At 42.7% G+C, this 262,893-nt stretch overlaps 14 protein-coding genes across 20 annotated transcripts; 10 read left to right on the forward strand and 4 right to left on the reverse strand.

Moving 5' to 3' along the window:
- Positions 1–5,906: 5,906 nt before the first annotated feature.
- On the forward strand, positions 5,907–9,263 carry LOC138604344 (3-mercaptopyruvate sulfurtransferase-like). Its single transcript, XM_069676259.1, has 2 exons — positions 5,907–6,495; positions 8,102–9,263. The coding sequence occupies exons 1-2, from the start codon at positions 5,907–5,909 to the stop codon at positions 8,404–8,406; spliced, it is 894 nt and encodes a 297-aa protein (XP_069532360.1). The 3' UTR covers positions 8,407–9,263.
- A 165-nt stretch (positions 9,264–9,428) lies between these two features.
- LOC138604345 (3-mercaptopyruvate sulfurtransferase-like) lies at positions 9,429–12,750 on the forward strand. Its single transcript, XM_069676260.1, has 2 exons — positions 9,429–10,072; positions 11,345–12,750. The coding sequence occupies exons 1-2, from the start codon at positions 9,484–9,486 to the stop codon at positions 11,641–11,643; spliced, it is 888 nt and encodes a 295-aa protein (XP_069532361.1). The 5' UTR covers positions 9,429–9,483; the 3' UTR covers positions 11,644–12,750.
- A 2,448-nt stretch (positions 12,751–15,198) lies between these two features.
- On the forward strand, positions 15,199–20,154 carry LOC138604395 (SUMO-conjugating enzyme UBC9-like). The gene is made up of 7 exons (XM_069676320.1): positions 15,199–15,498; positions 15,741–15,826; positions 15,979–16,062; positions 16,829–16,901; positions 17,474–17,583; positions 17,755–17,834; positions 18,838–20,154. Exons 2-7 carry the CDS (start codon positions 15,761–15,763, stop codon positions 18,899–18,901), a joined length of 477 nt encoding a protein of 158 aa, XP_069532421.1. The 5' UTR covers positions 15,199–15,498; positions 15,741–15,760; the 3' UTR covers positions 18,902–20,154.
- A 10,231-nt stretch (positions 20,155–30,385) lies between these two features.
- Positions 30,386–41,023, forward strand: il2rb (interleukin 2 receptor, beta). Its single transcript, XM_069676448.1, has 10 exons — positions 30,386–30,569; positions 31,287–31,387; positions 32,631–32,763; positions 32,894–32,960; positions 33,068–33,161; positions 33,369–33,514; positions 36,238–36,439; positions 36,693–36,792; positions 36,964–37,042; positions 38,796–41,023. Exons 2-10 carry the CDS (start codon positions 31,309–31,311, stop codon positions 39,555–39,557), a joined length of 1,662 nt encoding a protein of 553 aa, XP_069532549.1. The 5' UTR covers positions 30,386–30,569; positions 31,287–31,308; the 3' UTR covers positions 39,558–41,023.
- A 10,132-nt stretch (positions 41,024–51,155) lies between these two features.
- c1qtnf6a (C1q and TNF related 6a) lies at positions 51,156–54,935 on the forward strand. Its single transcript, XM_069676106.1, has 2 exons — positions 51,156–51,354; positions 52,318–54,935. The coding sequence occupies exons 1-2, from the start codon at positions 51,156–51,158 to the stop codon at positions 52,869–52,871; spliced, it is 753 nt and encodes a 250-aa protein (XP_069532207.1). The 3' UTR covers positions 52,872–54,935.
- Positions 54,936–59,261: 4,326 nt separating this feature from the next.
- Positions 59,262–64,910, reverse strand: LOC138604471 (carbohydrate sulfotransferase 12-like). Of its 2 annotated transcripts, none has more exons than XM_069676414.1 (4): positions 64,530–64,910; positions 62,758–62,904; positions 61,506–61,685; positions 59,262–60,902 (listed from the first exon to the last, which is right to left on the reverse strand). In XM_069676414.1, the coding sequence occupies exons 1-4, from the start codon at positions 64,893–64,895 to the stop codon at positions 60,354–60,356; spliced, it is 1,242 nt and encodes a 413-aa protein (XP_069532515.1). In that variant the 5' UTR covers positions 64,896–64,910; the 3' UTR covers positions 59,262–60,353. The 2 variants fall into 2 exon arrangements, with proteins under 2 accessions (XP_069532515.1, XP_069532514.1); XM_069676413.1 differs by having other exon boundaries at positions 62,758–62,910.
- A 7,669-nt stretch (positions 64,911–72,579) lies between these two features.
- Positions 72,580–96,999, reverse strand: card11 (caspase recruitment domain family, member 11). 2 transcript variants are annotated; one of them, XM_069676052.1, is made up of 25 exons: positions 96,977–96,999; positions 89,109–89,296; positions 88,894–89,031; positions 88,566–88,742; positions 87,642–87,790; positions 87,372–87,551; positions 84,986–85,132; positions 84,490–84,615; positions 84,180–84,380; positions 83,911–84,066; positions 82,744–82,813; positions 82,452–82,651; positions 81,016–81,122; positions 79,971–80,011; positions 79,729–79,852; positions 79,419–79,620; positions 78,948–79,074; positions 78,258–78,501; positions 77,707–77,791; positions 77,243–77,338; positions 76,188–76,308; positions 75,615–75,797; positions 75,031–75,152; positions 73,414–73,529; positions 72,580–72,929 (listed from the first exon to the last, which is right to left on the reverse strand). In XM_069676052.1, exons 2-25 carry the CDS (start codon positions 89,284–89,286, stop codon positions 72,725–72,727), a joined length of 3,495 nt encoding a protein of 1,164 aa, XP_069532153.1. In that variant the 5' UTR covers positions 89,287–89,296; positions 96,977–96,999; the 3' UTR covers positions 72,580–72,724. The 2 variants fall into 2 exon arrangements, with proteins under 2 accessions (XP_069532153.1, XP_069532152.1); XM_069676051.1 differs by lacking the exon at positions 96,977–96,999 and adding an exon at positions 96,227–96,414.
- A 2,005-nt stretch (positions 97,000–99,004) lies between these two features.
- Positions 99,005–108,346, forward strand: ap5z1 (adaptor related protein complex 5 subunit zeta 1). The gene is made up of 17 exons (XM_069676095.1): positions 99,005–99,092; positions 99,849–99,986; positions 100,250–100,430; positions 100,591–100,741; positions 101,027–101,139; positions 101,373–101,547; positions 104,353–104,493; positions 104,619–104,656; positions 105,975–106,137; positions 106,271–106,449; positions 106,541–106,683; positions 106,782–106,900; positions 107,071–107,198; positions 107,282–107,379; positions 107,450–107,582; positions 107,668–107,882; positions 107,962–108,346. The coding sequence occupies exons 1-17, from the start codon at positions 99,052–99,054 to the stop codon at positions 108,212–108,214; spliced, it is 2,409 nt and encodes an 802-aa protein (XP_069532196.1). The 5' UTR covers positions 99,005–99,051; the 3' UTR covers positions 108,215–108,346.
- Positions 108,347–110,212: 1,866 nt separating this feature from the next.
- On the reverse strand, positions 110,213–120,983 carry mmd2a (monocyte to macrophage differentiation-associated 2a). Of its 2 annotated transcripts, XM_069676097.1 has the most exons (8): positions 120,969–120,983; positions 120,424–120,452; positions 116,503–116,584; positions 114,176–114,336; positions 112,788–112,862; positions 112,597–112,698; positions 112,386–112,455; positions 110,213–110,613 (listed from the first exon to the last, which is right to left on the reverse strand). In XM_069676097.1, exons 1-8 carry the CDS (start codon positions 120,981–120,983, stop codon positions 110,413–110,415), a joined length of 735 nt encoding a protein of 244 aa, XP_069532198.1. In that variant the 3' UTR covers positions 110,213–110,412. The 2 variants fall into 2 exon arrangements, with proteins under 2 accessions (XP_069532198.1, XP_069532197.1); XM_069676096.1 differs by lacking the exon at positions 120,969–120,983 and having other exon boundaries at positions 120,424–120,493.
- Positions 120,984–125,593: 4,610 nt separating this feature from the next.
- wipi2 (WD repeat domain, phosphoinositide interacting 2) lies at positions 125,594–136,783 on the forward strand. 3 transcript variants are annotated; one of them, XM_069676227.1, is made up of 12 exons: positions 125,594–125,818; positions 126,626–126,708; positions 127,398–127,567; positions 130,588–130,684; positions 131,034–131,131; positions 131,360–131,452; positions 131,556–131,626; positions 132,694–132,807; positions 132,918–133,082; positions 134,825–134,932; positions 135,062–135,159; positions 135,278–136,783. In XM_069676227.1, the coding sequence occupies exons 1-12, from the start codon at positions 125,745–125,747 to the stop codon at positions 135,388–135,390; spliced, it is 1,284 nt and encodes a 427-aa protein (XP_069532328.1). In that variant the 5' UTR covers positions 125,594–125,744; the 3' UTR covers positions 135,391–136,783. The 3 variants fall into 3 exon arrangements, with proteins under 3 accessions (XP_069532328.1, XP_069532330.1, XP_069532329.1); XM_069676229.1 differs by having other exon boundaries at positions 132,694–132,801; XM_069676228.1 differs by having other exon boundaries at positions 127,401–127,567.
- A 6,055-nt stretch (positions 136,784–142,838) lies between these two features.
- On the forward strand, positions 142,839–168,214 carry smurf1 (SMAD specific E3 ubiquitin protein ligase 1). Of its 2 annotated transcripts, none has more exons than XM_069675895.1 (18): positions 142,839–143,084; positions 153,546–153,584; positions 153,919–154,027; positions 156,166–156,299; positions 156,385–156,450; positions 156,576–156,651; positions 158,657–158,868; positions 158,958–159,042; positions 160,997–161,143; positions 161,474–161,717; positions 162,097–162,200; positions 163,238–163,352; positions 163,471–163,649; positions 163,756–163,893; positions 163,987–164,107; positions 164,196–164,397; positions 166,421–166,505; positions 166,594–168,214. In XM_069675895.1, the coding sequence occupies exons 1-18, from the start codon at positions 143,030–143,032 to the stop codon at positions 166,691–166,693; spliced, it is 2,211 nt and encodes a 736-aa protein (XP_069531996.1). In that variant the 5' UTR covers positions 142,839–143,029; the 3' UTR covers positions 166,694–168,214. The 2 variants fall into 2 exon arrangements, with proteins under 2 accessions (XP_069531996.1, XP_069531997.1); XM_069675896.1 differs by having other exon boundaries at positions 166,430–166,505.
- A 591-nt stretch (positions 168,215–168,805) lies between these two features.
- rnf216 (ring finger protein 216) lies at positions 168,806–188,277 on the forward strand. Its single transcript, XM_069675991.1, has 17 exons — positions 168,806–168,893; positions 169,703–169,834; positions 170,265–170,395; positions 170,562–171,914; positions 172,062–172,138; positions 172,268–172,376; positions 172,575–172,736; positions 173,630–173,741; positions 173,923–174,056; positions 174,236–174,286; positions 174,399–174,536; positions 174,777–174,925; positions 176,750–176,828; positions 184,266–184,363; positions 184,998–185,220; positions 186,896–186,965; positions 187,460–188,277. Exons 2-17 carry the CDS (start codon positions 169,768–169,770, stop codon positions 187,852–187,854), a joined length of 3,348 nt encoding a protein of 1,115 aa, XP_069532092.1. The 5' UTR covers positions 168,806–168,893; positions 169,703–169,767; the 3' UTR covers positions 187,855–188,277.
- Positions 188,278–197,798: 9,521 nt separating this feature from the next.
- fscn1a (fascin actin-bundling protein 1a) lies at positions 197,799–219,255 on the reverse strand. The gene is made up of 5 exons (XM_069676261.1): positions 218,039–219,255; positions 203,153–203,309; positions 201,896–202,017; positions 200,233–200,400; positions 197,799–199,879 (listed from the first exon to the last, which is right to left on the reverse strand). Exons 1-5 carry the CDS (start codon positions 218,877–218,879, stop codon positions 199,671–199,673), a joined length of 1,497 nt encoding a protein of 498 aa, XP_069532362.1. The 5' UTR covers positions 218,880–219,255; the 3' UTR covers positions 197,799–199,670.
- Positions 219,256–249,584: 30,329 nt separating this feature from the next.
- Positions 249,585–253,882, forward strand: actb2 (actin, beta 2). Its single transcript, XM_069675787.1, has 6 exons — positions 249,585–249,683; positions 251,112–251,241; positions 251,603–251,842; positions 252,244–252,682; positions 252,788–252,969; positions 253,075–253,882. Exons 2-6 carry the CDS (start codon positions 251,119–251,121, stop codon positions 253,216–253,218), a joined length of 1,128 nt encoding a protein of 375 aa, XP_069531888.1. The 5' UTR covers positions 249,585–249,683; positions 251,112–251,118; the 3' UTR covers positions 253,219–253,882.
- The last annotated feature ends 9,011 nt before the right edge of the window (positions 253,883–262,893 follow it).

Here is a 262,893-nt window from a genome sequence, read left to right on the forward strand (position 1 = left end):
TTAGGGAAAGCTGCAACGAGAAGTTGATCCAAGCATCAAACAGGCCTCTTTGCCCTCTGAGTGTATTAAAGACATCAGGATAGGAGGGCACATCAAAAGTGAGAACTGGGTGTGTTGCCTGAAAATCAGGGCTTGGTTTGGGTGTATTTTTCCCTTGCAAGCAAAATGTGAGAGATGCTGGGCAAACAGAACTAACATTGTTTACTCTGACAGACCCATTCACATTTTCTGTGTCAGTTTGAACTTGGTTTAGGTCAACAGTTTCTGACAGATTGTACACACGCTCAGTCACAAGCCCAGCCACCATCCCATCCACAGCACAATGCTCAAACACTATCCCGGCTGTGCTGTCCTTGAAAACCACAAGGTTCACCACCTGTGGAGAATAGAACAAAGATGGGTTTGTTTTTTCTTAGTCCATTTAAAATTAGCAAGCAATGTAAACTCTGTACACCTCTAACTGTACAAACACACTGATACAATCTGATACTGATAAATGCAAATGCAGAAAGAAGTGAGGAATTTGATCTCGGCTTAGTTTAAAATCCTTATCCAGATTCTTTCCAATACCTTGTCATAGTATCTCAGACATGGACTGCCTCCTCCTCCTCCCAGCCTCACTGCATTGAGAATATCAGCCAGTTCAGAGGGTGCGTTGCATTCTTCCAGACAGAGTGTCAGTATTGAACTCTCCATTTTGTGCAGTGATGCCGCCAGTGCCCCTCCTTGCCCAAGAATCTCTTCCCTGGTGGCAGCCCAGGCTTTTCGCTCGAGAGTTGAGAGGCTGCAAATGGCAGATGGATCATTCTGTTTTCCTGCACTTGGTTGATTCATCACTTGAGCCAGCTGGTTGTAGATATCAATGAAAGGTCTGGCAGAAACTGGCCCACCAGAGCTGGAACGCCACAGTATGTCAATGGGGAACACTCCTCCAACACAGGTAATGATGGCATGGAGGCTATCTGGGTAGACCTGAAATAAAATGACAAAGCTACAGGTCAGAAATTGTTCTGACAACTTAACTTACAATCAGTGTTTTAATACTCCTGTAACCACCCATAACAGTTAGAACTTATATCCCTGAATTGACTTTCTTGTGTGCTCAGTAATCTCACCTTGATCTCATCTTGATTCCTGCCAGGTATCCTGCAGGCGGCGAATACCTCGGATTGCTGTGTGCGCTCCATTGGCACATTGCCCTCAAGTAGCAAGGGCTCACTGTACAGCTTTGCTGCTGCCCAGAGCAGAGCAGCTGCCCTTCCCAGCTGGGTACATCTCTTTAGTTGGGAAGGAAGGAGAACAACGGGGAGAGCTGTGGAGGTGGGCAGGGGGTCAGCACAAGACAGCAGAGCTCTCTTGAACTGCTCGGTCACCCAATTCTCCTGGCCTGCAGCAATGGTTGCTAATTTTTGCTGGGCCTCTTGAAGGAGCTCCCTCTGCTCCTCCAGCGTACTTTTGAACTCAGGATAGAGGTCAGGACTTAAAGTGAGCTGGAGGACGCGGCTCACCTCTTGCAAGGTAACATCCAACTCCGGAACAGGGTAGTCGAGAAGGGACATCCTGTTGATGTAGACGAGGCTTGATAGAGAGAAAAAAGGAGAAAGAATATGAGGTCCTGTCAGGTACTTTATCTGTCTTTCTTTGATGGGTAGATGGTGCATTTAAGGTGCAACAGCATTAGTGGCAAATGAATAACACAAGAGGGAACACTCTTCATGCTAACATTCTAAACTAAGTGGCATAACTACAGTGATGAACATATCACCTGTCAAACACCAATATGTTAGCATATGGTATGTCTGCTCAAAACAGCCTACATAGCCTACACAGACTACAGTCTTACAGAGCAACTGAAGAAGTCCACAATACAGATACCATTACACAACACGTGCCCATTCTTATTGGCCATTACTGTACGTTTCCTTCACGTTATGTCCCACCTTTCTCTCATTAGTTGGACCAATAAGTCAATCATCTGATTTGTAGTTAAGGCACTGCTGAGTTGAACACAGGTCTCTTTGTGAAGGCAATGGAATGCATCCAGATTTTGCTTCCCTGTTAGACAATACCCCCTGGACTCAGTGTCTATACAGACCCTGGTAATGACTGATAACTAAGCTCATCTGCTCACACGTGAAAGCAGTTACTCTTTCTTCACCACTCCTACGCACAAAACTCATGCTTTGCATTTTTTTTGTCGTTGGTGGTCAAGGGAATGTGTCCTTCGCTGTCGGAAAATCAGATTTCTCTAATTTTGAACATCAGTTCGAGTCATCCACACAATGCTGGCTGTCTGTTTTCTATCTGAGGTCGGATTCAGGGTCAGCAAGGATAGCTTACCGATCTTGTGATTCTAATAGTCCAATTGGTAAATTCAGGCAGAACTACCAGCACTACATCTATTTGCCTCGGCTACACTACAGGGCATTTCACCTATATTCTCTTTATTATTCAAGGTTTAAATAATCAAATGAATCAAATCAAAAAATCTTTATGGTTATAAAAGCAGTTCTGTTAAACCAGAAAATTTGGAAAAAGCTCAAAAAAGTAATTAATTGGAGCTTTAAGTTAATTTAAAGTGTCAGTTCCCTCAAAAATATTATTTTAATTTAACTCGTGTTGTCAAGCCATAGAGATCCTTTCTGTTTTATCCGTTGATTAAAAGGGAGTCTCTGATACAATACAATCACAGGAGAGAATAAAGAATTTAGTTTTTGTTGTTTTAAGAAAGAATTCTCAAATTTCTCAGAAAACACCAGTTTATATTTCAGAAAATGCAGTTTTTCTGTATAAAGGAGCATGTCGCTCCAACATTACCGTTTATTGTTACAGAGAGACCAACACTAATTGATTATGTATGGCCTTTGAAGACTTTATTGGGAAAATAACATTATTAAACTAATTTAAAAATATTCTCACTACAAGAAATCAACCCAAAAAGTGCAGGAACAATAAAATTAACAGACGTCTACTTCTTTGGTTTGGTCTGAATTATGTATCACATTTATAAAAACAAGAAAACTAACGAGGTTCTAACTTAACATGTAGTAGCCTACTGATAAACATACTTCACATGTGAGTACATAATTATATATTCATCATCTCTCTTCTACAAAATGTACATATTTTTGTTATTTCAGAAGTTGAACTTACCTCAATACAGTTATTTCGCTCAGATCTGACCAGTAGGTTGGACGGAAGAAGAGTCAGTGGGAGGAAAACTTGGTTGGGCGACAAAAACAAGGGTTTGTCTCTAATAAAGAAGCAGTGACTCCAATTAAGCAATTCAGATTCTTACCTCCCCTGTCTCCCTCTCTCTCTCCCTCTCTGTCTCTCTCTGTCCCTTCCCTGTTTGTTCATGTGTTTCATATCCCATGTCTGCAACACAGTCTAACTTAAACACCAAATCACTACAAAATGTGTACCTCACCGTTATAGCATTTCCACTACCTACTTTTAATGTGTAGACGAATGTTTAAAAACAACATACTTGATAATCCATTAGCTACCATCAGACAACCGCTAATGTTAGAAATCAACTACTTCCTAGCCAACATTAATCAAGCTAGGAATTTTTGCCTTTTCCATCATGTAGTAAAACACTATCAAAACGTAATGTTAGTATTCAGCCACTTGCTGGCTAACAGGAACTAACTAACTAATAAAAGCTAGGGAATGCTAACATTAGCCTTGAAAACAGTAAATCAGTCAGTAAATTGTCAAACGATATTGTTTGTCAGATGCCCTTCATACAACTTACAACCTAAAGACACAGCATTACCACAGTATAAAAGCATATGAGCTTTCCTACGGAAGCGTATTGCTGTCATGTTAGAATAAAAAAAAGTTAGTTTAACGTTATAGCATGATAACTTATATTGTTATAACATAAAACTTATCATGTATAACCCCCCCTAGAAAAAAAGAAGGGACTTCCTGGTTTTCATGTCATTTGAGGCCAAGCTGGTTTGTTTTTTGTTTAACGAAAAAATAATGTGCAGGTTGTCTAAATGTTAGGCTCTACTTTATATAAACTCCTTGACTTAACACACGAGCCATCACACAGACACAGACACACACACACACACACTAATGGGAGGCCGAGTGGTCACTGTTAGACTTTGCGGTCAGCTGTGATACAGGAAAAACTGCTGCAGGCACCACTCGATCATGTGAACAAATTAGCAGCAGGTTTATTGTATTGCACGTGATTCTGTTCAAATTGTTGGAACAGATTAAAAAGGGTTTGCTAATAAAAATAATAGAGAGGGAGTTTACTGTGTGGTGCCAAGAGTTAGAGGAAAGCTTCATCCTGCTCAGGCTCAGTTCAGAGGAAGGTGACTATTAGAAGAGCTCCATGTCAACAGTTAAGTCGGTCTCTTTGACTTTACAGCCAAAGTACAAATTCTGTTTATGTGATTTGAATATCAATTGTGTCATGTGACTTATAAGTGTCTCATTTAAAGGCCCAAGCTTGTTGACGTCCTGTAATAGGTTGTGTCATGAGTGCTGTCCGAGGATCTTACAGGGACCGTCCCAGCTGCAAACAAAAATGCAGCGGAACACGATGAAATTTGCATTTCATAATGTTCTTATTATACAGTCTCTTTTTCTGTAGGCACAGGAACAGATTTTGGTATCGTAAATTGTCAGACACATTCACTGTGTATTCTTTTCCATATTTATAGACTATACTTTAAATAACCAAAAAAAGAAGAGTTGCCAAAACCAAAATTCAGTTTTCATACGGCTGCAGTTTGAGGACTGAGACAGACACTGTAGTAAATTAGAGTCATTGCCTCTGCATTAAAAGTTTACAGTAGTAGAAACAGATGTCTCTTTCTAACTGATCAGATCTAGCATTATCTAAACGCCTGATCTACACTGCACATGATCAAATGTCTACAGGAAACTTAATTATGCAGAGACAAGATAATGTGATCAATTCCAAATACCGTCATGAGCAGCAGCATTTGTGCACTGTCATTTAATAGGGCACTTGAAGGCATATGATGTGAAATTTGGTGTAAAATGAGAATAAATTAGTGATTTAAATTTTTCTCTCAAAAGACTTAAAGGAGCAGCTCTCCCCTGGAAAAAGCCGCTGTCAGTCAAAGCCGGTGTTCTCTGTAATCCATAGAAGCAGTAATATTTGAAATTGGTGACATAGCTGTGGAGAAATTGTACAAACAGCTCGTGGTTTCGCCTTTTTACAGTCCTACAACACCCAGAGTGCGTTGCGCCCCCCCCTTCTGAAAGGAACAGCGCAGCGAGAGACGTTGGAGTGAAATACTATCGTTTCTCTGCAGGCGACGGCTCAGAGCGGTACAGAATCTGAAACACGATGAGAATATACCAGTGGATTGTCTAAAAAATCTTCAGGTCTGCAGTCTACATTTCAAACTTGACGATTCTGAACGAGACATGACATCGGAGGCGGGCGTCCTACATTGAGGAAGTGTAGTTTAACGAGCTCCCTGGCCTCCGCCAGATGACGCGTTTTACGTGTACACAATGTCATTAACTCCCCATAATATCCGGCCTTTTGGTTGCTCTGTCAGGAGAGTAATGTTTGTCCTTTGTAGCCCATAGTAGAAAAAGATCTATGACTGACAACATGAGAATTGTTTCCTCTGCTTGGTAGATTTTAAAATCACATTATGTTGATATTTTTCTGTATAAATAATCCTATTTTACTATAATCATGTCTTGCTTGTCTTTTTATTAAAGTTGTGTTTTTATCTGGTGCTACACAAATAAAGTGTATTATTACAGTAGATGGCAGCAGTACACCTTCATAGTGTACAGTCCACCTACTCCTATACTACAGTATAAACGTGTTTGTTTGATCCAGTGCAGGCAGAGGTTGTTTCAGGACAGCAGCATTCCTTCACTCTGCTGCAGACATGGGGGTGCAGGCGCAGGCTCTCGTCTCTGCTTCATGGCTTGCAAACATGGTCAAAAGAAATCTTGTCGGACCGCGTCTTCGCATCCTGGACACGTCCTGGTACCTGCCGATGATGAACCGAGACGGCAAGAAGGAATTTGCACAAACTCACATCCCGGGAGCGTCGCACTTCGACATAGACGAGTGCTCAGACAGGACCTCCAAGTTTGATCACACACTCCCATCCGAGGAGTTTTTCGCCGACTACGTTGGGAACTTGGGCATCGGGAATGACAGCCATGTAGTTGTGTATGACGCCAGCGACTTCGGGGCATTTTCCTGCACCAGAGTTTGGTGGATGTTCCGGTTATTCGGTCACCCTCATGTGTCGGTGCTGAACGGGGGTTTTAGGAACTGGGTCAGAGAGGGTCATCCGGCCTCAGGGACCTACACCAAGCCTGAAGCAGCCCGCTTCAGCGCCACCATGAACCGCTCCTGGGTCAAGTCATTTGAGGACGTTACGGAGAACATCGCGTCCAGGCGGTTCCAGGTGGTGGATGTGAGACCCTATGAGCGATTCCGCGGGGAAGAACCGGAACCAAGAGAGGGTAAATCTAACTTTAGAGACAGTAAAGAGACCATAAATACAGAATTTGTCATTTCATTATTTTTATGAATAAACAATCCGAATTGTAAACACAACAAAACGGGGGCGTTTCAAGTGGGCGGACTAGGGTTGCATAGCCCCCCCCCCCCCCCCGGAAATCTGTTGCGCCAACCCAGGAGCCGTGCCAAACAGGTGAAAGGTTAAATGTTAGGTTAGGTCAGGTTAAAGCAAACCAAACAAAAAATCATTACTGGAGAAACATTTCCAAAATAATTTTGAGAGGATTTACTGAATCAATGCAAACCTGAACAGCTTAATAAAATAGTAGATTGATAATGACTTCTTAAGAATAGTTAAATTCTAACTATGATGCTGTAGATGGAAATCTATTTGATTTTTTTTTTTTGTTATTTTGGACTTCTATCCTTTAAAGTGATAATCTTTAAGATTTTCATTAAAAAAAAAATGTAGATAGGCAACGTGTCTCCATCTACTCCAAAATAGCCCCCATGACGGGCGCTGCCATCTTGCGATGGTGACGTCATTTGGAGCCACAGCCGCGCAGTAGAGATCAGTGGGTGGAACCACCGTAGCCACTTCTACTAACCAAAACACACCCCGGCGTGTTTAACAGCAGAACAGCTCCTTTGTGTTGGTCTGACGTTAATGTTCACAGATATGTAAACTTCAATGACTGTAGTGATTGTTTTAGTTATGTTTCTTCTCGCTGGACCTCCTCTACTCTGCTAATCAGGAACAGATCGGCTGCAGGAGCCGGATTGGTCAACAGAGCTGCCAATCATCCTTTTTACAGCATCAAATAACTAATTAAAAATAAACTTGTCAGAAAAATTTACACTTGGACGTAAATCAGCATGATAAGAACTAACTATAATGACAGAAAACATGTTTGAGAAAAATGTATTTGGCGTGTATTTTGATTTTATAGTTTGACTCATATCCCATCTGTTAACATGGAGGAGGCGGGCTTTATGAGCTATACTGCAGCCAGTCAGCAGGGGGCGATAGAGAGGGTTTGCCTTTGCCTTTGCAGTATTACAGACTGGGTGTCTGTGGCGACTTTCGCGGAAAAATAAAGCGGGGGGGGGGGCTGGAGCCCATCCCAGCTTCCATTGGACGAGAGGCGGGGTTACACCCTGGACTGATCACCAGTTAATCACAGGGCTGACATAGAGACAGACAACCTTTCACGCTCACACTCACACCTACGGGCAATTTTAGAGTCACCAATGAACGTGTGCAGCCTGTGCACACTGAACGCTCTTACAAACTGTAGATTTAATGGACCCCACAAATGAAATCAGAATGTTAGAAAGTACTGGAAGAACAGTGCGCAGTTAAAAACAACACATACACATCTCAGGAAAGTTTGCATATCTAAGGTTTCCATCAAGAATCAACCGTCAGATACAGGTGATGCTTAATCCTGATTGGTGCACGGGAATATGTGAGTCAGTTTTTCCAACTCAGCCGTGCCCACAAAATCCTGCAGAAACGTGTAATACCCAAAGTTATTATTAATTTACCAGAGATTGTTGTGTTCATGTAGGACATCAGTTAAACCTGTTATTGTCTTTGTCTCACAGGTGTCCAATCTGGTCACATCCCCGGCTCCAAATGCATGCCTTTCTTCGACTTCATCAACGATGACGGCATGATGCTCTCCACGGACGAGCTGAGGAAGTTCTTTGAGAAGTCCCAAGTGGACCTGAGGAAGCCCATCTGTGGAACGTGCGGCTCCGGCGTGACCGCCTGTCACATGGTGCTGGCTGCCCACCTGTGCGGGGCCCCCGGGGCGATGGTGTACGACGGCTCCTGGTATGAGTGGTTCACCAAGGCTCCCCCCGAGCATGTCGTCTCTGAGGAGAATAACAAGCAAAGAGGAGGATGAAGCACTAAAAGAAAACATGTTGTGTGACTGATTCATTAGATGATTGATTCACCACACCAGACATAATTAACCTCATACATAAGCAGAAATATAAACCTCAAATCTTTGCTGCTGGAACAGAAACGCGTGAAAGCTTGTTAGATTATTAACGTTGATTCAACACCAGTTAGAGCCAGGCTGAAGATAAAGGAGTGATTGTTGGCAGCACGTAAGAAGCTTACACGTGCGTCTGAGCCTGTTTTTTGTTGGATGAAATTTCTACTTTTATTTGGATGTTAAAACACGTTAAAGGAAATGACTGCTTCAATCTTAGCTGACGTTTATACCCACAATATTTAATTTAAACATAATCTCAGCACCTTAAAAACAGACCTATTTGACCTAAATACATCCCTTTAATGATTTAATTTCAGGGCCCAATTATTAGTAATGTCTGTTATTAAGCAAAGAAATGTTTCGCAATTAAGATTTAGGAGGAAACCAACATTGTGCCTTTAAAACAACAGTTATATGATAAAGAATAAGGTGCATTGTTGACATACTTAAATTCCGAGCTTTACAGGTCATAGAAAATGTAACAGCAAATAGGTCCATGTAACAAAGTATGTGAATAGGACTGCCTTAAGAAGATGGTCTGTTCCTGCTTACATATTCTGCTACAGAGAAATCTTTGTATCTGGACAGCCCGATACTGTATAAGCCTTTTTGCACCACCTGCTGGTGCTTTCGTGTAACTGCACGTTAAAAAGAGGCACCTTGAGACTCTAAAAGTCCTGTTTTTTGATGCAGCACTTTCGTGAAAGCAAACACGCCTTGTATAATTTGCCTTAATACATTAGTTTTAATGCGTTTTGATATGTATGATCTATATTTTTAATGGTTAATAAAAGCGAATATAAGAACTTGCGCATCTTTCTTGTTTCGCTGAATAAAGTGCTTGTTTTGTGGCTGTATTTTTTTAACATCCAAAGTTCATGTATTTGGGGCGTTTATTTACCAAAAGTTAACCGACAGCCCAGAAGAGGAGCTAGGAGTATTTCCCTCTAGTGCTCGGAGCTTGTATTTCTCAGCTCCGTCATGGCGGCGCAGACCCGGGCTCTGGTGTCCGGTCAGTGGCTTGCAGATGCGGTCAGAAACAACCTCGTCGGGCCCAAACTCCGCATACTCGACACTTCTTGGTACCTCCCGAAAACCAAGCGGGACACAAAGGCTGAATTCGCGCAGAAGCACATCCCGGGCTCCTCGTTCTTTGACATAGACGAGTGCAGCGATAAGACCTCTGCGTTTGATCACATGCTGCCCACCTCCGGACACTTCTCGCAGTATGTGGGGCAGCTGGGCATCGGGAACGACACTCATGTGGTTGTTTATGACACGAGCGACTTCGGGGCGTACGTCGCGCCCCGGGTGTGGTGGATGTTCCGGCTGTTCGGACACAGCTTGGTGTCGGTGTTGGACGGAGGCATGAAGAACTGGCTGGCGGATGGATATCCAGTGTCATCCGAGAGCTTTAAACCGGAGCGACGAGAGTTCAAGGCGACCGTAACCCCGTCCTGGGTGAAGAGCTATGAAGAGATCCTGGAGAATATCGGAACCAAGCAGGTCCAGGTGGTGGATGCAAGGTCAGCGGGGAGGTACAGGGGGACCGAGCCGGAGCCCAGAGATGGTGAGCTGGAATAAAGTTTTATATGAGGCATGCTTTTAGTGAACAGAGGTCAGAACTTTGCCCGAGTCTTAAAGTAGGCTGCTGCGCTAAAAATACTTTATAATTCTGAATTTGTGGCCTCTTTTACTTTAGGAAAATGTCACATGTCTGGTCACAACTATAGAGTACTAAAGATGGTCTGATATCAGTACCTATACCTCAACTTGAGTACTGGCCGATACAGAGTACTGCTCAATATTAATGTGATAAGAAATATACAGATTGGTAGAAAAACACTGGTGCTGACATTTTGCTAGCTTTGACTAACATCACACTCTCTGCAAGCAGCACACTGTGGTGGTTTGTTAGTGTCACATGATAATTTACCTCCAATCAGTTGATTTTTATGACTAATGTGACAGGTATTGAACTGATGCTACATTTTAGGCTGTTTTAAGGCTCAGAACAACTCTTAAAGCGCCACCTCACCGATTTTCAACCTCAGTCCTATCATGCTATTGTGGTGGGAAAAAATTCAATTTCACTCTGTGCCTTTGGAGGACGCTATCTGCAGGCCCTGGAAAACCACTGCCAGACGACGTAATATGCGTCATCTGGCGGAGGCCGGGGAGCTCGCTAAACTACACTTCCTCAATATAGGACGCCCGCCTCCGATGTCATGTCTCGTTCAAAATCGTCAGGTTTGAAATGTAGACTGAAGTATTTCAGATTCTGTACCGCTCTGAGCCATCGCCTGCAGAGAAACGGTAGTATTTCACTCCAGCGTCTCTCACCTGGCCGTTCCTTTCAGAGTGAGGGGTGCAATGCACGCTGGGTGTTGTAGGAACTTAGAATGGGTGAAACCACGAGCTGTTTGTACAACTTTCTCCACAGCTATGGTGCCAATTTCAAATATTATTGCTTCTATTGATTACAGAGAACACCAGCTTTGACTGACAGCAGCTTTTTCCAGAGGATAATTGCTCCATGATTGCTTTCACATGTGTGCTAACAGAGTGTAGGATATAACCTTCATCATAGATGTTGTTTGATCAATTGTGAGTGTGTTTACTCGTGCACTAGCCTCCTGGTTATGATCCAGGTTATGTGTTGGGCATGTAAACATCACATCCTGGTTATGAGAAACCTGGATGCTACCTGCACTCATAAAGCAGTTTTAACTGTCATGGTTGACACTTTACCGTCGACCTGACAGCCACATGGACATACAACTATCCATGAGATGTGGTTAAAAGCTGGAGAAATAAACCTCCGTTTATATTTTCTCCTCAGACACGCTGCCGGGTCATTTCCCCGGGACCATCAACATGCCGTTTCCTTCCTTCATGGATGCTTCTGGAAAGGAGCTTGGATCTGACGACCTGTCCAGACTGTTCAGAGAGGCCGGGGTCGACCTGGAGAAGCCCCTCTGGGCCACCTGCGGGTCCGGCGTCACGGCCTGTCACGTGGTTCTGGCTGCTCACCTGCTCGGGCACCCCGGGGTGTGCGTTTACGACGGCTCCTGGTCTGAGTGGTTTAAAAGGGCGTCTCCAGAGCTCCTCATCTCAGAGGGAGAGGGGAAGAAGGTGTGAATGAACGATGGAAGGCTGATGGTGATTAAAACTATAAAACTAGCCTCATAGTGCACTTTTACTGTTCACTGTGTAATGCTGCACACTAGTGAACGAGGGGAGCCAACTTCTGCCTCAGAGCCTTACATTTATTTTCTCTAGTTTTAGGCAAAATAATGCGAAGTATAATTGTAGTGTGATATTAAAATAAATGCAGAAATGTCTCGCTTTGGTAATTTAGAGCGAATACTGGTGGGACTTTTGTATGTTACACAGTCACTGCTCGTCGGAGCACACAGGAAACTTGCGGGAAAATTGCACGACAACAAACTAACAACATTTTTGAACATAGAAATATTTTTTGGTTTCATATTATATGATAAAAATTAAATGAAGTATTGAAGTATATGCACGTGTGCAGAGTTGTGTAATTTTTTAAAAACATATTAAACAGTGTTAGACAACTAGTATAGTTAATGTACGGAAGCCCTCAGCGCACATGCATTTTATTTACTCAGTTTTTCCGTTGTTTTCTGGTTGTTTTCACAAGTTCTCGACTTATTTTTCTGCTATCTCGTAAAAACAAAGCTGCTTTTCCCATTATAACGGATTAATTTGGCCCGTTTTCTCGAGATGACAAAGCTTGTTTTCTCAGAAATTACTCGTTATAACGGTAAATACAATGTATGGATGCATGTCCGCTAAGGGCTTCCGTATTATGTCGACATATCCCACATCTTAATCATCAATATGGCCACATATTTCAATGTATTAATTATGAAGAATCTAGCATGTGTTTATTACATTCAACAAAAAGAAAGAAATTGATCAATAATTGGTAAATGTAATAATGTTGAGTTAATTAAAGTTATTCAAACAGAATGTAAAATGATGGTATTCTGAAAATCAGTGAAGTTTAGTTTATTTCTTTATTTGACAGGGACAGAGCGCGTTGATGAACATAAGTCTAAAAATACAACATGTAAACAGTTAGCAAGAATGCTAACTGATATACACATTAAAAAGACAATATACAAATACAAGGGAAAAATGCAGAGATCAATCAACTATAAGGCGTCATGTTATTATATTTAATAATTTGGGTGAAGTATGTGTAGACATATCAAACACTGTAAGTGTCTTATGTTTCTTAATTAAAATTGTTGTGTAACCTAACCACTAAGCTTTATAGTTGTTAGTTTAATGAAGATTTTACATTAAAAACGCACATTTCTTTGCTTAATTAACATGAATGGTTGTGTTTAAAATTATACAACTAGACGTCTGTCTTCTAAGAGGGTTCGGTGGTATTAAGAGAAGAGGTCATGTTGATTACTTCTTTACAAATGTTAAAGCAAATGGACACTTTATGCCCTTGTTTTTTTCTGCTACACACAGATTGGGTGCCATCTGTTTCTCCCTTTCATAGCTTGTGACACGAAGTAAAAACTCCTTTACTCAGTAACCAGAAAAGTAAATATTTAGCTTCATGAGGGGCCCATGGAAGACAGAAAGTTGAAATACTGTAGAAGGAAGAAATATTGTTCTCCCTCTGCCTCTCAGTGGGAAACTATTTCACTCCTCGTCTTCCATCGTATGCTAAAATTAAAAATGTTTTCATGCATGTTTGTATTTAACTTTATAAAATGTTTAATTGTTGCAAAGTTACATCATAAGAAAATGTTCTTCAGTGTAAAAAAGTGCAGCTGTTAATCTGCACACAACAAGACAGCAGCTTTTGCTGAGACATGAGACGGCATATAAAAAATTTGGGATGCTGACGCAGAGGAAATCAAAACCAGTTCAGTCCGGTTCCTGTGCTCGATTTGAGGTGTCTGGCAAGATGCCCGATTTTCAAAACAAAGTTTGTGCATTTAAGCTTTTGTTATGCCACACTGGTACAATGTGCACAAGTAAAATGTGCAGTATTCAACTCGTGTGGGACCATAAATGTGTATTTATGTGAAAAAGAATTTATACATTTATAAGCAAGAGTCCTTTAATGAGAGTGGCTTTGAAGATTGTAGTTAAAGCAATTAACTTAATCACACCTGAATCAACATTTTTTTGTACAGGTAGTTTTGCATTTTCATCTTTGAGTTGTTAAAAATCGTGAGGAATAACTTATCTTTACCATTGTTAATGATGTCAGCTGTTGCTATGTTCCACTGAGGCAAAAAGAAACTGTAGAGAGCAGAACAAAAGAGCACCACCAATGGGCAAACGCGGATGACTGAGTCATTTCGAACGACTCTTTTTCAACAATTCTTCTGGAGCTGTGGAACTTGCCTGCTGTATCTGAAGCGGTATGTATTGCTTAGATTAACTCAAAATTAAACTTCTTACTCTTTGACATGCAGCAGCTTCATCAGTGTCTTTAGATTTTAGACCCTCTCCCACCGACAGAGGTCAGCTTAATATTTGCAAAGAGTGACCATATTAACTCTCACCAATGAAAATGTAAGCACCGCACGTAATTTTTGTAAAATGAAAAAATAATTAGATAGTCTACACTCATAAAAAGATAGAAAATGCTAAAGAAGGGGCTTAAGTAACATTAGCTATTGTCAGACAGTCGGTTAAAGGTTGTCCCAGATAGCACCCAAACAGGCTCCTGTGAAAGAAACATGTAACTGATTGATAAACAAAAAGTGAGGGAGTGAAAGATCATTTATTTAAAGGACTTTACTCAAAGGCCCAATCCCCATTTCTACACTCACAGAGCTGCAGACTTTGAGCTCCTTCACGTTAAGTGTAAGAGGGCTAAGGGCATGTTCTACAGTCAAATTGTCGATTCCATGAGGGTTCTGATGCACACTTATCAAGACCAATTGCAACCTTTCATACATGCTACACAGGAGGGAGGCAGGGGGGGGGCCTCTTGGTGTCCCCATGTTTGAAAATGCTGTGAAAGTGCCCTCATGGATGCCCCTGTAGTAGATAAAAAAAATGATAAAGTGCCCTTCCAATGGATAAAATTTAATTGGGCGCCCTTCCAGTGGATAACTGATACAAGTTGGAAAATAAGTTAGCCTCTGCACCTATCACATGTGAGACATTGTGCCCTCATGAGATACCTATAGTTGACCCTAATTGCCCCTGTTGTTGTTTCGCATCACAATTTTCTGCGCACTAGTACCCCATGGCAAACAACTGGTGCCCTTTTTATTTATTTTTCTTGCCCCTGCCCCTCAAACAGCCTGGGTAAGCAAATGCGCAAAAATGTAGGCTATAAACCCTGTAATGTCACAAACACAAATACATATTGAAGTTACTGCTTTCTTAATACTGAACGACTACGTGTTGTTTTCAGGTGACATGATTACGTGTCCATTTTTCATTTTTATAATATTTACAGCCAGCAGACACTCATGCACTGCATTCCTAGATTAGTGCTCAGGCTTTAGGCTGGAAATTGGGAGTTGGCCAGAATGATCGAATCGTTCGAAGACATGAATTTCTCATTTCGAATGCCACAACAAAGATGGCCGACCATCCTTGACGTGTGTTACCCGGTTGTCCAGTTTTGTGCCTGAAGGTCCTCGCGAAAAAAACAAATTGGGGTCCTTTCTTGCGACAAGCTAGCTGTTGGAACGGCATTACGAGTCACATTGTTGAACACAAATGTGATAAATTGTCAAAAATAACACCAGTGTGTGACGATTAGAGCGTTTGGGTGATGTTGATGAAATCTAAGATCCATTCCGTTCGGTCTTTTACGCCCTAACTGGCCTTGTAGTTCTGTTTTTGGACGTCGAAGGGTGTGTTTTTTTCGGTCGCCGTCAAAGCAGCAGAAACGTTAGCGACGCAATCCAGCTCACGGTTTCAAACCTACGTAACTTATTCTGATATTTGCTAAAGAGAAAAGGACGTAAGGTCAGTTACAACTGTTATGTGTCGTTTGTTATTGGCTACATTTCGTGTCCTTTAAAAGAGTTGCTACATTAACCTTGTAATAACCACAGATAACCTTAACAGAAAGCGTCAATTCATGTCGGTGACATTTAGTAAGGAGCCAACTTGTTATGCAATCTTTGAAGAAACAACTTGTGTTACACTATCACTCTGTGGACAGCTTGAATTGATAAATGTATGTGTTTTGGGTTGTTTATCCACAGGGAGGCGTTGATGAGCAGCAATGTCTGGCATCGCTCTTAGCAGACTGTCCCAGGAGCGCAAAGCCTGGAGAAAAGACCACCCATTTGTAAGCAGCAGCATAAACATCACATTATCCAGAATAGAAATGTTGTCTCTCATATGTATCTTCATTGATAGACTTCGTAACGTGCACGTGTGCCAATGAAACAACGAGTAATAGGACTCACTGATGTTTTGTGTGTCTTTTAAAACACACAGGGTTTTGTGGCTGTTCCTACCAAGAACCCTGATGGAACCATGAATCTGATGAACTGGGAGTGTGCCATCCCGGGGAAGAAAGGAGTGAGTTATCTTCAAGCAAAGAGTCAGCTACAGATGCACATCAAAGTGGATCAGCTACCTTCAAGTGCTTTCACTATGAATAGAATTGAATAGATGTTTATTGCCATTTGCGCAGTTACAGGACAGTACAGGTAGATTGGAATTTGTGTGCGTTATTTAAGATAGATTTTATAAGATAGAAGAGCATCAGAATAAATAAATAAAATTAAAATAGAATAGAGTTAAGAAAAAAAAATATACACTATATAAAAAATACACTTTCTAAAATAGAAACACTGAAAACGCTAAACACACACATGTTAAAATCTTTTATACCTGCTTAAATCTTTTTATTTTACTCCTAAATTCTATCCATTGTAATCGCAGATTTTACATGTACAATATTTTAGTAAAAGAAATAATAATAATCATAAAAATAATACCAGTAATGAATGCAATTTACATTGCACCTTGGAAAACAGGAAAAATGAGTGGACAAATATCCGAGAAACAATTAAAAAAATGTTAAATGACAAGAAAATGTTCTATATGAGGCTTATTTAAAATTTCTTGCTGGAATAAATGATTAAAATACACAAGTGGAATTTAATTTTCAGTGTAAAGTCCACATGTCGTTAACCTTTTTCTCCACAGTGAAATATGCCAATATTTCCAAGGTCGTTCGTGTCTCGCTACTTGTTTCTAGGCGTTTGTAATTGTTTGATACACATTTGTGCTTCTTAGTGAGTTTACTAACGCAGTTTGTTCTGTATCATCCATTCATTAGACCTTGTGGGAGGGCGGACTCTACAAACTCAGAATGCTGTTCAAAGACGACTACCCGTCCTCACCACCCAAATGTGAGTATCTCTCCACACGTGCAACAGACTCAAGTTACGTCGCTTTGAAGTTCCAGCATTTCGCACGAGACTTATATTAATGATTGGCATGTCATTCAACGGTGTAACATCCAACTGTCTATCCCAGAATTTCCTGGTGTGTTGGTGCTTTTCATAACAAAAACACATCTTGTATATTGTATGAAAACATAGTAACTTGACTTTTTTTTCTTTACTGTTAGTCATGAAAAAACAAGGGTGTGCCGTTGTAACGAATATCAGCACGTCGGTTACGTGAGGATAACCCCAGCCGTGCTGATATTCAGTACAACAGCATGACCTTGAGTGTGATATTGTGTTGATTCCACATCTCTACAAGCAGGCAATATTTGTAAACAGTACTTAGCAACAGCAGATTATTGTTCTTTGACAGCAGAGACATACAATCAGTTAAAGTCCCAGAGCCTTTGAATTCCATATCAGCGCTCACAGGCTGCCTCCTGTCTCGTGTCTGATCTGTACTATGTGATTAAACTGTCAGTGAAGCTTTGAGCTTTAAATATTTGACTTTCTTTTCGCTGCTTTCCCACCAGGCAAGTTTGAGCCACCGATATTCCATCCAAACGTCTATCCATCCGGCACCGTGTGTCTGTCGATCCTGGAGGAGGACAAAGACTGGAGGCCCGCCATCACCATCAAACAGGTCCGAACACTCGCGCACACACTCTGTTTGTGGAGGGGGTTAGTTAACATGTGACATTGCTTGTTTTGATCCACAAGGGGTAACTGTTGTGAACATAATAACACACAGCTAGCAGGGTTTTATGTACACTAATAGACTATCACACTGACCCTAGTCTGACTGTGTGTTCAGATCCTGCTGGGTATCCAGGAGCTGCTGAATGAGCCCAACATTCAGGACCCCGCACAAGCAGAGGCCTACACGATCTACTGGTGAGTCTTTGATAGTGCTTACCTGTTATATAACCAGGTTAGGGCCCCACTGAGACTCAAGGGTCTTTTTCAACAGTTACATGACCAAGTGAGCAACAAAAACACTGTTAGTTAAATTTAAATGATCTGAACCAGCAAATAACCATTATTTTATTCTTTATTGAGAGAGAGAGAGGACAGTGGCAAAGGGCCGAGGGTGGGAGTCCAACACGGGGCCTCTGTAGCCTCTGTATATGGGACGCACGAATTAACCACTGAGCTAAACTGGCGCCCACAGTTAAATTTCTTGAACATGAGTTAAAGGAGCAGTTCGTTCCGGGAAAAAGCCGCTGTCAGTCAAAGCTGGTGTTCTCTGTAATCAATAGAAGCAATAATATTTGAAATTGGCGCCATAGCTGTGGAGGAAGTTGTACAAACAGCTTGTGGTTTCGTCCATTCTACATTCCTTCAACACCCAGCATGCATTGCGCCCCTCCCTCTAAAAGGAACGGACTGAAATACTACCGTTTCGCTTCAGGCAACGGCTCAGAGCGGGACAGAATCTGAAACACGATGAGAATATACGGGTGGATCGTCTGAAAAATCTTCAGGTTTGCAGTCTACATTTCAAACCTGACGATTTTGAACGAGACATGACATCGGAGGCGGGCGTCCTAGATTGAGGAAGTGTAGTTTAGCGAGCTCCCTGGCCTCCGCTAGATGACGTGAGGTTTTCCAGGGCCCGTTGGAGCAGCACGTAACGTCCTCCAAAGGCACAGAGAGAAATTGCATTTTTTTTCCTACCATGATAGCATGATAGGACTGAGGTTGAAAATCGCCAAACTGGCCCTTTAAGTCAGTAATCGTTTTCTAAGATCATTCACGTAACAGAGTTTCAGGGACCAAAAAGCAGCCATAAAACAGAAGAACATTACTCGCTGATTTGTTATTCTGCAGATTAAACCTCTTAATAAACATGTAACGTTAATAAAAGTACCTTTTTCTTTGTGTTTCTGCGCTTCAGTCAGAACAGGATGGACTACGAGAAGCGCGTACGGGCACAGGCCAAGAAGTTTGCCCCCACATAAAGAGGCGATGGGCCTCCATCCCGCCTGAGCAGCCTGAACTGAGAGAGGTGACAAACAGGAGGCAGTCGGCACCTGAAGGACCACTCCAATAAGAATCCAGTTTGAGTATTATTGTTCTGTCACGCAGGTGACGAGTGAGCCTATTTCTATCTTTTCTTTCTCTTTGAAACAACACAAGTTCATAATTTAATCTTCAATAAGTACGTGTGCATATATGATGCATATCAGATTATCTCTGCTGTCAGCACATCCATTGCTTTTTGTAAGTCTTGTATAATCCAGTTTTTTCTCCTGTTTTTATCCTGGGTGCTCATTCATGCCTCCATTACTACTTTTAGTTTAGCTAATGTATCAACAGAGCTGTAGGATAAGATGTCCAAACCTCCCTCTCTCTCTGTGACGCTCAGTCGGTTATAGCAGAGGAGGAGATTTCACCTGTTATTAATTATTCTGCTTTTTATGAACCTGTCAAATCCCACAAGTATTATAAAAAAAGTTGAACAAAGCTGTCAGACGCTAAATGGCTCCCGTTTTTCTCGTCATATATCTGAGTTTCCAGAAAAGCATTAAAACGAAACAGTCAAGACTTTAAAAAAAACATCCTGGCACTTTCGAATTTGAAACTGTGGCAGTGATGACAGTTGGAGGTTTGGCTCCGCCCCCTTTGGAGAAGGGTGGAGCTACAGGGGTGAAACGGGGCACACAGGTGAGGGACTGATTGCAGTGGGTCTGGGTATCCTCAGTGTTAAGAGGGTTAGGGTTATGTCTTTGTGTATCCAGCTGGATCTGAAAGTCTGTCAGTTATAGTGACGAGGTTAAAACACAGGATAAAAGGTAAAGGAGACGTTTCGTAGTAGAAGTAACAGAAGCTGTTGCTCTGTGTTCATTTTGGTTCTTAATTGGTAAGAAATAGCGCAGCATCGCTTTCAGCCGTTTTCTCCCACATTATTTTAAAATAAAAAAAGACCTTTTAAAAGCTGTTAAATCTTCACCAACACGAACGCGTCTGCAGGATCCTCATTGGAATGGCCTCTCAACCAGCAATGAAGGCAGATGAAAGTGCACTTGACAGCAAAGCAAAGGCCTGAGATTTTTTGCCTCTGAAAGTATGAGTGCATGTACATAATATAAATAATGACAAAATGTGGAAGTTATGTTTTATATTGTTTTAGCCAGTTGACATTTGTGTGTGGTATTATAACAAAAGAACACAATAAATGGCATTCAATTGTGAAATAAAGTTGATAAAAGAACAGAAAAAATGTCTCTTTTTTTTTATTGCAACATTACAAGATGTTACGACTGTAACTTCTGTTCCCTGAGGGGGAGGAGTGAGGTACAACGTCCGACGTTAACACTGCAAAATTGGCAAAAATTACAAATTGAAGAAGGAAGTTTTGCAAGTAGAGAGTGGCCACAAAAATTTTGAGTTATGTTTAATTTTTTTCTTGTTTACTCAAGTCGAGCACACCGTTATGTTACATTCCCCGTTGATGGTTAGGGGATGAGCGGAGCAACAGTTTAAGGATAACCGGGAATGGGTAAAAAATTATCATTCAAGATTAGGTAAATACAAATCACAACTGAAAATTAGCTTTTTGTAAAGCAAGTTAAACAAGATAATCTTTCTATTATGTTAAAAGAGACTATTAACCAAAATTGCAACCAACAAGAGAAACACGAATGTGCTGAGAGGAAACACACGCACACAAAACCAAACGATCCACCTGCTGTCTTCTCTGCTCTTCAGCCTCTAAAGCTCTTCCCCACTGGTCAACAAACCCACTAACACCCGGCTTTTTTGCTTAGTGGGAAAGGTTACAAACGGCATTCAGACCCGTGTCTAATGACTCTGCAGTAGACCCGGGTAATTATCGCCTCGGCTCCGATCGGCATTGAGATTGACACTCTAATCTCAGAGTGCAGGAAAATGTTTGTGTTGCTTGGCAACCAAAGTTTGTGATCATATTCAGTACAAGGGCCTGATCAGACAGAACGCGTTTAGCAGCCTCCAAAACACTTTCCGTCTGCGCACCGCACTGCCTTTTTTGTGGAAGGAAACATCCGATCAGCAGCTGGGGGCGGCTTTTTTTTCCTACTGTTGTTAAGGCAACCACCGAATCATAGCTGTCATTCACCTAACCGTTAAATTGTAAACTGACAAAGCCGTACCTCTTATCTCTTTGCTGATTCAGGCATTAAAGTAACTGTATAGAAATAATCAATGTTGTTGCTGATGGTCTGGTTTGCTTTTGTAGCTCATATAGAGTCATCAGAATTTATTTATGTGTCATAAGCACCAAACACTCTTCACAGGAGCTTTAAGTAGGAATATTATCTTCAAATGTTCTCTTGTTTATTTTCAATATTTTATTTTGGAGTATATTTTTATTCATGTTTTACTGACTGTACAATATTACGAGCTGACCTAACATATACGGTATGTCCTGTTATGGAGAATTTTGGCATTAACTCATCCTTGTCAGGATCCACTGTAACAGAAAGTCTGCATTGAAAGAAGTTCAGCTCAGAGATTGAGGCCTCTGAATCATTCAAAGCCGTCTTTGCCTAATATCGGCTCCCTGTTGTTATTCAACTTTTAGGAGTACGGAACTGTATCATAGTTATTGTATAAAAATAAATAAGTGTGCGTGCACCTGGGAGTTTCCTGCACACTGAGGTGTTAACTGATATTTATTTAAAAGGTCACAGGTTTTGTATTTTTTTTTAAGTTCTGTCCAGAGGTGAAACCTGATGTAATACTCTCGGGTGTCTTGCATGACATTCTTCAGAAATCTAACACCTTTTGCTTTGCCTAACGTCTCCTGCGGTTTATGTGTAGCATGTCCTCAATTGGCCAAAAACAATCTGAACCAGCAAAGGCTAAGGTGAGAAACCTTTACTGGTTTTTTTTGTGTGTTTTTGCTGCTACGTGTTAACTTTGTGTTAATTTTGTGTTTTTGTGGTTAGCGATGTTTTCTTCTGAACATGCCGTTCTGCAGGTTAGAGCAGTAAAATCCCCACAGGTGCTGCCCCTGTCGCTGCCTCCTCCTCCTGGGTCAGCCTGTTCCAGTCCCCAAAGCTATCACAGCTTGGGCCACTGTCTTCGCACTGATATCTTTCCAGGTGTGTACAACAGTGTTCACTCTCTATTTACACTCTCTTAGGTTCTGTAGATTAAACACTTTATGTTTTGTTTGTAAGACGAGGCGCAGGGTGGAAACGACCTCAGGATCAGGCTGTGCAGGCTTAACAAAGCAAACATAACATTACAAACACGAAGGCACAAATGGTGCAAAGTTGAATTTGCATACTTTTTTCCAAGAGAAGAAGAAGTATCCTCGTCAGATGACTTCTTCTGGACCTCTTTTTGTGACTTTGGCCAAAGATAAAAATAGAAGAAATAAAAGTAAAAGAGCAGACCAAACGAAAAATAGACGAGAGGAGAAGTTGGGGGTCTTGAACAATCTTCTTCTTCACTGGCTCACTGATAAGAACACAGCAACTTGAGAAAAACATGAATGAAATGAAAGTCACATTTGCATGTGTAAATTTAGATATTTGCCGTTTTAGAACGGATGACTGCTTTTGTGATATTGACATTATGTTTAATGCACTGCACTATATTGTTCAATGCGCTTATGTTGATACATTGTTAAAGTAACATGATGCTAAAGTTGAAAAAAAAGTAGTTGGAGCACAATGTCTTGCTCTGCTCAATAATTCAGCTGTGCACAATGTCATGTACACTGCACTGCGTGTCACGCTTACTCTGATGACTCGGATGTCTTGTGTGTGTTCATAAGTTTGAATGTTAGCTGTTAAATATAAAATGACTGAAGTGACTGTCATGATTGGATGGCTGGCTGTCAGTCAAACTCCTCGCTATGGCAACATGCAACATCAAAGCCCCCAGCTACCTGATGTTTTTCCCCTTATTACTCAATACGGTCTCAGAGCAGACAAACATCACGGCTGCGTCTGTGCCAAGATAACACAGATACAATTCACTGTCATACTTTGTGAACAGGTTATATAAATTGGCCAATAATATCATTATTAGACGGGCTGCTAACACCTTGTCTTTTCGCTTTATAAAGACCAGATACTACAGGTAAGAGTGCTGGATCTTGGGTGGAAAAAAAGTGACTTAACTTGATATAACCTGTGACTTGACTTGACTTGCCCAAGAAAAAATGACCCGAGATTTGCTTGGGATTTTTTCTTAAACTTAAAAACTTGAAGTATCAATTTAATATACTTATAAGTTTTGTTTAGACTTACATTATCCTGTATGACCACATGGTTGCTTGCTCATGTAAGCTAACGCCTCTATAACTGACATAAAAGGCTCAGTTAGCCTGCATTATCACTCTCAACAGACAATCTGTTACTGTAACCCTATGATTTAACATTTACACTAATCCTATTGCTGTTATATCCGTGGAGTGACAACATAGGAGTTCTTGTAAAGCTTTCAAAGAGTTTCATTTTAAGCTATGGTAGGAAATTTATTTTACAAGCTTTTTTCATCATATTTGTCGAAATTCTCTTTGCAAACTGACAAATAAAAAGTCAAATGCTCTGACAAAAGATGAAAAAATGTGGTAGCTGTGGCTGTTGAAGGCCTGAGTGATGTGCTTGTTGGCTTTGAGGGAGTGGCTTTGGTTTAGTGGGTGTGGTTTTAGCATTGGGGGAGTGGCTTTGGTTTAGTGGGTATGGTTTTAGCATTGGGTGACTTTGGTTTAGCGGGTGTGGTTTTAGCATTGGGTGGCTTTGGTTTAGCGGGTGTGGTTTTAGCATTGGGGGAGTGGCTTTGGTTTAGCGGGTGTGGTTTTAGCATTGGGGGAGTGGCTTTGGTTTAGCGGGTGTGGTTTTAGCATTGGGTGGCTTTGGTTAAGCGGGTGTGGTTTTAGCATTGGGGGAGTGGCTTTGGTTTAGCGGGTGTGGTTTTAGCATTGGGGGAGTGGCTTTGGTTTAGCGGGTGTGGTTTTAGCATTGGGGGAGTGGCTTTGGTTTAAGAGGAGTGGTTTTGGCTTTGGTTTAGGGGGAGTGGCTTTGGTTTAGGGGGTGTGGTTTCAGCTTTGGGGGTGTGGTTTGGGGATTTATTAGATTTCCTATTTTCAAATGCCTGTTAAGTCACTATCTATTGCCGAATCAATTGACATATTAGTGATTGAGCCTACGGATAAATACTTAAAACTATCAGTGTTCCAATCTGTTTCAAGCCTTGTGTTTAGTGCTAATTATGCTAACATGTCAAACTACGACACATAAGCATGTTAGCTTTGACATATTGAGCAAGTTAGCATGCTAACACATTAGGCTAAAAATATTTCTATGCCTAGCTGCAGACTTACAGTTGCAAACATGGCTGTAAATCCTCAGTGAATTTCTTTCATTTTTCAATTTGATTGTTCTCTAGCTCACCTTTAATTCAATCCATTGAACCCTCTGTTTTAGGTGCTTCTTTAACATGGAGATCCCTCACCAGAGACACCTATATCAGCCACCCTCTGACTGCCAGGTCGACCGACCCCAATCTCTGGTTTGGCCGGAAGGCAGATGATTTGGGTATTAACCTTTTCACTCCTGTTCCTGTCTCTATCTATTTCTCAGTCATTGTTGTGGTCACTTTGTTCTGACGTGTTTCTATAGTCCATCTCTTACCGTAAATAACCTGCCTTTTTGCGGCTCGTCTGCAGCTCAGTGGACAGAGAGAAACTTCATGAACCAGAAGCTCAACAAGATGCTGACAGAAGTGGAAAAAAATTCTGCCGCAAAGTGAGGGCGGGCTTCCTACCCTGAGACCGCAACACACACATCGCAAATAAACGTACACCTTGGCTTATGCTGGAAAAGCAAAAAGGAAAGTGTGATGTGCAACAGTACATGTTGTAAGCTCCCTGCTTATCAATAAAGAAACAAGAGGAAGGTTGGAGATGAAATACCGCTAAAAAGATCATTGTTCAGATAAGTGTGATATGTGATGTATCTTTGGTGTGGGTGAAACCACACGGTAATTGTTTCACTGATTCAGTGTGATAGTCTGTATTCATATAATCTAAGTTTCTGAAGGTATAAGGGTAAATCTAAACAAAAAATGTGTTTCCTGGATTAAATTGACTAAAAGATGCATTTGTTCTCCTTCTACCTAATAAATAAAACATTGATAAGAGCTTATTAAAAGTTTAGGGCTAATGAAGGGCTCCCTACTCAAACTAAAACAACTCAAACTACTGCCTCTCTACTCGAACTACAACTAAAGGAGCTCAACTGTTGAATGCCAGCAGAGCTGAAGGGGTTATTTGTCTTTGTGTGATGTGTAGAGTCGGCAGATTAAAGGTGGTTTCAGCAGAAACCACCGAAACTTGCTTTTTGTCACTACCTGCTGCCTCGCTTCAGACCTTTATGGCTAGAATGAGCAACTGAACTGCAGGAAGAGGTGACTGTTTGAAGTCGCACACAATATTAAGTTTAGTCAGTATAAAGTTATAACCACATTACAAATGAATGAGGTATTAGGTAAAAGCTAGGTATGTCTATAGTTTGGTTTTCAAAGTAACATTGTACAGGCTAACATATCTTTGCTAGCTAGCTAGTTTAGCAAGGAATATTTGGGCATGACATTGTAAATGTGTGTTATAAAGTATGCAGAGCTTTAGTTTAAGTTTATAATTTACAATGATGTTGGTCATGACACTGAAGTATGTGTGTATACCAAATGTTAGCATGTTAAATTTCTGCTGAACTAAATGGGCTGTCTGAAATCACTATAAAAGTCTACTATACAGTAAGTTTGTCATGCTGTTCGAATGTTAAGTGAGAATAATTATACCCTTTTTAGTTGTCTCAAAGTATCTCAGTGCATTGTGAAGAGTAGTGTAGCCTGCAACAAATTGTCACTAGCCAGTAATATACACTTTAATGTATTAAAGAGCTAAAAGAAAAAAAAATACATCTGTTAGGTTTTGATTTGGTTTGGACCCCAAAGCGGAGACTGATACTGGTCAGTAAAAGAGTTTAATGTCCACAAAAGCAACTAAGGAGCAGGCAGTGGAGGCAGGGTGCTGGCCGACTCAAAAAATGTCCTCTGATGAGGGCTGAGCACGAGGGAAAAACTCCACTGACGATTCAAAGGCTGGCGAAGCAGCGAGGCGCACAGGAAAAACACATGTAAGTGCAAAAATGTACAACCAAAAGAAGCATTGCAAAAGCAGCAAAATTGTAACTAGAAAATTATCAACAGAAAGTACAGCGAGCACGACCGAGCAACATGGAGTTATCTGGCAGAGTAGTGGAGTGAAGACCAGGCTCATATAGGCAGGTAGATGAGCTGAGTGGAAACAGGTGTGCCTCGTCTGCTGCTGCAGGAGTCAGCCACACCCCCTGCCACACACATGCCCTGCAGGAGAAGGAGAACAGAAGGGGGAGGGGGCGGGAGAGAGAGAACAGTAACAACTGATACGACAAACCCAACACCAAAGCAGAATCATCACAGCACTGACGTTATTAACTGCGCAAAGAAAATGTTACAAGTCCAATGCAATGAGAGTTATCAGTAAGGGAAAGAGCTCACTTTATAGGTAGTTGGTATGGAGTAGCTAGCTAGCTACTAGGTAGTTGGTAGTAAGTAGCTAGCTAGCTACTCCCCAACAGCTACCAGAGACTTAAAAATAGCTAGTGGGTACAGAGTAGTGAATGAGTCAATGATTTTTTACAAAACCACAGGAAACATCACCTGATAAACATCAAAATGTTAGCCCTGTCCTCTTGTGAGCATGTTAGCCTACTTCCATTAGCCTTTCGCTCAAAGCATCGCTGTGAAACTATTATTTTATTTGTTGAAATTCTCTTTAACACAAGCAGACATCAACAGTGAGAAGAAAGGAGAAAAAAAGAGTGATTAAGAGCGTGGATGGATTTTGAAAACACTGATGTTAGCATTGGTATCAAACTTTGTGTTTAGCGCTAAAGCTAACATGTCAAACTGAGATGGTGAACATGGTTAAACTGCCAAATATCAACGTGTTAGCCTTGTCTTTGCCTGCTGACATTAACTTTTATCTCAAAGCATCACTGTACCACTACTATCATAAAAATAAAAAAAATGCTGTGACAAAAATGGAAAGATCTGTTCGCCTGCTGACATTAACTTTTATCTCAAAGCATCACTGTGCCACTACTATCTTAAAATTTTAAAAAATGCTGTGACAAAAATGGAAAGATCTGTTAGCCTGCTGACATTAGCTTTTAGCTCAAAGCATGGCTGCGCAACCACTTGTAACCTTTCACATCCGAGCTAGCATTGCTATGGGCTCTTCCTGAGATGTAGGTCTTTTGCTTTTAGGAGTGTGCATGAATCATATTGTGGTCCGTTAATATGCTGTCCCTTTTTCACCACAGGATATGGAGCTTAGTCAACTCTAGCCCCTGCTTACCAGAATTGTACATAGTTCAGTGTTTGATTTCCCTGGTAGATGAGTCAAAAAACTGTTCAAGTGAAGATTTGGTGTCAGTTAGTTGACTTAACCAACATTTAATTTTAGTGCACGTACTGTGACACCTCCTTGTTGTTTCCTTAAGTGCAACAGGTTTTTCAGTATGAGCATGCCCTCCCTTGTTACCATTCTCACCTCCTCCCCACTGAGCACCCTCCCCTGTCTTTGTGGTCTGTCGAAGGAGACTGTTTACTCGCACAAACATCACTCTGGTCTTCATAGCAGCTCTTCACCTCAGGCATGGCGGACTTTGACCTTTCGAGAAGAAATGTATACTCTTCTTCTCTCTCTTACTTCCTCTGTAAGCTTCAGCTCTTGTCTCTCTTGTCATCACTGCCGGCTGATGCTGACACCCAAGTAACTGCAGGAACTAGTGGGGGTGCATCAGACAGAACACCCTCTTGCCTAGTGCAGGTCTGAACCCACTCAGGCACCCAAACCAGGCGGCTGCTGACGGTTGGGTTCAAACATATTGTGTTGCAACAACTGTTTTTGTATGCGTGAGTGCTTTGTGGTTTGTATATATGGTATGGAAGAGTCTTGCACAATGCCCCTTCATTGAACTTTAGATCTGAGATGAAAACTGGTAGATACTCAAAAACCTGAAGTTATCTTCCTGCTTCTGTTTCCTCAGCTCAACATTTTGAGAAAATATACTTTTCAAAATGTTTCATAGCCCCAATACTTCATGGAGGCCGTGGCTTGATGGATAAAGCCATGGTTTAAGATTATGTCGCTTACACTAGTTATTTGGCTGAATTTTGTCTTTAAAACCCAAAGTGTTTGCATAAGTCAGAAACTCCCGTATGCTGATGATGTAGTGCTTTATGTGAAGTTCTAAATGCTGATATATGTTAACTTAACATGAAGAACCTCCCTCACTGTCCAACAAGAGCTGGATTTTAAGCTTAATGTTGAAGCAACATCATGCAAGGCCAACGAGAAAACTCCAGTCAAAGATTGACACCTGTCCGGCCTCCTGCTCCGTCACTCTAGTCCAGGGGTGGCCAACCCTGCTCCTGGAGATTCAAATCAGGTGTGTTAGAGTGTGGAGAAACCTAAAACATGCAGGAGGATAGCTTTCCAGGAGCAGGGTTGGCCACCCCTGCTCTAGTCCTTTTTACATTGCACTTTTGCCACAGCGCCGTAACAAAGCTCCACCAATATGCCGCCGTCGCCATTTGCCATTGCACCAAGTAACACCGGCATAAAGCCGCCCCAGTGTGTGTTTTTTGCAAAGGGTTCCAGCTTTGCAGAAGCATAAAGTGCCCCAGACACGATGCTGTTCCGCCCTGCCAGGTCCACCGTTTACACTGACGCCGTTAGAAGAAGAAGAAGAAGAAGAAGAAGGTATTCCTTATAAATCTTTTCACTCAGTTTTTACAAACATGCTAGACACACAAAGCCCCGAAATACAGACATGCACAAACAGGATCCCATGGACATGAACTAATGGAGAGATGTCTTGCTTAAAGACACCTCAACGGAGCTCAGGAAAGGAACTGGCACTTCTCCAGCTACTAGTTGTGTTTTGTCCGTACACACTGAGCTACCGTCTACCCCGTTACACCTCTGTTACTACCTACTACTATCTGCAGAACGACTTCGCCCCGCCATTCAGCCTCCTTGCGTTTTACGTAAAAGACAAGAACTGGCAGTGTGAAAGGGGCTTCTGTCTTCTCGTCGTACTCCGTCAACACGGTGAACGCTGCAGGAGGTGTTTGCCTCTTGGTGTTTGTGCCAGAAAGTTTTCTGTCTTACCTCTCCAGGCAGATCCTACCTGCTGAACCGAAGGAACAAGCGTTCTGGGCAACATGAGGATCCCAGTCTCCCCTTTCCAGTTGTTTCCCCTTTCCGTGTGTGTGTGTGTGTGGTCATCAGGTCTGCCAATCAAGCCTGCACACCTGGTACTCATCTGCTAATCAAGCCACCTACACACTCTGCGAGATAATAGCCCGGCTCAGTCTCCTGTCGCCAGATCGTCTGTTTACCCTGCGTGGTACTCTGCTCGGGCTCTTTTGAAATAATGTTTGAAAACAGGTATTTACCCTGTCGCTCCTTGTGTCCAGCTCCCCGTAGGACCTCCTCAATCGAACACGCCAAAATCACCTTTCGAGATAAGACTTTGTTAAAATAAACCTTCACTCTGAGACCCGTTTCGTGTCTGTACTGTCGGCACTTTTGATGTAACTATTCAGCCTCTTTTCAGTAACTCTTGCAAATAAACGTTTCCTTCGCTGTAGTCTAGAAGAATCACTGAAACCTCTACAACTTCCATCACCAGCAGGAAACAATGGAAAACCTTACACTGTTTTTGACCCCACCTTCCCACTAATAATCTGCATACAGCCTATATATGTCTCTGTGTTGTCTTATAGTGGAGACAAAGTTCTGTCTGTAATGGACAAACTAACTCAGGAAATGTCTCGAGGCCTGCCGCTACAGCAGCGAAATGTGACCTTTGAGTGGAGAGCAGGCTGCTGCTTTACGTTCAGCTTCCTCTCCTCTATCTCTCCATAGTATCACTTGGGTAGTACATACATGTGTCTGCAGTGGTTGCGGCTGTAACAGCAGCGGTTTTGACGCTGTAAAACTTTTTCATGCACGTGTTTGCATCTCAAATAACCCTGCAGTTCTAAATCTGGTAGCTTTAGCCTCTTTTATCCTCCGATTGTTCGGTTTAAAACGAGCTTCATTGACACAAACCACTTCATAGGACGACCTGCGAGTTTCTCTTCATACAACCCACTTTACGTTGTGATTGAAACCGGATGTGGTGTGCTTTTGTATTTCTTGTTTTCAGTGCAATTATCTGAAAGGCTGTGCTGAGCGGTGGGGTCCAGGTAGCTGCCGCTGGTGAGCGGGAGGAGCCACTCACTTTCGACAACAGAGAGGAGAAGCCACCCCTCCTCCTCCTCCCTCCTCGGCCTCGTCCTCTCTCACTGTCACACACGGCTTCATGAGGCTTCCTGTGAGCCCCAGATGCAGGCTGTGGTTACGAGGGGAAAATGTCATTGGGCACTTAAAAGAAGAGCAAGGGGCAAGAGTGAGGAGACGAGAGGGATGAGTGATAGAAGCAGAGAGAGAGAGAAAGAGACAGAAGAAAAGATGACAGTGTGTGTCCTCTCGGGGGGCCCCTGCTACTCTCACTGACCAAGACCCACGAGGTACTGTATCTATGAATTTATATTTAAATACAACAAAATGGAATAAGATAGAGCTTGTATTCTATTTCTATTAACATCTTTTCGGTCGCTGGTCTCTACGCAGAAGCTGTTTTGTAGGTTTCCTGATGTGCAGTTATTATTGAGAACAAGTGGTTTAGTTTGCGGTGCATGGTATGTTCAGATATGTGTGTTTATAACAGCGCCGCGTCTGTACTTCACCTAAAAGTCCTACACAGCCCAGGCTCTGGCGGAAAAAACCAGCAGCGGCCGATGACTCAAAGTAGAGACAATATGTGCGACTTTATGGAACATTTCGGCTCATAGAATAATAATTGAAACCGTGACCTTTATTAGCAGAAGACTTGTGTGCACCTCTTTGCAGACAGTGTGAAAGATGAAGTCAGACACATGCAGTGAATATATTGTGTGCGGTGTTTTCAGCCTATATAGTTTCACTTATAACTGCTTTAGCTGCCGCTGCTTCTCAGGTTGAGTGTTGTTTTCAATTTCATATCGAGATAGAAACTCTGTTGGTAACCATTCACCACAGAGTCATAACCACCACTGTGTCTGAGCGAGCTAAGAAAGGTTCCAAATTTAATTTCTACATTAAAGATTTGCGCAGATAAACTGAAAGTGTTAAACTTATTTTGTCAGCTGTCTCCTCTCATGTATCAGTGTATTACACAACAATAATGCGCTGTATTTGATTTACAGTCATATTGTGGTCCTCGCCGGGATGGAGCTCCTGCACTCCTCGTTCGTTCTGGTGGTCCTGTTCTCAGCGGACGCAGCCCACCCTCACAAAGTCTCTCAAGGTACGAACGAGTTTATTCATCTCTGCGTGATTTTGTTGTTTTTTTAACGGACACAAAACTGACGACTGCTTGAGATCGTTTGACTTATATACAAACAGTAATCAAAAGAAGCTGAGTACACGGCAGTGTGAAGTCTGTCTTAGTCCAAGAGCGTCTGTGAGGGAATAATCCATCAAAGTGCTTGAATGATAAAGATCACCTCAGCTTTAAAAAAGATTTCTCTGTGAAAAAGAACTGTTTCTTTCCACCTCACTGTGGTCTCTGCTGCCGGGGATCAGCACGTCTATGTCCCCGCCTTTGCCTGCCACCCTGCTTGCATTGCACCCGACCTCTCTGCCTATCTTTGCAGGTGGTGAGCCCACAGCGGCTCCATTTAGCGGCTGTGGCTCAGTGGTAGAATCGCTTGTCTGTCAATCGGAAGGTTGGTGGTTCGATCCTTGACTGCTGCAGTCACATGTTGGAGTGTCCTTGGGCGAGACGCTGAACCCCAGATTGTCCCGGTGGCATAGATCTGGCTCTTTGTCATCCTTGTGTGAATGAGTGTGTGAATGGGTGAATGTGAGGGTGAAAGCTTCTGGTCAGAAGACTAGAAAAGCCTGATATAAGTGCAGTCCATTTACCATGGCGGGGCTCCATGAGCGAAAGCCCGGCCACCACCCTGGTCCGGCTCCAGGGGACTGCCCTGGTTTCCCTGTTCCTGGGCGAGGTTACTCTCTTCTGATTTGTCCGTTTCACGAGGGTCTATTGGGTCACTCTCAGTCTGGACCCTCCACTGGGACCCATGCCTTGAGAGGCCCACACCAGGGGCTAGTGCCCCTGACAACACAGCTCCCAGGTTCACAGGGATGCGCAAACCCCTCCACGATAAGGCAACGATTCTTTCATTCAAGGACCGTTGGAGGTTTTCAACCATACTGCCAGCTAGTAAATATTTGTCCTGCTTTCTCAGCACAGTTGGAACATTGCACAAGTATGTAACAGAGTTCAGATCAAGCTCTGAGCTGATTATCATGCTGATAGCAGTCACCACATCTCAACACTTTCTCTGAGTCTTCCTATTTTGTCTTTCTGATGCATGCGTTATTTCTGAAAGTGACACGTCCTCCTCTCTGTTTTATCCACAGTGTCATTACAAGATCACTGGACTATCTGAATGTCCTAAACAAAGAGTCCAGTGCCATGAATAAACACAGACACCACCCTAAACTCCCTCCCTTTATCTGTTGTGTCTCCAACACTCAAGGACTCTCCTGTGTGAATGACTTGAACAACAACGTCAGCTGTGTATGGCACGGCTCCCCGGCGGCTCCCGGTGCGGACTGCCAGATCTCTGGTGAGAAGATAGTCTGGATTAAAGGCCGTCACAAGAAAATGATGTAAGATGCAAAGGATATTATCCTCTTTAACGCTCGTCTGAATCGTATAAATGGATCATATATTCTCCCTTTTCTTAAAGAATCCACAAAGAGGTGAAAACATGACACTTTATGTGCTTCTCTTTCCTAGACGGTGCTGCCAACTGAAACAAAACGGAAGCTCTCCTCCAGGCTGCAGTTTTGTCTTTGAAAAAGAAGTAAGTGAAGAAATCAAGAATCATCAGTCTTGCTCCAAAGCTAAACTGCTTTACCCAAACAATTCCTGTCTTCACTGTTTAACTGCTTTAATAATGGCTCCCTGCAGCTCTTTACATGTTTTAAAGCCTTGCCCTACATCCGCATGGATTGTGATGGCGCGTTGGTGGGGAACCTCACAGACTACGATCCATGCAGTCACAGTGAGCGGCTCTAACTTCTTCACCAAACTGTTACCCTTTGAATCACTCCTGAAAGAATCCATGCTTTGAGTTGGTTTAACTTCTGTAAACATCAGGAAATACTTAACTGCACACTTTTCTTTCCACATCTGTTTGTCTGTACGAATGTGTGTGTGTGTGTGTGTGTGTGTGTGTGTGTGTGTGTGTGTGTGTGTGTGTCGACTTCAGTCAAAATGCATCCTCCAGGAGTTCCTAACGTCAGCAGCTCTGTCAACATGACGAACATATCATGGAGTCGAGGCCGTCCTCACTCTAAGTTCCTAACCGACTTGGACTTTGAAGTTCAGATCGGACAGAAACACCAGGCATGGAAGGTGAGAACGAATACACGCTCACTTTCATCACATGCTCGACGGGCGTGATGGAAAATTAGAAGCACAAAGTACCGAGACATTACTGCCATGCGAGCAGCGTCGTGAGACTATTGCTTATACCCAGAGACTTGAGACTCGACTTGGACTGGAGGCATGATGACTCGGGTGACTTGTGTGTGTTCATAAGTTTGAATGTTAGCTGTTTAATATAAAATGATATAATTGAAACTTTCTAACTATCAAGTATGTAGGCAGCGCAAACTGGGAATCATGATTGGACGACTCAAAAAGCTCCCCGGTATGTGATCGTCATGATTGGATGACCGGCTGTCAGTCAAACTCCTCGCTATGGCAACACGCAACATCAAAGCCCCCAAAGAGAAGCCTCATCAGTCGTACTCGTTACTACTCAATACGGTCTCAGAGCAGACCATCATCATGGCTGCGTCTGTGCCAAGATAATACAGATACAATTCATTGTCATACTTTGTGAACAGGTTATATAAATTGTCCAATAATATCATTATTAGACGAGCTGCTAACACCTCGTCTTTTCTCTTTATAAAGACCGGATACTACATGTAAGAGTGCTGCATCTTGGGTGGAAAAAAAGTGACTTGACTCGGGACTTGACTTGCCTTCACTAAGGACTCTTGACTTGACTCGCCCAAGAAAAAATGACTTGAGACTTGCTTGAGACTTGAGCCAAGATGACTTGGTCACAACACTGCTCATGCCCAGCAGTGCTGTTAGCTAAATACTAACATCAGCACTCACAGCGACGATAAGATCAGATAACATAGATAGATTACTTTATTGATCCCCCATTGGGGGATGCAGATTTAGGTAATCACTCAAATGTTTCAACATGATTAAATAATATTTTGATACTTTGGACAATATCTTTTAACAATATTTCATAAGTAACAATCAAATATTTTTTGATTCTATCCATTTTAAATGTTTACCATCCTCACGTTTACCGTCACTCTGCTGCTCTCTCTCTCTCTCTAACTTCCTCGACCACTCACTCAGCGCACCCTTTCTGACACAAGTTACCAATGACTGTATCTTTTTATACAGTCTATGCAAGTTACAAATGAGGAGAGGAGAGATGCGTTCAGGCCCAGTTGGAAAAACCCAAACTCAATCTTTTAATAGAGGGGAGGGTGAGAGGTTTTGTCGAACAAATAATGTACGTTCTGTTGTTTAATTAGCTCGCCCTACTCGACTAATCCCACATGTGAGACAGATAGACAGACAGACAGACAGACAGACAGCATATAATAGAAAGGCAGGGGAAGAGAGACAGCAGCGTGTGACGGAAAGAGAGAGCGAGGAAACAGACAAAGAAACTATCTTACAAAGTTTATTGTGAGTGTCTATGAATGAAGAAAGTAATATCACAGTAAACTAATGGTAACTCATGAATTTCACAGTCTATTCAATAAATGTTAAACGATGACAGTTCAGGTACACATTTTTAAATTGTCATTGATTTTATCAACAAAGAGCTTTTTATGAAAATAATTCCTGTGGGAGAATCCCACCAGAGCGCCCTACTGGTGTCTAAGGCCCCACAATGTCCTCACATCCCAACACACTGTAGTAAGCTTGATCGATCTTTACCGCAACAGCTGATCTGTGGTCACCTGCAGACACAGAGTGCAGGAGACTGTTTCGGTTGCTCGGCAACGAAAGTCCAGTTTCAGTTAAGTTGTGGAACGAGTTTAGTTTGTGGAGCAAAAATAATCTGTTGTTGATTGTTACTGTTTACTACTATTTGCTGCTTTTATAACGGTTGTATAAAAGCAATAAGACACTAGAGGTTGTGATGTTATACTGAATATCAGCACTGCTGTGATTATCTACGACCGGATCACAGCCATGATGATATTCAGTACATCACTCCCTCTGGTGTGATAAAGCTTAACTTTAAGTCACATTAATTTGATGTCACGGTTTCCAGTTAAACAAAAAGGTGAGGACCCAGAAGCAGACTTATATATATGGTTTAATTAAGTAAAAGGCAAAAATGCACAAACAAAATCTAAACTCCAACAAAAGACAAAAAGGAAAATCAAAAGACGTAGCAAAAAACGTACAAACAAAATTATGAACAGGTAATCCAAGGGGATGAGGGGTCAGGGGAAGCATGAAGAATATCCAGGGAAGAAAACACAAGGAGCCAAGTGCAGGTCATGGACATAGACTAAACTCCAGAGGAAGGACGACAATGAACTGGCTACGAGACAGGGGAGCACAAAGACTAAATAAACTTAGGAGGTGAGGCTAATCAGACACAGGTGAGACAATCAAGGGGCAGGTGAAAACAATCAGGGCAGGGCACACAATCATACAAGCGGGAAACACAAAGGCAGGAAGTGGACCAACACGAGAGACAAGCTGACAAAGCAAAACAGGAACTGATCTAATCAAAAAGACACAAGTGAAATACTTAACTAAACAAGACTAAATACTGACAAGAACACAGAATAAACTAAATACAAAACTAAACAATGAGAACTCATGACAGGGAGACAAAGTGACAAGGTAAAACAAGAAATAATAACTGAACACCGAAATACAAGACAAAAACATAACTAAACTAGAATGACTCATGAAAATTTGATGCAAAGGGGAATGCAGTGTTAGTAAAGTCAAGTTTCACAGCTGTAACTTTCCTTATTTTCATATTGTGCCATATTTTCCTCCATATTAAGGATGTCAGGACTCTCTCCACACAAAAGCAAGAGCTAAGAATACCTTCGCAGCAACTGAAGGGGCACTGCAAGGCCAGGGTGAGAGTGAAACCCAGTAACAAGTATAAAAGCCACTGGAGCGACTGGAGTCCAACAACATCCTGGCTGGAAGTGACCGACGGGTGGGGGACATTACAGGATCAAGATAACAACAAGATTGCAGGTGCTTTGACAATTTAAACAATTTTGTTTTTCTCATGTTAATTTCAATCGGGTTAGAGTACACCGTGTCATTCGGTCTGGTTCGGGTGTTTACCAAACACAGTCAAAAAAAAAGCAGCATGTGGGGGCTTCCCTTTTTGCAGGGAAGTTTTTAATGAGGAAATATTGAAGATTAGAGGGAGAGTAAACTTTATTTAATTGCCCATTTATCATGTAAGTATTGATCACATTGTAATGTCGGCTCTCTGTTTTAGAGTCTTTCCGGTTGTCACTGGTAACGTGGGGAGTGATTGGCAGCTTGGTTCTCATCCTCGTTGTAATGCTGGTCCTTTACAGGTGTTGCTCAAGCAGGAGGTGAGTATACTGCGAGTGTGCGTGTGTGTTTGTGTTGACCAGAAACAAAAGTCCTCACTTGGTTGGTTAAATCTAATAGTCCCCTGTTTATCATATAAGACAGTATGTGTGTGTGCTTTGTTTTATTTTGCATGCAGTATATGAGAGCTAATTGTCCTCTCTCTGTTCCAGGCTCCGCCAACAGAAGCCTGTACCAAACCCTTCTAAATACTTCCACACTCTCTACTCTGTCCACGGAGGTAATCTAACGGTAAATTAAACCACTATGTCCTACCACACACAACATTTTAACACATCTGCCTGTCTGTTCACTCTGCAGGGAAGGGTGGCTGGGAAACCACTTTGAAATAAGTAAAAATACATACAGCTGTTTAACATAGTTTTCATGTTATGCTAGTTCAGGTCTATAAGGAACGTCAAAGTATGGGTGCGAATGGCAACGAGATTAAATTTCCCCTATGTTTACATATACCTTTTTGCCCAGTCCTCCATGCTTAGTCAGATAATATTAGGGTTGTATATTATTCTTACAGCTTCCATCATACAAATATCTTACTATGAAGGTGTAATCAATCTACTTGCCAACAAGGAATAGCATAAATACTCGAAATGGTGCATCCAGTAAATGTTTTATGAAAAACTGTTGACTCAAGTGAAATTTATTTGCCATGAAAACCGTTTTTTAGCCGTGTTGAAACTTTAGCTCAAGTTGTGACAAAGGGGCACTTAATATGTAACATAGAACAGCTTCCACTTGAAATTAATTTTCTCACAACTTGAAAAACTAAATGGTTTATGATGGACACCTGTACGCAATTTGCCTTAAAAGATTTTACATATGTGAGTGAAATATTGTCTGAAAAAGAATGTAAAATGTAACATCATAGTGGAATAATGTGAGCTAAAATGTTAAAATGTTGTTAATGAAAGTGGCCCACAAAAGAACTGTCATTCGCAGCCACAACGAAGGTGTCAAAGTGTTCACCACATTCCAACGTGAACATGTCTATTCTGTCCTAGCTGGAGTACCCCAGGGTTCAACGCTGGGACCACTTTTATTCTCATTGTAAATGTTCACTTTCAGCTACCTGATAAAATCGCCTGGCATATTCTGGTGGTGGAAGAATTATTTCAATAACACAATATAAAAATACTAAATTTCAACTAAAAGAACCGCACATCTCACTTTCATTTTTGTATATTGCAATATAATTCGCTACAGATCTAGCTTTTCTGTTTCATTTCCCCGACAAATTTACACCTAGAGGTCTGTTTTCTAGTCTTGAGGCGTACTTCTGGGACTTGATGTCAGTGATGCCATGAGGGTTATCTTGACTTGTTCTTGTTACCTACTATTTTATAACAGGCCTGTGTCCTCTAATGGGTATAATTTCCCTGAAGCCTCCTCTGCCAAACCAGCAGGATCCTTATCTACTACACGTTTGCCAAGGTTGAAAACTAAAGGAGGAAGAGTTTGATTTTAGGGGCCCCTCAGCCGTTGAAGGACCCCCTTGCTTATTTTCAGTTAGTGGTTTTGTTTCAGGTTATTAAGAAGTGAGCGAGTGGTACTGCCTACTCACCACTGACTACCAGGAACAGGACAGCCTTGCAGCCACAGATTGCCCCAGATTAGATTAAAAAAAAGTTTTTTGAACAGTACACGAACATGCCTTTTTATGTGGTTTTTCTGCTTGTACTTAATCAACACTATTGCCTATATTAAGAAGTGGATGTAGCCTCTAGGTTTTATGATGAAGCTCATGCAGAGGGGCCTTGAATCTGTAATGGCCAGCTGGGGACTATGGAACTAGTTGCAAAAGAAGAGTCATGCCAAACTTGGGGGTTCAAAACGGTCGTCAACAACACTGATTGGACAGTAGCAATTTCAGGATATCAGAGATATACTCACTGAACTTTTATGAGGATACATTTCTTACAAACTTACATTACTATGTAATTTGTTTTCCCTGTTTTCTATCATAAATCTCTTTCTTTCTCCCTAGAAATGGATGAATCCTCTCTCGGCTCCCGAATCGTTTTTCACCGCTCAGCCCTGCGAGCACATCTCCCCGGTTGAGTTGTGTGAAAGCTGGGATGTGGTCCCCTCCACCTCTCCATCATCCACCTCCACCAGTGCCCTGCTTCACTTCAAGAGCTCCCTGTCGGCTGGCTCCGACACCAGTGGGGTTGTTGACAATTCCTCCTCCACGTCTTCGTCCTTCTTTTCCAACATGGGATACTTCATGTCCAGCTCCTCCAGGAGCTCGGCTCAAGCTGACCCCAGTCCTGCCTACTTCACCTATCAGGATGATTTCCACAATCAGCTCAACAGCCGCGCCCTCCACCTCCACCTCGGCCCTCTCTTTAACACCGCTCCAACCTATGAGAGCTTGAAGAGGGAGCCGCAGAGCCCAGACTCCGGCTTTGGCCTTGGAAGGGACGATGAAGAGGACATGAAAGATGTGGGTGTCAAAGGGGAAGACGATCACCAGAGCACTCCTCTTCTCATCCTCCCTCTTCATCTTCCTTCCCAGATGTGCCTCCCCTCCTCTCCTCTTCCCTCTCCTGATGCTCCCGGTCTGACACATTTGTCCTGTGATAGCTTACAGGTGGATGAACCTGAGGCGGATGCTGGTGGAAGCTATGCAGCCTGGCCTTCAGCTGGTGCCATGTGCAGGTCGTCCTCCATGCCTGTGGAGCCCGTTAAGACAGGCTATCTGACCCTCAAAGAGCTCCAGACAACATTCAGCAATAAATCCATCTGACAACCTCTGATAAAGTTTAATGTGTTTACATCACAAACAGCGTGACAGAATATTCTTATCTGATCTGATTGTGGGCAGAAGAATCAGGAAGTTTTGACTCAGACAAGATCGATGGTTTAAACCTGAATTAATTCATTTTTTGGTCACTTGAGGGTCGAACGCACTGACAGCCGATTTAGGTGTTAACACACAGTTGCCAGTTGATGTTTCTGGCCCCTGTAAATATAACTGATTCTCTCTAAGCTCTGTATTGGTCTCCACCAGCTCCTAATATAAATGCTAAATCCTCCGCTGTGTTCACCAGCTGATCACTAATATGATCTAGTGTTTGTTGAATGTGCAAAGCTGGGGGACTCACAAGTCCGTTTTTATTTTTTTTTTACAGTGCATTACTGTTTGTATTAAATAATATTGTCAAGGAAGCATGAACGCAGGTACTACTTTAAACTAAATGCTACTGTCAGTTTGTTTTTTTATAATACACCAGGTTTTAGAATTATTACTGTGACTTAAATCTAAAACACGTGTCATAAGAGCGCTTTAAACAAATATATACTTGCAAAATAAAACAATTCGTCATTCCAGCTGGAGTTTTAGAGCACAATGACTTGCTTGTGCTTTGATTATAAAAATATAAAGACACATCATGAGAAGACTTGGGCCTGTGTCTACAGTTCTAATTGCTATTTTGTATTTTCACAGCGCTCTCACTTGAAAATAGGAAAACTGGCGAGCTCGTCGATGTCACTTCTCCCTCGCCAACCAATCGAAATCACGAAGGGGCGGGACTTCTGATATCAATTTTGTCAACAACAATGGCGGTTTATCTCATGCATCTACACTCATTTAAGGGTACAATTTCCAGGTCTAGAGCTGCTGCTAATGCCAGGACTCGATTCCATTGTGTTCACGTTTTCTTTGTAAAATTCCCATAAGTAAAAGACTTTCGTTCTCTTTGGCGGCACCTGTGGCGATAAACTGTAATTGCGGTAGCACACTTCCCAGATATAAGTTTATTTGTGTAGCACTTATCAAACCAATGTAGCAAAGTGCTTCACAAAACATAAGAACAATAAAATAGGCGATAACGTAGCAATGTATGAATAAAACAGGACATGCAGATGATGAATATGAAAGAAACCAACTGTTTATCCTACAAATAAACTTTTATGTTTAAAATGTGTTCATTATTTTATAAAGGTAACAGTTTGTCTTTGATGTTGTAAGTTAATCTCATTTATTTGTTCATCTTATCAATGATTTCATGCAGTATAAAGGATCCTATCAACACATTTAATCACCATTAATCCTTATTTCAGACATCATGAATGGTTTGCTGTATCTAGATTCATGTAATCACCGAGCTCGTGATAAATGTTGCTCATCTCGTCTCTTCATGTGCTGTGTATTTCCGTTGCACTCCGTGACATCTGTGCAGAGACCAAACATAATAAACTTCTGGTAGAAATGGGTCACCCTCTGACTTCCTGTGTCGTTGTGGAATGAGGGCTGAGGGGTGGGCATGTGAGCGGACGTGACAAAGTGTGTAAGAGACAGCTTGAGTTGTTTGTGATATGTATGTGTGTGTGTGTGTGTGTGTGTGTGTGTGTGTAGTTTTGAGTGTTTACATGTCCTGTCAGGTGGTCCTGGTAGTGTGTGAGTGTGAGAATGAGCGTGTGTATTAGAGTGTGGTTTGACATTTAACTCTGAGACAACCAGCGACATCCGTTCACCTCACAGAGGATTTACAATATTTAGCCTTCTCGCTCAGAAACCACACAAGATGTTGTTTCTCCACGTCTTCTTTCCATTTCACAAGAACTTAACACGTCATTACATCACAACCAAATTAACAGAAAAGTACCGACATTTGTAATAAAGGAGGCACTTTTTTTTTTACCGGAATATGGTCTGGTTATAACCTATTTAGGTGACATATTATGGTGTTTCAGTTTTGAATGCAAGCTAAGCAACAGAAGAAAATCTCTTAAAAAAATGCTGTTTATGTACAGTCCTGTAGATTCAGTTTTACACTGCGTTAAAATGACTAATGAAGCAGCCGTGCTGATATTCTGTATAACACCACAACCTCAGGTGTGATATTGCTTTTATACAACAGTTATACAAGAGGCAAACACTAGTAAACAGTAACAATCAACAGATTCTTTTTTGCTACACCCCAAACAACGTAACTAAAACTGGACTTTGGTTGCCGAGCAACCCAAACATTCTCCTGCACTGTGTGTCTACAGGTTACCACAGAGCAGCTGTTTTTATCATGTACATGTTTGTTTTAATTTATCATCAGCCAGTGAGATAAGAGTCTGCTGTGTGATTCAGAGGTACTGGCTTTATCAATGTCACACACACAGTCTGCTGTAGTGTTAATTAACAGTATTCAGAACACCTGGCTGAGGCGGAGTGATACACAGAGTGAAAAGTCCCATGATGTTGTTCTCTATATCAGCACTCATGGAATGCCTCTTGTCCAGGGGATCTCCAGCCCTGCTCCTGGAGAGCTACCGTCCTGCATGTTTTAGGTTTCTCCGCACTCTAACACACCTGATTCGAATGTTTTGCTCGTTATCAATCCCCTGAGGCGCTTCAGTTGGTTGATAAAGAGCAGATCATTCAAATCAGGTGTGTTAGAGTACGGAGAAACCTAAAACATGCAGGAAGATAGCTCTCCAGGAGCAGGGTTGGAGACCCATGCTCTTGTCCAATCGGATTACATGGTTGGGACTAACTGTTTAGAAAAAATGAATAGACCACTGCAGAAAAATGTTCTTCTCTGGTTCTACTATTTAAAGATTTGTGTTTGAGTAAAGTGAGCTCAACCTCCGAATCAAATATTCTCATTCGGGTCTTTTATTCGCAGAAAATGACAGCTAGTCAAGAAACAAAAAGATGCAAAACACGTTTTTCAGACTTTGAATAATGCAAAGAAAACAAGTTCATGTGTAAACAACAGAATAATGTTTTAACTCAGGAAGACTTCAGAGATCACCTGGTTTGTATTTACAGCGTTCATGCATCTTGGAAGGCTTTCACATTGCTGTTCGGTGACATCAGCAGCTCACACAGATCACACTCAGGAGGTTTTCTATGGTTCAGATCTGGATTGGACTGGTCGTGACATCCAGAGAGAGAGATGCTCATTTAGGAAACATTTGGAGTGGTCTCTTAGTTTTTTACAGAGCTGTGTGTTGCATTGTTTGCAATGTGACATCCCACAGCCATGTTCAGGCATTGACACAGACTATGCTATGCTATGCTACAGAGCTGTAGATCATGAGGTCACACCCCCTTTTTATAGCATTGAATAACTCATTTAACTTGTCAGAAAAATGAACAACAGCATGATAAGAACTAACTATAAAGATAGAAACCATGCTTAAGAAAAATTTATTTTGATTTTATAGTTTGACTCATGTCCCATCTGTTAACATGGAAGAGGCAGGCTTTATGACCTATACTGCAGCCAGTCAGCAGGGGGCGATGGAGATGTAATTTATGATTTCATTGCACCGTGTTCGTTCTGCCACTAGGTGACATTAGAAATCTGAGCAGTCGTCTTACTTTTGCTCCCTGTGCCCTGATTCAGAACGTACAATCATTATCTGCTGGCAGTGTTTGTTCCTCCTCTCGCTCTGTCAATCACAGAGGAGGATTTGATCCAGCTGGCCACAAGAGATTAAGAGAGAGACATAAAACATAAAGAGGAGGGGGGGCTTGTAAATTCTGTTGAGAAACCACAGGGCTTGTTTTGGATCCAAGCCACAGTGAAAGAGGAGGATGTGTGGTCGGGCTGACTGACTGTTTCACCCTCTCATTGCTGTCAGGAGGAGGAGACTCAGCAGCCGCAGAGGCCTTCATAGCAAGGGGAAACATGAGAGTGTAAGCCAAAGCAATGAGGAAAACCAGGAACAATGATTTATGTATCTATGACCAAGAAATGAATCACGGTTTTATGGAAAATTTTTCATTTTATACTGTTTGTCTTTTACACTCTTAAGTCATATTTTGTCAATCATATTTATAGAAGTAATTACATATGTGTTCTTACGAGCATCATATCTTCTTTTAAGTAGTGTGAAAAATGTTGCAAGCTGCTCCTCCCAAAAGGATTTAAGGTTTGATAAGGTGTATTTTTTATGCAACGTAGGGTCTATCTTAACAATACGTATAAAATGTGCAACCGTGCGACAGACGGTTAAAAAACTGCTCCGATAGCTACACCAGCGCTAAGCTAGTTTCTGTTATGTTTAAAGCAAAAGTTAAACATTTTGACCACAATTAATCAATTTCTTATAGAGGGCGAGATGAGGAAATCGCTACAAGTCTCATGCTTGTACGCTAAATAGGTACAGCAAAGAGATTGTTAGCTTAGCTTAGCCTGAAAATGGCGGGAAACAGGCAGCTAGCTCTGTCCAAAGAAAAAAGAAAATCCACCCTTCAGCACTTTATGGGATCTTTTATCAACAAAATATATTGTGGTGTTGCGGGGTAGTTGGACGGTTGGAGGAAAAACGAGGAAGAGGCGATGTGCGTTGCTAGCCCAACAGAGCCTGCAGCTAACAGCTAACCGGTGGTTGAGGTGTCCCCAGAAAAACAACAACAGGTTGGCTAACTCCTCTCTTTCCTTAGCTCTCGCTCGCCCAACATGTGACTTTTTCTCCCCCTGGAACTACTTCCCAGCCAATTACCCACTTATGCCCAGCGTTACAATACCTCCTTTGATTGATCCTAACACAAACTGAAGTGCAAACACAACAATTTGTCACTTCACAGAGTGTTGCTTGCTAGACTACTTCCACCAGACGCCAGGAAGTTGCTGCTACTAGCTTAAAAATAATCCAAAAATGTCCAAACCCAAACTATAAGTGGTTTTAAGAAATACATGTTACATGCTTGTTAGTAAGTTCTAGAAGAGATGGTGGGCAGGTTTTGTCAACCGCTAATATTTTGCCCCTGTTACCAGTCTTTGCGCTAAGCTAAGCTAACCAAACCAAACCATCTGCTGGTATTAGCTTCATACTTAGCACACAGACAGAAGAGTGGGATCAATCTTCCTCTTGGTAATGAAGCTAAAAGAAGTATGTCCCAAAATGTACGTCCAAATAAACATTACAGCAGCTTACAGAGGTGGTTAAGGGTTATCACACATATTTAGCAGCAGGCACAACAAAGCGGCAGTCATTTTACTTCAGTTTCAGCCTTTCAAGTGCATCGCTGATTCACATCTTCTGCTTTGTATTTTCCCGTGAAGTGTGCATAACTGTCAAAGACTCTGGAAAGCTACACTAGCTACACTGAAGTGTCCATTTTCTTTGTTTTTTCCTGAGCTCAGCCACAAAAATGCTGTTTTACCCCGGTTTGAAAGCTCTGCCCCATGATTATGTCAGCCACTAACAATATGGGGACTGGGTTTCAGGAGGGAAAAAAAAACGTGGGCCCAAAAAGTCTCAAATTACAGTTTACAAGCTCTGGATAAGACAGATGTCTGATAGCCTGGATACGCTGTCCTCTTTGTGATGCTATTTACAGAGACCCAACTAGCAAGTACTTCGCAACATTAGCGAGGGAAAACTATCTTTTAACAGGCAGAAACATCGAGCAGAACAAGACCCATTGGTGGAAAGCCATCTGGGCCGAGAGAGTGGGATGTTTATTGATTTAAATCCAGCTTAGCTTCCACTTCCTGTTTCCTCTGAGGCAGTTTAACAAGCTGTTAAAATGAGCGCATATGCTAAAGCTAGCATTAGCTACACCCAGAGGAGGAACTGGCTCACCTGGGAGGTCAACGGTCATGCAACTCTCCATCTTTCAAAGGTCAGAGACAGAAAGAATGTGATGGTTGCTGCTGGAGCTCATAAAATAGATACTAAATAAAGAGATAAACATCTGATTTAAGACCTGAAGGGGAACTATGGAGGAGGATAACTGAGGTCACACACACACACACACACACACACACACACACACACAGCAGACTTACGAGCGTCAGATTCCCAGAGACAGCAGGTAGTAAATGTTTACAGACAGATAGAGTGAACTGCATCAGGTGGTTTCAGATGTGATAGTTTACATCAGCCGGAAAGCCAGAGGAATTCTCTCCTGATGTAACCGTGAACAGTCTATGAAACCTAAACCCCCGAGACCCCACGGCTAATGTTCAACAGCTGTGCTCGTGTTACACGTGTGCACGAGATCTACCTCAACCTCCTCTCGTTCTCTGTCAGGACTGAGTCAAATATGCAACTAAGGTCATAAAATACGCCACAGATATTTCCTGTAATTTTTTACAGTGTGTGTTCAGTGACGTTCCATCTCTCACCTTTGGGTAGTGACTGAGAAAATGAGGTTGCAGATACAAGCAGCTGAAATAAGTACCTCTGCAGGGTGTCTGGGCTCAGCCTTAGAGATAGGGTAAGGAGTGTGAACATCTAGATGGAGCCACTACTCCTTCGCATCGAAAGGAGCCAGTTGAGGTGGTACAGGCATCTGGTTAGGATACCTCCTGGGCGCCTACCTTCCCGGGCACCTCCAACTTGGAGGAGACCCCGGGGCAGACCCAGAACTCGCTGGAGGGATTAAATGAAGCTCCAGCGTAAATTCATTCAGGAAGACTTTATTTTGTATGCTGGTTCTATTGTTCACATCTCGTACCATTCTGTTTACACTCCCCTCACACATGCTCACTCTTATTTCCTGCACTCATCAGCTGTTCTCATCACCTGGTCACATCTGTCCAATAGCACTGCCACACACCCTCATCGTTAGCCTATCACGTTGTTGCTGTCTTTTTAAATATGACTTGTCTCTGCCTCCAGTTGATTCATGCCGTCCTTGTGTGCGACTCTCCACCTCCCCATCACCCCCCAGTCTTCATCATCAGCTCATCTTCTAATCAGCCTCAGATGACATCATCAGCCAACACCTCTGACGTCAGCCAACATCTTGCGGCCGCTAAGGGCCGACACCCTTCGATTGACATATCTTCCCGGAAAGACTTCATTGACCGGTCTCTCCTGATCGAATTATCCCATCAGGCCTGGGAACGCCTTGAAATCCCCCAGGAGGAGCTGGAAAAGAGACATCTGGGTCAACTGCCACCGTGACCCGGGCCCCGGATAAGCAGAAGAAACTGGATAGATGGATACATAGGAATTTTTTATTCCTGGTAAAACATGTACCTTTTAAAACTCTAAACCATTCAAAGTAATCAATCTTGAAGAGAACATCACTTTTTGCCTGCACTTTTCAAATCATGGTCTCCACACCTGAACAAGCCACTCCCCCATCTTTACGAAGCCCGCCCTCAGACCTACCTGACTCCCTCATTTCCCTCCAAACCAGGAAGAACAAAAAACCGTACTGTGAGTTTTATGGATCCTTCACCTGATGACATTATTTCAAAGATAACACGTTAAAAAACAATACCACTACAGTATATGAAGCTACATCTAACTGCTTAGCTTAGCTTAGCACAAAGGCAGGAAACAGCTAGCCAGACTCGGTCGAACAGTAAACCCTATCAGCACCCTTAAAGCTCATTGATTAAAATGTTCTATTGTTTGATTGCATTAAGAATAAGGGAAATGAGAAGCTGCTGTCTCTCTAAACTCACTCTTCCTGGTATTTCTCTCCGTTGCTGCCTCTCCAGATCCAACCTGCGTTGGAACCCGACACTGTTAATTGCGGTCTGGAAATATAGATTACAGTTCTGTGTTTCTGCAGCTGCAGCCGATGAGGAGCGGAGGAATTCAGCTCAGAGGAAATGAGGACCTTTGGGAGGAACGACCAGGAGTTCAGTGACACTGTCAATGAGGAATTTGGCTCCACTGGTGTTACTGGTGACGGTATTTTCCAGTTGAAGCGATGCAACACTAAATGTAAAAAGTCTGCTCTGCATTTGATCTGTCTTTCGTAACCTAAGCTCCTTTCACACATGCACTGCACTCCTGAAAACGTTCCCGACATTGTCCGTATGGGCTGCTGACTTTTTCCTGCCAGCCTCCTGGTAAAATGTCTGCAAGAAGTCAAAGAAGAAGGAGAATTTACAAGATGACAGTAGCAAAGATGTCTGCAAACTGTAGCGATGAAGAGATTCAGGAGCTTCTGGCCACGAGGGCCGACGCCGAAATTGTTCGGCAGTTGCAGAGAGCGCAGCATACTTTTTACGCCAACCCCCTTCCCGGTCCGACGGGGGAAAACTTCAGGGGCAACTCTGGAAAATTTCAGGGGCAGACTGTTTTTGACATTGTCTGGAAATTGTCAGGTGTGAAAGGGGCTTCGGTCAACAGCGTAAATTCAGCACCTTCAGGACGCAGTTGATCAAAAGCAATCTGGTCCGATTACAGCTAACAGATTGGATCAAATCTTGAAAATGAGTTGTACAAAAGCAGAAGAAAAATTCCAGGGCTACATCATATTTGATCGATGAATCAAAAAATTTTTATATCTGGACAAAAACCTCCAGTAAGTGTTTGAAACCTTTTTAGAAGGATTCACCGTGCAGGTTCAGGTTTCTTATGTAGATTTGATCTCTACTACTGCGTGTCTCGGGGCTTTTAATCATACTATTTATTAATTTGTTTTGTCATAGATCAGATGAGAAGATTTTGGTTGTTTTTCTTTGATGTTTTTTGTCCTTTTGAGTTACAGCCCTTAAAAAGTGACCCGCTGCTGCCTGTTTAACTGCTTGTTCATTACAGAGGTAGTAGCCTACCTAGTGATGAGTCATCCTATTTAGAGTGCTGGTATCAGATATCCAGATTCGGTACACTTAAAAAGTTTGTCTGGATGATCCAATTGATCCAATGCTGCTTTGAAAAATGATGGATGGAAGGATTGGCTGTTTCAATTTCCAATTTCCGCTGATACAGGTGATAACTGTCTTTATTGTCAATAAAACACACAGACACTTGTTGCCTGCATCAAACTAGGAGGGATCTTCAGGAAACCTCTCACAGCTCCCTCCCACAGAGAGAGAGAGAGAGAGAGAGAGGGAGAGAGAGAGCTGCTGACTCAGGACTCTCTCTCCTCCGTCCTCCGTCTCCTCAGCGGATTGAAGCGGCTGCAGAGACCCGAACGAGGTGAGATTCATTCACATCGAAAATATCAGCTAACCGTCGACTCAGTGGTGGCAGCATGAGTGTGAGCGTTGTGATGCTAATTTGGGATTATTTACCGCGTGCGTTTGACCGTAATGCACGAGACATAAACAGACAGAAAAACGCTCATGCATGGCAAACAAAACTGGTATAAAGTTGCCTACTTAGTTGTTTGTGTTGCACGAGCAACAAGCTACAGTGTAAAATGCCAGGGACAGGTTTTGTCTCTGCATTTGAGCTTGAGCTTTATATTTCATGTTTATGAGGGATTTTCCACTTAAACCTCTCATGTTAGATCCCCAGTCTGTGTCTGAGCCAAATCAAACACACTGCAGGGTCTTCTGAGGTTCAGGCTGGACCTCCTCTGCCAAGTGTGCTTGTAAGTGGGCGAATTATGAGACACTTGGACCTCCACCCTCCTACAAAGAAACAAGAGCCTCAGACTGAACCAGCTGTTTGTCTTTATGTTTGTCTCTCTGAAGTTACTCCATGTTTCCTTGGAAGTTTTCTTGTTCTGTATCCTTTTGTTGTTTTGTCTCTTTGATGTAGTCTGGTTGTTTTGTTGTAGTTACTTTGAGTCTCTTTGTCATCCCTTTTTTGTATTAGTGTTTGTTTTGAGTCTTTCCATAGTCCTCTGTATCTATTTGAACTTCTTTTAGTTTTTTTTTACACTTTATAGTTATTTTGAGTCTATTTGGAACCACATAGAATCTCTCTGTAGTGGGTTTGTCTCTTTGTAGGTGTTTGCTTATCTCTCTGTGGTCCTTTGGTGTCTATTTGTGGTTGTTTGGAGTCTCTACGTTTTGTTTCTCTTTAGTCATCTAAGGAATCACTTAGCATCTGTTGTTGTTGTGTCTCTTTGTAGTCACTTAGCAACTCTTTGTTGTTGTTGTTGTTGTAGTCACTTAGCAACTCTTTGTTGTTGTTTTGTCTCTTTGTAGTCACTTAGCATCTGTTGTTGTCGTTTTGTCTCTTTGTAGTCACTTAGCATCTGTTGTTGTTGTGTCTCTTTGTTGTCACTTAGCAACTCGTTGTTGTGTCTCTTTGTCGTCACCTAGCAACTCTTTGTTGTAGTTGTTGTGTCTCTTTGTCGTCACTTAGCAACTCTTTGTTGTTGTTTTGTGTGTCTTTGTAGTTACTTAGCAACTCTTTGTTGATGTTTTGTCTCTTTGTAGTTGTTTTGTGTGTCTTTGTAGCCAGTATGTGTCACTTTACAGTGATTTAGTCTTGGTTGACTCTATTTCACATCACTTAGCATCTCTTTTTGGTTGTGTTGTGACTCTTTGTAGTTATTTTGTGTGCCTTTGTAGTCACTTGATTCAGTTGTTTGGTCTGCTTCTGCAGTCCTATAATTACCAGTCACACCTATCAGATCCCAGGTAGGCCCATTAAACAGTTCTCCTGACATATCTATAGAAGTGGACAAATGATTAGAAACCCCTCAAAACATACAAAACATAAACAGACCCCATATCTACACTTAGTTATACTAGTTCCCTCTCTACAGGATAACAGAACTATAGATGATGTTTTTGGACACGTAGTGTTTGTGGTCTCTTGCCGAGTTGTTTAGTCCAGTTGTGTGTGAAGAATGCAACTATCAGTATGGATGCAGCTGTGCTGTATAAACACAGCGGCACACAGTGTTCCAGATACAGTACACAGAGACAGAGCGACCACTGAGAGTCTGGCGGACAGCCATCGCTTTTCCATTGAGAAATTCCCAGCTTGGCTTCTGTTGGACAAAATAAACTGATTTTCTTTGGGTAAAATAAACCGTTAAAATGAGTCATTGCTTCCTGGGCTGATTGGTGATAAATGATGGCAGCCTGCAGGGTCATTTTTCAGGTCCTGTTGTTCCTTTGTAGCCCTGCGTGTTGCTCTCTCTCTCTCTCTCTCTCTCTCTCTCTCTTGCCTTTTTCTTTACTTTTGGGATTTGGATGCGAAGCGATGTCGAGTCTTTGCACCGTTTGACCTCTCAGTCAGCTTTTTCTGTCTCTCGATGGCTCCCCTTTGTTTTCCCAAATTTCCTGGCCCCTGTTTCTGCTTTTTTGGGGTAACAAATGTTTTCTCTGGCTCAGACTGGAAGTTTCCTCCTTCTCCTCTCCGCCGCTCTGGGAGCGACATCCAGGACACATTATGATCTAGTTTTCTGAGCAGCTGCTGAACAACTGATATTTTGACGAGTACAATTTAAATTTACAAATTAAATAAAAGTCTGTCTGTCTGCTACTGGAAGTTTTCCTCCCTTTGTTTAAAGTGGTGATTTGTTTATTTTGAGACTAATTTAAATGTTTTGGAAAAGAGGGATCAAAGACACACATCATGTTTTCCAGATGAGTGTGTGTTTACTGCTACATGTCCTGATTTCTAGGAAGAGAAAACTGGACATATAATCACACCACCAGAGCCTGTCATTGGCTGTTAAAGAGTCTAAATCATCTTCAGATCTTTCTCCTCCTGTCTGACTGTGTTCACAGAGATGTTGGGCCTCCTCCTCCTCCTCCTGTCCCTCACCTCCCCGGTGGTCCTTGTGCCTCCTCCCAGCGCTCCTCCGGTCCCCTGCAGGCGCTGCTGTGATCACCTGGAGCCAGAAGAGGGCAGCGGAGCGTCGGCTCCATCAGAGGGGTTCGGACGCGTGCCGGAGGTCCGCACCTACATCAACATGACCATCCTCAAAGGTAAATATCTACATCTCTGTATCGGCACATTACAACCTGCTAGACCATTTTTTTCTTGTTTGATGCACCACAGAATATGACCAAATTTAAGTTCACATGTGTTGACTAATAGAAAGAGGTTTAAGAGGATTTAAGAGAATATTTATTAAGTATTGTATTTTGCAAAAACGCGGGACTTCCAAAAGACTCCATTGTGTTTCTGACAGTTAAGCTACAGCCTTTATAATTAAGTGTCTCACAGGTAACTATAAAATGTGGTTTTGTTTCCGTCCTCTGTAATCAAACATTTCTTTATCAGCAAAAGCAAAGAAAGGAGCGCCTCCTGGGTTCCACCAGTTGAGGCGCTCTTTGAAAAAGGATGTCGCAAGCAAGCAACGTTTATTTATATTTATACAGCAGCTGTTTACCAGCACAGTCAAAGAAAAGAAGGCAGGGTCCAGGTTTAGCTCAATGGTTGCGGGGCCATGTTCAGGGGCGGTACGTAGTTTGCATGCGGCGTCCATGGGTTCGACTCCCATCCTCGGCCCCTTTGCTGCGTGTCCTCCCCACTCTCTCTTCCCGTTCCCGACACTATCGACTGTCCTCTGTATAAATAAAGACCCAAAGAATCTTTAAAAGAAGGCGGATAAAAAATATAGAACAAAGATGAGACACCAGAAAAAAATATAAAAACTTAAAACTTAAATTCTCGCGTTACCTAAGTGCTTCCTTCAACAGGTGTTTTTTTAGTTGCTTTGTAAAAGAGACCACAGAGGCGAGAGACCTCAGGCTCACTGGGAGACTGAGGAGCTCCCGACTAAAACACGACCTCCAGGTTTAGACAGAACTCTTTGTTCTACAATTAAAATGCCTTAAAACAAACTCTGACGTGCTTCAGCATCACGCCTTTGTTTGGTTTCATGCTGTACAGATATCTTTATTCCTGATGTTGTGCTGAAGTGTGACTTGTATCACTCCATGCAGGTGACAAAGGAGATCGGGGCGACAGAGGGACACCAGGTAAAGCTGGACCCGGAGGCCCTCCAGGCCCCAGAGGTCCCGCAGGCTCGACGGGCTCTAAAGGCCAGGCCGGTCTTCCAGGAGACCCCTGCAAAATCGAGAACTCGGCCTTCTCCGTGGGCCGTCGCAAATCTCTGCACAGCCTGGAGTCGTACCAGGCGCTCGTGTTCGACACGGTCTTCGTCAACCTGGACGAGCACTTCGACATGTTCAAGGGCAAATTCGTCTGCCGCATCCCGGGGGTCTACTTCTTCAACGTCAACATCCACACGTGGAACTTCAAGGAGACGTACCTGCACATCATGCAGAACGAGACGGAGCAGGCCATCGTGTACGCCCAGCCCAGCGACCGCTCCATCATGCAGAGTCAGAGCCTGATGCTGGAGCTGGAGCTGAGCGACGAGGTGTGGGTCCGTCTGTACAAGAGGGAGAGGGAGAACGCCATTTACAGCGACGACGTCGACATTTACATCACTTTCAACGGATACCTCATCAAAGCGAGCGCAGAGGGAGAGTGAAGACGGGATCGGACTGTCGAGACGCACAACAAGTCACTGTAAAAATGTCCTTTTCCTTTTATACTGAGGTACAAAAGACAATCAGCATGCTCCAGCTGGGTCGTCTGAATTTAAGCTTTAGCTCTTTGAGAAAATGTGAAGAAATAAACTCAATCTGTCATCATCCAACTGAAAACTGTCAAATTGTGAAAGTATCTGGAGCAGATTCAATCTCTAAAGCATCAAAGAAGCTCATTGGTTCTCTTCCCACAAGGTAGAAAAGGATAAAGATACCACTCTTTTGTTACTAATTTATAAATCCCACCTGGAACCAGAAGCTGGTTAGCCTAGCTTAGCATAAAGCCTGGAAAAGTCCGGCTCTGGGCAACGGCAACAAAACGGGCCGACCAGTACTTTTAGGGCCTGTGTCCACTAACAGCGTTTTTTGTGCTGTCCAACAAACGTTTCTCACCGGCTCTTACTGTTGCTAGGCTACGAAAGTTGTCCGGCAGGACTTCCACTTCCCTTGGTATTGATCGTTAAGTCTGTTTTAAATCGCTCTGTATGCTTCATATTTGCTTTTATTCCCGGAAATTTTACAAAAGAAACCCATCATGGTGATGAATCGTGTCCTGCATTAGCAGCAGCTCGTGGAATTTGTACCCTCAAAAAAACGAAAGGCTTAGCTTCTCCTCCGCCTTTGTTGTTGACAAAGTTGATATCAGAAGTCCCGCCCCTTCTTGATTTTGATTGGTTGGTGAGGGAGAAGTGACATTAGCCCTTTTTACACTGTGGTTCCGTCTCAGCGTCATAACAAGCTCCGCCGTCACGCAGCCTTTGACATTTTACATTGGACCAAGCAACGCCTGCGTAAAGCCCGCTAGTGTGTGTTTCTAAATAGCGTTCTGGGGATGCGGAGGCAAAACATGTGCCACTATTCACACCACCATTTAGCCTCTGTGCGTTTTACACAGAAGGCAGAACGTAACAGAGGCGTAATAATCCCGCCTTGAACTGGCAGTGTAAAAGTGACATTAACGAGCGCAGCGGTGTTCCAAAAGTATTTTCAACTGAGAGCACAGCGACAAAAAACAGCTGATGTTGAGGGTGCTTTTGTGATGAAAATGCTGAACTGCATTGTTTTGTAAAGAAAAGAGGCGCCAGCAGTGCAAAAAAACACAGTTAGTGGACACAGGCCCTTAAAGCTTTCTGATTTGTTGTATCTTGTTTTGTTTTTTATCTCTCCTGTTTAAACAAAAGACATTTTTCATGTAAAAATCGAGATATGTTTAGTTTGATGTTTACAGAAAATGAAAATTAAGTGATCATATTTTGTAATTATCTATAAAAAAAAAAGCAACAAAGCAAAGGTTAATGACATAGGATAAGTTCAGAAAAGTAAACAGAATCACTGGTAATAAGGACTGATTTGTAAGTGGTGCTAAAAATGGTGCTAACTGAACTTTTGTTACTCAAAAGTGATGTTTTGTAGTTACATTTATTTGACTCAAAGGTGCTCACTATCCTTCCTCTCCTCCTTTTATTACAGGTACGTGAAGGAAGATAAACCGTGTACTGTATGTAAACCAGAGGGCAGACAAAGTCAAAAGGAAATAATAGAAAATACACTGATGCCAATTGTGACACAATAACTTGCAATTAATGCAGATACACTTCCCAGTATTGATACTACTTAAGAATAACCAGCAGTATACATTTAGTTATATTTAATATAGCTAAACTAAAGGAGAAAAATGTGTCAGTGTAATTCTGATTTTTGGTTTGTTTCTAATCACTTAAGTAGATTTAATTTTAATGTTTTTCTTTTATGTAGTTCCTCACCTCGACCACTGGGGGGCATTAAACCCTCATTATTCATCTGCAGCAGGGTAACGTGACTCCTTATTAATATAATACTCTTTAAAAGCCACTAACATACTGTGTTTTTACATGATTTTACTGACGTTGTTTCAGCCACAGTTTACATGTTTCTCACTCTGACCACTAGAGGGCGGTGTCCACTGTAATGCTCTTGTGTCGACCCCCCCACAGAGTCGCTCTTCAGGTAAATCTTTTGAATAAAACAAGCACAACCGACCGCAGTGTCTCCTGTTCTGGTTATTTTCAGACCTACACTTCTGTCACACCGGCACTGCTGCCTAAAGCTCACGAACACAACAAAGTCTGAAGAATAATCAATGAAGGGAACGTGAGAGGAACAGATTACAAACAGAAGCTGCTCTCATGTGCAGACATGTGTTAACACAGATGATGTCACTGCCTCAGGAAGGCTCTTACAGTACAATGCAGATGTAGATAAATATGGCCACAGTGACACCTTCAGGAGGTCGTAGAGAGTTGCTGAGTTGTTACCTGGTTGACCTCTGAAAATTGAGTTTATATGTTGCAGCTTTGCCCCGTCCTACGCCGTCTTGATTTCTTTGACCTTTCTAACGAGTCGTTTTGTATCTCACATAAGAAACACATCATTCACACAAAGTGTCATAAACGCATCGCACTGACTGTACACCTTTGGTAGGTTTGCTCGTCAAGTTTTCAGGAGCAAAGATCCGGAGTTTTCTTTGTTGTTGCTAAATTTGTCGGCATTTCCTGTAAACATTTTTGTTGGCTGACGGATGCAGTTAATCTTTTCCTGTTGTCCTGACTCTTCCTCCCTTAATCCCAGAAGGTTTTCATGTCTGTCTTCAAGACACAAACTGACTGTTCAGCCTCATGAAGGTGAGACAACACATGGAAACAGCAGGTTTATATTAATCTCATGCCTATACAACCCAATATAAATCTCGTCATCATTATATCATCTAATACAGAGGGAGAAGATATCCTCTTGTATTCAGTTGAGACGAGACAAAGAGAGGTTATTAAATTTCCCATCATGCCCCACAACCTTTATTTCTCTTGTACAAAGACCAGATGATGCATGACACCGTAATACTGATGAAACTGAATTAATACTTTTCATTTTCCGCACGAAAAGAAACAAAAGAGTCTCTGTGATAAAATATACGTCAGTTGGTTCTGTTTAACAATTTAATGTTGGAATTGAAGGTCAAAGTGTATTTCAGGGTTTGGCACATCATTTTTTCCCCCACAAAAGCATCGATGCAGTTGAAACTCACATTTCCAACACTCATTTTTTCCATTACACTACTCGTAGGTTTCATTCTGGTAGTAATTAGGCCGTTTTTTGCCTTATAACGTCACAAGGTGTTACTTTCACTTTCAAGTTGAGAAATCCAGAAAAACAAATGAGGCAAAACTCCAAAGTTAGGTGAAAACAACCCAAACAGCGGTGATGTGGGAGTGCCTGACGAGTATATACAGCTCCGGAAAAACTAAAGAGAGCACTCTAAATGTTGCTTAAATCAGCATCTCTCTCAGCCCATTACAAACCTCCTGAATGTGATTAAGAGGAAGACGGATGGTCACAAGGCATCGAACAAAGAGTGTCCTAACGTTACCCAACAGCACTCTGAACTTCCTGAAATTAAACATCAGTATTCTGTTGTTTAAACATGAACATGAACGTGTTTTCTTTGCATTATTCGAGGTCCGAAAAACAGCTTTTGGTTATCTTAAAGTAATAATCTCGAAGATTTTCATTTAACTAAATGTCTGTTAAGTCGCCGAATGAGGTAACACAATGGTGATTGAGCCTATGGCCCACTGATGAAAGCCTTAGCATTTGCAGTACCACGGACTGGGTGTCTGGTGCGACTTTCATGGAAACAATCTCAAGCGGCGCCAAGTTAGTGACGCGTTCTCCATCAGCCAGCAGTGGTTGGTCTGCCAGAGAGGGTAGGCGGAGCTAAGCGGCTGCTTTTCCAGTCTCTGCAAGTGTTGCGAGTAAACAGTAATCTACAATGGCTGAACAAACAAAGAAATCGATGACTACAGATACAACTTCAAAAAAAAAGAAACAAACTCGACGCTCAGATGAAGCAAACAGTCTGAAAAGGAAAGCGACCGTCAGCGAGGAAAATCAAGAGTTACAACCGGAGCCAACCGTGGACGTCACACATGCAGCACTGTCTGGATATCTGGGAAGTGTGCTCCTGCAATTACTGTTTATCCCCACAGGTGCCGCCAAAGAGAACGTATTTGAGAGTGTTTGATTGGGAAGTATCGTGAGAAATGTTTACAATAAAACTAAATTTCATTTAACAGAAACACAAACCTTTAAATAGAAGAATCAGAGAAAAACATCTTTGCAGTGGTCTCTTCAATTTTTCCGGAGCTGTATATATTTAACTCAGCATAGACCAGCTTTTCTGTGTGGAAAAAAACCACAGAGTGATATGCTAAATAATTACATCCTTACCACAAGTTTGATCAAAATAAAAACAATACAGTGAAATACTGCGATTCTTTTTTTTTACAAACAAATAATCCAAAAGGCATCGAGACAACACTGGTCGACAATGTGAACGTGTACATCTTCAGTGACTTGCAGAATCCGGTGGCACAGAGCGTGTCCATGACATCACATACAGTACAAAACACACATGAATCCTGCCTGTGTTGAATGACACACAGAGACACAAGCACACTGAGAGAGTCCTCAGAGTTTCTGCTGAAGGGCTGCTGTTTTCCTCTTCTTTAAAGTGATAACCACACATGACGAACAAGGCCCAGTGTATCAAATGCACCTTGCTGTGGCTTCATACAGCTCTCACTATGTTCAAAGTAAAAATTTTGTCCTTCTACAAAAATACTTTTTTGTTGCTGTGTAAACTTTTGCAACCAAAGGCACTGTCGCATCTTCTTCTGGAAAACATGTGGCCCGATCCAAGCTCAGGTCATGATCCGATTCATCCTGACTAACAGGATCAAACATATGCTTGCAATAATACTGACCATAGCCTCATGTTGCATCAAGTTCATATGCTATCAGCTGAACGTGTAGCATTGCATTGCACATACCTTATGTAATGTGCTCATATTTATGCTACAGGATACTGCGTGCCAAGAAAACGCTGCCCAAAAAATGCTCATCATATTTCGCAGGCGGGGGCAACAACACTGTCTCGATGGACTGAAACACAAACATGATAAAGACAGGCAATAAGAGGACACGTTCCCTTTAGAAAGCTGGCCATTAAAACACACAGAGGCCCACCTGTTTACATCGAGCTGTAATGCAAACAGAAGAATGTCGTAACTCCAGTTCTACGTCTCAAACACAAGCTGAGACAAATCCAGCGGTGCATTCCTGGAGCTGCTGTGCTTCCGTGTGGCGAGGCCACAAAAGCAGCATGTGTACCACGCTCAAAACTATGCTCAAATAAAGGAAGCGGTTAAAGTGATGTCTGAAATGTTCCTCATGATAATGTTCCAGGTGTGAAGAAGCATCTTCTTGATGAGGTATAAAACAATGTTTTCTGAGATGGATAGCTGTCATTAGTCTGTATGTGCAACATAAAAATCCCTTTCATGCACGTAAACATTGCACTTAACACAATGTGAAATAAATTAGATGACTTACACTCTATCGCAACTACACGTTAAACTAATCTAGTAACACCTTTAAATGTAAATTTCCTGTCAGCTGCACTGAAGTCAAAACTACAGACGTTTTCTTCTTGCCAATACGGATAACTAGACGCGAGTATTGGCCGATACGGAGTAACCCTCCTCCTCTAGTGTGGTAAAAAGATATCAATAATATCAATGAAAAAACACTGATTGTTTTAAAACCAGCTGATTTTTGGGGGGGCTTGGGAAGGTCCCAATCCACAGGCTGCAGCCTTCAAAGGAGGCGGTCAACGGAGGATGCTCCATTCATGGTCTGCGTAGACCGTTAACGCTGAACTGAAATGAGACGGTCTGGTCTACTCTTGCGTCACCAAACACCGCTCCTGTCGCCTAGCAACAGGTATCTAGCGGGCTAACTAGCTAACATAACTAACGTCGAGTAAGTTAACCTATTATTTTAAAGATAATTTGTTTCAAGGGCCCTTTCGTTTTCTTAAACATGTGTAAAGCGAGCTACTCGACTGAGTTGAAACCAAAAACGTTTACATTTTAAAGTGTATTCCTCGGCAGTGTGAAAGTCCGCAATTTCGTTTGAATTGGCGCGCAATGCATCTCGGGATACGGTGGGCCGCGAAGGATGCACCCGATGGATCTTTTGCGGCCGGGAACGGCGGACGCATTTGTCGGCTGCATCTGAAGGAATCATTTCACATAATGTTGCTGTAACAGTAAAACTTAAACTAAGACAAAACGTTGTGACTGCAACATTCTGAAAATGTTTCCAGGATGTTATTGAAGATGTCAGAACGCCTTTTATAAAACATTTGCTCAATGTTACATAAAAACAAAGAACATGCTCACTGCAACATTCTGAGGATCTTTTCAGGATGTCAGTACGGCCTGAACTACCAGAACGTGATTTAAAAAATGTTCCTGAATTGTCAACAAAAGAACATTCTCACTGCAACTTTCTGAAAATGTTTTCAGAGAACGTTCTCCTAAAAGGAACATTCTGGGAACCAAATAAAAACTTCCCGCTCAGAACATTACCAGAACATCGCATGTAACATTCTTAGAACAAAACATTTCCAGCTGGGAACTCTAATCATAAGAGTATCATCGCAAACACCTAAGAGTATGATATGTATCAGTCATAACACAACTGTGACATCTCAAATGACAGACGAGGCGTGACATCAGAGTTGGAAGTGCAAGGCCCCGATCAGACACTACATGGTTCTTGCAGTGAGAGGCTTAATATCCGAGTTGTCTCCAGTCGCCTGCAGCTCCTCGTGTTTTTGCAGGAGTGCTCTGAACGCTTCACGTTAAAAAAATACTTCACTTCGAAGCGGAAAAGCGCCCATCATCATTCTGCGCTTTTTTTTCCTGCATTGTCTAAATCAGATTAATTAAGGAAGTCCTTCTGTTGTGGTGACAAGAAAGCTAACACTTAAAAACAAACTAGAGGAGGCTTCTGCTGGATACCCGCAGCTATATGATTTTTACCAACTGTTATTTGAACAGAAAGCAGGAGTGAAGGGAAACGAGTGCTACTTGAAACATTCAGGTAGTTGTTTAAGTGATGAGATTGGGCTGAATTTTTACTTTTGTTGGCATTAACAAAACAAATTAGTACCTGCACCGTGTCAGATCAGGGCCTAAGTCACTCAGGAGGATTCTTTAACTCAGTTTTGAGTTGAAGACGACACTGAATGTGCATCATCTTAGGGCCACATGCTGCCTCCACATCCTGCCTCCCGCCTACATGTGTGCTTTTTTTTTATCTTTGTGGTTTAACACTAAAAATCAATAACGACGATTACCTGGTTTCACCTCGTAAGTGTGCTTCCTAAGAGGAGTGTTTCCTTAGTGATGTGCACATTCAGTGAAGAACAGATAAGACCAGAGGACAGAGGGAGGTGTCGTTGTTGTTGGAGTGTGGCATTATTCATTACATAAAAAACACCGTGTCTGTGTGTGGTGCGTTCGGCTTTGTAGAAACATGAGTCACTCATTGAGGATCCACTCCGGTCTGTCGTAGCCAAAGAGCCTGAAATCAGGCTCGTACAGCTTGTAGAGTTCTCTCCGCGCTTCCACAGGCACTGTGCTGAACCAATCAGCCTCCCAGCTGCTGGCTGTGAGGTTCCTATGGGAGGTGGGGAACTCCACCACATTGTCCACCCGAAGCTGTCGCAGCAGGTGCTCTGCGTCCTCCTCTGCCGTCTCCAGGTGGCCCACAAAGTCATACTGAATCTGGCATGGGTGGCAGAGCCGATACACCTGCCGCCAGTGCTCATTAAAGGGCATCTCTTTCTCTGTCTGAGGGTCCAGGAGGTACTGGATGAAGTGGGAGAAGGAGGGGTGGATACCAACACTGAACGCCTCATCCACAGAGGCAGGAGGTGTCGGCTGGTTGCCGTAGCGGCGCAGCATGACCTGTGCAAAGCGCCGATAGAAGTCTTCGTTGCGTAGCTCAAATTTATTCCTGTAGGCGGAGATGAGGCGCACAAAGGGGTCCCGCACGAAGAGAAACTTGGTGTACTTCTTCAGCTTCACCTTCAAAATAAATTAAATTTTATTAACACTTTACTCATTTTTACTTCACAACTAATAACATGTGTGGGAAGTGACTTTCTGTGACCTCTGCGTCACAGCGCTCAGAGATTATTGTGAAGTCTGGAGCAGTTCCACCAGAAATTCTCAAAAATTACAAACGATGCCTCGAGTGGGAGGCAGAGTATCACCGCGAGTAAATAACAGCCAGCAGATGTAATAACATGACACTGATATCATGATGTGACTCTAGCAGAGAAGGTGTCTTAAAAATGTTTGTGTGTGTGAAATAGCTCAGTGAGGAGCGATGCACCTCCAAAATGCTGATGATAATTTAGCTATCATCGTGTTGTAAATAAAACATCAGATGTTCCAGGCAAGAAGCACATGCTGTTTGTAACGGTTTAGCAGATGTCACGGTCACTTTCACAGCAATTCATGCAAACACTAAACAGTTGCAGCCTTCAAGCCCTGCACCTGAGGGTTCATCGTGCACCATGCAGCACATTTAGAGAAATATTACAATAATAAACATGAGCTACTTTGTTATATATTGTTATTATTATCCCCATATGGTGTACAATACAGTGTTAAATTTGAACAGACCTTCATTAGGTGCTTTGCAAACTTTCCGTAACGTTTCCAGAACTTGTTGAAGGTAAAGTGCATGCTGCTGTTGTGGACCAGGTCCCTGGGGATGGCCAGCGGGTCTCTCTGGGGAACGCCGTCCCGCAGCATGCTTTCACTGAGGACGATCATGATGCGCTTCCAGTTACTGCACGCTACCTGAGAGACGGGGGCAGGGATCAGTGTTACAGAGATGTGGGTGGAAACTGGAAGAAATAGGTGGAATGGAATTTGCATAAAAACAATTCCTCAGAAACATCAGTGTGTGTGTGTCTATTTAATTTATACAGCCGCCAAATCCAAACAAAGGTTCTCTAATGCAGTGGTGAGCTGAGCCCCCTCACCCACACACGTACACCAAAACAATAAATTGATTCATTCCAAATCTGTATTGAAAATGAACACCAATCAGCCTATAGTTCGCATAGGTGTGGCCTACAAAGCAGCAGTTGCCATGGGAACTGCTCTAATGACACATCACATACAGAGCAGGTATAGACCGTACTCATACATGTAATGATATTTAAGGGGACCTTGGACAGTGCCAAGGAAAAACTGATTACCTCGTGCAGTACCAGACTCATTGGTGGACAGAAGTGGGAAACAGAGAGAGACAGAAAGAAAGCGATGGAATCTTTGATAGGTATAATAAGTTGCTCAAGTCCCTGTAACTCCCCTCTTGGCAATTTCTTTATATAGCATTTCAGCCAAAGACCTCGAAGGTTACATTTTTTTTGTTCATTTTTTGCTTTTAAAATGACCAGAAACCAGGAAGTCCTCACTTGGTTGGTTTAGACCGATTGTCCCCTGTTGGTAATATAGGAAAGAATGTGTGTGTGTGTGTGTGAGTGTATGTGTTTTGACTTAGCCTACTTTCGGGGACAAACGACAGTAAAAGAACAGTAACTAGGGGACAGTGAGGGTAAGTCTCCAGGAAATGAACGTAATGTAATGAATGTAATGTCCTGAAAAATGACATACATGTCCTTGTCCAAACTGGACATAAAGATTTGAGTATCTTTTTCTTGGTCATATAAAATACTACAACAGATTTTTTGAGCTCTTATTAAACATCAATACCAAGCTGCCTTTTTTCTCTAAGGGAACTACAAAGGCAAATAAAGATAATAGAAACAGTATGAAAACCTTTAACATATTGCCCAGAATTGGATGCCAATTAAAAAAAATTCAACAAACACAATGCATTTAAAAGATGAAGGCGTTTGCTTACCTTAGGAACATAGCAGTAGATGATACCATGCCTGTCATCCACAATGAGATGATCCAGCTCCTTGTTGGGGATGTCGTCAAACGACCTGTTTTTGCCAGGAAACACCACGCTGTCATTGGCGCACATCTCCTGAAGTAACCTCCGCCTCTGCTCCTGTGGTAAAGCAAAGATCAATTTAGCACTCCTTTACTTTTCCTTAAAGATGTGCATAAAAAAGATGTAATGACTAAATGAGATCATAAATTCAAAAGCCTTTACTCTGCTATCTGGATAATGAATAATCAATAGGTCCTGAGTCAAGGCCCTCTCCACCCAGTGCTTCCATTTATTTTGACTTATTAGACCTCTGCTCAGGATAAAAGAAAAAGAGTCGCAATCCTACACGCGCCAATAAGAATGAAAAAGGTGTAAACTCCCCTGGTCACAAACAGGTGCAACAAAATTAAAAAGAGACGCAGTGATATATTGTCTTTCAAACTCACAGTTTAAACACCAACACAGTTCACAGATGGAGTCATGTCAGGCAAAGAAGGCAAAAACAAGCGTGTGGGTGGGCCAAGGGTTTTAAAAAAGAATCTGAGACCTTTGGCTTATGTGAGCTTACGTAAGAAAGTCATCTTTATGTTTTTTAAGGTATCAAGGTATTTTTTTTTTAAATATTGGGATGAAATCCAAGATTTATTTGGCACAAATATAGAAAAAGAAAAGAAAGACTTTATATGAGAATGTTGAAATCAAATTCAGCTTCAATTTTGTCATGAGATCCTCATTATTACGAGGCTTTAAAGCTCCCTCCAATGCTCAAAATCACAATTTTGTCCTCTATCGCCTCTGGGGACAGCGGTGAACGTGCCGGGCGGGAAGCGATAAATGATTTCCTCTCAAGACTTCCTTTTCCGCTTGCTGCATTGTTACAGACAGAGAAACCGTTTTCTTGTGATTTACTTGTTATTAACGGGTCTTACCTTTGCCAAAACTTTAACACCCTGATGCAGATTTGTAAGAAGTAAAAATTCAAGCGTTGTCAGGTCTGTCCTCAAGAGGAGAAGAAAACTTTTAAAATGCTCGTTTGTTGAACGGAGGTCGGATCAATCATTTCTGATGCATTCGAGAAAGTCGGGAAATCTGAACGTTGAGCGGCTTTCGTGACACAGCGTCAAGGGTTAAAGTTAAATTTTAGATCTAGCACAGATTGTTAGCTATTAGCATGCAGATGTCTGTTTATAGAGATTAGTAAGAAGCTAAATCGTCGTCAGATGGCGCTGATGGGAGCCGGGATGGCATAACGGCAGATTACGTTCCGCCTGATTTTGCTCTCCTCACAGACTATTTTTCCTGCACATGCCGCAGCCTGCCGATACGCGATTGGTCAACATTACTTGGACTACAAGCGTAGTTCTTACAGAACACTTGCCTTCCCGGAAATCCACGTCCCTGCCTACAGATTCTACATTTCTACGTAGAATCTGTAAATACAGATTAGTAAAGCTGTGACAAGAACTGCTGCTGTCAACCAACCAATCAGGGCCCACAACATTTTTACTTTTGTATCAGAAAAAGCACATGTGGCACTGATGAGGTAAATGATGGCTGTATACAAGTGCTCTAAGCCAAACCAGTGAGTCAGCATGCAGCTGGTTACTGGCATGAATGAAATGCAGCTGTTTTTTTCCACAATGAAAAGTCAGGCATTAAGTAAAACCAGCCCAAACTGACAACTTAACATGTAATTCTACTGATATTATCACAGAAAATAATAAAAAGATATGAACCTGTCTCTCACGGAGCTCTGCTGCCAATGGAGTCAGGTGAATCTTCCATTCCCGTCGAGGTATATACCGCTCCTCTGCTTTCTCTGATTGGTTACTTGTGTCCGGGGGGACGGGGTCTGTGGGCTCACCAGTTCCTGGCTCTAAGAACTGGTTCACAAAGGCATCTATGTCTGACAGGAAGGACGGGGTCCGGGAGGTTTGAGGCCGCTGCGGGGGAGGGGCGTGTGGGATTTTGGGACCCGGCGACACAGGAGTGTGCAAATACAGATGGGACACTCCGACATCATCCCAGTAGATGATGATCAGGAGGATCATGAAGGCCGAGCCCAGGACCACGAAGATGCGGAACAACCTGGACGTTCCCATGGCGACTGCTGTTTGCTACAGGATCACCATAGCAACTTAGTATGACTTCACCATGGCAGCGGGTTGGAATAGCAGGTGCAGGAGTAAAACTGGCCATCCAAGGACTGACTCTCACCTCTGCTCCATGCCTGCAGCGCCCTGCAGACAGAGATAACACACAGAGAGAGAAAAAACAGCGTTACATAAAGTCCATCTTTAATATCCACCTTGATTACTCTTTTATTCTTAATATTATTTTTATTTAGGGGTGACAGGGCAGTTAGCGCTGTCGCCTCCTGGTTCAAATCTTCAGCGGCTTTTCTGTGTGGAGTTTGCATGTTCTCCCTGTGCATGCATGGGTAGACTCCGGCTTCCCCCCCACAGTCCAGACATGCTTGCTAGGTTAATTGGTGACTCTTAAATTGCCCGTAGGTGTGAATGTGAGCGTGAAAGATTGTTTGTCAGCCTTGTGATTGACTGGCGACATGTCCAGAGTGTACCCCGCCTCTCGCCCAACGACAGCTGGGATCGCCTCAAGCCTCCCGCTGTGACTCTGAACAGCATAAGCGGTAAAGATAATGGATTGATTTTTATTGTATGCAATATCACAAAATATACACCACTTCAATATTTTTACATCAAGCCCCTTCCCAGTCTTGTAAATGCATACGCACAGAAAGAAGCATGGCGTGTGTGTCACCACTCAGTCCTTCATCTTCCCTTCCAGGAACATGTCCATTTAAACTCTTAAATGTACAGCCCCGCATACTTCCACTTTGACTTCTCTTACATATATGCCAACCACCTCCATAAAAAAGCAAAAATACACACAAGCTCACAAAAAATAAAGAATTCAGCAGCATAAAGAGCAAACGACAAAACAGATTAAATGTAAACCTCAATATAAGCGCTGAGGCTGTGCACCAACACCTAAGTGTTTACGAGTGTTGCTGAATTCCTCGTGTTGTTAAACTGCTCCTATTCATGCAGCGATGCAGAGTCTCACACTCGCAAAAGCACTTAGATTTCAAGGCCAGAATCTTTTATGCGAGTGTATGAACAAGGTCTTCTTGCTCCTCTCTTAATAAAAGGAGCTTGAAAACTCGAGCAAAGCCGGCACGTCTTATTGGCTTCAAATGTTTTGACAAGGCATGAAGTGAATTTCTCCTTCACCTCTCTCAGTTGACTCTACTCCCACTCCCAGCAGTAAAATCACAGGTGGTTGTCAAATATCTGCATGCCATGGGGCACTGCATACCGTACAGTGCTAACTTTTGAATTGCACAAGTATCCCGCTGTACCCACGCTAGGCTTCCTATGGATTATGGTACAGCATCTGCACACTTTAATACTGAGCGCCACTGAAGTGATAAAAGCCCCCTATGTTAGCAACGTTTGAAAGAGGGCCAGATGCAAATATTTTACACACCTAACCAAGAGACGTTCTGCATGTACAGGAGCACACTGAAGCTTACTGTGCTCATGCAATGCACAAAATAGTAACTTACTGAAGAGCTGCAGAAACAGAGCAGATTTAAGATACGATGAGACACTATACTCGGTTGTATCTCTCGTCTTTCCTCTCTTTTCTAAGACACTCCGCATCACTTTTCCATTACAACAAGCTTCTACAATTTTAACTCTCACGCAACAGTCGTCATATTATTTCTTCTTCCCTGAAGCTTAGAGGGGAGCATTGACATGGAAAATCATCATTCCCCTCTCAAGAGGCTGCAGACAACTACACTCCTCTTCCTCTCTGCACACCAATGACTCTCCTGCTGCCCTAAAAACGCACATCGTATTAGACATATTAGGGGCAGAAAATATTAAGATCTTCTGTCAGTGATGGAATACAGAGTTAGTTCATTTACTAAAGTGCAATTTTGAGGTGAATAATTAGATTTTTCTTTCACTTAGGGCCGGGCAATATGACAACATGTATCGTTAAAACAATACGAACATGTTTATCGTATGGGTTTTTCTGTATCGTCTCTATCATGATGTCACAAAACCAGCTGCTGAATCGCTTTACGGCTATTTTTACGTCATTTTGATGCTGTACGTTGTAATCCTTGCATGTGGGAGTGAACCTGGAGTGAACCCTAGAGGGAGATGCTGTTTATTAGCATTGACATTAACGTGCATAAAAGGACTCAGTAAAGAAACTCAGTACTTTTTATTTGTCATGTATTTAATTCACACAGGATTATCCAGAAATAGGCGTTACCCTGTGGTTATTTCATATAGACTAGGATTTTGGCCGTATCGCCCAGCACTACTTCCACTACAGTTGATGGATTTATTGTGCACTTTAGTTTTTTGTTAATCTGACTGCTATTGTAAATACTAACTTTATGATGCAAATGTTAAAGAAAATTAAAGAATACAGGATCATCTAAAAAAATATAACCCATGCCAATGGATCACAACAAGCTCAAATGAGATCAGATAAGCTCCACCTCAACCAACGGCAACAGTAAAATGCTGCATACATACTGATGAGTACAACAAATCATACATCAAATCATATACCTCCACCGATATGCATCTGTTGCCCAATATTATCAGGCTGACACGGGCCTATAAAAGATACATCTGTGTAAGCGAACATTTTTTCAGATGTATGTGGATATAAAAGTAGGGATGCACGATATTATCGGCACGTTATCGGTATCGGCCGATATTGGCTTAAAAATGAACTATCGGATATCGGCCAACACGCCGATATTTCCCGTTATAATTAACCGATAAATAATGGGCTGCTGCATACTTGATTAAATGCCCGACCTAGGCGCAATGTCCCTGGCGCGAAGAAGACCTGCGCGGCGCAGCGTGATGACGTCACATGTGTCTACCTGCAGCATGAGAGAGTTAGAAGCCAAAATGTCCGTGGTGTGGAAGTTTTTCAAAGTGTCCGAAATAGATAGCAAAACTGCTATTTGCAATGACTGCTCAGCTTCGGTGATGCGAGGAGGAGCCAAGGCAAAGTCTTTCAACATTACAAACTTGTTTAACCATCTCAAGACCCGTCACCCCGACCGTTGTAACAAATGTGATAAGAGTATCACCATTATACTGTACGCTTATTCCAATACAGAAGAGAGTTGATGATCTCTGCAATTAGGTGTGCGGGAAAAAAATATCGGTATCGGTAATCGGCTAAATGTGATCGGCAAAAAATCACATATATCGTGCATCCCTATATAAAAGCGTTTATTACAGAACATATGACGCAGAAAACGATGCTTGAGGTAATTAAGAAATGTGTCATCATCATATAGCGTGTCAAACAAAGCCTGTTAAGGCTCTATTGTTTACAACACTCTCAGCACTGTCTGCACAACATAAACCAAAGCATCACAGCTGAAGAGACGCCAGTCTGCACTAGAATTGATGAACAATGTGTAAGTAACATTATGCATTCTTTCATTTTGATCAATAATGTACCCTTCTGAGTACATATCAGTGTTAAACGGAACAATCTGGCAGAAAAGCTCAATTTTTTTATCCATGTCAAAATGTCACTTTATTTGCAGGCTGTATTTAAGCACTATAACACGAGGGGGGGGGGTGCTGTTGTACTGAATAAAAACACAGCTGTGGTGATATTCAGTACAACAGCACGACCTCTTTTATACTTCAGTTCTACAAGATGCATAAAGTAGTAAAAAAATTATATTATTTTTTGTTTATTAAATTAATTATTTGGCAATGGAAACACTGCTACTTTGTGTGTGTCTACAATTTACCAGCTCCTATGTATTATGTACATTAATCTGTATGTTTCCATAAATCATGCAACCAGTGGAAAAATAGTCTGCTGACAGTTGCTCTGGTGGTATGTGTGATTCCGAGGTACCAGCTTGATCAATGTAAACAAAGGCCGGGTGCTGTAATGTTATTAACAGTTATCAGAACAACTGTGGCGGAATGATACACATAATAAATAGTCCCAGCGCTGTTGCACTTTTTAATATTCGTAATTAAGTATTTTTACATTATGGTAGCCTTTTTATACTTTTATTTAAGTAACTCTAAATTCTCCCTCCAACACTATCTACTGTAGCTATAGACAGCAGGCTAAAGCATTACTTCCGTATTTGGGGATAAAAGGGCAAAACTACGCTTTAAATTTCCACCTTTCACGGTTCACGCGCACCTTTCCGTGTTGACATAGGTGCTTGGGTAGTGTCAAGAAATGTCACGGTAATTCAAAGACACATACGCAATTAATTAGCCCGGTTAGTTGCCTCATACAAATAGTCCACGTTGGTTGTCTAAGCAGCTGCGTAAACTACCGTTAAAGCCATAAAGAGCAGCACGAGCTCACCGGACGACAGATAAATCACACCGTCCTGTCCGCAGCAGCCGCCAGCGGATGCCAGACCGGGGATACAATGTAGCCTTTGACGGAGAGCAGCGCCGCGGGAACGGGCTGTTCCTCACCCCGGGGAGGCTTTCGGCATGTGGCTTGGCTCAGTAAGGTGTCGCGTGGAACCGTTACACAAATTTTCGTAGGAGAAAACGCACAGTAGCAAAGAAAACAACCAGCTTCCGTACAGGCTGTGGTGTTTTTATCAATGCACGCGTACAGCCAGTGTGCCTGTAGAATATAGGTGTCAAAGTGTTGCTCAGCATTGGAGCAAAGGCGCATTCAAAAAAGCTTTGACGGTGAAATGTTACGTTTTTTAATAATACGACAGAGTAGTTAAATAAAAGACAACACAGTCTCACCTTTTTCTGTGCCCGCGAGCTCCCAGCGCCGCGTCAGCTGAGTCTGTCTGTGATGAGAGAGAGAGAGAGCGAGAGAGAGACCCCCGTTTTTTCCTTGGAGATGGAGCGTGAGTCGCGCGAGACACCGCGAGAGTTCGTAGCTGATGTTTCTGCAGAGTGAGCTCATGAAGGGAAAAATTCACTTTCTGGGTCAGCTCCAGCATAACATGTCTCCACTCCGGGATGATTTATGTAGACAGCTTCCTCACTTCCTCCCCCCTCCCTCCCACAGACGCAGCGTGCTGGAAATAACCTGCTGTACCTGCAAAAACAAATGTCATCTCCACTCACAAAATCATCAAACAGAGTCATGGTGAGAAAATGTGCCTGTGGGGATCTGTGTCTATTTCTGTAGCCTCAGGCTGATGCGCTCAAAATCCTGTTATTTGTGAACTACTCATCCTGTGACATCAAACATAGCAAGGAGCCCTGCAGAGCAGCTGGTTCAATATGCAACACGCGCGCGCGCGCGCACACACACACACACACACACACACAGACACACACACACAAGCATCTGCTTTCAATCAGCTTCACGCATTTCACCCCGGCTCTTGATTTTAACCTCAGCGCTGTGCTCTCATGAATTTGCTTAATATAACTTTGTCTCCTGGCAGTCATTTACTGTCAACACACACACACACACACACACACACACACACACACACACACACACACACACACTGAGCATGAACACACCAGTGAACAAAAATATTACACAAACAGAGAATTTTCTTTCTGACAGAGATGTTACTTTTATTCTTCAAAACAGGGAAATTGTCACAGAAAAGGCTAAATGTTAGCCTTTGTGTTGCACTAAACTAATGCAGGTTTAATAACAACAGAATGGCTGATACTGTGTTTTGTTATTTTTATATACAGCATATGGCTGACCTGTTTATTCTGGGAATATTGCATATTGCTTTGTGCTTGTCTTTCCTCCCAGATGAGGAGATTATCCAGCAGCCTTATGAAAGAGGTCTAAATCCCCCTCTGGCCTGCCCATATTTGTCAAATTGAACCTTCTGGTGGCCTAAACGCGGATTATAAGCTGTAGTAATCAACAAAGTGACCAAAGCCTATTTGGGTTTACAGATTTCGATATAATATCGCAGAATAAACTCAAGTCTGTGTCTCAGACTTGAAGGTTTTTACTCAGCAGTTATTCAGCTGACTGATGATCAGTTCTGGAGCTCATTAAGTTTTCATCAGCGTTTTAAACATCAGTGAACTTGTAAGTCTAAATGCTATCTTTAACTGCTTTGTTCCATGTTTTCAAATCTATTAAATCTCTCTAACTATTCTTATTTTAACTAGCTAACTAGCTTTTGTGCTAGCTAATAACACCGCTAGCTAGCTAACATTTTCGTTATCTAGGAATTTAGGCCTTCTTTTCGTGTCACATTATCAGACAGTATTGTTAGTTAAGAGGTGGTTGAATGCTAGCCTTAGCTATTGTCTAATGGAGGCTAATGAGTTATCAAAGTTGGTTTAACTTTAAAGTATCTCAAAGATTCATTTAAATAAATGTCTGTTAAGTCACTATCTATCGCCGAATGAGGTAACACAATGGTGACTGAGCCTATGGCCCACTGATGAAAGCCTTTGCATTTTCAGTATATAGTATTATTACAGACTATTATTCAGTGGAAAACATCACAAGCGGCGCCCAGTTAGTGACGCCCAGCAGTGGTTGGTCTGCCAGAGAGGGTAGGCGGAGCTAAGCGGCTGCTTTTCTGCTCTCTGCAAGTGTTGCGAGTAAACAGTCATCTACTATGGCTGAACAAACAAAGAAAAGATGGATGACTACAGATACAACTTCAACAAGAAGTGAAAATCCAAAGAAAAAGAAAGAAATGATGAAGGCAAACAGTCTGAAAAGGAAAGCGACCGTCAGCGAAGAAAAACAAGAGTTACAACCGGAGCTGACCGTGGACGTCACACATGCGACATTGTCTGGATATCTGGGAAGGGTGCTCCCGCTATTACCGTTTATCGCCATAGGTGCCGCCAAAGAGAACGAAACTGAAATCCTCATGATTACCACTTTAAATAAAGCCTGATGTCAATGGATTTTCCCATCCTCCATCCCAACAATTAGTCAGATTCCCGAGATTTACAACATTTAAACAGCATTTGAGCTAGCATTCCTGAGTGTGACGTCAGAGGAAAACGGCCGCCATGTGATTTCTGGTAAGTTAAATTAGCCACCAAAAACTTGAATAACCGGCAACCACCAAAAAACACAAGCCAACAACTCAAACCTAAGTCAATGTCAAGTTAATGTATAAAGAACGTTGGACATCTCAAAGAGCCCTCGACATGATACCAATGTTGAAAATAAGTAAAGAAATAAGTAAATTCTGCCTCACAAAAAGACTTCCCAGCCTTTTATTATTCTTTGTGAAACACTCGGAGTTTAACTTCTTCAAAGCCTTTGAAAAATACTCCAATGAAACGATCTAAGGAGTTAAATCCCCTTTTTGCCTGAACAACTCGCAACTTAGACATTCAACTGATGGCAAGGGCTCACACAGAAATATTTCTTTATATTTAAAGTGTAAAATGTGAAACAAAGGTTCAAATCCACTGACAAACATTACTAATGTCTGTTAGACTTCATAAAAAGAGACCCTTGTGTTTACGTAAAGCTCACCTGTTTCCTTATGTGAAGCACTTGTTTCAACAAAGAACAAATATACACCATTTTACTTTATTCCACTCAATTAGTATGGATTTATCAGTTCTAAACTCACAGACTAACATGTTTAAATATATATATAAAAAGTTGACATCATTTGAAAGGGCATGAGTCTCTACAGTGTGAACACTAGGTGACAGTATATTCAAAGTTAAGTGCGTTCAGACTGAAACAGAAAGTACAGCTTAGTGCATCAACTTTAACTTTAAAAAAAAGAAGACCCTTTTGATGTTTCTTTTGTGTTTATTTCTCTTAATTAAAGGAAAACTCACACATTTGCATATATAGAATAAAATACATAAAAGCCTGATGTACAAGAGTTTCACTGGTGCTCATCTACACGTTTATTTCATGTACAAATGGCTGTGAGCGTCTACAGGAGGTCCTGCTCCACCCACACCATCTTCTTCTGCTCCTCCAGTATCCGGTCCTTGATGACCTTGATGAGGTCGTCGGTGCCCGCCCAGGCGTCGGGCTCCAGGCTGGCGTAGAGGCAGGGAATGCCCTCCAGCTCCTTCTCTTTTGCTCGACACAATTTCACAAACTCCTCCTCAGACTCCACGCGCAGAGGCAACTTCCTGTGAGGACAGGAAACAGGAAGGAAGCAGCACTGTGGTGGTGAGTGTGGTAATTTTCAGAACCAAGTTTCTGTCATGAGATCCTGTGAGCACTTTGCAACTAGTGGTTTGTGTGCTTTGTTGTAATTCTCAGAAAGATAACAGACAAAAGGTTCAAAGAGTAATTGTCTATTTAAAGGAACTTTCCACCAGAAAGCACATCAAGATTAGATGTAACACCAACAATTACAGCCATCACACACAGCACATAAGACATGTTTTTGATTAAGCTGCCTTATTATCACCTTTGTAGACACTAAACCCTATATTAGCTCCTCTCATTGTAGCATGATAAGAACTTCATTGTCCAGTAAACGTCACATATAAACGCTCGGAAAACAGTGAAATATGTCATGCAAAGATTGACAGGCATTTGCATTTATAAAAAAGGGGGTTGTGGCTTGCAGCGAAGGGTAAATGTTAAAGTGCCGTTCGTTAGACCTACCGTAACTTCTTGACATTCTTCTCACAGATCTTGATGTAGATAATAATCGGGTAGATTTCTCGCCGCAGGAGGTCTTTGACGCAGTTCAGCTCAGCCTCCAGCAGGCAGTGTTTGCCCTGGTGGTGATGGAAGATAAGAGCAAACAATCCGTGAAGCACACTGGGGACTGAACACACAGGGAGGCAGACAACACCTCCCGTCAACCTAATAAAATACTGTCTCAGAGAATATTGTGACCGCCTCTTCAAGGATGGTCTGAGAATCACAACTTTTTCTTTCCTCTGCCAGCTAAAGACATATTCAATTCATGCAGGAATCTTAGAATCTATCAATAAAAACTACAGATAGGAAAACAACTCTTATGTCTGTATTATACATTTAAGGCTAGCTAGGTGCCTGTTAGCTTAACCTAGCATAAAGGCTGCAACCTGGGGACAAAGCTGTACGCTGTATGCCACGCAGGCAGGTTAAACATATTGATACGGGGAAACATGTAACATTCCTGAAAGCATACATTCGTTGATATTTCTCCTTAACGTGTCATATTAATAGGATATTTTTAAGGGGCTGGGTATGCTAGCTAGGATCCTGTTGGCTTAGCTTAGCATAAAGACTGGAAAGGGGAGTGGGATGGGGTGTCTGGATTTTCACTTATTGTTGAAGTTGTATCTGTAGTCATCCATCTTTTCTTTGTTTGTGCAGCCATAGTGGATTACTGTTCACTCGCAACACTTGCAGAGACGCTTAACTCCGCCTACCCTCTCTGGCAGACCAACCACTGCTGGCTGATGGAAAACGCGTCACTAACTGACACCCAGTCTGTAATACTGCAAACGCAAAGTCTTTCATCAGTGGGCCATCGGCTCAATCACCATTGTGTTACCTCATTCGGCGATAGATAGAGACTTAACAGACATTTATTTAAATGAAAATCTTCACGATTGTATCCTTAATGTGTCTTATTTATAGGATATTATAAGGAGCTGGGTATGCTAGCTAGGATCCCGTTGAAGACCCCCAACAGACACCTTCACTCCTCCCACTGGTCTGACTTTAATTGCCATATGCTGTTATGTCTTCATACTACTACTTACCTCCATAATACTGCACTATATTAGGTTATCGTTACATCTGATATGTTGTTTCTGCTGCTGTAATATACACTGTCAATGACTTAATATTCCACATCATACTGCAATATATACTGTAATTAACATACTGTATCTATTATTTATTTGCACCTTATTTATACTGCAATATTTCATACTTTATACTGTATCATTTCATACTGCTAAATGTTGCTGCTATTACCCATATATGTCACTGAAGTCACTTTTGTATACCAGTTGTATATACCTCTTATTTATCTATTTGTACTTGCCTTCTTGCTTCTTGCTTGTCTTTGTGCCTCTGGGGATCAATTAAGAACTATCTTATCTTAAAAGCTGTAAGCAGTATGCTTTAACTGGAAGTAGGCTACATATATACCCTAGAGACATAAGAGTGGTATTTCAAACTATAAGTGCAAACGCTTCTGATTATTTAGAAGACATGTTTTTAAATAACTAAAATATAAGCAGATAAGTGCACTCACTCACACAGACACACACAGCCTACCTTAGCAGCAACAGCTTCTATGTTTTCTCTGGTGATGCATTCAAACGTGGCGTGTTTCTCTTTGTAGTGAATGAAAGGCTCCACATTCTGTTTGAGATGAAACTCTTCTTTGGACAGGGTGTCTGAAACAGAACACGCACAATGTTTGCACAATAATACAAACCAATCATTTTTATCGTGACCGCCACGGCACAGTTAATACAACAGGAACAGAAACTCGTTGAACTCTGCAGCTGGTCGGTCTGATAGTTGTGTCTCCAGTTCTGGCAACTTTATCACTCAACATGAGGTCAGGGGACTTAGCTGTAGTGTCTAAATAAGGTTTGCTTTCCTCTGTATCAGTGCATCAGGAAGATGCATTGTCAACCTAAGAATCAACTAGGCCATCTTCCATCCGGCCCCCGCCGTCTCTCTGGTTACACTCCTCAACATTTACACCACAGAGCAACACAAAACCTGCCCTGAATCCCAAAAGCAGCTTTCTTCTCCCTCCCTATCCCCCTTTGACTACTTGTTCCCTCTGTTTCCTCCATCCTTGATGAATTCCTTTGTTGTGAGGTTGCTTCTTCCCGTTACACACTGACCTGGTTTACAGATATCAAAGTCCATGGCTGCCCCCATGTTGAGTATTTTCTGGATGACGGTTTTGGCGAGCGCGGTGGGAGTGAACAGGACAGGCCTTTTCCTCTGGGTGCGCTGGGGGGTGACGGGACTGTAGGGAACCAGGTTCAAACTCCTGCTCAGCTCACTGTCCGGGTCGGCGACGTCTGTTTGCAGCACACAGGCAAAAAGAGGAACACAATCAGACACGCACGGCCACAGGGTACTGTAGGTTATTGACCATTTTATACACAGGATATGAAATTCTTAGCTTTTGCATTTTTTCCGCAGTGCTTATTTTCATCTTCTCTTTCACTTCACTCGGCGTCGACACTTTGACTGAAACTTTCCGCATTATTTGAACCGCTAATTCAAGCACTTCCACTCCTCTCTGACTTCCACTTCAACTGTTTTCAGCATCTCAACCATCTCATTTGTGTCAACTGTGAATTTTCTGCAGCACCTTTTGTTCCCAGAAATCGTGCATGTTCTAGATGTTTCCTCTGATTGGTCAAATCGAGCTCAACTCCCCCGTGCTTTGATCACTTTGTTCTCACCTTCTGGTTTCAGAAGCGTCTCAAAGCCTTGTCGGGGTAGTGTTGAGCTGTTCGAGTTGATTATCCTCACGCGCTCGCTGCTGTTCATGCGCTTGTACTTGATGTCCACCCTGCTGACAAACTACAAATCACATCAGACACAGAGGAGTGTTACAGGAGGAATCGTAGCTTTATCTGTTCAGTGATGATGCTCGTTCTTTTAAGGGAAACAGCTGCTATCTGACACACAGATCCCTTTGAGGAGTAAGGACGCAAAATAAAGCCTGAGCTCTGAAGTTTTTATGGATATCAACAAAAAAGGCAGTGCGGCGCGCCTCTGTCTGATCGGGCCCTAAGAGTGTTAATCTGAGAGAGAGGTCAACACAGGACATCCATTCCTAAAATCTGTGGCATAAATGCACCATTGCACTAAAGAAGCTAAAGTGATAAAGCCCCTCTCCAGTGAGAATCCAGTGTTTAACCTTGTAAACATCTCCATGTGTTGTTCTTCATGTGCTACAAGACACATCAGGGACAACATCAGCAGTCGTCTCCATGGCTGGGCCTGTCTGCTTTTAAACTGCAGTGTACCAAGGACAGGCTGAACAACACGTTTTCAGATCGGCAGGTTTTTGATGTCACAAATCTAAGGAGCCAATCCCGTTAATGCATATCTTTATGTGTAACCTATGGCAACCACTTCAGTGATGCCCGAGCCAGCTGTAACCATCATCGTAATTTTTGCAAACTCACTACTGACTACTAACGTTAATGTTACTACTACTGATGACAACATTTCAAGCTAGCTAAGTTTCAACAGGTCGCCACTAAACGATGGCAGAGACGAGTTTTGTTTTCACGATGGAGAGGGCAGTTGGAAATTTGCATAGTGGGCGGGGCCTATGCAGATTCAGGAATTTTTAATGAGGGAGAAGGAGGAGACGCCTTGGTTGGATTTTTACAAGGTAATTAAACGTATTTAGCAGAAAAAACATATCAGACACTATTTATTATCTCAAGCAGAGCGTTTTATGTGTCTTAAACATACAACAGGAGGTCTTGTTATCCTTCATTACCTGAAGGATCTGAGTGAGGAAGATGCTGGCTCTGGACAAGCGTGGGCTGGCTTTAGGATCAGGAGAGGGGCTGGCTTCTTCTGGCTGTAAACTGATCTGCACACACACACACACACACACACACACACACACACACACACACACACACACACACACTTACATACAGCACATTTCTGAAGGCATGCACAATACCGATGTAAAAAAAAGTACGCAGATTTATGAAGTAATATAAAAGATAGTTCACAGAAAAACATAATTATAGGAAAAAAAGAGGTGAAGAGGATTGCAACAAGGGGACAAATAATTAAGGTGTAATTAAGGAAATTTGTGAGGAAAATAATTTCAATAAATGACATATTTTTCACAACAAAACAGCCCTGCAAAATAAAAAATAACCCTTGTTTTAGTTTCCCAAAAAACTCTTTAAAGACGTGTTTTTTCTCAGAAGTTACGAAGTTTCTTACCCTACTGTTGCGGTGAACGTCGTTCTCTTCTTTCCCCCCTCGATACACTAACCTCTGAATCTTTACAAGGAGCAGCTGCTGGGCCCTACACGCACACATTCACACACACACACACACACACAGGACCCTGTAAAATTCTCTAAGTGATGATCTGACACGATTACAAAAACAAAAACAATGTGTTCTGTCTGAAGCTGCTTCCTGTGCGTCTTGGTGACAACAACAGGTTGTGGGACTCGAGTGTGAAAATGTGCACATGTCAGGGTGCCATGGACTTTTTTCTTTTTGCTGCATTATACAGATTAGTGAAACTTGTGTGTCCTGAAAGCGGATGCCGACCCCTCAAGACCACTGTGAAAATTTGCATGGTTGCTCAACTGTTACATCACTTTTGCATCATGCTCTGGATCCTGCACTGAAGCAGAACAGATGCATGGTACCTGATTACTTCCAGCCATTAAATGGTCTTTGACACAACTCAGCATTTGCACATTGAACACACAGGCTTCACATGCAGAACAAGCTGCAGCTGGAAAATAATTCCTCTGTACCGTGAGTTGCTGGGTATGGTGCCGTGGTCGGCCAGGTCGGAGCCGGTGTAGGGGTCGACACGAGAGCACATCCACTCGCAGTGGCCCTGGTGCCAGGTGTCCAGCACGTGCACCACCTCATCACAGCGCACGCTCAGAGAGCAGCTGTCTGATTGGCCGGAGATGTTGAGGTTGACCCGTATGTAGAAAGAGTCGCCAGAAGCCAGAGTGCCCTCTGCTATGTCCCTCTGCAGGCGACGGTAAGCTGCAGCACAAACAGTTTAATTAACATACACTGTTAATGTTACAGAAGCGATACAGACAATTATAGAACAGTTAGCTCCCACCGAGTGATCTGATTGGACGAGGGGCATTCTGTGAGTGCTGATATGGAGTATAATGGCACTAGGACAATAAAGAGGCTAACACTGAGGCTAGCAACGTGGGCTTTGAACCGCTTCCAGACTTCCTAGTTCGAGTCAAGTTGCGGAACAAGCTGTGTTTTTGGAGCCCAATTAATAATTTTTGTTTACTAAGAAATGCTAATTGTCCATCCATTGTATAAAAAGCAATATCACACTAGATGTCGTGCTGTTATACTGAATATCAGCACGCCTACAGCCTCGTGCCTATGCCCGAATCACAGCCGTGCTGATATTCAGTACAACAGCTTTTAGAGTGATACTGCTTTAGTAAAAATAAAACGCTTACTGTCATAGTTGGCTCGATAGTGCAGCCTGACCGGTCCAGAGCAGTGCTGCAGCGTCCAGTGGGCTTCTTCCTGAGTGCTGGTGTCCAACGAAACGCTTTGGTTCTCCCCACGTATGCATCCCTCCAGCTGGCCAGCCAATCACAGCACAAAAAAAGATGAGTGACGGATATATGTTTTTAGTGTTTTTTTTGACGACTGTTTTTGACACTCTTGTAGTCTAGTTCCTGGATAAAGGTAGTGGCGGTTGGGAAAGGTAACAAGGAAACAAAAACAGGCATTTGAAAGTATACAAAATAAATGGTGGCTGATGGGAAAAGTTTAATGCCTCTTTCTTCAGGTTGTGTTCCCGGTCCAGAGAAGTTCTTTTTTAAATTGCCAGCTGATGGTTTTATTTTAAAAACAAAGTATCTCAGTGAATTTCTTACAGCCCGAGTGATCCTGCACTTTAACCGATGCAGTGAACTACATACCAGCAGGAGATGGTGGCCCTCTCGCAGCCCCACCTTCTCAGCCATGGAGCCCGACTGGACAGACGAGATGAAAAGCCCGCTCTCGTTACCCCCGACCAGAGTGATGTCCTTCATCAGGTTGTCGCCCAACAGCGACAGCTCCTGCACCGGCTTCAGGGAGGAGCTGATCCTCGAGAAGGAGGACAGAGACGGACGGAACGGCCTGCACGCAGACGTACACACAATGACATTAACTGACAGACAAAGGTGCCAATAAAAAATTGACCTGATGATTCCTGTGGTTTTAATATCATGAGTGTGTGTACTGCACCTCTCCAGGGAGAGCTTCCTGAAGATGTTGTTGACTTGCTCCAGGTCGTACGTGTCCATGTTTTCTGACTGATGGGACGAGGAGGACGAGTGCACAGAGGGTGGACCACGCAGTGCTTCATCCTCTAAAGAAGGAGAAGACAGAGAGAGGAATCAAGAGATTATTTTTAAAAAAATGGTAGACAGAATAGAACGAATACAAATACATTCAAAAACATGAGTCTGTGTGAAAGTAAACTTTACCAAACTCCATCTCCATGTTGTCGCTGTCAAAGTCCAAGAGGCTGAAAGAGACAAAACATTGAAGCCATTCAGAGCAGGAAATCAGTAGAGAAAGAGGCTCATAACCATCTACATCTATGTAACATATTAGAAGAAGAATACTGACTTAATCTATATAGCTATTACATGATCACATTAAAGATACAAAGTGCTTCCATAAAACCCCAATACAACAACAATAAAAGAAACAAAACAGGCAAACTAATCGATGCTGTGTAGCAAAGTTTCAGGAGCGGGTGTATGTGTCCACACACACACACGCAAATGAATAGCATTTAATTAACCCTTCCTTCTAAGCTTAACTCTTTAAAGGACTCAACGTGAGGTCAGAGTAACAATTTAAGTACTAAAGGAAATGTGCCAAAGTGAAATGGAAAGAAAGCTACGAGCAGCCTGTTGCAACACAGACCAAAAAGTTACTTTTAACACCTCTGTCAAGGCAAATAGCCAATCCTAGTTCAGGATTTTGGGGTGGCCAATCAGCTCTCAAGGGGGGACCAGGGCACCCCTCTAGATCCGCCCCTGAACCTACCCCTCTCATCCTCTGTCGATCTCGCATTCTGCACCCCTCCCTCCCACCCCTGCTCTTTCTCTGTTTCTTTCTGTCCTCCCCTCCGCAGGGCCCTGAGGGGGTTCGTCGTGCCCCGAGCGCGACGTCCGATCCCCAGTGAAGCTTCCCCAAAACGCTGACCGCAAGAGCTCTCCAAGTCCAAGCATCATTATCATCGATTATTCGATTAATCACTATATATCTAATCACATCCTGTTGATGGTGTGGTCCTTGCAGGTGAAATGATGGGTTATATGTGAGGAAGGCAAGAGTGACTAAAAAACACAGCAACAGCCAGAGAGACACATGAAACAGAGATTAAAAAAACATTTCCTAAAAGTTTCTTGAAGGGATTTTAAAGATGGAAGCCTCATTCAGGCAGGCGATTCTTACTGATTACATGTATTATAAAGTCTACATGAACTGTGTTTAGATGAACTGACTGGTGCGGAGTACCTGCGTGGATGGAAGTCGTTCTCCTTCTCCCTCTCTCTGCGGTAAAGCGAGGATTTATCCGGCGGCTCGGGGAGGATGGACAGGATGCTGTCGTTACGGTAACGCAGCTGCAAAGTGAACAAAACACCGGTTACATACTCAAGTTGTACATCCATTTAAGCTTCTTGGTCACATTGTGTCTTGTTGTCTTGAGTTGTTATTGTTTAGTTTTGTGCTTAGTTTATTCCATGTCATTGAGTCTACTTCAGCTCTGCATTTCATCTGTGTTTCATGGGTTAGATCATTTCCTGTTTTACTTTGACACCTCGTCTCTTGTGATGTTCCACTTCCTGCCGTTGTGTGTTCTCCCGCTTATTTGATTATGTGCCCTGCCCTTATTGTTTTCACCTGCCTCTTGATTGTGTCTAATCAACATAATCCCAAGTTTATTTAGTCTTTGTGCTCCCTTGTCTCAGGGCGGGTTCACACCAGCCTTTTTTGGTCCGATTGAACTGAACCCTGGAGCGTTTGTCCCCTCGGTGCGGAAACTCCAAACAACCTGACCGTGGTCCGCTAGAAAAGACGGGTCTCAGTCTGCTTCTGAACGAACCACGGTCCGGTTTGATTCTGGTGAGAACGTAAACGGACTTAAAGTAGGACCAACACAGGAAACAAACCATAAAACTGTGCACTGCAGTTTGTTTATGGGTGCTGATATATGCAGAGACATGCAGCGAGATGAGTAGAGGACAGACGTCGGGGAGCAATGAGGAAATAGAAATATGGGCTGACCGACCAAACTGTTTCACAAATGCTTGTGGAAACGCACGAGGACACGGAGGAGCTGATCGAAGTGTGGGACAATGTCGGTTAAAAGTAAAAAACTCAACAACAAAACATTAAAGTCCGCGATCATGTTGAGTGTGATTGATGATCCGTGTGCTCTCTCGCTTTGTTTACTTCAGGCACGTGGAAATTCTGACCAATCAGAGAGCAGTTTCCTCGCGCATCAAAACTTTTGGTCCGCTGATAAAAGCTGCCGTGTGAACACAAACCAAACTTTTTTTTGCATTGTAACAGTTTGGTCTCTTCAAATGGACTTCAGGTGTGAATGCGCCCTCAGTTCGTCGTCGTCTTTGTCCTGAGTCCTTGTCGTCTGTCACAGCTCCATAGTCATCCTGTATCTTTGTTACCCGAACCTGTTACCTGCACTTTCTTGTGCCTCGCTGTGTTTTTGGTTATACCTTTCAGTTGGAGCTTTTGTTTGTTGCCTTTTTGTTAATTAAACTTTTAGTTTTGTCTGCACCTTGGGTCCGCTCCCTTTTTGTTTGTAACCGCGACAGATTTATATTGAATCTTTAACCGGATACACAAACCAGACAATAAAGAAGGACAATACTGCAATCCACTTGTACCAGACAAGCAGATTAAACTTTTTCTGCATCAGTTTTACTCACCAAATTTGGTCTGTTGGGCTGCTCCACGACAGGGAAGGTGAGTGGCGAGGGGGCCGGGGGGAAGGAGGAGAGTTGGGGAGCGGAGGAGGGCGGATATGTGGGGGACATCATAAAGCTGGGTGAAGAAGGGAGGGAATGGCTGTTGACGTGCGAGTTTGGCGTCTGGATTTCGAGACAATCTCCTCCGTTGACCGACAGAGCTGAACGTGGGAGACAAATGTGCAGAAGCTTACATAAAGGAAGTGTTATTGTTCTGGCAGAGCGAAGTGTATGAATGAATGATGTGTGTTACCTGCAGGTTGAGTGGGCTCCGAGTCGTTTGGGAGGTCTTTGGGGAAACAGATCGGGGACTTTACTCTGTTCTAAAATACAAAACATGAGAAGTCTTTTAGTTCCTGTTAAAACATTCCAGGTTCAACAGCATATAAAGACCATTTGGGGCTCAGTGTCTTTCCCAAGGACACTTCGACATGTAGACTGCAGGAGCAGGGGATTGGACCGCCAACCTTCCCTTTAGGAGACAACCGACTCTCCCCCTGAGCCACAGCCACCCCAAAGGGGAACAGGGTATCTAAGTAGTGATTATCATCTCGCCATTTTCCCAATCCACTCCATCCATCCATCATCTATACCGCTTAGCCTGTTCAGGGTCGCGGGGGGCTGGAGCCTATCCCAGCTGTCAGTGGGCGAGAGGCGGGGTTACACCCTGGACTGATCGCCTGTCAATCACAGGACTGACAAGGAGAAACAGATAACCTTTCATGCTCACATTCACGAGCAAATTTAGAGTCATCAATGAACTTAACGAGCATGTCTTAGTACCATGTATGAGTGCTTGGAGGGAACCCGCGCATGCACAGGGAGAACATGCAAACTTCACACAGAAAGGCGCACTACGTCCGAACCGGGATTCTAACCAGGAACCTTCTAGCTGTGAGGCGACAGCGCTAACCACTGCACCACCGTGCAGCCCAGCTAACATTACTGTTTGATAGCATCACAGTGCCATAGGAAGGCGTAAATTCCTATCTTCTGGTAACAATAGCTAGCTAATCGTAATGTTAGCTAGGATTTGGTTGAATGCTAACGTTAGCTGTTGTTACTTAGCTCTTGGGATCTCCTGAGTTGGTGGTTTTACACTTAATTAAGTGTTTACAGACTTTCACTATAAATATCTTTGTGTTGCAGATCGATAGAGAAGTTGTATTTTCATGTTCCCAATGTTTACACGATTTGAAAACATTGAACACAACATTATTTCAGCACGTGGAACCGGAGATTCAGCATTTTCCTTTTAAAAGTTCTGTCTCCGATTGAAGGAACCTGCTGATCACTCTTAAACTGTGTGTAAGAAGCTTCGTATAAATGTGGTATTCTGGTGAGTAAGAACTATTTCAGATGAGAGAAGTTTGAGGAATAATAATAAAGTAAGAAGGACGAGTAAATGACAGATGCTGACCACCGCTTTGAGGTTGGGTCTGCGTTTGAGGCGAGGCTCCTCCGATAAGAACTTATCCTCGGGCGACTCATCACTGGACCATTCTGATTGGCCAGGGACCGGTTTTAGCTCCTCCCCCTGAGAGATGATGGCCCTCGGCATGTCCCTCGGCAGACTCTGGAAAAACAGAGGAAGAAAATTCAACGTTTGCAAATCTTAAATATTCGACACTGGAGTTCCCACGTGCATGCTGAGTTTATAATGCTTATAGAAGATGTGAACTCATTTACCCCAACTTGGTCCAAAACCGCTTCCTTGGATACTCGTCGTAGGCGGCACTCCAAGGTGACCAGCTTGGCTTCTTTGCGTACCATCTCAATATGAAGTTCGTCGCTCTTCTCCTCGAGCTCTCGGATCTGCTTGCGATATTTATCTTTGTCAATGAGGCTCTGGGAGGACTGGTGCTGGGCCTCGTCTCTGGCTCGAAACGCCTGGAACACAACAACAAAAAGACACATTACATTAATAAACACGCACCAGCGTGGAGCGACTTACAGTGGACGCAGTAGCAGAAATCTGTGCGTGCACGTGCTCTCTCACCTGGTCCCTCTCCTTCTCCACCTCGTCCAGCTGGATGGTGATGGTGTCCATGCGGTTGCGATACATCTCGCAGTCCTTCTGCAGCGTGGAGCACTTCAGCTCCAGGTCCTCCTTCTCCTCCAGGTACTACAAACACACACACACACACACACACACAAAAGAATAAAACAAGAGGTGTTATTCATTGTTTATTCAACAAAGGCACATACGGGAAGAGAACACAGAGGGAGAAAGAAGAACCAGATTACAGAGAGAGAGGTCTGAGACGGGGCTTTCTGCACTGGGTGTGTTCCTCACATGGTCTCATGGGCATTAGGCGCTCTGGTCATGGTGTTTTCACATTTCCTCACCTTTGTGTGCACCCACCCACACTCCTCCTCACATGCATTCAGTCCAAACACTCGAACAAAGATTAAAACAATCTAGACACCAACACTTATCTCTCTTCTACAGACTGTATCTCTAATGTGAATATGTGCTCGCGTGTGTTCGTTACCTTATCTCGGAGCTCCTCCGCCTGTCTCACTTCTTCGTGGAGGTAGTATAAGCGGTTGACAAGATCCTGTCTGTCTTCTAGTGCTTCCTGTCTGTCATGCTCCAAAATGTCGAGGATGGCCTTGTCGGACGCAGGTAGTGGGCCCGGCTGTGAAGTAAGACACGCACATTGTAGAGTATAAGCCTTACGCTACTGGCTGACGGAGGATTATTGTTAAAATGCAGCATGGCTTCTATAAAAGCAGAGTAACCCCACCTCAAGTCCCAGGTATTTTAAACGTGTTGGTTACAAACCTAGAATTTAACTTCAGCAGCAGCTGTAGGCAAAAGGAGCTTTTAAACCCAAACTACCTGGCCAGCACCTAAATGCAGACATACATTTAGCAGGTATCTAAATGGGAGGGGAAGCTAAAAACAGAGCTAAAAGAAGAGATAATATTCAACTCAAAATCCAGCTAGACTCAAAACTCAATATGAACACCAATACTGCTTTTTGTCAACAGGATGTGTAAATATGTAATCTTTTGGTATCAAATTAGCTGAATCAACATTTCTACAGTGATGCACTGCCCTGAGGTGCAGAGTTCCAGGTAGTTAACAGATTCTACAAAGAAATGTAGAATAGTAACGCCATCCCGGCTCCCATCAGCGGCAACCTGACAATGATTTAGCTTCTTCTTAATCTCTATAAACAGACATCTGCATGCTAACAGCTAACAATCTGTTCTAGATCTAAAATTCAGCTTGAGATAAATTCCTTTGACGCTGTGTCACAAAAGCCGTTCAGCGTTCAGATTTCCCGACTTCTTCGAAAGCACCACAAATGACCGAGCCGACCTCCGTTCAACAAACGAGCTGCTTTCTTCTCCTCTTGAGGACAGACCTGACGAAGCTTCATTTTTTACTAATCTGCATCATGATGTTGAAATTTCAGCAAACTTTGAGCCGTCAATTAAAGTAAAGCACAAGAAAAAAATCTGTTTCTGTAAACAATGCAGCACAAAGCAGAACTTGTGGGTCACAGATGCAAGTTGTAGTCACACCTGTCACCAGTGTCCAGGTGCTATCTTTGCCCTCTTCCCTCGTCTGTATGGAATTGTCCTGCATTGAAAAATATAACGCACTCTATAATGCTGAACGATTAATCGAAATGTAATCAAAATCGCAAAATGGCCTGCTGCAATTTTCAAAGCGCAGGAGGCGCAATATCTATTAAAGAGATGCTAAAGAGATGTTCTGGCACTTGATGTGAGATGTTCTCACATCAAGCAGCAGACGTAAGTATCAAATATCTTTGTTTTGGTACAGATCGCTGCAGAAAACACACCATAATCATTTTAATGTTTTTCAATGAAAATGAGAAAAATAATGTAAAAATCATCATTCTGTTTATTATCGCAAATCATATCAAAATCGCAATATAAGTCAAACTAATCACAATTAGATATTTTTTTGCTGACCGCCGGGGTCAGCCCTGCACATGGGTCTGTATGTGACTGAGTGACGGTACTTTCGCAGCCGTAGAGAGAGAGTTGCGACATTGCAATGGTGGATCATGGAGCATATTGGACCTCCACTGACGTGACTCTCTGTCTATACGGCTCTGGATACTTTGCTCGGGGAGTAGGCGGGGCTGCTGCTCCGCTGCCCTCGCCTACGTCCGCAGCGCGCACCTGCTCTCAAACACGTTGTCATCGGCCTCATAAGGACAGTCCTTGTAACAAACTGCCCACAAAAGCGCACATTGACCTGATGTGGTCAGCCACATACGAGGTTTTGACCTAGTCTTGTTCCAAAATCGTTCAGCCCTAATGCACTCCATATTGATTTGTTAGGGTATGAACACATAGGGGACACTATCTGTCCTGTATTTTTAACCACAGCTCGCTTTGAATTAATTCACTACATTTACACATGCTGAGGATGAAAAATAATAAAGCTAAAAGATTTTTTAGGAGACACAGCTGAGAGGTGACAATATTAAACATCAAAGCAGGCTCAATCATTGCCCTGCATACAAAGAGTAGGCAGTGCTTCACTGTGGCCCAGGACACATGTACGTACACACTGCCACATGAATGTGACCAAAGCTTGAGTGATCAGTTAGCGGTCTGGGGTGCGTTTACACCTGTTCTTCAGCTTGTCAACTTGTGGCCAAATCACTCAACGCATGTTAATACTAGGTGTAAACAGGCGCAATACCAGGTGGATCAGTTGGTCTTAAACTTGGGATGAGCCAAAGCTTTTCAGCAGTTGTTGCAAAGACTTTCTGCTTTACGATCTGCAAAACCGAAGAGTCACTGCTTATGGGCCACGTGCCACTGGACTAATTCTTGTATTGCTTATTGATATCGTGTGTTTGGACATGAATGTGTGTTTAAGCGTACTTGTATGATGGACTGAAGGTCCTGTAGTTTGATCTTGAGCATTTCATTCTCTCTCTCCAGCTCAAAGATCTGCTCTCTCTTCGGCCGGTTCTCGATGTCGTTCTTCAGCTTGAGACTCTGCCTCCTCTCCATCTTACACTCCTCCTCCACCTTGTTCAGCCTGTGCTTCAGCTGATCGATCTAAACGCACACAGAGAGGACGCAGGGTGAACAACCAGATATAGACATTGTACATCAGCTTGCATTACAGTATTCACGTTTCATCCTAACCTCCAGCTGCAGGTCTCGGCTCCTCATCACAGCCATGTTCTTCTCCTCGCTCAGCGTGGCGTACCTCATGGCCAGTTTGTAGTTTTCATCTTTTACTCTCAGTAGCTCGTCACTGTAGGTGTTTCGCTCCTCTCTCAGCTTGTTGTACCCTGGAGAACCAATGATAGACAATTATACATTCACACTGTTTCACACACAGCTCCATGTCTATCAGTTAACAGGGCAAAACAAAAAAAAGAACCTATAAGACCTATTTATATAGAACCACATACAGTTCAATATAAAGTCAGTAATAGAATACTATTATATTAAATAAATAATGATATTAAGGTGTGAAATCTAGTTATATTAATGTTCATTAATGTTCATTCAAAATGCAGTTTTTAGTCACTTACATCCTTCTCCTTCTTAAGCTATTCCAGCTCAAAGGCTGCTTCCCCATTTACCTAGTTAGCTTTTGTTATATTTATTTATTTATTTTTATAATTTCAGCCCGCAAACTAGAGATGACGCCCAGACTGGACATCATATTCTCCAAATCTATGAAGCATTTGCTTAAACAGGAATCCGCTTGGTTTACGAGCTGTAGGTTTCAACGACACAGGACATGAAGCCACCACAACGCCCTACTTTCATGACAACAAAAAGACTTTGGTAGACAACGTCATTGACAATTTAGCCTTAATAAGCCCAACTGTGGTGCACCGAGCAGGAAAAACCAGGTCTGTGTGGTGGGGTGGCAGTTTCATTATATGTTGCCAAGTTTTTGGTTTGGATTTGAGACACTAAGCACTTCGGGTCAAATAAAGCATGCTTATATCATTTTAAATCTTCTAATACATGCAGTAAAACCTGCAGAGAAGCACAGATAAAAGGGAGCTAGCATGTAATGATCAGAATATATCCAAAGTAAAGTGTCTTTACTCTGTTGGAAGGCCTGAAGCTCCTGATTGGCCAGCCGTAGCTTCTTCTGCTCGTCCTCCAGAGTGCAGTTCTTCCTGCTGAGCTCGACCTGCTGCAGGGTCTTCAGGTTGGACTGCTGCTGCAGCTTCATCACTTCATTCATCAGGAACTGGGTCAGACCCTCGTGACCCTCCTCCACTGCAGCGAGGAAGCAAAGAAAGGAGGTACAGATGTTGCAAGAAATAAAGAATACTGTCCATAAAATCAGCCACAGTGTAATGCTAAGTGAAAGTAGAGATTCTGTGTCAATAAATACATAAACGTCTACATCCAAAGGTGTGTTCCTCACCCACGATGGTGGAGAAACGTCGTGTGGGATCCTTCCCTGTGACCAGCTTGTACAGGTCCGGGTAGTAAAACTCCAGACTCTCCAGGAAGGCGACATACCCGCGCTCTCCTTTAGTGTGCAGGATGTCGAGTAGACGGCCTAAAGGAGGAGTAACTTAGTGTTAACAGAGAGTCCAAAATGAATCCAATAACGCTCCCACACGTCGCTCTGCTTACTTGTGCGGTTTGCTTTGGACACGAGCAGCAGGGAGTTGAGGATCTCATCTTCGTCTTGTTCGTCCAGGACTTTGCACTGGCGGAGGTAGGGGGTGAGTTTTGCCGGGGAGATGATGCGGCAGAGATCGTAACGTTTGCACTCCACCTTCTCCCACAGAGCCTCCACGTCGTTCTCCATCTCTTACACCCTGAAAAGCAGGAAAAAAGGCTAAGCAATGTGTACATCTTTTTCCTTCATCATAATCTGAAGAAGAGACCCAAAAGTATCACGCTCCAGGTCCTCCTTCTCCTCCACATACTAAACACACACACAAAGAAGAAAACGAAAGGTGTTAGTCATTGTTTATTAAACAAGGGCAGATACAGAAAAAGAAACACAGAAGGAGAAAGAAGAAAGACCAGATTACCAAGAGGAGTTGGCATCTGTGGTTGTCTACTGTGGAATTCCTCTTATAAATGAATGAACTCATTCATTATTATCTCCCTTAGTTTTTCTTTTTTAATTCCTCATGATGAGTTGTCAAACCGCTGAAATGTTCACACCTTTGTCTCACAACTTTCCTCAGAAATTAAAAGTAGTTTCCTGACTAGTTTCCTTGAGTTGAAATCCTCTTAAAGGACACGAGGCTGCAGGGCCGTGCGCAAAAACTCCCAAATCACACAGAAATGAAAAAGAAAGTAATCAAGAATCCCAAATGAAAATGTAAAGATGGAGAAACAGACTCAAAGTGTGAGAAAAAACTATAGCACATCTTAAATGGAGAAGTGAACAAGAAACAAGCAGACATATTCAGTCGCAGATTTAAACACACAAAGAAGAGTTGTGGGAAACTATTGCTTGTACTCTTATCTTGAAGCGTCCCTACAGGTATTTGTCACGAGGAAAATAAATCTAAATGGTGGAGGATGTGTTCTCTTCTGTGGCTACAATCTACCAGCTGCAAGAAATGCACCTTAGGCCAACTAACTTGTTTCACCAGCTGAAAAAACTCCACAAAGTGCAGCACGAAATGGAGCTGAGAGCGCTGCTTTTAGGGGTGGAACAAAATATCAATACGACAATATATCGTCATCCGGACTAGTGCAACACCATTATCAATACGCTGCCGCCAAATATGGCTCTTTTAAGTTTCACTCCTCTCTGACGCGTCGCAGTGCTGCTTACGACATGAACGAGGGCAACGTGAGCGAGATGAATTAACCGAAGAAGAAGTTAAACAGATATCGTGATGTATCATTTTTATATGATCGTTTTGCAATAAATCAATTATCAAGTGCTGTGTCGTGATATTATCGTTACCGTGGGCGACGTATCCTGAGTCACCCTGTGATTCACACCTCTGGTTTGATCAAATGTCAAAGTACAATAAAAAAAATGTCCCTAAAATAAATAATCACAATGTCCATATTGATCAAAATAATTGTGATGATCATCGTCGATTCTCATTTGCATGACCCAATATCAATTCGTAAATCCCAAGATGGATCTTTAAAATATGTGTAGAAACGTGTCTGATCACTCATGTTTCTGATTGCTCCTGAACGCAGCACGACTCCCTGCAAAACACGGCAGTGAGGGGGACATACGCGGACTTGTTGAGTGCACCTACTACGGAGACATCAGTGATCGCTGACAGACTCTTTTTATCGTGTGTGCGTCCATGAATATGTAAGTCAGTTTTGCACTGATGTTTATGTTACTCTCTGTTAGCGTCGGCTTGGCTGCGAGTGTATTTTCGGTGTTATACAGCATGCCTTATGAATCGGGACCTTGTGAATTAGAATTGAATCGAATTGAAAAATCCTTATCGATACCCAGCCCTGACCTATAGGTCATCAGCTAACTTCATGTTGCCGACATTTGTCTGCAAGACAAGTGGAGCTTTATCAAATCAGACATGACACTGCAGATATCTGCTCTTTTTTGAAGCCATGCTTCTTTGCAGGCTTTCCCTAAACGACAGAACACAATCTGAAGCAACAATAAAAGCAATATTAAAATATAACCTGTATTTACCACTGATACGCCTCCTGTAATATAACAGAACCATGCAGGGCCTTTATGAAGTCATCAGCACAGACCCACACAGTCTCCTCTTAAAAAACAAACAAACTTTAACCAACTGACGTCTTTCCATTTGCCTCTCTCTCTTTTGTTCTTTTTCTTTTCTACAGACATATTTCTACTCTTTACTTTCCTTTCACACCCACATGATTTCCCCTCTCTCTCTCTTGCACACACACAGTGTCCGTGCATCTCCAGGATTTGCATGCCGTCTGGTCGGTGGGTGTTATCCTACAATCCTGCTTTGTGACTTGCCTCCTACAGGTAGGCAAATCGAGGCCATCTGATGCCATATCTCATGTAAATACACACACAGTCACAAACACACTTTTGCATGTAACAGTCACCTGCAGCGTGCATGTGTCAAACTGAGCTTTGAGTGTGTGTCAGCTCCTTTCAGTGACTTATATATTTATTTGTCTTAATATTTTGACACTCAAACAGTCAGAGAACAAAATCAATAATCTTTTCACATGTAGTCTGAGACAGAAATATCTCACCCTCTTTACACTTGAACCTTTTATTCTGGTCTTCAGTCACAGCAGATGATGAAACCGCAAGCGCTTGCACCAACACACACCCATGCACATGCAGCTGTGCACGATGAAAACATAAACACACACACACACAGCGCTCGCAGACCCCTTCAGAAACCGCATGCATGTTTCCTCTTCTCTCTTCTCTTATTTTGGAGTTCATTACCGAGAAAGCTCGTCCCTGCTTCCTCCTTTTCAGACCAGATGTGAGTAGTAGCTCTCTTCCTGTGCGCTGTTATAGTCCCGGCTCCTTTTGTTTATAGTAATGTGGTCTGGGGACTTGACTGGGTTTTTTAGGTCAGTGTGTGTGTGTGTCTTCAAACTCAAACTAGAATTTTCCCCATTGTGCAACTGCAGACTTATTAAAGGCAGAAACACAACTACACGCTGTCTGCAGGACTCCCTGCTCGGTGTGCGAACTGTTTACAGCGTCATGCAGCTCAGTTACAAAGTAACGACTGACGACATCAGTTCTCTGAGGACACATTTAGTTACAGTAAACTTTTATGTTTACACTTTGGAAACATCATACTACATGTCTCCAGTTCAGCACTCACACTCAGTGTTGTTGACCACTTTTAGTCAACATAGGACGTTCAGCAACCAACATTTTAAAACCAAACTGAACTTTCATTTCACATATTATCTGAGTGTATGATGATCAGTGCAAGTACATTTAAACTGGACTGATTCCATGTTTGAAAATGCCCATAAAGTGTGCATAAAGTATGCAAATATATCCCTCCATTATCTTGTGTTTTCAAGGTCGCAGGGGGGCTGGAGCCTATCCCAGCCATCATTGGGCGGATCGCCTGTCAATCACAGGGCTGACTCATTGACACAGACAACCTTTCACGCTCACATTCACACCTACAGACCAATAAACCAACGAGCATCGTCTCTGGACTGTGGGAGGAACACGGAGCGAACCCACGCGTGCACGGGGAGAACATGCAAACTCCACACTGAAAGGCTCCCTTTGTCTGAAGCGGGATTCTAACCAGGAACCCTCTAGCTCTGAGGCGACGGCACCACGTGCAGCCCATGCGAATACACGAGCAATTACATTTGCTTGTGATTTGTCATTAGATGTCATAAAATGTTTCATAAAGTGAAATCAAACTGCTGCGTAATCTTCAAACTCATGTTTTCTTTTCAATGTACCTAAAATCAAAGCGGTGCTCTTTAGAACAAAGGCTTCTGCACACTGAAGTAGCATTTGTCACACTGTATTGGGCCTGCACAATATAAGAAAAGAATCACATTGTTCAATATAAAGTGCGATAGAGTGCACAGCAGCTATAACTCAGTCTCTATCTGCTGTTCTGCATGTTTTACACAATCACTGTGGGGGGACTAATCTGAGGGTAGCTTATCGTTAGCTTGTTCTTCATCTCATCACAAAATGGTAATACCATCACAACCAGGACTCCATCTAAAAAGGTAACATTTTAGCACGCTTAGTGACAAACAAGGCTTGCTTACATTAAAATACTCTTTCTCTTACTCTTTGGTGGCGCGTTTACTGAGTGCGCTCATGGTGCAATAATGATGAAATTGCACATTGATGGGGGAAAAAACAAGACATTGAAGATCACACAACAGACCATCTTTTTGTCAGATTCATATCGTCACCATGACAGCTAATGGCTAAAGCAGTAGTTAGCAGATTTAAGCTAAGCTGTGTGTTAGTCCTTTAAATATTTACCACCTTCACAAACACAATGTCGCCTGGAGTAATATCTTTATATTAATTTGAAATTTGTCTTCATTTCTTTGCAAAACTGATCTTATTACAATGTTACAGTTTCATTTAGACGCCTTTGTCCAAAGCGACGTTCATCTGAGAGTTAATACAACACAAGCAACGATCAAGACGGGAGGGAATGAAGTCAGTGAGTGTTTGTTTTTTTAAACAATAATCATCATCAGCAACATCCACACAATCAGTATAGTCATCATCATCATCATGAAAATGCTAGTCAGCACAAACTACATCCTCGATGTCATCATCATCAATAGCATCAATATCATTGGGAGCCAGGTTACACGTTGCAGCACTTTGTCCTCTCATCAGGGGTTATTACGGGGCACTTTGTCAAGTGTGATTTGATTAAGCCTGTGGTGTTTTTATCTCACCTCAGACTTCAGGCATCAAGTTTAGTCTCGGGTGCTTTGGGTTTTATTTGTGCTTGTTAGTTTGCTGGGAAAAGTGACAGATTTAAGGCCACATGTTGCCTATCGAGTATAAAATTTAATGAAGAACAAGGACGTTGTAACTTTTTTTGGAATTTTAAATTCATGTGACGAATGAATCCCATAAAAGGTTTTTAATTTTGGCTCATAAATCCAAATCCATCCGTGCATATGAACATTTTTATGAATGAGAAGCAAAGATCACTGAGATTAACCCTTTAAAGACAAGAAGCAACATTACAAAATGAACTGTGGAGGGAGGATGCAGAGATTTTACAAGCATGTAGATGTTATATAATGAAGGTGTTTTTATAGCTCCTGTCTTTAACGTTTTCTTTTCCTGTTTCCAGAATAAAACAAAGCAGCTTGCCGTTCTTCACATGTATCCTTCTCATCCACCACAATCACTAACTATTATTATCCGTCTTTAATTTCACTTTTCTTCTTCTTTCTTGTCGTGTATCTTATTTGTCTGTTTCGTAGGTTTGAGGTCAACATCCATAACTTTTAAATAGTTGGACCGTTTTTTTGCAAGAAGATGTTACGGTGAAGTTTTGAACAAACAATGGAAGTTGATTTTTTTCGTTATACTGGTGTGTGTTTGTTGTTTCTGCAGCTACAATCAAACCAAACAGCTTTATTAATCAATCAGAGCCTGGATCTGTGGAGTCACTGTGAGACAAATATCCGCAACTTCCGCTTTGTTTTCTTCTTTATCATTGTGACCCAGATTTATTTCACTCAACACAACTGCAGTCTGCATGGAGACGCAAAGTCAGAATTTATTTTAGGGGGAGCTACAGGTCCATCATGACGTTAATCTAAGTAGTAAGCCTGATGCATGTACTATAGATTAAGATTAAGTGTCTGTATGTTGCTGCACATTTCTGTGACATACAAACGATGGTTTGACCTTTTGTTCAGGCTCAGTGGTCCTATAGGGGCTAACTGTCAGTGTGCGCTGGACTGGGATTGGCCGGCCCGCGGAGCTGATGGGCAGATATGATTGGTTCAGGTGTACAAACCATCATAGAGGCTCCATTGTGCAGCAGAACAGCTGAAGCTTATAGGAATGTGATATGTGGAAAGAGAGCGACAGAACACGGAGAAAAAAGGGTCCATTTCTTCTTAAGGCGGACGTATGCACACGCTTTAGGATTTGCATAACTTACTCGGCTTATTTTTAATATCGTACACAAGAAACTGCATTTTGATTTTTTTTTTCTGTGTCCAATTTGGAGAATTTTAGACGTGGCACTTGTGTCCAACTGAATTACGTCTTCTTTTTAAGCATCTTACAGGCAATATTTGGGTTGTAAATCACAAGTTTCATCACAATACGGTTTGATATTTGCTTATATCTTTTCTTATTATAAGTATGATTATTATTATTAAAAGGTATTAAAAGTATTTGCGTTTAGAAGTCTACCATGACACAATATTGATTTGATTCAATTTAGGGCCTGCAACTGATTTTAGATGATTGATTTTGGATGATACCATAGGACCATCTTATGCAACAAAAATAAATAAATAAAACTGAACTCTTAAGAAAGTGAAATAAAAACAAATTATTATTTTGCACACACACACATCAGTCTTAACATCTTAAATACGATGATATGGATCGATGTTTGAACTTTGCATCAACGATACTGACCCCTTGATCATTAACGAATGCACTGGTCCACATCAATGTACTGTTACACACCTAGTTAGCAATGCTGAGTTTGAACATTTAACGTTCATTGGTTGTAAGGTGAAATAAAAAGTATTGTTTCCCTATTTCTGGCATAGTTCTTCAAAAAGTCGGGTCTGGACCTGCTCTTTGTGGCTTGTGTCCTGAGATAACACTCCTCCATCAACGACAAAGCTGTCACATCATCTAATGACTGAACATGCCGTCTAATATATCCGTGTCATCTCCGTCCCTCACTGGACCCATTGTGTGCTGCACCTGCTGCCGGAATCCCAAACATTTTGATACCGCCACACACTGGCACAGATACTGACAGAAGTTTGGCTAAAAACAAGCCAAACTTATTTACAAGCCAAGAAGATATCATTGCAAGAATTTGCTGACATGTGGAGAAACAAAAACGCAGGTGCAGAACTTAAGTTAGCTGATAGATCTGAGTGTGTCACCTATTCATAAAGTTCTCTGAGCAACTTTTAAGCTTCATGCACGCTGTAATTTTGTTTTGACAGGCTGTTATATCACTGCATCAGTGCTCGGCGACTTTACCAAAAAGTTTCCGTATTAATGAACACTTTAACAGACGTAGACAAGACGGCATGAGGATGGGAGGTCTTTTACCTACCTGAGATGCGACGGATTAGTCCAAATAGTGGAGGGTAAACTCGATCTGTGAGGCGTGAGAGCCGGTTTGTTTTTGTTGTTTTCTTGGTTCACAAAAAACGGCTGTTTCACCAAGAATCCCCGAGGCTCAGGTAGTCTCCATTTATCCGACAGAGAGGAGACTTTTAACGGGACTGAAGAGGGAAAGGCACTCAGACGTAGACAGAGAGAGAGAGAGAGAGTGAAAGAGAGAAAGCGAGAGACAGAGAGAAAAAGAGAGAGAGAGCGGAGGCGGGCGGTGAGAGATCGGATGGAAATAACAAGTTGAGAGGTGAGGAAGCCTGTGTGACCTCCTGTCTCACAAAGGCTTACAATGAGCCTCTCATTGTACAATACAGTGGAGACAACAGGGGACTGTTATTGGAGGAGCTATGGCGGGGCTGGTTTATTTACAGCAGGTGCTAATCATTTATGACGCAACAACCAATAACACAACAATAAATAAATGACATTCAGTTGGCTTAGGTATAAAACAAATGCATACAAAAAGTAACAATAAATACTATTCGAATTAAATTTACCACAAAAAGCATCTGTAGATTTACAAATTACTCCAACTGTAAGCTAAAAGGACTGCTGCACTTAAATCCCACTTTACTATGAAAACTGCGATCAATGACTGGTAGCTAGCATCTGCCTGCTAGCTGTAGCTAACGTTAGCCCGAGGTATACGCACAGAAGTACCGGTAGTTTACTTTAAACTCTATCTTACCGTACTGAATTAACTCTTCCACACAGTCACCATCTTCACCGTCCACCTCATCCTCCTCGTTTTCCTTGCAATGTCTTCCCCATGTTAGCATCCTTAGCATGTCTGTTATCGTAGCCACCAACGTCATCCATTCTCCCTTGTGGCTTCGCAATAACAAAAGTCCGTAATTAGATTATTAGCTTAAACAAAGTAGAACGAGGAGAAGTTTACTATATTTCTCTGAATCGATTTCTCACTTGTATTAACTTCTAGACTACAAATTGCTACAGTAACCAGTGTTTATGTTGTTCCCCTGATGTGTTCAGACCACTCGCAAATATCGGAACAATCGCGCAAAAAAAGCAGCAAAGGTCAACGGTCATTACTACGTCACTGGAAAGGTAATTACGTGAACAAAAATATATATATTGTAAAAAAAACTCTGTATTTTTTTATTATACATACAAATATAAGTAATATTGACGGCTCTTTATGTATACGTTACATTGCTATATGTTTTATTAACCTTTTTTTAATCTATTAACATTTTTCATCACTTAATTAGGCTAATGGATGATGGGGGGCTACGGGAAGTTAGCCTTTTCCACATAGGGCTTAAAACCCTGCCGAAGTTTATAGTAGTCAGTAAAAGTGCTTTATGACTTAACTTTAATTCTAAGAGAAGCTTTTATCTCTCTTTATCCATCTAACCTTGCTGAGCAACTTTTCTTTAAATATGAAGAAATATGAAGTACAATAATAGACTGTAAAGACTGAAAGCTGTTGTTACTTTACAGTTTAAGATTTTACATTCAAAACATATGATGACGTTATGCAGTAGATTAAAGTAACAAACAGCATATTAAATAGTTACCATTAGCTCTATCGCGCAATGCTGGTGTAAAATGCTGCTTACGTAATAATGCATGAATCACAATAGTCCAGTTATATATAACAGTATAACATAGACAGGTGCAATTTCTCTTACATGAGTAACTGTTTTTACTTTAGGTACATTATGCTGATAATGCTTTTATTTTTATTTAAGTCATATTCTAATGCATGACTTTCAAATGTGACTGAGTGTGTGAAACGATCCAAATGCTTCCAACACTGACACTGCCATTCAGATTCCTTAAAGCTTTATCTGCTAAGTTTATAAGTAGTAAACAGTGGGACAACTGTATTCTATATTATCTGAAATGAAGTTGAGAAATATAAGCTGTACAAATGGAAATAGTGAAGTGCTGTTTCCTCAAAAATGAATTTGTACGTGTTAAATTTCATAAGGATAGCCTGACTCTGCAGTCTTTTAGAAGCCTTTTAAATAAATTATTTTTTTCAAGGAACTTGTTTCTGCAGCAGATGAGATAATCAAATACCAGATAACACAATATTAACATAACCTCACATTAAAATGGCTATCTTTCCTATTTGCCATTTACTTTTTTTCTACTTATCCTGAATCCACACTTCCATTCGCTCTATTTTTTACTCTTCTTTTTTCTTTCTCTTCAAACAAGACTCAGGCAATTTTATAGACTTCCTCTTTTACACATACACAGGAAGTGAGCACATGACAAGGTTTAAATCTTATACTGAGTTACTTATTTACTTTCCATTTGTCTTAATTTAGAAAAAATACCTTTGTAGTTTGGACAATGTGTCAGTATGCAAATGCACTTCTAGCCAGAATTATTTGCACAACTTTACAATCAAATGTAAAGTTGTGTTTGGTTTCATTTTCTATGGAATAAAACTTTGGAAGAAAAATATGTCAAAGCTGAAACAAATGTGTAGAAATTTAAAGGATTTAATTTTAAAGTAAGATTTCTGTCAAAATAAAGGGAGAAAGCTTTTTTTAAATAATATAGTAATTTTCACTAGTTGCGTGCCACAAATATTAATCCACTAGAGAGTTTGATTTTAAGTATATTACATTTTTTTGGTGTATCGCAGCTGCTCCCTAACTTCCCCTTCTTGAAGACGGAACAAAAGTCATGGTCATGTGATTCCAGCCCGGACGTGATTAGCGTGCGCACTGTTTACCTTCCGCTTGAAAGAAGCAGAAGTGGAATGTCAGATTTTCTTACAAAATGTACTCTCATGGCTCCGAGAGTTTAATTAAACAAGCAAGGTAAGAAATGATATAATGACTTAATAGACTAAAAATAATAATGCTACCGTAACTTTGTTTTTTAAGGTTTATTTAGCATTACTATAACGGCTCTTCATTACTGATGGGACTGCAGCTAACAGTTATTTCCATTACCGACACAGTTGTTGTGTTAGTTGTCAAGTTAATTACTCTGTAACTTCTCGAAAATATGGTCTAACTGATTAAAACAGGAAAAGAGGAACGAGTAAACCTCGGAGTATTAGATATTTCTGTATACATTTCAGTGCAATGCTTTTGAATTTACTGAAGTATTCTTATACCGCTCTGAAGTTCACAGTGTATTTTTTAACAATACTACTATTATTACTACTACTTCTACTACTACCGATAATCTACTTAATTTGCTATATGTCTCTGGAGCATTCAAATGCCTAAAATCATTATCATTAAATAAAGGGTGATATAAGCTTGGAGTAAACAGTGGGAAAGTGTGTAATATTTTATCTGTGTGGTCTTGAACTAACAATTACTTTAACACAGCTCATTTAGTAATGTAACATTAATGTTCAGTTGCTTTCGTTGGACTGTAAGCTGCATAATTAGATGGTTTTGTGGCTCTCTTATGTTAATTTTTTTGAACAGGTCAACAACCTTAATAAGTGATCAGATCTAATAAAGAGTCATGTTTTGTAAATCAGGTGGCAAAATGTTGTAGCCATTAGCCTCCAAAAACTTTATAGAGACATCACCAGGTGCACTTTGTGTGTTTGTCAGGGAGATCCAGGAACCTGAGCTGCAGAAGTTTTACAGCAGATTATCAAAGCTGCTCCAGGGGAAGGAGTTCAGCCATGAGACTCTCGACTCCCTGCAGAGGCTGCTCCTCATCCTCTCTGCCAGCAAGTACACGAGGACGTAAGAGCTCCGACCTGCAGCTCCTAATGTCCTTCCACACTCTGTTTGATCTGAACATTTCAAACCTTCCTGTCCTCACTCCTTTCACCTCCTCGTTCCTCCAAACCCCCCATTTTCTATCTGCGTTCTCACATTTTAAATAACAGGCACATACATAAATAAATAGCCACAAAAGCCGACTGTCACATCCCAGTGTTAAAAGGTATTTTTCTTATAACACTTCTGCACCAGTCTTATGTCTCTTCTGTTGTCATCAACCAAAGGTTGCCTCCAGAGCTTCAGAAGAGGATAGTATCTCTGCTCTCGTCATCCGCGGAGCAATGGCAGGTGCTGAGCTCTGCTATGCTCAGAGAGACACTGCCCCCCTCTGGTCAGGAACTGAACTACAACCAGGAGAACATCTCCCAACTGAACAGCCATGCTGCTGCCCTGCTGCTCTCACAGGTGTGCAGGGATGTTTATGTCGAGTCCGGCTAAAGTCATATTAATCTTGAGACCTGTTAAAGGCTGATTGCTGCCTCTGAAGTTGTGATTAACATTTGAAGGAGCTTATTTTGTTTTTAGATCTACACAACTTCTCTTTTTCAACCTTTAACCCCACCAGGCTGGATCCAGGGCTGATCTGTCGTCTCTTTGCGCTCAGCTCCTTCGTGGTCTTGAAAGCCGACAGTCAGAGGGGTCGGCTCACTCTCTCACACACACCCTGCCCGTCCTCAACACCATCCTCACACACAGCCCCGAGAGCCTCACTGAAGGTAAAGGGGGCGAAGTTTCCCCCAAAATTTACACATGCACATAAATCCTTTTTGTTTTTATGACATATTTTTATCTTGTTTTTACTAAAGGTTACCTTTTTAGTCTTGAGCACTGTCGTCACTTTATGTATCTGTTTTGTGCCCTCTATTGTGTGTGTGTAAAAAGAGGGCGACTTACTCACTGTAAACAAATCTACCTACGTTTACAGATAAAGTAACTTCACCTTTATTTTGTGAAGTTGTTGGAATTTAAAGGTTTTCATGTTTGTTTCTCTCCACCAACAGATCATGTGACCCTGTTGAGTAAAAAGCTTGTCGATTGGCTGCGTTATGCGAGCATCACTCAGGGAGGCGGGGCTTCTTCGGGTGGATTCTTCACAGGGCCTAGGTCTCGCCAGGTAGGCAGAAGTCTTTCACTACAATGTGGGAAATATGCAGTTTCATTTTCACTACTTTATTGTATCTTTTTATTTGTGAGTGAAAATGTGGAGATTGTTACATCTTATGAATACTTATTTGATGACTTAAATCATCCTTTAATGGAACACTGTTAAAGCTATAGTTGTTGCTAGTTGCTGCTCCAAACTTGTCGCCCTGGTTGGATGAATAAAGTTGTTTGTTTGATCAGCAGCCGGTGCCCATCGCAGAGCTGGACGGGACGGTGTCGGGAGATTTCTTCACCGTGCTGTGCGTGGGTCAGGGCTTCACTGACGACCAGTGGATGAACGTCTACTCCTTCTCCGTGCTTCGCCACTGGCTTCTCACCTACCACTCTGTTTCCAACGTCAGCGCCATCGCAGACACGGGTATGACCTCGCCACTGACCTCTGAACACTTTTGCCTTCCCTGTCAAAGGATGCTCTTTATTTTACATCATAGCAACACGAGCCATCAGTATCAACCCTGTAGGCTTCGTTCATATCATCCGTCTCACACGACCTGCTCTGTGTTTTCATCATCTCCAGCAAACAGGCTGCAGCTCAGCCTCTCGCTCTCCCACTCCTTCTCCAATGGTAAGACTCTGCGGGCCTTCGCTGCATGAGCGTTCCTTTAAGAAGCTGTAAATACGCTAAACACCTTCTCTTTAACTTTGGGGTCAACCTGCGGGTCATCTCACAGCAGCTGAATGATCCTGACTCACAGCTGCACGTCATCTAACAAAATCTTCTCACCAGAAATCCTCGTCTGTGACTTCTTTCCGACACTTTCATGGGTGACTTTTAATCCTCCTTTAATCTCTGCTGATTCTGATTGTTTCCTCTTCATACTGCCTTACAGTTTGTTTTTTCTAAAGGGATATGATTGTGGTGATTGTTTCTCCAAGCCTTTCTAATAATCTTTCATTTAAACCTAAACTCCAGACGTTTTAGCCCTTCAAGTGTGCAGCATGATAACAACTCTCCCATTTTAATAGTCATAGTCTCATATCTGACTCCAAAGCGTCTGTGTTATTATCATTTTTAAATATTTTTATGCAGAAGTGCTGCCTTAAATGTTGTTGTTATTGTGCAATATGATACAGTATACCACGGAGCATTGAGTTGCATTACAAATCTTAAGACCCTAACTCATCATTGCTCCCTGTATGCTCGAGGTGGTTGGCCTGCATTGTCCGACCATAGACTAAGTCACAGGCATGACCTTATTTATAAGGCAGTTCTTAACTTGCTTCCCCATACTTATGTCATTTTATCCATCTGAAAAATGCTGGAAGTTAGACTTATATTTCCTATATGTCCCCAAAGTGCGTCTTAAAATGGGGGAAAGGGTTTCAGGTACGGTGCTCCTGCTGCTTGGAATCTGCTACAGGAGGATTTGGGTCCGGGGGAGCTCAATCTTGGATCCCATCGGCTATAGCCGGAGACGATATCGCCTCTGTGGACACAGGTGAACGTGCCCGGCGGTTAGCGATAATCAGGGTTGCCAGGTCTGTGTGACAAAACCAGCCCAACGCCCAATAAAACCAGTCCAATACTAGAACTTAAAATGCACCCCTGTCAAACCATATACACATCTTTTAAAGTCTAACAGCATTGCTATCATTGCCAAATGCATTATAAAATACACAGACTGATTAAACTCAGACGGTCACAGAGGTGTGTGAGAGGAGGATGCTACCAAAACTGGCAACCATCATGGACAACTCCTCTCACCCCCTGCGATCTCGGTTTTACAGTACCGACAAAAAGCTTTCGTATTATCCCCAGCCACACGTCCTATCCATTCTTTGATTCCGTTTTCACTTTACCAGTCCGTTGTGTATTTCTTGCTGTATTTTTCCCACTTACCGGGCGTCATCTTTCTCCCCGGCCAGGGTTGCTAACTTGAATTGTCCGGCGTGTTAACGGATTCCGCTGCAGGTGTCGCTGCTGACAGTAGCTGGCTAGCTGACTGCACACAGTGCACCGAACGGATCCGGACTGTGTGCAGTTTAAGTTCGCTTACTGTGTCGGGCAAAGTAGAGTGTGTGGGTTTGTTATGTGGGCATGCATGTCCCATGTCCATTGTGTGTAGTGCTGAATTATCTGGAGTCCGTTTGGTAGGATTTGGGTATAAATAAACTATTTAATCTTAAATAATACTAAAAATTAAAGATTTCTATTTATAGACAGCCTATTATGCATGTAATTTGCATGCAAAACAGGTCTACCAAACCAGCGGAAAAAAGTTTCCACCCGCGGCAACACTTCAAAAGTAGCCCTATTCAGCGGGAAAAACGCGGACCTGGCAACCCTGGCGATAATCCTTTTCTGCGTGCTGCATTGTTACAGAAAGATAAACCGTTAACTTGTGATTTTCTTGTTATTAACGGCTCCTACCTCTGCCGAAATTTCAACATCATGATGCAGATTTGTAAGAAGTACAAACTCAAGCGTTGTCAGGTCCGTCCTCAAGAGGAGAAGAAAACTTTTAAAATGCTCGTTTGTTGAACGGAGGTCGGATCGATCTGACGCATTCGAGGAAGTCGGGAAATCTGAACGCTGAACGGCTTTCAGTGTCAAGGGAATTCATCTCAAGTTAAATTTTAGATCTAGAACAGATTGTTAGCTGAACTTAACTGCAGATGTCTGTTTATAGACATTAACGAGAAGCTAAATCGTCGTCAGGTGACGCTGATGGGAGCCGGGATGGCATTGTTTTGTGTTGTATGTCTGAAACTTTGTTAAAATGTGCTGCTGCCTGTTTTGGCCAGGACACGCATGTAAAAAAGATGTTTAATCTCAATGAGGCTTCTCCTGGTTAAATTAAATAAATAATACAATAAATACAATAAACAATAATTGCGCCCAGTGTCACTGTGGCCTCGAGTGTTTTTCATATTTTAATATCATCAATGGAAATGTGATTCATTCACCTAAAACCTTATTTATATCATCCCTCAGTAAACGGTGGAGATGTTGTCATGCACGTCTTTAATTACTGTGTTACTCAGTAATTATCCTCTCCTCTCTCATCAAACTGAATGACGCTCATCTCCTGGTCTCTGTTAAGACTTTCCAACAAGCAGGCTAAAGAAACATGTCTCTGAATTCAAATATGATACATCCTATTTTTCGTTGGGAAGGTTTTGGGCATTGGTGACCTCTTGTTCCTGACCTCCCTCCCTGCAGATGACCGGTCGGAGGTGGACGGATCGGTTGTTTCTATGGTCTCTGCGACTTCCTCCTCCAGCCGGCTGCTGCCTCCGAAGGAGCGTCTGAGAGAGAAGGCTTTCCAGTACTGCCAGCGGCTCATCGAGCAGAGCGACCGCAGTGAGTGTGTGTGCGGTCGTGTAGCTGCAGATCTTGACTTAATACACATGAAAGGTTTCCTGTGCTTTTATTACTACACATGACCTTTTATACTCTGTGTTTTTGTACCCTTCTCTTTGTCTCAGAGGCACACAAGAGGATCGATACAGACCTGCAGAAAGCAGTGAGCATTTATCATCATACTTTGCATTCATACAAACTCGTACAGGTTCAAGCTTTATGTATCTGAAAGTAAAACCACATTGTGAGAAACATTGTGAGAAATGTCGGAGTTTACCAACAACATTCTGTTTAAATAAAAGCAGAGACACCTGGGGTCCGTTTCACAAAGCAGGTTCAACAAACTCTGAGTCTAACCCTGAACTCTGAGTTGATCTACTCTGAGATAGGAAACTCTGAGTTTTCGGTTCCAGAACAGCTGATCAGAGTTAGTTCAATCAACTCCGAGTAGGTTCAGCCGGAGTTAAGTGCGTGCACGCTGACTGTAAAAAACCAGCATTAATGGAACCACGATTCACCATGGCAACGGTACACAAAAAGAGGTTCTCCTACGTCACACCAGTGGAGCTCGAGATCCTCACGCGGACGTTCAGCGAATACGAGCATGTTTTTAGAAACATAAAGTAACACGGCTGCAGCTGCAAAAGAGAGAGAAGCGGCGTGGGAAGAAACTGCTGCTCGAGTTAATGCGCAAGTTTGAACTGGTCTTTTTATTTAATACTTAATCACGACCGGAAGCTAAAATGTATATTAATTTAGGAGCAATGCAGCGGGAGAAAAAAACATACATGGAAGCACTTCAATCATATTTTAAATATTAATCTAATGAAATATCATTCAGTGGCTGTTTTAATGTGCATCAGCTTTATCCCTAACATGATGCTGACTTCACATACATTATAATTCATGTAGATTAAACTGAATTGTGTTTAAAAAAAAAAAAATCCAATAAGTTACGGCGTCTTATTTGAGTGCTCTCGGCAGTGGTGGTGGAAAATCTAAAAATGATGACTTTGACACAGATTTGTCTCTTGATTTTTTTATCATAAATATAAAAGACTTTTGCAAAGCGGTCAGAGCAGCACAGAGACGCAACGTTTCTTCTTTTAATTCGGTAACCGCTCAAACACACGCGTGAGACGGGCTGAATGAATGAGGAAGTCGAATGAGGGTTTTATATTCTAGAGGGAGGAGACGGAGCGAAACTCTGAGTTTCCTGAAGAAAACCTGCTCACGACCAGGTTAGGTTCACAGACTCAGTTACCATAGTAACCAACTCAGAGTTAAAGTTACCTCTCTTTCTGAAACGGCAAACCCGAGGTTTCCCTCATTTCAGGGTTAACAAACTCGGGGTTTTCACTGAACCCGCTTTCTGAAACAGACCCCTGGCAGCTTAAAGGCAGAATGAAAACACTGTCAAACACAGCACTTACATCTTTCTTGTAATCCAAGTGCCTTTACTTTGCATCGGCCTCTGTCAGTGTCTGGTGGAGGCGGTGTGTATCCTGGACTGTGTGTGTGAGGAGGATGCCTCACTGGTCTTCCGAACGTTCCCGAGCATTAAGGCACTCTTCGGCCGCCTCAGCTCGGACCTGTCGTTTGCTCGAGTCCTTCTGCCCATAGCACAGTTCTACCTCCACCATGGTGTGTATACACTGTAACAAATGTCTCTCCTTATTTCTCCAAGTTAAACATTCTTTCACACTGACAGTTCGGTTTCTTGACTCGCTGATACAGAAAGTTTAAAACAGCTGATCATGTGCTTCAACCTGTTCAGGTGAGACGGCTGCCGTGGACTGTGAGAGCGTGTGGAACCTGGTGTTCGGCCGATTCCCCGCCGAGCTCTTCAACGACCACTTCCTGGCTCACGAGCTGCTGCGCTTCCTTCGGCTGAACCTGGAGAGCGTGCGGCTCCGGGTCCCGCAGTACACCCGCTCCTTCCCGAACCTGCTGAAGGTGAACACCAGTGTCCATGAGATGCTGATGAAAGTCTGTCGGCAGGTGTGTGTAGCCTTCTGCTTTCTTTCCCCGTCTCCCGTCTCTGTAGTTGTTAGCGTGGGACAGCCCACCGGTGGTGGATGACTTTGTGGATCTGCTGCCCTCTCTGGTGACGCCTGGAAATGCAGTGGAGCTTCTTCACACTCTGCTGGACCTGCCCTGTCTCTCCGCCACACTGGTGTTACAGCTCAGGTGGACTCACACAGCAGAGCAAAACACTTCCTACCAAACTGATTTTTGTACCAGCATCTCACTGCCTGTGTGTGTGTGTGTGTGTGTGTGTGCCGCAGGTCAGCTTGCCTGCCCATCTCTGACACAGGCGGACGTCCCCTCCTCTCACTCGATGCGTTTCGAAACAATTCCTACCGAGGGCTTTTCCTCTTCCTGCTTCGAGGTGAAGCAGGCTCAGGTATTCACATAGAGCTGTTTCGCCTTGTTCATGCTAAGCTAAGCTAACCGGCTGCTTGTTGTTGCTACTTCATTACCCAGTCGCATCACTCTCCTCCTCTTTCTTTCTTCTTCTGTTTAAGAAAGTAGTCTAAAAAGAAGTTGTTGGAATATCTTTTAACCCTTTCTCAGGTGACACTATTGACCGACTGAGCACGCTGCACAAGCTGCTAGCGGAGGCTGCTGATTGGCCGAGGGTCGTTCAGTGCGCTCAGACTGTCCCTGTGCTCCTCCACATTTTTTTCAACACAGTCATCACGGTGAAGAGATGAAATATTCTTTATTAACTTATTATAAGAGCTGCAATTATAAGACAGGTGTAATGAATGTGTTTGTTTTCCAGGTAGCTGACGATAAGCTCTTAGCGCACTTGATTCTGGTGATGCTGGAGAGAAGCAGCCTCCTCCTCAGCATCCCCAAATACATCAAGGAGATACACAGGTAAGCACCTGCAGTGGAACCACAGTGTGTCTCCGCTGCATGTCTTCACCCTCTCTCTCTCTCTCTGCAGGGTGTTCAGCTGCCACCTGCTGAGGCTGTGCAAGCTCCGCCCCTCTCTGGTGGTCGACCAATCGCATGAGCTGCTGGAGTTCGCCGGAGCGACGGCCAACGTCTACAGCAAAGAAGACGTCTACACACACGTGGTAATGAAGCTTTGTGTGTGTGGAGGGCAGAGAGGATGCTGACCAATAAGATTCACTCGACTAAAGAATCATCTTGACCCTTCAGGTGTGGGCGCTGGGCGAGTACCTCTCTGTGTCATGTGACTCGCGCTGCTCCGTGAGGCTCATCACTTCCTGCTTTGAGACGTTGGAGGCGGTGCTGTTTGAGATCACTTCCTCTGCCCCGCCACCCGGAGCAGTGTGCCCCGCCCCCAGGGTCGTCACCACTCTAATGAGCGCCCTGGCGAAGCTGGCGTCCAGATCACATGACCTCATACCGCGGTGACTACCTGCCCCACATTTCAAACCTCCATTTAAGAAGATGCATGGTGAGGTAATTATTGTTTTATGTCCGTTTCAGGGTGTCTTTGTTCCTCTCCAAGCTGAGGACGGTAACCAGAGGCGGCTCAGTGCCCTGGTGCGCAGATGAGGAGGACCTTGTTGCCATAGTAACGCGAGGCGAGGAGCTGTGGTCGCTGCTGAAGGCCCCCGGTGTGGCTCAGAGCGTCCTGACTCCGCCCCAACACGTCACCGCACCCCAGTGGCACCGAGACACCAACGTGGCCATGCCGCTGCGACTGCGAGCCCTCACCAGCCTCACACACTCACAGTGATACACACACACACACACACACACACACACACACCATCATTTTGCACACATGATTCCCTCATATTTTGGACACTTAATGAATCTCTGATTTTTGCACATCATTTTTGTAAAATAAACGACATTATTTGATTGACACTTGATTTTTCATATCCAAAAACACACACAGCCCTCTGAGTGTAATATAATCTCTGCTTTAATACAATGAAAATAGAATTTAACAAAATAGATCCTCTGATTTAAAAAAAGAAAGAAAAGAAGAAACGCTCACTTCCTGAGTAATCGCTCTGTTTTTTAAGAGTAAAAACAGAAACCACTAAAGATTAGGGAAAGTCTGACCTACACAGTGCTCGACGAAGTATAAAAATTAAAACTATAAAAGTACAAATTTGCATATATCATCTGTATAAAACATCCGCGTGGTTATTCGTTCATTTCATGGAGATTTTCTGAAGCTAAACATCCTCTGCTGCTGATAGAAAGGTGCTCAATGTGAGGAGTGCATCACTCTAACCAACTGGCAATCATCGTCCTCGAAACAAGACAATCAATACAGTTTAACATCTGACCCAGAATACAGTTAGTGTTACATTTTCTTCCTATTCAGGTGACATTAAAGGTAATCATAGGAGTTGATTTAATGCCGATTCATGACGATTAGAAATCACAGCAGAAGCACAAGCAGGCCATTCGTACTGAGGCCTGATATCCTCGTTGTTAGACCTTTTTGTCAGGGTCGACTTGTTTGTGTTCATTCCAGTCTGCCTTCAGAGAGACGGTTTAGTCTGCATATGAGGATGTTTGTTTATGACAGCAGCGGCAGCAAAGATAGTTTTTTAAATATTCTCAGAGAAAAAAAACTACATATTCCAAAGCTGGAAAACCATAGACTGTATAAAAAGATGGACGACATGACAGCTCCCTAAAAGTGAGGCCAAACCCTCTCTATCGCCCCCTGCTGGCTGGCTGCAGTATAGGTCATAAAGCCCGCCTCCTCCATGTTAACAGATGGGACATGAGTCAAACTATAAAATCAAAATACACGACAAATAATGTTTCTCAAACATGGTTTCTGTCATTATAGTTAGTTCTTATCATGCTTATTTACATCCAAGTGTTAATTTCCGACAAGTTTATTTTTAATTAGTTATTTGATGCTGTCAAAATGATGATTGACAGCTCTGTTGACCAATCCGACTCCTGCAGCCGATCTGTTCTGGATTAGCAGAGTAGAGGAGCAACGGAGAGAGGAGACGTAACTAAAACAATCACTACAGTCATTGAAGTTTCCATACCTGTGAACGTCTGCTTCAGACTAACACAAGAAGCTGTTCTGCTGTTACACGCCGGCGTGCGGGATCTGTGATGGGTTTTTTTGGGTAAGTAATGCATGTGTTTTGGTTAGCCTAAGTGGCTACTGCGGCTCCATCCGATGTAGGTCCAAATGACGTCACCATCTCAAGATGGCAGCGTCTATCACAGGGGCTATTTTGGCTTCAATTTCGTACAATGATAGCAGATGGAAACGCGTCGACAATCTTTACATACAGTCATTGCTGCAAATCTGTAACGTCTCTTATTGTAAAGTTTGTTGGTTGTAGTGCGAACTCCCTATTTTCATGTTTTGTCGCTGTGCAAAAATGGACAAAACTGTAATAAAACCAAAGGAACAGAGACACTTTCCTCTTAGCACCGATAATAAGGAATGTCTGTAGTGTACGTTTTTGGCACTTTGACGGAGGAATATAGATCAGAGTTTAGGAGGTGTAGTCAGAAAGTTCAGTTACAGAGATCTGTTTTTAAAGACATTTCATACGCTTATTTGCTTTCTTGCCAAGAGAGCGATAAGAGAGCAGACACTACTCACATGCCTGAACGGTACATATGAATAAGAAGATGCTGTGTGGCTTAGCTTAGTTTGTGCCCCCATCTTTCTTGTCCCTCTGAGGCTTTAACCATCAAAATAATGCCAAATAAAAGATATTTAAAAAAGAAGGTTGCTACTCATAATGTAGCATGTTGAAATGATGCTAACAGTAAGTGTTGACAGTCTGATCCTCTCTGCATCGTCTCTCCAGGTGTAGCCTCATGAGTCAGGTTAGTCGTAGTGAAAACACAGTGATCCCACGACAAAAAAACCCCACATTTTTCTCAGTCAGTCGTGTGGTGTGGAACCATGTGATCTCAGGTGAAAGCCGCTAGTCACCTGGACGTCTGCAGCAGCGGCCCAGGTAAGTACAGGTACCTCCAGATTGCGTAATAATGAATGCACGCGCCCGCTGCAACGAACAGATGCCAGATGGCGTGGGCGAAAGGGACGAGGCCATCGCTCTTAAAGAAGACCACGCCCACAACGTAGAAGATTCCTCCCACTGCCAGCTCACACACACCTGCCCGCTCCACCTGGAATCAAGTCAGACAACTCAGGCACATTTTTTTGGGATGGAGTGTGTGAATTAAATTAATGTCAAGGAGCAGAAAAATCTGAGTTTAAAGTGAATAGATCTGAGGCACTCAGAGGGGTAATTAATAAAAAGCCTTCATTTTTTCAGGGCTACAGACTCGTAGTAAAAACATGCCTACACGATTCAGCCTTCATCAAGTACTTTTTATCAATGACACCTCTGAGGGCCTCAGATCTTTTCAGTAATGCTAGCAGCTCTGTGAGGTTGTACTGAGGCACAGTGGTGCTTGAACTAAATGCTAATGCCAGCATGCTTAAACATATTCATAATGACAGTGCTAACATGCCAAACTGTTATTGTTAAAGGAAAATAGTCTCGTACTGCACTACTGAGGTGTCTAATCCAGGAGCGACTTAGCTGATGCGCCTCGCTGTAGTTTGCAATCAACATTAAAGATGATCAGCAGTTGCAGTTAAAACAGTTCATTTATTATTCCTCAGTGCAAAATATAAATAACGTCCATACCCCTGAAAAACAACCAATAACTTCCAACTTAAAGTGACGACAAAGCTCACATTTCTTTTGCCCTTACAGGATCACACACCTGAACTAGACAATGACTTTCCTTTCTCTTATACCTGAAATATAGCATCAAAGCGACACCCTCAGTACATGTATTAAATTACATGTATGTTATTGCACAAGAACCCAAAATTTGGCTCTAACAGTTATCTTAGGCTTGCATATTAGCATGCTAATGCTTAAAATTAGCACAAAACAAAGTGCATCGAGTCGGGCTTGATGGCTGTTCCAAAAGCGAGTCAAATGTTCAGATATACGTTTTATGTCTAATTCATCCTTAAAGCTCCTGTGAGGAGTTTTTCGCTGGTTATGAAACAGACTGAAATTAATTCTGATTAGCAAACCAGACCATCAGCGACAAGATTGGTTATTTCTATATAGTTATTTTTAATGCCTGAAGCAGCTGGCAGTGGGGTAGGTGTCATACGAAGCGTTTAACTACACACTGCCTTTGTTTACATTTTCATGGACAAAAATTTAAGTGAGTGATACATATGACTTTTTGTTAAAACCACCACTGAAGCAATCAGCAAAGAGATAAAAAGGTACGGCTTTGTCCACAGGGGGGCGCCAAACTCAACACAAAGTTCCTCACAGCAGCTTTAAGGATGTGGCTGCTTTGAGTGATGGCTGAGCACTGCTTGCTGACTGCTAGCCGCCACCTCAGCTAATTTGAATCACTGAACTTGACCTCTTGGGAATTCACCCTCTCGTCCAAATATGGTCATTTCCGGCCCCAAAAATCCAAGATGGTGCCAAAATGCTGAACACAAGGCTTAAAAACATGAGTCCACAAACTAGTTTATGATGACTTCATACACTTCTAGGTATGAATGTCAGTAGTTTTTGCAAATATTGAGAATCAAAATAAGCAACAAATCAAAACTAAATAGGATAGGGCCACTAGACATTAGCCTACAGTTCGTTTTTGTAGCATTCTAAATTGGGAACTAATGACTCCTCAGAGAACAGGAAGTTAATCTAAAAATAAATACTTTGGAAATAAGTTGTCAGTTGTGTTACGGTAAAACAACATGATATGTTGGTAATGGGCTCAAATAAACAAAACCACCAGTTTCGTTCTTTAAATAGTGACACTGTCTGAGTCCTACACAATAGCAGGAAGTAAGGATTCAGAAGAAAGCTGCTTGTTTCTCAGAAACAGAGAGAGACAACGGTTGTTCTTACCATGGACAGGATGACCAGGGCAGGAACAGCCCCCATGGCCACGTATCCAAACAGCTCCACCAGCTTGTACCTGCAGGTAAAAAACAGTTTTATGTAATAGTTTCTGCTTCAAACATCGGTGCAGTGTTTGCTGTAAACACTCGAGGACGGGAGTTTGGTTTCAGGTGTCAAAGCAGGACACAGAGCAGACAGACACATAGAGAGACGTTACCTCTCGTGGAAGAAGAAGACATACATGGATCCTACGCAAGCCATGACCCATATCAGCCAGCGCATGTGGCACGCCCACGGCCCCAGCTCCCGCAGCATTAACCTGAGGGAACACATCAGCACGGTCACTATTATATATGTTAACCGTGTGTTATCCACCTGGCTGCCTATCATTCTGCTCACATGACCCACCACGGAGAGTAGGAGGCAGCTATGAAGAAGTAGATGGCCACTCTGTCGCACATGTGGAAACGCTGCTCCACCGTCCTACACAGATCAAAGGGAAGGAGAGATGAGAGTTCGTTTTTACACATTACCTGTTAATTTATCACCATATTCACATGGCGGCCATTCTCTAAAGGCTGTTATAATGTCTTACTTCTGTGTTCTAGGTTGCAAGTTGCATAAACATGGAGAATGCGTCATTCTCAGTTATCGTAGACCGCTCAGGTTGATCTGAAATGAGACAGTCTGGTCTGGGAAGGATTGCGTCACCAGCTGTTCCCACCCTTACCCTTGCTTCACAAAGCACTGCTATGATCGCCTGGCAACAGGTAGCAAGCTGGCTAACTAGCTAACATAACTATCGTCACATAACTTAACCTGTTTTTTTTAAGATAATTTAAAGTATCAAAGTCCCTTTCATGTTTTAATATTTGTATTGCTAGCTATTTGATTAAGTTAAAACCGAGAACTTTTAAGTTCAAAGTGTATTCCTCAGACGCTTGAGAGCCCAATGCCTCCTTTGTGGCCCGGGAAAAGGAGGACGCATTTGAGGAGCCTTCGAAATTGGACAGCCTATTCAGCCACAGTGACGCAATCGGCCTTCAAAAATGGCCTTCGAAGGATGCAGCCCCTGAATTGGGACACAGCTAACATGTTTTCCCACCAACATCTTAGACACAAACAATTGCTAACGTTAGCATTCGTCCGATTGCTAGCTAGCATCTACGTTAGCTAGAATTTACGCCTTTCCTGTATTGTTTAACACTATCAATTGGTTTTGGTAGCAAGGAAGGGGTATGCTAACATTAGCTGTTGCTTGACAATAGCAAATGGATTAACAGTAGGCTATATCAATTTGTCAGGTTCCCTACTTTAATGGGAGTGACTCAGAGGAAAATGGCGGCCCTGTGAATATAGTTTATTAAGTTACCTCGTTTGTTTGTTTCAGTACATGGCAGGATCTAACATTTTAAAGGCACACACACACACAATCAAAAAATTCAAATTTGCCCTGAACCCTCTGGATTAGTTGATTCGTTTGAAGAACATGGTTTCATGAGATGGTTTCATGAGATGTATCTTTAATGCTTAATGCTACATGTTTTATAAGGGACATGGCAGGAAAGTGTGTGTTTGACTGTTCAGTTTTTAGAAGATGTGAGGTGAAGATGATGTAACGTATTATTATTACCATGTCACATCTGTTAATCTGTCTCTGGCCCAGTAGCTATGTCCTTAATGATATGTCTGTGCATGATGTAAATGTCTACCAAAGGAGCAAATTAAAACACACACACATCTGCAAAATCCCTACACACCTTTTTTGCCACACACACATACACACACACACACACCTGAGGTGGCTGATTTTCCAGGCAGCAGTGTGGAAAAGAGTTGAGGTGACAAACAAGCCGGTGAGACCGCTCCCATAGAGCCAGGCAGCAACACAATGCCATTGGTCGACAGACAGGAAGTAGAGCACCGACCCGCCCACCAGACTGGGGAGGATCCACAACTAGAAGGGATAACAAAGGGACAGTTTTATTTTCCCACGATACACACACTGCTTTTTACCTGGAGGCTTTTTCTTCACATTTTCTGATACAAAAAATACACTAATTCCATATTGAATAAATATATAACACTTAGCAAACACCAGATATGTAACCAGGCGTTTTAGATGGTATAGAAGATTTAAACATTTTTCAGCATTTATCCTAAAACATCCTCCTTGAATGGTTTCCTGACATTGTTAACATTCCTTTCTCCCTCTGAATCCTGGAACAGCTGCAACCTCTGTTAAAGTAATGGCACCCTTTATAGGTCACTTGCAATCAATGTCTTGACGCTGAGTATGAAGCTTCCACTAGCACACAGCTATCTAGTTTAAACTTGATTAGGTTAGTATATAGACTGGAAATTGCTAAGATGGTTATATTTAAGAATAACAAACCCAAGTGACCTGCAACTCTCACTAATTAAGATTTAATTTGAGGAATCATTCCTTAAAAAACAGAGTGTAAAAGTGTCAATCTGCTGTTTAGCGTATTGCTACAGAGCCAGCTGTTTCCTAGTGTCCATTCTTTATGCTAATCTATGCTAACCAACTGCTTGCTGTAGATTCATATTGACTGTAAAAGTTTATTTCCCAATATAAATCAGAGTATCCCACTCTCAATCTATGTACTAGCATAAAGCTATCTTAGCCTATAAGCTTAAGTTAGCATATAGATTGAAAATAGCTTGCCTGGCTTCTTTTAAGGATAACAGAACCCAGTAACCAACACCTCTCCCCAATTTTCACTGTATATCTTGCTGTTTAATCCTCAAAAGTAAAGTATAAAAGAGGCAATTTGCTGTTTTGTGTATTGCTAAACGCTAGCCTTGAACTTGCTACCCTTTGAGCAGAGCCAGGCTAGCTGTGTCCCAGCTTCCAGGTATTTTTGCTAAGCTATGCTAATGGACTGCTGGCTATAGATTTTCATTTACCGTACACACATAAGAGTAGTGTCAATCTTCTCTCAACTCTTGACAGGAAAGCAAAGCATATAAGTATGAAGCTATCACTAGCATAAAGCTGTCTTAACTTAAACTCGTTGAGGTTAGCATATAGACTGGAAATAGCTAGCCTGGCTTTGTTTAAGGACAACAGAACCCAGTGACCAGCACCTCTCAACAATTTGTATATCTTGCTGTTTAATCCTCAAAAAAGTAAAGTATAAAAGACATGATTAGCTGTTTTGTGTATCGCTAAAAGCTAGCCTTGAACTCGCTACCCTTTGAACAGAGCATAAAGCTGTCTTAGCTTAAACTCGTTGAGGTTAGCACTGAAATAGCTAGCCTGGCTATATTCAAGGTAACAAAACCCAGAGACTTGCATCTCTCTATAATATACACTTTCTTTTTTGCTTGTTTCATCCATAAAAAAAGAAAGAGTAAAATAATAATTTAGCTGTTTTGCAAATTGCTAGTAGGTAGCCTGCCATTTGAACAGAGCCAGGCTAGCTGTTTCCCAGCTTCCAGTGTTTATGCTAATATGCTAACAGTGTCAGTTTGCATTTTTTTGACAAACATGAGAATGGTTTTATTCTTCTCTTCCAACTCTTGACAAGAAAGCAAATAAATGTATTTCTCGGTATTTTAAACTATCCCTTTAACTGGTTTGTAACTAAAATGTGAAGACGATACTTGCTGTTTGCCTGAGGTCAGAGTCAATGAATGGATGAATGAATGGACAAGTATCATGAACAGATGTCTCTGTAGAAAACCTCGGCACATTAGAAGCTTTACACTGTGTGTTTCATTCACTGTCTGTCTTGCTCTGTCAGAGGCAGAAACAGGGATTACAGCAGATTAGAGAAAGCTACAGGCTGAATCACAGATTAAAGCCCACTGCCTCGGTGGCACGGCCAAAAAAAATCATCCCTGCTCCTACTTATTCCTCGCAAACCTACCCATATTTTTTAGAGCCTTCTCTCAACTGACTAACCCATTGGGATATTCACTTCAAACTGTATTACAAACTGTATTACGTTTATTTTCTTGTAGTATGTCCACAAGTGTGCAGTATAGAGAAGATCTAAACAGGGAGATCTGTACTACATCTGTACACATACTAAACCTGCGTGACAGACTCTTAAAGTGCTTTCCTCTCTGTCTGTTTTGTGTTAGTTTGGCTCACCCCATGTGTGGCACAGTTTGCAGCATGTTCATATTCAGTGGGCTGGTATCGCTTACTGGCTGGGACCCTGGAGTTCATAAACCTGAGAGAGAGACAGAAAGAGAAAGAAAGAAAGAAAGGGGGAGAGAAAGAGGAACAGTGTACGCGTGATTAATGTAGATCTGGATCCAAACAAGGTAATGCTTTATTAGTTAATAAGTTACTATGTGCGGAAGCCATGAAGGCCAGTGTGTGTGTGTTTGTGTGTGTGTGTGTGTGTGATGGTCATTCTTGGCGGATTTACAGGTCTCTAATCCAAATCACGTTGTCTGAATTTTAGTGTTCCTCATCGTTTCTGGGGCAGCTGTCTGTGACATCACTGCCGGTGCTGCAACAACAGGATACAACTGACCACGAACCATTAAATAAATTTGCATTATTTGTTTTGTTCCGATACACTGACAAAGTTACTTCCTGAGATCATGTGTGTATGTGTGTTTGTGTGTGTGTTAGCATGTGTGTTGTGTAGGCTATGTAATCAGCAGTAAATCTCTCAATCCCGGCTTACAGCGGAAAAAACACATCTGGAGTTGTTACGAAACCACATTTTATACGTCAAGATGCACACACATACACAAACACACACACACATACACAAACACACACACACATGTACAAACACATTAATTTGCATGTGTGCTTCTCATGCAGGGGCCACAGGTGTGTCTGTTTCAGTCAGCTGTGTTATTTGATTACACATGTAGGCCGACAGCTCGTTATCACACACTCACTCGCATGTCCCATAGCTGTTTGTTGTAACGGTCTATTAATTCTGCGCCATCATGGGAACAATCAGGAGAAAGTGAACAAGAAGAAGCAGAGAAATATCCACAAACCTCAGCAAAAAGTGTAAACAAAACACCAGATTATCAAAACTCTCCTGCTGTTAATGTAACAGGAAAAGGTCTTGTATAACACAAGCCTTTGAAGCTGCACAAATTTTAGCTATAAAGGTAACTTCTATTTTACTCCTTTTAAAGGTAAAATTTGGAAGAGTAGCGGCAGTAAAATATCTTGTGAGCAAAAGAAAGCTTAGTTAAACACACAGTATGTAATTTCAAAATAAAAACAAGTTAAAGATAACGTGAAGTAGCTTGAGCATGTTTCTTCATTGTTAGCATCCACCACTTCTTAGATAACACAACCTTTCATTTAATAGTGTCACACAATACAATTGGGAGCATTAATTCCAAGCTAACGTTAGAGTTAGCTACTGCGGTGTAGAGTGTTAGCTTGCTAACTCGGTAGGCTATGCCAACAATTTAGTTAGTTAAACAACTAGTTAATAGGAAAAGCGTAAATTCCTTGCTAACAGTACCATTAGCAAGGAATTTAGGCGTTACTTATTGTATAGTGTAACATCTAACTGTAGTGTTAGCTAAGAAGTTGTTGAATGCTAATATTAGCTGTTTAGTGATGCTAGCTAATGTGTCAAATGTTAACTTGAAATACGGCCTGAGGCCCCTTTAGATTTTGTCTTTTCAGTTTGTAATTAACAATTTATCAGATTCACAACATTTATACAACTTGGAACCTGGAAAACAGCGTAAGACTTATTTACGCATTTGAGCTGAGTCCACCCTGAGTCTCGACAGCGTAAAATATGGCCGCCAAAATCAGTGTGATGCGAGTCAAATGAAATCATGTTCAATGACGAGTTAATGTATCAAAGTTTATTCAACTAAAGCTTGTTCACTTTTATTTATGTTATGTTGTTAAGTCTACTGAAATAGCCGCAAGTAATGTTAGCTAACGCAATCAGTTTGCTAACCTCCGTCCTTAATTTCTGGCGGGTCAATGGAAGACAGGTGACCTAATTCCTGATTTTATAGTGTCAAACTTATGAAATGAGTGGACACTGGACCACTGCTTGTTGAGAATCAGGCAGTTAAACTTTTATTATCACCTTTTTTATCTTACTTAAAAAGCTGTAATATTTGACTGTGGTTTGGTGGACAGAAAGAGACATAAAAAAGGAACATTTGTAGGTCATTTCAGCTTAGGGCGCATGGTCAGGTGTGTTTGATGTGTCTGGGTCTCACCACCAGCACCCTCATAACAAGAACGTCAGTGTGTTTTCCTGTTGTAGGTCTGGTTGGCCGTACACAAGACATGTGGGCTCTCTAATGCACAAAACACACCTCTCCTTCCACAAATCCATTCCTCCTGCCAAAGCCAATAAATGAAGTACGGTTTCAACTTCAGCTTGTGTAATCCACAGAAAGAAAATACTCAGTAACATTAGATTATTGTACGGCGGCCATTACTCCTTCTCTCTCCTGCAGATCCACCGTGGCCGTGCCAAGTGCACAACAAGAGAACAGTATTTTCCTGAGCACTGTTGTGGTATTGTCCAGCTATCAATGGACCTGAATGTAACACTGTGATGTCCTCTAATCGGTTATGACAGAACTCTGTGTGTGCGTGTGCTTGTGTGTGTTTGTGTGTGTAATGAGATGGATGGAAGGGAGAGGGATTCACAGGCCTTGATCAGAGGGAGCATTGTTGTCCTCGTCAGCTCTCAATTTACCTCTCTTTCTTTTATTCAGATTCTGTCTTTCCACACACTTTTATGCACATGTTAGCATATGGTTCAATATAGACGTGTGTGTGTGTGTGTGTGTGTGTGTGTGTGTGTTAAAGTGTGTGTGGCCTGTTTTCACCTCACAAAGCCTGCGTATAGTCATAAAAGCCCATTACCGTATAGCACATTCCATATGTAAGTAGGATCGGTAGCAACTAAGAGGATCAGAACCTGTTGATGGATCATGGATCACCTATAGGAATGTGTGATTTGTGTGTGTGTGTGTGTGTGTCTGTATGTGCTTGTACACTCGCTCTAGCTCCAGGGCGATTCCTTCTACAGCAAAGATCAAGTTCATCTCCTCTGGGACTCAAACTCCGGTTCTCACGATTATCGCCAACTCCCGTTTACACACACACACACAGGAACACTGGCAGACATACACAAACATTCGGGTTAACCGACTGATGAATGTACCCAAGCAGAATTCAACATGAAATACTGTAAATAGCCGTGTTTGGATGCCAGGTGCAGTGAAAAGCAGCGGCACACGATACATGACAATAGTTATAAATATAACTACAGTTCTATGAATTCTAGAGGGTGAAATAGAACCGCTGAATTACAGCTAATAAGGAGCCTGGACAGCAGAAAAATTGATAGTGATTCTGATAGTAAAACTAATATTCTAATTGTTCATATGTGCTCTTACACGCTGAGCTCAGTTTTATAGGTACATTTTAGTGGCTAGTAAAGTCAGGAAATGTGTAGCATGTGACGGTTTGCCCCAAATCACTGAGACAATGTGCCCCAATCTGACTAGTGCGCAACTTCTAGCTATTTCACAAGCTAGCTTTAGCACAGGATTATGTTTTACATTTAAAAATACACCCTTTTGATCCTCTATTTTTCTGTACAAAAATAGTTTTATTACACAAATAGTGCTTTTTTTTTGGGTTGAAAAATAAAAAACTTCTCAGCTCAGATAACAGTGAACTGTGCTGTATTTCAAGCGGAAAATGACACGAGAAAAGCAAAATGCAGATGTAACTTTTTTTTTAATAGTGCCTTCTGGTGCCCAGAGATATGACCAGTGTGACAACTTACCCCACTCTCCCCTACTTCAAATTCCTTTATACTTCCAATAAGATAAATAGCCTCCAAGCTCGTTACATTTCCCTCTCTCTATCACACACACACACACACACAAACTAATCTATAACACCCCTCTGATTGTCCGTGTGCCAGCTTGTCAGTGCGCATGGTTGCACAGGATCTGTCACACATTAAAAAAAAACACAGTGGCACAAATAGGCTGTCAAACTTTAATGAGATTTTAAAAAAAGAAATACCATTACCTTCCAAATTTTGTTTTCTTAAAGTCCATCTCGTGCGTGTAGGCTCTGTGCAAACCAGCCAGGGCGCGTGCGTTGGTGCGCTCGCGCTCTATTTACCAACAGCAGCACACCAGCGAGCACCGTCTCCTCCTACGGATTCTCCATTCCGGATGTCCCACCGCCGCGTGTCCAAAACATGAACACATAAGTCCGACAGGGGTAGCGACCCACAGCAAGAACGAGCCTACACAACAACTGGACGAGTTCAAATCTAGAGTTTCGGGACTTTTTCGGAGGTTAAACAAGGAGACATCCCGGCAGAGACACGAGACTCGATGTGTGCCGCTGCCAACAGTGAGGAGAAAGAGCACAGAGTTTTGTTCCCAGTCTCAGATGTGTTCGCAGGATGTTCCGCGGGACTGGGTTTGTAACCCCTCCCCTCCTCTCCTCCCCTCTCCTGCCCTCCCCTTTCCCTTATCCTGCCTGATGATAACACAGCAGCAAACAGACAGCCCTCCTCACAACTCAGATTCACTTTCTCCTGGTTCAGTTTAAACTGTCCGGACTGATGAGACATTCATTGTAATGGGAAAACAGACACCAAGGTGACAGAGGTGACTGGAGGAGAGAGTAATTTATGTTGTACTACCTTAAGTGTATTTTTACAATTCCAAAAGAAGAAACATACAAATCATTGGTATTTTTAAGGTTAGCTTACATGTTGTTAATACTCGATGTAATGAATTTTACTATTTCTGATAAAGAAATAAAGGACATCTTAATGGTGTTGTTTTTTTGTCTCTTTGTAGTTGTTTGTATCTCTTTTCTTGTCGTTTGTGTCTCTTTGTTGTCATTTGTGTCTTTTTGTTGTCATTTGTATCTCTTTGTAGTCGTTTGTATCTCTTTGTAGTCGTTTGTGTCTCTTTGTTGTCGTTTGTGTCTCTTTGTTGTCATTTGTATCTCTTTGTTGTCGTTTCTGTCTCTTTGTAGCAGTTGTTTGTCTCTTTGTAGTAATTTTGTGTCTTTTTGTAGTTGTTTGTTTCTCTTTGTAGCAGTTTTTTGTCTCTTTGTAGTAATTTTGTGTCTTTTTGTAGTTGTTTGTTTCTCTTTGTAGCTGTTTTTTGTCTCTTTGTAGTAATTTTGTGTCTTTGTCGTTGTTTGTATCTCTTTGTAGCAGTTTTTATGTCAATTTGCAGGAATTTTCCATTTCCTCGCAGTTGTCTGTGGATTTCTGGTCATTATAAATCTCTTCAACTGCACATTTACTGGAAAAAATAAAGAGAACTGAATTTCTAATCTGCATTGTGTTGTTTCGTCGTCTTTTTTTTTTAGCTCATATCATCCATCTTTGTAGCACTATCTTCTAAAATTAAAAGCATGTCATTCTGTCTCTCTCTGTCCTTAAATTTCATTATGCAAACTCACTCATGCTTCCTCTCTCACACAACACAGAAACACTCCACTCAAACTGGAATCAATGGAAAATTAAATATTATCCAACATCAACATCAGCAGCAGCAGCAGAGGCCCTCTGCGGCGCTGTGCAGCAGCTGTGTGACACAGAACAGACACATTATGCAAACACGCAGACATCCAAACAAGTTTGCACGCCTCAAACAAAACGTGTTACACATTTACTCGGGGCTGAGTTTGGAGATAAGATTCAAAACATGAGTGACAGGGGGCAGAGTTTAACATGTGTACAGGTGAATAACAGCATCTATTCTCAAAGGTACGTGCAGCAGAATGCATGTTAACATGAACATTTATAAATCATGTCTGACTCGACCAGACTACATGTCTGAGACTGAGCATGTGCAGGTTTAATGCACCGTCTCATAAAATAATCAGGTGTTTGGACAGTTAGTAGCATCACTGTAAGTTTATATTCTATGTCTTACCATCAGAGCATTTTATTATCCTCATTATCAAAATAAACATGAATTTTTTTTCTTTAAAAGCTGGGCATGAAGCTCTCTGTTTCCCAGACCTCACCTCTGTCTGTTGGTCATGTTTGGTCAAGGCCGGCAGCACACAGTGTGTTGGACCTCTGCCTGTGCTGACAGACCTCTGGAGGAGACGCGGTCATCGAAAACAGTGAACTGGAGGAAAGGACACAGCTGGCACTGAACCACACAAACAAAGAAACATGTCCTGATTACATTTAATGAGAGGATGATGCCACTGTGGTTACTTCAAAGGTTAAATAGCCTCTGGACTTCTCTTTTGTGGGTCTTAGTTGTGCAAGAAATAATAATCAATGTGCTTAATATGGCTGATACAGTCATGGAGGGACTGCTACACAATGTAGCGTCCCCAACCAGTCATCCAAAGGAGAAAGACTTGTGTTAATTGAAGGAATTTAGTGTCTCATTGTGGTTGCATCTGTTTGTTGTTTTGAGTCTCTTTGTTGTAATCAAAGTATTTGTGGTCATATATGTCTTTGTAGTCCTTTTACAGCCCTTGGTCATTTAGCATTTCCTTTTGGTCGTTCTCTTTGTAGTAACGTTTTGTCTCTTTGTATTCTTTTGTGTATCTTTGTCATCATTGCATGTGTCTTTGTAGTTATTTGGGTCTAGCCTCTTTGTAGTGATCGTTTTGCATCTCGTTGTTGTTTATTGTTGTCTTTTTAGTCGTTGTTTGTGTCGTTGTTGTCATCTGTGTCTCTTTGTAGTTGTTTGGTTGTGTTTTGTTGTAGTCATTTGTGTGTCTTTGTTGTCATTATTTGCCTCATTGTAGTTGTGTTGTTTCTCTTTGTAGTTGATGTGTCTTTGGTTGGTTATGTGTCCAGCTTTTGTAATTTGTTTATCTTTAAAGTTGTTTATGTCTCTTTGTAGTAATGTTTTTACATCCTTGTCATAATCATCTGACTCTCTTTGTAGTCATTTTTTTTTTTAAATCTTTGTTGTCATAATGTGTCATAATGTTTGTAGACGTTTCTTTGTTGTGGTCCTAGTTGTTATGGGTCTTTTTTCCTCTCTTCCTTGTAGTTTGTGTTTCTTTGTAGTCATTTTGCATCTTTTTGTTGATGTGTTTGTCTCTTTGTAATCATTTTCTGACTCTTTGTAGTGGCCTGTCTCTATGTCTGGTCGTGATGCATCTCTTTGAAGTTTTGTTGTGCCTCTTTGTTGTTGTTGTTTTTGTCTCTTAGTCATTCTGTTTTGTTTCATAGACTATGACAGTATGATACAGTGTTATACAGCTATGTGACAGTGCTGACACTCATCATTAAGCATATGTACTACTTACTAAAAACGTGTGATACTTGACTTTTCGTTGCTGTTGTTGTTTAAGACAGCAGAGGCATTTGGCTAATTATGGTGGACATACCTCTTCTCAGTGCTGCTGAACTTTTGTGGTTTTCTAACAGTTATTGCATCTGTTCCCTCTTTCTTCTTTACTTTTATTACTTGTACCAACTAGCTGAGCAAATTTTTACTCTGTCTTTTGTTGTGTGAGATCCTCAAACAGGATGAGCAGCTGTGTCCAACAGTCTCAGTCGATCACTAAACAGTGCAGCTGAGCTTTTAGTGGTTATCCTGTGGATGATTTGTTTCCGTCACAATCTGACATGTTCAGACTCACACCTGAACTGCAAGGAAACTTTTATACTTACACAGAAACTATGACTCACACCCTAAATTATACTGTCAACCCATCAGACCACTAACTGACTCCTTCTCATCTCACGCAGCAGACATTTCTTCCACAGCCACCAGAGTCACTGTTGTACATTAAGTTCTAATATGAGAGGGCAGTCAGAAAATAATCATTAATATTCAATAATAATAATTAAATGGACTTCAGAAAAGCTGAAGGATATGCAAATTAATGGAAGGACTTTGTCAATTTTTAGAAACATTGGTTGTTTTTTTTTTACAAATATTAAAAACGTCTTATAATATGGAGCATAAATATTTGTCAAAAAATAACTTATTTGAAGGCATGTATTTCTATGTAGGTTAATATACTGTGCAATCTGTACCCTTATATTCAACATAGATAAATTTGACGTGTGATTTTAAAACAAATTTTATGAAAATAGGACTTTGGTTATGTAGATTTATTCAACATATGTTTCAAAAGAAGCGCACATTAATAACAGAGCTGTTTCCCAAAAACATTTCAAAATGAATGTATGTATACAACATAAATGTACAATTATACTATATCTTGTATAATCTATACCTATAGATATGTTCTATTAAATAGTGGCTGAGTATAAATTTCAGGTTGTAGGCGGACATGGGACATCGTACAGCCTGAATTAAAAGATGGAAAATTAGGCTTGTAGAGAATGTGTACATTTTATAATGCTTGAGAATATTAACAATGCAAAATGAGATTAATACATTAACAATAGAATAAATAATGTAATTAAAGTGTAGAGTCGACATTCTGAAAGGGACTTAAAATATCACCTAAAGTCCTAGCATAGAGGTAGTTCGGTTTAGGGGATATAATATCTTCAATTTCATATTTTCAAACTGAAACATCCTAAACAGAACAACATTTATAACAGTGAATTAAATAACATTGACACGAGCAATTTTAAGAGATAAGCAGTTACGTTTTCTGCATTGAGATAAAAATACGGCAGGATCAAAAAGAAACTTTTTCCCAGAAACAGGTAACAGGATGTGTCTTGTTTTGTTTTTTTGTTCTCTTTCACTCAAAAAAGAAAATAATATGGAAAGTGAAAGCTGTTTGGAGCGCAGTTTTGTCAAGTCATTATAAGCATAAACCTATATTTAAGCTGCATGGTGTTATATTCTAATTAAAATGAGAATACTATTTGGAACACATTTACTATTGTATGGTCCAAACAATTAAATAATATTTAATTTTAGACTGGAGTTATGAGGAGATGGGAACTAATGCGTAGCTTTCCAATTCATTCCCGATGCTGTTTGCTCATACTGACGGTGGAGGGTGCTGTTATCTCAAGTCAAGAAAACTTACTGTTCAGTTTAGTGTCTGCAGACAAGTGTTTGCTCCTGCTTCCTCTCTCCCGCGAGCCGTGTTATCAAATAACAAAATCAACACGCAGCCATAGCGAATAATAGTTTTATTACATACATGTATTATCATCAGTTAGTCTACTAGTCTACACTTCTCTAAAACTGTCCTGGATCTTTAAACGCACCACACGCTGCGTCCTCCGAGCATGCGCAGAAAGGGGTAGCAGCAGCCCCTGTGAAAAACAACAACAATCACTACAGGCCAGGAAAAAGAGATGGCTCCGTGAAGTTCAGCACGTCTGCCCCCTTACAACAGTAACAATCCCAGCCCCTACAACTGCTATTTCCTTCGGAGCATAATAAGTCGATGGTGCCGAGCCCATGAACCTGGCCAGTCTAAGCGGGGATGCTGGCGGAAGCCAGCTCCTCTTTGCCAACTTTAACCAGGACAACACGTAAGGCTGGGCCGGGGAGACTGTCTGGGGATCGGGTGGCCTGTGCTGTCAAGCTATCTGACGTTAGCTAGCTTAGTGGAGACTTGTCTGTGCAACTGTCGGGGTGACAGGGCTCAATGTGAAGTAGCCTGAATGTTGTTTCTGATGTTAGAAATAGCTTCTAATACACGCTAATTCAAGCTAGCTGGTTAAACTGAAAGTGCCGCTAGCTTACGTGTTATTTCAGTCGTTATTAGCATAGCTTTTAAGCTAACGTGATGCAGTGGGGTCCATTGCTAACTTCAGTAACAATACATATATAAGTTAGGTGGCATGTAAATTACATAGAGTCTGACGTGACTTTTGTTATTATTAATTAACGGACTTTAATTAGACTTAAGTGGATTTAATGTGATTTAGCTATTGTGTTGACCGGCTGATATTTTTAGCTCACGCGCTACAGTTGTAGGAGTTAATAATGATGTAAAATTGTAAAACCGGGGCACTGTGTTTCTTGTTGTCAATAAGACATGGGTAGTTAGACATGCTGTTGTATTACAAGGAAAGTTATCCGCTAAATTTACCGCATGTTGCTTCAGACCACAGGGGCCTTCTCTTATTGCAAAATAACTGTGACAGTCTAAACCAGTACACCCAGTTACAAGGAGACAGCCGAGACCACTGACCCTATATAGTTTCCAGTTTGAGACGCCTCTGTAAGCTGTAATAACATATGAGTGTGTCAATATTCAGCGTGTGGTTGTAACATCTTGCTGATGTAATCCTCGTTCAATGCTGCTCTTGTGTCTAATTTTATTATTTACACAGGTCTTTAGCTGTTGGCACCAAATCAGGATACAAGTTTTTCTCGCTGTCCTCTGTGGACAAATTGGAGCAGATATATGAATGTAGTAAGTATTATCTGAGTACAGAATCGTTGTGTAAATACATTGGCTTTAAAGCTACGATAACAGTATCACTTCTCTTTTATATTTTCGTACTCTGAGTGGATGCTGACGAGTCAGGACGCACACTCACTGCACCATTAGAGCATCGCTGTTACTTTAAATATTAATAAAGTTTGTCAGCACTTTTTCTACATGCATGCCACATCATTAAGCTTCCTCTACATTAATGTATTTACATTATATTTAGTATCTCACCCACGTACAGTGAGCTAGCTAACCTGTAACTTTTGATAGGCCTGTCATTATTTGAATAGCCAATGCAAAGCAGGTAGTAGGAGACTCAAACTGTATAGTCAGAGGAAGACAATGAGTGTAAGTGCTGTTATCTAAAATTCACAAACAGAGCTTAAGCTTGATCTATTAACTGCACGGGTGTCAGAAGCAAGAAAACTCACATAAATAAGATAAATTGGCATCTCTCTTGGCGTCCAAGGGAAACAATCTAATTAGATCAGCTACCTGCTGAAATGTGTTTATCATCTGATGATTAAATTTTCTGTTTCACCCCCTCAGCAAGTTAAAATTGTTGCCTCAAAGGTGCCAGTGAGGAAACTAATAAAAGATGAAAGGATCCCCCTGAGTACATTTTTCGAGGTGATGTTTTGTGTGTCTGTGTGTGTGTGTGCCTGCAGCAGACACCGAGGATGTGTGTATCGTGGAGCGTCTGTTCTCCAGCAGCCTGGTGGCCATCGTCAGCCTCAAGGCCCCGAGGAAGCTCAAAGTCTGTCACTTCAAGAAGGGAACTGAGATCTGCAACTACTCTTATTCCAACACCATCCTGGCTGTCAAGCTCAACAGACAGGTAGCTGAAGAAGAGGGCAGAGAAACGTCTGTCTGTCTGTCTCTCTGTCACACTTTTTTTTTCACCTGAGAAACATCAAACACCAGAAATCATATTTATCTTGTTCAGTATGCAGCTTCACTACAGTGGCAAACAAAACTCTTCTCTCAGCATACATAAGTCTTATTACCTGTTAGTCACTTCACTGTCTTTCATTACATTATCATTTAACTGGATGAAGGACTTAAAGGAGCAGCTCGCCCCTGGAAAAAGCTGCTGTCAGTCAAAGCTGGTGTTCTCTGTAATCAATAGAAGCGATAATATTTGAAATCGGCGCCATAGCTGTGGAGAAAGTTGTACAAACAGCTCGTGGTTTCACCCATTCTACATTCCTACAACACCCAGCGTGCATTGCACCCCTTCCTCTGAAAGGAATCCGAATCTGAAGCAGGACGAGAACATACCGGTGGATCGTCTAAAACATCTTCAGGTCTGCAGTCTACATTTCAAACCTGACGATTTTGAGCGAGACATGACATCGGAGGCGGGCGTCCTAGATTGAGGAAGTGTAGCTCAGCGAGCTCCCTGGCCTCCGCCAGATGACGCATAGCACGGATAGCGTCCTCCAAAGGCACAGAGCCAAATTACTTTTTTTTCCTACCATAATGGCCTTAGCTCCCCATGATAGCATAATGTGGAAAATTGGCGAACTTTTTACTTGAAACTGCTTCATTCTGTACTTTTACTGTTATTAATCCCCTAGTCTGTTTATTTTGGATAGAAGGAGACCTCTGTGAAGATTCGTCCTAAGTTAAAAACCTCATGACCGATGAACAGTGAGGGAATGTGTCTGAGAGTCAGAGAAACATTCATTTTTTAAAGGAAACTACTTTATTCAGTGTTTTAATGGTTTTAATCATCTGGTCTGTTTATGTTGGAGAGTCCTCCTCTGTGGATAATTCAGCTCACAGTAGAGATGTTTCGGTCCTGAACGATTCGTTCAAAAAGAACGAATCTTTTCAGTGAACGGAATGATCCGTTCACTTTCAAGCATCAAAGTCGTTCCTTTCGTTCACTTGGCTCCCCACTTCTTCTTTTAGGAAACCAGACTGATTGATGTTAGCACGAGCCAATTGCGTTTCAGAGGAGGGCTGTTTGTATCACATCTAATGTATCAAATCACCATCATTGGTTAGGAGAACGACTGAACGTATCATCGTTCATGAACGAGTGACAGTGACTGAACGTATCGCTTGACCGAATGTCTCTCTCTCTCTCTCTCTCTCTCTCTCTCTCTCTCTCTCTCGTTCACTGAACGAAGCGACCTGATTAGGTGCATCTGTACATACAAGTCAATTCACAGACTCAGACTCTGATTAAATATATTACATCCTCAGGCCCTGTGAATATATAAGGAGCCTCATTCACCTCCGTTAAACTTTAAAAACAACATATCATAAAAACGGTGATGCAGACTCGCAGCGCTGAGAGGGAGAGAGCATCTGCACAGAGGGAGGGGGGGAGCGGGTCATCGCGGACTGAAGTGATGACGAGATATAAAAGTTTGATCATAAAGCCTGATCATCTACAGCTCTGTGTAAAATATATGTAGTACACAGCGGACTGCAGTCTCTGTTGACAGACAGATCTGAACACAGGTCCACGTTATTAAACGTCTGTGTTCTCCCCGCGCTGCGTTATAAACTATGATGAACTGATCGCACAATGAAGTTGTAGTCTTCGTATTTTATTTTATGTATTGTGTTTTGTACAGATATGGACGTATGTGTCTGAAATAAAGAAATAAAGTAAAGTACAATACTAGAAACGATATTACAACAGCTCAAAAATAAACTGACACAACAGCAAGATGAGATAACACATGAATGTTTATTTTTATATAAATATAATATTTTCTTTTTAATATAGTTGGGCCAAGTAACTGTTATTTTGTGATGATTGAACAAGAAGACCAGTAATGCAATGGGAGCCGTATTGTTCGTGAACGAGTGAGAGTGAGTTACGGGTAAACCGGAAATGTCACTGAACGACCTGGTGAACGAATGTAATGAACGAATCGTTCAGCTGAACGAGATCCGAAGATCCGGGTCACTGAAGTGAACGAGAGTTGACATCTCTAGCTCACAGTAAAAACGTTTGAGACTCGGTTGTAAAGTTTACAGCCTGACTTGCTGTTGCTCCTACATCGATCTGTAAACGATGACACAGCTAAAAAATAAAGTCTTTTACTGATAAAATGAAAGCAGACGGGAGTCGACTGATGATTCAAACTGTTATGTTTAAGGCATAGGGTGTGTCCGAAACCGCATACTAACGTACTGCCTCCTACATACTCAAACAGTATGTACTGCGTACTGCCTACTAACCTGACTATTAGGATGCCGTTAGCATCATACTCAGAGCCGTCTTCTCTGTATCGTATCATGTGACTTAATCATTTACGTATGTCCGGTCTGATCTCCGGTCCATCTCCGCCATAGTAGAAGCTGAATAGCCGCAATGCATTTTGGGGCGGTTGAGTACAACCAGTGAGCTCCCGTCTCATAGTCAAACATCCGGGCCGATCTAGTATACATCCGGGCATTTCTCGCATACACAGAGATGGGAACGCATGACATACTCAATTTTAAGTCACAGTTAGTATGATTAGTATGATTAGTATGATAGTATGCGGTTTCGGACACACCCATGGACTGTATAAAAAGATGGACGATATGACAGCTCCTTACAAGTGAGGCTAAACCCTCTTTATCGCCCCCTGCTGACTGGCTGCAGTATAGCTCATAAAGCCCGCCTCCTCCATGTTAACAGATGGGACATGAGTCAAACTATAAAATCAAATTACATTTAAATACCAAATACATTTTTCTCAAACATGGTTTCTGTCATAATAACTAGTTCTTGTCATGCTGATTTACGATGATTTGGAGACGTGTCGTCCTTCTATATATACATCAATATACACAAAAACAGAACTAAATGTCTTGTTTTTGACAGACATGTTTTTGTTGTTTTGTCAGAGGCTGATTGTGTGTCTGGAGGAGTCCCTTTACATTCACAACATCCGAGACATGAAAGTGCTGCACACTATCAGAGAGACTCCACCCAACCCTTCAGGTGAGTCTGAGGAGCAGCGTCCCAGCATGGTGCTAAGTATAGAACAGGAGTTAGTCCAACAGCGGGGGAAAACTGTAATAACGTGGTGCATTCTGTGCTCACGCTGAAAGCTGCGATTGGGACTTTCCTCAAGGCAGAAAACTGTCACTGCGATCTGAGTAACTGCAGAGATATTTGTGGAACATATCCGCAGAACAAACACCCACTCGTGCTGTCAGAACCAGTTCAGTATATTACTGCAGTCTCACTGTGTACCAGTCATTCTTTCATTCTTTCCACTTCTTCTCAGACAAATGTTGGAGTCTGATTAAACTTCCTGTCTTTGACTTCTTTTGTCTGCATTTGTCAGGATTGTGCGCCCTCTCCATCAGCAACGACAACTGTTATCTGGCGTACCCCGGCAGCACTACGATAGGAGAGGTGCAGGTGTTTGACACAGTTAACCTGGTAGGTGAAAGCCTCCGCCCTCTCTGTAATAAAGCCCTTATATTTAGTCTTTCCTTCACAGCACATGAGTCCTTGTTGCGTGTCCAGCTTTTAAATTGTTGTTTAAATTGCACGTTGGAGCTTAAATGAAATCTAAATCGTTCCGTGCGACTGTCCTCGCTGTCCTGACAGCCAGTGTGTCTCTCTGAAGCAGCTCATCTCTAACTCGTGTCTGCATTTGTTTCCCAGCGAGCGGCGAACATGATTCCAGCCCACGACAGCCCATTAGCGGCTCTGGCTTTTGATGCCAGCGGAACCAAACTGGCCACAGCCTCAGAGAAGGTAAAGACACTATCTGAACAGCACATTAGCCCTTTGTCTCTCACATTTGTGTGCTGATTTGTTTCCAGCTGAGTAAGTGTTGTCCTCTCCCGCTTCCTCTCAGGGCACCGTCATTCGCGTGTTCTCGATCCCAGAGGGACAGAAGCTCTTTGAGTTTCGAAGAGGAGTCAAAAGGTAGATGATTTCAGGATGTGTGTACAACAGCAGCTGTTTTTTTCCTATGATCGACTCAAGGCTGGATGACATGACAAAAATAGGGTCAAGATCCTTTTTAGTCAACATAGATATTAATCATCTTTGAGGAAGATCCTGATAGCATCAGAAAACAGAGGATTCATTAGTTAAACTTCAGAATATTGTTCAACATGTGCTTATATTGTTATAAAAACACTGAATAAGCCAGCTTCAAGTTAAAGATCAGTGTCTATCCGACGCTCTTCAGCAGACATAGACTGTCACAATGAGCTGCTGTTCGAGCTGCTGCTGTTTCTGCAAGCTTAACTTGTTTTAAACATTCACACAGTGACAGGGAGCTGAGTCTCAAACTCTCTAAAACAAGCAGACACAGTCATTAAAACAAGCAAAAACACTAAACATATTGGGGTGCTGGTGTAGCTCAGTTAGCAGAGCAGGCGCCCCATGTACAGAGGCTACAGTCCTCAATGTGCTGATCGCAGGTGCATGTTACCCCCCTACTCTCTACTCCCCACAATTCCTGACTCTCTTCAGCTGTTCTGTCTATTAAAGGCAAACAGCCAAAAGGTTAAAAACATGAATTGAGTCTTAGACTCTCCAAAACAAGCAGACTCAGTAATTAAACCAGTAAAAACACTAAATTTAGCAGTTTCAGGTTGAAAATCAGTGACCCTCCGATGCCCATTTGTGGTCGCAGGTTGTTCAGTGAGGGGGGGCTACTAGCTAAGCTGCCACTGACATCATGATCTTCCTCATCTTAGGAGGATGAGGGAAGTTTACTTTCCATCCCTTTCGTGATGCTCGATTCCACACTTTTTTTCCTCTTCAACAGTAGTCATCCAATTTCTTTACCTGCAGCTTAATCTATGATTTGCAGGTGGAAGTGAAAAATAACTACACGCTAAATCTGCTGTGTGGTCTGTAAAAAAGTGTATCATCATCAAGAAAAATGAATCAGAAATCCTTTTATCACCCGGCCCGAGATGGACTTGCATGATTCTGTGTCTGCACCTGCTGCCTCTGTAAATGTGTCTTTCTAACCTCAGGTGTGTGAGCATCTGCTCCTTGGCGTTCAGTATGGAAGGCCTGTACCTGTCGGCCTCCAGCAACACAGAGACGGTCCACATCTTCAAGTTAGAGACACAGAAGGAGAAGTATGTGTATGTATCTTTCTGTCTCCGTCGGATTTAAGAAGCTCCTGAGTGCCGGGATTTCCTCAACGTTTACCTGTGAGAAACACATGCCTCTTACGTTCTGTGTTTGTGTGCAGGCCAGCCGAGGAGCCCACCACATGGGGAGGGTACCTGGGCAAGGTCCTGATGGCGTCCACCACCTACCTGCCTTCACAGGTCACAGAAATGTTCACGCAGGGGCGAGCCTTCGCCACCGTCCGCCTGCCCTTCTGTGGACACAAGAACATCTGCGCCTTAGCTGTGTGAGTACACAAACACGCACACACGCACAGACACAAACGCGCACACACACACACAGTTTTAAAAGCAGGTTTTGTATGCACTTGGAGGATTCTTAAAGATCAGCTCCAGTCATGTTTTAAGACATAAAATGCTTGACAAAATAAATTGTGTCCTCCCAAGGCATCTCCTCCTCCTAAATAAGCCCCGCCCACTATGAACTATGTTTCTCCTTTCGTAAACAAAACACGTCTCTGCCATCGTTTAGTCGCAACGTGTTGAAACTTAGCTAGCTTGAAATGTAGTCATTCACGATGACGGTTACAGCTGGCTCGCGCATCACCAAAGTGGTTGCCATAGGTTACACATAATGATATGCATAGCGTCACCCCGTCCACTAACGGGATTGGCTCCTTAGGTTTGTGACGTCTCAATTCTGCCAATCTGAAAACGTGTTGTTCAGCCTGTCCTTGGTGCAGTTTAAAAGCAGACAGGCCCAGCCATGGAGATGACTGCTGATGTTGTCCCTGATATGTCTTGTAGCACATAAACACCACATGGAGATGTTAAAAACTGGATTTAAATTACTGTTACATTAGTCTGCAGGTCATCATTTTAGCACAGCTGCAGCAGTTGTGTAGCTCTCTTCACAACACACAGACACAGGTCTGTTTCCTGAAACAACGTTTATTTCTGGGGGAATCTTATTTCCGTGACGCATCCCGGCCTTAGTCACGCTGTGAGAACTATTACAAAATAATCAAAATATATCAGAAAAGTATAATGTACATTGCATTAAGATGATTCTCGACACAAACATGAGTCTTTGTAAATCCTTCGAAAGTCTGTTTGAGATTCAGACATCAGTGAGTTTTAATGCGGTAACAGAGCTGAGGGAGAAACATCTGCTCACACTGGATTGTATTCAGGTCTGTTTGTCATTTGAGGACACAAACACAAAACATAGAAGAAATGCTTTTAACCTTTAACTTTACATCAAATTAATGATTTATTGCATGAAATCAAAGAGTCATTGATGTAGAGGGTTTTTTTTTAATGTAACATCACTAACAAGCTGCATTAACATGAAAGCTAAAGTTAGTTCAATCAGGGGCACTTTATTTGTTTACTGTTTATTTGTATAGGAACCAGTATGACGCAGCCACACACTACAGCATTTATAGCCTCGGCTAATTAGCAATGCCCGTCCCTTGATGAGCCTTTAAAATACATAAAATCAACAACAGATACACAAGAGACAAAACAGACTCAACAACAATAAAACAGATATGACAATATAGGATACAAACATCATACTTTAAAACCAACTCATGAAATGGGCTCTGGAGCCGCTTTCCCACTGGTCAAAAAACCCACTAACACTCGCTAACACACAGCTTTTTTGCTGAATGGGAAAGGTTACAATTGGCATTCAGACCCGGGTCAAATGACTAATTATCGCCTCGTCTCCGATCGGCATTGATGGGAACACAAAACCTGGGTTGACACGCACCGAGTTTGATAAACAGACCGTTACATCTTCACAGTTTACTAACCCTGTCTCCTGTGCGTTGGTGACGTAAGACGGTGACGCAGCAGACTAGAGACCGAAAGGAGTATACTTCACTGGCAATGGGAAAAGAGACAATCGGCATCTAAAAGCGGGTCTTCCCGGGTCTGAAAAACCCGTTTCAACGCGCTAAATTCGGTTGGAAAGGGATTTAAGGTGTCGATGAATCTTTGTTTTTTTGTTGCTTTATTTTAGGATTCAGAAGATCCCCAGGTTGTTGGTGGCAGCGGCTGATGGTTACCTGTATCTGTACAACCTGGATCCACAAGAGGGAGGAGAATGCACACTCATGAAGCAGCACAGGTAACCCCACATCTGCACAGAGGAAATACATGACACGTGCTCAGGTCGCTGAGGATTTTAATCTGACATCTTGTGTCACTAACATCCTGAAGTTTTAAAGTTGGACTCTGTGACTGTCGTTGACTTTAGGTTAGACGGCAGTGCTGAGCCATCCAATGAGATCCTTGAGCAGGGGTCACATGACCGCCCACTTGTGGCCCAGACCTACAGTGCTGCGGTCACTAAAGGTAAGTCACACTCTTTGTTTCATACGTCTGTCATTTCTAACTTTTCATTTTCTTAAAGATTCTGATGGATTGATGTTGTTTTGTTTCAGCATTTGACCTTTGACCTCTCGTTACCTAGGTTACTGTGAAGAGCAGGGCGCTGTCGGAGGGGCGGGCCTTGAAGACGACCTAAACGACCTGCGCCTAGAGGAGGAGAACGAGCAACCGCCACTCATCCTTGAAACTGACTGACTTAACGGACGGCTGTACCCACCAATCAGAGGGCTCCTCTGGTGCTGCTATGAACATGTGACACAAGGGGGGCAGGGGCAGGATCAAAGACTGGGGGTGTTTTTAAACGCTCATAGTGTTCAAGAGCCTGTCTGTGAGTCTGTCTGTGCGTTAGTCCGTTCACATACATGTCGACCTTTTCCCCCCTCTCTCCCTCCTGCGCTCCCGTTCCCCTCAGCTTTGCCTCGTAGGCCGAGCCGACGCTTTGCATGTACATGTGCCAACCGCTAAAAAGACATGCTCCAATGTGAAACAAGTATCTGTGAGTGTGTGTGTGTGTGTGTGTGTGTGTGTGTGTGTTGGACATTTGATCAAAAAAAAAAAAAAATACATGTAGCTGTGTCTCCCCTTAAGACACACACACACTGACGCAAGCACTGTGTTAAATGAAAGTGATTGTGTAAGTGCCTCGCTGCCCCAGTGTCAGGGTTTCTTCTGTTTGAGAGGGGATCTCCTCATTGGCTCAATAAAATCTATTTTCAGTTGTTGGATCTTAACCGAGGGTGTGTTCAGTATCTTTTCTGACCTTTTCCTCTCTCTCGCACACTCACACAATCTGTGGCGCTCAACTTTACCCCTCAAAAGAATGATCTGAAGCTTCTGGCATGAGGCAGACGTGTTTGCGGATAAGAGTGTGTGTTTGTGCCGAGACCTCATTTGTGTGTGTGTGTGTGTGTGTGTGTGCTGGGCATGTACATTAGCAAACACTGCGTAATTAGCCTCCACTTTCCCCCCTCCTCCCTCCTCACATCCCTGTCTTTTACCTCATCCATCCGAGGCTCAGTGGACCCTCCCCCTCCCTCCTCAGGCCTGCAGTCATTGGTTGATTTTAAACGCTGAAATGAATGATCTTTTTAAAATCTACTTAACCAATCATAACCAATGATGTGTCATGCGTATGAAAACATGCATGGTGGTGTTGACATGGTACTTTGTCCATACATCCGAGACATTCTGGTGGCGATGATTCATGTAAAAGACGGTCAGAGGATCAGTTTAGAAAGACAGGAAGTCGTCATCCCACCGTGTCTACACTCTGTACATAACCAGTCGCGGAAAGATATTGCTGTACCTTACTGTCGGGTTATGACCGTGGCTTGTTCTCTCTCGCGGATGGCGGGTTGTGTGGCCATCGAGTGAACTGATTATCATTTGATTGATTTGGAGCTCAGGCCGAGCGTCGTCGACTGGTCCGGGATGCTGCATGGTTCCCCATTAATCCTTTGGTGTCTGAAGCCGCTAAACAAGGATTAGCCGTGGGATTTTGGAGTGTCAGGCATTTTCTAATGATTTTGTACAAAATGTGAAACATTCATCTGAAACTAAAATGAAAATAAATTCCATGTTGATGTATGAGAGAGGAGCCTTTTGTTCTTGATTCAATGTGGAAATAAGTGCTAATATTTATAAAGACAAAAACTGATGTTTGCAATGGTGTTAGCATCACAGCTAGTACAACGTTTTTCCTTTGTAAAGCCTGTTACTGAAGATGACTGCTAACAGCCTACAAGGAGGAAGCACTTTATTTCAAAGGTATCATTTTGGCAGGATTCAAACAAAGGAAAGAGCAGCTACAAGTTACTTTCAGCACACTGCCTCAGTACTGTGAGCCAAATTGTGATGGCTTGATGACTGGGTCAGAGCATCTCTAAAACTGCAGCTCGTGTGGGGTGTTCTCGGTCTGCAGTGGTCAGGACCTATTAAAGTGGTCCAAGGAAGGAAAACCAGTGAACCGGCGACAGGTTCATGGGCGGCCAAGGCTCATTGATGTCGGTGGGGAGCGAAGGCTGGCCCGTGTGGTCCGATCCAACAACAGAGCTACTGAGGCCAAATCATCATTGACATCATGTGGATGGCCGGGTGCGTGAGCGTCGCTTCCCTGGGGGGGACATGGCACCAGGATGCACTATGGGAAGTGTTCTGCTGGGAAACCTTGGGTCCTGCCGTTCATGTGGATGTTACATTCACACGTATCACCTACCTACACAGTTGCAGACCAAGTACACCCCTTCATGGAAACAGTATTCCCTGATGGCAGTGGCCTCTTTCAGCAGGATGATGCGCCCTGCCACACTGCAGACATGATGCAGGAAGGGTTTGAGGAACACAACAAGTTAAAGTTGATGACTTGGCCTCCAAAATCCCCAGATCACAACCCAGTCGAGGATCTGTGGGATGTGCTGGACAAACAAGTCTGATCCATGGAGATGTGGACATGTTTGTCCAGCACATCCCACAGATGCTCGACTGGGTTGTGATCTGGGGACTTAAAGGATCTGCTGCTAACGTCTTGGTGCCAGATACCTCAGGACACCTTCAGAGGTCCAGTGGAGTCCATGCCTCGACGGGTCAGGGCTGTTTTGTTGCCGAAAAGGGGACCTACACAATATTAGGCAGGTGGTCATAATGTTATGGCTGATCGGTGTATATCTTATCTTTTACCTACTATAATTACTTTCTTAGCCACTTGGGGACAGCACAAAAAGTTGTAAACACTCACAAATCATCATGAATCGATATAAGTCTCACCTCAAAGATCTCAAGAACAGGAACTCCTATGAAGCACTGGTGCTGCATCTTGTGTCGAGGATCTTCTTGATGCAAGTCACCGTCCACTTAAACATGTAGTCGTAGCCTTTGCCAGAGCACAGGTGGATGAATGCATTGTCTATCCTTGTTACAAATCCTTTTTATAAGAACTTCTGAACATCTAAAGTCTCTGTAATACCTTTGGTCACTAGTCCCGGACCTTGTCACTGGGGCATGTTACGCCCTTCTGCAGCTCCCCAGAGTTACTGGCCATGAGGTGGGCGACTTTGTCATGCACTTTAGGAAGGGAAGAAGAGAAGGCACAGGGAATTAATGATGGATTTTGAAAGGTTTTTTTTATATAACACATGCTTAAAAATGGGTCAGAACAGCATGCACAAAGAGATAGGGACTGATAAAAAAGAAAAACTATGTATAGAGCTCAAAAAAGACTTTTTACACCCGCAGTTGCATCCACATCAGCCTGTTCCTCTCTGGCTTTCTGTATGAACTTCATGTTGCCTAACTTCATTACGCCTCCAATCAGCTTGTACACGCTCATCTTCTCCTCTGCAGTGAAGCCCAGGACATCAAAGGCCTCCTGTGGACACACACGCACGGAGCGGACAGAGAGAGGACAGAAAAGAGAGCATGAGCGCTGCACAACAGAGTCACACAAAGAGGAGCAACAGCACCATCAACAGGAAAATGAATGTATGATATCTCGTGGGACATGCACAGAAGTATCCGTCTTTCTTACTGATTTAAAATCAAAGTGCAGCATGAATAACAGCTCACACAGACAAACTACTGTATGAACTCAGACACCACAGACACAGCGAGGCGAACCATTTTGGATGCAAGTTCTATTTCTTTAACAGCAGGCTTATTTCACAAATTAATACATTTATTTCATTAAATAAAGCATGTAAGATGAGATTTGATATTTTTTCTATGTGCATTTGTACAAATTAATGAAAGAAATCCACTCGAAGGTCTCAATCTTCCCTGCACTCCCCTTTATAGGCACCTGGCCTTGCCAAGAACATGCACACAAACGCATGCCAATAGCATGACAGCTAATACACCAAATTGCTGCTGCAGAGAGAATGCAGAGAATTCAGAAATTAATATGTTAATAATAGCAGAGAGAATGACATTGATCAACAGGTTAAACAGGAACAATTATTACGCTCAGATGCTCGCCGAAGCAGGCGGCGTAGCTACACATAAGAGGAATATGGGTGTGTGAGCCAAGGCCTTCTCTGTCATCAAATGATCAGAAGTCATTACTCCATGTTGACTCTTCCTCCTTCTATATACAACTGGGTATTTTCTCTTGAAGCAGTCCCATATTGATCGGACACATCAACATAGTACTGAGGCAGAACTGAGTTTGGCTCTTGGCCTAATCTCTCTAAGATGAGAAGAAAAACTCTCTCTATTTGTGAAACTTTAACACAAACTATGCACTTTTTAGCATCACTGTATTGATCTAATGCAGAGTACAGCCACAACATTCCTCTACTTAATGTTAATGTAGCCCTCCAATTCACCATGTTCACACTGCGGCCATTTTGCTCTGACGTCACAGAAGTAAGGAAGCTACAATTCTTATCATGTTTGTGCTGTTTTATTCCACGTTTTGTAACTCGTTTAAACGCAAGAAATCATTTACATGTCTCCACCTATCCATTGATCATCAACTGAAAAGACAGTAGACAGGAAGAATCTTGAAAATTAGCGCCATATTTTAAGCTAAAACAATAAATGTGATGATTCATTTAGTACTGAAAGCTAGGTAGCATTACAGTTAGATAGCTAGCATTATCGTTAGCAAGGAATTTACATTTTTCCAATCATACAGTGTAACAAATTGTATTGTTAGCTAGTGAGTGTTGAATGCAAACGTTAGCTGATGCCTAACAGTATCATGGTTATAATTTTACTATTTCTTGATAAATCAACAACAGCTAAAACATCCGGAAAAGAGGCTAAAACAACGAATGTAATGACTGATTAGGTACTGACAGCTAAGTCATTACAGCTAATATTAGCATTCAACCACTTCCTATAGGTAACACTAACATTATCTTGCTAGCATTAGGCAACCGTTAGCTAGGAATATATGCTCTTTCCTACTGTATAATGTAGGATCATCAAAATGTATTGTAAGCAAGGAAGTGGTTGAATGCTAACTTTAGCTGATGCCTAACTGTAGCATGGTTATAATTTTACTGTTTCTTGATTAGCAACTGAAAAGACATCAGAGAGGGAGAATTTGGAAAATAAGCGCCATATTTCAGCTAAAACAATAAATCTGAAGACTCATTGGGTGCTGACAGCTTAGTCATAACCGCTAACGTTAGCATTTAACCACCATTCCTAGCTAACATTACCGTTGTTAATCAAAAAGTGGTTGAATGCTAACGTTAGCTAGTCTTACAGTAGCTAATGAGTTATCTATATGTTGTTTTAACTTGAAATATGGCCTGATGTCCCTCTGGATCAGTTTTTTCAGTTGATGAGAAATCAAGAAGCAGTGAATGATAAGGATTTGTCAGATTTTCTACATTTACATGATTTTCAAACCTCGAATACAGCAGGTGGTCACTGTGACAACATTTGAGCTTCCCACCCTGATGGTGACGTCAGACGAAAATGGCCGCTATTTGAAAAGGGTGTATGAGATTTCCTAACTGTGGTGTGCAGTGTATGTGTGTGAGTCCCCAGAGGTATAACTAAGCTTGTATTTATGATTTTAATTACCTTAGTAGTTGTGAACACACTCAGTTAGTCTCGGGGGTTCCAGCAGCACTTTGAATAGCTAACACACATATTCACATAATCAGACTAACAGCTGTACATGACTGTTTGGGGGGGATAAACTAATTTGTGTGTGTGTTGCTGGCCACCTGTGGGCAGTTGACACATACATGATATATGTAAACACAAATGGGAGTCAGACAGATGACAGATGTGGTGCTGGTGTAGAAGAAAAAGGCTAAAACAAAAAGAATCTAACTTTTGATACAAATTTTATTCCGTCATGAGCCTAACTGTGTGTACGTGTGTGAGAGCATCAGAAAGGACGTGTCTGTGTGATTCTGACCTACAAACGGACAGAAAAAAGGTTGTGAGTCAAAGTGTGTGTGTGTAGGAGCCTGGCCTCTGGAAGTGTGTGGACTTCAGCAAGCCGTTTATTTCCCCTGCTTATGTGGATTTACAGAAGTCCTGTAAACAGGCTGCTGACAGGGTCCATTGTTCTACCAGCTAATACAGCAGCCGTGCTGCTAAGAGCTAAATCCCTCCAACCATTAACCCTGCTGCCGACTGCATACTAAAGAACATTCTTGACAAAAGCGTATCATATTATTTTCGATAAAGAAATGCATGGTCCTCGCTTCTCATCTTGTGCCATAATCAGTCAAATACTTAGTTTATGACTAAATACCTGCAACACTGATGACATTCTTGTCTGCCTTAGCATTGCTTTGTGCTACTTAACAAATATTAGCATGCTAACACACTAAACAAAGATGCACTATTAGCACTATTCCTGTTAACATAAACATAAAGCATTGTCATTGTGTGCATTTTAGCATGCTGATATTAGCATTGAGCACAAAACATCACTGTGCCAAAGTTCAGCCTCACAGAGCCGTTTGCTTGGCTGCAGTGTTTCAGTGCTTTTTGTTTTATTAAAATGTTGTTTGGCTAAATCAGGAACCAGTTTAAAGGTTAGTAATGTTAACAACCCTCAGAGATGTGGTCAGCCACTTTTCCTGTCATCCACAGTTGCAATTTCTCTTCTGAGTCATGGAGTTTCAAAGAAGTTCTGCATTTACAACCTGTCTTCAAAATCAGGAAGTCAATATTCCAATGAACTTTAGGAGGAAAGACTTAAAAAAACAAAAACAATAAAAGTCCTTTGGGTACAATTAAAAGCAGTCTTCCAAAGAGGTCTTCGGCAAAACAACAGCAGATATTATTATTAATTTCAACGTGTGAGTTCAGTACTTCCTGGTTCAATACTGGTCTTGATGGCGTTACAAACCTGAATACTCCAAGTGCTTGCTAAATCAAATAATGAGACCATTAATACTTAAACTACTGTTGATATTATTGACGTATTATTATTGAGCAATTAACGAATGGAAAACTCAGAATGTAGATAAGAAATGGAAAGCACAAGTGTGGGAGGGTTAATGTATACAGTGATGTTTTGTTGTTGGAGAGCATGTGGGAGGAGATAATAACCATAATCGAATGAAAAGCTGCATATATCTGTAACATGCTTGCATACTGAAACATCATACAATTCTCTCTTCTCATGTGAATACTATGGGTTTCTTCTTGTTGGAGGAGCTTGAACTGAGACAGACAAAGTAGGGTCTTTAGTAGAACTGTTTTATGGTACTTAATATCCAGGAGCTGTGAGATTTCAGTTATTGGGATGAAGTAAAACAGAAAAGTGTTCTATACTTGAGTAAACAGCTAGAATCTACAGTTTTTTAATAATTAACTATTTAAAAATCTGTGTAATATGTCAGTGAATATGTACATGTAAAAGTCACAAATTACATTTGTTTACATTTATCTTTTAGGCTATTCATTCATTACCTAAAATATGTTTAAATTGTATTTGGTTTTTTTTTTGTAATTCATTAAAAATAGCTATCTTAACTACTCAACATAATCAACAAAAATAATTGGGAATTTTTGTTCTTAGTAACGTATGATACAGTACCTAAAAGCAAAACTGGCTTCAGGGGACGAGACTGGTTCTCACGGGAACGCCCACGCTTCCCGGACGCGAGCACGTAAGGTTATACCCGTTAAGGACATGACGTCAGTACGTGCTTGAGCCTGCCCGAAAATGTTCTCTCGTGTTGTTGGATTTCGAAGGAGCGCAGGACTTTGCGATGAAATAATACATTTTTACCCGTGAGGAAAACAAAAACAAACCGCATGTTTTTAAACTGAAGTTATTCGCGTTCCCATTCGGTGGTGAAACTGTGTTTTTGGGAGACTCCAACGGGAAGTTTGTGTGATCGTTTTTCCCGGAGTGATGTCGAATCCTGGGACTCGGAGGAACGGGTCCAGCATCAAAATCCGACTGACAGGTAAAAAAACGAGACCGAAAGAAAGCGCTTACGGTGCATGTTGTAACTGGAGCTCGAATGTGTTACCTACAAACCACTGTCTTAAAGTGCTGATGTTAACAAACCTAAAAAGACAGAGCGGAGTGTCTTTGAGGCTCTCGGCTCTGCTGTTTGCCCAAACATCCGGTTTTTGTGTGGCAAACACAGCAGCACAAGTGCTAGCTTGTTAGCTGAGATGCTAACCAAATTACCGAGAGGACAGTCAAGAAGCTTTCCACTATCCTGTGTCTTTTACTGATGAGACACTCAACTTGTCAGCGGTTGTAGGGTCATTTGAAACGCCGACTGTTGAAAGTCAGAAACTTTATCAATTGCTAACTCTGAGCTAACGTTGGCTAACAGTAACACTGTTGCCAATGTTGACCGCTAACGCTTGCTAGCTACACCCATTTTTTGGGCTGACCACCAGCCAAACTCATCGCTTGACCTGAATGCGACGAGCCCTACCAGGGAAGAAAGGAATTGTCGAACTACAGCCTCTCTGAAAATCAATCTGTCGGTAGATTTGACATGCTAGCCTAGATTAGCCACGAGTATTGACTGGTGTTTCGCTGCTGTACCAGCTACAGCAGGATAAACGTCTGACCCGTCCAACTTATCCGGAAAAGCTTGACACGTTTGCTCTTTTTTGGGCTCCCCTGAACTCAACTCAGATATTTTGTTCGTTTATGGGTCAGATTCTGCTCTGTAGGACACATAGGAGCCTCTTTCTTCTCACACACAGGGACACAGCTGGAACAATGGTTCTTACTGTAGCTAATGTTACCCCACTGGGCATCCAGGGGCGTCTATTCAGATGGAAATGACCTCTCTGAGCCGCTGGGCAGACGCCTCGTCCTCCCTCTGATTCAAAATTAAGCAAACACACAGAAAAATGTTCTCCCTGGAGGACTTAATACTTCTTAAAGAGGCGTTTGTGTACTGGTGCAGGAAGGCACATTCAGTGTATGAATATAATGGATGTTTTTAAAGTTAAGGTGCTTTTCGAAATGCTGATGTAATGCTGTTTACAGATGTCTGCCACATGCTGTTTGTGTATTTTTCTACTCTATCCTTCTTTGTCTTAAACGTGGTTCCAAGAGAGTAGAGCAGGTATACAAAACATGAAATTATTAAATGCAGTAAGTGACTTAATTATGTGTAAATTATTTTTAAAAGGGCCAGGAGACAAATGTATAAAGAAACAGTAGAGATTAGAAGTTGTTGTGATTGTGAAACGGCTGCAACTATGGCAGACTAATCTTAGTTATTTTTTCAATTAATCGATGTTGTTTGGTCGATAAAATGTCAGAAAACTATGATCAGAAATTTCCAAAAGCTCAAGACGACGTCCCGAATGTCTTGTTTTGTCGTCAACCCAAAGACTTGAAGTTTGGTGACAAAGAGGAAAAAGATATGTTCATAATTATGAAGCTGGAATCAGAGAATGTCAGAGAAAATTACTCACTCCATCAAGTGAATTTCACAATAGTTGGCATTTCGTTATAATAATTGGCAAATAATAGAATAATCCTCAAAGATAAAGGACTTTGAGAAATTATAAATGAGTGGTGATAGGCCATTAAGCAGTCTTGTTATGGGATCGTGATAAAATTCATGTCGATAACGATGCCAAACGTTTTTTTAATGGATATAGATAGCTCTAACAGTTTTCCATAGCCGTATAGCTTTCTTAGTGTTACAAGTTGAATGAATAAAGTATACCTCCTTCTTCTTCTTTAATTATTTCTACTTAAAAAAAACAATGCGTGAGACAACTTTCAATCATTAAAATAAACTTTAAAGTATAATTTGAAGTGTAACATTAAACCCTCTGGTTTCTTCAGGCTTCTGTTGTATCAGCAGAAAGGAGAAAGCACTGTAATAGTTTCAGTCCTGACAAAGTGAATCTGAAATGTTATCAGACAGTTACGTTTCAGACGAGTGAAGATGAAAGGAAGCAGAGAAAGTGTGTGGACGTTTCACTTGGGCAGCTGTGTGTGTGTGTTTATGTCTTTGTGTGTGAACCAGTCACTGATTATTTCAGCTTGGATGCAAACAAAGGTTATTGCCCCTGACTGTGCCCCGCCCCCTCAGGTATGAGTGGAATTCTAATTGGGTGAGGAATGCGCGATGAGCCAATGGGAGAGCAATGCTGCCCGGCTGGCGAGTGCTGTGTTTAGTCTGACAGAGCGAGGGCTTGTTTGGCCTACATCAGACAGGACGCAGGCACAGACCAGGTTCAGATTATAAAGGCCGCAGTGGAGTTTATGTGTGACACAGAGGTGATTGTTGTGTCTCTCTGGCTCTGTCAACAGTTCTGTTTTTGGAGGAGCGTGAGTTAGCTGACGTACAAGTGCTCTGGGTCAGTGTCAGGGCTGCTTTGGAGAACAACAGGCGGTATTTGATTTAAAAATATGTTAATGAGAACAAAAGCAGTCGTGCAGGATTCCTAAAGTGATTGTACTTTAATAACTTTAATAACAATGTAAACATACTTTTGATAAACAACTGTTTTTATTGAATAATCCCGTTTTTAATGCAGATGAAAATGCTGAAAACTGTCGAAACAAACGCAGCCAAGTTCAAGTGTATGTTAATGTTGTGAAACTTCGCATAGAGCACATTTAGATTCTGAATGATCAAAATAAAGAAAATGAATTTGTGTTTGAAATGTAGGAATAAGGGCCTGTGTCCACTAACGGCGCTTTCAAACGAAACCGATGCAGGTCAGCGTCCTCGGCTGTTTTTTGTCGCTGCACTCTCAGTTGAAAAAAGTTCAACTTTTGGAACATCGCCGTGCTCGTCAATGTCACTTCTTCCTCACCGACCAATCAAAATCAAGAAGGCCTTCAGCTCTCAACTTTGTCAACAACAATGGCGGAGGAGAAACTAATCTATTTGTTTTTTCGAGGGTACAGCTTCCAGGTGTAGAGCTGCTGCTAACGCAGGACACGATTCCTTTTCATCGTTTTTATGTTTTCTTTGTCAAATTTCCTTTAATAAAAGCAAATAGCAAAACCAGAGCCTTCAAGATACAATCTGTATCAGGGAAAATACTCGCATTCATTTAAGCAGTCCTCAGGCTTTGGCGACCTTCAGTTGCTGGCTAATTTCTCCCCGCAAAAAGCAGAGTGTGCGTCATGAAGGGTTTTGAAACTGAAACTATCTTTCAGGACATTGTGCTTAGTAGAATGATCAAATGTGAGAAGGCTTGATCAGAATAGCAGTTTGTATTTCTTACACGGTGTGGCTTCAGTCATAGTTTTGTTTGTTATATGTTTTTATTTAAGATGTACTGAGCAAGTGTGTTTTGTAAAGAACAGAACTTGGTGCTTTCCCATCATATAAATAACACCCGGACCGATTCTGGCTGTGCTTTTTCAAGAAGCTCCGTTCCCCCGCTGCTGGCAAGGCTTGAATGTCAGACTTGGTCAGAATGATAGATAAGCATTAGAACTCTGGGAAAATAGAAAAATGGCTGTTTTTGTTTGGAAATGAAAGAGCCGTATTGTGAAAAAAAATCCTGTCTAATGAATGAAAGACTCTGATTCAGAAGGATAATGTTGATTTGCTCGTGAAGCAACACGTGCCGAGCGGGTTGTGGTGCCAGGTTAGTCGGATTGAACGGCGACAAACAGGGCAGGGTCAGGTGCAGCAGGTGACTTTGGATACTCGCAAGAGAGGGACAGAGAGAGCCGGAAACAGACGAATAATAAGTAAACAAAAAAGAGCAACAGAAAGCAGCGTCGGTGCAAGAGAGAAAAGAAGGATCTCGCTCACTAAGAAAGCAGCATAAGCACTTCTAATCCTCTCCTCACTGATCCGGCAGCACGTCAGGTAACAAACTCACAAAGGCTCAGGAGATGAATGTAGAAACTGTGACGCTCAGACAAACACATGAATGAGGACAGATACAGTGAGAACTGTTTTTGCTCTGTGAGTGTCTTGCGACTACTAGACCTACTACTTGTATTTGTTTGGCAGTGAGCACACAGGCCCATTCGTCATCCCGGGTGTGTGTGTGTTTGGATGCTGGTGCAGCTTGTTATTAAGTAGGTGAGATATTTGCTCACGTGCCCGCTGGCTTGCTTTGTTTTCGGAGCTGAGAGGAGAAGTTACATTGTTTTAACCTCACATTAGACTCTCTCCTGGCGCACCAAAACACACATCTTTTTACTGAACGCAGCTGCCCTCACTAAGTCTGGACTTTTCATGCTTAATGCGTACAATTGATCAGTCTAAAGTTCTGCCCCCCTAATCGGACTGACAAAAGAAAGATGGCGACTTGAGGTCCACAGCATTGATTCAAATCAAACTTTATTTATATGTCAAAGTCCTAGCTGACGTAGAGGGCGACGTCAGGTGCTCAGTGTAAAAGTAGTTTTAAAGAACATGAGTTTAAACTCTAGAAAAACAGGATAAATAAAAAATGTTAGCTTATATCAACAAGCCAAAAAGATGCAAATTGAGCCTTAAGGTGCTTTTCGGCAGCATGAACTTTCCCCAGGAACTAGGAACCATTTGTGCGTTTCAACAGCAGGAACTGGGGTTAGTCCCAGGGTAGTTGACTTACCCCCTGAAAAGTCCCTGCTCAGGGGAAAGTACTTTCCAAAGGTCCAGGAACTTTCAGGGCGGGGCCTGCAGTGCTGATTGTTTCTGATTGGTCGAGTACTCGCAGCGTTTTATTTCACACACTAAGGCTGCACAATAATGAAAACATACGTAGTCTTTCTGACCCAACAGAAAAACTAAAGTTGCACAAATTAGATTCATTAATAAAGACAATCAGCCATTTATGTTTTAATATAATAACCACAAGTCGTCAAGGACAATCTTTAGTTAGCGCCTCTCTCTCACCTGTGTCTGCTTAAGAGTGTTTCAGAGAAACAGAATATTAACATGAAGCTGCTTTTATTCAGTGTTCTGATTCGGGGAGGATAAAACCTCTACGCACAACTCGCCTCCCGTTTAAAACCTCAACAACGACGAACAGTAAAGGAATCATATCCTTAAAACAGGCTGAGCTAACGTTAGCAGCATCTCCTTGATGTGCTGTGTAAAAGCATCGAAGAAACATTGTTTTATCATGTGAAACTCCAACTGTTTACAGTTACAGGTGGCAGCGAAAATACCAGGACAGGGCAGCTTGACATGTAGGCTACTGTTTTAGAGCAGAGAAGAAGAAAGTTTTGTATGGACTGCCGTGTGCACGCATAATTCCATATCTTAGGTGGTGTAGAGGCGATTTGTCCTAAAATAAACAAACTACAATCAAAACTCTCACGCTCAAAACACCACTGATGCAAACAGGAAGTGGATCTAAAATCTAAGAACAGGATAAAATATGTCACAGTCCAAGCTAGAATTAAATTCTTGGGCATTTATTGGACAATTGCAACAAACAAGCAAAAGATGGTGGCGTCTTCCTCGTTCCGCATCCTGATAAAAGAAAAACAGTCGCCCCCTCCCAGCTTATCTTACCGACCCATATTTAAACGCCACTCGTTGCCCGAACTGCCCGGTACTTTCAAAGCAAAAGCATACATAAAGAATCAAATATTCTACATAATAATTCATACAAATTTTTGGAAACTTAATCACATATCTTCCTGAACAAAAAGACAACAAATATGTGACTAAATGTTAAATAAACAAATACATGAATCGCTCCAACAGGTGGTATAGGAGGCATTGCTGATACTGGTACTGCTATAAAAGCAGGATGTAGCAGAACTGTTTTTTGGCGCACTGCATTTGAAATGCATTTGATTGGGACATGAAGGAAGGATCTTAGTATTCATTTGTTTTCGGCTCCTTCTGTGATGCCACTGAGCAGATAGTTTGCTGAACCGTGGCTTCTCTCCCAAAGAACTTGACCGTTATCTGCGATCGAAGCAGTTTTAATGTGCCTCTAATCTTCTACCGCGCCCGTCGTTACCTGAGGAACATCAAGTGTTCTCTGTGGTCACGGTTCAGCGGTTGGGAGAAACTGCAAACCCTCAAAGTGTTGGAGGGAGCTGCTTGATTGTGCGAGAAACATGATGTGACTTTAAATTCCTGGAGGAGCTGCTAGCGTGGCACAGAAGCAGCTCAGTTTGTCGTCGCCTCCCCCTGAACTGTTTCTGCTTGTTCCCTCGAGTTGGGATGAATGGGATCCTTCCCCCCGCTGGCTCTCCGCAGCTCTCAGGTTTTTGAAAAAGAAGGAAGGGACAGAAAATGACAAAAAGGAACGCAGCAGTGCGGAAATTGAGAACCAGCTGAGCTGTAACCGTGTGTGTCTTCACCAGCCGCGACCTTGGCAGGATGAGGTATTTCCTGAGACGCTGAGAAAGGCTCTGTCACACATTCAGGGCCACAGAGGAAGCTGGTCAGGAGGCAGCAAAAGGAGAGATGGGGGGGAAATTAGGGGGGGTCCCTCGTTTTTGGCACAGAGCTCAGACGCTGAGAGAGGAGGATAGCAGTGACAGCGACAGAGGAAGAAGACACGGGTGCATGAGAAACTGGACTCCCCCCTCTCCCTCTCGGTTTCTCTCATTGTGTCTGTGCAGAGACGATGAGGTCTCAGAGAGGAATGTGTGAGTCAGGAGGAGGAGGAACGACCGGCTTTGATGAGGAAGAGGAACGGATATCCTACAGCCAGTTTCAATGGGTTAATCACACATATGATGAAGCGGGCCAGGCCAGACAGATCCACACCACCACACTGTTGCCACATCCTGAAGCACCACCTCACTGACTAACTTCCTCGACTACCGGCGTCCGAAAAGATCCTGATTTGAGCCAACACAAGACCACCGATCTGATCTTTATCCCTGATATAAATCAAATGGAACACATCGTTGTGTCACAGTTTTTTATCGATTAAACTGCAGATTATTTGTCATGATTAATCATTTGCTCAGAGGTGGAGGTGACAGCACTATTACGCCGTTGTGAGTTCAAGGCGGGACTGTTGCGCCATCTGTGTAAAGCCCTTTTCACACATACATGACGATTTCCAGAAAATTTCAAGACGGTCTCTCCCTGAAAATGTCCTTTCACACACGTCCCTCACATGACGTAAAAAGTACGCTTTGCTCCCTGCTACTGTTGAACAATTTCAGCACCGGCCGTCACAGCCAGAAGCTTACGAATCTCGTTATCTCTCCAGTTTTGCCGACATCTTTGCCTTTGTCGTCTTGTAAATGATCCTTCTTCTTCAACCTCAGATGTTTATAATCGTCCTGTTATGTATCGCTCTTCTGGTCAGAGGTAAAACAGAGGCGAAACAGAGGCGTAACAGAGGCAAAACAGAGGTAAAACAGAGGCGCAACAGAGGCGAAACAGAGGTAAAACAGAGGCGCAACAGAGGCGTAACAGAGGCGAAACAGAGGTAAAACAGAGGCGCAACAGAGGCGTAACAGAGGCGAAACAGTGGTAAAACAGAGGCGAAACAGAGGTAAAACAGAGGTAAAACAGAGGTAAAACAGAGGCGCAACAGAGGCGCAACAGAGGCGTAACAGAGGCGAAACAGAGGTAAAACAGAGGCACAACAGTGGTAAAACAGAGGCGCAACAGAGGCGCAACAGAGGCGTAACAGAGGTAAAACAGGCACAACAGTGGTAAAACAGAGGCGCAACAGAGGCGCAACAGAGGCGTAACAGAGGCGCATCATCGCCGTCCAATAATAGATGGGTTCTGAGAGTTTCTGATGAACAATCTAAAGCTAAAGATATTTAATAAAGATTTAAAACGGTTGGTAAACCGCTTGTGAGAGAAGGTGGAACCAGCACATGTTGCATTTTGAATTAAAAAAATGCCCAAATAATGAATAAAATATTAAAATAGACTTAACTAATGAGTCAGCACGGTGTTTAAGCTCTCATTCTAACGCATGACGCTCCATTTAAAGCCCTGGTAGATTTTGCACAGGAGGAAACAGAGCCTTCAATAATTCAAACCAACGTGGGGGGCGACGCTGCTCTCCCTCCCAGCTCGCCTCTCCTACATCTCACTGGATAAAGGTGATTGATGTGATGCTGCACCTTCCACCTCATTGGTCGGCCTTGTCTTGAAAGAGAACAGCAGAGAAATGGAGCCAGAGAGATTTTGTTCTGGTCACGTCCTCCCACTGGTTTCATACCAGCTTACATGTAGATGTTGGGGAAATGAAAGTGCTCCATAGAAAAAATAAATCGTCACACTGACGCGGACATCACAGTCTTACAGCTTCTAGCACTGCTATTGCTCTGCTGACCACACACACACACACACAGAACTACCGGGTTATAAATGTTTGTTTCTTTAGTGTTTCAAATCTCTCTTTGTCAGTGTGAATACCTGAGATACCTGAATAAAATAAATGGGCTCGTGTTAAACACTATCTAATTTAACAGTAAGTCGTAACATCAAAAGAACAGCAGTAAATCAACTGAGGAATAAATAATATATTGATATAGAGGGGGTTATTTTATATACCTTTCACCACAGAAGAGCGAATGAGAGGGGCAGATTTTTACCCCCAAACTGCTGTTATTCAGGGTTTTTACCACTTTTATTCTCCGAATCCTTATTTTGGAAACAGAGGAGACGTCTGCAGAAAATTTGGCTCCGTTCAAAACTCTGGTACAAAATGAGCTGAAGGAAATCTTACATAACAAGCTGACCGCACCAGGTCAATGTGCGCTTTTGTGGGCAACACTGGAAGCGCGGCGTGTGCGTGACGGCTGCGGGACGTGTGAAAAAAGACGAGTGTTCACAATGCTGGCGTGACACATGTGTGTCTCGCGCGACTCGCATGCTGAAAATGTAGAGAATAGGAGGCTTGCATATTTTTACCGCGAGCGAGTCTCGGTCAAAATACACGGTGAAAATAATTTGTGATGAGTCCTATTGATCTCTGACAACAATGTTAACATCTCTTCCTGTAGTAAAGGTCACAGGCATGGAGAGTAAAACAGGCCAACACTTCCGGTATGCCTTTTCAAAGTAAAAGCCCGATCTGGAATTCTGACTCCCCTCATTTGTACACAATGCTTTTATTTAGAAGTGTTTCCCACACCGTTGTTTTTTTTAAACTTTATTTGTACTTTTTCCAGGAAGTTATTTGATCGATAAAGTCACTCACAGGCTCCTTATTGCGGTTACTTCTTAAATTTCTTTGAAATAAAAACGTAGTCATAAGACGAGGAGCGGCCCCGCCTACTCCCCCATCAAAGCACCCAGAGCCATGTAGATAGAGAGTCGCGTCAGTGGAGCTGCAATATGCTCCATGAGCCGCCATTGTGATGTCGCAACTCTGTCTCTCTAGGGCTCTGAAAGTACCGTCAGTCAGTCAGTCACATACAGACCCGTGTGTAGGGCTGACCCCACCAAAAAAAAGCAGACCACCTGAAGAAAGCAGAGCCATGCGTTTGCAGCAGTGCTGCTGGGTCCACCAAAGCTTCTTAGAAACGCTTACTTTTAACACGAAAGTGTTTTAGTCAATGTGACATAAAATCCTCTGCTAGCGCCACAATGCTGTCTGCTCTCATGATGTAGTTAATGATCAGAAATCATTTGTTTCCCGCTGCTCTGGTTCAGTAGATGATAGTGGCAGCACATTGCAGCGCGCTGTGTAGGCTGCTGTTTAAAAACAGAGGAAAAAATGTACAATATTATTATCAGGTGAAAAAAGGTTATGTTTTCAGGGCTGATAAATCAGACTGGATCACATATTTTAGGCTGCATCACAGGAATTTAAGTTACTGTAAGTCCAGGCAGGGTTGTAAGATGCTGCTGACCGTCTGTTTGTGTCTTACATGTCGAGCTAATTCCCGGAGATGTGTTCACTCTCTGACCACACGCTGCTTCAATCAGAGGCTTCACAGGCCGACATCATGAGCTGAGGTGTAAATATTATGCTGGCTTTGTAGTCGTTAACACCTCACTGTCTGAGCGGTCACCTCAGCCTCCAACACAAACACGCAGGTTGTTTTTTGCTCAGCGCTCACACCGCTCTGTAATCAAGGCTGGACATGGTCATCGCAGCTGCTATAAATGTGTGGTTCTGTTGTGTTGGCTGAGCTGACCTGGAGGCGCACGGGCCAGCTCTGTCACACCAAACAAGCTGCACACACACACACAATGGACTCGATACTTAGCGCACACTTACAACTTCTCAGAGTGTCGTCAGTCCGGCTTTTCTCTCTCTGAATGCACATGGGTGATGTGGCAGCGGAGGCATCCTGGCACTCTTACTGTGGGCGTGTGTGTGCGTGTAAGGATCCTGACAGCAGCCTATACTTTCCTGCTGACTCCTGTCTGCATGTCACATAAGTTTTCCTGCTCATTCCCCTCCTCTGGCATTCATACATTATCCTCCTCACACAGCCCCGTGCAGTCAGAAGCGGCCTACACTCTGTTGGATCATTTACATGTTTCTGTGTGACATTTTGTTCATCATGATTTTATCTTTTACAGTATTATGTGCCAAGAACCTCGCAAAGAAAGACTTCTTTCGTGAGTACCGTTTTTTATTATGTGCATGAATGTTGAATGAAACATGATGAGATGACGTGTGTGTGGATGAACCCACAGCAGGGATAAAACCCCTCAAACTGCTTTTATCTCCTGCTGTGATCGAATGATGCTCTCCAGACAGCGTTCAATAAAGACGCAACAAATAGAAAATGTTATTGGGTTACACGTTTTCAGATTGCAGCACCGCCTCAGTATTAAAAGAACCTCTGTGCCGTATTAAAGACAATGTAATCACGTCTGATACTCGACTATTATCTTCTGTGTGATTCATTTTAATGGATGCAGACTATTAATTTGAGCTGTGTGCCTGCAGGCCTGCCGGATCCATTTGCCAAGGTTGTGGTGGACGGATCAGGTCAATGCCACTCTACAGACACAGTCAAGAGCACACTGGACCCCAAATGGAATCAGCACTACGACCTGTGAGTCTCCTGCAGCGCTGAGTACACTGTTAAACATGTGATTGTTTAAGAAATGTTTATTGTTTTGCTTTTGTGAAATTGTAACAGGCTGACAAATTTTACATGTATGTTGGCTGCTTAGGCCACACAGTTTATCCTCATCCTGCGAGCCTTCTCTAACGCACAGGGGTGTTAAAGATCTCTGTTTCGTTCTCTTTGGCGGCTCCTATGCTTGAGCTCACTTCCCAGATATCCGGACAGTGCTGCATGTGTGACGTCCACGGTTGGCTCCGGTTGTAACTCTTGATTTTCCTGGCTGACGGTCGCTTTCCTTTTCAGACTGTTTGCTTCATCTGAGCGTCGAGTTTGTTTCTTCTTCTTTGGATTTTCACTTATTTTTGAAGTTGTATCTGTAGTCATCCATCTTTTCTTTGTTTGTTCAGCCATAGTAGATTACTGTTTACTCGCAACACAAGAAAAGCAGCCGCTTAGCTCCGCCTACCCTCTCTGGCAGACCAACCACTGCTGGCTGATGGTAAACATGTCACTAACTGGGCGCCGCTTGTGATTTTTTTTCACCCAGTCCGTAATAGTTCTATATACTGCAAATGCAAAGGCTTTCATCAGTGGGCCATAGGCTCAATCAGCATTGTGTTACCTCATTCGGTGATAGATAGAGATTTAACAGACATTTATTTACATGAAAATCTTTGAGATTATCACTTTAAATTGGGAGGAAAATTTGAGGTCATTTTATTCATATTGAAAACGCTGCCGAAAGGTCTTTAAAATGTCGATACAGGACCAAGAAAAAGCAGCCGATGATTATTTTTCTTTCTGTGACTAACTTGTGAAACGTCTTGTTTTTATCTGTTTACACAGAAAATCATCCAAAAATAGTTTCAGAGAGAGTTGCTGTAGGCTCATTCTTTGACCTGTTAAAAATGTGTTCTTATCTCAGCTAGTAATTAAAGTAAAGACACTTATAAAATTACACTTTGGGCATTAATTCGTTAAAGAAGCTTTTGTGAAGGTGCATTTAGTATATAAAAGTTTGTAACATTGTAACAACAAAAATATTTTAAGTTTAACTTTATTTCTTTATTTTATGCTTTTTCTTCCAGCTGTCTAAAATCAGGTGTTGCAAAAACCACAGCTGTTATATTTAGCCAACTGTTATATGACACAAGTTTTCATTTTTATTCCTAAAACATTCAGATGTGTAGCAGACAGGTTGAGCCTGGTCCACACTAAAAGAGTTTTAAAATCTTAACAGATGCTGAAAGCGTGAGAGAGCCCACACATGACGACAGATTGAACAGTTTTGCTCCCGTAGTGTGGGAGAGCAACGATATGAAGCAAGCAGCACACTAACTGATTAATTCACCAACGACCAGAGTCAGACTTAAAACACTGGGAATCTTGCTAAATCTCTCACAGTCGAGCACGACTTGAGAGTAAACAACGGACGACGGGCAGGAAGAATAAGCGATGATAGTTTTTGGACATTTTACTGAAAATTCATTAAGAACAAAAGAACAAATTGTGGATGACGGCGTGAACATGGGCTGTACATGTTACCGCGCAAGTTGTGCTTCCTCCTTCAGTCAGCTTGCTTCCCCATTGGCTGTTGTTTCGTTCCACCTGACAATCCACAGGCTGCGTGCTCGGCTGTCCTCGGGGTTCCCCCCACACAACAGGTTTTCGGATCGTAAATACTCAACATGTTTAATATTTCAAAATTAAAATCGGTGCGGCCACGACTACTTCCGAACCGATCGGGGGAAGTAAAATCACTCTTAACATCCCTCACACGCGAGCCACTGGTTTAGCTCGGTTGTAGCAGGCGCCCCGTGTACAGAGGCGTCAGTCGACTCAATGATTGCTCGACTCCCGGTCTGCCGATCATTTGGTGTGTATCATCCCCGACTCTCTCCTCCCAACATTTCCTGACTCTCTTCGGTTGTCTTATACATGTAAATAACGGCAAAAGTAATCTTTAAAAAAGATATATATTTACCTCACACCACCGGAAAAATCTGGCAAGATAATCTTTAGAACCATCAAAAGATCAGGATCACTTCGGGGGTATTGGGCCCAATAACCGCCTGATTATCTTGTAGTATTCCCTGCTTAAGAATCTTCCTTTTGTTCTGCAGTTACATTGGAAAGACAGACTCCATCACCATCAGTATATGGAACCACAAGAAGATCCATAAACGACAGGGGGCGGGCTTCCTGGGCTGCATACGACTTCTATCTAACGCCATCAGCAGGCTAAAAGACACAGGATGTGAGTGTGTCTTATTTACCCTCCGACTTTACACACACACAATCGCTCACACGCTCACTGTTTTGATTAAATGTCTTCCCTCCAGACCAGCGGCTCGATCTATGTAAACTGAACCCCTCAGACAGTGATGCAGTGCGGGGGCAGATTGTAGGTAAGGCTGGACACACAGATACGCTGTCGGTATAAAGTTTCATCGTCCCTCTGTTTTGCTTTTCTGTCACTTTGACCTCTCTCTGACCTCTCTCTCTCTGACCTCTACCTCCTGCGTGTTTTCAGTGAGCTTACAGACGCGAGATCGCATCGGTAGCGGAGGCCCCGTGGTGGACTGCAGAGGACTGTTGGAAAACGATGGGTGAGTGACTTGAACACTGCTGACATCATACAGAAACATTTAGGAAGAACAGGTCTGACATTTATTTCTGTTGTTCTGCTAAAAACATTCAGTTACCTCTCTGCACTCATTGTGCCAGCGTCTGGGCTATTCTCTGTTGGGTTACAATCCTGTCTCCTTCCTCTTCTTCTTCTTCATCTTTTCCCCTCTTTCTTCTTCTTCTCCTCCTCCTTCCTTTTTTCCCCTCTTTTTTCGTCTCCTCCTCCTCCTTTTCCTCTTTCTTCTTCTTCTCCTTCTTCTCCTCCTCCTTCCTCTTTTCCCCTCTTTGTTCTTCTCCCCCCCCTTTTTTCATCTTCGCCTTCTTCTTCTCCTTCCTCTTTTCTCCTCTTTCTTCTTCTTCTTCTCCTCCTCCCCCTCTTTTTTCATCTTCTCCTTCTACTCCTCCTCCTTTTTCTTCTCCTCCTTCTCCTCCTCCTCCTCCTCCTTATCTTTCTTCTTCTTCTCCTTCTCCTTTTCCTTCTTCTTCTTCTTCTCCTCCTCCTTCTTCTTCTCCTCCTTCTTTTTCTTTTTCTTCTCCTTCTCCTTTTCCTTCTCCTCCTTCTTCTTCTTCTCCTCCTTCTCCTCCTCCTCCTCCTCCTTATCTTTCTTCTTCTTCTCCTTCTTCTCCTCCTCCTTCCTCTTTTCCCCTCTTTGTTCTTCTCCCCCCCCTTTTTTTCATCTTCGCCTTCTTCTTCTCCTTCCTCTTTTCTCCTCTTTCTTCTTCTTCTTCTCCTCCTCCCCCTCTTTTTTCATCTTCTCCTTCTACTCCTCCTCCTTTTTCTTCTCCTCCTCCTCCTCCTCCTCCTCCTCCTCCTCCTCCTCCTCCTCCTTATCTTTCTTCTTCTTCTCCTTCTTCTCCTCCTCCTTCCTCTTTTCCCCTCTTTGTTCTTCTCCCCCCCCCTTTTTTCATCTTCGCCTTCTTCTTCTCCTTCCTCTTTTCTCCTTTTCCTTCTTCTTCTTCTTCTCCTCCTCCTTCTTCTTCTCCTCCTTCTTTTTCTTTTTCTTCTCCTTCTCCTTTTCCTTCTCCTCCTTCTTCTCCTCCTTCTTCTTCTTCTTCTCCTCCTTCTTTTTCTTCTTCTTCTCCTTCTCCTTCTCCTCTTTCTTCTTCTCCTCCTTCTCCTCCTTCTTCTCCTTCTTCTTCTTCTCCTCCTCCTCCTCCTCCTTCTTTTTCTTCTTCTTTTTCTTTTCATCTCCTTTTCCGTTTCCTTCTCCTCCTTCTTCTCCTCCTCCCCCTTCTTCTCCTGCTCCTCCTCCTTCTTCTCCTTCTCCTCCTTCTTGTCCTACTTCTACGTCTTTTTCTTCTTCTTCTTCTTCTCCTCCTAAACTGCCTCTGTGGGCTCCTAGTCCTGATGTTGTTGCTACAGCAACAGACTGAAGATTAAAATCAGTCCGGCTACAACTTTGCAACAAATACCAAAATGTGGGCTTTAGTGAGCCGAGTTATTTCCATGCTTGAGTTGACAGGAATTATGGGAAGTCCAATAACTGTGAAACAAACCAAAGCCATCTCTCTGACACCAAACATGCTGCATGCCAAGGAGCATCACTTTGTCACGCATGGAGCTATAAATCATCGTAAAATAAAACACAGACGTCTCTGTTTTGTCTAGATGAAGAATTCAAGTCGGTCTTGATAAGTGAATATTTCCCACTGGTTTGAAATCAGTCTTCACATTCACGGACAGCTGTTCTCACAGCCCTGGTGTCAGCTGAGTCTGTTTTAAACCACCTCTGTTCTTACGTGTGGCTCAGCAGATGACTCGTCTTCTTCTCACTGTGTCGCTGTGCTGCTTAAATAAGAGTCATGTGACTTTAAGGTTAAATGATAAATTTGGTCTGGTCTGCTCAGCAGCTATAATTATCACTGGTTTGATCCTTTTGCAATCTGTGAGTTAAAAATAGAGAGCAGTTGACTTATCATTTGATTCCAGTAAACAGAGAAAAACAGGCCTTCAGTGTTTGTGTGTGTGTGTGTGTGTGTGTGTAGGCCTGTGTTCGAGGGATGCTTCAGTGAAGAACCGCTGCCCTACTCAGACCCCACTGGAGCGGCGGGAGGCGGGAACTGTCGGCTGGACTCGCCCAGTCAGGAGAGCCGTCTTCAGACACAGCGAATCAGAGGGCAGGACTCGCGGGGCCACGGCCACACCCCTCAGAACAGACCTCACGGGCACCAACCGCCTGACCTGCCGGAGGGATACGGTCAGTCAAACCGTTCAGGGCGCATTTGTTCTTGATGTCTCGTGTTTAATTCCTGAAGACGTGTAACATCTGTTCTTTTTAAAAAACAGAGCAGCGAACGACGGTGCAGGGCCAGGTGTACTTCCTTCACACACAGACGGGCGTCAGCACCTGGCACGACCCTCGGATACCCCGGTACGATTGCACCCCCACTTCACTTCTGTCTAACCTCACCGTAACATGAAAGGAGACGGAGCTCGAGTAAACTCTGCTGACAAACTGGGTCATTGCATCAGCTGAGGAGGGAGGACGCAGAGGAGAGTTTAAAAAGAGAGCAGTACACAGAAACCTTTTAGTGTCAAGAATCCTGCTGTAGTTAAAAGCGATGAGTGTTGACGTTTACACACAATGAGGGTGAAGAACTGATACTGTACCCACTGTAACTGTAATCAATAAAACATCTTAGATTAATGAGGCTCAGACTGAGGCCGAGAGCGACACCAGGCCTGCATCACACCGCCGAGAGCCCTGGGACAAATACACACACATGGGTTACATTGAGTGGATTTTACAGTGGATGGACATGTTTTTAATGAAACGTGATTGAAAGATTATTTAATTTTTATGGCTGAAAAAGTTGAATTCAGGGCTGCTGGTTAAGCTCAGTTGGTAGAGTGGGCGCCCCATGTGCGGAGGCTACAGTCCTCCGTGCACTGATCGCAGGCTCGACTCCCGGTCTGCCGATCACTTGGTGCATGTCTTCCCCCTCTCTCTACACATGTCCTGTCTCTCTTCAGCTGTCCTATCCAATAGAGTTAAAAGCAAAAAAATTTTTCCCACTTTCCTGTTACACTGCACGCAAACCTTTGCAGCCCTTTTATCTTTGCGGTTCCACCGTAACTCAGCTGTGCTCAACGTGACCTTTGTCATTTTACACTGAACCACATAACGCTGGCGTAAAGCCGCCCTAGTGTGTGTTTTTACATAATGTTCAGGCACTGCAGAAGCAGTTGTAACACACACACACACACATACACACACACACACACACACACACACACACACACACACACACACACACACACACACACACACACACACAGAGCGCAGTTCCGCCAATTAAACCTCAACGCTGTTTCGCCTCTGTTATTATCTCCGATCCTGGCTCAGAGGTGGAACAACTTCGCCACACCATCCTGCCTCTGTGTGTTTTACATTGAAGACGAGACACGGGGCGCCGGTTTAGTTCAGTGGTTAAGGCGTGCACCCCATCTTCCCCTCCTGCTCCGCCCCACGTTTACTGTCTCTCTTCAGATGTCTCAAAAAACCAAACAAAGATGAGACGTGCACGTAAGGCATGCTTCTCATGTACAGAGGCTCACTCCTCGATACAGCGACCCTCGGCCTCTCGCTGCATGTCATCCCCACTCTCTCTTCCCATGTTTCCGACTCAATCCGCTGTCCTGTGGAATAGAGGTGTAACAGTCCCGGCTTTAACTGGCAGTGTGAAAGGGACTTTTGCTAATAGACCTGAGACCTGAGCGCGTTCCAACTGGAGGTTTCATAGTTAAGCCTAAAAGTATGACGTTATTTAGTGCAGTCTCAAGCAGAGATTAAAAGTCAGTTATTTGTTGTTTGTGTTGATTCCTTCAGGAGGCAGAGAGAGAGAGCAGATAAAGCAAGGTTAGTGCAGAGGTTACATTAAACTCTCAGTGACGATAATGGCAGTTTAAATTTGGCTATGCTCGAAGTATTAGTCGTGTGTTATGTTAATTAATCATTAATTCGTTTGTGTTTTCCTTCACACACACATATAAAGACATTTCTAACATAACTGGTCAGAAAAGAAACCTTGCGCTTACTACGCGTCCCCAGCCCCCCTGTAAACAGGAGACATAAACATAAACACTTAATGCTTGCAACACCCACATTCTGTCCTGTATTAGATATTAAAGTGCATGTTTTCCTTGTTTTGTTTTTGCAATAATTTCACCAAAACATCAGAGTAACTCTGCGGGTAATTGTTGTGCCCCAGAGGTCAGGGTCTGGGTCAGTCTGAGGGTAAGAAAGTGGAGCATGCAGGTCAGAACTGTTGGATTTGCTTCAGTCTGGCTTGAAGTCTCACTCTGCTTGCGTGTTACCCGTGCAGGGATCTGGCCAGCGTGAGCTGCGAGGAGCTTGGGCCGCTGCCAGTGGGCTGGGAGGTCCGAAGCACCGTGTCGGGCCGGATCTACTTTGTGGACCACAACAACCGGACCACACAGTTCACAGACCCGCGCTTGCACACCATCATCAGGTACAGACTCCCACGCTCCCACTCTGTAAACCCCCCGAATATAACCCAAAAATCTATCCACACCTGGGTGGCAGACATCGCTGTTACATGCAAAATAAATGGTTTCAAGACTAATCTGTTTTAATCTAATCTCCACGGCCGTAATGCTGGACTCAGTCTGGTTCTGAACATGACCTACTAACAGTCATCAGCGCCGTTAATGACCCTGAATCGTGTGATTTACAGAAACGTGGCTTTAAAGTAGATTTAGCAGAGTGTGTAATCCAGTCTGCTCTTTCCCTCTTTTAACCCTCTCCTTCCTTCTCCCCTCTCCTCTCATCATGTCTACAGCCAGCAATCCCAAGCGAAGGAGTCCTCCCAAGCCCCCCAGATGGACGTGGGGGGCGAGGAGGTGGGAGGCGGAGGAGTGGGCGGAGGAGGAGGCGTAGGAGGGGGAGGAGGAGAAGGAGACGTGGCGGCGCGATACGAGAGAGACCTGGTCCATAAGCTGAAGCTGCTCCGACACGAGCTGTCGCTGCAGCAGCCTCAGGCGGGTCACTGTCGCATCGAGGTGTCCCGAGAGGAGATCTTTGAGGTGGGTGCAGAGGTCGAACCAGGAAGTAAAGACAGGAAGCACAACAGATAGGTCAGCGTTCGCTCAGTGTTCACCTGATTTGGTCAAAGCCTCAAGAATGAGTCAGATATTTATCGATGCTAATAAATCAAAGAACACTAAAGGCATCATTAGCAAACTCTACATGGGACTCATTTGTTCTGTTCGTATAAAACAAAATCCACACTCGCACAGCAGCCACAACAACCTTTGCTTTCTGCACCTGTCTCTGGAAAACAAAGCTCTACTAATAATCAGTCTAACAGAACATCACAGATCTACAGGACGTGTTGTGGCTCACTGATTCTTTCCTTTATCTCTGCTAATATGTGTCTTTTGTTTCAATGTTGTGTTGCTGTAGGAGTCGTATCGGCAGATAATGAAGATGAGGCCCAAAGACCTGAAGAAGCGTCTGATGGTGAAGTTCAGAGGGGAGGAGGGTCTGGACTACGGTGGGGTGGCCAGGTAAAGCGCTTTGAATAGCTCCTGCATGCTGCCGTTGTTGTCATCTCGATTTGTGATCTTTATTTTTATTACATCTTCTTTAAAACACACGTTGTCTCTGGTATTAGTTAAACGAGACTTGTGGTCACACATTATTATTGTGTTTGGCTCAGTTTGAACATGTCTCTCGTTAAAGCTCCTGTGAGGAACTTTCAGTTTGTGTTGATTTTCGCGCCCCCTGTGGACGAAGCCATACCTCTTATCTCTTTGCTGATTTTTTTTTTTTAAGATTTTTTTTTGGGCCTTTTATTTTGGAGGGAGGACAGAGGATAGTGGTGAAAACGGGGGAAGAAAGAGTGGGCATGACACACGGCAAAGGGCTGAGGGGCCACCGCATCGAGGACTAAAGACTCCTGTACATGCTTAAGTTAAATCTCATCCTGCTTTTTTAAAGTCACATGCATCACTCACTCTACATTTTTGCTCTGGAAAATGTAAACAAAGGCAGCGTGCAGTTAATCGCTTCATCTGACAACTACCCCCCCACCAGCAGCTTCTGGCATTAAAAATAACTTTAAGTAAAAATCAATCTTGTCGCTGATGGTCCAGTGAAAAACTCCTCACAGGAGCTTTAACATCCAGTTGGTGAACGTTACCTCGTGCAGGCCGTGGTTAGTGAACTGCTGTTAATTTATAAGATAGGAAAACTACTTTGCTAGCACTGGCAGTATTTATCTTCCTACTTTAAAGGGCACAATGAATTTTCTTTAAAATATGGCGTAGACACACAGGTGTGTGTATCTGGAGAGACCCTGCTGCCCCTCTCGGGCCTTTGCAACAGCTGAGGCTGGAGGCTTTATGGTTTTGGGTTTGTCCCGCCAATACTTGCAAAATTTTACCCGCAAGTCTTCTTGAACTTTGAATGACCTGATTTTTGGTGGTCAAAGGTCACTGTGACCTCAAGTGAAATGAAATAACAGAGAAGAGCCGTGACATATCAAATGATTTGTGTGTGTGTGTGTTGAACGTGTGTTAACACTGTGGTTGTGTGTCTGCAGGGAGTGGCTGTACCTGCTGTGTCATGAGATGTTGAACCCCTATTACGGCCTGTTCCAGTACTCAACAGACAATATCTACACACTACAGATCAACCCCGACTCCTCCATTAACCCTGTGAGTACACGCACACACGCACACACGCACACACACACACACACACACACACACACACACATGATGGTGCACTTCAGGGGAAACTCTCTGACCCTCCGTCTGCGTTTCCCTCTTTCAGGACCACCTGTCATATTTCCACTTTGTGGGTCGGGTGATGGGCCTGGCAGTTTTTCATGGTCACTACATCAACGGGAGCTTCACGCTGCCCTTCTACAAACAGCTGCTAGGCAAACCCATCCAGCTCAACGACCTCGAGACCACCGACCCCGAATTGCACAAGAGCCTCGTCTGGATACTGTGAGCAAACTTACACAATCTGACAGCTGTTAAACTCTTTCTTATTCCCTGCCTGCGCTGTTCCTTTTGGAAACAGTCTAAGAGTTATTTTTTTCTGCTTGTGCAGAGAGAACGACATCACTTCAGTCCTCGACCACACGTTCTGTGTGGAGCACAACGCCTTTGGGAAGTTTTTACAGCATGAGCTCAAACCTAACGGCCGCAATATCCCCGTCACCGAGGACAACAAAAAGGAATATGTCAGGTAAGAACGGTTACTCATCTTTTTAATACCCCTGATATAGTTTGTAAACCATGATCTGTCTTACAGAAGAATATCTGACGTTTGTATTTTCAGACTTTATGTGAACTGGAGGTTCATGCGAGGAATTGAAGCCCAGTTTCTGGCGCTACAGAAGGGATTCAGCGAGCTCATCCCCCAGCACCTCCTCAAACCTTTCGACCATAAAGAACTTGAGGTACATGTGCCGTTTGTGGACCACAAACCAGTTGTGGAAGTCTTCGTTCATTATATAACTGCTTCCCTTCTTCCTCTCTCTCCTCCAGCTCATCATCGGCGGTCTGGGGAAGATCGATCTGGCGGACTGGAAGACGAACACCCGCCTGAAGCACTGCACGAGTGAAAGCAACGTGGTGCGGTGGTTCTGGCAGGCGGTGGAGGCCTTCAGCGAGGAGAGGAGAGGACGCCTCCTGCAGTTCGTCACAGGCTCAACACGGGTCCCTCTACAGGGGTTCAAAGCGCTGCAGGGTGGGTCATGGACTGTCTCAGAGACAGCACGCACTTTCTGCACACTCATTAGTTGTATGTTTATTCATGAGGAGGGTTTACAAGAACTCTCATTCATACAAGCAGCATATAAACAGGCGGTCCCTGTTTGCTCTTTATGAAGCTAATTATTGGACACTTTTGAGGATATTTTACTCGTGTTTACACGTCTTAACTGAACATATAGGGCATGGAGTTAATGCAGACTACATTGGTCTTCAACCATACAAAGATTGAATCAGAGCTGAAACTAACAGTCATGTTAAATTATGCAGTTTTTTTACGCAATCAATTCCCTGTTTTGTCTCAAATGTTTAAAGGGTGAAAAAGTCCAGGGGGACCTCTTCAGGTGTCATGTTTTGTACAACAACAGTACAAAAACAAACATTTTCAGTTCAATATTAAGTGTAAAAAACAACATGGCCTTTCTTCTTTAAAACATTTGACCAATATCAAAATAATGGTTCCTTTTTTGATAAGCAGCATTAATAATATAGCATAGTTGTAGGTGACACAGGCTCTGTTTACACCTGGTATTAACATGCGTCCTAAAGGATCCGATCACAGGTCGACAACATTAAGTAAACGCACCAAGGACACATTTATGTACTCTGACTGAATGTGGACAAATGCACCTGAAATCGCCTCTGAATGTGGCCTGATTGATCAGATCTCAGTGCCTCTAAGGTGTGTTTACACCTGCACTTAAGAATGTCCACTTGTTAGGGATGCACCAATACCACTTTTTTTCAGACTAAGTACAAGTACTTACATTTGGGTACTTGCCGATACCGAGTACTGATGAGTACTTAATAGTATCATTACATTTCTCATAATAATTAAAAACATGTTTAATTTTCATTAGATGTTCCTCACTTTCTGACTGTTACAAGGTAAATACACATAATGGTGCAATTTTGCTTCTCTGCCTACCTGCTTAACTAACGGGAGGCTAATGTCAAGCCGTAAAGTTGTATTCAGGTGCAGTACGAGTACTTAAGCTCCGATACCGCCCAATACTTGATACTGGTATCGGTATCGGTACATTCCTACCACTTGTGATTGGCAGCAGTTTTAGATTTAGTCTTGAAATGCTTATTAGTTTTAGTCACATTTTAGTCTTTTTTTTTGTGTCTAGTAGTACATTTTAGTTATTACTTTTAGCCCCCAGTCTCCCTCTTCTCTTTTTACCTGTTTGCTTCAGGTAAAATTAAGACTTCAAATTTCAGCAGATCTTCCATACAGTAAATGAACGACTACAGGACAGCATCTAAAGGCACTGGATAACGTTTTTACGTTTTTATGCTTGGTCCTAACTTCATTCTCGCTTCTCATTTAAACAGTCTGACTGAAGCAGGCGGTCGGTAATCGCTCCTTTTTGAAGAAGCGCCAAATGAGGCGTAAAACACGCCTTTTTTTCTGAGCACGTGCTCAGACCCTGCAGAAGCAGAAAACCTGGGTTAATAGAAAGTTCATAACCACCTTCATGACACCTGTTATCTTAAACTGGTGCTTGAGGCTTTAAAATATCGAGGAACTTGAACGTCCGACAGCCACCACTAACATCTTAGCCTCGTCTCATAAACGAAAACAAAACAAACGTCTCGTCAGAGTTTTTATATCAAAGATTTATTTTCAGCTCGTCATCGTCTCGTCTTCGTCGTGGAACACCTTTGCTAAGGAGGCATTTTAATACCAGGTGTAAACACGGCTTTTCTCTCTGTCACTGCTGCAAGTCTGCATCAGTTTTTTTAAATTATCTATCTTTTGTAAAGTCAAAGATCACAGGATCCGATCACACGTTGTCACTGGAGACTCATTCTGATGCCAGGTGTGAACAGCCGTTACGCAGAGCTGTCCACTCTGGATCGGATCACCCGAGCTACATGATAACACATAATAAGAAAACATTTGCATTAGGTGACCTTTGAGACGTGATGAGAGCTTTTACTGTATAAAGACTGATGTGAGTAGAGCAGTGATAACTAGAATGTATGTGTGTAAGGTTCTACAGGTTCTGCAGGACCAAGACTCTTCACCATCCATTTGATAGACGCCAACACAGACAACCTGCCCAAGGCGCACACGTGGTAAGGACACACTAAAGGCAGGACAATTCATATCTCTCATTTTTCTGTGTGTAAAAAAGTGTCACTAATTCTTCTTCTCTGTGTCCAGTTTTAACCGGATAGACATCCCTCCCTACGAGTCTTACGAGAAACTTTACGAGAAACTGCTGACGGCTGTGGAGGAGACCTGCGGCTTCGCTGTGGAGTGATGAATCCAACAACCGAACCAACATACACACATTCACACTCACGCTTGCACTTGCACACAACTATTTGACATTTTACATACAGCACACACACGCACACACATCAACAGAATATCAAGTATACGCAAAGTATACGGAGCAGCCAAGCATCACAAGGACAAACAATAAAGCCCCTCGCCACCTCTTCACCACCGAACTGTGGGGGGTTAAAGGAGGAAGCACAGCAGGAGGGCGAAAACAAAAAAAAAACACACAAAAAATAAAGTATTTTAAACTGTTTTCAGATGTTTTGAAGAAGCATTTTTATCCTTCAGTTTTAACAAGCTATGATGTCATTCTTCAGAATGTCTCCCTGGACAGAATCAGCCAATCACACGCGAGCCTGCGAACTTTGACAAAGGGGACGCGTGAGGAACGAGGCGGAGACTGATCGTCTGTCTGTCTGACACGCTGATTGATTGACGAGTATTCATGCTTCATGTTTAACCACTGTCGTGTATCAGAGAGTGTGCGTGTGTGTTGGGTTCGTGTGAGAGAGTGAGACTGTTTGTGTGTGTGAGAGAGAGTGTGTGCGTCTGCGCGTGTGTGTGTGTATGCGAGCACCCGGTTACGCTGTAAAAATGATCAAATGAGCCTGCTCCTCTGTTTGGTAACTTTTTGTCTCTTCCGTTTGTATCTGCGACCACTCTGATCCACTCTGATATTTTATTATTTATTACTAAGTGATTACTGACCAAGCTGCTATATGCTCGACAGAGAGCCCACACTAATCTCTTCATCCCTCCCAAACATGAATTTAAGGGGTCAAATTCACTCAAAATTCAAGTAATCCACAAAGTGAGTGTTAATGAATTTTGTTACATTTTTTTAACATTCAGATTATTTCAGAGAAATACTCTTGTAAGTGTATGAAACTGTTCGTGTTTTGGTGTTTTAAATGCCATGTTTCATTTATTTGATGTGAAAGGGATTGATCTCCCCGGCCCGCATTTTAAAATCTAACTTTTCTGACGTTATGGAGATGGAGAGGTCAAAGGGCATGACCTGGATATTTAACAAAATGAGCCATGAGGAAGTAAAGAAGGTGTCAGCTTCAGGAATTTTTCGGTTGTATGTGACATGTATAATAAAATCTCACAAGCCTTTCGTACATGTTTCATCATCCATTTCACCATCTTTGTATTTTTTTGGCCCTGATGTCTCTCTGCCTCTGTCTCCTTTTCTCCATAGCCTGATTGTTAGAGGAAGTAGTCTTTGTTTGAGACCACCATGAATGAACAAAATTCTCTTTGCAGTCATTAAATCCTCCATAGAAGTGAATGAAATCAAAAAAACCTAAATGTTGCGCGAATAATGTGGAAAAACGTTGGGATCTGTTTTAGATTGAGTATTGAAGACTGTTACGCAGTATCATTTCAATCTGCATTTTCTAGGTTCTGAGTTCACTGTGTAATGGATGCAAGAGTATTGTAACTTACTATGTACTAAACATTTATGAAAAAATACAATGTAAATAAGATTATATTAAAAGAAATTAAATTGAAAATACATAACTTGTTTTGTGTGCATTATTTTCTCTGCTGATACATTGTTCAAATGAGTCAGCATTCACTGTATATATAAATACATGTTATGAATGTTAATGTTATACGAGGAATTTGTTTTGATGCAGAACAATAAACACAGAGCAGAATATTTGTGAGTGAAAAAAGCTTACAGTTTAAAATTAAAAGTTGTGCAGTGTAAACAGACATGTATTATTTACATGAACCAAAATCTCCACCAAAGTGTAGTTATTGTTGATATATGATTTTTTGTTTTTGTATTGTTGCCGGTCATATTTTCTGCCTTTATGATATTTACTTTTGAAATTCGGGATAAACTTTTATTTTTAAATTATTAGCTTTAGTTTAAAAAAATACTACTACTATAATTATTTTACCGTAGCAACCCATCGTAATGCTATTGGCTTATGAATAGAACTACATGTAAATAGAACAGCTCCTCCATTCAGCTCTTGGGAGTAGTCGTGCTCTGTACCTGTAGGAATACATTTCCCAGAGGCCACCACCGCTTGTACGTAGCGGACGGCAGTGTACGCGTGACGTTGCTTCTGTTCTTGTTTTGGCAGTTTGTTTCGATATTCACGGATTGTCAGGCTCCCAAGAAGGTGTTTTGTCCTGGCTATCGACACGAAGCTGCGGTATTTGACATTTCTGCATTCATATTTTACACATCTTGCTCTTAGACTGTCTATAATTGTTTCGAAGCGTTGTTATGGATGGAAATCCCGACGGAAGTGAGCTAACTGTGTAACCTACTAGCTAGCTAGCAAGCCAAGCTAATTAACATTAGCTTAGCTGAGAGCTGGGGTTTGTTCTGTGTGTGTGCGCGGAAATGATCGATTGCTGCTCTGATATGTTTGTTTTAGCCACCGCATCTTAAACTTTAAGCTAACATAGCAGTGTTAAGAATAATGTCATGTTCACGATTAAAATACGAGTTAATAAAGTAAGTATTTCAACACTGCCAGCCTCTCGCAGTGTTAGCGTCTTCTGTTTAACAGCATGTAAGATTTACATTGATTTCATGCCAGATTTGATTACATCCACGGGAAGTAGGGCTGGGTTAGTGAGTAATGGTGACAGAGTGGATGTTTTCAACCACCATATTCTTGTGGGATCATGTTTGATGACACATAAGTTCAACTTTTAGTTAGCTAGCTAATGTTATTTTTAGTAGGTGGCACAAATCCTAACACCTCTTAACTCGTGCTTTAGATCTCTGCTTTGTTATAAGTTCGTTATGTTCTTCCTTAGCTTACATGGCTGCTGAGCTGTCCACTTTAAGTTAATGTTGTGGTTTGATTTGCCTTGTTTGTCAAGTTCAGAGTTTGGGAAATGTTGTGTCATATGATTCAGGATAGTGAAACGATTCGTTGGCATTCCAGGGGAATACCAGCAATAACACTGTGTGTGTGTGTGTGTGTGTGTGTGTGTGTGTGTGGAGTAGATGGTATTGAATGAGCAGTGACTGTTTGTGGGTGGATCCAGGTAGCTGGTAGGTGTGGGTTCAAAATGGCAGATGGAGGCAGCGATGATGATGTCATTCACCTGGCGAGCTTCAATGTCCACCGCAGTCAAGGTGAGACACACCTTCACATCCACACTAACTAATACCTCAGATGCTAAATTTGAATAGACCATCATTGTGAATCTCTTACACCTCAGTTGATTCATCAACAGCAGGTTGGGACAGGCGATAACACTATTTATTAGCATGGTATCCTGGTATCACAACATTTCCTATAAAATGTAACCCTGTTTTGTGGCCTGCATATGTCAGTCCTACTAGACATAGTCTTAAAGTAGACATGCAACCTTACAGATGTGTACAAACGCTGTGCAAAAAAGAGCGTTTATGGTCGCTCAATTGTTACATATAATTCAATCATAAAAGTTTTGCACTGGCTCAACCATCCATTTTCTTTTCTTTTTTCCTCTTACCTTGTAGACATGATTATCCCCACGTTATTCACATATCTACTATTTGACTTGTCACTGTGTTTGTTTAGGCTCTCGTCCCGGTAAGAGGGAGTTCATCACCATTTCTGATGATTCGGATGAGGAGCCTGTGACTCTGTTGCCCAACAGCCCTGTTTTAGTCCCAGACGACGCCGATGACGATGATGTCAGCATCCTGGAGGTGACTAAACGACACTGTGTTCAGATCTGTTTCATTCATATCTGTAACTTTGTGCACAGAAATGCAAGAGGTTTTTTTTGTGCTACAGTGTTCCTGCTGCAGAAGTTTCAACTTTGTTTCCATTCATCCTTTAATTTGTTTCTTTTCCTCCTATGTTTTCCTGCAGCCTCTTACTCCTGCACGCAGACATGTGATTCGCCCAGCTGCAAAATGGAGTGGCGCCTCGCACAAAGCAAGTCATGACACAGGTCACAGTAGCGCAACTTCTGGGGTTCCCACAGAAGACCCTGGTTCTGCCCCCTCTACCTCCAGAGATACCAAGGCCGCCTCGGCATCAAGGCCAGCCATACGAACATCAGTGCAGTCCAGCGCTTCTGCTCACACGCAGCCGCACCCCGGCTCTTCATCACAGACACTATCTCAGCCAAAACTTCACACAAACTCTCAGCAGCAGGATGGTACATCAGCACACACAAAGGTGGAGCTCCATGCGGTTTCTTCTGTCCAAACCCCGTCTACCTCCACACACGCCAAGGCCAGCTCCATCACATCCAGAGCACCTTTACGAGAACTGCTGCAGCCTCAGCCCAGCACATCTGGACTCGTACAGCCCCGACCCGGCTCTTCAGCACACTTAATGGTGGAGCCCCAGGCGGGAACCTCCACCTGTGCCTCACAGTCTTCTGGTGCGGTCGCAACGGCCGCATCAAGTTCTTGTACACAGACTCACGAGAAGGCTGGTACAAGTACTCAATCACAAGACAATCCTCAGGCCAGCACGTCCTCTGCACGGTCCCACGCAAGGACACAGTCTCAACCCGGTACATCTACACAGCTCCAGTCCAGGGGAACCACAACCCTACAAAACCACCTCATCAAGGTGGAGGAGGTGAATCTAGACGTTCTTCCCCAACAGCCGAGCGTCCAAGCTTCTGCTCTAATAACCCAACCCCAACCCCAGCTGCAGGTCAGGCCCCAGAATGTGCTGCACCCTGTGTCGTTTCGCACGCAGGGGAATCTCATTCAGATTGAACCTCAGCCCTTAGCACAAACTCCAGCCCAGCCTGCAGTCCAAGCTCCTCAACCCGCTCAGGTGATACCGGTGATCCCCCCTGCGGTGCTAATAGCCGCAGCCCCTGAGAGACTAGGACCTCCTGAGGCAGGGCACCGGATCATCTTGGGGAGCCAGGCGCCCGGGGAGGCTGTACCCAACCCCCCAGCAAAGGCTGGTGGCTCCTCTGCGGGCCCACCAGCACGCAGCCTCACCTTCAGGGTGGTTAACTTGGCTTCAAAGCTCCCTCCAGCTCATGCAGCTTCAGTCCCCTATAACGGGGGAGTGGCTCGTCTCATTCTGGCTCCAGCTCCAAACCAAGACGGGGTCAATCCAGTTCTTGGTCTGGTCGCCGTCCCTCCTGCACCAGAGGACATTCCTCGAATAGAGGACGCGAGGCCGGGTCCCTCTGTTCCCCGAGAGAGGGCGGAGCAGCAGCCCCACGTCAGAGCCCTAATCACTGGCGTGGTGAGTGCCACATTAACATAGAATGAATTGCCTGTGTCTCTATTATCCAAACAGTTAAATGACTTCAGTCGTTGTGTAAGTTTGCTTCTCGCCTTCTCCAGTTGCATTCATGCATTTTCTGTTCCCCTCTGTGTGTCTCCTCCACAGTTGGATCTCCTCCCAGATGTCCAAGAAGCCTATGTAGCAGAACTGATCCAAAAGAATAATGTGAAAGACTTGAATGTGTAAGAAATACAAGCCTTTTATCTAGCACCTGAATAAGAGCTGAACTTATAGTTGCAAGATGTGTTCACAGGTCTTCCTGTAACTGTGTGAGCTTGTTAACATGCCCCTCCTCCCTCCTGTGTTTGCAGTATCTGTAACCTGCTGTTGGAGAACCCAGACTATCCAAGAAGGGAGACTGCAGCAGCCGCAGCGGCACCCACCAGCATCCTACTGGAGTCTGGAGACACCCAGACAGAGGTAAGAGGCTGATGTTTAAACACTAGAGTTATTCACTTAATTCATCAGCAGAGAGTGCACAAACAGACCTTCAATGTCTCCTGCCTTGAAAGATGATTATTTAACTTTTCCCCTAAACAATTAAAATCTCTTGTTTCAAAATCGCAAGCCGGCAGCTGCAGATTTCATAAGTGCTTTGATTGTCTCTGTTCTTTTCAGGTGACAGAAGACCTGTTTGACTATGCCAATCTGGGCTCGGTGGGACCTGAAGCCGTGATGCAGGCTGCCGACTTGCTTATGGCAGATTTCAGGATGCTCAGCTGTCAAGACATCAAATGGGCCCTCAATGCTCTGAAGGGACACTATGCAATCACACGAAAGGTACCTGTTCTCTCCCTGTACACTGTGTAATTAAGCAATGTAAGCTAAAAGTGAAGCCGCGTCCCCACTGGTCAAAAAAACCTGCTAACACCCGGCTTTTTTGCTTAATGGGAAACGCTACAATCGGCATTCAGACCCGGGTCAAATGACTCTGCAGTAGACCCGTGTAATTATCGCCTCGGCTCCAATCAGCAATGATTGGAACACAAACCCCGTGTCGACACACTAATCTCCGCCATCTTTCCGGCGCGATGCTATGCTCTGTAGGTAACTTCTGCGACTCCTTGTCATCTCAGCTACAAATTCCGCCCGTCTCCGTCCGAGCAGCGCTCGCACATCTTTCCAAATTTGTCAGCGGGAAGTTTGACTGAATGAGTAATAGATAAATAAATATAAATAAATAAATACAATAAAGACCTAACCACCGTAACATCTTCACTGTTTACTAACCCTGTTTCGGGCGCGTTTGTGACGTCAGACAGTGACACAGCAGAAAAGAGACCAGCAGGAGTATACTTCTCTGGCAATGGGAACAGAGACACCGGCATCTATAAGCGGGTCTTCCCGGGTCTGAAAAACCTGCATCAACACACTAAATTTAGGTGGGAAAGAGGCAATAGAGGCTCTTTGGAGTCCTTTGTAACAATCGGCTGAAGGCATTCCACAAGGAGCCCATCTGGGTCCCCTGACAGTTGCACTTTAAACACTCTTTAAAGCTCTTTAAGAGCAGTAGCAATGCTTTACATGTGATGATGCAATCACCCACTACAGGTATTTCATTCCAGCATCTCCTCGTTTCCTAACTGTTTATACAAATTTTAGAGATAACATTAAACTGCCATTACTCCCGTTACTTTCTTGCCCTCTTTTAAAAAAATGTCCCACTCTTCCAGGCCTTATGTGAAGCTCTGAAGAAGTGGCAGGAGTCAGGCGACCCCTCAGGGAAGAGACGACGGAGCAGAGCCTCTTCTGAGCGCTGCTACATCGATTTCCATTTCGAGCACGGTAAACAAACTTTACAAGTCACAGAGTTTCTTCACAAAAGCTGTATTGAGTTTCACCACAGAGTTACATCGTAGGAGGATGTTTGAATATCTTTCTCTGTGTCTGGGCTTTGATCAGTGTTATAGAAAAGCTGTTGTTACATTAAAACTTGTCACACTCAACGGTTGATTCTGTCCAGCAGGCTCAGCCAAGTTTGACAAGAGGATGTATTTCTTGGAGAACGACCGTCGCTACTGCAGAACGTACAACAATCTGGAAGCCTCTCTTCAGAAGGAGCTTTCTTTCTATCAGCAGAAGGCCAAGGAATGGGCAGAGGTACACAGATATGTTTGTATGTAGGGGCTTTAAATAAAAGGGAATTTATTTGACTAAAGGTTGTCTAACACAGATTAATTAGCATAAAACACTTCAAGAGAGAATCAAACATGACTTTAATACAAAGCCAAGAACACATTTTAACTGCTGCATGTTCCCTTTTCGTTCTGCCTCTCCAGCACGAGGACTTCCTCCTAGCTCTGCAGGTGAACGAGGATGAATACAAAAAGGTAGGAAACGCGCTGATGTCGCCTTCACGTTGGCTCGTTCTGTACGTGGTCGTCATGAAAAGACGATCACTGAAAAATGACACTAAAAGTCTGTTTGCGATTCTTGCTGCAGGACGGCCAGCTGATCGAGTGCGGCTGCTGCTTCGGGGAGTTTGCGTTTGAGAAGATGACCCAGTGTTCAGACGGTCACCTGTTCTGTAAGGAGTGCCTGGTCAAATACGCTCAAGAGGCTGTATTTGGCTCTGGAAAGGTACGGACACACGTACACACAGTTTTTCTCACATTGTACCAGGATGTCACTGCAGATGTTGCCAGAACTACTAGATCTATAAAACCACGTCTTCCTGAGCTGGAGAATTTGTATTCAGAGGGCTTGATGTTCAAATTAATGTTATTGCTGTAATTATCTAAAAGCAGTTTAAAGGGGAAGTTTTCCACCTGTCTGTCTCTAAGTTCTCCTGTCAGTTACCTCTGTGTGTTCATGTCGCAGTCGGAGCTGAGCTGCATGGAGGGCGGCTGCCCGTGCTCCTACCCGGTGTGTGAGCTGGAGAAGGTCCTCCCAGAGAACATACTGTGTAAATATTATGAGAGGCAGGCGGAGGAGGCGGTCGCTGCCACCTGTGCTGATGAACTCGTTCGGTAAGTGTGGGCTGGATTACACATTCCCAATATGTTTCTATTGGCTCCATAAACTTAACATCCTTCATGCAACCAGAACAATGGTTGATTAATTAATTAGTCTGTAAAGCAAAGATTAATGGCAACAAATTTTAAAGGTTGAGGTTGTGATTTTTTTATATTTTCCAACAATATTAAGAATAAACCATGAATTAAAAAAATCCTGGAAATCGTCAGTTGATAGTTGATTATTTACATAAATATTTACACCTGAGGATCATCCACACAAAGAACAAGATTATAATATCAGACGGATTCAAGTCGCTGCTGGACCTGTGTCTTAAAGGGCCAGTTCGCTGATTTTCAACCTCAGTCCTATCCTGCTATTACGGGGGGCTAATGCGGTTTCACTCTGTGCCTTTGGAGGACGCTATCCGCTTCTCCAATGGGCCCTGGAAAACCTCCGCCAGACTATGTAAAACGCGCCAGGGAGCTCGCTACACTACACTTCCTCAATCAAGGACGCCCGCCTCCGATGTCATGTCTCGTTCAAAATCGTCAGGTTTGAAATGTAGACTGCAGACCTGAAGGTTTTTTAGACGATCCACCCGTATATTCTCATCGTGTTTCAGATTCTGTACCGCTCTGAGCCATCGCCTGCAGAGAAACGGTAGAATTGCGCTCCAGTGTCTCTCGCTGGGCCGCTCCTTTCAGAGGAAGGGGTGCAATGCATGCTGGGTGTTGTAGGAATGTAGAATGGACACATTCTACGAGCTGTTTGTATAACTTTCTCCACAGCTATGGCGCCAATTTCAAATATTATTGCTTCTATTGATTACAGAGAACACCAGCTTTGACTGACAGCGGCTTTCTCCAGGGACGAACTGCTCCTTTAAGACGGAAATGCTTTTTAATTTTAGTCACATTTCAGTCAATTTTACCCTTCCATAGTTTTAGTCAAAACATTTTCTCACTTTAAACCAATTCAGCTAACCTTATACAGGTTCAATCTGCTGTAAAGCGCCGTCCTTTCATTAATAATGTCCACAGGTCACACAGATCCTCAGAGCTGAGGTTATGTGTAATTAGAAACTTCTAGAAGGTAACGTTACGCATGTAAAGCAACAGAACGAAGCCGTGCAGTTACAGTAGCACATTCTGCTCATTCCCCTCTTGCCTTATTTGCAGCAGCAGTGTTGCTTTTTACTGTCAAAACTTTTAAACAGTCTGACACAAGCAGACAGCTGGTGATCGCTCCTTTTCGTGAGGAAGAAGCGTCAAGAATGACGCATAACACGCTTTTCCTGCGAGCGTGCACAGAGCCTTAAGCAGAGTGACACAGAGGAAGTGTATAACCACCTTCATGATACCTGTTCGTTTTGCAATTGTTGTTGTCAAGCTGCCTCTTTGGGACATCATCACCTGTACGGCTGGGTCTGATTCAGGAGGATCTGCACGCCCCTCAACCAATTCAACAAGTTACAGGAATGCATTTTATGTATTTGACGGACAGATTAAACACACACAGGGGGATAATATCATGGAACTTAAATGTCTGACAGCCCTCCACTGGCATGTTAGTCCTGGCTTGTTAACTATTTTTAGCTTGTCTTCGTCTAGGGGAAAAAGGTCGTTGACGAACACTACTTTTCATAAAACGAAATGAACTCTGTGGTGCAGTAAAAAACACAACTGTCCCTGACGGTGGTGAAAGCTATGATTGGGTTCCCTATCAGAGCGTTTTAATGAACCATAAAGGACAGTGGGATTCTTTGTCTGGAGTTTTCTGTCTCATAGCTTTATCATTCGTTTCCCATAACCCTCCTCCCTCTCTGGTCTTTCCAGGTGTCCGTTTTGCAACTTCCCAGCCCTGTTGGACAAAGACATGTCTCTGTTCAGCTGCCCCAACCCTCGGTGCCGCAAGGTCAGTCCTACTCTGTGTTTATTTCTGGGTTCTGGGGAGGCCAGGCTGCTGTAATGCAACCTTAATTTCATCTACAGACCACAACTGGACAGGAATAATTACACGGTACAAATGTAGGTTAAACTTGCCTCGTCCTCTGATGTCCGTTGTGACTAAGAAAGCCCGAAAGCTCAGAGTGCAGCGTCCACCTCAGCATGAGTCACTTCAGCGCGTCCCAGACGTGAGACAGAGAACAGGGACAGGGCAAAGATTGATGAACAGTTTTTATGGAGGTGATGAAACGGTTCCATGTGGCGAGGCCGCCACCTCTGTCTCCCTCCCCAGTTTATCTGCAGCCTCCTCCCTCTGTCAGAGGAATGCAGGGGGAGGCGATGCTTTGTGTCTGCCAAGGCTGTCGCATGCATTCCAGCCTAAAGTCTGTTTTTCTGCAGAATCACACACACACACTTACAATCATTTCTCACTCTGACCACACAAACTGAAGCCCTCCATTCATTGTCTTTGTGTGTGTTTGTTAATCTTCTTCAATCCTGCGCAGCTCTGCAATCCCTGTGACTCAACACAAACACAGACTCACACACTCATGCTTTACTACATTCCCAGAAACAGATGAGGTTGTGTCAACAGTATGATATGATGAATGTGTGTATTCCCACCCTCAGCCATGGCATTAAGGCCTCCAGTAACAGTGAACTAATAACTTAAGTATTGTCGAACACTTGAAGCAAATATTAGTCCCATTTGTTAAATAGTGCTGAAATTATTAGATACAGTTAGTTGATCAAAAGAAAATATTTAAGTGTTCAGTTTCTTAGATGTGAAGATTATTGTAAAATAAATGTTTTTGTAATTCTAACTTTACATTTTATAATTAACATGTTTGGACCAATTACTTTATATATAGATGGACGACGCGTCTCCATCTGCTCTGAAAGTGAAGCCAAAAACACCCCCGTTACGGGCGCTGCCATCTTGCTATGGTGATGTCATTTGGAGCCAGAGATTGTGCAGTAGAGATCGGCGGATGGAGCCGCCGTAGCCACTTCCGCTAACCGAAACACACACTTAACTTACCGAAAAAACAGCAAGGACCCCGCACACCAGCGTGTTTAACAGCAGAACATCTTCTTTGTGTTGGTCTGAAGCAGACGTTCACAGATATGGAAACTTCAGTGACTGTAGTGATTGTTTTAGTTACGTCTCCTCTCGCCGTTCGTTCTCAACTCTGCTTATCCGGAACAGATAGACTGCAGGAGCCGTGTTTGTCAACAGAGCTGTCAATCATCCTTTTTACAGCATCAAATAACTAATTAAAAATAAACTTGTTAGAAAAATGAACACTTGGACGTAAATCAGCACGATAAGAACTAACTATAATGACAGAAACCATGTTTGAGAAAAATGTATTTGGCGTGTATTTTGATTTTATAGTTTGGCTTCACTTTTAAAGAGCTGTCATGTCGGCCATCTTTTTATACATGTCATACTATGGTTTGGACAAGGTCCCGAGAAACATTTTTCTTAAAGAGGGGGTATTATGCTGGTTTACATTTTAAGACATATCTATAGGGGCGGCTGTGGCTCAGTGGTGGAGTCGGTCGTCTTTCAATCGGAAGGTCGGAGGTTCGATCCCCAGCTCCCTCAGGCTACATGTTGAAGTACGTAGCAGCCTCTGCCATCAGTGTGTGAATGTGATATGTAGTGTAAAAGCAGCTGTGAGTGATCGCAAAGACTAGAAAAGCGCTATATAAGTACAGCCCATTTACCATTTATATAATATAATGTTGAATGTTCAGACTAAACGTGGGTGAAGTTTCAAATCTGTAGGTAAAAGTATGTTGCAGTAATCCCCGGGCTCCTCAGCTCAGTCTGCTGTGAACGCCAGGTTTCACCTGTTTTTTTCTACACGCTGCACTTTGTGACGTCACTTGCTTGTAGAGGCGGGGTTTCTTAAAGGGACAGAGCTGACTGAGTGGTTTCAGGCAGAGGCTGTATGAGGGCCTGCACAGAGCACCAGTGTGAGAAAAATGCGGACTGTTTTTAACTGTAAATTATGCTAAGCTAATCCACAGGTATCACAGAGTGAAATATGAAGCTTGAAGTTAGCATTATACCCTCCTTTAATTTGCCACATTTTGCAAATCAAAACTGACCATTCAACTGCAAAAAAACCCAATGAGGTTAAATAGATTAATAAGCAGAGAGAAAGAGTTGTAGCCTTGCTAATGGGACTTTGATACATTTGACTGTGCTGCCTTTAAACTGCACTAACAGCCGGGCCGAGACCAGACAAGAACTTTCTGCAGAAACCAGCTCTTCTTAAGAGGAACTGGGGCACTTTAATAACGTTAATTCAGTTCCTGATGATTGTTCCTGGTGTAAGAACGAAACTCTCCTGTGCTCGTAGTGTTCTCTGAGATGTAACAGGGTTTGCATGTCCAGAGTGACATTAGGACATGATTAAAGGTAAAACATCATATTGAATAATCCATTAGATATAATTAAACAACAGGTCACATCAGAATTCAACCATTTTTTAGCTACAGATATAGAAAGGCCTTAAAGTGTCATAAAGTGCGTTTCTTTTAAAACCTAAAATGTGGCCCAACGTTTTTGTCAGATTAACTACGTTTTAAATGATTTGCAACCTGGAATTTGAAAGTATTTGAGCTTTTAACCCTGAGCATGACGTCAGAGGAAAATGGCCGCTGTGTAAATATGGTGAATTAGGACGAAGGTCATCCTTATATCTTATTAATGTTGAAGACAAAGTAAAGCTTTGTTTCAGCTCTCTAGTTGTTTAAAAAAAGAGTATATATTTTTAAAGAGCTGCTCCAGTCATGTTTTAAGACATCTCCTCCTTCTCCCTCACTAAAAATACCCCAATCTGCATATTCCCCGCCCGCTTTGTGCTACGTTTCTCGTTTCGTAAAATTCCAGCCGAAAACAAAACTTGTCTCTGCCGTCGTTTAGTGGCAACATGTTGAAACTTAGCTAGCTTGAAATGTAGTAATTAGCCGTAGTAACGTTAACATTAGTCGTCGGAAGTAGTAGATGATGGTTACAGCTGGCTCGTGCATCGCCGAAGTGGTTGTCATAGGTTGCACATAATGATATGCATAGCGTCACCCCGTCCATTAACGGGATTGGCTCCTTAGGTTTGTGACGTCTCAAACCTGCCAGTCTGAAAACGTGTTGTTCAGCCTGTCCTTGGTACACTGCAGTTTAAAAGCAGACAGGCCCAGCCATGGAGATGACTGCTGATGTTGTCCCTGATATGTCTTGTAGCACATGAAGAACACCACATGGAGATTTTCACTGAAGGGGGGCTTTAAGGAGTACCACAAGGATTTGTTATTGGACTCCTACAAAACTGTCAGATTCACAATTATATTAAATACAACACTTGTAGTCTAACAAACTTTCAGGTTTTATGAATGCAAAGGGCTGACAGGAGATGTTCATTGTTCCTGCTGCAGTTCTGTCCATGAGCCTGTAGGTGGAGCCAGAGGTTCGTAGTAGCCGCTCTGCAGTGTGGCTGCACAGCTGCATCACGTTACATTCTCATACACACACGCCCAAAGATCCAGAGAAGTTGCTCTGGTCCGATTCTTTTCTGAATAGTGACAACTTTAAGCTCTGAAACAACAAACTGCTTCTGTGTTTTAGAGGATGAAATCCTTTTTGAATCATGGAGGGAACAATAAGTGTTCAGTGCAACAGAAAGTTAAGTTATTTCCCTGTAAATGAGAATGAGGATGTGAGTCAGTGGCTGTGTGCTGTCTGGTGAGTCTGTTTTTCCCCTTTCTGTGGCAGGACCCCCTCCCCCACCCACAAGCACGTATAATTAATACACAGAGCAGCTTTAATGTGTTTTTCTGTAGTTTCATGCTGCTCCTCATCAGTGAGGCACAGTTGAAGACAGTTGTTGTACAGCCCCGCTCAGCCTGCGAGCAGGGAGGGGCTTCATTATGTAACTGACACATTTCTCTAAGCCCACCCGCCCTCCTCCCAGCTCCGCCGCCTCATTGGCTGCCTGCCCCGTCCACTCCCCTCGTACTGGTCCCTCACTGGTCCGACACACTTCCTCCTCCATTTCAAATGTGGTTCACATCAAGTTTGACCCAGATCCTCCTCCCCCCTCTCTCTCTCTCTTCTCCTTTCTGCCGCGCCCCTCCCCTGGCTGCGTCTGACCTACACGACACACACACACACGTACACGCTCACGCACACATGTGGGGGCTAATGTATTCCACATGTGGTTATGAGGACATTTGGACGAGCGGGTTCTTGGCCTGCGTATGATTACTTCATGAACGCTGAGGAATGTGAAATGTAGGGCGCAGGGAGGCTGTCACAGAGCGAACAAGAGCGGGGTCTGTGCACACGAGTGTGTGTGCATCTGTGTGTGTGTGTGTGTTGGCATCTTGGGACATTATCACATTAATCTGCATTGAGTCATGTTGCGCTCACATCTTCTGATTTCCTGCCTGCCCTGTGGTGTGCACTCACTTTAGATTGCAGCAAAAGCCACCTCCCTACCAAACACACACACACACACACACACACACACAAGCTCAATGCAGCCCCCCAATCATGCTCTGCAAGCTGCTTGTACTGCCTTATAAGGGCTGCTGCAGCCTGCACCATGAAGGAAGAGATAGAAAAAGTTGGAGATCCAGAGGAGGAGAGGAAAGGTATGAATGAAGACGGAGGAAGGAGATGCTGCAGAGAGGGAGGAAGGAAGGACCCTATGAAGGAGGCTAGGACTCAAGGGAGGGGAGTGAATGGAAACGGAGGCAGAGAGGGATGTAGAAGTAAGACAGCAACACGTCTTTGTGTGTGTGTGTGCTCAACCTTTGTCACACATCAACCACACTCGCTCATATTTGAATTCCACACCCTCGGCGGGGGGGGGGGGGGGGCGGGGAAGTCACTCCCAGTGCAAGGGTTGACTGCGACGTCAGCGGCTGTATTTTTAGCCGCGCTATAAGAGCTCAGGTGTGTTCCTGCTTTTCAGCAGCTTGTCAAACAAGTCCGACACACACACTCCCTCTCGCTGTCATTCTCTCTGTCAATCTCTTTCTAATGCCGGCCCGTCCTCCTGGTCTTTATGTTTGCCACTAGGGGGCGATCATCCACCACTCTGCCTCTGTGTCTTTGTGCGATCCAGCCTTTTTCTGACACTTGAGTCCAGTTCTGCAGCTTTTGGCTCGCATGTAACCCCTCCTCACCTCGTCTCCAAACCTGCGTTTAGCTGAAATCACACACCGTTGTACTTTACACATTTTACACACTCTCTAGTGTTTCTCGAGTATTGGACAGCTTTAAGAAATCAGCCTCAAAAATTCTCCTTTAGCTTGAAGCGACTGCGGTTTGATTGAAAAAGTCCTTGTGTGACTTTCCGAGAGTCCTCAGTGTTTCCATCGAGACCGCTCCAGCTCCCCACCCTCTGTCTGACCTTGCAAACACAGCCGTCTCACTGAGAGCCTGTGAGAGCCGAAGCACACAGCAACATGACACACAGCGACTGAAAGGATGTGTAAAGACAAACGCGGGGGTTTCCTCCCCGAGGTTGGGGGTCACGCTGGAGGTTACTGTGCAGATTTATTGCTCATATTGTGCTGCATCAGCTGTCACACGCCACGCTCTTTAATATTACATGAGCAGGCTCAAATATTTATGGTGACACCACTTAGCAAAAGGTTAGCAAAGGGGAGGCAAACCCTCGCTAACGTGTGTGTGTGTGCGTGTCGTCTGCCCCCGCTCGTCCTTCAGCTTGAACGTCTTCGGCTGCAGGGTTCGGAGGATGGAGCTGCTGTTTCTAAGCAACCGAGCAGCCAGCCAGCGAGAGGAAAATCGCACTCCTGCTGCAGTCACACACACATTTGCAGGGAGAGCCACACCTTTTTTTTTTGGTGTCCGTGCAAGTCCAAGTGCCTGCAGTGGCAGCACCAGCAGCATATAGAGCAGACGCTGGAGGAGCATCCAGACTGCAGGGCTCATCTTATTCAGCAGAACCTGGAGTAATGTCAGAGCAGGAGGGAGGGAGGGACGTGGGGTGGAAATGTGGGATCGTCTCTCTGTCTTGATGACACATAGAGGGAACTTTGTTTTAAATATATGTTTCTCCTTCTTTGACTTATTCCTAATCCCTCTTTCAAGCCTTTAACTACCGTACAGAAAGTCAGGAAGCTCACTTTGACACACGTGAGCAAAGTCGTGCTGCTCCCACCTCAGGAGCATCGACAGGGCACGATCACTGCTGAGCTTAAATGACACAGAAGCTATTGTTCGTGCTTTTATTTTGGAATTCAGTAAATAGTCTCCTTATTTGTTAAGAATTCAGCAGCAAAATCCAAGAAAAGAGAGCACAACAGTCCAACTTTAAAGTTTCTCTTAAAAACTAAAAGGCGACTGAGCGTTTCCTCGGCTGTGCAGAGACCTCCCCGAGGAACTCCAGCTTGTTTTATCGTTTTAAACCTCTTATGAAGAACTTTTTAAAAGTCTTTCTTGTTGTAGACAAAAAACAGAGGGTATTAATGAGCATACTTACATAAGTAAAGTACATAAGTACAACATCCTGTCCGCCTTACACACACAAGTTGCAGTGTCAATAGAACAAACCAGTAAAGGCAGGGGGGGTGATGCACTCATCAGGAAGGAACAAAAGGAGGGAGGAGATGCAGGGGACTATAATCTAATAAAAAAAAGAGGTGCCAACCTTTTCAAGGAGCCCTGGACTGTGCATCTGAGTGTTTTGCTAGTTTGAGAACCAACATGACCTCATGAACCCAGCGTGAATGCAATGGAGGAGTGGGTGATTTCCAGTTGAGAAGAATAAGCCGGCGGGGCCTAGCAATGTAGAGAACGCCGTTAGATCTGAATGATGTCTGGGTATCCCGCTGTTGCTAGGAACAACCACAAATGTTGCGATGACATGATCTGGGTCTACCCAAACGGAGGAGAATGTGTTCAGCTTTGTCCGAAACATCCGGCCCGAAGTAGCAGCGCTCTGATGACACCTGATGCACCAGTTTCGCTTCACAGAGGTGCAGGCGGTTAAGCACCTCAAAGGCCTCGTTGTGTGGAGTGACACAGTGCTCAGGGAAACGGCCGTCTGACGCCGAGATGAAGCAGTGACACAAATAATAAAACTGAACTGTTTGTTTATATGTAAGTTTAAGTGGTGCTCCTGACCCCGTCTGCAGCAAAGCTTAACTTCTGTGTAGGAACTCGGGCTTCTCCTACAGGGGCCGACTTACTATTGATAAGTACCAAAATCCGAGCTGTCCTTTTTAAGTAGTTTCTCTTTCATTCCTTTTGTCCTCTTGTTTTATTCTGACATTGTTGTGTATTTTATTGTTGGAGTTTTTATGTTTTGTAACGCTGGTTTTCATTAGTTATTTATTATTCCTGTGTTGTGTTTTTCTGCAGGAGAGCTGCAGGAAGTGTCACGTCCAGTGGAAGCAGCACATGGGGAAGACGTGCGAGCAGGTCCTGGAGCGGGACGAGATCCGCATGAGGGTGCTCTTGTAAGTGATGTCACTGAAACGGGCAGGACGCAGCCGGACTGCTTTATCAACGCACCAACACTTAGTCATCGACGCTGATCATACGGACACAAAGTCTCTCGAATACAGTCAGATTTTACTAAAACTTCCTAACCAGCCCTCACTTCATTTCCCACATTCAGACACTCATGACAGGCCTTTCAAAATAAGGGTTCACCTGTTCTTACATTAAATACAGTGAAAGTCAAACAACAGGACTTATAACCCAGAGAGGATGCTGGGTAAACAGTTTACAGGCTGACGCTCCAGGAAGCGGAGAGGCCGGCTGCTTCCTGTGGCCCAGCTGGCCCCACAGGCAGCACTTCCTGTTTTGAGCTGTCCACAGATCTTCTTACTTCCTGGTGCTGGAAGATACAGGAAGTGGCCTGGTGGAGAGATCAGTGGAGCAGCTCTGACCTGATGGTTTTAACAGGACGGTTTATTTCCTGCTGCACACTGTGAGGGTGTGGTTCTGACATTTACAGGTCAGCAGTGTCTGTGTCTGACGCTGGATCGAGACCTCTTGTTGATGGCTGTAAGAAAATACAAGCATGAACCTGTTTCTCTTCTTTTCTTCGTCCCTTGTTTAACTCTCTGTCCGCTCTCTGTGCTGCAGTGAGGAGCGGATGACGGCAGCCCGAGTGAGGAAGTGCGTGAAGTGCGGGACGGGCCTGGTGAAGTCAGAGGGCTGCAACCGGATGTCGTGTCGCTGCGGCAGCTTCATGTGCTACCTCTGCAGAGAGCCCATCACCGGCTACAACCACTTCTGCCAGCACGCTCGCTCGCCCGGCGCTCCCTGCAGACACTGCCGCAAGTGCTCGCTCTGGACCGACCCCACGGTAACGTCCTCCGCCTCTGAGCTTCTTCTTACTCCTGGCGTTATTGTGACTCTACATCTACGCACACAAACATGTTGACTGTTAATCCCCGCACTTTGACCCTGACCATCTGACCACATGGCAGCCCACAGTGACCTGGCCGCAGCATCGCTGGCAACCAGACCAAACAATTAGTCTGTGAGCAGTTAATGAGCTGGAGGTCCTCCAGCAGCTCGGAGCTGGCAAACAACGAGTCTTGCCGGCTCTGCCAGGAAGGGATGAACACTGGGAGGCAGCGGTCCTTTAAAGGGGTCGACTGTCTGATCTTTATTTTAAGGTTTTTCTAGAGAAGAGAGGAAGAAGATTTATCCTTTAACCTTTAAACATGTTTATCAGCCATCTTTGTTTTGCAACAGAGAGGAAAAGCTTCAAACTTTATCTCACCTGTTTTTGTTAGTGTGATGTAGAACTGAGTGAAAAGGCGCCGGGGTTCGCCACAATCTGACAGGAGACGATCGCTGTTAATGTTGTTTAAACTGATCTACAATGATAAAAAAAAAGATACCAGCTGGTGCAAAAAGTTAAATTTAAGATGTACATATTTTAAAGACATGAAGTATTTAAATACACTGTAGAAATGACATCACAATAAGCAGAAATACCAATGTTGGCACTTTAGTGTGTATTAAGATAAGCTAAGATAATCCTGTATTGATGCCCAGCCGGGAGATTCAGTTGCTGCGGCAACAAAAAGACAAAAAGTAAATACAGATAAGAACAGATAAATAAAATAGTTCAGTTAGCATATCTCAAAACTAAATATTTTGTTAATATTTCTACATTAATAAAGTTTTTTATAAATATGTTTGTTTATGCAGCAGAATCTGATGAGAGAGTCAGAATTGAGTTTTTTCTTTATGACACAAAACTGTCATCAAGTATCATGAATCATTGACTTTCATCACCTCTTAGCCTGAGAGACACGAGGCCTTTGGAGATCCTCCAAAACTGCATAATGACCACGTAGACGCTGTCGCAGAGTTTAAAGGGTTAACTGTAAAGTTAGAGACCGTGAGTCATCATCACTTAGTTTGGATCACCGACCCGTCTGCAGACTCAGACAGAGACAGTGTTACAGAGTGAGCTGCTTGTGTGAGTACAGGCTGAGGCTGTACAGGGCACGTGTGATTGGTCGGCCCGGGCTGCTGCTGGATGTTTCTGTGTCATTTCATTTAAGACAACATAACTACAAGATACGAACTCAACAGCTACTGGAGTCTCACAGTTTTATTTACAGTATTATTGATGACAGCGGAGCTGCTGCTGCTGTTTGTGATTGTGGAACATTTCTTTAAAACATCACGTTACAGGTTTATTATCTGAGTAACACCAGAGTTTCTTTTCCCAGAATGCTTTCAACAATATAAAAGTTTTAAATTATCACTTTTTATGTTTCAATATGGTGTCAAGTATAACATACATGAAGAAAAACAGAACATGCAAATAGATTTAAAGAATTAGTTACTATTTAAAACACACAATAAAGACATGAAGGTGGTTAACACTGGAATATAAGTAAAGTACTTTTATTTATTGTAGTTTGATGAATTAACCACCAGAGCTGCTTTCACTTTGATTCAACAGTAAAAATCGTTCTTCATGTAATTATTAATGCCAACATTTTCTGTTCCTGCAGCAAGACGACGAGCGGATCATTCAGGAGATCCAGAAGGAAGGCGAGGCCGAGCTGAATAAGAAGAGTGCAGGTCAGTCTGATTATTCAGGCTTCATCTTTTGGTTATCGTCTCCTCTTGTTTTTAGAGACGGACGCAGAAATGTGCAGAGTTATGTTTCACTGCAGCGACGTTATTCTTCCTCTCTGCTGCCTCCTCCTTGTCTTTTTTTTTGTTCAGACCAAGATGTTTGTTTACAGCAGAAACCAGCAGCACTTTCAGGAGTGTTTCCTGTGTTTAGTTTGTGAGGGCGTGCAGGGACAACATTCAAACCTCTGATGAACTCTTAAGAGATGTCGTCAGTACGGTGAGCACAGTACGAGGGCACAAAATGTTCCAATAAGGAGAAACAGGCTGCAAATTCAAGAAACAATAATTCAAAACAGAAAACCACAAAACATGCTGCAAAAATCAGACCACGGCTTGTTTGCCCTCGTCAGCCACCGTACGTCTGTAAAACCTGAAGAGGATGTGAGACAATGACGCTGCTGCTTCATCCATAACCTCCCTTTTTCTTCTTCTCTCAGATAATTCAGGGAAGAGGGTCGGCCCTCCACCGGAGCCGTACACCGACACCAAGCGGCCCTGCGTGGGTCCACCTCCTGAAAACCCCCCAAACCCCCCGCCCCCTCCCCACCCTCAGGCGGTACAAGCTCCTCTGTTTGTGCCTCCACGCGCCCGCTACCCGCCGGCTCCTCCCCAGGGCCGGATGTACCACCAGGTGATCATGCCCCGGCTGCCCCCGGCCCCCTACGTGCCCCAACCCCTGCCGCCCCTTCCCATCCTGAACAATAATAACAACAACCATCATCACCACCACCTTCACAACAACGCTCCCATTAACCCCCATCACCACAACATGGACGTCATGGACCTGCCCATGCACTACGGACCGCCGCAGCGCTACTACAGGCGCTTCTAACACACACACTGAGCGGAGTGTGTGGATGCAGCTCGTCCATGAACACACACACGGTGATGCTTTTCATTTCAGAGCTGTTTTTTTGATCTGACGTTGTTTCCTCTTTCCATTCAATCCCTCGTTGACTTTGGTAGCTCGTGGAGATTTCTGATTCCTTCACGTCTCAGTTGATAAAACGCGCTGAAATGAAAAGTGCATCGAACCATCTGGACTTTGCCTTCTCCCGCTGAACTCGGGACTTCAGTCAAGACGTGGATCTGCTCCTTTCTTCATCATTTTCTGTTGGATGTCGGAGCCGAGCTGACGGACGGTTTATACAGATATTTTTGAGTACATCATTGAAAAAAAAAAGTTAGCATTCCCTTCTGTATCTTTTGTGTGTGAGAGAGACCACACAGTTTTCTAATAAAGCTTTGAGTCACATGTACCGGAGTCGAAGAAATCTCTTCTTCCTCTCTCCCTTTCTGCCTGTGTAGCCCCTTTCACACATGCACTCAACACACGCTGCAGCTGAGATTTTCCACAGTTGCCCTTTCACACGTTTGTCTTATTTTTATATCTGTCAGAGATCCTCATCCACCGTCGACTAACCACTGGACATCCTCCCCTTGGGCTCTGTCCCTCCTGTACCGTCATGAACAGCAGCTCCACACGTCGGAGAGAGAGGGCTTCTTGTGTGTCCGTCCTGTAAATGCACTGACTGAGGAGCGACTCTGTCTCTGTGTAGTTCTGGTGTCATTCTGAACCCTGTTGGTTTTGATCTTTAACGACGAGCCCTCTTCACAAACGGCTTCACGCAGCTGTGGAAGACGGGCTCACAGGTGAAAAATTCAAAACGCAAGCTGTGTTTTTTTTGGGCGACTTGTTAAACTTAAGGCTCATAATGAATGTCAGCAGGGCATAAACACACAGGGAGAGAGAAACCGAATGAGGTGGGGCGGGAAGGGCCACTGTGCAGGTACAGCAGAGGTGTGTGAGGAGAAATAACTCGAGAGAAGCAAAATGAGCAGATTAAAGTAGTTTTGTGAACAAACACTAAAATATGTTGGAAAATAAAGCAGTTATAATAGTATTAAATTTGTAATCTTGAAGATTTTAGTTTCGTTCTCTTTGGCTGCACCTGTGGTGATAAACAGTAATTACAGGAGCACACTTCCCAGATATCCAGACAGTGCTGCATGTGTGACGTCCACGGTTGGCTCCGGTTGTAACTCTTGATTTTCCTGGCTGACGGTCGCTTTCCTTTTCAGACTGTTTGCTTCATCTGAGCGTCGAGTTTGTTTCTTCTTCTTTGGATTTTAACTTATTTCTGAAGTTGTATCTGTAGTCATCCATCTTTTCTTTGTTTGTTCAGCCATAGTAGATTACTGTTTACTCGCAACACTTGCAGAGAGTGGAAAAGCAGCCGCTTAGCTCCGCCTACCCTCTCTGGCAGACCAACCACTGCTGGCTGATGGAAAACACGTCACTAAGTGGGCGCCACTTTGGATTTGTTTCTGTGAAAGTCGCCACAGACAGCCAGTCTGTAATACTGCAAATGCAAAGGCTTTCATCAGTGGGCCATAGGCTCAATCTCCATTGTGTTACCTCATTCAGCGACAGGTAGAGACTTAACAGACATTTATATAAATGACTTTAAACACCTGCCCTGTCACTCGCTCTCTGTAAATGTTCCTGACTATTTCCTGCTGCGTTCACACATCAGCCCGACTTCTTGTGGACATTTTCCTCGGAGGCTCGCAGGAAAAAATCTGCCTGAAGTTGGGCTGAAAAATTCGTCTGTTGCAGCCCACCTTGAAAATGTCAGGAAATTTTCCGGAGTGCAGTGCATGTGTGAAAGATGCTTCTGTCTCTCTCTCACTTGTACCTCTCAGCCCGTCTCCCCCCCCTCCTCCCTCCTCTCAGGCTGAAAAAGGGGCTGACTCATGACAACTGAGGCCCCCCGGGCTATGCACCAATCACATGACAGAGCGGCTGCTTTCCACCAATCGTTGTGTAGCGACAGCCGGGCTTTGTGATGTTACGGAGAGAGAGGAGACTTCTTTGTTCAGCCAAGTGTGCTGCGAGTGTGACAAATCACTTTGCTGCACACACTCATTCACAGCCTCTTGTTTCAGCATGCAGAGTATAAAAGTAGCTCAGACACCCCCCGCTTTAGCCCAGGGGTCCTGATGCTCTTAGTCATGGGTGGTATGAGACAGATTGTGTCTGTATGAGGGACAAAATTAGGCTTTAATCACATTGAGGATCTGCTAACAGCAGCCAAGCGTCATGAATGAAGTGTTGTATTTAACAGAGATGCACGAGCACATGGAGGGGCTGCACAGAGGCTGGAAGAATCTGATGTTACAGCAGCGTTTTACTGGGTACGTCTGGCATGTTGACACGGCAGAATATAGACTCAAATGAAATCCAAATTCCATATTGTTATATATTTTATAATACATTCTTGCCCAGTGTTCACTGTGATAATGTAGCTTGACTAAAGCTAGACAACTGGGGCAAGCCAAGTGAGCTAAACTGAGCACTGAGCAATGTCAGTGTTAACCAAAGTTCTCTCAGTGCATCCTCAGGGACGCATGAATTCTTGCACCAAATTGCACTGCAAATGTCAACCTCATGGTGGCACCAGGAGAGAAGTCAGAGGGATGCATCCTCTGCTGACGCTGAACATCTGTACCACGTTTCATGTCAATCAGTCAGGCAGGTGTTGAAATATTTTCCTCTACAGAAACACTGTCCTCCTGTTAGCTACACTGCTAAAGAACAGAGCTCAAATATATATTAATAAACGATCTTGGTTCAATACGACCTCAGTGGGACATGAATCTTTTCACCAAATTTCATGTCCACATATTTCACCCAAAACCATGAATGTCAACCTCATGGTACCACTGGAAGAAAGGTCAGGTCCCTTGGGTACTTGTTCTGGTAGCTATACTGCTAATACGGCTAAAGAACAACGGTCGTAAATTTCACGTTTTTGGATCCAATTGTTGTCCACACATTTTACCCAAAACAGCAAACGTTAACCTCATGGTGATGCAAGAAGAAAGGTCAGGGGATCACCAAAGTTAGAGGCACATATCCTCTGCTGTTCATGAATGCCTGTAGCAAATATCATAGCAATCCGTCAGGTAGTTGTAGAAATATTTTGGCCTGTAGCATCACTGTCATCCTGTTAGCTACACTGCTAGTAAGGCTTAATAACAGAGGTCAAGATATATTACACTGTCTTTGTTCCTCACACGCTGGATCCTGCTCTTCCTATACCCCCCGTTTGAACACTGTAAACATGATGTCTGCTCAGCTGAGGGTCATCACTCTCTACGAGCCCTGACCTCAACCAGTGACCCCTCACCCTGACTGTTAGGACAAAGCCTGGATCCCTGAAAACAATCCCGCCTTTATGAACAAACTCATTGTACTGTATTTTATTCCTGCTTGTCCTTAAAGACGCCCCAGGGCCTGCAGGACGAGTGTGTGGGTCATGGATTACAGTCTAATAGTATTATTTAGTATAATCTGGTAATGACTCGTTTAAGTCGAAGAACAATGGACCGGCTTAAGTGAAATGATGAAGCTCAAAAAAAGGACATTTCTGTCAATTACTTTAAGATCACAGAGAATCTGAACCATGAAAGTCCAGGTTTGCTGGTGAAAATAAAAAATGTAAATATAATAAGGTGAAAAGCCTTGATAATGAAACTATCGCCATCAAATATCCTCCATGATTGTGAGAAAGGCGGGAAAAAATGAGTTTAAATGTGATAATTATGAATTAGTTTCTGTATTAATTATTGAGCTTTACCCAGGCCGACTACTTGCTCTTTTATCTCATAGTAATGACTTGAGCATGGGCTAACAAGGCTAAAGTTTTTATCTCTTTTACTGGGGTAAATTAGGCTTCCATTCACCAAGGTTTACCTAAATCTAGTCTGAAAGTTTGTTGTTTTGACAGTTAGCTCCTTTTTTTTGGCTAGCAGCACCTTTTTTGTTGCTATCAGCATACTCTTTTTTAAGCTAGTAGCATGCTTTCTGATTGGCACCACTGACAGAGACTTCAGTTCTGACAGAAGAATTTTAATAAGTAACAAACAAAACTAATGACATTCCCATCAGCCTTAGCTGTACTTTTGACTTGATGCTAATCAGCAATAGTAAGCATACTAAGAAGCTAAATGTAGCTGGTAAACATTCTATCTGCTTAACACCAACATGCTAGTACTGTAAGAGTTAGCATGCTAACATAAACGTTTAGCTAAAAGAAACTGCTGCTAGTATATCTGTAAAACATTTTACCATTGTCGGGCAATATAACTACATATTGTGAGAACATTTCAGTTTTAACACACACACATAAGCGCTGTTATAGTTGCCAAACACGACCCTATGGCATCCGATAATCACAGCTAATCAAAGTCTTCTTCTATCAGGTTGTAAAAATACTTCCATGTTTCTTTGAGGTTTTGTGTTTGTAAGAAGAACAGAGAAATATTTTTAGTCATTTTTGATGATATTGTCTAATTTTAATTTAAAAAAAAATAATCATGTTAATACCAAGGTAGCCATCTCTTTAAAATTAAATTATGTAATAGATGTTAATACGTAATTTTCTAACAACAGACGATCTTTTCTGGTAATTAAAAAAAAAAAAATTGCTGTTTTTTTTTTCACAGTAAAATACATCAAAAAATATTTTAGTATTGTAACATAAAAAGATAACAGTATTATAGAGGATTTTATCTACATTAACCACACCTACCTTATGTTGTCGCTCTTAATTTAATCCCAGATATTCAGTTGTATGGCTTTTATTTTAAAGGTAATAGTCATTGTATATAAAATGTGCTGTACTGCCTTCACCTTATCTGCCTTGCAATATAAATACAGTAAATCAGCGCTGTGACCTTTTCAAACCACTGCAGACAAACGCTCAGCCCTTTCGGTGAATAGCCGGTGTGGACTTTAAGTTCTGAATGGTTTGATGAGATAAATTTGAACTTTAGTTCTGAAAATATGAACCAGACGTGACCTGCATATCTCCTGATACACACACCACGTCTGCCGAAGCTTCCTGTTATTCAGGATTCATGTTTCAGTGAGAGCTAGTGTGACTACTGTTCATTGCTCCACACACAAACATATTTGCCTCATTTCTGGTGACCGAGACAACCTTCACACCCCAAGAGTCACACATTCTGTCTGTGAGTGTGTGTACGTGTGTGATTGTGTGTATACATGCATATTAAATCCCTCTTCTGCCTCATCCGCAGGGACCGCTGGTGTCTGGCAGCATTTGCTCCCCAGACGTTTATTTCTGCTCAACCTCTGCTGGCTTTGTTTTTGCCTGTTATTGTTTGTGTGTATCTTTAATGAGTGTGTATATTTTTAATGAGTGTGTGCTTTTACAGCTGTGGCCTCAGGACAGCTGCTCATACAGCCTTTGTAGGATGTTTCATAACTAGCTTTCACGTCTGCCAACCTGCTGTAGATACACGCTAATACTCTTACATTGTTAGTCATTTTTTTATTATAAATCTGTGCATTTTTGTTGGCATAAAACAAAAAAATTACAAGAGAAAAAGTGTTAGGAAAAAGCAGTATTTTCTATCATGAGCTGCAAACGTTAGCATGCCAGGCTAACTAGCTATTAAAGTTGAGCTGAAACGGCGTTTCGAGAGTATCTAGCTTCCGTATCGTGACGTATTTCCGAGTGAAACAGGACGTGCAGGCGGGACATATCATTAGAGGGATTTGATCGTTGAGAAGTGGGCGTAGACAGACGTTCTCCACACACAGCGCAGTAGCTAGCTAACTGACCGAGCGTTCTTGGTGCTCTGCGGCTAAATGTTGCAGATTGATTGGTTGAAATTGTTTTTTGCTAACTTACGTAAGCACACGTGATATTTAGTTTTACCGGAAGAAAAAATGATCAGATTTTGATATAAGAATACAAAGAAATGGAGTTTCTGTATTTTTTTTGCCTATATTGTCAAATAGATGCACAATATTACCGGGGATGTGATCTAAAAGGATTAAAATGACATTTTTCATTTCACCTCGACTTTAACAATAATCCAGCAACCTTTTCCAAAGCTGAGGAGCATTTCATACTATCATAATCATAACACACGTTTTGACAGTACAAACTATAAAAGAGTTTATTTCTTGCTAATCCAACTATGTAATGCTAAGTTAAGAAGCTAAACAATGTGTTATTAAAAGGGACAACAATCTGATTCTTCACAATTAGTTACTGTTTGCTTCATATGCAAGCTAGCTCCATCCCACAAAATCTGCTAATGAACGTTTTTATTTCAGCTAACAAAAATGGAAAATAGGTAGTTTAGTTTGCAAATATGTAAATTTAAGCTAAGCAGTTTATAGTTTTATTAAGATTGATCGTTTGTCCCCTTATGGTATTTCTGTACTTTTCAGCAGAACTACTGTTAGCTTTATTGGCAAGCTAGCTACAACACATAACATATTCTTTGCTAAAATGTGCTATTTGTGGTTAAATTTTAAGTTGTGGACATGTTTACACTTGATACAAACAATAAACAATAAATCTAACCTCTGTCTTTCTATGTAACACTAAGCAAAACAGCAAAACAAGTTTTTAGAAGACACAACAGTGAGATTTGTCATACTTAGCTCCTGTTAGCTTAATTACCGAGCTACCAACAGTCCATAAAATCTGTTACTGCATGTTTTCATTTCAGCTAACAAAAAAGGAAAATTGGTAGTTTTGTTTCCAAATATGTAAAGGTAGGCTAGCTAGCTCAACTTAGCTACTGTTAGCTTTAAAATCAAGCTAACTAAAACCCATAAAATTTGCTAGTGAAAGTTTTCAATTCAGGTGGCTTTGTTAACTCCTTGAGGAAAATACTGTGCTAAAATTAGCTAAAAGTGGTTTATTTCAAGGTGTAACATTTCCTAACTTGATCTGATGCAACATGCTCATTAGGTGCAAAAGTATGCTAGCAGTGCCCTCTCTGTCTCTGATGTCTGATCTGTCATCGTGAGTCAACCTGCTATTCATCCCACACAGACTCATGATGGTCTTTCACGTCCCCTAAAGAGATTACTGACTGACCCAGCGATCCACTGCCCGGCCCCATGAGTGATGAAAAAATATGTTGGATGTAGATTTGATTAGAGCGAGGCGTCGACAGAAAGATGGACTGTAAATACACACGTCCTCTGCGGCTGAGGAGATGGGAGGGATATAAAAAAAGGAGTTCAGCTGAGTTTGGCCTTGTGCTGTTTCCTGAATGATGAGCTCTTTTCTGATCAAAGGCAGACGCCCCCTTCCTCCTCCTGCTGCTGCTGCTCCCCAGGGCTCCTCATCTTAACCCCCACTAAGCCCTGTGCACCACCCGCCTTCTCCTCAAACCCCACACGCCTTCCTCGGCATCCTTTTTGTTGTAATGATTTTTTTTCTTCACATTTCTGTCCCTGACAATGCCTCGCACTCGCTCGCCTCTTTGATGCAGACCTCTCAGCTTCTGGCTGCTGGTGTTTCCATGGTAACAAGGCGGTGGGGATGGCGGCCATTTTGCACACAGCCTCTCCTCCCGTCTCTTTTACCCTCCCCCAACACTCCCTCTTTCCCTCCCGTCCCTCTCTTCTGCACATTTGTTCTGCCTGCAGCCTGAGATTTTACCCACAAACCACTGCACCCATTTCTTGGATGTGGGTCATATTTTGAGTGACTCATCTTTTCAGCAGAAAAGGGAGGAGAAAGAAGTTGGAGAGGGATGGATGGTAGGAAAAAAGGTTAAGGCAGAGAGACAGAGAAGGATTAGGTGGAAGGGGGCATGAGGCAGCAGAGAGGAGGAGATTAAATTGAGGGGTTGTGTGTGTTTGTTTTGCCATGTTGGGTGTTCCTCTGGGATCTGGAGGGGGGTTAGAAACCTGCTCTGGAGGCTCCATCATTACATTACCTCCCTGCGTGGTGTTCATGTGTGTGTGAATGAAGAGGGGGTTACCCTTTCTCTGCGCTAGAATAAATGTTCGAACACAAAGGCTCTATTCATGAGACAGGAAAAAGTGTGTGTGTTTCCATGTATGTGTGTGTAACTGGGACAGCACATGGAGCCGCCGTGGTCAAAAACTGGCAGGAGACCAAGTATGAAGCACTACGATTATATGAGAAATGAGCAGGGTGAGAAAAGGCTGTGATTTCCAGAAGAATGCAGGTTGAGCAGTGACCATTACAGTGTTTTGTAGGTATTTAATGACTCAAAGAACAAACAAGAATTTAGCCTAAGATCCTCTTCTGCCGCTCAAAGCCTTTTCTACTCCCGCCATGCTATGTTCAAACTTCCAGATACCTTCAAGAAGAATCAAAGATGTGAAACTTTAAATGTATGGTTTTGTTACTACCAAATTTACAAGAGCAAAAGTGTAAGGAATGAAACCACGTATTCTATCATGAGTTAGCATGTTCTGCTTATTAGCCGTCTACAATATTTACCCAGAAACCCTGATAACTTCATACAACATTCATTTCTCTTGTTAATGTTTTCTCATAAACACATACTTTGACAAAACAAACAATAAAAGATTTAGATTTTTCATTCTAAGCTACTGTTAGCTTAATTTACAAGCTTGCTACAACCGTAAAAGTTTTCATTCCATTGTATTTCAGTTTGCAACTATGAGAAGCCAAGCTAGGCGGCTACACAAGGTTTTATTGGTACTGACAAAAGTCACATTTTTCATATTTTCTCATCATATGTCTGTAGTTTTTAACTTACGGAGCTAATGTTAGCTTAATTAACAAGCTAGCTACCGCCAATCTGCTAGTGAGGTTTTAGTAGAGTGGACAGTGGTCTGGTTTTTGTTTTTACTTCATTGTATTTCTGTAGTTATCAATTTATTTAGCTAAAGTTTGCTTAATTAGCTAGCTAGCTGCAACCCATAACATCTGGTAGTGAGATTTTATTACAATGGACAACAGTTTGATTTTTTAAATGTCCTTATTGTATTTCTGTAGCGTTATTAATATATGGAGCTACTGTTAGCTTAATAAGATAGCAGGCTACAACCCATAAAATCTGCTAGCATAAAAGTGGACAAGAGTCTGACTATTAAATTCTTCTGATTGATTTCTGTGCTTCTTCAACTACTAATTTTAGCTTAATTAGCATGCTAGCCTCTACTTGTAAAATCTGCTAGTGAGGTTTTATTAAAGGGACAACAGTCTGATTCTTAACTGTTCCTGATGTATTTCCGAAGTTACCAACTCATAGAGCTACCGTTAGCTTATAGGCAAGCTAGCTACAACCCATAACATGTGCTAGTGAAGTTTTATATGGGTGGACAATGAGCTGATTTTTCATTTTTCCCAAATGTTTCTGTGTTTGCAGTTCATGGATTAACTTAATTAGCTAGCTAGCTACAATCCATAAAATCTGCTAGTGAGGTTTTATTAGCATGAACAACAGTATGATTTTTCATTTCCCCTCATCGTATTTTTGTACTTTTCAATGTATGGAGCTGCTGTTAGCTTAATGTAGCATGTAGCTACCATCTTTATAATTTGTTTTCATTCCATAAAAAGGGAAAATTGGAACTTTGAAGTTAAATAAACAACAGTGCGACAAAAAAGAAATAAGAGACGTGTTGCGTTCCAAATCCCAGTTTTATTGGTCGTTGGATTTCAGGTGAACCAATGGCACGAGAGAGAGATTAATCCACAATATCAAAAAATTATACAAAATAATAATACAAAAAGAAGTTCCAGTTATACAAAGCAAATATGTGGATTTTCCTTTTTTTATTTTCCTTCTGCCCATAAACTCGTGAGTAAGGCACAGTCATTACCACATGTTTACCCTTCCACATCCGTTTGTCTAAGCATTGGTCTTTTATTCTCTTGAGCTTCTCAACCCTTCATGCAAAAATGGTCAAAACTTCAGAGGAAATTGGACGGACTTGGTGAGGAGCTACAATCATGTATCATTTCATGGGGCTACAATGATTGGTTTTCCATTCTGATTTTCACATCAGAGGAGCGCTTGATGGGTATGAAGATGGATGAAAGAGCCTCATAATTCAGGGCCAGAAGCCAAGATAATCTTTCCTGTACTGTAAAAATCAGTTGACAGAAACCGCTGTTGATTTATGTGTTATGGAGGGTGGAGAATCAAAGAGGGCAGGACCCATGGGTGCAATGTGCTACATGACTGCATGACAGACATTTCCGTTAAATAAAAAGGACAAATTCAACGTCTGCTTCTTTACCTTTTTTTTTTTTTGACACAACTTCCATGGAAAAAAAAATCCAACAAAAACATTTACAAGTTTGTCTCCTTATGAAGGCTGTCGTGATGCTTCTCAAAGCTCAGACAGAAATTAAAAACCAAAGAAGAAGAAGCAGGTTTAGGTAATTATAAGGGGTAATTAAAAAGTGGGCAGAGACGCAGATAATCACCATTTGTGGGTCTAGACTGTTTGAAATGCTCGACAGGACTGTAACATTAAACACGTGCTGGGTTATTGTAGGAGTTAGTAGCACCAGGTTCCAGTTCGGCCAGTTGCGTGTGTGAGATGATGAAAGTTTGTTAATCCAGTATCAAAGGTTTGGTCGAGATAGAGGCTGAGGTGTGTGTGTTTGGTTCAGGGAGTCAAAAAAGCAGCTTTCAAAAGGTCTATAAATCACTTCACTCCGGTTACTATGGCTACCTACTGTACGCCTCCTCATGATAATGTCTGTGCCTTGGACATAGAAAAGAAATTAATCCAAATATGTGTCAAAGTGTTTTGTTTTTTTTCTTCCAGTACGACAGGTGAGTGCAGTAAACATTTGTGACCGCACAGTTTCTATTTTTATTTTCTTCACACTGTTCTCAGGGACAATAGGTGGGGAGATTAGAGGGGAAACAAGGACAACTTCCTACTTCCTGTTTGGGGGAATCCTCGCCAACCAATGAGAACACAGCTAGAGAACAACACAGGAAACTGGTTTTACATTTGAATATTTTACAGTTGAGATGAAGAGGGGGGAAAAAGGGGGAAGGCAAGGGGGTTAAACCCGTCAGTTACATCATCTTCGATATCTTTATCATCATCAGATAAACTCCAGTTATATCACAAAGTCGTCCCACAGAGGCGACAGGGCCTGCTCGGGGAAACAAACACACTCGGCCTGGTCTGATCCGAGCAGATCATCTGTTTCTACCTGCTCCAAACACACAACAACTTCCTCCATCTTTTACGTCCAGCTGACAGGAAGCAGCTGCAGCAGACGGGGGATCCTGTTGTTGGGCAACAGCTCAGGTAGAAACAGATCCAGCAGACCAGGTCAGAGACCATAAATACTGCCACCATGTGCTGCTCACACAGACAATAGAGACAAGTGAGGGGTTAAACTCAGAGAGGAGGGGGGCTCTTTTTAAACGTGGCTCTGCTCTGCTCTGGGAGGGGGACGGCCCAATCGTAAGGCGAGGAGGGAGTGAGTGACAGGTTGAGCAGCGAACCAGATCGGAGCAGAAAAAAAGTGCACAGCCCCGCGGTAAATATGGCAACAGATGAAGGATAAAGGGCGCTGCAGAGCAGAGCTGGAGAAGGGAGGAAGGAAGGATGAAGGGAAGGGAGGCAGGAGAGAAAGGAGTGTCTCCTTCCTTCTTCTTCTATCCTTCCTGTTCTCTCTGTGCAGTTTATCAACATATAAAGTACAGATATAATATAAGGAATGGAAGGGGAGGGGGAGCAGGGGGATAGGTAGATGTAAGGATGGGTGGTGCTGCGTCGCCACACTTCATTCATCAGCATCGCAGCAGCGGGCGACAGCGGCCCCGCCTCCCTCAGTACTCCCACAGCGTGGCGGTCTCCAGGTCGTCGGCGTTGGCTTTGAGCACGCCGGCGTGGTCGCCGCGGAGGTACTTGCTGTCTGCAGCGTGGCGCACGGCCAGCTTGTTGTAGTCGCAGAACTCGAAGAGGAAGTCGACGGGCGTGTCGCTGCTGCTCACCACCGACTGCTCGTTTCCAACCATCCAGTATTTCCCCGTCGAGTCTGCAGGAGGAGAGCGAACAGACGGATTAGAGACGGAGGAAAAGATTGTGAAATGAGTGTGAAGACGGGGGGAAGGGTGTGAAAACATTGAGGAGGGAACAAAAGACTGAGCTTAAAATAGTTTTGTTTAATTACATAATGAGAAGGCGGAGAAATTATCCGAATCAAATCCCTCTTTTTGGCACAAAAGCCTCTTGAGTAAATCCATAACGAGAATCCTTAAAGAGGAAATGATTTAATCCCTCGTGTGCCTGCAGGAGGTCCCTCCATGCGCTCTGTGTAAAGCTGCTGCTGCTGCACATGTGCACATCTGCTGCTAACATATCTAACAGCGTACTGTTGGCTGAACTGACCTTGCAGGCTGTACGCTCCGTCTCTGAACTCCAGGGTGAAGTAGTCGTAGGAGGAGCGGTTGGAGTCCAGCGTCCCTGTCACCTTCCTGCAGCCGATGAAGCCGTGCTCGCCGCGCAGGACGATGATCGGGCGGTTAATCAGCTTCATGAGGAACTCCTCGGACTCGCCTGGAGAGAGAGAAGGGATGCAGCATGTTTACTGGAATGTAAGAGGAAAACCTACTGTGAGAACTATTTATGTCTTTATGTGCTTTAATAATTCATTTCAAAGCATGATACATTTACACACACTCTGGTTCTAGTATCTAAAATGCACCACAGCTGTGTTACGTTATAATGCAGCTCCCAGTCTGAGCTGACACCGCTGAGTTTTATCTCATTAAAAATGGATGCGAAGCGACTTGGCTTCACATGAGCGCCAAAAAGAGTCTGTGACAGCAAAGAGAAAACTGCAGCACAAAGTGAAGCTTCAGCTTTGATCCGCTCTGTGCAGCAGACAGAGGCAGCTTTATAATTGGTGCAGCTTCTGATCTGCTCGCTGACATGATGCCTGTTTTGCAGCAGTCAAAAAAATCTGCTGTAATAAACAAACTACGGGCAAAGTCTGTACATGGCTTCCTTGAAAGTGCTGTAAAAATCTGAGGGAGCCGAGACTCTGACAGGAAAAGTTTGAGTTTCATGACAAGCTAACATTCTTAAATCTGCCTATTAAAGGGCCAGTTCGCTGATTTTCAACCTCAGTCCTATCATGATATTACGGGCAGCTAATGCAATTTCACTCTGTGCCTTTGGAGGACGCTATCCGCTTCTCCAATGGGCCCTGGAAAACCTCCACCAGAGTACGTAAAGCACGTCATCTGGCGGAGGCCAGGACGCTCGCTAAACTACACTTCCTCAATCTAGGACGCCCGCCTCCGATGTCATGTCTCGTTCAAAATCGTCAGGTTTGAAATGTAGACTGCAGACCTGAAGATTTTTTAGACGATCCACCGGTATGTCCTCATCGTATTTCAGATTCTGTACCGCTTTGAGTCGTCGCCTGCAGAGAAACGGTAGTATTTCACTCCAGCGTCTCTCACTGGGCTGTTCCTTTCAGAGGGAGGGGCGCAATGCATGCTGGGTGTTGGCGAACTACGAGCTGTTTGTACAACTTTCTCCACAGCTATGGCGCTAATTTCAAGTATTATTGCTTCTATCGATTACAGAGAACGCCAGCTTTGACTGACGGAGGCTTTTTCCCGGGGCGAGTTGCTCCTTTAAATACACCGATTTCAAATCCAATATCAGAAAGGCTTTCAGAAACGTGAATGACAATTTTTCAAATTCAGATAGTTACATTACATAGTTAGATGGCTTCTGTGCATTTAGTTTGTTAGTTTTCATCATAGCGCAGGCTGTTCAGTGGCCTTTCATGTTTTCTCATGATCACCATGATTTACATGGAAAGGGAAGATCGCAGCTAATAGAAAACATCTCCGTTCAACGGTTACAAAACACAAAAGTTCTGCTCAGAAGTGCTGAAGCCTCTGAAGCTCAGAGACAACTGGAAACTCCAGCCAGGATTTACTTCCTGTGCTTTCACTGTGATGACATTCCCCCACATCGAGCTGAAAGTAAATCAGTCAGCTCTGCGTCATCGTCTGAATCAACAAGTCTCACCCACCAGCAGAGTCGATGGTGGCTGCTAGCTGCCCGTTTTTCTTGGCGGCGACATATTTCCCGTTCGCAGCCCGGAGAGTCAGCCTCTTCCCACGCCACTCGATGTCAAAGTAGCAATTAGCCGACCTGCAGACAGACAGAGAGAGACGGGAGAGGTGAGACGAGAGAGGTGAGACGGGTAATTACATCTACATGGTGTCAGGTGTAAACACACAGTCACATTTAGCTCTCCTGTTGCTCAGAAACCTGCACCCTGCTGGTTTATCCAGAACTAAAGTAATTGTTGGGTAAGAGGAGGGATAAGCTTCACTTGTAGTCTTTGGTTCAGCTGAATCCAGGACCTCGTTAATCCTCTCGCTTGGCACACGGGACGGTTTGATTTTGCTGCACAGCTGTCACACCCTCAGGCCAGAAGAACTTATTTCACCCCGTTACATTTTGTCAGAGGAAGCTCAGAAACAGTCTCCAGAATGTTCTCTCAAATCAGAGGAGACTCCTGGAAGAAAAGATGTTTGTGGTCGTATCGGTGAGGAGTCAAATCTCAAGAATGTGACGGTGGAATTTGGCGTACTTCCTGTCCAGTTCTCCGCACCGCGCTGATGATCGTCTCTGCTCGGAAAAGTCCTTAAAAAACCTCAGCGTGAACTCAGGACAAATACTTTTCAGACCAATTTGACACTGGATGAGATTTTTGTTGTGTTCTTTTTCACTTTTATGCAATTAAATCTACTTTATCTTCGCATTTACAAAAGATTTTCAAAATAAAAGTCATTTTAAACACACAGCTAAAGGAACCAAGTGCTCCACTTAGTTTGTGTTTAAGGGTGACGAGAAGAGTCTGAATTTCTGCTTCATAAATCTGTTCGGGGCCTCACGGGGAAATCTTCCAGGAGCAAAGGGTCAAAGGTCAACAGTCAGGGGTTAACAGCAAGCACTCCGGCTGGACCGAACTACTGCACATGAAAGAAAATCACTTCCCACAGGTTGAGGTCGCACACACACGCACTCAATCTCACACAACATGAGGTGACTCGCTCTTCACCTCACACACACACACACACACACACACACACACACACACACGATCAAATACACACAAAACTCAAATTACAGGAAAGACTGGGAGCTGTGACGGACCAGTATCAGGTTCTCTGTAATCACACGCACACGCACACACACACTGCGGACTGATTGGAGCAGGTGTGTTTGTGGTGACTTAGAGACACAAAGGAGTAACAGTATTGATGTGTGTGACGCTCACTTGGTGGAGGCGGTGCACTGCAGGCCGCCGTTAGCAGTCAGGGTCCAGTACTTCCCAGCGGCGGTCCTGAACGCGCACTTCCTGTTTTCGCGACAGATTTCCACCTGGAACACCTCCTGGTCGCCCTCCTCGTCCTGATTGGCTGACAGGTCCATACCTGGGCGGGGTCAGACAATTAGAAGGAGCGGACAGTTTAAATACAGGCTGATGGGTCGGTGATCAAACAAACAAACCGCAGATGATGATTATTAACAACCAGTAGTGCAGATACACACACAAACGCAGAGTCAGCTATAAAAACACACCCACACACATCCTCTGGTCAGGATCAGACGAGCTAAATGAGCAACATCAGACGGCCTGGATTAGTGAAGGATTTCACAGCTGCACACACACACACAACCACGAACACATCTGCCACAATCTAGACAGACCGCTCTGTAGTTCAAAGGATTACTCGTCATGGTCACTGGACACAGAAAAAAAAAACCAGGCCGCAAAGACACTTTAATTCACCCGCGTGTACCGTCAATGTATCATCAATCAGCAGGAATTTAATCTGCAACCCTTTTAATGATCAATGGTTTATGTCATTTATTAAGTATGAGAGTTTATAATCATGCTAAGGGCGCTGGGAGCTAAATGCTAACCTGGGCTAAATGCCAAAAGACTGTAAAAATGTTTAAGAGCGTTTGTTATTCTAACGCGCTCTTCCTGATCCGGCCCTCCTGTGCTGTGATTGGCTGGTACTCATTAGGGCTGTCACTTTTCAGTCGAACTTCAATATATCGTTCGAACCTGGTGAAATATTAACAGTTCAAACTGTAATAATGTGATCGAATTCATTATTGCATTATAAACCGAAGTTAAGCCAAGGAGCAACCTCCGGGGCTGAGAAATTGAGCCAGTTCAGAAGTGCCAAAAACTGCAGTTCATCGAGTGGCCACTTGAGGCTGACTCCAAAAGTGAGTCAACCCCAATTAGGACCCATATTAAAATGGCCAAGCAGAATTAAACCTCTTTACAGCCTGGTACGAAAGACGGCTTTGGTCTCTATAGCTTGTTTTATGTTCATGACAACCGTATGTGGGAGATATTTTTATATAACTTACCTTTAATTATGTTAAGCCTAAAATTAAGCATAAGGGGCTTGGGCTCTTTGCTTGACAGGTGTGTGAAAAATGATGGTTAACTAGCTCTTTCGCCAGCTACTTATTAACCATGGGCAAAGACTGTATAGCTTTGATGGCTTGTCATTTGCTAACCCCTCACTCCTCTCCCTCGCTCCACCCTCTTTGTCCAAATATGGTCACTTCTGGCTCCAGAAAACCAACATGGTGGCACCCTGTAAGCTGTAAGCTGTATTATTTTTACAGTCCAAGTTGGTAGCATGTTTAATGTTTAATAAAACTGCAGTTTGTGCAACATACACTTAATATAACTCTGAGGCTGGTGTGCACTGTTCTGTGTCACTGTCCATCAGCCTGTATGTTCACAGAACACCAGAGCTCATTAAAATCCCATCAGCCCCACTGAGGCACTTTAGAGCAACAAAGAGGTAAACAAACATGAGTCGAATGTAGGATGAAGACATAGAAAGCCCTACACACACTTCATGCAGTACAATGAGTGCTATTGTATATGATGATGTCATGGCGTGGAGCGACCTATAGCCTGCGGGCTGATCGACACAGAGATGGACTGTCTGGTGGCCTGCTGTGTAAATGTGTGCAGAGCGAGAGAGGCGACGAGACGGAGAGAGAGAGGGAAAAACAAACCAGCTCGATCATGTGTTCTCCATTCGTCTGCCTCTTCATGTGACCCCTCCCCCACGTTATATCTTTTTTTTAACATGTTTCTTCTTCTCTTATAACTGGCGGGGGCGGCCATGCTGCCCTAAAATGTTCCCAGTAATGAAAACAATATCATCATTTGTTTCACATTTAGCAGCAGGTCCTCTGGTCATGATTTATTTTCAGTTTAGGGACTGAATGAAAATGATTGTTCTTTTTTACATAAGGCAGCAAGAGAGTGTCTTTTCTTTGTTTTATCTTCACAGACTCAATTATCTTACGTGATGTATGTGAATAAAAAGGGTCAGGAGTCCTTCTTAATCATCAGTGTGGTTGTGCTGCAAAATACAAACAAACAAAAAAACAGAACACACTGGATGTTTCTGAAAACAAGCTCTTATATTTTCTCTCTGACGATTGTTTCCAACTTCACAAAGAAGAAAAAAGTTCAGATGTGTTAAAAGTGTCCTAATAAGTAATAAGTAATTAGAATTTTGAAAATGGCTAATTTATCTTTTATGTACAATTGGTGGCTCTGTAAAAATGATGGTCCCTTGAGGAATATTATGTTCGGGATAAGGGCCTGTGTCCACTAACAGCATTTTTTGTGCTGGCAGCACACATTTTCTACATAAATTCAACTTTTGGAACACAGCCGCGATCATCGATGTCACTTCTCCCTCACCGACCAATCAAAATCAAGAAGGGGCGGGACTTCAGATAAACTTTGTCAACAACAATGGCGGAGGAGAAGCTAATCATTTCGTTTTTCCGAGGGTGCAATTTCCAGGTGTAGAGCTGCTGCTAATGTAGGACACGATTCCTCTTCATTGTTTTTGTTTTCTTTGTTGAATTTCCTTGAATAAAAGCAAATATTAAGCAAACAGAGCGGTTTTAAACTGACTTAACGGTCACTACCAACAGAAGCGGAAATGCCCCCAGACAACTTTCGTAACCTAGCAACAGTAAGCGCCGGTGAGAAGCACTCTGAAATTCACGTCGTGGGCACTGCTGGAGCAAAAATGGCCTTAGTGGACACGGACCCTAATGTATAGTAATCAGAAGTTTATTGCAGGTAGGTTTACACATACAAGGACTTTGACTTGGTGTTTAGGTGGATTAAGCAGGTTGTTATAGCGGAATGGAACCCCGACAGGGTGAGACAAGAACCATAGCTACAACATAGCAACGGTCTGCTATCAAAAAATAGCAGAATGCCTTAATTAACCAATCAGAAGCAAGTATTTAACACAGCTGTGTAATAAGGTTTGAATATAGGTAATTTTCTTGTTTTGCATCGCTTAGTTTTAAACTTCTCCACCAGTTAAGGAGCAGCAGCAGAAGCAGAGATACTTTCTTTCCACAGATTCTCAAAAGGTGGTGCCTACATTACCCACAATGCAGCTCAACAGCCATAAGATAAGTTGGAAATTTGGGTCTGTTAAGCTAGTAGAAGCTAAAGTAGCCTGATAGCAGAGATGAAGAGAGTTCAAGACAAGTAGAGTAAAAATCACCTCCCCCAGAGTTTTTCATGGACTAATTTATAGTCCCCAGCCTCAAGTGATGCTGACTCAAGTGACATCACAGATTAATACCCTTAAATCACTTAACTGGAGGCAACTTATCGGACTTCACACAGCTCCCACTGGTTCATACCAGTGGGAGCCTCAAAAAAACCCTCAAAAAATATTTATGACTCTGGGAAGTACCTAACTTTTTAAGAAGACCAATCATTTTCACACAGTCCATAACAGTTTCACATCCATGTTCAGCATTTCCTAACTCAATACAATCTGGACACTTTGTCTCCAAGACGTTCTTTATATATAAAGTAACAGAGCTCCTTTTCACAGAGAAAATAAATTATAAGTAATGAGTTACTGCTCATATTGTGAAACTCTGTAGTCAGCCGGGGAACTCTGGCCTCTGCGGACAGATCGAGTCTCTGCAGAAATATGTGGGAATGAACGTGTACGAAAGGAGCACACACACACACACACACTGATGATTAAGAAGGAAAATAAAACGTCTGTAATGGGAAACACATGGTGCGGAGGGGGAGCGGAGAAGATGAACTGTACGTTCAGCTGCAACAGACAAGGAGGGTTTACGGAGCCCATTAGAGGAGTAAGGGAGGAAAAATGAGGAGAGAAGAGGGTCAGACTCAACTCGCCTCCAGGACCATCAGTCACATCTCTGAACTCTCCTCTAATCTTCTCTGTTTCCTGTTTGGCCAACACACACATTCTCAGTACAGTAGCATGGGAGAGCTCATTTATAACTGTAAAACAGCTGCTGCATGCTTCTGCACAACAGGAACCTACAGAGGGATAACTGACTGACTGACTGACTGACTGGAAGAGCTAGCTTACTGAACAATGCTACAAAAAGTCTTCAGATGTCAACAGAAAATTATCCTATTTATTTTTGGGTTTGTACAGATAGGACAAATTCGTTACATGTCTGTGTAACGTGTAAATTAGATTACGTTGCCAGATTTTGTTACATTGAGTCAAAACCAGCCTAGCTGTTTCACCCTTTTTTCAGTCTAAGCTACGCTAAGCCAACTAGCTGCTGGCTGTAGCTTCCTATAAAACATGACTTTTAGTTTTATTACGCAAAATGCTGAGTGACTTAAAAGACTCAGGGTTAAATGTTCATACAAATGATTTGACAAGATTTGAGAAGATTTATACACTCCCCTTATTTGTCAGTTCAATATAAAGCTACAGCTAGCTTAACTTAGCACAGAGACTGGAAACAATGCCAAACAGCTAGCCTTGTTATATCCTAAAACCCAGCTGTTAATACGAAAATTTGTGTGGTACTACTTCTTGGCCGGGTGTAGTGACTTCCTAGACGTCGTGACATCAGAAAGTCACTGCACCCGGCCACGAAACAGTCCATACATGTTCCCCCACAAAACCACAAACTGTTGTCTTTGTTTGAACGGTATTTGTACTGGTTAAAACAACAAAGATATGACGTTAATTAGTGAACTTTAGAGGTTAATGTATGTGGATTGTGTTACCTGCAGACTGAGCCAGGTTTGATGTTTCCCCATGTTTCTAGTCTGAACACTAGGCTAGGCTAAGTTAAGCTAACCTAAGCGGATGCTGGATGAAGCTTTATATTAAGAGTGCAGACACGAGAGTGGTATCTAACTTTCGGTGTGAACATAAATTAGTATATTTATCAAACTAGTCCATTTTTAATCAGTTTCTTTTTAGAAAATTATTTTAATATAAGTAAGTAATGTTTACCTGAGAAACTACGGTCTGACAGGGTCACCAACTCACTCTAAAGTTATGTAGGTGAATTTGTGCAGAATGCAATGCCCAGATCCAATTGTCTCATGGTGTAAAGTACATAGTGCTTCAAGAATATAGTTACTGTAAATAAAACCCTCAATATTTCTGGCATTATGTTGTCTGAAAAACAACAGATTCGGTTTCATCTCAGTATGGTAAAACAAAAAATGTCACTAGCTGTTCTCTATGTATGAAATCAAACTGAAACTTCAACATGAGACATGGGAAGGGAAGAATTACACTCATTTCAATATATGAAAACAAACCAGGAAACTAAAAAGACACAATTTGTATAAAATATTCCTCAAAAAGGTTTTACTTTGAATCTATGTATGGGACTCTTTCAAACCTGAATGTTTCAAAGGAAGTTTGGCTCGTCTGCCTGTATTGGAAAGACACTGTATAGGAGGAAGCTTATCTCTTTTTTCCAGACACACACACACACACACACACACACACACACACACAAGCACACACCTTGAACTGGTCACAAATTATCTCAGGGAAAGAAAAATACAGGCGGGCACACACAGAACATGAAAATACAAGACTGACAGAGACAAACACTCACACAGAGGCGCGTAGGGCCTCCGCCGTGACCCAGAGAGAGGCTGCGTGTGTGTGTGTGTGTGTGTGTGTGTGTGTGTTCAGATCACAGGGGTTAATAGAGGAGGAGGAAAGAGGGTCCTCGCTGGCACACATACATACTCAGTGTTTCTCTTCAGTGAACCACACAAAAAGAAGAAGTGACCACACACCCAGAATCCACCCAAACCACACCAAACACACACACACACACACACACACACACACACACACACACACACACACACACTTAAAAACAACCCCTCTATCTTTCTGTCCACCCCTCCCACAGCATTCAGCCTGATGGCGGCTGGCACAGATTGTTGGACCGGGATACTGTGAGCCAGCAACGGGGGCCTGCTGTGAACGCACGCGATTGTATCTAGTGCAATCGTGTGTATATGTGTGTGTATGTCTGCGTCTCCTATTGTTCGGCAGGCCTGGCTGAGGAGGCGGCCAGCTGGGGCACAAACGGGGAGCCAGATCATCGGCCTTTGTTCTGGTCCAAACACACGTACAGTCGGCCAACCTACACTCTGAAGACTGCGCTGACTATAACACCGCTGCTCCTACAGTATGATCAAACACGCTCTTATAAAACATATTCACCAGCCAATTTCTTCTGACAATAAGCACAGGGTGGGAAGCTAAAATGTTGTTACAAAGTCAAACTGCTGTTTTCACAGGTGCATGTCGTATAAATGAAGGTTATCTGACAGATAATTAGCATTTTGCCGTGTCTACATTGATCAGCAACTGAAAAGACAATGGGTACATTAAGGTTAACCGAGAAGTGGCTGAAAGCAAATATTGTAGTTGTGTTATGTTACACAATACAATACGAAAGGCATAAATTTGTAGCAAATTTTATGTTAACTAGGAATTTACTTCTTAGCTAACGTAACGCTAATGTAATGTAAGCTAGGAAGTAGTTCAATACGAGCATCAGCTCATGTCTAATTAGCTATGGCAGACAACAGCTAACAAAAGCATTCAGTCATTTAGCAGCCAATGTTAAGTTTGGCTAGGAACTGTCGGAGAGCTAATATTTCAGTTGTGTATTACACAATACAATAAAAAAGGTGTAAATTTGTAGAATGTAATGTTAGCTAAGAATTGACTTCCTAGCTAAAAAAGTGCTAATGTAATGTTGGCTAGAAAGTAGTTGTCTAATTAGCTACGGCAGACATCAGCTAACATTCAGCCACTTACCAGCTAATATTTATGTTAGCTAGGAAGTGGCTTAAGGCTAATATTACAGTTGTCTTATGTTACATAATACAATAAAGATGTAAATTCCTAGTAAATGTAATGTTAGCTAAGGATTTTCTTCCTAGATAACTTAACGCTTATGTAATGTAAGCTAGGTAGTTTAATGCAAGCATTAACTTTAGCTAGATTTAATTAGCTAGACAGCAGCTTACACTAGCACTCAGCCACTTAGCAACTAATATAAGCGTTTGCTAGAAAGTGGCTGAAAGCTAATATTACTTTCGTAGTGTGACACGATACAATAGGAAAGGTGGTACTTTCAGCTAGCTGCCTTTTTACACCAAAAATATGCCCCAATGTTCGTCAGGATGTCCACTATCAATTCTCTTTTAGTTGCTGGTTAATTGTAAAACTGTCAAATAACGAACACCTTTTTTAAATTGAAGAACTGTAACACAGAACTTAAATATTATAGCAGCATTTGAGCCTCTCATCCTGAGCTTTAAGTCAGATGAAAATGGCTGCCGTGTGAATTTGTTGAATAATCCCGTTTCCATTGACAATAGTAAAAAAAGAGGTCAGACATGGGAGATACTGTAAAGCATTGTGCCCGGGGATGCCCCAGATCTTTCTGGTTAATTGATTTAAAGTCCATTCTGTGTTCAGTGTGCTGCAAAAATGAGCCTAAGTGCAGTTGGACTGTGAGTTAGTAGCTTTTAAAAGAGAGGAGACACACCCAGAGATGAGCAGAACGACACACAGGAGACCAGCTGAAGCCTAGCCTATAATAAAGCAGGCGACATTAAGGTGCAAAGGTTTCCCTGATGCTTTGAGGCAGCTCGCTTGGCACACTCCGAACAAACACTCACAACACACACAAAGACATCATGACAGTCTGAAAACACACAAACAAACTGAGGGTCTATAAACACATTAAAGCCTGGGCCGGTGAACTCTACCAAGGATGCATTAATCCCCTCTTTTTACTTGTTTATTTAATCGGGTGAGCGTGCCAAGTGTGTTTATGTGTTGTCGATGTAGCAAATCACCAGCCTTCACTCTGCAGGGATTTACACAAAACAGCCAAGGTCAGAGTTGTGTGCCTCATGTCTCATTTCCTGCCAGTGGGGAGGAGAGGGTGAAGGATACAGAAAGGGTGTCAGGGCTGAATCACGGCCAGACACAACAGAGAGCTACAGTTTCTGTCTCCTCTGTAAACCACACACACGCACGCACAACACATAATTTAAAGCTGGATTATAACCCTTATTCGATGTGATGTCAACAATTTTGAGAGCTTCACACGTCACTTTGTATAACCGGTACGTTACAGTAAGGTTTGAGCTGAACAAGGAGGGCTGTTTAAACAACTGTAACCTACAAAGGCAGATAAAGAGTTCAACATTTTCTGTACTAAATAAATTGAAGAGAATGTTAATACCACTTTTATGTCTGTAGCGTTAAGATGAAGCTAGAGTAAGCAGACCGTTAGCTTAGCTTAGCATTAAGACTATAAAAGGGGGGAACTCTAGCGTGGCTCAGTCTGCAGGTCACACAATCCAAACAATTTATAAAGCTCACGAATAAACACATCATATCTTTGCTGATTTAATCTGCACAAAAATATCATAAAGACAACAATCTCTTTTTTGTGGGGAAATATATTAAGACTATTTCATGACTGAGTGCAGTGATTTTCTGTAATCATGGCGTTTAATAAGTCACTGCATGTGGCCAATAAATAGTTCCGCATTTTTTTCAATAGAAAAACAAGGACAAATGTTTCTTGATCTATAGTAAGCTAAGCTTAGCTAGCTGTAGCTTTGCATGGAACAGCCTGAACAAGCGGGACTATTTCTTGGCTCGGTGCAGTGACTTCCTGAGCTCACCTCCTCTAGAAAGTCACTGTACCCAGCCAAGTAATAGTCCTGCACAAATTTTCATATTATCATCTATTTGGCCCCATTTCCAGTTTCTATGCTAAGCTAAGCTAAATGGCTGCTAGCTGCAGCTTTCAGACGGATCAGAGAGTTATAGAAATCTTTTTTACCATTTTATCCATTTGTTTAATTACAGAGAAACAAAGCTAGCTTTTCAGCCCTCCTTCCAGTCTCCATGCTCAATTATGCTAGCTAGCTGTAACTGTATATTAAAAGAAACTGAAAATTAGTTTAAATCTTCTCCATGTCTTGACAGCGATTAATCCCTGATTCCAAAGATTTGGATCCAGGGACTTTTTCTTGGCCAGGTGCAACAACTTTCTGTGGTCATGATGGCTATGAAGTCACTGTGCCCGGCCAAGAAATAGTCCTGCACAAAATATTATTTGATGTTTGTACAGAGGACAGAACCAGGCTAGCTGTTTGGCCCCATTATCATTCTCTACGCTAACCTTGCTTAGCTTAGCATAGAAGCGACATGCAGAGGAAGTCACTGCACCCGGCCAATAAATAGTCCTGCGCAAATGTTCAAATTATCATCTGTTTGGCCCCATTTCCAGTTTCTATGCTAAGCTAAGCTAGATAGCTGCTAGCTGTAGCTTTAAGTTAAACAGACGGATCAGAAAGTTATAGAAATCTTTTTGTCCAACTCTCAACAGCAATTTAATTCAGATTACATGAGCTCACGTCCTCTAAGAAATAGTCCCACACAAATTGTCTTTTTAACACTTTGTTGTTGGGCCCCGTTTCTATGCTATACTAAGCTAGCTGGCTGCTAGCTGTAGCTTTGTATAAAAAAACGACAAGAAAGAGAATCGTAAAAATCTTCTTTGGTTAATTCTGTGACCACAAAATGTTGAACCTTTTAAGTCAACATGTGACCCTCGCTTGGCAATCTTTTCTTGAAGCTTGAGTCGCGTTTAATGAGACTAAAGAACAGCTTCATTTATTCAAACCAACTGTACTAAATCTAATAATCCAATTTCCAGTCAGTAATTCAGAGGTTAGTCACAGGATGAAGAGAGAAAACATTTAAGGTCTGCTGCCTCACCAGGAATGTGAATGTCACCGTTTCAGTGGATCATCGGTTACAGAGGGCAGTCAGCACTGAGTGGTCTCACCAGTAGGCAACAGGATATGATGGGCTCTTATCCATTTAGCTGACAAACCAGCACTCAGTCCTCCGTCTCACTTGGACTCAGTTTAGGGGCAGAACAGGCCACTAAAAGGCCATCGAGCTCCAGGCTAACTGACTTATAATCACGTCTCGGTCCATATGAGGGTCGTTAAAAAGTCACTCTGGGAATTTGTGATCTTGTCCGTCCCAGGGTTCAGCAGAGTGGATGTTACGGACAGGATGTAAGCAATGTCAGATTAATGGCAATTAGGAGGAGTTAGAGGACAGCAGGAGCAGGAGGAATAAATAGCATGAATTAATGGATTTATTTAAAGGTTTCAACTTCTAAATAACGGTATCCTCCAATGTTACAATCAATAAGTAACAGAAAAGGTGTTGAATGTAAACAGAAAAGGAAGGAAAGAAGCTGCTCAAACATTTTTGACAGATTAAAAAACTCCCTAAACTGGATTTGCTCTTAAACATTATCCATTAAGAATCTGAGTCACAAAGTCAACAGTTTTGATTGGTCAAAGCCGCTTTTGAACTGACCCATTTGAGGTTTTACCCTCACGTCTAAAACCTTCAGCTGCTAATAAAAGCCAGCTGACTTCGGCTGCCATCTTGGCTCAGGTCTGCCAGGCAGAGAGTCGCTGCAGAGACGAGCTGTGAGCAGCTGTACGCTTTGAGAAACATCTGGAGGTGGTTTATTTCCATTCCACATTTTATCCACATCACAGTGACAGTGGTTGGAGGTCTTAACCAGGTCTTTGTGTATTATTATCTAGACTCCATTGTTAATGAGGATTACAGGTACACTAAAGGTTGTATTATCGACAGACTTCGGGATGCAACGGTTAAACTTTTTCAGTCCCAATCCCACAGCAAGGCTTTGGCTTCAGTGTGACATACCTCCAAAGAGCTGACACTAGAGCTGCAAGAAATACTGTGTCAGCATCAACACTGCCTTGTGTGCATGTGCAACAGTCACATCACAGGACGTGCAATATTACATAAGGCAAAATACCTCAAAGACAATATGCTACAGATGATTTGCTACTTAAAGGGGGGTATTGGGCTAATTTCTTCCCAAATATTTCACTCTGTGATACTTGTGGAGTAGCTTAGCATTGCTTACGGTTACAAAAACTCCCTACGAGCCCACTTTCTTCTGATTGGCCACCCCGATGTGATGTCACAAAGCGCGGCGTGTAGAAAAAACTATGTGAAACATGGCGTTCACAGCAGCCTGCAGACTGAGCTGAGAAGCCTGGGGATTACTCCAACATACTTTTACCTACAGATTTGAAACTTCACCCACGTTTAGTCTGGACATCCAACATTGTAACATTATTAGAATGTGAAACAGCATAATAACCCTTCTTTAAAACAAAAGCAAACTGGCTAAACTTCTTCCTCAGCACACAGTAAAAAAATCCAGCCTTGAACTACCCAATACTCAAATATACCAGAATAGAAAACTATTTCTTCTTGTGATTATCCATTTTTCTGTATTGAAAATGACTAGCTAGCATCCTGCACAACCACAAGGTAACATGCAAGAAGTGAGTAGTGTGCCTTAAGACGACAACAAAGACTGCAAGCTAGCAAACAAAGGTAAACAATGCCGGAACTTTGTTTTTACCAAAATGCAGACCAGAAAAGCATCCATCCTGTTTACTCTGCCTTGAGGATACCCACAATGCTCTTTGGCGCAAAAGCACAGAATGTAAACATTACCTTTTTTTGTTTACTAACAACAAAAGTCCAAAGAGCAGCTTTAATGGCCGAGCTTTACACGGTCTGTGTCAGCACAGATAGAGGTGCAGTGTGTCTGATTGGTGCATTTCTACCTCTGAGGAGAACGTTTCCCTGTAAGTACCAATAACATAAATAGCAACAGATTGACTGATAGCTAATAGAGTTAGCAGAGCAAACCTGGACTAGCCCAAGTTAAGATGTGAAAAGCTGTAACTGGCAACTGGAGGCAAATTATTCCATCATAAAAAAGGATTAAATGCTGGTTAGTACCAAAGGTTTCCCATTTAAGATGCTAACACACATGCTAACAGACATGCTAACAGTGTGTGCACAGATACAAGTCCTGCATAAATGTATTAGTTTTGATTGTTTTAGCGTTTTATAACTACAAAATAAGCCGGATGTTGCTTTGACATTTAACTCAGCTGAACCCTCCATCATAAAACACATAATCTGATTTAGTCTCATAGACAGAAATGACATTTTTTTCTATTTGGGATTATAAAAGTACAATCTGTGCTCTCATGACAGAGGACGTCATCATCCGATTCAATCAGGCCAGTCCAGAAATGTCAGAATTTATATAACGAGAGTGTTTTTATTCACCTCCAAAACCATTTTGAGTCAGAGAAAAGTGGATAAATATCCCGAAGACACGTAAACCGAGCAGGGAGACCGAACAAACAAACGGCTCATTGTGTGACGGAGACACAGGAGCGGAAAATGAAAGAATAGACTGATCATACTTTCTGGAAAGAGGAAGAAAAAAACCCACGAAACCCGCACGGTGTTCTCACCATTTAACTCCACTGACCAGACACTAAATATAGAGTTAAAGAGCATCAATTAGTTTATTGCTATCATTCATTACAGCAGACAGTCAGCGCTGCTGTGTCTGCTCTCTCAGGCGTTCTCCTCGTCTTTGCCAAAATCACACGGATGATTCTTTTCTGCTGAGTCATTTAACAGCTAATGAATTTGATTAATTCCAATACGTTTCTTGGTGAAATTCAATGACTCATGATCTATTTAGACACCCGTCAACTGTTCAGCAAGAGGGATGCCACTGATAGTGGCCTCAGAGAGGCAGCAGCAGCCAGGCCTGAAGGCTGGAGGAGGAGTGGGGGAGGGGAGGAGGAGAAGCAGTGAAAGGAGGGAAGATGAGGCGAAAGGAAATGAAAGCATAAGTAATGATGAAATATGTAAAAATTGATGGAGGAGCAGTGAGGGGAAAGGAGGTGAAACAGTTAGGAAGGGTGAGAGGAAAAAGGAGGGAAGGAAGGAAGAAGGTGGAGGGAACACTCTTGTATGTCTGCCCACTCAAACAGCTGAAGACCAGACACACATGGACAAAATTACCTCTCACACACACACATACACACACACACACAAACATAAGCAACCCAATCACTATGACTACATGCAGCTAATATCCTACCTATATAAAACCCAGAATGCTTTTCTGTCCAGGATGTTTATCACACAGCTGCAGGAAATAAAACGAGGGGATTTTTTGGGTCGTGAATTTCCATGACATCAAGAGAGTGACTAAATGATAATAGAGGCTCATAAGTGTTTATGGTGGTGACTGATGTTTTGCATTTTAAACTTTATGGAAACTTTGGGAACACTGGACGTTCTAAGTGAGGTGATAATAAACCTTCATATAATAAATGCTGTTATGAAAGACAGTAACTGTCCCATTAACTGTATAAAAATGGACGTAGCCATGGTGACGTCATCGAACGCCTTTTTAGGCCTCAATTTGGGCATCTTGTCCGGCAACCATGTTGCTTTTCTAGAGTAAGAAGTGACCATACTTGGACAAAAGGGAGGAGCCTCAGAGGAGCAAGGGGATAGCAAACACTACAATATTAAAGCAATACAGCCTACAGTCGTGGCTAATTCATTAGCTAGCTAATTAGCTCATTAGCCATCGTGTTTTCCAATAAAATTAGATTTTTTTTGTGTTGGTAGCTGATCAGAAATTAGTCATTTTAAAGACCGAAGAAGCAAAAAGCTTGTGTGACAAGTAGCGGACTTGCGGTTCCCTCAACTACATCACTGTTACGAGAGCGGCGAGTGAATAACACGTACTGGGAAACTCAAAAGAACCAATCCACGTTCTGTCTGTTCTTGGGGAAGCAAACAACAGTCTTGAAACCTGTGCACAGGCCACTAAAAATAATAATAGTATGACCCAAACTAAGTGTTAACAAGGTACTGATAAGCGTAGGCAACAATACCATGCTAATTAGTGCTAATACTATATTGTGACTCATCAAAAGAGCTGGACTTCTTGGGCGTACTGTTACTGATACTGTACAATGAACCGCAAGTGCCGCAAGTCTGTCTGTTTTATATGGGTCCTAATGGGGATCAACTCGCTTTTGGAGCCAGCCTCAAGTGGCCACTCGAGGAACTGCAGTTTTTGGCACTTTGGCATTGGATTCGGTTTCAGCTTGATCTGTCGCTATAAAACATCTGGATTCAACCAGTTTCCGTTGTAATGTTCGTAGCTGTGTTTGAGACATTATCTGGTTTCCTCTGCTCTGACTGTGGAGCTGTTCGGCTTTGTGCCACTTCAGCCTCTCGCCAGTTTGAAGCTGTTTTACATTTGAATGATGGCACACGTGCACATGGTGTGTTTTCACAGGGCCGAGGACGCTTTGTTACACTCATTAATGCCCTGTGTCTGTGAAACACTGACAGATAACATGAACAAACCTCGGAGTGCTTCTATCAGCTCATTTCCATTCTGCTTAAATTATCAAGGGCATGAGAAACAGAGGATTTAAAATGTCAGGGATTAAGCTCCAGTGTGTGCATGTGTGTGTGTGTGTGTGTGTGTGTGTGTGTGCGTGTACGAGTGTGTGTTATTGGCCTGCAATCTAATATATTGAGTCGTTTTCATATCAAATGTAACAGGCAAATGTGCAAACACTTACACATGTGCCTTCTTTGTGCAAATAAGGATGCAAATAATGTGTGTGTGTGTGTGTGTGTGTGTGTGTGTGTGTGTGCTGCAGGGGGCATGCATTCTGACATTCCATCACTTTAACCCTTTCAATGCCAGAGGATGAGATACCAACACACTCAACACACACACGCTGTCACCCAGATGACCACCGGGCCTGCACACACACACACCCGACCACCACACCCACCTTGCCGGGTGGAGACGTTCCTCTCATTGGCGGCGGTGAGCACGACCTGCGGGTGGCTCTGCTCCAGCACGAACAGCTCGTCCTTTCCCACGCGCGCGCTCTTACCGGACTTCATGGTACCGGAGGGCCCGGAGGGCGCGAGGTACCTGCCGCTACAGTCCCTGAACGCCACCTTGCCGGAGCGGAACTCCAGCGTGTAGCCCGTGCTCTTGTCCGTGGTGGCGACCAGCGCGCCGTCGTTCCTCAGGAAGCGGTTGTCGGAGGTCTGCAGGTGATAGCGCTGATCGCGGAACACCAGCGTGATCATGGAGTCCACCCCCCACGGGACGTCCCGGTCGATGGCGATCTCGTCCACCTTGGAGCTCAGGTGCGCGTACCGCTTGCGCGTCAGGCTGAAGATGTTGACCTGCGGGTGCATGGCGATGTGCACGCTCCATTTCTCCGCCACAGAGGCGGTCTGGGCGAAGCAGATGATCCGGTCCTCGGTGCCGCCCAGGTAGCGGCCGTGCGGCTCGGACTGCAGGGACCAGCGGCCGTCATCGTGGGCGGTGATGATGAACCTGCACTCCGGGCCCGGGGTCTCGCTGTCTCCGGTGACGTTGCCGTCCTTATCGGCGGCGATGTACCGGCCCAGATGTGACTTGAGGCAGAACACGTTCCCGCTGGACTCGTCCCCGCTCTGCTCCAGGGTCCAGATCTGCTTCTTCTTCATGCTCGAGGCGGATGCGTTGATTTTGAAGCCGAAGGTCTCCGCCGTGAGGTATTTGTTCCCGCAGTTGATCAGACCGAACTGGATCTGCAGCATGTCGCTGGTTCCGTTGGTCGCTCCGTTAGTTGTCATTGTGTGTCTGTGCGCTCGAGCCTCGGACCGGACCGGTTCTGTATGAGAGGGATGTTTTGGGGGGCGGTTCTGCAAGTGAGCTCGCGGCTGAAAGGGTGGGATGCTGTGCTGCCTCGCGTGCTTCTCTTTGTTTGGGGAGTGTGTGTGTGTGGCTGAGAGGGAGTCTGTGAGCGCGCGCCACCGGTCCTCTGTGCTCTGCCTGTCTCAGCAGCGCGAGCCCGCCGCCACAGCTGCAGCCTATATAACCATCAGTGACGTTGCGCTGCAGGCCACGCCCCCTTAGATGGTCAGAAATCTGGGAGTTGAACTCTTTATCTTCTTTATTCTTTTCTTCTTTTTCTACTTCACGTCTATTTTTATATCTTATTCTCTCGTCTCTCTATTGTTCTCTTCTTTTTCTTCTTCTTCTCTTCTGCGTTCTTCTATTTTGTAGTCTGGGGTGTCGGATGCTGTACAGGTTGTAAAGTTCCTTAAGATTGTGATACTGGGATTCAGTAATAAAACTGATAGGTGGAGATGCTAAGCTAACCGCGACAACATCCTCTTTACCCACACTCACGTATATCTGTGTGTAGGGATCTGCTCTGCAGCCGCTGATACCATCATATCACCCTCTTCTCTCTCTATCACTCACTCTCTTGTACACACTGATCAGATGGACTCAGCAGTCAAATCATGAGGACGGGATAGCGTGTGTGTATGTGTGTGTGTGTCCACACACAAAGCTCTATTCATGGCTCGAGCACGCACATCAGAGGGCAGGAAAGGCCCGGCTCCATAAACAAAGAGGCCAAACAGATCACACTGGCATCTTCTCCCAGTACGGGTGCACTCACACACACACACACACACACACACACACACACAGATCGAAGCAGCAGTAGGAGAAGTTTAATGTGTGTTGACACTCCGTCCAACACGGTCGCTGCCCTGCTGTCGTTTCTTACTGGGTGTGTATGGAAGTCTAACACAGCTGGTATTACAGTGCCCAAAACAGCAGTTCCTCGAGTGTCCACTTGAGGCTGACTCCAAAAGCGAGTCGATCCCCATTAGGCCCCATATTGAGGAAAACTTTACAGGACAAATAAACATGTTTACAACCTGGATAAGAATGGTTTGATCTCTGTAAGGCCCAGGGTCCACATAGCGCCAGCGTCTTTTTTCAATTGTTCCCAATGAGGACAGAGCGTAGGCGGCCGCTGAGAGAAAAAGTGCTGCACCCAGCGTCTTTTTTCAGAGCGCTCCACCTTTTTTGTGCAGCATGGAGGAGCAACTTGTTCTGGCTGTTCTACCTGGAGCGTACAAACAGTATCACAATAGAGAAAAGCCAATTTGTGGGAGCAGATCAGCCGGACACTAAATGTTGCTGGTAAGTGCTTTTATCGCCCTACGTGTTGTAAGCTTGTGTTAGCTGTGTAGTAAGTTAAAACTTAAAGTTGTCATAGAAACAAATCCCGCACGCAGCGTTTTTTCTCTCACCGCCCAAGCGCTTCATCCCAGCGCCTCTGCCAGAAAAGGGGCGCTATGTGGACACAGGGTCTAACTCATTTTGTCATTACTGACGCCTGTGCAGAGCAATTTGATTTAACTCAACCTTTTAAGTTATATCAAGGCTAAAAGTTAGGCATGAACAGGGGCGTGGTCTCTGTGAGTGACAGGTGGATACCGCTAGCTGTCATCTCGGTTTGAGTTGTTGGAGCCTTTTGGGGATGTTTTCATTCGGTCAAAATTTAGTAAGATAATATGTATATATTGTGTATATGTTAGCATTAATTAGCAGGTTTACTGCACTCCCTGAACCTGGCTAGGTAGATTTGAGTGTTACTTGTACATTAATGTATTTGTGGCGGCCCTTTCATGAGTGTCAGGATCGTCTTTTCCTACAGAGACGACTTGCTACTGGCTTTCCAAACAGAGACGTAGTCGAGCTGGCAGCTAGTCCACTGCTTTCCAGAAGCTTATTTAAAAACATGATGGTTAACTAGCTCATCCACCAGCTAACGAATTAGCACTGGACACAGACTTGGTACTTTTACGACCCCTCCCTCCTCTCTAGCTCTGACCTGTCGTCCAAATATGGTCACATCTGGATCCAGAAAAACAACACAGTGACAGCTGGTGTGCCAAACTTCCTGAAGAGGATCAATGAATATCAATTTAATTCAGAGTTTTAATGACATTTATGAGCAGTGACAAGAAATGGATCATTTTCATCAATAAATCATTTTCATAAATGAAAACCATTGGCATCCAAATACTAGAGTGATTCCCTGCATGCTGGTGGGTTGGCAAACATGAAGTAATATGACTCCAACATCAAATCTAATCAGTGTTAACCTTGCACCCTCTCCCTCTCTCTCTCTCGCCCTCTCTCTCCTGCAGTCTGCGTAAATCTCCAGACACAACGTCTTCAGACAGACTCGATGTGAATGTCATGTCAGCTCCAGATTCACACATAATAAAATCAGCAGACCTTCTGTGGTGTATTTTTGTTCGTCCCTGTTGTGCAACGTTCATTTCAAACAGCCTCAGTTAAGAAAAAAGATGTAACAGGAGAGGAAAGATGTCTGAGCTGTTTCCTGCAGAGCAGCTGCATCGAGACACAATTACATTAAGGGCTGTCTTATTTATGATTTTAAAATTACTTAAACTTTTATTAATTAATTGATTTCGGACAGTGTACATTAATCGACCTATCAGTAATCAAGTCAATGTAAATATTCTGGAATTAGCACAATCGCTACATATCATCCGTAGTCCTGAGACAGGTACAAACAAAAACATAAAACTAATTTCACAATTAATTTTTAACTTTTTAAGATTTTATTAACCATGTTTTTGTGGGGATTGAACACATGGGCTCCACGGTGGTGCAGTGGTTAGCGCTGTCACCTCAGCTAGAGTGTTCAAATGGTAAATGGACTGTACTTATATAGCACTGTTCTAGTCTTTGCGACCACTCAAAGCTGCTTTTACACTACATGTCACATTCACCCATTCACACACACATTCACAATTTCGGGTTCAGTGTCTTGCCCAAGGACACTTCGACATGTAGCCTGAGGGAGCTGGGGATCGAACCTCCGACCTTCCAATTGAAAGATGACCGACTCTACCACTGAGCCACAGCCGCCCCTGGTTCAGATGTAGTGGGCCTTTCTGTGCTGCGTTTGCATGTTCTCCCCGTGCATGAGTGGGCTCCCTCCGGGTACTCCGGCTTCCTCCCACAGTCCAAAGACATGCTCGTTAGGTTAAAAGGTGACTCTGGATTACCTGTAGGTGTGAGTGTAAGCGTGAAAGGTTGTCTGTGTCTATAGTCACTTTCCCACTGGTAAAAAAAAAACACTAACACCCGCTAACCAATTGTAGCCACCCAGCCAGTCTACAGTCGGCATTCAGACCCAGCTCAAATGACTACAGTAGACCCGGGTAATTATCGCCTCAGCTCCGATCGCTATTGATGGGAACACAAAACCCGTGTCGACACGCTAATCTCCGCCCCCTTTCCGGCGCGATGCTATGCTCCGTCGGTAACTTCTGCGACTCTCTGCGTCATCTCCGCTACAAATTCGCCAAGCAGCGCTCGAACATTGTTCCAGATTTGTTGCCGCCGAGTTTGATAAACAGACTGAAGGAGTAATAGATACAATAAAGACCTAACCACCATAACATCTTCACTGTTTACCAACCCAGTTTAGGCGCGGCAGAAAAGAGACCGACAGGAGTATTGTATTTGTAAAGTAGTTTTAGCTCAAGTGTCAAGGAAGGTGGTAGGCAGGCAAACTCAACAGACTTGTGGTTTCCCAGAGGTGCATATTTATTTACAGTGCCAGGCAATTACACGTGTAACGCTTCAAATCTCAAAACAACAAATGCAAAGAAAAACTGCAAAAAATTAACTCATAATCAACTCAAGCAAAAGCACGTGTACACAGCTGCACGGCTTTACCTCTGTTGCCCCCTTGGGCGCAAAACTTGACTCCCTTTATAGGGAGCATAATTGAGACCCTACCTGTCCTCAGCCTATACCAACACAATATGGGGTCCTCTTAATTTAAACAATTAACCTAGAAATGAAAACTTATCCTTAATCTAACACCAACTCATTTACTCAACTAAATGTGAATTAATCAGGAAAGTAAAGGCCTTAACATAACTCAAAATGCATAAATTGAACCCAAAGAAAACACATTTCAAGGAAGAAAACCCCTACACTTGGCGCGGCCCAGTGATGTCACTGATGACATCATCTACTCCATAAAAACCAGGAAATGCTGGGCCGGCCCCCTTTCTACCAGCAGAACCACATGGTGACCTGAACAAAGAAACAAAGGTAAGTATGTACAAGGAAACAATCAATTTAATATGTAAAGCTGCAACTTAATAAAAGTGACAGAAATTAACCCATGACTGTGTGTTTGCTTTAACTTACTCAAGTGCTTTGATGTGACCTGTAACATAATGCTTACACAAACAAACCCGGGATAGTAAGTGCTGCAAAGTTACAAAAGCCAAGGTAAATTATAACTACAGAAGTGAATGTCCATAGTAATGTGATATATGTAAATGAACATAAGGGACAAGTGATGAGAAAGGCAAAGGGTCTCACCCACTTTGTCACAAACCACCATAACATCTTCACTGTTTACTAACCCAGTTTAGGCGCGGAAGAAAAGAGACCGACAGGAGTATACTTCACTGGCAATGGGAACAGAGACAATCGGCATCTATAAGCGGGTCTTCCAGAGTCTGGAAAACGTTTGTCAACACGCTAAGTTTAGGTGGGAAAGGGATTTATGGGTCATCCCTGTGATTGACTGCCGATCAGTCCAGGTGTAGCCCCGCCTCTCGCCCAATGACAGCTGTGATAGGCTGCAGCCTCCCGCGACCCTGAACAGGATAAGCAGTATAAATAAAGATGGCTTAATGGATTGATGATTGAATGCCGACCCGGCTCGTTATTATTGACCATCTGCCTTTTTATTTGCATGTTTGTACATGTCGGACACTACTACCTCATTGTGTCTTTGTTTCTACTGCTGCTATTCACTTATTTTATTGTTTCATTGATGGCGAGTTGCACATTCAATTTCATTGTACCTGGTGTAATGACAAAGATATTCTGTCTGCTTCAAGCCTTTATCCTGAGCTAATGTAACTAACGTAATGCCCTTCTTGTTCAGGCCATGAAAAAGCGGGTGAACAAGTAGTTTCTGATTTCTCCTTTAAAAATAAGCTTTCAGGTTTTCCCAAAAGACAGGCCTCTGCAGAAAACCTGCAGACTGGTTCTGAAAAGGAAGGAGTCAACTCTCTGGGATTGATTGATAGAGTCTGGCAGCATCAATAAGCTTTCTCTGCAAAGTGCAAACCCTCCCAATCCTCCTGTGCCAACTGCAGCACAAATTACCTCCTCATTCTCTCTGTGTCTGCCTTCAGACGGGAGCCTCCAGTGAAGCTAGGTTATCCTCATTTGGGCTTAAATAAAGATGCTCTGTCATGCCACACACACACACACACACACACACACACATTCCTTACAGAGATTTTAACCCTGATATCAGATTAGCAGTGATAGCTGATAACACCCAATCTCATCCAAACACACAGTCATCTGAACACACACACACACATTCATCACTAGGTGTTGGTAGAAAAGACGGAGGGTGTCTTTGTTCATAAGCCAGTTGCCATGGAGACCAGCCTCAAATGTGTCGGTTCGTGAAGGCCGGGCAGTCTGCTGCATCAAACACACACACACACACACTCAGTCACTGACACACTGACACACTTGCTCCTCTCCCCCAGCACCTGCAGACGGCTCAGCACTGCAGCACTGCACCAAAGCCCACCAATCGGCATCCTCGTCTTACACACACCTCTGAGCTGGAGCCAATCAGAGCGAAGAATTAACCGCTGCATTACAGCGTCCACCAATCAGGACGGATCACTCCAGATGTGTCGGGAAAATATCAGCCAACCAAAACCAGGGTGTGAAGAATTTTAATGAAATGGAAATGTGTTAGATTAGAAGCCTTAATTACCTTTCTTTGTATTTGGCTGAAAAGGACAATGAGCAGGAAACATCGGCTAAGGAAGGAGGGATGTGAACAAATCCAGAGGGGGGAAGATTTGTATGTTTCATTCACAGTGTTTTATGTTTTTATTGTCTCTTTTAGTCAACCATTGTTTTAAGTTGTTCCTCCTTTATTCTGAAGGTCTTCCTGTTTTATTCCAACATCATGGGTTTTATGTTTTGTAAAACACTTTATAACATTGGTTTTGATAAATGCTATATAAATAAACTTTATTATAATTAATATTATAATAGTCTAAAAGTGAACCTACTGGTTTATTCACTTTAAGGTCCATCATTTCAAACCACAAGCTGGACCTTCAGAGTTATATTCTGGGCCCATTTGTTCAAAAGTCATCGTAGCTGTTTACTGAATCAAATCTCGAGAATGGGTTTTTCAAAATAAAAGAAAGAGGAAACAGATTAGATCAATTAACCCGCTGTTGGTTTTTATTTGGGTAAAAAACATCAAGTTTGTGTTGTTCAAACTTTTGAGAAGGATTGGGAAAACTTTGATCCAAGAATCAGGATTATCCTGGTCCGAGCATGAGGGTGGATTCAGGCTGGATTTAAGGAACAAAATGTAGTAAAACTTTTAAATTGTCAAAGTAATCAACATTTTTACAATTAACTTTAAACTATGAACTTCCTTTATTTATATTTTGCACTTGGATTGCTGTATGTGACATGGTGGATTAAAGTAAGAGTTTTAAAAATGAAAGATTTTGTCGCCATGAAATAATCCACCAAATATCAAATGCAATATGAAAGTATTTCATTAAAGCAACTGTGAGGAGCTTTAATTCTGTGTAGCATCTTTGCAGCCCCTGCATGGCGTCTTATTTAGAGCACAGGTAATCCAGATTTTGGTCATCTTGAAAAGTTTGTATCTGGATCAGGTTCATTCAATCCAGTTTTCTTTGAAAAACCAGAACAAAGGTGAGATGGATTAGCTGATCCCAGATGGCAAAAAATGAAATTTCCAAATCCGGATAATTCTGATTACATACTTCGAACAACCGGGCCCTGTGGATTCTGAGACGCAGGGCCCAGTTGTTCAAGAGTAACCTGATCAGATCACGTCTGTCGGCCTGGATGAAATCTTGAGAATGAGGTTGTTCAGAAGAAAAAAAGGATTCTAGAAAAAAATAGATATGGTGGACAAAACGTTTTTCTTATCATGTAGTTTATACTTTATACGTTTTTATTTATATTGCTCGACCATCAACTGGGACAAGTAGATAAAAGTAGATGGTATTCTCTTTACTCAATTGTTCAATCTCTAATTCATTTATCACTTCATATTTTTAACAATGGCCCAGTTAAAGGTAGTTTTTTCAATACTGCCTACCTTATGGCACATTAGAAGTATTCTTTGGTCTGAATTGACCTTTGACCCATGCAGGTCCATGTTTAATTATAGTCAACTGTGTCTGGGTTCGATTGTATTGGTGCAGGTCCCAAGTATCTTTATCATTTCATTATAAGTATATGTCTTTCTTTAATTTGTTGTCTGACTGTTTAAAAGTAATTGAAAATATAGTATAAAACACATATAGATAGTTTTGTTTGTATTGTTATATTTTGCTGTCACATTCAGAGCACAGGTAATCCAGATTCGGTCACCGTGAAAAGTTTGTATCTGTTTCCCTTTAATCCAATCCAGACTCATTTTTTGAACACTGTGCGAACCATGAGTAACATTTTGGGTCAACTGAGATTACAGATTTAAGCTGACATGTTGGAGCCGATTGGAGCTGATCTGATTGATTATAAAAACGTGGGAGGAAAATGTGTGTCACCTCTCATGCATTAACCTATATTTCACTGTGCTGACTGAATGGATGCTCCAGTAAATCATGTGACAGGTGGCATGAAATTTAAATTATTCTGTAATGTCTCGTAACCACTCAGTCCCTAATGTGATGTGTTGAGGTGAGCAGATTAGTGGACACTTTCAGTACTCACCCCTGATTACAGCTGGTCTTCCATTGATTATATTGATTGTTTTCATGATGGCACATGTCCTGAGACACAGATCTGTTTCTATTCTCTCTGACAGGTTGTTCGGATCAGGTTTCGTCTGAAACGAGAAGAAAGAGATAAACAGTTAAAAAAATTCTATATTTACAGTCCTGTCAGTCGGTAACAAACGTGTATTAAAATCTGCTGTAGCATGTGAGAGTCACCTCTTTATACAGTATATGTACATGAGTGTTGATCCCATGGCTGTAGCCTCTTGCTAGCTGGAGTATTTTAGTTAGCTTTAATCAACTCTGTCACTAATGTTTGTTCTCCTCCCCTTATTGTAACACATGGGAAACATACCTGATAAACGTCTTCATATTAGCATTGTCATTGGGTGCATGTCAGCCTCATATAGCTGCTAGCATGACTGTAGCCTCCTTATTGGCGATAGCTAGAACTTTAAGTTAGCTTTAAGGTAGACTATTCCTTACAAATATTACTAATATTATTGTTTTCTTTCCTCTTACTGTGACGCAGAGGAAACATTTTACCTGCTTCACATCAGCATGTTAGCATTCTGGTGTTTGCTTATGTACAGCCTCACAGAGTTACTAGCATGGCTGTAGTCTTTTGCTAGATAGAACATGTTAGCTAGTTTAAAGCTTGTTCATTGTACACCACTATTACCAGCTTTCTAGTTTGTTCTCTTCTTTCTTATTGTGATGCAGAGGAAACATTATACCTGCTAAACGTGTTAATATTAGCATTGTCACTGGGGCCATGTTAGCATGTTAGTATAAGGTTACATGGCAGAGCTGCTAGCATGGCTGTATCCTCTTGCTAGCTTGTTCTATTTCCTCCTATTGTAGCACGTGGGAAACATTATACTTGCGGAACATCAGCATTTTTGCATTATTGTTGGGGCATTTTAGCATGTTGGTGTTGGCTTACATACAACCTTACATAGATGCTAGCAAGGCTGTAGTCTCTTGCTAGCTAGCACATTTTAGTTAGCTTTAAGGTACTCCATTCTTCACTATTATTACTCATATAACTTTATTTGTGTTTCTTTTTTAACTCTTGTTTTTTAGCATCATTATTTAATAAACTCTTGATCCATAGCTGGGACATTTTAATGAGCTTTATTACATCATGTTCCTTGTAGTTTGTTCCCTTTTCACTTACTGTGACACAGTTTGAGTCTCATTCTTCATTAAGTATTTAATATTTCTTACTTTAGTACTTATCATCATTATTTCAGTAACTCTTGAAACATACAACAAGTGTTACATAAGTGTTACTGCCTTCATAGAAGGAAAAAAGATCTTTAAATATGCAGTGAAACAATGCGGAGATGGTTGAATGGGTGACTGAGTGAGGAGTGTGTGCTGGTGTCTCACGCAATCACTAAGGAATGTGTGTGTTTGCGTGCTAGCTTGCGTGTGTGTGTGTGTGTGTGTGTGTGTCTGCGCACAGCTGCAGCCCTACCAAGGGCCTCCTCTCCACCAACAAAGAGCTGGAAGCTGGAGCCACTGGGGAACACCACACTCTCCCCTCCTCGCCTTTGCCTCCATTCTCCACAGAGCGGTCAGGTTAAAGGTCAGTGTGTGTGTGTGTGTGCCCATGTGTGTGTGCTTTGGGGGTGCTTCAAGCTCCTCTGCCCTCTTATTGTCATGGTGAAAGCAAAGCAGGCGAGCCAAGATCAGCAGAGCAACTTCGGCTTCTCCCTCTGTTTAACACATTATGAAGTGTGTGTGATTCTGAGTGTGTAGATTTGTGTGTGTGTGTGCGTGTGTGAGTTGAGGGGGGCACAGTGCCTGTAGCCGACATAGAGATATAGGTCAGACAGGGAAAACAGAGCAGTGAGGCATGAGCGGGACACTGTAGGGTGTTTGGTTTGTGTGTCAGTGTGTCTCTGTGTGTGTTCATGTGTTACTGTCATGTATTGCTGTAGTTGTGTGTGTGTGCGTGATAGCATGACGGTCAGCTATGCGTGTGACTGTCAAATCATCTCATTTTCAACTCCCCCTCCTCCCACAGCAGACACACTGATTTGAGATGAAACGAGACGCTGATTTTGCTCCCAAGGTCATGCAACACACTGCCTGAGTGTGTGTGTGTGTGTGTGTATGTGTGTTTCCATGTAGCTGTGTGTGCGTATGTGTGTGTGTGAGTGCTCGAATTGATTGTGCGGGCGGATTGGCGCCTCCAGCACTGACTTGTGGGGAAACTTGATCAGGATGCCACTAAATATACCTCTTCCTGCCTCTCGGTGAGGGGGTGTGACATCACGTCCTGTCTCATGAATGAACACTGTTTCTGTGGTCAGTGGCCTGAATATCCTCCTTCCTTCTTGTTCTTAATCCTCTGTGCAGCTTCTTTGTTCTCTAACACAGTAAACAGCTGCAAAGTATCAACACAGTCTATCTTTTTTTACAATTTTAGAACACATCCCTGGTCATGTTGTGCACCTATTTGGCAATATAAAAAGCTAAAAAAAATAATGTCCTTTGTATTCTTACATTAGAATCCAATCATGTTTTCTTCTCCTGGAACAAAATATAATTTGTGCTTATTTTCGCTAAAACCAACCGCCAATTTCATCCACCACCGGTCGATCCTTCTTTAACTTAGCAGCACAGCACAGCAGAGCTAAGATCATGTGCTTTGAATTATTAGTTAGCTAGCTAGTTAGCAACCAAGTTGTACATCAATGCATCTTTGGGCGTTTGCACATTTTCAGATGTTGAAATCAAATTGCTACCGACAATAATATCTAACACCCAGCCATCAAACAATCTTCAACTTTTAGCTGCACAGAGCTAAGGTCATGTGCGCAGAATCATTTGTCAGCTAGCTAGTTAGCAACAGCACCATAAATTGATGTGTCTTTGGGTGTTTGCCCATTTGTAAATGTTGAAATCAAATTCCAACAAATGATAATATCTAACATCCACCTATCAATCAGTCTTGAACTTTCAGCTGCACAGAGCTATGATCATGTGCTAAGAATGATTAGTTAGCTAGTTAGTTAGCAACAGAGTTGTAAATCAATGTGTCTTTGGGCGTTTGCACATTTTCAGATGTTGAAATCAAATTGTTACCAACAATAATATCATGACATCCGCCTGATAATCAATCTTTAAGTTTTAGCAGCACTGAGCTCAGACCATGGGCTTGGAATCATTAGTTAGCTAGCTTGTTAGCGACAGCATTGTACATCAATGTGTCTTTAGGCGTTTGCACATTTTCAGATATTGAAATCAAATTGTTACCAACAATAAAATCTAACACCCATCCATCAAACAATCTTCAAATTTTAGCTGCACAGAGCTAAGATCAAGTGCTTAGAATCATTTGTTAACTAGCTAGTTAGCAACAAAGATGTCCTTTGACATTACTTTGGGTAGTTGTTTTTAAGGTTAATATTCCTAACAAAGATACTTCCCTCCTGCCTCCCCTGTTTAAATCAGACTTATACAGAAACTAGATACTTTTAAAATACTGAGTAATCTCAGTTTCTTCTTTTCCAAACAGTAATATTAGCTAGGAAGTGTTTAAATGCTAACATTAGCTGCTCTGGATTTTCTTTTTAGCAGCTGATCAATCTGGAAGCATTAAAATGAGAATAATTTGTCAGATCACCTCAATTATATGGCTTACAACCTGGCACACAGCTGTATGACAATATCAGCCTTTATGGTGATGTCACAGGAACATGGCCACCATGGGAAAATGCTCAGTTGGTTGTGTGGTGTGTGACAGGTAACTTGGGCTATTTGTAGTGGTTTTATCTTTGTATGTCTGTTGTAAATGCTTCTTCACGCTAACGCCCACAATATACTCCAATAAACATAAATATATTTCACACAATATGGCTGCCATAGTTTCACTTCTGGGTGTTTTTTCACCCACGTCTGTTGGACTTATAATGTCTGAGGTATTTTAATGGATATATAGAAAGTCATATCTCATATAATTTTATTCATCTCAGCTGTTTTATCTGTTATGTCAACCTTTGACTGTGTCATCCCCTCCAATAAAGCCTTTCATTATCTCACACAGTATCTAAAATGTGCCTGTACATGCAGTGCTGCTCTGCCTCATCACACATGGAGTCTAAAGGAGCTCTCTTGCTCCACCAACTGGCGAGAGCAGCAAACTACACGTCATCGATCACTTACTTTTCTGGCTGGATTTCTTTGTCACACACCCACACAGCTACACACACACACACACAAAACTACACACACACTCCTACAGGGCACATTTAGCTGAACTGGCAGGTGTTGTCGGTCACTGCCACCGTTTCCTTGTTGTATCCCCTGAGTCCCCCCCCCTTCTCTCTCTCCCCCTTTCTTCCTCTCCATCTCTCGCCCACTGCCTTCCTCCTCTCCTTGTCTTTTCATCTCTCTCTCTCTCTCTTCATGGGCAATAAGGAGTTTTAGATGCTAATGATATGCCCTCCTGTAACAAAGGGTGGGAGGCCCCCCTTACAGAGCCTCTTTGGACACACACACACACACACACACACACACACACACACACACACACACGTCCTGAAGCACAAACACCAGCTGTGCTCTGCTGGCCTCTTATTTCACAGGCCTCCTGAAACATTAAGCTGCTCTGGTTCCTTTACCTTTCGCATACACTCACACATGCAGATAACACATTTATAATAACACACACTTTTAGTTGAAATAAAATCAGAGATTCAGGGAGAAAAAGTTTGATCAGTTAAAGATAATTTTTTAAACATTTTAATGTGAAATATTTTCGATTGAAATGAGATTTTACTGTAAATGTGTCTCCATTTTTCTGTATTGGTTTTTAATCTCCTGGTGTGAATAATTGATGATCGAGAGCTGATAATGGAAGACAGCATGTGTGTGACAGACACACACCATCTGCTGACACACACACACAGAGGCGGATCATTAACATCTGGCACAGATGGCCATACGGGGGTACACTGGTTTGATCCCACTTTCAACACAGATAAAGTACTGAGAATAAAAAGAGCACAGTGCAACTTTTTCTAGTTTGCCACTTCAAACTAGCTGGGTCTTAATTCAGCGGCGTTTGAAGGATGCGTCATTCGCAGCCTGTGCAGACGCTTAGGCTGAAATGAAATGAGACGGCCTGGTCTATGGAGGATTTCCTGTTTGCGTCTCCAGCTGTTCCCATTCCTACCCCCTTTTTTTTTAACATTATCGTTTTACATTTAAAAGTGTATTCCTCTGCCGCATGAGAGTTGGCGTGCAAAGAATGTCGGGACATGTTGGGCCTCGAAGGATGCTCACGATGGATCCTTCGTGGCCCGGGAAAAGAAGGAAGCATGAAGGAGCCTTCGCAATGGGACAGCTTTTGACGTGGGGATACAGCACCTGAATTTGGACACAGCTGTCTCAAAAAACCAAATGAAAAGTTTACCAAGGCAACCACGTCCAGGCGATAAAGTCCACGTGCTGGGCAGAGTAAGCGAAAAATAGAGTGTGCACACTGGATCATACTTCCAAGTAGTTCTTTTATTTAACTACCACCACGGGTGGGTGCATTTGCTCTTCTTCAGACCTGTTAAGTCTGTTAAGACTGTTAAGACTGAATTTCCCAGAGGGAGTCATCCCAAAGGGATCAATAAAGTTGAGTCTAAGTCTAAGTCTCTAAGAGCATATGCTTGAAATGTCACCCACCCATGGTGATAGTTAAATAAAAGAACTACTTGATTCAGTGCACCGGGTCTATTTTTCACTTCTATAATCAAAAAACACACACAGATCGAGAGAGAGGAGGGAATCTGATTTGGGTGTATGTTAAAATGTCCCACACTGTAAATGCCAGATGGTTTTCAGGTGTGCGGTTACATAATGTTACACTGCAGATGGAAATCTATTAAATGTACTGTGGATACAGGAATGCCATGAGATCCAGGGCTCTGTCTCGAAGGACACATGAAAAATTTGGAATTGAATAAAAGTTCTAGAAAATCCACAAAGTGTTTTGCATTGACTTGGATTCTCTGCGCTCTATGTCAGATTGGAGGGTTAGAGTTGGGTTATGCTCAAAACATGATAAATGGGGGAGCAAAAAAGAAAAGGAAAAGGTTTGACTGCACAAATTTGCACTTGTTTTGAGGAGAATTTATGTAAATAGACTGTACTTATATGCCTCTATTGGAATACAACCGATCATTTGGGGAATAAGGGTTATTTAAAATAAGAATAGATAAACACAGAATGTATTGATCCCACAATGGGGACATTTCCAGTGTTACACAGCAGCAAAGAAACAAGGAAGAACACAGATGGTGCACAAATAATCAAGCAGTTAAAGAAACTTGTTGCACATGTTGTAATCCACATTTCACAGAAATGACCGAATGAAATGTGTGAGATGTCAAAAGTCATAGCAAAGGCGGCCTTACCTGTAGCCGTCAAATCAATATAGAGGAGTAAAAGGTACAAAACTAAAATGCATTAAATTGAACTTGAGTTTCTTCTGATCTTCAAATGTCACGTTTGGACACTAAAAACCAAATTATATCTGCTGCATACTGAGAAGATCTCTAAGATATATTCAGCTGGTCTTATTTCCTCCCACATGAGTGTCAAATACAAATTGTGTGTGTTTGTGTGCAGACATTTAATTGAACAATTGATGCACACTGGATATTTGTATTGCATAACTATCTTTTAGTATCTCATTTGAGCCATCAGTGCAGTTTACAACATGTTGATGAACACCTACAAGTTACTGGGATGTTTCCCTGCACTTTCTTCATGTTTTGTCTTTTATTTTGAAAAACAGTTGATTAGAGATACACATCCAGTCATAAAGAAATGTAGGGGGGAACAGAGTGTATTTTCTCGCTGTAAAAGTTTGACTTTTTATGCTTATGCAACATGTTCTCTCTTTAAACTCTTCCCTTTGCTTCTTAGACACAAACAAGTTGAACAGGATTTTTTTCTCCCTGACTGAGCGGGACGTTTAGCAATGTGTAATGTATGTCAGCTGAACAAATAATTCACGAGGTTACATATGCAGAAATATTGTGAAATTAGGTCAGTCATGACACACACACACTCTATTTTCCATTTTCTCTTCCGCAACAACACAGACAGAAAAACGAACCCCAGACAAGAAAATTCCTTTGACATAAAAAGACAGTGTGACTAACCCAGTTTATCCTCGGTCTCCAAAGAAACGGCTGGAAAACAAGACAGAAACTGGACTGCTTATTGTAACACACACACACGGGCGCACACACACACACTTACAGTTGTCTCCTGTAACTTATGTAACAGCTTGCTAAGGCGTCCCAGGCTATCAGCTTACGATCAGACGAGCCAAAAAAGATGCAACTCCCCCCGTTCACAAGCCCTCCATCTTTCTCTCCATCGCCTTTTCTTTTGTCCTCTTACAGGAGTGTTCACACCTGCAGGACGGACAGAGAGGGAGGACAAGACAGAGTTTGAAGAGGTAAAAAGAGAAAACAAGATGTAGAATATGGAAAGGAGAGATGCAGCTAGCTAGGTATCTTTTATGATCAATAAATGAGGAATTTACAGCAGCAGAACTGTGACCGGAGTCTCCTCATAAGGCAAGCTAGTCTTGTGATAATAACCTGCAGCTCTCAGCCAATCACGGTGCAGCAGGTTATCTACCTGTGGCCACACTTAAACACACACTGAGTATTGTCATGTCAGCAGTCTACGTGTAAAGCTGTTGCATAGAGTGAATAATGCACTTCTTTTGAATATAATGTGCAAATATCTTATATATAATATATTTTTTATCTAATGTGATCAAAAACGCGATCAAAAAGTACTTAAAACTTTCCTGCCATTAAAGCCAGATTAGCAGCAGAGCTTTTACATTTGCTTACATTGGATCTCTTTTCCTGCACACACACACACACAGCCTTACGTTGTGTATCTTGGCTGCGTGCAGCATCCAGCTACACAATAGTGCATCTGTAAGTGTGTGTGTGTGTGTGTGTGTGTGTGTGTGTGTGTGTATGTATGGTTATGCAACAGTGCAGGAAAAACACAGTGAGGGGAAAACGCTGTGCCTCTTGACCTACTTTTTTTGGGTTTGACTCCATCCCACTGCTCAGGGAATCCCACATCATTAACACACACACACACACACAGTAAAAAATGTCTTCTTCTCATGCTCATGGATCCAATTTCTTTCATTTCTTTATTCTTCCAGTTTAAGATACTTAGAGCCAGTTTTTCAGAACAAAAGTTTCCACTTTAACGCCTCAACCAGAACTTAATATGCTCACAAGAGTGAAACGCAAATGCAACTAGGCCATATTATCCTATATTCACTTAATAAAATATTATAACTTAGGAGTAGTAGGAGGATAGTAGGATTTACTTACTCGGACTTTAAAGTTTTAAACTAGAATTACCTGTAATTATAAGAAATCTGTTTGGAAAACTGACAATTCAAAACAGCTCTGTCAAAGTCTGAATTTCCTATTTTGATCATTAAATCCATTTCATCTCTTCATGTATCGACACACAGAACATTTTAACGCATCGATAATAACAAATAAGACGTCTACAGAAAAACGAGGCTGAGAAATTAAATTATGAGCGTTTCTTTATGTATAATTAATTCCGTGCATTTGGTGTACTTAAAACAAATGCAAACAAAAAGTATAGAACAAAAACCTCAAATAACTTAGTCACCACAAAATGCTTCAACTAAGAGAAAAACGTCTTCAGCACTGCCAGAGTTACGGTTGAGCAGATTCGTCTCAAGTTTCTATGGCAACAGCACTAAACAGCTCTTGCTAGCTAGCAGCTGCCTGCTAGCTGTAGCTAACGTTGGCCCGAGACACACAGCACATGACAGACGTAGTTTGCTCTCAGCACACAACGTGAACTTACAGTATGAACGCAGCTCTTGACATTCTTCTTCTTCATCCTCCGTGTCGGCTCCATTATCCTCCATGTTGGGCAGCAAAATGTCTCAAACGCTTTAGCAATTAGCATCCTAACAGCTGGAATTAGCCGTCTGTGACCGAGGCCAATGTGATCATGCAGTCGCCCTCGTTTCTTGTCTGCCTCTCACTGGTGGATTAAGAAACCTGCTCGCACATTTCTCTACCAACTGAGAAAAAAAGAGACAAGTTGTGCTTATTTTAGTCTGCCTTATAACTGCTTTTAAGATATCTGTGGTTTCTTTAACAAAAGATATTAACATGTATGTTACATGTATGTAAGCAATATTTTCTCCTTCTGTTAGCAGCTTATCTTGCGTGATATTTTCCCACTTTTATTGCTTTTTCTCAAGTTATTAAGAGTCAGAATCAGGCCTCGTCTGTGTTAAGTCAAACATTACATCACCTCCTTTTTCCTCTGGGGTGTGTCGGGCTGGTGGAGGCAGGAGGGGTGAGGATAGGGCGGTGAAAGCTCTGGGTTGTTGTGGGGAGGAGGAGAGGTGGCGGGAAAGAGCCAGAGAAGGATCATGAATGAATCCAGCTTTTTCCCCCTGTGTGTCTCCCTCTAACAGATTCGTCTCTTTCTTGTCTCTTTTTCCTGTACTTTTCCCAACAAGGACAAATTTCTCCTCGCTCCTCTGTGTAATTCTTTCCCCCTTTCTCTCCCTGAATAAAAACCCTCAGGATGGAATTGAGGTGAGGTGAATGTAATGAGTCAGTGGCTACAGAGTTTGGAGGTCAAACTCAAAGAGAAAAACTGCAGACGGATGAAAGATTCCCAAATTAGAATCTGTTTATCGGATCTATTTCCTGTCGACAGCGCATTCTTCTGTTGAAACAAGGACAGCAACAGAATAATTTGGTTTATTGTCAGCTATGTGCCAATTCTTTTGTATGTCACCCTGTATTCATGTGGTATCAGAAAGGAAAATTGAAGGGCCCATCAAGTTGGAAACAAAAACGCGAAAGCTAAAGTCAGAGAAATTTTGAGTTGCCCAACATGACATCAATTTGAGCTTAAACATGGCTGAAGAAAGTACAAGTTGGCTTGATGGTACAAATAAAGACGTCTTACTTATTCACATTACATATCATTGTTTTTGCTCACAGCTATTATAAAATATTTGAACATGCTAATGCTAAATTGGCCCGACTTCTTTAGATTTGTATGGTTGAACTGATCCTGTTGGATCAGGACTGCATTTGTAGTAATTGACTATTATTCATTGCAGCATTCTGCTATACAGAAATAACAGACCATAGAATGTTGTGATTGACCAATCAGAATCGAGTATTCAACACAGCTGTGCAATAAACTAAGATAATGAACATGGTTTTTATTCTCCCTGCTTAACATGACAGTAAATTAGCACTGTAATTGTGAGCATGTTAGCATACTGATGTTAGCATAACTGTAGCACAAACTATATGGCATTACATTTTGAAACCTTACAATTAAATTATGCTAATAACGTAAAAGTGAAACTGCTGAGGTGTGAAAACAGGAAATATGTTTTAAAGGGTTAATCTTACAAAACAAGGTTAATGACATTGAGCAGCTGAAATGAAAATTCACAACTCGCAATGACTAAAACAGGAACTCTTATTCTGTTGGTCTAGTTTGGAAAAAACAGAGACGCTCTGCTGATGACAGCTAAACAGCATTGCCAGGCAGTTGCCCAACTCTGCGGTCTCATGATGACTAACATACACAGAGCAGCAGATAAAAGGAAAGATTGTACAAACAGTCTCGGTGAGCACAGATATGGCTTCCTCTACTCCACCAGTGTCAATGCTTATGTAGTGTGGTTGTCTGTAGCTTTACCTGCCAAATGTTAACCTTATATGGTGCCCAATTGTAAATAAAAAGGAAGTCCCTTTCTGAGTAGAAAAAGCGTCAGCCTTGTGGTTTCAGCAGCCGGTCTGTCTGTAGGAGGCGGCAGAGAGCACCAGCTATAGCCCACACAGTCGCCTCAACCTTAGGAAGTGGTTTAAGTGCTGATTCTCATTTCTATTTCTTCCATAAACACATGCACAAAAAATTATAAAATTGTTTCATGATTCTTCCTACACAGGGCTAAGACATGGTAAAACAGGAAGTAGGGGCTTTTATTTTGTTGTTTCTAAACATTCAAAGGCACATATCGGATTTTATGTAAAAGTAACTAGTTTGAACCATCTGGCCTTTGTACTTCAGTGACTCACAGGCCACACATGAAGTACACAACCACACACACACACACACACACACACACACAAACACACACGCTTGTTCTTCTTCTGTCTGTAAAGGAAATTGGGACGTCCTCCTCTGCAGTTTCCAGTAACTGAAACATAAGAGAAGTGAAATCTCTTGAGCTGCGAATTCCCCTTTAATAACACACACACACACACACAAACAACCATAAGAGAGCAAATGCACACTACACTTCTCATTGCTTAAACATAGAGACAAACATGGAAGTACTGTAGTTGCTTGCAAATAGGAGGACACACCTAATGAGACAAACACACACATACACACACACATCTGCACACACACAGACACACACAACAGTTCGCAGGCCTTAGGGGGTGAAGCTGATTTCCTCAAGACGGCATCCCATGTGACCGCTCTTGCATTCCTCAGATTGTTGTCATGTGACAAACTTAAAGATCTCCTTTTATGGACGTCAGCGTTAACAGGAGGGTGTGGTCTGGCTAATACACACTCTTGTCAACAAACACACACACACACACACACACACACAAAGAATACACACCATAACCCCTCACACACTCCTGACAACTGAAACACAAACAAAGCCATGGAGAAAGACAAAAGGGGATGAAGAGTTGCAGCTCTGTCATTGCCCTCTGAGCGACTGCACAGGTACAACCTGAATCTGGTTACCTGTGAGTCTCAGGCTGACAGTTGCACTTCCTGAAGCTACAATCATCCTACGAAACTGGATTTGCTGTGACTGAAAAACAGCACTAACTGACAATATTAACATGGCGGCCATTTTTCTTTAACGTTACCCTCAGGGCGTGAGACACAAATGCAGTTATTATGTCACACTGCTGTGCTCCAGGTCGTAAATTACCTGACTAATCATGATCATTTTATCGCTTCTTGATTGAACAGCAAAGGAAAAAATGACAGCAAAAAACCCAGAGAACAATCTGGCCTTATATCAAATTAAAACAACATATTTCAAAACCCATTAGCTACAATCAGATAGCAGCTAATGTTAGCATTTAGCTACTTACTAGATATCGCACTGTTAGCTGAAATGTGGCAGAACGCTAATATTACCGTGTTACACATTAAAATAGGAAAGGAGTAAATTTCTAGCTAATGTTACGTTATATGCAAAAATTGACTTCAAAGCTAACGTTACGTAAGCTAGGAAGTGGTTAGCTAGAGGATTATTAAATATGTATTATGTCGATAATATATTTTTCACTTTACTATCATTACATTAGCAAAGAATTTACAGCCTTTATATTGTATCAATTAACAGTAACAGAGTAATCTTAGCTAGCAACTTCCTAGCTAACAGAAAAAAAAGCTAGTAAGCGGCTGAAATCTAATGTTAGCTAGTGTCTAACAGTAGCTAATGGCTTAGCAAATATGGTGTTTTAACTTGAAATGTGACAGATTTCCCTCCACATGTTTGCTGTTCATTGTCTTTTTAGTTGCTTGTTAATCAAAAAAAGAAAATGAAATTATGACTATGACTACCTTGATGTAAAACATGGTGGACAACAGAAGATGTTGCACTGGTATGAGACTTTTTGTTTCTCATCAATTTCTGTGCATGCAGTTTTAATGCAGTCTTAGGTTGTAACTGTTTGTTGCTTTCCATGTGGCGTGACGTACAACACATATTCTTTGTTAGTGTTCTTGCTTCCACATACGACTAAAATCTCACATCTGAAAGAAGCACTTCCCAATTGTGAAAATGGGACCATCCACTGAGCATGTGCAGCATTAGCATGCACATGCTCCCCCTTTCCCTTACTCCCTTCTTTTAGCTCTTCTTGAGGAATCCCAATGCCTGATGGGATATGTAATCTCTCCTTTGTGCTCTGGGTGTGTCCGGTGGTGGCCTCACAGCTGGGTGTGCCTGGAAAAATATCCACAGGGAGACTTCTAGGAGGTGTCCTTATCAGCTGATTAGGACGTCTATCCGAACCACCTCAGCTGACTCTTTTATAAAGAAGGTGAAGTTGTTCCTCTCCACCTGCCAAAGATAACACTTCAGGACGGGAAAGCTGAACTTTTATTTGCCTAAAAGTTGTCAAATTTACACATATTGATCCCAAGAATAAGAGCATAAACTCAAAATATCCCCAGCACGTGTACAGTTTGAAGGCCTTAGCTCTCCAAGCTCTGACACATTACATCATACTGAACTCATATAACAATGTGCACAATAACACCATGTGCTGCTGCTGAGGCAGAGCTCGAGTGGACTTTGACCGACCCTCGGCTGTAAAGTAAAGCCAGTCTGCTGCTCTAAGCTGAAAGATCGCTGCCACGGGTGATTAAGAGGCTTCCAGTCACACAGTCTGAGCACACTTACAGCAGGTACTGCACGAGCGACTGGCTCTGCATGCATGTTTTAAGGTGCGGATCGGTGGAGGACGCTGAATAAGGAGGGAGAGGAGTGGAGGAGAGAAGAAGAAAAGAGAGGATGATTAATGAGACGTGTGTACAGAGAAAGGAGAGGAGATAATACATAATGTAACAATAAAATGTTGACATGACATAAACTGACAAGAAAATATGGAGGATTGAAGGAAAGGTGTGGCAGTCTCTTGTGAATTCTCTATAGGTTGCACATTCTGCTGCCTGTCTCAGAAAGCCGGCTCTCCACTTCCTCTTTCCCCCACTTCCTGCCTCTGCTGCTGGCCTATGCCCTTATATGGCAGCCGCCGGCAGCCAATCAGAGCGGAGCAGGCAGCTCATTCAAACAGGGAGTGTGAGAGCTGAGAAGGGTGGGAACTGCAAACAGAAATGAACTGCATCGCACCGTACAAAACAATATAGCACACACACAATGACACACGCACGCACACGCAAACCTGCCTGCCAGCTTGAAACAATAAAGAGGTGCTACAATACAACAAAGCAACGCAACGCATGCAAACTTTACTCAGCAAATCAGGGCCACTGGGTGCATGCTGCAGCACTGCAATGAAGTTGTTTTTCTGTGGCACAAAAAAAGGAGAGAGAGGGTGGGCTCGGTTACTATGCAGAGGAGAGGAGGGGAGAGGAAAGACAGGCAAGGAAAGGAAAGGAGAGAAGGAGATAGATATCTACAGCTGATTTGAGCAGATAGCTATCAGTGCAACTTGGCAACACAAGATTGATCGAAGAAGAATGAGGAAAGAAGCACAAAGGGAATGACTGAAAGAGAATAATGAGAGGCATGACAGGCTGTAATGTTATGTAAGCTGACTGCCAGGGACTACAGACCAAAGTGCATCATGGGCGTGTGTGGGTGGCTGACCTCCCTCTCTCTCTCTCTCTCTCTCTCTCTCTGCGCTCAGGCTGCGGCTGAGGGGGCAGCGATGGAAGAAGGAAGGCCAGGATGCAGGAGCAGGGCTGGAGCCGGTCAAGAGGCTCGCAAATTCACCAAAACGAGCCAATCAGAAGGCTGGCAGTAGTGTGGAATGAGCCAATCTGAGGCCAGGGGCCCTCCCACCAGACGGAGACAGATGGTGGAGGATTGATAAGCCTCCATGGGTTCACCGGCATGCAGGGGAGGAATAAGGAGTGTGTGCATGTGTGTGTGTGTGTGCGTCAGGCGTAGAACTAGATGCAGAGATAGACAAGTCACAAGTTGTTTTTTTAAACCCCCATTTAGACAAATTCAATATAAAAGCATGCATTCTGCATCATTGTCTCTTCATAGTATGCACCTTCTTTTCTATCTAATGTAAGTATGATGCATGCATTTCTGCTTTGCTTGCAACTAACGCACCTACATGTCTGCAAGCACCTACAAACATTTTTTCCATTAATGGTTAAGGTGACAGAAGCCGTCATCAGACCTCACAGTTTGCAGGAAAACCTGAATAAAACCTCACAGCCTTAAAAGGCACCTCATGCTCCTCTCTGGGCCAATCAGAGGAGAGAACAGCAGCAGGAAGTGATGTGTGGGCACAGGAAGAGGAAGAGAAGAAGAGAGGACAGAGGGCCTGTGTTCATGAGGAGCAGAAAAAAACACTCGTGGGGTTATCACGGTGTAGAGACGCTGTCTTTGTCTGAAAACTGGGTTACACACTTCATGGTTTTGATCAAATTATGTTGTAATAATCTCACATTGCAGCTTTAGAGTTTGATCGGTTATTAGCATAGGATGTTAGCGTACAGCTTGTGCTAACACGCCACTTTTCTTTTACAGCTTCATACCAGTGAGACCAACACAAGCTGTGACACAGATTTAAAAGAGGAAGTGCCTGTGAGTCAACGACAGCGTGTCTGGATCCTTAAAACAATATGTGCTTTTAATTTGAAAAACTTGTTGCTGCTGTGGAACAAACTGAGAAATATGTGTGAATGGTTTTTATAGCTAAGACAATTCTTACGAGTTTCGTTTGTTGTTTAGTTTGAGGCTGACACAGGATACTGGTCAGGATGCCAGGATGAGGCGAGGCCAATAATGTGTGTGTGTGTGTGTGTGTGTGTGTGTGTGTGTGTGTAAGGAGTGGGGGATGGAGTTAAGGATCCATTTGGGCCTTAAATGGGAAGCTAATCCAATCGGAGCACGAACAGGCCAGCTGGCAGGCACAACACACACACACACACTCACACACACACAGCTGGTAACTGGCCCGTGCCTCGGAGTCAGACCGTCACCACGGTGACCCACGGATCAATGACGCTGCAGACGGCCGATCTATTGGCCGCATCGCAGGAGGGGAGAAGGAGGGATAGAGGCAGGAAGGGGGCGAGGGAGTGGTGGTGAATAGGGCTTCCCTCTCTGAAACTGTGAGCAGGCACAGATGGCAAACAATCGGTCAGACACAACTTTTCAACAGGCTGCAAAGACGAAAGAGAAAGAAAGAGAGAAAGAGAGAGGGCGTGAGGGAGATGAGGATGGAAATGACTGTTTGGCAAGATGACTCGGATGAAAGAAAGAAAGAAAGAAGGAATAGGAAAGTGCTGCTGTGTCTGTTTGAATAGTATATGTAGCAACAGCCAGCAGCTTGTTAGCTTAGCTGAGCACGAAGTCTAAAAACAAGAGGAAACTGGACTCTTTCCAAAAGTGGAATAAACTAATTTGATTGTGAACATTAAAGTGAGCTGAATTGATTAAAGTTCACATGTTTCACAGTCATATTGCCGATAACATGAATTGTTAACACATTTATATTGTGGACTTTGAAATAATGTGAAAGTTAACTTGCTTTGAGTTTAACTTCCAGACAAATCTGTCCGTCAAATGCTAGGCTACAGTCAGTTAGCTCAGCCGAGTTTAGTGATAAGACCAGCAATAGTTTCCCCATTCATTCATTCTTTTGCTCATCACTCTTAATATTTCCCTAATTTTTATTGACGTAATTGTTCATCTACGTATTTGTATATTGCCCACCTTATTTGTTTAGTTTAGCTTAGCTAACAAAGAAAAGATGGATGACTGCAGATACAACTTCAACAAGAAGTGAAAATCCAAAGAAAAGGAACAAACTCGACGCTCAGATGAAGCAAACAGTCTGAAAAGGAAAGTGAGAAAAATCAAGAGTTACAACCGGAGCCAACATTGGACGTCACACATGCAACACCCCCACAATTACCGTTTATTGCCATAGTTGCCGTCAAAGAGAACAAAACTGAGATCTTCGAGATTACCACGTTAAGGGACAGACATTACAGTCTTATCAATCTTCTCTTCGAACTCTTGGCAGGAAAATTGCTGAGTGAATTTCCTTTATTAAGCCACAGGAAAGAGAACAAACTTCTTCTTCTTCCCCTAAACTTCCTCGCTCCTATACCAGAGGAGAAAATCCCCAAATTGCTGCACTCAGCTTGACCTCACGTGACCCGGGCTTTCATACATACTATGAAACCCCTGTGTGTGAGTAAAAAGAATGATTTCCAACATGACATCACATATTTCCCATCATCTTCGTTTTCCGATTTAGCCTTCATCAGATCCCTTTAGATTGTTTAATCTCGCCTTCTTTGTTTCCCACCACTCGTCTGATGTCCACACTGCTTTGCTTTCAACCTCACTCAAGACTAATTGCAACTAATGTTTTTTGTATTGAGCTGCAGCCTCGCAGTGTAGTAGCTGTTAGAGTCAAGATGGCAGATGTTTAAGTCTGTGTGTGTGTGTGTGTGTGTGGATAATAGATATTGTAGTCATGTCCACCCCCTATGGCCGGCTTTACCCATTAGCAAAAGGCCTTTCATAGTTATTCTCCCCTCCCCCGCAAACACACCCAATTCGAAACAAAATGCCCTTGTTTAAAGCCTCAGAGAGCCGCTGCTTTGGTCACAAAATATCAATTTCTCTGTATGACAAGAGGGAAAGAAAGAGGAAGAAGAGATGACGCTCTAAATGTAGATAAGGGGAGAGATGGAGCAGTAGAGTAGAGTGAATTAGTCATATATGGCCTCAGGTTAAGTGAGTAGAGAAACTTAGGGGATTTTAACTCATTAGAGGAACAGGAAGTCATAGTAGGATGGGTTTTAGTAACGCAGGGAGTGGCAGTGCTGCAGAACAGACTGTTTGTTCTATGTTGCTGCTGCCTGGACGGCTGGTTACCATATTTCAAGAGAAAACACAGAGCTAATGACGTCACACCAATGTGTCACAACAGCCCCAATTCACTGGCAAACACTGAGACTACACAGGCACATTGAAACACTCAAAGACACACATGCGATTACTTAATAGGGATGTGTGACACAATTCACAGTATTTATATGGCGGCCATTTCCGCTGACATCCTGCTAAGGTTGGGAAGCTAAAATGCTGTAAATATGTCGATCTGATGTATTCCATTATTGCTAAATTGGACCAACTAACTAACTAAAGACTATGTGTCATATTTCAAGGTAAACCTATTTATTTAGTAACCCATTAGTTAGTGACAGCTAACTGTCGCATTTAATCAGTTCCCAGCTAACAGTACTTTAAGCTAACGTACATTAACTTTAGCGAGGAATATACGCCTCTCCTTTCATATCGATTGTTCATCAACTGAAAAGACCATGAACAGCAAAAATCCAGATCAAAATCTGGCCATATTTCAGGTTAAAACAATATTATATTACCCATGACTTATGGTCATTTAGCTACATGCTAGGTAAGGCAAGGCAAGGCAAGTTTATTTATATAGCACATTTCAGCTACAAGACAATTCAAAGTGCTTTACACAGAACAACCAAAGCAAAGAAACACATCATAAGACCTGTCCCTGACGAGCTAATAGCAGCGTTAGCTAGTAAGTGGCAGAAAGCTAATTTTACCGTTTGGTCGTGTAACACAATAGGAGGGGTGGAAATTTCTTGCTAACATTATGTTAGAAAGTAAGAATTTACTTCACTGCTAACATAACGTTAGCAACAAAGTTGTCAAAGGCTAACGTCAGCTGTTGTCTCCGTTAGCTAGTTATCAAATATGTTGTATTAGCTTGAAACATGGCCTGATGTCCTTCATCTTTAAAGATGATGGTCAATTCAGAAGCTGTGTAATGATAAAGCTTCGTCAGATTCACTGTATCTCAATGATTTGCAAACTTTAAACAGTTTAGCAATATGACAGCATTTGAGCTTCAAACCCTGCGTGTAACGTGAGAGTTAAATGACCGCCATGTGAATATGTCGGACTGTGTCATTAACGTTGGAATCTGTGAGGGGTCAGGTCACAAATGTATGCCTTTCCTTAGACCATATACCCATGTAACACATGACAATGAGCTCTGAATTACTCGTGCACATACTTGCTCTGTCATCAAAGATAGCAGTCTGTTATGTTTGCCGTTGTGATTTTAAGTACTTTGACCTTTGAATCACACACACACATACACATATATACCGGTACATAAACACCCGTGCTGCAGTGGTCACCGGGTTACTGATTGACTTGTCACATGGCGATGGTAATGCCAATGCAAACAGTCAATGTGTTCACCTGTCATTTACTTGTATGACATAATCAAGGAAGCTGCAAGTGCTAATTTGTTCTAATTAGCGTAGCAGAGGCAGCGGACTACTAGGGCACTTGTTATTTGTGGTTAATTGTTTTTTCCGGTTAAACAATGAAGTATTGAAAATTTGAGTTCTTACCAAAAGCTACATGAGAAGTTTAAGACTACACTCATGTCTGTACGGAACAAAATTAGCCAGTACCTGTTAGCTTAGCCTAGCATGAAGACTGGATACAAAGGGGGAATCAGCTAGCCTGGCTTTATCTAATTGTTGGCAAATAAAATCTGCCCATCAGCAACTCAAAAACTTGTTTCTCTCCAGTTTTGGTCCTGTCGATTCAATAGTTCAGGGAATAGCTTCCTATAAACCAGCAAATGTTCATATTTTTAAAATTACGTACAAATTACACTAACAAGGTGTAAAGCCTTATTAAGTGAGCTTTAGATAAGTGGATTTTGTTACCTTTGGAATGAGCGAGGCTGGTTGTGTCCCCAGTTACATTCTTTGTGCTAAGCTAAACTAAGCTAGGCTAGGCTAAGCTAAAACAGCTGCTGGCTCCAGAGCAATGTATCTTTCGGACTTGAGAGCAGTGTCAATCTTATCATCGAACTCTTGGAAAGAAATGGGAAACACTGTGGTCATGTTGATGGAAAAGTGGCCCAGAAACAGGGCTTGTGCGGGGCAGCCTTCAAATGCAAAGGTCAAGGTCAGGGGATTTTCCCAACAAGGAGCATCATGGAGTAAATTTATGTTCAGTTCATGTTAGTAGAATCAACCACTGCATAATATTGCAGTTAGAGCCTGCGGCCATACACAAAATAACAACAAGCACCGCCAACAACAGCTAAACAATTCACCTGACTGAAACCTTTGTACCGGCTGGCTGTGGCCCCACGTTGGCTTCCACTCGCCGAGCTGTTGTAAAAAGTAAAAAGGTGTTTTTGCCAAAGGGCACGGGACCTCTGTGGCTAAATAACAGTCATTTTCAGAAACTCCCTAACTCTCCCCGCCTCTAAATGACAGGTCTAAACTCTGAGCTTCCACTTGTTGCTCTCATTAAAGTGTCACTTAGCTTAAAAAGTGGTCTATTTAGACAACCACCACGCACGGTAATATTCATTATACACACACCTCAAGTGGCTGTGTACAAACTAGTGTCTGGGTGAAATATGCTTCTTTAGGTGGGGAGCATCTTGGCAGCAAAGTCCAGGTTTCATTGCCACTGAGGGTGTCGACACACAAACACACTGTTATGACACATGAGAGCAGACTTCCTGGGACAGTATTCCAAGCACTTGGCTAGTAGGAATTCTCAGTGAAGAGTGTTGACAACCACTTAACCAGAGACCTCTCACTTACAACCAACCAACATACGTACATAAACATATGCAGGTCTAAAGTCCTGCTCACCTAATCTGACTGATTTGTGATACAAATGTAACTCTAGTTTCACTCTGAATTCAGCAGTAAGAAGAGTATGCCATGAAACAATGACTCACTCGCTCACGGTGTGTAAAAATGTACAACTGAACACACACACACATACTGTGAACTTGAGAGGCACTCCCTTCAGGCCGGATTAAACATTTCCCAGCCAATCCCTGTTTACACCGTTACAGCGTCATCATGGTAAAGCAATCCTCTCAGTCGTCCAAATCTCTGTTAACAACAGTCACCTGGACCTTTTTTTTTTATTCCCTTTGACACAAAAATGCAACTTGAGCGGCCATTTTGTAGGCTTACATCGGTCAAACAGGGATCGACGGGGTTTAAATTTGACCCTTAATAATGAGATTTAAGGCCCGTTAATAAGTAAGTGGGCCCAGTTGACCTTTGATCACCTGAAACACTCGTCTTTAACCCTCAGCGTCTGCAGGAGACGAAAAACTCGGCCTAGCTCTACTTCTATTGAATGTTTATCACAACTAAATAATTATCTAACCCTATCAGCAAGTGAAATGTGCTGTTTAACAACTCTGAATCCTGCACGTTCAGAGGGAGCTAACAAGAGCCATCATCATCTTTCCGTAGTAAAATAAGCGTTGCTTCACACGCCACCTTCACTCGTTTGTATGAACAACGTGATAAACCATATATGTCCATTTAAAGCCGACTGATCAGCATGAATGAAGACAAGGAAGAGGAGAAAAAAACACACTTAGAGAGGGAGGAAGGGGAAGTGGTGAAGGAGGAAGAGACAAAGTTGCTGCATGTGGTTGGGTCAGAGTTAAAGCTTTAAATGGCAAAAAGGTTGCTCAGCTGATCTGCATACTTATATGGTTGAGGAACAGAAAACGAGTACAAGTGAGTGCTAGATGTTTTATATCAGGGAGGAGATGGATGAGATGAAGATGGAGGCCAGAGGGGGAAGAAAAAAGAGAATTAATTCACAGAAAAAGAAAAGAGCTTATACTTTATGTATGCAAGCCTTAAAACTGAGGTCTTTAATAGAGTCACATGGGCCTCTTTAATCAGGATGTGAATGAGGATGATGGTGTAGGCGTCAGACATTTTTAAAAGTCACTGTTTTATGTGATAAAGGTGAATAAGAGCAGTGGCAAAAATTGTAATCCAAAAGGGTTCTGTTGATTTAAGAGGGAGGCAGAGGAGCGCTAAAGGGAGGGTCCTCCTTCTTTGTAGTGGCTCAAATTGTAACACAATAGCCCAGATGTTTTCCTACATGGCTGAAATTATAGTATAACGTCTGAGGGGTTACTTCATTCTCTTCTACCATCTACAGCTGTAACACTGCAAGCCGCATTGAAATCTGATTATGCTAACAAATCCCATCCTCCCTGACATGACACACCTCTGCAAACCCGTTTCATACAGATGCAGTGACAGGACATTTAGGAGCCACAAAGAACAAATACTTGATTAATACATTTAAATATTCAGCAAGCAGTATGGAGAAGAGGTGGCCTACATTAATGGTCATCCCCCAGCTTACGACAGGGCAGCTCCACTACCCTGTGTGTGTTATGTGTGTCATGTGTTTGACCCGGTGATGCAGTGGCCGTAGGCATCACTGAGCTTACAGCTGGCTTTCAACAGCAACATAAACATCACCTCCACCCTCTGTCATGACTGAAACATCAAACATGTCAGGTTAATCTACAGAGAAGAACAAGTAGGGAGGACAGCCTTTGGATAAAAGTCTTGGGCCTTTGCAGCCTTCACTGGGAGGAGTCCTGGGTGCTTAGCTCTCAATTATCATATGTTAAAGTACTTGGAGCAGGTGCAGGGAAGATATTTTCACACGTATGAAAGTTTAAACATCATTCAGCCTGTATGTAAAACAGAATATCAAGAGATTAGGCTTATTAGGCCTCACAACATCAATCCCTTCCCTTTTATTTTCTCCAATCCTTTGCTATTATCGCCTCCCTCTCTCTCTCTCCCTCAAATCGCGAGCGCCTAGTGCAGCACAGTGTGTGCACGCGACGTGCCCCAGTGCATGACGCTGGACCAATCAGAGAGCGCCATTCCGAAAGTTTACCTTTTATGGCTAGAGCCGGGCAACTGACGCAGTATAAAAAACATGCGCCCACAGCTAACGGATTCACTCTGAGCGCCGTCATACGCAGCTTGTGCGGGATATCATTTGCCTGAAACCGGTTCCCTTAAAGCGAAAAGCCCCCCCACCCAAAGGTAAGAAACAGAGACACTTAATTGCAACATTCTAATTTTGGAATAGTATTTATCAAGTAAACAGTTGTTTGTGAAATGTCATTTTGAATGCAAATGATGGCAGGGACCACGAGGTTCTTTGTCCTGTCATACACCAACGGTTAAACGAATGTAGCTTAAAAAGGCTTTGATAGAAACGAGTATTTGTATTTTGTTCGTGTTTTATAAAGTATAACGTTTCAGTGGAGATGGCTGGAGACCTCTAAACTGCGCCTGACAGGTGCTTTTGGCTGCACCATTAGCCGGCTTATGATTAATATCCTGAGTCACTGGGCTCACTTCGAACCGTGCTTTTCATTGTGTAGTTGTGTAAAATGTAAAGGTGTGCAGTGTTGGCTTACATGTCTTCCCCAGCAGGGTAGTTTGAAGGAGGCGTTTGAGTTGAGGTCGTCTGGATCCCGGTTGCTCCCTTTGTGCGCCCGATGCGGCGGGGTGTGACCTACTTTTGCATATTAGCCTAGCCTCCTCATGCTAACACCGCCCTTCAGACCTGCAACAGTTGCAGTTTTTAAAAAAGATTACTATTCTCATGGAGACTCTTGTACACTTCTCAGGCTTGTTAAGTATCACTTCATTAGAGGAATCATTTAATTTACATGGCTTCCTCTAAATGGGGAAATGCAAAGAGTACAGGGCCTGCCAAAAATCTTAATTGATTAATGTTTAAGTTTAATACACCTGTCTTGGTTTGACTTTGTCTTGCCAGTTTGCACGAGGAAAAGGGGAAATTGCAATTCAATCATCCCCTCTTAGAAAAGGCGTGGCCTTCAGGAAATGGAGCATCAGTCAAGGACCTGTGACCATTCATGAGTCAACATGAGTTCATTACGCAACTTAATTTTTTTTTTTAATAAAACCAGTGATCGGTCTTTGAAGTTTTTTTTAATATCGCACTGTTAGAATGTAGAGGTGTTAAACCGGCAGAAGACAATGAATTAAGCAGTTAAGGCTGATAATGACGCAGTGATAATGAAGCAAAGATTTCTGCTTGGTATATAACCGGTATGATGGGGTAAATGGGGGGAGGGGGCAGCCAAGGAAGTTAGCTGTAGTGAATCGGAGGGAGTGGTCGCGCGCGGCCGAGTCTGATAATGTCGAATGTTCCTTTTTCTTGATGTGCTGTGTCGCTCTGGCCGCGCGCCATGGCGCCGGTAGTCTCAAAGCTGCTCAAAACCGAACCATGTCCTTATATGGTAATAACAGAATGCAGCGCCACTTCCTTTTGTCTGGCTTGGTAGGAATGTGGGGCACTAGCTCCACCCAGCGGCTAATCTCGTGAACTGCTGCTTCCTAGTTAACAGGAAGTGAAAGCTCAAAGTGCTGCGCGGCCGCAGTTGAGAGGCGGAAGTGAGACTTCAGTGTGTAACAGTATCTTTTTTCCCTCAACAGTTCAGCAATGGAAGATGAAATCGCCGCACTGGTTGTTGACAACGGATCCGGTATGTGCAAAGCCGGATTCGCCGGAGACGACGCCCCACGTGCTGTCTTCCCCTCCATCGTCGGTCGCCCCAGGCATCAGGTGGGTTAATTACTTCAATCAGGGAAAGGCTGAACACCTGATAGGAATCAGCTATGCTAATTTAGATGTTAACTGCATTTTAATGCATACATTTGTCCAAATAAATAACTTTAAGCCAATACAAACTTTAAATTTTTCTGAAAATTGATATTAATTCGCTTCATTTTAGACTTCCAAAAATGACATATGCATAATATTACAATGGAAGATCTATTTAAACTATTGTATTGCCCTCATATTTCCTAGTCTCAATTACATGTAGGTGACAAGTATTCCTTTAACTAGACTAGAAAAAAACATATAAATGTACGTGTTACAGTGCAGGTTCAGTTAATTAAACTATCTGTGATCTCTTGTTCAGGGAGTGATGGTGGGTATGGGCCAGAAGGACAGCTACGTTGGTGATGAAGCCCAGAGCAAGAGAGGTATCCTGACCCTGAAGTACCCCATCGAGCACGGTATTGTGACCAACTGGGACGACATGGAGAAGATCTGGCATCACACCTTCTACAATGAGCTGAGAGTTGCCCCTGAGGAGCACCCTGTCCTGCTCACAGAGGCCCCCCTGAACCCCAAAGCCAACAGGGAGAAGATGACCCAGGTATGCACCCTTACTTGATCAACCAGTCAATTTAAGTTCTGACCTTTCCAAAGTAGTTGCCTCATATCCTTCTCGGTTTCCTTCTTCAGTCCATTCTCACTTGCTCCTTCCTCCCCCTCTCCCCCAGGACCTCTCTCCTATAAGATGATCTATCATCAACAGGTCTCTCTTGACTGTGTGCCTTTTATCTGCACTTGTTACTTTAGCTGAGTCAGTAAATCAGCACCTAATAGACATCTGACATGCACAAGTGTGAAGGGATGTTGACTTTCTGCACTTTTTTTCTACTAACTTCAGTCTTAGCCTCACTCTGATGCATGTAGTGAGTGCAGTGTCCGCACAAGCTTGAGACCTTTTCTGTTCCTGAAGAAATCCTAAAGTGCTCTCTCCTCTTATTACAGATCATGTTCGAGACCTTCAACACCCCCGCCATGTACGTTGCCATCCAGGCCGTGCTGTCCCTGTATGCCTCTGGTCGTACCACTGGTATCGTCATGGACTCTGGTGATGGTGTGACCCACACAGTGCCCATCTACGAGGGTTACGCCCTGCCCCACGCCATCCTGCGTCTGGACTTGGCCGGCCGCGACCTCACAGACTACCTCATGAAGATCCTGACAGAGCGTGGCTACTCCTTCACCACCACAGCCGAGAGGGAAATCGTGCGTGACATCAAGGAGAAGCTGTGCTACGTTGCCCTGGACTTCGAGCAGGAGATGGGAACCGCTGCCTCTTCCTCCTCCCTGGAGAAGAGCTACGAGCTGCCCGACGGACAGGTCATCACCATCGGCAATGAGAGGTTCCGTTGCCCAGAGGCCCTCTTCCAGCCTTCCTTCCTCGGTAAGTTTCCACACTGAACATGCACTACATGCTCAACCATACTTCAACTTCTTAAGTCGACCTTTGCCTGCAGTTGTCTGACCAGTGTTCTGTTTCTGCTCTCAGGAATGGAGTCCTGCGGAATCCACGAGACCACCTACAACAGCATCATGAAGTGTGATGTCGATATCCGTAAGGACCTGTACGCCAACACCGTGCTGTCTGGAGGTACCACCATGTACCCCGGCATCGCTGACCGCATGCAGAAGGAGATCACAGCCCTGGCCCCATCCACCATGAAGATCAAGGTGAGCTGAGCTGCCGTGGAGCCAGAACAGTGTTTGGCTACTGCAGATCAGTGTCTCTGATCAAAATGCTTCAGTATCTAATTAGTTTCTCTTGTCTCTCTGCAGATCATCGCCCCACCAGAGCGTAAATACTCTGTCTGGATCGGAGGCTCCATCCTGGCCTCTCTGTCCACCTTCCAGCAGATGTGGATCAGCAAGCAGGAGTACGATGAGTCCGGCCCCTCCATCGTCCACCGCAAATGCTTCTAAACAGACTGTTCCTTCTCCCCCTCCCCGACCAAACGCCCAACAACTTCAGCTCTGTGCAAAACAACCACACACCACACATTTCTCATACACACTCAGGCGCAGAGCCTAGATGACCAACTCATTGGCATGGCTTCAGTTATTTTTGGCGCTTGACTCAGGATTTTAAAAAAACTGGAACATTGAAGGAGACAGTAATGTTTTTGGCTAGGTTTAAAAAAAGCACCCCAGGGTTCTGCAGTTGCATCTGGGGACTTAAAAATGTACATTTTGTTTTCTTTGAGTCATTCCAAATGTTTGTTAACTGCATTGTTCAGACACATGATTCCAAATGTTAACTGCATTGTTCAGACACGTATTCGCCTCTGTGAAGGCTGCCCAGTGGTTGGCGCATACTTAAACATGGTTGTAGTATCGCTTGTATGTAAATTATGTCTGGGTTTTTTGTACTTTCAGCCTTAAAAATATCTTGGTCCTGTTAATTTTTTTGTTTTTGTTATGCAAAACCCAATCGTGACCTCTTCTTCCCCCTGTTGGAGGTTCCATCCCCGGGGTGGTGGGGCAAGGGGTCTCGACGTGATGGGGTAACATGGGGTGCCAGACCGGTGGGGCCAACCTGTACACTGACTAAACAATCCCAATAAAGTGCACATGTGTTCCGACATGACGTTTGACTCTTGTCTTGCTTATATTATGTGATCACAGCTGCTCAAAGCTGAATGAAAATCTTTGGTCTTTTAGCTAAAAGACACAAAGCTGAGTTAAAATGACAAAACATGGTTCATGAAAGAAGATAAGATGGCAGCAGTTACACAGCAAACCAGTTTATTGCAGATGACTTAAATTGGTTAACCCTTGAAAACCAGTGTTTCAGCCTTTACATGTAGGCCTCTGAAGTCTTATCTGAGAAACTTAAAGAATATAAAGTTTGAGCTTTTAAAGTCAAAGATCCTGAAAGAGAATTGAGTTCACTTTTCTTTTAACCTTTTCAGCCCATCAATGGCTGCATATAATAGCTTACAAAATTACCTCCAAGAACAGTTTGAATTTTAAATTATTACTGCCCAATTGTATTGAGATAAATTACCTATAATCATCTCAATCAAAAGCCAGTGTAGAAACTGTTCCAGACTGAATAAGTAGATTCAAGTTGATATGAACACAACGTGCAGTAGAGCAGACGGCTGACCCTTTGACCTCTGCAGCACTTATTGCCTCACCTGCTCAGAGCCTCTGAAGTCTTAATACCTTCACAGCAGAGAAGAAACGCTGGATTAATATTGTTGGACAGGGAATGAAATAAGTTTTAGCTCCAAATGAACCCGATTACCTGTTAAAGGACAACTTAAACATACTTTAACAATAATTCACACGTGTTTATTTTTCTTTAAAAGCAGCAGTATAAACAGACAATATATGAGGATAAATGTGTTAGCATTTGCCAGTGTAAGGTATTAGATCCTTCAGTTCCTTCAGTTGACCTTTAATCAACAACTGAGAATCCAGCTGTGTTTAGCTAACATGTTCACGCCGATAATAAGTAATATGTTGTCTGTAATAGAATGAATATAATATATTTTGAGTTAGTGGAGTGCAACTGTAAGGCTCAAGATCTGTTTCATGAGTGCTGATACAGAGTATAACAGCACAGTGACTCTTAATGATACTGTATGCATCACTCTCCTGCAGAGGTTCTGAGCACCGCTGCTGAGCTTTACAGCAGACAGTCTTTGTCTGGATTAAGTTGTTACCTCAGACTTACACATGCACCAAAGCAAATGTCAACCCACTTACATTTCACTGTTTGCATGATAAATGGAAACAGAGGCGCTGGGTTAGCTCAGCTGGTGGAGCAGGCACCCCATGTACAGAGGCTACAGTCCTGGTCGCACTGATCGCAGGTTCAGTTTTTGGTGCATGTCATCCCCCACATTTCCTGTCTCTCTTCAGCTGTCCGGTATAATAATGGCAAAAACCTAAATAAAAAATTAAATGTACAGAATACAAAGTATCTGCAGTAACAAGTAGACCTACACAAAGCAGCAATAGTGCAAGAAAATGTTGGGTTGCTTGGCAACAGTCCAGTCCCAGTGAAGTAGAAAAATTAGGTGCCTATACAGCCTGATGACATTTAGAACAACACGACCTTTATGTTTTATTTCTTAATTACTTTTACTACTTTATGTAGCTTGTATAAAGGCAATATCACACTTAAGGTTGTGCATATGACCAAAACAAGACAGTATAACAGCACTCCCTCTCGCGTGATATTGCTTGAGTAAAGCTCGCTTGGTTCACGGACCGCAGTTTGAGAAATCACTGTATAAGATGATGACTCCGGGTGTGTCTTGTGCTTCTTTTTGTCCAGTCCCATTAGAACAGCCTTGTCAGACACAAACACTCCTCATCAGCCAGCAGTGCTACACAGACGTAATGAACCTTTATATTAAACGTGCCTGTGTGCTGCAGCAGGAGTCCAACATGTTCGACACAGGCAGCTGAAATAAACACTAACACTAACCATCACTAAGTCTTTTGTGTCCATCTGTATCAGCTGTGTTCTGACTCAGGGTTCATGCTGACCTGTTTGCTGCGGTGTTCACCTGAAACATTATGAACTGAGGTCAAAGGTCAGAGCAGACTCAAAGGACTGATCCCGATGAGGTCGTAGATAATGATAAGGACAGATGAGTCATTTATGGTAACAAAAAAAGTCCCTCCTCAACATGATGTCATGCCTGATCATGCTCTCCTCGTGGGATCATGAGATCACAGGTTGTTTATCAGCGGAGAGGATGTTGATATGTTGCGAGCTTGTGACGGAAAAATCTTTCTATTGAACATAACTGTTCAATAAACTGCAGAGATGGATTTACACTTCACAATATTTGTGCCCAAGAACATTATCTGTTAGTATTCTTCAATTTTGTTCTGACTTGTAATCAAATATCTCCTGATAACGTGGTAGAGAATGTACAGCAGTTACACAGTTCAGACAGAAGGTGGCAGTAAAGGTCTACATTCATCATTATCCTAGAGTGGGTTTTTCTGGCCAAAAGAATATAATACAAACACGTAGGGTAAAAGAGGCAGCACATACAACTTAAACATAACTGGTGCAAAAAATATGAGTCGTTTTAGTGGAAATATTAAAAGAGAATCATATAAAGAAGGTGGAAATGGAAGTAGGGGTTCACAATAATGTTCCTGCAACTTCTTGAAGCAGACAAATACATTTTTTAAGCCACTAGTTTGAAAGTTTCTGTTTGTGAATAACAACCTTTGCTTGTACATAAAGTAAAGACAGATAAAGCTGGAAACTTTAGATGAGAAATTGTGTCTGCAATATGTTCACAAGAGGAACAAGCAGCGTCAGCGTCTGCAAACTTAGCAATTAGCTAGCACGGTATTTTATTGTGAAATTCTTTTGCATCTCAACACTTGAAAGTAATGCAAAGAGCCAGATGTTAAGCCAGGACTTTGATGCTACCCAGCGTAGTGTTTGGGCACTTCCATCTTTGGTCAATAAAGTTACATTCAAATTAATTTAATGGAAGAGAGTGAGTGTGGAAGTATGTGAGTGTGTGTCCATTACAGCAGTAAAAAGGCAGAGGATAAAAAGATTGAGGGAGCAATGAAAGTGACTGAGCTGCTTTATGATTTACATCCGCCCTCCTGGAATGTGATCCTCTGCTGATACGGGCAAATTTCCATCCTGTCCACAGCTAAAAACAGACCTCCATGTTTGAATATTACACTGATGAAAGAGGAGAAGATGGATGGCGGGTGGTGCTGCCCCACCCTCATGTTCTATGCATCATATCCCGTTTCTGTGTGTGACACCACAGATCCAGCAGCAGCCAAAGTCCTGCTGAGTCCATTCGTCAGACTGTCCCAGTTTCCTGCAGTATTCTGGGCTGCAGCTGATGATATACGATGAAGAGCATGCAGGCCTGTGCATGCATATGGACGTGTGTGTGTTTGCACTGATATGAATTCATATATGCAAGCATTAAGCCCGGCCTGCTGCACGCACACACACATTGAACATTGAAGCGTGTTTGGAAATTTATTCCGTCTCTGCAGCCCCCCCATCGCCTGTGATTCTGCTGAGACTGCTTCCCTCTGATATCCTTTTATTGCCACGCCAGCAAAACACTCACTGGCAGAGAGGCTTGGCATGTGCGTGTGTGAGTGCGCAGCCATTTTTCAGTGCCTGGCAAGGTTGTCGGTGTGCTCGTTCCTGCGCAGGTGTGAGCTCTGCAGGTGTTTGTGAATGAGGCGCACAGAAGGGGGACCGATTTGTCAGAAAATGAGACTTCCTGCGTTCCTCCTTTTGCAGCAGCTGTGCAGCTTTAGCAGCAGGTCCATCAGCCAGGTCACTGCTCCACCCCGCCTGCAGCTCCCACCTTCCTCCAACAGGTGGGGCCGCGGTGCTTTACGTTTTTGTTTGGCACACAAACTGGGTGAAAGGCAAGTGGAGGGTTAGCATTGCTGACAGAAGCAGGCCAGCAGAGAATAATTGATCATATTCAAATACAGAATCTCTTTTTTCTGTGTCTACTGAGGGCGACATATTCCGTGGAGTTGATGCCCCCCCTCTGCACAGTGAATATTACCCTGTTTGATTGACTGACAGCAGATGTTAGGTGCTGTGTCTGACTGACAGGAGAGTGAAAAAACTGGCTGGTAGGCTCATTTTTAATCAGGGGGCAGTTTATTTTCTCTCTCTTTTTACATATCTCAGGCAAATTAAGCAATATCATACCAGAGGGAGTGCTGTTAAGGTTGGGATTTAGTTATAGGCAACAGGCCGCAAACAGAGTGCATGCTTATGTTCAGTATAACAGCTCAACCTAGTGTGTGATATTGCTTTTATACAACAGTTCTACAAGCAGCCTTATTTATCAATTAATTTAGCTCCCCTACTTTGAATTATCCACACTTAAAAGACTGTATATCAGCACTCATGGAATGCCTCTTATCCAATCAGATTACTTTAACGGAATTTACTGTTGTATAATCAAATATATTCTCTGACTAGGATTTTCCTGACTTCATAAAGCAGACTTTACAGAAGCAGCTACAGAGAGAAAGTCAATATCAGGAGTGTAAAGAGGTTCTCTATCTTTTCCTTGAGGTTTCTGCGGCCATACATCACCACTATATATTTCCTCAGCAGGAGTTGTTGCATCAGTGTTTCCTTACGCTTACTATTTCTCGAGGCTCTTAACCACACGACTCAGGCACAGGAACAGGCACCAAAAATACACACTCCGTGCACTGCAGGCTTGCTCAAGCACCCTGCATGCACAGTCTACAACCCCCCCTTCCCCCCAATACCCCGTCACACCATCCCCCAATCTAGCAGTGGCAGATGGGAATCACTTTGCTTTGACTTCCATGCGTGTCCTTGGCTTGAAACTGTTTTTACAAATAAGCATGTTTATTTGGATTAAAATAAAATTCAAACTGCAGGTTTTTGTCGTCTGTGTTTGAATGGTTTGAATCAACACAAGTTAACAGGAATGAAGCAGATGTCATAAACATGTTTAACCTCAGATCTTGAACTTGGTTAGATGTGGTGGAAATTGGGGTCAAATCTTTTTTTAATAAGTTCTAATTGTAGTTTTATGCTTAAGTGGTAGCTGCTAAAGTGATGAAACACCATACATGTGCAAAATGGGAAGTATATTTGTGACCATATTCTGTATGTGGGTCACGATGTAACAATAATATTATTGAAACTACCAGGAACAAAAACTAGCACAAGCCAGCGGCCATTTTCCTCTGATGCCAGACTCAGGGTGCCATATTTTGAGTAAAAAAAAAGAAAAGAAAAATAACACGTTAGCTACTGTTAAACAACAGCTAGCATTGGCATTGAAGCACCTCCATGCCAATATTACAGTTACTTACACAATACAACAGGAAAGGCGCTACATTTGAGCTAATATTAATTTCAGCTAGTTGAATGTTAAGGAGGATTTGGTTGCATGCTAGCTTAAGCTGGTGGGACTTAGCTGTCAGTAGCTAATGTGATATCAAAACAACACCTTTGTTAACTAATGGGACATTTCTTAAATAGTATGTCCTAATTAGAAGTGGGTAAATACTTATGTTAGCATAAGTATTTACCCACTTCATAGCTAACATTACCCTTTGATAGTGTAACACAAACATAAAAGATGTGCCACATCCTAGCTGATATTAATGTTAGCTTGTTAACAGTAATGTTACTTAGGAATTGGTTGAATACTAATGCTAGCTTTGTTGTGACAAATGAGATGTCGAAACAACATCTTTGTTAACTCATTAGGACATCTAAGTCACAAAAGATAGCATTAGCATTTAACCACTTCCTAGCCAACATTACCATTTGATGGTGTAACACAAAAAGATAGGAGTACACCACATCCTAGCTAGTATAATGTTAGCTAGGATGGGGTGTAATGCTAATGTAAGTGCTAATGTGACTAATGAAATATCAAAACATCTTTGAAAACTAATTCAGACTAATTACAAAAGCTAACTTAGCATTTAACCACTTCCAAGCTAACAGTATCTTTAGCTAGCTAAATTAGCTTTCTAATCTTCCTAGGATCTTTCCTATCCTATAGTGTAACACTATCAAGGTGAGCTCGAAAGTGGTTGAATGTTAACTTTAGCTATTGTCTAAGCTAGCAAGGTAGCTCAAATATGCTGTTTTAACTCGAAATATGGCTAAATATCTCAGTTGCTGGTCGTTGGAAAAGCAGTGAAATGACAAGCTCATGAAAACTGGGAATGTTTGTGTGGTGATGATTTGTAATTTTCTGTGAATTCACACCATGTGATTATGTCTACTCAGTTGTATAAGCATCAGGGTGACGTCCCTGTTTGTGTTTCTTCCCCCCCCCTCCTCATGTTGTCCTCCATAAAACCCTGCAAGGCGCAGTCTGATGATTGACAGGTACCCCATGAGAGCTATATGTATGCGTGTCTATGCTTCAAGTGGGGGTTGGTGTGTGTGTGGTGATGTCAGACATGTTTATTGCATGTGTGTGTGTTTATCTCTGTGTGCACGTTTGTTTCACTCCGTCAGGAAACATGACATTGCAATTAGACTTCCTTGCCACCATGTTGTGGGTTTGTGTTGCTGCTGCAGACACTGTAATAACAATACAGTGTTTGTGTAGGGCACGGGAAGAGGTATGATGAATGATTTAACCCTCTGGGCGTGCAGGCGTTCAATGAATGTGCACGTGTATGTGTACTGTTTATTTGTGCTCCTTGTTTGCACATTTAAGGAATACTGTATAAAATGTGTTTGTTTTGGAACCTGGTTGCACATTCAGGCTTTATTAGAACCAGCCCAGAGTCAGATGTGCTTACTGAAGTGGTTTTGTTGAGGAGCGGATGCTTATGCAGGAAAACATCTCTTTATTTATTTATGTATTTCTTCTCCAGAGAAGAATGAGCCCCCCCCAGCTGAATAAATCAATGCTGTCCCTGTGCAGCATCCCCTGTGGGCAGAAAAGCACACAGTCTGGTTGCCAAATCAAATCATTTATCTGATCCTTCAAATGATAAAGACAGAATGAACCCAGAAACCTCAACAATGATTTTTGGACGACCGCGTGGCTTAGAAAGACGCAGGAATGAGATATGGTTAGAGATAACAGGTGTTCCTCCTCTGTAATCTTTGCCCGCAGAATATAAAACAATGTTAGAGGAATGAAAAATTGGCTGTGGTTTAATATTGACTCAGCAGCCTTAAGGCTATAAATCTCTGTACTTTTCCACTGCAGCCCCACAGAGAGGACGAGCTTGGAGCTTTAAGTTGGATCATCCTCAAATAGCCCAGTTGGTGTATGGGCTATAAAAAAATCTACCAAATGGTTCCATCTGCTCGGGCAGCAAGGCATGACATGGATAACCTAGAAATAAACAGCCAGTAGGTAGCTGTTTTAATACCATCAAATGAAACCTGAACAAAATCTTTTTTTTAATGTTTTCTGGGTGATAAAAAGTCTTGGTTTATTTTGGCTAAACAGCTGATGGATTTGGCTACACATAAGTGTCAACATATAATTTACTTCATTATACTTTTAAAAGTCACTGTTTAATTAAAGCCGTGCATAAAGCACGAGTAACAGCTAACATTAAGATTAAGAAATAGTATTGTTCCGTATTTATTTGAAGGATTCATGATTAAGCTGTACTGTTAAATTGCATTAATACTACAAAATCGATCCAGCACCCATACAGCAGCAAAAACCCACCTCAAAGTGGAGATAACCCCCACGACCACCGCGGCATTTGACATGAAAAACAAGGAGAAGAAACCTGCCTCCTGCTCGCAGGGTGAAAAGACCGCAACAAAGGGGCCCTAATCTAAAGGCATTGTCTGCATTCCCAGTCGGAGCGATTTGGAGAACAAAGGCCGGCTTGGTCCCCTCGGACGGGACCTCACTGTGATCTCCGCCTGGTAATTCCCTCCCCGGGTCTAGTCAAACAGGTCAGCGGGTTGAGAGCTGTCGCTGAGCGGCCTCGTCTTTCTGCTCAGCTCGGTGGTACGATTGTTGTCAGAATGACCAAACAAATACGAAAGAAAGGGCCGAGGTTTGACTACCGATCGAGGGCTGCACAGACCACCGGACAACCATTGAGTTGTCCCGTTTCTCCGCCGCCAAAGTGAGCTTTTGTCGGAGCTTCTTTGAAGGACCTCCGCCGTCCTCTCCCCTCTGCTTCCGCGGTTTGCTCTCTGCTGTAACGCTCCCTTTCCCCTACCGGAGGGTCTCCTTGAAACCGACTCACTGTAAGGAGGAGGGGCAGGAGAAGTGGAAGGAGGAAGGAGGGGGGTGACATGGGGAGCTTGAAACCGCCTCAGATTTTTTTAATCAACATTTTTTGCAACTCTGTAAGGCAGAGCGGTTTACCTCAAAGGAAATTTACGGATCATAAAAACTCCGCGAGAGCAAGACAGTATACCGCGCACGAGGAGGTCATGTGAGAGGGTCTGTAGAGTCCTGGTTCACACACTAAAGGTCGACCCCCTCTTTTCCGAATTTCAGCATAATGGCACTAAATGAGTGCGCCACTTTTTCCTCCTCTTCTAATGCAAATCTGTGTGTGTCCCCGCTAAGACTCGACGCAGATTAAACACACCCATCGTAGCTTCACCTATACAGACTGGTTGGGAGACATTTGCATACCGTAAAAAGGGCTTTATCCTCGGTGAGAAATGAAAATGGTACCGGCCATGAAAACAATGATAAATCACCTCCTGGTTGATATGATTTATAATTTAACACATAAAATTAGATGGTAGGCTATAAGCAGTGCATGACAAAGCCTTCTCCATGCCCCTCTTCTTAATATTGGCAATAACCCATTTGTACACGCTTTACCTTCATATTAAGTAGGCCTACTTACAGACTGTGTGATAAAATAAAATAAAAATAAAGACTGTCATTTTATGCCACTTTTCAGGCTTATACTTCGTGTTTATATCTTTCTTTGGCTTACTTAATTTCCCCCTCGACTTTTCCTGTAATCATATTTATCTTTAATGACTGGCCTATAATGGTTCGTCTTGGATACGCCATTCAAATGAAATTGAATAATTGAGTTAATTAAATGTTCTTAAGAAACTGTGAGGCTGTTATCTCAAAATTAATGTTTAAATCTGCATTT

This window comes from Semicossyphus pulcher, unplaced genomic scaffold (genome assembly GCF_022749685.1).
Source record: "Semicossyphus pulcher isolate SPU_LCO1_2020_fin unplaced genomic scaffold, fSemPul1.0.p SCAF_25, whole genome shotgun sequence".
Lineage (NCBI taxonomy): Eukaryota > Metazoa > Chordata > Actinopteri > Labriformes > Labridae > Semicossyphus > Semicossyphus pulcher.

Bases quoted from the DNA above. Each gene is read 5' to 3' on its own strand.
- LOC138604344 (XM_069676259.1), top strand. From the start codon at position 5,907: ATGGGGGTGCAGGCGCAGGCTCTCGTCTCTGCTTCATGGCTTGCAAAC. The intron at 6,496-8,101 runs GTAAATCTAACT...TTTGTCTCACAG, and splicing joins AGAACCGGAACCAAGAGAGG to GTGTCCAATCTGGTCACATC.
- wipi2 (XM_069676227.1), top strand. From the start codon at position 125,745: ATGAACCTGGCCAGTCTAAGCGGGGATGCTGGCGGAAGCCAGCTCCTC. The intron at 127,568-130,587 runs GTAGCTGAAGAA...TTGTTTTGTCAG, and splicing joins CTGTCAAGCTCAACAGACAG to AGGCTGATTGTGTGTCTGGA. The intron at 134,933-135,061 runs GTAACCCCACAT...CGTTGACTTTAG, and splicing joins ACACTCATGAAGCAGCACAG to GTTAGACGGCAGTGCTGAGC.
- il2rb (XM_069676448.1), top strand. From the start codon at position 31,309: ATGGAGCTCCTGCACTCCTCGTTCGTTCTGGTGGTCCTGTTCTCAGCG. The intron at 32,764-32,893 runs GTAAGATGCAAA...TCTCTTTCCTAG, and splicing joins GGCCGTCACAAGAAAATGAT to ACGGTGCTGCCAACTGAAAC. The intron at 32,961-33,067 runs GTAAGTGAAGAA...GGCTCCCTGCAG, and splicing joins GTTTTGTCTTTGAAAAAGAA to CTCTTTACATGTTTTAAAGC.
- actb2 (XM_069675787.1), top strand. From the start codon at position 251,119: ATGGAAGATGAAATCGCCGCACTGGTTGTTGACAACGGATCCGGTATG. The intron at 251,843-252,243 runs GTATGCACCCTT...CTCTTATTACAG, and splicing joins ACAGGGAGAAGATGACCCAG to ATCATGTTCGAGACCTTCAA. The intron at 252,683-252,787 runs GTAAGTTTCCAC...TTCTGCTCTCAG, and splicing joins CTTCCAGCCTTCCTTCCTCG to GAATGGAGTCCTGCGGAATC.
- smurf1 (XM_069675895.1), top strand. From the start codon at position 143,030: ATGTCGAATCCTGGGACTCGGAGGAACGGGTCCAGCATCAAAATCCGA. The intron at 164,398-166,420 runs GTGGGTCATGGA...TATGTGTGTAAG, and splicing joins GGGGTTCAAAGCGCTGCAGG to GTTCTACAGGTTCTGCAGGA. The intron at 166,506-166,593 runs GTAAGGACACAC...CTCTGTGTCCAG, and splicing joins CTGCCCAAGGCGCACACGTG to TTTTAACCGGATAGACATCC.
- card11 (XM_069676052.1), bottom strand. From the start codon at position 89,286: ATGGAGAACGACGTGGAGGCTCTGTGGGAGAAGGTGGAGTGCAAACGT. The intron at 84,616-84,985 runs GTAACGAACACA...GTGTGTTTGTAG, and splicing joins CGGAGGAGCTCCGAGATAAG to TACCTGGAGGAGAAGGAGGA. The intron at 79,621-79,728 runs GTGCAGTACACA...GTCTGCGTGCAG, and splicing joins AGGAAGCTCTCCCTGGAGAG to GCCGTTCCGTCCGTCTCTGT.
- LOC138604345 (XM_069676260.1), top strand. From the start codon at position 9,484: ATGGCGGCGCAGACCCGGGCTCTGGTGTCCGGTCAGTGGCTTGCAGAT. The intron at 10,073-11,344 runs GTGAGCTGGAAT...TTTTCTCCTCAG, and splicing joins CGAGCCGGAGCCCAGAGATG to ACACGCTGCCGGGTCATTTC.
- LOC138604471 (XM_069676413.1), bottom strand. From the start codon at position 64,895: ATGGGAACGTCCAGGTTGTTCCGCATCTTCGTGGTCCTGGGCTCGGCC. The intron at 62,911-64,529 runs GTTCATATCTTT...GCTTTACCACAG, and splicing joins CAGAGCTCCGTGAGAGACAG to GAGCAGAGGCGGAGGTTACT. The intron at 61,686-62,757 runs GTAAGCAAACGC...CCCGTCTCTCAG, and splicing joins TCTACTGCTATGTTCCTAAG to GTAGCGTGCAGTAACTGGAA.
- rnf216 (XM_069675991.1), top strand. From the start codon at position 169,768: ATGGCAGATGGAGGCAGCGATGATGATGTCATTCACCTGGCGAGCTTC. The intron at 184,364-184,997 runs GTAAGTGATGTC...TCTGTGCTGCAG, and splicing joins ATCCGCATGAGGGTGCTCTT to TGAGGAGCGGATGACGGCAG. The intron at 186,966-187,459 runs GTCAGTCTGATT...TTCTTCTCTCAG, and splicing joins GCTGAATAAGAAGAGTGCAG to ATAATTCAGGGAAGAGGGTC.
- c1qtnf6a (XM_069676106.1), top strand. From the start codon at position 51,156: ATGTTGGGCCTCCTCCTCCTCCTCCTGTCCCTCACCTCCCCGGTGGTC. The intron at 51,355-52,317 runs GTAAATATCTAC...CACTCCATGCAG, and splicing joins CAACATGACCATCCTCAAAG to GTGACAAAGGAGATCGGGGC.
- ap5z1 (XM_069676095.1), top strand. From the start codon at position 99,052: ATGTACTCTCATGGCTCCGAGAGTTTAATTAAACAAGCAAG. The intron at 106,901-107,070 runs GTATTCACATAG...ACCCTTTCTCAG, and splicing joins TCGAGGTGAAGCAGGCTCAG to GTGACACTATTGACCGACTG. The intron at 107,583-107,667 runs GTAATGAAGCTT...TTGACCCTTCAG, and splicing joins AAGACGTCTACACACACGTG to GTGTGGGCGCTGGGCGAGTA.
- mmd2a (XM_069676097.1), bottom strand. The intron at 112,699-112,787 runs GTGGGTCATGTG...GTGTTCCCTCAG, and splicing joins GCTGCCTCCTACTCTCCGTG to GTTAATGCTGCGGGAGCTGG. The intron at 112,456-112,596 runs GTAACGTCTCTC...TTTTACCTGCAG, and splicing joins GTCTTCTTCTTCCACGAGAG to GTACAAGCTGGTGGAGCTGT.
- fscn1a (XM_069676261.1), bottom strand. From the start codon at position 218,879: ATGACAACTAACGGAGCGACCAACGGAACCAGCGACATGCTGCAGATC. The intron at 203,310-218,038 runs GTGGGTGTGGTG...GACCCCGCCCAG, and splicing joins GAACGTCTCCACCCGGCAAG to GTATGGACCTGTCAGCCAAT. The intron at 200,401-201,895 runs GTGGGTGAGACT...CTCTCTCTCCAG, and splicing joins AGCCACCATCGACTCTGCTG to GCGAGTCCGAGGAGTTCCTC.
- LOC138604395 (XM_069676320.1), top strand. From the start codon at position 15,761: ATGTCTGGCATCGCTCTTAGCAGACTGTCCCAGGAGCGCAAAGCCTGG. The intron at 17,584-17,754 runs GTCCGAACACTC...CTGTGTGTTCAG, and splicing joins CCGCCATCACCATCAAACAG to ATCCTGCTGGGTATCCAGGA. The intron at 17,835-18,837 runs GTGAGTCTTTGA...TCTGCGCTTCAG, and splicing joins GAGGCCTACACGATCTACTG to TCAGAACAGGATGGACTACG.